This window comes from Oncorhynchus gorbuscha, linkage group LG12, assembly GCF_021184085.1.
Source record: "Oncorhynchus gorbuscha isolate QuinsamMale2020 ecotype Even-year linkage group LG12, OgorEven_v1.0, whole genome shotgun sequence".
Taxonomy (NCBI): domain Eukaryota; kingdom Metazoa; phylum Chordata; class Actinopteri; order Salmoniformes; family Salmonidae; genus Oncorhynchus; species Oncorhynchus gorbuscha.
The window spans coordinates 45,504,482-45,741,357 of record NC_060184.1 but is presented as its reverse complement, the minus strand read 5'-3'; the positions used below and the strand labels follow the sequence as shown (position 1 = coordinate 45,741,357).

The 236,876-nt window shown below is 43.2% G+C and overlaps 3 protein-coding genes across 19 annotated transcripts; all 3 read left to right on the top strand.

Annotated features, from left to right (window-relative positions):
* Positions 1 to 6,523: 6,523 nt before the first annotated feature.
* Positions 6,524 to 70,607, top strand: LOC123991059 (nuclear receptor-binding protein 2-like). 2 transcript variants are annotated; one of them, XM_046292219.1, is made up of 17 exons: positions 6,524 to 7,144; positions 53,382 to 53,504; positions 55,528 to 55,629; positions 56,741 to 56,830; positions 59,631 to 59,671; positions 59,915 to 60,009; positions 60,280 to 60,303; positions 60,406 to 60,492; positions 60,667 to 60,722; positions 65,809 to 65,904; positions 66,315 to 66,447; positions 68,226 to 68,379; positions 68,560 to 68,695; positions 68,821 to 68,874; positions 69,065 to 69,128; positions 70,003 to 70,058; positions 70,159 to 70,607. In XM_046292219.1, exons 1-17 carry the CDS (start codon positions 7,025 to 7,027, stop codon positions 70,237 to 70,239), a joined length of 1,512 nt encoding a protein of 503 aa, XP_046148175.1. In that variant the 5' UTR covers positions 6,524 to 7,024; the 3' UTR covers positions 70,240 to 70,607. The 2 variants fall into 2 exon arrangements, with proteins under 2 accessions (XP_046148175.1, XP_046148177.1); XM_046292221.1 differs by lacking the exon at positions 6,524 to 7,144 and adding an exon at positions 53,177 to 53,271.
* A 4,403-nt stretch (positions 70,608 to 75,010) lies between these two features.
* Positions 75,011 to 104,469, top strand: LOC123991058 (poly(U)-binding-splicing factor PUF60-like). 3 transcript variants are annotated; one of them, XM_046292217.1, is made up of 12 exons: positions 75,048 to 75,121; positions 79,575 to 79,659; positions 79,947 to 80,042; positions 80,175 to 80,264; positions 80,847 to 80,897; positions 87,575 to 87,736; positions 87,901 to 87,993; positions 89,518 to 89,731; positions 89,831 to 90,063; positions 95,801 to 95,966; positions 101,384 to 101,643; positions 103,783 to 104,469. In XM_046292217.1, exons 3-12 carry the CDS (start codon positions 79,962 to 79,964, stop codon positions 104,080 to 104,082), a joined length of 1,650 nt encoding a protein of 549 aa, XP_046148173.1. In that variant the 5' UTR covers positions 75,048 to 75,121; positions 79,575 to 79,659; positions 79,947 to 79,961; the 3' UTR covers positions 104,083 to 104,469. The 3 variants fall into 3 exon arrangements, with proteins under 3 accessions (XP_046148174.1, XP_046148172.1, XP_046148173.1); XM_046292218.1 differs by lacking the exon at positions 79,575 to 79,659 and having other exon boundaries at positions 75,011 to 75,121; positions 89,831 to 90,021; XM_046292216.1 differs by lacking the exon at positions 79,575 to 79,659 and having other exon boundaries at positions 75,011 to 75,121.
* An 8,535-nt stretch (positions 104,470 to 113,004) lies between these two features.
* LOC123991056 (protein scribble homolog) lies at positions 113,005 to 235,891 on the top strand. 14 transcript variants are annotated; one of them, XM_046292208.1, is made up of 45 exons: positions 113,007 to 114,286; positions 166,079 to 166,196; positions 171,369 to 171,447; positions 172,406 to 172,495; positions 172,785 to 172,841; positions 174,353 to 174,416; positions 176,447 to 176,521; positions 177,555 to 177,699; positions 178,023 to 178,141; positions 178,301 to 178,500; positions 178,857 to 179,023; positions 180,849 to 180,976; positions 184,910 to 185,035; positions 185,265 to 185,447; positions 185,691 to 186,092; positions 189,480 to 189,542; positions 196,060 to 196,149; positions 196,334 to 196,411; positions 196,562 to 196,882; positions 199,866 to 199,946; positions 203,594 to 203,857; positions 204,365 to 204,475; positions 204,585 to 204,761; positions 205,001 to 205,117; positions 205,230 to 205,418; positions 205,525 to 205,644; positions 206,178 to 206,234; positions 206,567 to 206,623; positions 206,856 to 206,936; positions 212,836 to 213,264; positions 215,080 to 215,151; positions 216,956 to 217,024; positions 217,251 to 217,382; positions 218,566 to 218,616; positions 219,515 to 219,677; positions 220,942 to 221,158; positions 221,331 to 221,423; positions 221,618 to 221,800; positions 225,446 to 225,592; positions 226,114 to 226,253; positions 226,518 to 226,555; positions 227,033 to 227,107; positions 228,823 to 228,877; positions 229,192 to 229,257; positions 233,794 to 233,933. In XM_046292208.1, the coding sequence occupies exons 1-44, from the start codon at positions 114,128 to 114,130 to the stop codon at positions 229,206 to 229,208; spliced, it is 5,799 nt and encodes a 1,932-aa protein (XP_046148164.1). In that variant the 5' UTR covers positions 113,007 to 114,127; the 3' UTR covers positions 229,209 to 229,257; positions 233,794 to 233,933. The 14 variants fall into 14 exon arrangements, 13 of the variants coding, with proteins under 13 accessions (XP_046148164.1, XP_046148163.1, XP_046148159.1 ...); XM_046292207.1 differs by having other exon boundaries at positions 229,192 to 229,221; positions 233,794 to 233,931; XM_046292203.1 differs by lacking the exon at positions 229,192 to 229,257 and having other exon boundaries at positions 233,794 to 235,891.
* Positions 235,892 to 236,876: the final 985 nt, after the last annotated feature.

The following is a 236,876-nucleotide window of genomic DNA, read 5'->3' as shown; positions in this document are numbered from 1 at the left end:
GGTATTTAAGTCTCCATATATCCACTAATTCCAATATATCCATGACATTCATGATTTCCTTAAGTGCCTGAGGGGGATAGTTCGTAGTGTGATTTCCTTTCCGGTCCAAAGAGGTATTTATGACCGTATTAAAATCTCCCACCATAATAATAGAGTCTAGTGTTGCTTGTAGAGTTGATAGATTCTTATATATATTTTTAAAGAAGCTTGGATCATCATTATTCTGACCGTATAGGTTAATAAGCCATATCTGTTTATTGTCCAATAACATATTTAAAATAATCCATCTACCTTGATAATCTGTTTGGACAATTTGCACATTTGGATCAAAATTATTGTTAATTAAAACCATCACCCCTTCTGAATTTCTTTGCCCATGGGACAAGTATATTTCACCCCCCCCCCCCAGTTCTTTTTCCACAAAACTTCATCTAAAACTGTTGAATGGGTTTCCTGTAAACAATATATGTATATTATATTCCTTCTCTTTTAGCCAGGTAAATACTGATGGTCTTTTCTTATTATCTGCTAGGCCATTACAATTGTAACTGGCAATACTTATTTCACCACCTATCATAATGAGACACAACTTTCAATTCTTTTTATCAAAATATATGTTTGTAAACATACCATTAAAAAGTAACATGATGATTGAGTGTCTATATAGCTGTACCATGATCTTTGCCTTTCTACTAAGTAAACCTCCAATTGGTCCCTACTATTCCACCCGCTAAAAGCCCTCCTCATCCCGAGTTGGGTTGTCATCCCAATGCCCGACAGACCACCCTCGACCCCCTGTATCCCATAACCCATAACCGACTGGGATCCATCCTTTGAAAAGAGCACACAGTGCCATTTACCGAATTGAAGTAGATTAACTGCCAAATGCATTTCCATCGCCCTCACCTCAATTTGTATGATATATAGCTGTGGATCATCCTCTATTGTCCCTAGCATCTTTTACTTCTTTGCAAAAGTTGTGGGATACACACATACACCTACACACACTCAACCCATACACCCACACAACCATAAGCTCACTTACTCAACAATTGCACCAGGGTGGCTACTTTGGGTGGCAAAAGGGTGGCTACTTTGAAGAATCTTTGTTTAACACTTTTTTGGTTACTACATGATACCATATGTGTTATTTCATAGTTCTGATGTCTTTACTATTATTCTACAATGTAGAAAATAGTCAAAATAAAATAAATAAAACCCTTGAATGTGTAGGTGTGTGTTAAGTCCGTCGTTAGAAGGAGCCCAAGGTGCAGCGTGGTAGGCGTACATTTGACTTTATTTTCAAATGATACCAAAAAACAACAAAACACGAAAAGTAATGTAAAGCACTGTAGCGCTAAACAACAACTATACAAAGACAAGATCCCACAAACTAGGGTGGAAAACAGGCTGCCTAAGTATGATTCCCCAATCAGAGACAACAATAGACAGCTGCCTCTGATTGGGAACCATACCCAGCCAACAAAAAAATTGAAAACTAGAATGCCCACCCAAATCACACCCTGACCTAACCAAATAGAGAAATAAAAAGGCTCTCTAAGGTCAGGGCGTGACAAAGGTGTGGACTCCAGCCGCAAAACCTGACTCTATGAGGGAGGGTCTGGGTGGGCATCTAGCCTCGGTGGTGGCTCCGGTTTGGGGCGTAGACCCCTCTCCGCTTGCTGATCCCTCCGCTTCTGTGGAACCGGACCGCGGATCGTTTTTTTGGTTGTTTTTTGTTGTTGGATTTTACCCCTTTTTCTCCCCAATTTCGTAGTGTCCAATTGTTGTAGTAACTACTATCTTGTCTCATCACTACAACTCCCGTACGGGCTCAGGAGAGACGAAGGTTGAAAGTCATGCGTCCTCCGATACACAACCCAATCTAGCCGCACTGCTTCTTAACACAGCGCACATCCAACCCGGAAGCCAGCCGCACCAATGTGTCGGAGGAAACACTGTGCACCTGGCAACCTTGGCTAGCGCGCACTGCGCCCGGCCCGCCACAGGAGTCGCTGGTGTGCAATGAGACAAGGACATCCCTACCGACCAAGCCCTCCCTAACCCGGACGACGCTAGGCTAATTGTGCGTCGCCCAACGGACCTCCCAGTTGTGGCCGGTTACGACAGAGCCTGGGCGCGAACCCAGGGTCTCTGATGGCACAGCTGGCGCTGCAGTACAGCGCCCTTAACCACTGCGCCACCCGGGAGGCCCCTAAGGACCGTGGATCATTGCCGGGGCTCCGGACCATAGATCATCGCCGGAGGAACCGGACCGTAAATCGTCGCCGAAGGAATCAGACTGTAGATCGTCGCCAGGGACTTTGGACCGTGGATTGTCGCCGGAGGCTCCGGACTGCAGACCGTCGCCAGAGTGTCAGGACTGCAGACCATCACTGGAGGCTCCGGGCCATGGATAGTCACTAGAGGCTCTGGGCCATGAATCATCACTGGAGGATTCGTTCCATGGATCTTCACTGGAGGCCGGTTGCGTAGAGCTGGCACAGAACGCACTGGGCTGGAGAGACGTGGCCTGGAGGCCGGGTGCGTAGAGCCGGCCAGGATATACTGGGCCGTGGAGACGCACCGGAGGTTTGGAGTGCAGTGCTGGCACAACCAGTCCTGGCTGGATGCTCACTTTAGCCCGGCAAGTGCGGGGCGCTGGCACAGGACACACTGGGCTGTGAAGACGCACTGGAGGCATAGTGCGTAGAGCTGCCGCAGGATATACTGGGCCATGGAGGCGGCTGGAAATCTGGAGCATAGAGCTGGCACAACGTGTCCTGGCTGGATGCTCACCCTAGCCCGGTAACTGCGGGGCGCTGGCACAGGATGCACTGGGCTGTGAAGGCGCACAGGAGACACAGTGCACAGAGCTGGCAGGATATCCTGGGCCGAAGAGACGCTCCGGAGACCAGGAGTGCTGAGCCGGCACAATCCATCCTGGCTGAATGCCCACTCTAGCACGGTAAATGCGGGGAGCTGGCACAGAGCGCACTGGGCTGTGAATGTGTACCGGAGACACAGTATGTGTAACCGCAAAGTATGGTGCCTGAAGGGTCACACGCTCCTCAAAGTGACTGTCTTGCTCCCGACTCCAACCCTTCCAAACTCGTTCGTCCCGCTCCACTGCCAACCACTCCTCGCTCAAACCATCCAAGAATTCCTCCTCGGTCTCGGACTCACCCCTCAGCACCGAATCCCACGTCATCTGCCCCACCCCAAATTTTTGGGGGGGCTGCCTCTCGGGTTTCCCATCGTGTCCTCTCCTCCTGACCACGCTGCTTGGTCCGTTGGTGGAGGAGACCAAGGTGCAGCGTGGTAGGCTTACATTTATTTTATTTTCAAATGACACCAAAAAACAACAATACACGAACTGAACGTAAAGCTCTGTAGCGCTAAACAGCAACTATACAAAGACAAGACCCCACAAACTAGGGTGGAAACAGGCTGCCTAAGTATGATTCCCAATCAGAGACAACGATAGACAGCTGCCTCTGATTGGGAACCATACCCGACCAACAAAGAAATAGAAAACTTGATTGCCCACCAAGACAAAGGTAAGGTAGGATGTGAGTACATTGGCGGTAAACCTAGGCATTGAGTAATGATGAGAGAGATATAGTCTCTAGAGACGTTTAAACCAGGTGATGTCATCGCATATGTAGGAAGTGGAACAACATGGCTAGAGGCTGTACAGTGAAATAAGACAGTGATTACTAACCAGGACAGTAATGGACGGGGCATATTGATATTAGAGAGAGACATGCGTAGTCAAGTGAACATATGGGTCCAGTGAGTGGTTGGGCTGACTGGGGACACGGCGATTCAGACAGTTAGCAGGCCGATGCTAACAAGCTAACAGTTAGTAGGCCGGGGCTAAACAAGCTAGCAGTTAGCAGACCGGATTAGCAAGCAAGCAGTTGGCAGACCGGGGCTAGCAGTTAGCAGACCGGGGCAGGCAAGCTAGCAGTTAGCAGACCGGGCCACGCCTTCTACATTACATTACATTACATTTAAGTCATTTAGCAGACGCTCTTATCCAGAGCGACTTACAAATTGGTGCATTCACCTTATGACATCCAGTGGAACAGCCACTTTACAATAGTGCATCTAAATATTTTAAGGGGGGTGAGAAGGATTACTTTATCCTATCCTAGATATTCCTTAAAGAGGTGGGGTTTCAGGTGTCTCCGGAAGGTGGTGATTGACTCCGCTGTCCTGGCGGCATGAGGGAGTTTGTTCCACCATTGGGGAGCCAGAGCAGCGAACAGTTTTGACTGGGCTGAGCGGGAACTGTACTTCCTCAGTGGTAGGGAGGCGAGCAGGCCAGAGGTGGATGAACGCAGTGCCCTTATTTGGGTGTAGGGCCTGATCAGAGCCTGGAGGTACTGAGGTGCCGTTCCCCTCACAGCTCCGTAGGCAAGCACCATGGTCTTGTAGCGGATGCGAGCTTCAACTGGAAGCCAGTGGAGAGAGCGGAGGAGCGGGGTGACGTGAGAGAACTTGGGAAGGTTGAACACTAGACGGGCTGCGGCGTTCTGGATGAATTGTAGGGGTTTAATGGCACAGGCAGGGAGCCCAGCCAACAGCGAGTTGCAGTAATCCAGACGGGAGATGACAAGTGCCTGGATTAGGACCTGCGCCGCTTCCTGTGTGAGGCAGGGTCGTACTCTGCGGATGTTGTAGAGCATGAACCTACAGGAACGGGCCACCGCCTTGATGTTAGTTGAGAACGACAGGGTGTTGTCCAGGATCACGCCAAGGTTCTTAGCGCTCTGGGAGGAGGACACAATGGAGTTGTCAACCATGATGGCGAGATCATGGAACGGGCAGTCCTTCCCCGGGAGGAAGAGCAGCTCCGTCTTGCCGAAGTTCAGCTTGAGGTGGTGATCCGTCATCCACACTGATATGTCTGCCAGACATGCAGAGATGCGATTCGCCACCTGGTCATCAGAAGGGGGAAAGGAGAAGATTAATTGTGTGTCGTCTGCATAGCAATGATAGGAGAGACCATGTGAGGTTATGACAGAGCCAAGTGACTTGGTGTATAGCGAGAATAGGAAAGGGCCTAGAACAGAGCCCTGTCTAGCAGTTAACAGACTGGTGCTAGCAAGTTTGCCTTTGGGGGACGTCGCGATGGGGGTAAGTCTATTTTTGCCTCTTCGCGCGGTGATGTCGATAGACCAGTCGTGGAATTAGTAGGGTTCCAAGTAGCTCTAGGTAGCTAGTAGGCCGCAGTTAGCAGAATGGGCCTTCGGCGGGCGTTGCGCCTGAGGGACCTGTTGGAATCCTCGGACAGATTATGTCGGTATTCCAGTTGTAGAGGATCAGCGGGGTTCCGTGCCCCGTACCGGCAGTAGAAGGGGTCGAGATATTGTAGCCCAGGAGTGGACTTCGGTGGTAGCACAGGAGCCCTGGCCGGGCTAGCTTCAGGCGAATTGGGGCTTGCTCCGGGATCAAAACGCTAGCCAGGAGTAGTCACCCGGGATTGCGGTTAGCTAGTTGCGAAGATCCAGATGAAAATGTTCAGAGTTTGCAGTAGGAATCCGGGGATATGGGGGGAAAAAAAAGAATAGGTCCGTTATGCTGTGGTTTGAGTCACGTTGTTCGAACTGGTGAGAGCTTTCCAAGCTTTCTGTTAGCTGATGACTGCTAGCAGTGGTTTGCTGACTGATAGCTGGTAGGTAGTTAACTGACTAGCTTCAGTTGAGGGATTCCAGATCCGAAGTAAATATAAATACTTTAGGAAAAAAAGCAGATCCACGCCACATTGGGTGAGGTGGGTTGCAGGAGAGTATTTATAAGTTGAGGTTTAGGAAAATATTTTTTAAAGATATGCGAAGAAAAAGATGTAAAATATATATACAAAAGGGACACGATAGGACAAAGACGTCTGACTGCTACGCCATCTTGGATACAATCTGCGCTGACATCTTAAATAAATGTATGTCTCAGAGCAGACAGAATGTATTGTATGAGATTTTGCAGTGCTTGTATGGGGTGAAACAGGTGGAGGTATTTGGGTAACAGCTCATGTGGGAGTAGAGGGGAATGAGGATGTGGATGTTATCGCCAAGCAGGCTCTTAAACATCCTAATGTTGAGATAGAATTATAAATCCGTAAAGTAGAAGCCAAGGGTTTAATAAGAACAGTGGTTAAAAACAAATGGCAAGAGTTGTGGAACAGGGAGAGAAAGGGAAGACACCTGCGTAAGATCATTGTCAGGAGGAGATGGAGACAGTGGAACATGTTCTATTTCAGTGCCAGAAATATGTGAGGGAAAGAGAGGGATTGTTATTGGATTTGAGGAGTAACGGGGTTGAAAAGCCAGGATTAAGTGAACTGCCGGGGAAATATTCGGGAGTTGTAGTATTTAATTTAGTATTTTCTTTTCTTCTGGAGATTTGATTATTGGGTAGGATTTAGATATTCACTGTCTGTGGTCCACACTCCAGTCCAGCTGGTGGCGATAGTTCCACTTAAAGTTGGTTGCCAACCGCCATATAGAATTCACAGAAGAAGAAGCGAATTAACCAACAACAACAATGACGCATGGTGTTAGGAGATGTAAAAAAATATATACTTTATACGGTCAATGGGAGAGATAATTAACGAAACAAAAGGAGGCAACGGAAGAACAACTTTTTTCCTACATATTTTTTCCATACACATGATTTGGCTCTTCATCTGTGAATACGGAGAGTAGGAGCAACATTTCGCAATCTATTTTGCGTGCAGTTGAGCGCGCAAACTGGACTATAATATTTTCCCTCGGTTAACCTATTAACACGTCTATTATATAATTTATTGAAGCATTTTATTTTAACTTTATCAGGCGTACATTTTGAAGGTATTTTAATGAAACCTTTATTTTTGACTGCTACGGTTTACCCCTGTTCTCACAGCAAGATGTGTTGAGCTCTTTTCTATAGCTGTGTCGTCGGGGATTCTAGACTGCATAGACATTTGCGCTACATTCGAGTGAAACCAACTGGGAAATAACAATAAAAACGGAATACAATGACTATGTCTGTCCCGGAGAGCAATTCAGGGTCCGAGGGGAAGGAGGAGGAGAGTGAAGATGAGAGTGAAATCCTGGAGGAAAGCCCATGCGGTCGCTGGCAAAAGCGAAAAGAGCAGGTTGGTCTATCTGTTTGGTTGCTCCGGTGGCAGCGATTCAACTTGTGGGATACACATATTGACAGTTAAAGGGGAGACAAGAAAAGCATAATTCTGTTTGGAGCATGATTGCCTGGAACATTATTCCCTGATAGGCCTATAGTCTACATCGTAACGAATCTTATAATCATTGGGGTTGGATGGTGATGCCTTTCGGATGGTGCCTTCCTGTCTGTACTCTGTATTGTAGCAGCAGGTACAGCCGATGCATTCCATAGTAGTGGTAGGCAACTACATTCAGCTGCGGCCTTATTTTATGTAGTAATGGATGGTCAGGGGCCAGAACATACTCTGTATTGTAGCAGCAGGTACAGCCGATGCATTCCATAGTAGTGGTAGGCAACTATATTCAGCTGCGGCCTTATTTTATGTAGTAATGGATGGTCAGGGGCCAGAACATAGACACAATGCCTAGTCTACTCCACCCATGCTGTCCCAAAGATTTCCAGCGCACAGCTTTAACCAACCATTTCCAGCACACAGCTTTAACCAACTACTGTAGGTATGTTCGTCTATTGTACTTTAAACAATGTGTATTCAGGTTGCTTAGCATTCAAACCTGGGTCAGTAGGTGCCCAACATAACACCAGGTGGCGGTGTGTTGGACACAGTCACTCCTATATAGAGGACTATAGAGACGGTCTGTCTGCCTGATTTCTGTCACCTTTAGCTTACCTGTGTAATATTGACGTGTTTTGCAAACACGGTCCTGTTTTATTAATTGCTGTGCTGATCAATGGGCAGCTTATTAACGCCTTCAAATTAATATGTAGCTTAATATTGTGTGTATTTGCATTTATTTTTTCAGTAAAGATGGTGATACTACAAATAATACACATTTACTGTAGGCCATATCTATAAATACATACAATGATCTATACACCGTATACATAACATTAGGAACACCTTTCCATGCCAGACTGATCAGATGAATCCAGGTGAAAGATATGATCCCTTATTGATGTCACTTGTTAAATCAACTTCAATCAGTGTAGATGAAGGGGAGGAGACAGGTTCAATAAGTATTTTTAAGCCTTGAGGCATGGGTTGTGTATGTTTGCCATTCAGTGTGTGAATGGACAAAACAAAATATTTAAGTATCTTTGAATGGGGTATGGTAGTAGGTGCCAGCCACACCAGTTTGAGTGCGTTTCGTACTGCAATGCTGCTGTTTTCCCGTGTGTAAAAAGAATGGTCCACCATCCAAAGGACATCCAGCCAACTTGACACAACTGTGGGACGCATTGGAGCCAACATGGGCCAGCATCCCTGGGGAACACTTTCAACACCATGAAGAATCTATGTCCCGACGAATTGAGGCTGTTCTGAGGGCAAAAGGGGTGCAACCCCTTTTCCCCCCCAACTTCGTGAAATCCAATTGGTAGTTAAAGTCTTGTCCAATCGCTGCAACTCTCGTACAGACTTGGGAGAGGCGATGGTCGAGAGCCTTGCATCCTCTGAAATACGACCCTGCCAAGCTGCACTGCTTCTTGACACTGCTCGCTTAACCTGGGAGGCCAGCCGCACCAATGTGTCGGAGGAAACACTGTACAGCTGCCTACTGAAGTCAGCGTGCATGCGCCCGGCTGCCACAAGGAGTCGCTAGAGCGCGATGGGACAAGGACATCCCAGCCGGCCAAACCCTCCCCTAACCCGGGCGATGCTGGGCCAATTTATCATCCCTGGTATTTATTTATACAACTTTCCAAATATACATAACCAACAGTTTACGGTCTAGCTACCTGTATACTTACCACCACTGCACTGGGGACCAACAAACTCCAACCACCTGTTCTGCATGATATAGGGTCTTTTGGCAGGGCATGCAAACCATAGTTGGTCAATCCTTATAGGGCTGCGATCTTTTGCATTGGGGGAGATGAAACAATGGAGCCCCATTCAACGAAGGGAAGTGAATTAGAAGGGGTGATTTGCACTTGGAGTTTGGCAAAGGGGGGCATTATTTTTTTGGACATAATTGTAATCCAAACCCAACCTTCATTTACTCGTTGTGACTTTCTGATGTTCCCAACTTCGTTTTAGACAAGACTGACTTTATGAACAAAATGAGCTTATTGACACTTTGTAGTCAATTGACATTAGAATGAATGCTTCTGACTCAAGTTGATTCCCCCCAGGCCTATTTTTAAAGGGATTTGTTGGTTTTAAGGGGAAGTCTCTAGTTAAAGGTGTATTATACAACATTTCCACATGCAAAGCCTGATTTAAAAAAAAATGCAACCGAAGTCTGTCATTGGTAGTGCTATTGTAACCTTTATTTTGACCTCTGCACACAGGATTCAGTGCAGAGGTGCTGTTTGTTTACATGTAACTTTAGCAAGTAATTTGTCTTCTCAGCAGTTTGAGTTGTGTTCTGTCTGACAGTGAAATATGGCTAGCTCTTACCATAGCTTGGACTATGGAGTAGCTAGCTGTCTAGTGTAGCAGAAGCCCATTGCATGCGTTGTAAGGTAGCAGCGTGACAATTTGACCAAAGTACAGCGTGTCCCACAAAATATGTGTGTATATTTATACATACACATGTGTATTATATGTATGTATGTGTGTGTGTGTGTGTGTATATATATATATATATATATATATATATATATATATATATATATATATATATAATATATATAAATATATAATATATAATATATAAATGCAATGAAAATTGGTCGTCAGCTTGCTTGAAGGGTGTCTTTAGTTGCAAAAATTACCGTTATTTTCCAGTTCATTTAAATGTTGAGCTTGAGGTGATTTCACCCTCAAGCTACTAGAGAGTGTCTGACGTTGGGGGATGTTGGGGGGAAATGAGCTAACTAGCATTCAGCTGACTAGTGTTAGCTAGCTACAGAGGCTAGCAGCTGGACTTTGGGCAAGCAAGCTCATATTACCGAGCTACCTACGTAGTTAATGAAAATATCTGTTTGCATTTATTGATTACCCTCAGCTTGAATACCACCATATAGCTAGCTAGCTACAGTAGCCTAGGTTTGTTCGTATACACTTATTATGCCTGGCAGCCTGGTGCAAACAGCTGTACTGTTGGGCAGCAACTGAGTTGCTGGTCCCGGATTTAGAGCTGAGCTTCGTCTAAAAAAAGATAGCACATCGTTGGTTCTTAAACAGAAATGAGCACTTGAGAGCGATAAATTAGAAGTGTAATCAAAACTGTTGCACCTCCAAATGTATGCAGTCTGAAAGGTGGCAAGTCTAATGGTCACTTTATGGACACTTTAATCTTGTTCTTATCCAACACGTAGATATTGAGGCAGGTTGGGGCAAGACATATTCTTTTTTTTCTTATGCTCAGGACCCAGTATGTGGTTCTCGGTAACGACCGGACTGCTCATGATAGAGGCAGGTAGTGTGTTGTGTACTTCCAATTAAGGTGATTTGTGAATTATCATTGACATTGCTGTCATATTGGCTTAGTTATGATGGTAGGGAGATTTTAATTGAACTTTGAGCATCAATCAATCCCTACTTATTTTAACATTGAGCATCAATCAACCCCAATCCTGACCGGTGCGACAATAATAATCTGGGCACTGTGCACCTGCCAACTCTCCTTCAATTCAAAGTTCAATGCCAATTCTTCTTAAATTCCGGAAAAAACTTCAGAGCAAACGGAACAGCACACCTGTCTTACTATATGTAGGCTATGTATCTGATGCTGTCTGGCAAAAAGAGGAGTAAACTCTTTTTGGCCAGACAGCATCAAATACATGGGCTACACATGCATGTCCTCTGCCTCAACGACGATGGCAGTATAATCAGCAGCACCTGTCTTTTTCCTAAAAAATGCATCGACTCAGGACATTTTTCAGTTAAAAATAAGTCTAGTTTATTTCTCCTTTTCTCTGCCCCGCTTTGAAAGCGCCTCACAGCTTCATTTCAATAAAAGTCACGTTTCCAATCCTATCGCGGGAAACAATGCATGGTAACTCTGTCAGGGTGGAATATTCCATTATTGTGAACCAGTCCGTGGGTGATTAATGACACTTGTTTCTACTATTATGAGAAACTTGGATCATATAACACATTTATTACACATCTATAAGCATTTCATGAATGTGGTTTAACAGGTCCCAACCGCATAATGAAAGGTTAATGAAAAATATCCATAGCATATCTATAGCACTTTCATGTCATGCTATGCAATAGCTCATATTTAGATATCTTAATAGATGCATCATTATAATGAGTGCGTAGTGTCATCATTATGGCTGTTCTCACAAGTGTGCTTCTTCCAAATGCCAAAAGGCCAAATGACATTTAGAAAATCATGCTGATATATAGCCTGTATTACCCCCATTCTCCCCACCTGCCGGTATAGGCCCGTGATTTACCTTATTCTTCTCTCTGAGGCCAATGGTGCATGAAGATCACCACAGGGTTGGTGCATTTTGTTAAATAAAATTGTGTAGTTTGAGGGTCATCGATTCATTCGTAACTCAAATATGCTAACTTAAATAAACAAATTGCGAAGACAGGTAATCCAGCTCATAGGAGCTATTGAATGGCATTTTCTGTGAGTTTGGACATATACAAGCGATGTGAATGAGATACATTGTGCAAATGAACAAAGTTTTGATGTATGCTTGTCTGAAGGAAGAACAGTACTGGCTCTGCAGCAGCATGTATATACTCGCTTTGACTGTGTGGAGTATTGAGTTTGGTCTGCCTGCTCTGCTCCGAGAAGATGGTGGACGTGTATACAGGAGAAGATGGGGGAGGAGCAGACTGGCTGAGAACAGAGAGGAGAAAAAACGCAAGGAAATCAAAAGATAACTCCTCCAAAGGGCTTTGACTTCTCCAACACAGCAGAAGGTTAACACAATACGATGCCCCGTCACCTTATTAATTCAGCCACTTACTTAGATAACTAGCAAGTTAAACTTAGGGATCACATTAATGCAGAATTCTTCGTTTTTCACACAGGAAATCTACACAGAACCAAAATTCTTCTTATTGTAACTTCTGCTCCGCATCAGACAAATTTTGTGCTTCGTTTGCACTTTTCCACTTGGATGAGAATTCACGAAGGGCATTCTATCAGCAGACAGCGCTCTGACTGATGTGTAGCTACTTTTCTCCGGTGCTTTTATCAGTGTGCCCGCCTACTTTTCTCAGGTAAAATGCCAGCTTAAACAAACATTAGGAAATGTAACTGGACATATTTTTTCTGAGTGGCCGAGTTAGATTTTATAGCAGATTTAAATTCAAAACTATGGCAAGACCTGAAAATGGTTCAATAACAATGATCAACAACAAATTTGACAGAGTTTAAGGATTTTGAAAAGAATAATGGGTAACAATGCTAGTGTGGAAAGCTCTTAGAGACTTACTCAGAAAGACTTCCAAAGATGATTCCAAAGGTGTCTGCCAAAGGTGATTCTAACATGCATTACAGGGGGTTGAATACTTCTTAGGGTTTCCCAAACTCAGTCCTGGGGCCCCCATGGGTGCACGTTTAGGGATTAGACCTATCACTACATAGCTGGTTCAAATAACCATCTCATCATCAAGCTTTGATTATTTGAATGAGCTGTGTAGCGCCTGGGCAAAAACCAAAACGTGCATCTATGGCAGGCCCCAGGACTGAGTTTGGGAAACCACTACCTCTCTACTAAAGAAAATTCATGTTAAACAAATGTTAGAATCTAAGAAGATAATAATGATAATATGGTTCAAGGTAAATGGCAAATTACAGCACAAAATAATGCTAATAATAAGAGAAATCGTGTGTCTTGTTAATAGGGGTAAAGGTAAGTATCTGTCGTTCTGCCCCTGAACAAGGCAGTTAACCCACTGTTCCCCGGTAGGCAGTCATTGTATATAAGAATTTGTTCTTAACTGACTTGCCTAGTTAAATAAAGGTAAAATAAATAGGCAATGTCAAAATATTCAGGTGATATTTGGGTGTCTTTGAATCCAGAAACACATCAAATCTACGCAACAACATTATAGAATTGAGGATAGTGAAAAATCAGAGTTTAGCCTCTTAGCATCCAAAGTGTCTAATGATTATTTTCTTACATTGTTGTGTCTCAATGGGCCACTAGGCTATAAACAAGAGCTAAATGCAATGGTCAAGTCACTCTGAGGAAGATGTCAGCTTGATGTCGAAACGTCAGTCGCCTATTCACATCCTGTACAATTGATTTATTTTCGCTCACTTTAATCCATCTCAGCTTTTTTGTTGTTGAGTGCTCCAACTCCTTTCTACCTCGAATTAGTCCTTTTGGAAGTGTTTCTTTGTAAGCCCTTCTCATGATTTTAGTAATTTTGTTATTGAACACCCCTCCTTTCCCTTTGGTGGCTGAAGCGCAAAAGGCCCACCTGAACTCTGGTCTATGTATAAATTCTATGAACTCAAAGGAAAGTCATCTATTTTTCCATTCATAAAGCATTTATATCTAAGCATTTAATGGTAATTATAGATCAGTGGCAGTTTGCATTTAAAGGTCAATGTATGAATTCTATGCAGTCAATTTAATGTAATTTCTAATACCTTATTTACGTAAGTTTTCAGACCCTTTTCAATGAGACTCGAAATTCAGCTCAGGCGCTTCCTGTTTCCATTGATCATCCTTCAGATGTTTCTACAACTTGATTGGAGTCCACCTGTGGTAAATTGATTGGACATGATTTGAAAATGCACACACCTATTTATATAAGGTACATGTCAGAGAAAACCAAGCCATGAGATTGAAGGAATTGTCCGTAGAGCTCCGGGACAGGACCGTGTCAAGGCACAGATCGGGGTAAGGGTACCGAAACATTTCTGTGCAATCGAGGGAGAAGGACTTTGAGGAAGGTGACCCAATGGTCACTCTGACAGAGCTCCAGAGTTCATCTGGAGAGGGGAGAAACTTCCAGAAGGACAACCATCTCTGCAGCACTCCACCAATCAGGCCTTTATGGTAGAGTGGCCAGACGGAAGCCACTCCTCAGTAAAAGGCACATGACAGCCTGCTTGGAGTTTGCCAAAAGGCACCTAAAGGACGCTCAGACCATGAGAAACAAGAATCTGGTCTGATGAAACCAAGATTGAACTCTTTGGCCTGAATGCCAAGCGTCACATCTGCAGGAAACCTGGCACCATCCCTACGGTGAAGCATGGTGGTGACAGCATCATGCTGTGGGGATGTTTTTCAGCGGCAGAGACTGGGAGAATAGTTAGGATTGAGGGAAAGATGAACGGAGCAAAGTACAGAAGGATCCTTGATGAAAACCTGCTCCAGAATGCTCAGGACTCTGAGTCTCTGAATGTCTCTGAATGTCCTTGAGTGGCCCAGACACAGCCCGGCCTTGAACCCGATCGAAAATCTCTGGAGAGACCTGAAAATAGCTATGCAGTGACACTCCCCATGCAACCTGAAAGCTTGAGAGGATCTGTGGAGAAGAATGGGAGAAACTCCCCAAATGCAGGTGTACCAAGCCTGTAGCGTCATACCCAAGAAGACTCAAGGCTGTAATTGCTGCCAAACGTGCTTCATCAGTACTGAGTACTGAGTGAAGGGTCTGAATACTTCTGTAAATGTGATATTTCAGTAAAAAAAAAAAAAACATTTGCAAAACAACTGTTTTTGTTTAATCTTAATGTAGTATTGTGTGTAGATTGAAGGGGGGGAACAGTTAAATACGTTTTAGAATAAGGCTGTAACGTAACAAAATGTAATGTAACTTTCCGAATGCACTGTAAATAAGGTATCTGTTTTTTATTTGGAATAAATTTGCAACAATTTCTAACAACCTGTTTTTGCTTTGTCATTATTGGGTATTGTTTGTAAATTGATGAGGAATTGTTTTATTTAATCTGTTTTATAATAAGGCTGGAACGTAACAAAATGTGGAAAAAATGAAGGAGTCTGAATACTTCCCAAATGCACTGCAAGACTACACAGCCTCCCATAATTGTATGGTCCTGGGAGGGGCCAAGTGCTTATATGTACAGTTGAAGTCGGACGTTTACATACACCTTAGCGAAATACATTTAAACTCAGTTTTTCACAATTCCTGACTTTTAATCCAAGTAAAAATGCCCTGTCAGGCCAGTTAGGATCACCACTTTATTTTAAGAATGTGCAATGTCAGAATAATAGTAGTGATTTATTTAAGCTTTTATTTATTTCATCACGTTCCCAGTGGGTCAGAAGTTCAGATATACTCAATTAGTATTTGGTAGTATTGCCTATACTTTTTTTTAACTTGGGTCAAATGTTTCGGGTAGCCTTCCACAAGTTTCCCACAATAAGTTGGGGGAATTTTGGCCCATTCCTCCTGATAGAGCTGGAGTAACTGAGTCAGGTTTGTAGGCCTCCCTGCTCACACACGCTATTTCAGTTCTGCCCACACATTTTCTATAGGATTGAGGTCAGGGCTTTGTGATGGCCACTCTAATACCTTGACTTTGTTGTCCTTAAGCCATTTTGCCACAACATTGGAAGTATGCTTGGGGTCATTGTCCATTTGGAAGACCCATTTGCAACCAAGCTTTAACTTCCTGACTGATGTCTTGAGATGTTGCTTCAATATATCCACGTAATTTTCCTATCTCATGATGCCATCTATTTTGTGAAGTGCACCAGTCCCTCCTGAAGCAAAGCACCCTCACAACATGATGCTGCCACCCCTGAGCTTCACGGTTGTGATGGTGTTCTTTGGCTTGCAAACCTCCCCCCTTTTCCTCCAAACATAACGATGGTCATTACGGCCAAACAGTTCTATTTTTGTTTCAACAGACCAGAGGACATTTCTCCAAAAAGTATGATCTTTGTCCCCATGTGCAGTTGCAAACCGTTGTCTGGCTTTTTTATGGCGGTTTTGGAGCAGTGGCTTCTTTCTTGCTGAGCAGCCTTTCAGGTTATATAGGACTCGTTTTACTGTGGTTATAGATACTTTTGTACCTGTTTCCTCCAGCATCTTCACAGGGTCCTTTGCTGTTGTTCTGGGAATGATTTGCACTTTTCGCACCAAAGTACGTTCATCTCTAGGAAACTGAATGCTTCTCCTTCCTGAGCAGGATGATGGCTGCGTGGTCCCATGGTGTTTATTCTTGCGTACTATTGTTTGTACAGATGAACGTGGTACCTTTTAGGTGTTTGGATATTGCTCCTAAGGACGAACCAGGCTTGTGGAGGTCTACAATTATTTTCCCCTGCTTATTTCTTTTGATTTTCCCTTGATGTCAAGCAAAGGGACACTGAGTTTGAAGGTAGGCCTTGAAATACATCCACAGGTACACCTCCAATTGACTCAAATTATGTCAATTAGCCCATCAGAAGCTTCTATAGCTATGACATTTTTTTGAATTTTCCAAGCTGTTTAAAGGCACAATCAACTTAATGTATGTAAACTTCTGACCCACTGGAATTGTGATACAGTGATATAATCTGTCTGTAAACAATTGTTGGAAAAATTACTTGTGTCATGCACAAAGTAGTTGGTTGTTACGTACGCCTCTAGGAAGAGGGAATGCAACACCCTGCTAAAATTCAACTCTTCGTGGAGTGAAAGATGTATGGGACTGTAGGTGCAAGTAAGGATGACAAAAAGCAGAGAATTGACTGTTTTCCTTCATACGGTAATATGGGGAAAAGAGGCTGGACGGATCCAACACAATGAAAGTAAATGTCAAAGCCCCCTCTACCTTACCTGCCTACCCACTACTTACCTAACTTAGCACCACCTGGTGCACTAACCAAAATACATGGGGGTGGTCCACCCAGGTCTTACCTAGTGTGCATAGACAGTGAATACTACGGGTTATGTATGCCCACGGGCCTCATGCCTAAGCACTCCCTAGGTGCCTTCCCCTTCCCCCCGGGGAACAAATGAAACAGAATAATACAATATACTTACAACAAAAACTGATAAAAAACTAAAACTCAGGACATAACAATCAGCTCTCTCAGCAACAACTAACATAGTACATACCAAATCTCTTTCTGAGAAACAACTAACATATGATATAAACCTCAGCTCTCTTCTAAGCAACAGAGCACTGGCTTATGTAGCTGGAGAAGGTGTCTAATGGGATACAGCTTTATCCTGACGAGGGTGCGGAGTCAGCTCTCCAATCATCGATGTGGCCGACCAATCACCTGCTTGGGGGGAATTTCAGGAAGCCATCCTGAAACACACACATACAAAACCACAACACAGAAACTGGGGAATGTAACATTTGTTAACAAGAAATTTGTGGAGTGGTTGAAAAACAAGTTTTAATGACTCCAACCTAAGTGGATGTAAACTTCCGACTTCAACTGTACCTGTTTGAGCTCCCATTTGACCAATCAAATCTTGGCAATTGGTAATTTCAATCAATAAACTGGTTCTACAATGTAAAAGGCAATTTCTACACGCATTGTTACATTGGCTTAATCAGACTTAGCTTAATGATTGTTAGCCTAATGATATTTAATCACCATTCATACATGGAACAATAGTTTTTTTCTTCAACGTACTGACTCCTATTCGTGGCACGCAGGCCCCATAGCCTTTTTCTACACGCACAATTACGCACAACCAGAATGACACAGACACACTCCGACATAACTCTGGAAATATGAACAATGGAAACCAGACATTGAACATTTACCTCATGTGTCTTGCTAACGTTCATGGGCACAATAAACATTGCACCCACTCAGAGGGTAAGAAATGGAAATGTACCAAACATGAAACAGAAATGTCTAAGTGTTGCAATAAACGGTACTGGATGAAATGCTAACGATTATTGTAGGATTAGATGGAATATAGATTTGCAACAGCAAACATTTCATCAAGAGAACAAAGCTTTGGCGGGAGTTTGGAGGGCGCAAGTGGACAAACGCGCCTTTGGTGCATCATCGCCACAGTAGGATTAATAATAAATGAACAACAAATTCCAAATGCAAGCTTTATGAGTAAATTATACATTTCAAGCAAAAATGGACATACCAAAAGACCAGTGCTAGTATTTGTTGCTTGATGCCCCATTGCTCGTGAGCTTGTAAGGTAAACGGTTCATATTCTTGATCACCGAACAAAATTTGGAGCTGCATTGTTATTTATTATGATGTTTGCGCTGCACTCAATCCTAAAGTTGTTTAGCAAATCAACAATCTGTTTGCTAGGTTAGCTGAACTGTGTTGATTCACAGTTTGCTGGTCCAATTGTAACAGTATAGTTTCCGTCCCTCTCCAGGGACCTTCTGTCACTCACGAAGCATCGTTACTCATCGCGCCACAAAAGCCACGGCCCTTGCAGAGCAAGGGGAACAACTACTTCTAGGTCTCAGAGCGAGTGACGTGAAACACTATTTAGCGCGCACCACAGCCAAAATAGAAAGAAATTCATGATGTTTCTGGATCTTAATTTGTCCTGTTTGTAATATGCAAAAGTGCAATGTAATTCTTATAGTGAGATAGATACCATTCTTAACTAAATGTTTGATGGTTGTATTAGCATTTATGATGATTTTGTCATGTTTTATTGACCTAGTTGGAAAATGTATTGACATTGCCAGGGGCTTAGCTAGCTGTTTGCTAGCTAGCTACATTAAGGAATAAGAGGGAAATGCTAGCTTCCGTTACCACCCTGTGTTAGTTCTTTTTACTCTGAAATGGGGAATTGAATTTGAATTCTTTGATTTGTTAAATCTATTCAAGAATAGTCAAACTTAAAAATGTTAATAGTAGTATTATTTGTTTTCCATTGTTTTCTGTTCTATGTCTGGAAAAGGTTAATATAATGTTCATATTTCCTTTAACATTCTGTTCATTCATTTTGATAAGTGGGGCATGTTTATAAATGCTTTATACATTCTTTATGAATTGTCAAATTGGAATGACAGTACTTTGACTATGTATAATTCATACATAAACCATTTACAGTTAACATTAAATTGTCTATGAATGGGAAAATACAGAAGGTTGGACTTTAGTTTACTGCATGTAATTCATACATACACTGTAGACCATTCCTGTGTGTGTTATAGACCGTTATAGGCCGCTTCATGTGTGTGTTATAGACCGCTTCATGTGTGTGTTATAGACCCGTTATAGACCGCTTCATGTGTGTGTTATAGACCGTTATAGACCGCTTCATGTGTGTGTGTTATAGACCGTTCACTTAATTGTGATATGGAGGAAGGCTGTTAATGAGTTACAAAAGAGTTACCCTCAACTACCTGATTTGATCTGTAAAATTTACCCTGAGTATTCAACCCTGTGGTGATCTTCATGCACTGTTGACCTCAGTGAGATGGTAAGTCAGGGGTCTATACCGGCCGGTATGGGAAATGGGATTGTGAAATCTATATATCAGTATAACTTTCTAAACGTGGTTTGGCCTTTAGGCATAATCATTATCACTGGTATGGCAGAAGGACACTTTTGAGAACAGCCATCATTTTTTAAATGGTGCATCTATTAAGATACCGAAATATGAGCTCTCGCATAGCATTAAATGCTTATAGATGTGTAATGAATGAGTTATGAATATGTAGTCAAAGGAAATCCTTATCTATAGGGTATTGATATTAAATATATGTATGTTAAGAAATTATTGATCTATGTTAGGTTCTAAATAAACTAACAGAAAACTAGGAAAAGCTCAAACCAAGTTTATTCACCCAATGGGTCAAACAGCTGAAAAGACAAAGACCTGTTTCCACCAGCGCATATATTTATACCCCCTTTAGGCGGAGTCTCCTCCTTTTCTCTAAACACTACATATTTGTTCCTAGGCAGGAAGTTAAGTGATGTGGTAATAAACGGTTCCTTCTCCCTTCATGTGACCTGACCTCGGCCCCCATTCCTCACTAATCCACAGCTATCCCCCTTATCAGTGACTGTAACCATTTGATTGCCTTTTCCCTTACTTAGTAACTCTCTAAGCCCATGGCTCATATCCACCCTTAATTGACCCCACCATATACATTCCTCCTACATATAACCATTAACTTCTGGTGTAGCACGTATTTCAAATGACAACCCAACATCTATTATAAATTATTATTCTGCTGTATGGATTAATTCATTTTTTGAAAAAAATATGGCCTCATTAACATGGGCATAGTAGCCATCCCTCCCTGTTTCCTTTGCAACTTTGAAGCTGCCCACAGATTATGCTACTGCTGAATCAACCTGCTGAAGCAAGACAGAATGAGGCCCCTTGATGACACATCATCAACGAGCTAACTCACGAGGCCCCTTGATGATGTGAGGCCTGATGCAATTGCCTCCTCTGCCTAATGGTGCAATTGATGCAATTGCCTCCTCTGCCCGTACACTGTGCTTCACACAACTGCCTGACCTCCCTCCCGCTCTCAGACACAGGATACTTCACATGACAGACAAGTTTGGCCAACAACACGCACCACGGCCCACCATTTTCCCCCGTGTTTTTCCACACATTGATTACTGTCATTTCCATGTAAAAAATACCCATGAGCAGCAATATGTGAAGTTCATAGGAGCATGTCAAATTGGGTGTCAGGTGAAAGCTAAGTCAACATTTTTCTTAAATTAAGGCATATATAAATCTTTCTAATATTTTGCATCCTAAAAATGAGGAATAAGCAAGGGCTTTGAATGTTTGTCAAATGGATGGAAAAGGGTTAAGAAACCATTTACCAGAAAAAGTCTTAAAAGGTATTAGAAATACATAAAAACACTAATATTAAGACCCCTGCCAACTAATATGCCTTCTGTAGGTTTAAGAAACTTTGTCTTGTGCCTTGAAATTCAGTTTCCAAAAATCCACATTAAGATATTTTCTCATTTCTATCCTTCATGAGGGAGGATAATGAAAGTTCACAAAAGTTCGATTAGTTATAGTGTTTGACTGATATCCATTTTGTTTATGAATTATTAAGTGATTAAAACGCAAAACTCTGTTACCAAATCGTTAACAGAATTTCTGATAAATGGATGAGGAAAATCATAGTAGTCACAAACCACAGTTGAGTCTGTTACTGTCCTCTATTCCAGTGGCATACTGTTATATTCAGTTGAAATCTGTTTTCTTTCTGTTGTCTGGTGGTCAAGGAAATAGTCTGAAAAGTCTGGACAACCTCGCGCTCTCTCTCTTTCATTAATTTAGTTCATTTCATTTTGGTCCGGTCTCAACCAGCCTTGATTTCAACGTCCACAGACGTCTGGACCGGCCTTTATTTTGCCCAAACATTGACATAAACTTTGAGCACCTCTATCTTCTGAATGTTTTGGCATTTTAGGTAGAAAAAGTCACTTTCTGACCAATTCTACCATGGGCAAATATGAATGGAGTGTTTTGTTCAACTCAAAAGGCGTGCGGTCAAAAATGTTTTGAATTCAAATGGAACGACCCTTAAGATACATTGTCATTCTGTGGCAGGCAGAGAGACGCTATTGAGGTAATATTTTTACCCATTTTTGTTTTTCCCCCACTTGGTTTTCACTTTGTCAATTGTGTGTCGTGTTTTTATTAGCAATTTCTCTTACATTTTTGCTCTCAATTTCTACATCATTGCAAACCCTTAGAGGTTGTCACTAGCCTGGTCCCAGACCAATTCCTTGTCATTCATTGTCATGCTAAACATGACAATTCCATAAGAAGTTAGCAAGCTAGCAGAAACAGACTGGCATCCAGCTAGGTAGTCGCCAACTTGGCAGCTTGATTTCAAAGCTTTGTGGTATTCTGTCAGAATTACAGAAAACACGTTCTTATCATCCCATTTGAAATGAGTTTACATTCCAGAGGCCTATGTAAAAGTAGTGCATGCTATAGGGAAAGGGGTGCCATTTATGGATGCAGACTAGGCATTTCATTGCACCATGGAGGTTAAATAAGCTCACGGACAATGGTGGAGTAACTCTACTCTACCTGGACCTGTAAGTGTGGGGCCTTTTACTTGTGGCCTAGCTGGTGAGATTATCACCTGCAGCCCAAAACCCTTTCACCACTGAACCCCAGGGAGGCTGGAGAGCGAGACGGAAGGAAGCGGGATTTTTGCCCAAATATCAAATCAAATGTATTTATATAGCCCTTCGTACATCAGCTGATATCTCAAAGTGCTGTACAGAAACCCAGCCTAAAACCCCAAACAGCAAGCAATGCAGGTGTAGAAGCACGGTGGCTAGGAAAAACTCCCTAGAAAGGCCAAAACCTAGGAAGAAACCTAGAGAGGAACCAGGCTATGTGGGGTGGCCAGTCCTCTTCTGGCTGTGCCGGGTGGAGATTATAACAGAACATGGCCAAGATGTTCAAATGTTCATAAATGACCAGCATGGTCAAATAATAACAAGGCAGAACAGTTGAAACTGGAGCAGCAGCACAGTCAGGTGGACTGGGGACAGCAAGGAGTCATCATCAAATAATCCCTCCTAGAGAGACACATTGTCCATCATCCCATGCTTTCATTATTCCTCCCAAGAGAGAGACAGATTGTCAGTCACCCCATACTTCCATTATTACATCAATGGTTGGAGTGAAGATGGGACTGCAGTGACGGAAGGACCCAGTGGATTGTTGAGGGACTGTGTAAGAATGGTGATTGACAAGGACTAATATATTTGCATAGTTTTGTACAGATGGCACTGCTCACTGTTGCAGGTCTTTGTTTTGAGACAGAGGGGGGAATAGGTGCCAACAATGTGCACCAACAGCTTTATGCAAATTACTGCCTCTCCATGGCAACTTATTAGAAGGTGCATGCTTGACATGCCTGTCATGGAGAAGGTTGATCTTTAGCTGTGCTTTACAGCTATCGTACCATACAGTAGGCCTACGTGATATTACAATACTATACGTGGATCACATTCATGTGGTAACTGTGACTGACACGTCCTCAAGCAAACAATTATCCTAATGGCCACCAAACCCTTAGCTCAGTCTGAGCCACGTGCGTAGCTGGCCCTTGTAAACCCCTGTCATGTCCCAGCTGGCTTGCTTTAAGGGATCTCTCTAATGACCGCCACTTCCTAATGATCCAACACCGCCCGCTCGACTTTGTCGCCTGGACAGGGCAACAGCTGCTCTACGTGGAATGACAGCCACTCCGATGTCCCCTGGAGGGACACAACCCGCGGTTCCACCTGTTCACATGGCTGCATTTTGTCTAAAGCAGCACAGGACCGATAGGTTTCTCTCTTGTCAACCCTGTCATGTCTTAAATAGACACTCACTGTTATGCAAAAGCACATAACAGAAATGAATCCCCCCCCTCATCTCATATTCAGAGCCCACTTGATTGTTATTTTCCAGGTTGTTAAACTGAAAGAATATTTAATCAGATTGAATTACATGTACACTTTCAGGGAGAGTCTGTTGGATTATCTTTTGTCTGACATGAGTTGAGGAACACATGGATTTTAGACTAAATGAAAAGCATTCGGGGCAATTCCACAGTAACGGAGTGATGCTGAGACTCAGATTTTTCACTTTAAAATGTATGTCAAACTAAAATAAATGATTGCAAAGTTAAACAAACCATACACATCTATGTACATTGACTACTTTGAACAATTACTGCGGTGGAAGGAGGTGAGGACCAATGCGCAGCGTTGTAAGTGTCCATATTTTTAATAAAGTAATAGAACACTGAACAAAAACAACAAAGTGAACGAACGAAACAGTTCTGTCTGGTGCAGATACAAACACTCAACAGAAAACAATCACCCAAAAACACAGGTGGGAAAAGGCTACCTAAGTATGATTCTCAATCAGAGACAATGAACGACACCTGCCTGATTGAGAACCATATCAGGCCAAACACAAAACCACAACAAAGAAAAGGAACATAGACTACCCACCCAACTCACACCCTGACCATAATAAAACAAAGACATAACAAAATAATTAAGGTCAGAACGTGACACACATAACATTTTACAAGAACACATTTACTTGAAGAGCGGTACAGATGCAAAGTTTGTGCTGTTGGTGTCATCATTCTGTTACTAAACTTTGCATCTGCACTCAAGGGCATCATGCCTTAGGGGGCACATGCCCCCTCAATTATTATTATTTTCTGTAATACTACAAGCCACCTATCAATTTTATGAAGTTGGCTTTAGTTAACCTTTAGAAAAGCAAGCAATAACTAAATCCCACTGGGCACAGACATGAGTTCATTGTCTGGTTTTGATTTACATTTTGGTTGAGTTGTCAACTAACGTGAATTCAACAACAACAAAATCACCATGTCCTTACATTGATGGCTTTTTGTAAATCCAATCCGTTTTTCAGATTGATTCAATGTCATCACATTGATTTTTTTTTGTTGAAATGATGTGGATACAACATTGATTCAATACGTTTTTGCTCAGTGGGATGTACTGAATAAGGCTCACATTCCTTTCTCTTTTACCCAGATGTTTGTAGAGAAGCATGTTAAAATTCTTTAGTCAGTCAGGAGGATACAGACAGCAATTTTTATTTTTATATATATTTTTTTACATAGAACTAAGCATAATGACTAGGGAAAAGATGTTTCAGGTGATTGAAAAATGTTAAATTCTCCAACCACCCCCCCCAGCTATCCTCACGTACTTTGTGCACCCTCAGATTGTTCAAGTAATTGTGTTGTTTTTTTTTGTGTAAAATGTTCAGTGGAAATTGTTTAAAAGTTGTCCTTGTGCATAGAGTTGTAAGCTTTATTTAACTCATTGGTCATTGGTTTTTAGTTTGGCAAACATTTTAAAGGGAACAATCTGAGTCTTAGCATCACTGTTACTGTGGAAATGGCCAGCATCAATATAAATGCTGAAATTATAGGCCTAATGCTCCAGAATTGCTTGTATACATCTGGCTGGTTAGCCCTATTGGATACAATTCTAAAGGAGGACCTCCTACTTAATGAAGATCTAGAGTAAGACTGCATTTAAACCTGATCCATCATAACAACCCTCTGAGCCAACCTACATTACTAAAAGTGTAGCTCGTCTGGCTACCGTTACCACAAGACCTGTTGGATCGTCTTTGCTGGGCTGACCAAATTCAGATTCATATCTGTGTGTCGACAGGAGGTTTTCTCCTCTAGAATGATGGCCGCTTTACATATAGTGATATAATGCCTTCCCCCTTCGAGTGCATCGGGAGATTTATGAATGAATGGTTTTATGACGCTGTCTCAGACAGACCGTGTCCTGTATCACTGAAAAGCAAAGGGGTTCAGATGGCAGGGAATCTCACCTTGAGCAACCTGCGCAGTGTACCCCTCAATTGATACTCCACAGTCCACACAGAAGGCATACTTTACAAAAGCAAAAATGTATTGACAAAAGATTATACCAAACATTCAGTGGCACTCACAGTTTTATAGTTCTGGGCATTTTATTTAAAAGGAAGCTCTGTACTGAAGTTTGTGTGTTCTATGTGTTAACCATTATCTTTCTGTACGAATGTAATTGACCTTTGTCGTGTATGAAAACATGTTTAATGGCCCTCCTTTTATGGGTCTGTCAGACATGAGAGTAGTTCATAAAACCTTGTTGCCACACAAATTAGTTTCTCTCAGAGAACAGCTTTTTGTCACAAATGTTCATGAAACTACAGGTGTGTTTGCCTTTCAGCAAACATACAGAATATACGCTGAAATGCACATTCATACTCCAGCAAACACAATGGTGTTAATAAACGCAATTTAAAAAAAAGAATGAACAAAATAACTGACATTGGTGATCATTCTTGCTAAGTGGCCTATTACGGTCTTATGCTGAAACAAGCTGCTATCCAAACAATGGCCAGTCAGTGTCTACAATCGGCTGTCGCACTGTAACACAGCACAACACATGGTGTTTCCAGGCCTCCTGGCCTGGCCTTGGCTAAGAATATTGTCTGTCAGGTGCACTAGTGTGGCTAGATCCCGTTGCCAGGACACGTGACTCCATATCCCTCAGTGTCATAGGGCTGAGATCTGAACGAGGCAGGAGCTCCGTCAAAGCAAACAATAGACCAGATGGTGTCCAACACAACCTCTTAGAGTCTGTCATTAACAGGGGTGGTGTTCCTCTTATTTGACAAATGCAGCAGGTTTTTTGCTGTTCTTTGAACTGGTTTGACTTGTAATGTTTGATATATTGCACACTATATGGTCCACTGACAGATAGCTCTTTTGTGCTAGTGTAATATCTGAACCGATTAGGCCTATATTCCCCTGGTAGGTCATGAGCATGGACGTTATGGTCAAGGAGGAGTTGATTAGGCTATTGACCACATGGCCCCTATGGAACTTGTGACCTATTTCTGAAATGTGAGAGCATTCATTGATGAGGCCCTTTGGGGTCACTGTATACCGAACGGTCATGCGAAATGGGTCGCATGAGTCTTGTCGTGCCCCCCTTCGACAGGGGAGCTGGCATGAAAAGAAATCCTTGGCTGTGTCTAAACTTGACAGTTCACGCAGCTTTAAGTATTCTGATCATACAGTTTTGACCATGGAATTCCGAACAGGTCATGGGTCTACACCTACATTTAAATGTGTCTACCGTGTCCACAACGTGTCTGGATTCCCTTTTCCTGCGCTATATTCAAATGCCAGTATGCATTCTACAAACGGTGGAATGGGCAAAATATGATAATAACAAAGCAACAATAACTAGCAAACTTCTGACACTAACCACTAGCTAGCCAGCAAGCTAGCCAGCAAGCTAGCAATCAGCATATCGATTGCGCAACCAGGGGTGGTAAAACCTTGGATCATTGTTACTCTAACTTCCGCGACGCATATAAGGCCCTGCCCCGCCCCCCTTTCGGAAAAGCTGACCACGACTCCATTTTGCTGATCCCTGCCTACAGACAGAAATTAAAACAAGAGGCTCCCACGCTGAGGTCTGTCCAACGCTGGTCAGACCAAGCTGACTCTACACTCCAAGACTGCTTCCATCACGTGGACTGGGACATGTTTCGTATTGCGTCAGATGGGAATATTGACGAATACGCTGATTCGGTGTGCGAGTTCATTAGAACGTGCGTCGAAGATGTCGTTCCCATAGCAACGATAAAAACATTCCCTAACCAGAAACCGTGGATTGATGGCAGCATTCGCGTGAAACTGAAAGCGCGAACCACTGCTTTTAATCAGGGCAAGGTGTCTGGCAACATGACTGAATACAAACAGTGCAGCTATTCCCTCCGTAAGGCTATCAAACAAGCTAAGCGTCAGTACAGAGACAAAGTGGAATCTCAATTCAATGGCTCAGACACAAGAGGCATGTGGCAGGGTCTACAGTCAATCACGGACTACAAGATGAAATCCAGCCCAGTCACGGACCAGGATGTCTTGCTCCCAGGCAGACTAAATAACTTTTTTGCCCGCTTTGAGGACAATACAGTGCCACTGACACGGCCTGCAACGGAAACATGCAGTCTCTCCTTCACTGCAGCCGAGGTGAGTAAGACATTTAAACGTGTTAACCCTCGCAAGGCTGCAGGCCCAGACGGCATCCCCAGCCGCGCCCTCCGAGCATGCGCAGACCAGCTGGCCGGTGTGTTTACGGACATATTCAATCAATCCCTATACCAGTCTGCTGTTCCCACATGCTTCAAGAGGGCCACCATTGTTCCTGTTCCCAAGAAAGCTAAGGTAACTGAGCTAAACGACTACCGCCCCGTAGCACTCACTTCCGTCATCATGAAGTGCTTTGAGAGACTAGTCAAGGACCATATCACCTCCACCCTACCTGACACCCTAGACCCACTCCAATTTGCTTACCGCCCAAATAGGTCCACAGACGATGCAATCTCAACCACACTGCACACTGCCCTAACCCACCTGGACAAGAGGAATACCTATGTGAGAATGCTGTTCATCGACTACAGCTCGGCATTCAACACCATAGTACCCTCCAAGCTCGTCATCAAGCTCGAGACCCTGGGTCTCGACCCCGCCCTGTGCAACTGGGTACTGGACTTCCTGACGGGCCGCCCCCAGGTGGTGAGGGTAGGCAACAACATCTCCTCCCCGCTGATCCTCAACACGGGGGCCCCACAAGGGTGCGTTCTGAGCCCTCTCCTGTACTCCCTGTTCACCCACGACTGCGTGGCCACGCACGCCTCCAACTCTATCATCAAGTTTGCGGACGACACAACAGTGGTAGGCTTGATTACCAACAACGACGAGACGGCCTACAGGGAGGAGGTGAGGGCCCTTGGAGTGTGGTGTCAGGAAAATAACCTCACACTCAACGTCAACAAAACTAAGGAGATGATTGTGGACTTCAGGAAACAGCAGAGGGAACACCCCCTATCCACATCGATGGAACAGTAGTGGAGAGGGTAGCTAGTTTTAAGTTCCTCGGCATACACATCACAGACAAACTGAATTGGTCCACTCACACTGACAGCGTCGTGAAGAAGGCGCAGCAGCGCCTATTCAACCTCAGGAGGCTGAAGAAATTCGGCTTGTCACCAAAAGCACTCACAAACTTCTACAGATGCACAATCGAGAGCATCCTGGCGGGCTGTATCACCGCCTGGTACGGCAACTGCTCCGCCCTCAACCGTAAGGCTCTCCAGAGGGTAGTGAGGACTGCACAACGCATCACCGGGGGCAAACTACCTGCCCTCCAGGACACCTACACCACCCGTTGTTACAGGAAGGCCATAAAGATCATCAAGGACATCAACCACCCGAACCACTGCCTGTTCACCCCGCTATCATCCAGAAGGCGAGGTCAGTACAGGTGCATCAAAGCTGGGACCGAGAGACTGAAAAACAGCTTCTATCTCAAGGCCATCAGACTGTTAAATAGCCACCACTAACATTGAGTGGCTGCTGCCAACACACTGTCATTGACACTGACCCAACTCCAGCCATTTTAATAATGGGAATTGATGGGAAATGATGTAAATATATCACTAGCCACTTTAAACAATGCTACCTTATATAATGTTACTTACCCTACATTATTCATCTCATATGCATATGTATATACTGTACTCTACAACATCGACTGCATCCTTATGTAACACATGTATCACTAGCCACTTTAACTATGCCACTTTGTTTACTTTGTCTACACACTCATCTCATATGTATATACTGTACTCGATACCATCTACTGTATGCTGCTCTGTACCATCACTCATTCATATATCCTTATGTACATGTTCCTTATCCCCTTACACTGTGTATAAGACAGTAGTTTTGGAATTGTTAGTTAGATTACTTGTTGGTTATCACTGCATTGTCGGAACTAGAAGCACAAGCATTTCGCTACACTCGCATTAACATCTGCTAACCATGTGTATGTGACAAATAAAATTTGATTCGATTTTGATTTTGAAACACTAAAGGGATTAGCATTACTCTAGCCAAGCAAAAAATAGCTTTTATAAATTATAGCTAGCTGGCTAGCAATTATGAGTTGAGCAAACACGTTCTTAACACGCTAGTAACGTATTTCCTCCAACGTTATAATGAAAAGGTGCCTCTCGGTCCCAAAACACGCATTTTCTGGAGACTTGTGGGAGTGCTGATGACGTCGCCCATTGCATTCGCTTTTGGTAGCCTGATTTGCGTCCAGACTGAGGAGAAATCAGCACAAAGTGCATCCCTGACCACCTTACTGAAGTGGTGAGCCAGATCTGAACACAATCAGACCACAAAGTGACTTTTGTGTGCCTACACCTGTTTCTCAATGCTATCTTCATATTCTGATTGCATAAGTCACATGTAGAGTGCATTCGGAAAGTACTCAAGACGCCTTTTTTCTACATTTTGTTACGTTACAGCCTTATTCTAAAATGGATTTTAAAAAATCCTCAATGTACACACATTACTGTACCCCATAATGACAAAGCAAAAACAGGTTTTTAGACAATTTTGTAAATGTATAACAAATAAAAAATCGGATACCTTAGTATTCAGACCCCTTGCTATGAGACTCGAAATTGAGCTCAGGGGCATCCTGTTTCCATTGATCATCCTTGAGATGTTTCACCAACTTCATTTGAGTCTACCTGTGGTACATTCAATTGATTGGACATGATTTGGAAGGGCACACTCCTGTCTATTATCCGTAGAGCTCTGAGGCAGGATTGTGTCGAGTCACAGATCTGGAGAAGGGTACCAAAAGATTTCGGCAGCATTGGAGGTCCCCAAGAACACAGTGGCCTCCATCAGTCATAAATGGAAGAAGTTTAGAACCACCGAGACTCTTCATAGAGCTGACCCCCCCGGCCATACTGAGCAATCGGGGGAGAAGGGCCTTGGTCAGGAAGGTGACCAAGAACCCAATGGTCACTCTGACAGAGCTCCAGAGTTCCTCTGTGGAGAGGGGAGAAACTTCCAGAAGGACAACTATCTCTGCAGCACTCCACCAATCAGACATTTATGGTAGAGTGGCCAGACGGAAGCCACTCCTCAGTAAAAGTCACATGACAGTCCACTTGGAGTTTGCCAAAAAACACCTAAAGGACTCAGACCATGAGAAACAAGATTGTCTGGTCTGATGAAGCCAAGATTGAACTATTTGGCCTGAATGCCAAGCGTCACGTCTGGAGGAAACCTGGCACCGTCTCTACGGTGGCGGCATCATGCTGTGGGGATGTTTTTCACAATCAAGGACTGGGAGTCTAGTCAGGATCGAAGAAAAGTTGAATGGAGCAAAGTACAGAGAGATCCTTGATGAAAACCTACCTCAGACTGGGGCGAAGGTTCACCTTCCAACAGGAAACGACCCTAAGCACACAGCCAAGACATTGCAGGAGTGGCTTTGGGACAAGTCTCTTAATGTCCTTGAGTGGCCCAGCCAGAGCCCGGCCTTGAACCCGATCAAACATCTCTCAAGCGACACTCCCCATCCAACCTGACAGAGCTTTAGAGGACCTGCAGAGAAGAATGGGAGAAACTCTTCAAATACAGGTGTGCCAAGCTTGTAGCGTCATACCCGAGAAGACTCAAGGCTGTAATTGTTGCCAAAGGTGCATCAACAAAGTACTGAGTAAAGTGTCTGAATACTTATGTAAATGCGTTTTTGCTTTGTCATTGAGTATCGTGTGTACATTGAAAAGGGGGGAAAAATATTGAATTCATTTTAGAATAAGGCTGTAATGTAGCAAAATGTGGAAAAAGTCAAGGGGTCTGAATACATTCCCGAATGCACTGTAAGTGTCAAGTGTAAACACGACCCTTTAGGAATAGGTGACATGCCGCAAGCTTTCTGAAAGGTTCCTCTGTAGATGTCATTATTGTCGAAATCCCATGACTTCCCTGCCACCTTGGATCCATGTCACAGTGTCACTTGGCAGTTTGAGGGTGCCACCGGTGGGTAATTCGTTTGAGTGATGAAACGTTGATTTTAGCCTTGTTTTGTTATGTTGATTCATTCCGATAAGTTAACTTTGAGTAGGGATAAATCTAGAAAGTGCATATTACTACTGACAGAGCCATTAAGATTTGCCTAATTTAAAAGTCCAATGGTCCAATGATGCCACCATCAATGTTCCCTCTAAGCTGTGCGCCCACGCACAGTAGCCCGAGACTGCCACGCAGCTCCCCCCCAGCCCAAGGAGAGAAGCACAAGATTGAACTAAACTCAACTTTCTAGAGTTTTCCCTGTTAGTTAACAGTATCAACGTTTCCCTTTACTGTGGGATTTGTGATCGAATCAACGCAATATTAGCCACTTTCAATACAACATACCGAAACAAAATTTAACGATACACGATATTTTGTTAAAGGCAGAACGCATCGGAGTACAATTCTATTGTGCAGGACTCAGCCCATACCAGAGTATATGTGCAGAGTTGAGCCGGTTGGAATCGAGCTCAGAGCGGTGTGCAAGCTCCTGCTCTCCATGTCCTTTCCTACCACTCCGCTAAAAAATAGGGGGGGGAATGCTACTCCAAATTCGCCCCATTCATTAAAATCACAATTTATAACCAACACCCATCTATTTTTGTGACTACCTGGACCTACCATTTGGTTTTGAAGTTTTGAAACCAAACCACCTGGATTTCAATGAAAAGTATTTGTATAAATAAGAAAAGGTGAATGTAAGATGCGAACATTTCAAATAGGCTACATGTCATATTAAACAGCATATAGGTCAGGAGCCAGACAGGGAGCCTAAGGCTATAGCCTACAAAGAAATACTTTGTGAACCATTTACGAGTGCGACACAATAGGCTGGTAGGGACATAGACCTCAGCATTTAAACAACATTTCATTGTATTAAATCATTATAGTCTATAAATTGCGCATATAGGCTGTGACTTACTAATGAAATAAAACTGAAAAATGCCTTTATTAGGCTCAGTGCCGTTGAATTCACTTTTAGAAACACGAGTTTGGTGTCTGGAGAGCTGCGCACTTGCAGAGCCACTGGGGATGCTAAACACCCTTCGGGCCACTCTTGCCAGTCTGAGCAGGGATGCAGTTGTTTTTTAGAAATGATATCGGTAGGCCTAAAGGGTTTTGGCAAAATAACCCAATCAAAACAGAAAGCTCCTTGAACATGGAAATATGCCAAGCCTATTGGGCCAAAATCAATTAGGACCTGGATGTATAGATAATATAGATAATTGAACAAAAATTAACGAAACGTTTGAGATCTGATTTTTAGTTTATATATACACTTTTTCCTACAGTGGGTAGTTATCTACCACCATCATGCTTTTGGGATACTTCTCTTTTCAGATTTCACAATGATTATTTAGTTGTGGACATTACATCACCGCACTCCCTCTCTTGGTCCTCGTGTTTGTAAGTCATTTTGATTTAGCACCTGTGTATTTTATTAGTTTCTTTATAAAAATATTTAGCGAACTCCATGACAGTATCTAAAGCAAGGGGCTAAAGATGGCAGCACACAAGTAGACTAGAAACGCATGCTGGGCTGGGCATGCCCTGAGCTCGTGAAGTGAGTGCTACTGGCCTGAGCTCGTGAAGTGAGGGCTCCTGGAGTGGGCTAAAAGGCTGACACTCCTTGTCAGCCTTTGGGAATCTCGCTCCAAGCTCCATTCAAATTGGGCACGCTCCGCTCCTCGCTCCAGCTCCACTCCGCTCACATACTCTGGTCCATGCTCTACACAGACCAGTCCGGCATAGCCAAACCGAGCTGCAGTAGGCCTATATGCAAATAGACCATCGCCATATATGGATCTGTGCCATTTACTTTGAACTGGACTGTTTATATAGCTGTGGTCGTGAGTAGATGCACTTGTTTTGCGATCAAAGCAAGAGCTGCATGTAGTCAGCAATAGGTGAGTGATTGTACATGTTGAGTGCTCTTGTAGGAAGCAGTCAGGTAAAGAGCTTTTTTTTTGTCTTAAAGGGGCAGTGTTCTATTTAGAGACAGGCGTTTTTATTTAATTGATTTAACCTTTATATAACAGGCTTGAATAAGTTAAGTAGCCAATAGGCAGAGGGGAGCATAATTTGTCTGATTGTCTGTAATAAAGGTATGGGAATAATAATGCATTTTATTTTGTAAAGTTTGATGCAAGAAACCACAACTCAACAACATTATCAATTACCTCCTTGTCTGAAGGACAAGTGGATTAACCAGTTATTGTCAAGCCCTGCATGTTTTTTTTTCAAAAGTCTCATGGAAATTAGGCCTACATTGAACACCACACATTGGCTGCTGCTGAATGATAGAACAGCTATTTCCATGTTAAACTGTTATGGGCCATTATGACCAAATGGCCACTGTAAAAACTGTAACAAAGCGGGTATAGCCTAAGTATTCACAGTAAACACGCTTTGGAAGTTGCATAGAATTTTGACAACGTTCAAGTTTGCGATCAGCAGACCTGAAATTTGCTCAGTGCTGAATTTGTTTTTGAGAGAACATTGGTCAAAACTCCATCCCACCAAATCAGTTTGACATTTCAGGCGGTCTTTTCAAACAGCTCTTACACTAAAACGACATTATCATATTTTTCAAAATTTCACAGTATTATTCCTACCTCATAGTGTAGAAATATATGTAACACACAGGAAATCACATTTTTGACTGCACCTGGCCCTTAAAGAATAGTGCATCCACTGATCCATTTATCTCCCACTTTTCATTAATGGTAGGAGAAGTAGAGCTTTCCCACTGGGCCTCCAATTTCCTACTCTGCAATGGTTAAGCCTATTAAATGTTGATATCCATCTTGTTCGATTCAAATGGAATGGTGCTTCTCTCATTAAAATATGCTCCAAATAATATACTCAGTGTTGCAACTAAGAGAGCAAAAGTCATCAATCAATCAAATGTATTTATAAAGCCCTTTTTACATCAGCTGATGTCACAAAGTGCTGTACAGAAACCCAGCCTAAAACCGTAGCTCAGTTGGTAGAGCATGGCGCTTGTAACGCCAGGGTAGTGGGTTCGATTCCCGGGACCACCCATACGTAGAATGTATGCACACATGACTGTAAGTCGCTTTGGATAAAAGCGTCCGCTAAATGGCATATATACATATATATATAGAAGCATGGTGGCTAGGAAAAACACCTAGAAAGGCCGGCACCTCGGAAGAAACCTAGAGAGAAACCATGCTCTGAGGGGTGGTCGGTGGGAGCATACTTAAATTCGCACATGACACCGGATAAGACAGGAGAAATACTCCAGATATAACAGACTGACACTAGCCCCCCGACACAAACTATTGCAGCATAAATACTGGAGGCTGAGACAGGAGGGGTCGGGAGACACTGTGGCCCTACCAAACAGGCAGGATATAACCCCACCCACTTTGCCAAAGCACAGCCCCCACACCACTAGACGGATATCGTCAACCACCAACCTACTACCCTGAGACAAGGCCGAGTATAGCCCATGAAGATCTCTCCCACGGCACGAACCCGAGGGGGGCGCCAACCGGACAGGAAGTTCACATCAGTGACTCAACCCACACAAGTGACGCACCCCTCCTAGGGAGGGCATGGAAGAGCACCAGTAAGCACCAGTAAGCCAGTGAGCCCCCGTAATAGGGTTAGAGAATCCCAGTGGAGAGAGGGGAACCGACCAGGCAGGAAGTCAGGAAGGGCGGTTCGTCGCTCCTGTGCCTTTCCGTTCACTTTCACACCCCTGGGCCAGACTACACTCAATCATAGGACCTACTAAAGAGATGAGTCTTCAATAAAGACTTAAAGGTTGAGTCCGAGTCTGCGTCTCTCACATGGATAGGCAGACCATTCCATAAAAATGGAGCTCTGTAGGAGAAAACCCTGCCTCTAGCTGTTTGCTTAGAAAGTCTAGGGACAGTCTAAGGAGGCCTGCGTCTTGTGACCGTAGCGTACGTGTAGGTATGTACGGCAGGACCAAATCGGAAAGATAGGTAGGAGCAAGCCCATCTAATGCTTTGTAGGTTAGCAGTAAAACCTTGAAATCAGTCCTAGCCTTAACAGGAAGCCAGTGTAGAGATGCTAGCACTGGAGTGATATGATCAAATTTTGGGGTTCTAGGCAACATTCTAGCAGCCCTGTTTAGCACTAACTGAAGTTTATTTAGTGCTTTATCTAGGTAGCTGGGAAGTTCAGCATTGCAGTAGTTTATTCTAGAAGTGACAAAAGGATGGATCCATTTTTCTGCATAATTTTTGGACAGAGAGTTTCGGATTTTTACAATGTTACGAAGATGGAAAAAAAGCTGTCCTTGAAATATTCTTGATATGTTCGTCAAAAGAGAGATCAGGGTCCAGAGTAACTCAGAGGTCCTTCAATTTTATTTGAGATGACTGTACAACCGTGCAAACGTAATAAAATGGTGGTCTGATAGTCCAGGATTATGAGGAAAAATATTAAGATCCACAATATTTATTCCACGGGACAAAATTAGGTCCAGAGTATGACTGTGGCAGTGAGTAGATCCGGAGACATATTGGACAAAACCCACTGAGTCGACGATGGCTCCGAAAGCCTTTTGGAGTGGGTCTGTGGTAGAGGTCAACCTATTATAATTTTTCAACGCCAATACCGATTTATTGGAGGACCCAAAAAAGATGATACCAATTCAATCGGACAATTGTTATATATATATATACCCTGACTCCGAGTGCAATGAACACAAGAGAAGTGATATAATTTACCTAGTTAATATTGCCTGCTAACATTAATTACTTTTAACTAAATATGCAGGTTTAAAAATATATACTTGTGTGTATTGATTTTCAGAAGGGCATTGATGTTTATGGTTAGGTACATTTGTGCAACTAATGTGCTTTTTTTGTGAAAGTGCTTTTGTTAAACATCACCCATTTGGCTAAGTAGGCTATGATTCGATGATAAATTAACAGGCACCGCATTGATTATATGCAACGCAGGGCAAGCTAGTTAACCTAGTAATATCATCAACCATGTCTAGTTAACTAGTGATTATGTGAAGATTGATTGTTTTTTATAAGATAAGTTTAATGCGAGCGAGCAACTTACCTTGGATCCTTACTTCATTCGCATAACAGGTGGTCAGCCTGCCACGCAGTTTCCTTGTGGAGTGCAATATAACCGTCATCGAAAAAGGAAGATTACCGATTGTTATGAAAATGTGAAATAGGCCCTATTTAATCGGCTATGGCGATTAATCGGGCAACCTCTAGTCAGTGAACATTTCCATGTGAGTATTAAAGTCACCAAAAACGTGAATATTATCTGCCATGACAACAAGGTCCGATAGGAATTCATGGAACTCAGTGAGGAATGCTGTATATGGCCTAGGAGGCCTGTAAACAGTAGCTATAAAAAGTGATTGAGTAGGCTGCATAGATTTCATGACTAGAAGCTCAAAAGATGAAAACGCAGTCTTTTTTTGTCAATTGAAATTTGCTATCGTAAATGTTAGCAACACCTCCGCCTTTGCGGGTGGGTGGGGGATATGGTCATTAGTGTAACCAGCAGGGGAGGTCTCATTTTAACACAGTAAATTCATCAGACTTAAGCCATGTTTCAGTGAGGCCAATGAAATGAAGATTATGATTAGTGATTAGTTCATTGACTATAACTGCCTTGGAAGTGAGGGATCTAACATTAAGTAGCCCTATTTTGAGATATGAGATTTCACAATCTCTTTCAACAATGACAGGAATGGAGGAGGTCTTTGTTCCAGTGAGATTGCTAAAGTGAACACCGCCATGTTTAGTTTTGCCCAATCTAGATCGAGGCATAGACACGATCTCAATGGGATAGCTGAGCAGACTACACTGACTATGCTAGTGGAAGACTCCACTAAGCTGGCAGGGTTGCTAAGAGGCAGCAGGCTATCTCATTGTGGAGCTAGAGGAGTTAGAGCCCCGTCTATGTTCATAGATAAGATGAGAGCACCCCTCCAGCTAGGATGGAGTCCGTCACTCCTCAGCAGGCCAGGCTTGGTCCTGTTTGTGGGTGAGTCCCAGAAAGAGGGCCAACTATCTACAAATTCTATATTTTGGGAGGGGCAGAAAACAGTTTTCAAACAAAGATTGAGTTGTGAGACTCTGCTGTAGAGCTCATCACTCCCCCTAACTGGGAGGGGGCCAGAGACAATTACTCGATGCCGACACATCTTTCTAGCTGATTTTCACGCTGAAGCTATGTTGTGCTTGGTGACCTCTGACTGTTTCATCCTAACATTGTTGGTGCCGACGTGGATAACAATATCCCTATACTCTCTACACTCGCCAGTTTTAGCCTTAGCCAGCACCATCTTCAGATTAGCCTTTACGCCGGTAGCCCTGCCCACTGGTAAACAGTGTATGATCACTGGATGATTCTTTTTAAGTCTAATACTACGGATAATGGGGTCGCCAATTACTAGGGTGTTCAATTTGTCAGAGCTAATGGTGGGAGGCTTCGGTGTCTCAGACCCCTTAACGGATGGAGGAGAGACCAGAGAAAACTGGAACTCTGTCTCCGACTCATTGCATAATGGGGAGAACCGGTTGAAAGTTGTCTGTCGGCTGAATGAGCCACACCAGTTGAGCATTCCTACAGCATTTCCTTCCAGAAGCCATGAGAAAATTGTCCGGCTGCAGGGACTGTTCGAGGGGATTTGTACAACTATCTGTACTTATTGGTGGCACAGATGCTGTTTCATCATTTCCTACACTTAAATTACCCTTGCCTAACGATTGCGTCTGAAGCTGGACTTTCAGCACAGTTGTCCTCATCGTAAGGCGATCGTTCTCCTGTATATTATGAGTACTAGAGGTCGACCGATTATGATTTTTCAACACCGATACCGATTATTGGAGGGCCAAAAAAACCCGCTGCCGATTAATCGGCCGTTTTTTTGTTTGTTGTTGTTTTGTTTGTTTTTGTTGTTGTAATAATGACAATTACAACAATACTGAATGAACACTTATTTTAACTTAATATAATACATCAATAAAATCAATTTAGCCTCAAGTACATAATGAAACATGTTCAATTTGGTTTAAATAATGCAAAAACAAAGTGTTGGAGAAGAAAGTAAAAGTGCAATATGTGCTATGTAAGAAAGCTAACGTTTCAGTTCCTTGCTCAGAACATGAGAACATAGGAAAGCTGGTGGTTCCTTTTAATATATCAACCGAGACAGGTGGCTTCTTAGTAGGAAAGAGAGAAACAATGGCCGCATTTGTCTTTTACGCACAAAACACTCTGGGAGACTCCAGCTGACCACTGACACAGTGTTGCCGTTCAGGCTCATTTTTCAAAATAAAAGCCTGAAACTATGTATTGTGACGCTAGACACATTAGGGAAGCTGGTTGATATCTCATTCACTGCTCAATAGGGACGCATAGGAACGCAGAGCTTTCTAAATAAGAGTCCCTTCCTGATTGGATTTTTTCAGTTCTGTTATACTCAGACAATATTTTTACAGTTTCGGAAACTTTAGAGTGTTTTCTATCCTAAGCTGTAAATTATATGCATATTCTAGCATCTTGTCCTGACAAAATAGCCCGTTTACTTTGGGAACGTTATTTTTCCAAAAATGAAAATAATGCCCCCTAGATTCAACAGGTTATTAACATGAGTCTTCAATATTCCCAGGTTAGACGTTTTAGGTTGTAGTTATTATAGGAATTATGGGACTATTTCCCTCTCTCTATACCATTTCATTAACCTTTGACTATTGGATGTTCTTATAGGCACTTTAGTATTGCCAGTGTAACACTATAGCTTCCGTCCCTCTCCTCGCTCCTCCCTGGGCTCGAACCAGCAACACACCGACAACAGCCACCATCGAAGCAGCGTTACCCATGCAGAGCAAGGGAAACAACCACTGCAAGGCTCAGAGCGAGTGACGTTTGAAACGCTATTAGCTCGCACTAACTAGCTAGCCATTTCACTTCGGTTACGCCAGCCTCATCTCGGGAGTTGATAGGCTTGAAGTCATAAACAGCGCAATGCTTGACGCACAACGAAGAGTTGCTGGAAAAACTTATGAAAGTGCTGTTTGAATGAAAGTTAACGCGCCTGCTTCTGCCTACCCCCGCTCAGTCAGATACTTAGATAGTTGTATGCTTGTATGCTCAGTCAGATTATATGCAACGCAGGACACGCTAGATAATATCTAGTAATATCATCAACCATGTGTAGTTAACTAGTGATTGTGATTGATTGCTTTTTATAAGATAACTTTAATGCTAGCTAGCAACTTACCTTGGCTTACTGCATTCGTGTAACAGGCAGTCTCCTTGTGGAGTGCAACGAGAGAGGCAGGTCGTTATTGCGTTGGACTAGTTAACTGTAAGGTTGCAAGATTGGAAATAAAAATGTGTTCTTAACTGACTTGCCTAGTTAAATAAAGGTATTTTAAAAAATCGGCAAATCGACGCCCAAAAATACAGATTTCCGATTGTTATGAAAACTTGAAATTGGCCCTAATTAATTGGCCATTCCGATTTAATCGGTCGACCTCTAATGAGTACAGTGACAGCAATTAGAAGTCACAATGTTAATGTTACTACTTAGCTTCGGCTGGTGGAGGTCGTATAGAACCATGTCCATAAACACTTTTTCACCCCGGACGCTTTATTGAAAAAAGTTGAGCGAGGGGAAAAATAAAAAGTAAAAACTGTAAAGTTGGCAGGTAGCAAAGAAACGTTAGCAACAAACCGCACAGCAGCACGTAAACAAGTCTACAAGTGACTCCTGTAAGGCATTTAGTCCTATACTGTTTATGGGAATTCTCTTTCAAAACTTGGAGAATTCAGGTTATGACTCACGGTGTCAGGGAAACGCGGGGATAAGAGCTCAATGTGTTCTGCTTCACTGCATTGGAAGCTCACAGTCGCGTGTTAGGTACAGTGGTGGGTGAAACAGCCTAGGATATGCTGTGTTCAGTGATAGCTATAGACTGAAGAGGAAAAGCACTGTGAAATATTATAGCCAAGAGGCTTCAAAATATAGCAACGGGTTCAGAACCATTACAAGTCAGAGGAAAAACAGCCTTGCAGTCTCATTATTGAACCCAAAGTTCATCACCCTCCCCAACCGACAGCATGAGATGATTCAGGGGTCTACAAGAAGGGGCAAGGTCTCGAACTCTGCCTCCTCACAGTGGCCTTGGGGGCTATGATATTCTATTCCTGGTTCACAGTAGGATCTATCATGTTGGTCATGGGGCATTCATTCCAAAACCAAACAAAAATGTCCACAAGGCCAACAACACATTAACATTCCTGCTTCAACTATGTTTTTTTCCCCGGAGTAAAAACAGACTCTCTTAAAGCTAGAGATGCCATGCAACTGTAACCCACGGACCAATGGTGTTTTTGACCTCTTATTTTGATAAGGTTTCCTCTCCTAAACACAAATCAAGGCAAATGTGAAACTAACAGAAGAGTGTCAGGTCAGGGATATGAATAATGAACATCTAACCTTATTATTTGCCTGGTAGTCCCTTAGTGCCCTCCAAGTTCATCCTCTCTCTCATTGTTGTCCATAATCTTTGCCATGGCGGCACAAATCTAACCACCGCCTCAATATAAATAACTCCTGTGATCCATGCTCAAGGGATTATAAGAGGTTTTCATTTTCTAATTTGAATGTGTGTCTTGTTCTTGCAGCCTGGTGAGAAGTAAGCAGGTCTTTTGCCTGCAGGGACCAGAGTAGAGAGTAAAATGTGACTCAACACCAATCGACTGTTTGTTAATTAAACATGCTTTGGCTTCTGTGAATGGCCTGCTGCTATGAACTGGTGAGACATAACTTTACGAGTGCAGTAGGCTCCTTTAGTGGACAGCTCAGGGAAATTGGCATTGGATGTTTATAAAAGACTGATTGTAGTAGCGTACACCCCTTGGCCCGTGCTTGGACAGACAATTTGATCCTGCTTTGCCTTTCATTCTGCTAATTTGAATGGACAGTCCTCTGTCACACAATCTGAAATCATAGTGCTCTTTGGCCAACATGCAGCTGTTTGGCATTTTCAACACGCTTTATCTTTCATTGCATTTCATAGTGTCAGTTAGCCTAGCGGTTAAGAGCGCTGGGCCAGTAACCAAAATGTTGCTGGTTCGAATCCCTGACCTAGCCGGGTGAAAATTCTGTCTGTGCTCTTGAGCAAGGCACTTTACCCTAATTGCTCCTGTAAGTCGCTCTCAATAAGAGCATCTGCTAAATGACTAAAATGTCAATCTAAAAATTATGCAAACGTAATAATGGACACTTTAAGCATCTCTCACACAATCTTCGGTCAACATGTTGCCTAACAGCCAGTCAAACTCCAAGCTGTCAGTCCAGTGTGTTACTCAGTCTCTGATTCAGAGGGGTTGGGTTAAATAAGGAAAACACATTTCAGTTGAAGGCATTCAGTTGTACAGCTGACTAGGTACCCCCTTTCCCTTTCATCACACTGCCTCCCAGGGTAAGGGATACAACGGATACCCATCAATCATGAGCACAAGCACTATACTGCCAAAGGACACACTCACTCCCTCAACTGTCTCTTTTTTCTCCCTCGTCTCCCGCCCTTTGTCTCTCCATCTCTCTCTGCATAGGGTCAACATAACAAGCTCAACACGGGTTACTAAACTAATTACAACCATATAACAAAAAAATCAATGGCAGATATTTTTTCATTAAGTTAAATACTTTCCTAGACGCACTCAGATATGTGTTTTTCATTTAGTCCGCTTACACGAGAAAGAACATTTAAACAAAACTTGAAACATATTCAAGTGAGTGCCTGGCTTAATTTTTTTATTTTTATGTGATCGATGGTTGGCTCCAAGCACACTTTCATTAATTTTCACAAGAGAATAAGAATGGAGCACATTCATTCCCTTTTCAGATATTGTGCAGACCTTTTACATTATTTTCTATGTTTCTAATGGACTGTAACATATTGTCAGATTTTAGGCGTGTGCTTGCTTTATTTTGAAAGATAAGATGGGTGTGAGATAATGCCAGTTGGATGTGACCAACATTCACTTCTTGCACGCCACCAAAACTTTGTCCAAGCTGCTCTTCTTACAGTAACTGGCCACTGTGTCAAATAGTGCAAACTTGTCTTTGCTAAACTGGCCAAGCCAAGCTGTAGGTTTTCACCCTGCGTTACCTCTTACTTTCTCTTCCTGGCACAGTGCTGAACTTGTTTGATCTCTTGAGGTTTGCCTCTGAGGTTTTGCAAGGGGTTCAGACTCAGACCCTGTTGTTCCTCCTCCCCCTCCTCTGTAGTGGCCTTTTTAAACAGGCAATAAGTGTGATTTTACAAACATGAATTGGATAATCCAGTGGGCAGCAATTACCCCTCTTTATGGAGAACTTGAATACATGGGTGGATTTTTGCCAGGCTCTAATAAGCCTCTCCGGGAACAAAGTAAATCTCAGATGTTTTTAAGTAGTGGGACAGGTGCCAGATTCAGGTCAAAGCAAGCACTCATCCCATTAGCCTGGCTGCCGTACCGATCGACTGACTGGGCCGTGTAGAAGTCTCACCCAGTTCTAACCATTCTTTCTGGAATTTGACTGTTTGTGTTCATAATAACACATTTTTGAGCAATTCATCTTTGTTTTGTAAACTTGCCATTTTTATATTTTATTCCAATTTTAATTGGCTGCTGACAGCATTGTCGAGGTGCAAATGCATATATTTAGCCTGAAAGGGCTCCAACTGCAGAGCAGTGTCTGATTTCCACCCTAATGTAATAATCATAAAGGCCCTGCTTCTGGTTCTCTCATGAAAGTTTACGGTCTTGGAAGGCATAAACACCCATTTGATTTAGTGTTGTTGCCTGCATTGGAGAAAGATCTAGTTCATCACTTTAAGTGGTGATTGGCAAATGCCGCTAAAAGTGGTATGCAGTGAACATGATCTCCATAATATTGCGTTGTACCTGGCCTCTCGGAGCATGAAAGTCACATTGGTCTTCATAAATCTCTAATGCATGATGTATTAATTATGTGCTTATTGGAGTCGTGCTCATTGAAGTTGTAGAATGTGTGAAAGAAGCTGTATATCATTTGATATACAGCGGGGTCCATAATTATTGGCACCCTTGGTAAAGATGAGCAAAGAAGACTGTATAAAATAAACAATACAAATACTGAGCTATGTTCCATGCTCAAAACAATTATATTATTTTATAATGATACAATTGCTGAAGTAATAAATAACAAAATATGGGTCAAGATTATTGGCACCCCTGGTTTTAGTACTCCAGCACCGTTGCGAGGATAATGAGACTGAGCCTTTTTATAAGATGTTTTATGAGATTGGAGAACACATTGGGAGGGATCTTTGACCATTCTTCCAGACAGAATCTTTCCAGATCTTTGATCTCCTTCGTCTGTGCGTATGGACTGCCCTCTTCAATTCAAACCACATGTTTTCAATGGGGTTCAAGTCCAGAGACTGAGATGGCCATTGCAACATGTTGATATTGTGGTCAATTAACCATTTCTTTGTGTATTTTGATGTGTGCTTGGGGTTATTGTTTAGCTGGAAGCCTCCTGGCAGGGGCAAACAGGTTTTGGGCTAAAATGTCCTGCAACTTGGTAAAGTTAACCAGGCTATTGATTTATTTAACATTTTTTTCTTTACAAAATTAAACAGTTTATACTTCGTCAATATACATTTTTATATAACCATCCCCAACTGAGCATAGATAACTCATTTCCATATTGCTTGACCGAGCAACTCAGAAATCAGTTTGAAATATAGCTCTCCCTGTTAAGGTTTTCTTGCGGTGAAAGAGAGGCGGACCAAAATGCAGCGTGGTTATTTTGATACTTGTTTAATAAAATATAAACATGAACAATACAAAACAATAAATGCAACGTGAAAACCTAAACAGCCTATACTGGTGCAAACTAACACAGAGACAGGAACAATCACCCACGAAACACTCAAATAATATGGCTGCCTAAATATGGTTCCCAATCAGAGACAACGATAAACACCTGCCTCTGATTGAGAACCACTCCAGACAACCATAGACTTTTCTAGATAACTCCACTATACCACAATTCCAATACCTACAACAAAAAAAAGACAAAACACACCACATAATTAACCCATGTCACACCCTGGCCTGACCAAATGAATAAAGAAAACACAAAATACTTAGACCAGGGCGTGACACTCCCTTTAATCTTTTCAACAAACAATTGTTAATGGATAATGCATTTTTAAACACACATTCCCTTCACCTCATTGTTTTGAGATGCTGATATGAATTGAGCAGGTTCTTATCAGGCTACACAGCACCCCCTAGATTGGAAGAAACCCGACTAAGTACTGTACTGATCCTCACTAAAGTACTGTACCGACCCTACTGTTCAGTCGTGTGGTCAGGTGCCACACAGAGGGACTTACGGAAATTGCAGTTGGCTCAGAACAGGGCAGCACGGCTGGCCATTGGATTTTTAAACCTGTCCAAATAGAATACTCTGTCCCTGTCAACTTCATCCATAGATAGACAATCTCTCAAGTTTCACCTGATCATTTTCTTGAAGGCCATGTCAAGGATGGAATGTACGAGAGCAAGGCAGGATGAAAGATCTTAAGCCCCGAGTCAGTAGACACAAAGCTGTACCATAACACAGAGCTGTTGGACACCATACAATCAAAACACACTGGGAAGCCTTGTTGATGTTGCCTTTGCTCCTGCGAGCTTGAGTGGGAAGTGGAGACGGCAAGATTCCTCATCATGTCCCAAACACAAAACAATTTGGGGATTTGGGAGACGTTGACAGTATAGAGCCACTTAATTCAACCATTTAAAAAAACACAACTTCAAATGTGCTTACATCAACAATGAAAAGATTTGTCTACAGATTTTAATTGTAACAACATGGGCTTTACCGGTCCTACAAAAGCTCTGAAAAATATTTAATGTCTTCTGTTCCATGAAAATGTATGGAATACTCCCCCCCGTCCCATTTGTGATCCATGAAAGCGTGATTACTCTTCTCTCTTTGTCTGCTGTGTCCAGTGTGTTGTACTTCTTCAAGTACCAGGGTTACAAGTAGAGGTCGACCGATTAATCAGAATGGCCGATTAATTGTGGCCGATTTCAACTTTTCATTACAATCGTAAATCTGTATTTTTGGACACCGATTTGGCCGATTATTATTATTTTTTAACATTTTTTTTACACCTTTATTTAATCTTTATTTAACTAGGCAAGTCAGTTAAGAACACATTCTTATTTTCAATGACCTAGAAACGGTGGGTTAACTGCCTCGTTCAGGGGCAGAACGACAGATTTTCACCTTGTCAGCTCGGGGGATCCAATCCTGCAACCTTACAGTTAACTAGTCCAACGCTATAACCACCTGCCTCTCGTTGCACTCCAAAAGGAGACTGCCTGTTACGCGAATGCAGTAAGCCAAGGTAAGTTGCTAGCTAGCATGAAACTTATCTTATAAAAAAACAATCAATCATAATCACTAGTTAACTACACATGGTTGATGATATTACTAGTTTATCTAGCGTGTCCTGCGTTGCATATAATTGATGTGTATCATTGTTCCAATGTGTACCTAACCATGAACATCAATGCCTTTCTTAAAATCAATACACAGAAGTATATATTTTTAAACCTGCATATTTAGCTAAAAGAAATCCAGGTTAGCAGGCAATATTAACCAGGTGAAATTGTGTCACTTCTCTTGCGTTCATTGCACGCAGAGTCAGTGTATATGCAACAGTTTGGGCCACCTAATTTGCAGGGTTTTTCGTAATTATGACATAATAATAATAATAATAATATATGCCATTTAGCAGACGCTTTAACATTGAAGGTTGTGCAATGTAACAGCAATATTTAGACTTATGGATGCCACCCGTTAAATAGAGTACGGAACGGTTCCGTATTTCATTGAAAGAATAAACATCTTGTTTTCGAGATGATAGTTTCCGGATTCGACCATATTAATGACTACGGCTCGTATTTCTGTGTGTTATTATGTTATAACTAAGTCTATGATTTGATGGAGCAGTCTGACTGAGCGATGGTAGGCACCAGCAGGCTCGTAAACATGAATTCAAACAGCACTTTCGTGCGTTTTGCCAGCAGTTCTTCGCTGTGCTTCAAGCATTGAGCTGTTTATGACTTCAAGCCTATCAACTCCCGAGATTAGGCTGGTGTAACCGATGTGAAATGGCTAGCTAGTTAGCAGGGTGCGCGCTAATAGCGTTTCAAACGTCACTCGCTCTGATACTTGGAGTGGTTGTTCCCCTTGCTCTGCATTGGTAACGCTGCTTCGAGGGTGGCTGTTGTCGATGTTTTTCTGGTTTGAGCCCAGTTAGGAGCGAGGAGAGGGACGGATACTATACTGTTACACTGGCAATACTAAAGTGCCTATACAAATAGTATAGAGAGGAATAGTCCTATAATTCCTATAATAACTCAAACTTCTTATCTGGGAATATTGAAGACTTTTACTTTCTTCTCCAACACTTTGTTTTTGCATTATTTAAACCAAATTGAACATGTTTCATTATTTATTTGATGCTAAATTGATTTTATTGATGTATTATATTAAGTTAAAATAAGTGTTCATTCAGTATTGTTGTAATTGTCATTATTAAAAGTCTATTTTAAAAAATCGGCCGATTGAATCTATCTCCTTTTTTTTATCCTCCAATAGTCTGTATCGGCGTTGAAAAATCCTAATCGATCGACCTCTAGTGTGTAGTGGTGCTGTCTCAAGTGTTGGGTTTCCCGGCAGTGTATCTATAATCCGGTTATTTCCAGGGAGGCCTGAGATCAGATCTTCAGTCATTTGTGCTGTCTCCCAAATGGCAAACTATTCCCTTTATAGTGCACTACTTTTGACCAGGTCCCATAGAGCTCTGGTCAAAAGTGTGCACTATAGGCTATAGAGTGCCATTTGCGACTCAGCCCTGGTTTCCTCCAGTTAGGGTTTGGAGCAGAGCCAGAGATGGACATCCACAAGCCAATTTATGCCTACTATAAGTGTATCCGGGGTTGGTGTGAAATGCTTAGTATGCATTTTTGACACCATTCTCACCCCCCCTCCTGCAGCCTAGGTTGCGCCCCCGGCCAGAGGATTGTGGCTGACTGTCTGTGGATTACCTGTGGCTGACTGCTTATGGATTCAACAACATCGTTTTAAAATCAGCTTACTGTTGATCATTACATTTGTTTGACATACATTTTAGATAGCTTTGAGTTATATTAGTATCTGACTAGTTTACTTGTTTATTAGTATTAGGAAATGGACTGGTACAGTGAATGTAAATAGGGCGGCAGGTAGCATAGTGGTTAAGGTTCAAGTCCAAGAGTTACTAGGTGAAAAATCTGTCGATGTTCCTTTGAGCAAGGCGTATAACCCTAATTGTACCTGTATGTCGCTCTGGATAAGTCGTTTCCTAAATGACAAAAATAAATAAATAAACAAGCATTTTGAATATGGGTATTTCCATGTAAAAAGCCCCATGAGCATTAACACGTGAAGTTCATAGGAGCATATCAAATTTGGTGTCAAATGAAAGCTAAGAGTCTATATTTGTGAGAAATGACGGCATATATAAATGTTTCTACCATTCTCCATCCCAAACATTTGTAATAAACAAAGGTTTTGATTTCTGGTCAAACAGACGGAATAGGGCTTAGAAACCATCTACCAGAAAAAGTCTTAAAATGTATTAGAAATACATAAAAACACTAATATTAAGACCCCTGCCAACTAATATCAACATTTATATTTCATTTTGTTGAAATGATGTGCCTTCTGTAAGTTAAGAAATAATGCCTAGTGTCATTCTGTTTCCAAAAACCCACATATCTTGAAGATATTTTCAAATTTAAATCCCTCATGAGGAGGAAGGTTAATGAAAGTTCACAGAAGTTACAAGTAAACCAATTAGTTAGTGTTTTACTGATAACAATTTGGTTTATGATATATTACGTGATTACAACACATCATTCTGTTACCAAATCAGTAACAGAATGACCCCAAAATCTGTAAAAGAATAATTGCAACTGAATTGGCTACCATGGGAATGCCATAGATGTCTCAAAGTATTGAGGGAGCGTGTAATTGGCATGCTGACTGCAGGACTGTCCACCAGCACTGTTGCTGAATTTAATGTTCATTTCTCTACAGTAAGCCACCTTCCACGTCGTATTAGAGAACCTCCACATCCTGCTTCACCTGCGGGATCGTCTGAGACCAGACATCCTGGACAGCTGATGGAACTGTTGGTTTGCACAACCAAATCATTTCTGCACAAACTGTCAGAAACCGTCTCAGGGAAGCTCATCTGTGTGTCGTCCTCTCCAGGGTCTTGACCTGACTGCAGTATGGCGTCGTAACCGACAAACATTTTCTGTTTACATTTTTTAAAGTAGTCATTGTGCACAGAGTTGTATGGTTTGTTTAAATTTGCAATCAATGTTTTTTGTTTGACATACTTTTAAAGTGAAAAATCATAGTCTCAGTATCATCATGTTACTGTGAATTGCCCATATCTATCGGACTAAATAGACTTTACAAACAACAGACAGATTTACTGAAATTATTATCATTATCTGATCATATTCTTTTAACACCAAAACATCAACATTAATGTTTGTTTTTTTGACCTGAACCCAACAACTTTTTCCTCAATCTTAACCCACCTCCCTTCAGCAACCAATCACAGCCTGTTTACTAGTTTCACCCTACCATGACTGAGCACCAAACTCCACCACCCCAACAAACACCCCCAGGGAGCACACTCAAGCACAGGGGGCTAACTGTTTCGTAACGGAGGGAAAATAAACAACAGCATCCAAACATGAGTCCCTGTGTAGCCCCAGTAGACATGCTTTATAGTAGCTCAAAGACCATGGAATCCCCAGCCAGCCAGCCACCCCATTAGTTCCACTATGTCAGAGCATTGTGTTCTTACTTCGCTCTTATTTATAATGTAATCTCCCTACAGCCCCTTTAGACTAGGGCTCTCCGTACTTCAAGTTGGAGAGTATTGGAACCACACTGCTGGTTCAGTTGTGTAATAGATAAAGCCAACCGTGTTAACAAGAACATTTTAACTATGATATTGATAGGCTGTATACTGTGTATACACCAGATATTGGTTTTCTCTACAGACATAGCAGTGATATTAAAAGCATCTTGTGCGGTCAACACTGTGTTGCGACCTCACGTAAGGCCTATGCGGTCAAGTCATCATGTGCCAATGCCAATCGCCTACGCACCTTGGGTAGAACGCAGCGCTAGGTGGGCAGAGTATGGGCCAAAGCAGCCTGGGAGGATGCCAATGTGGCAGGCTGCAGTCATCTGGGCTGTATATTTATGGCAGTGGGCACAGCAGGGTGGGTCTGTGGATTGGGTGTGGGCTTGTTGATTAACAATGTGGTAACACCATGGTGAAAGAGGCCATTTTAAATGTGTTTATAACTATAGTATGTGTAAGCTCTTGCATTTCATGAAGGTGCCTATGAAAATGTCTACTGTGCTGCTACTACTACTACGTAATTACTGTTTAAGATATTAATAGTAAATTCAATTATAACTTGAAAGCTTATTTATTTATTTTTTTATTTCAACTTTATTTAACCAGGTTGGCAAGTTGAGAACAAGTTCTCATTTACAACTGCGACCTGGCCAAGATAAAGGAAAGCAGTTCGACACGAACAACAACACAGAGTTACACATGAAGTAAAACAAACATACAGTCAATAACACAATAGAAAAATAAGTCTATATACAATGTGAGCAAATGAGGTGAGAAGGGAGGTAAAGGCAAAAAAGGCCATGGTGGCGAAGTAAATACAATATAGCAAGTAAAACACTGGAATGGTAGATTTGCAGTGGAAGAATGTGCAAAGTAGAAATATAAATAATGGGGTGTAAAGGAGCAAAATAAATAAATAAATACAGTAGGGGAAGAGGTAGTTGTTTGGGCTAAATTATGGATGGGCTATGTACAGGTGCAGTAATATGTGAGCTGCTCTGACAGCTGGTGCTTAAATCTAGTGAGGGAGAAAAGTGTTTCCAGTTTCAGAGATTTTTGTAGATCGTTCCATTTATTGGCAGCAGAGAACTGGAAGGAGAGGCGGCCAAAAGAGGAATTGCTTTTGGGGGTGACCAGAGAGCTATACCTGCTGTAGCGCGTGCTACAGGTGGGTGCTGCTATGGTGACCAGCAAGCTGAGATAAGGGGGGACTTTACCTAGCAGGGTCTTGTAGATGACCTGGAGCCAGTGGGTTTGGCGGCGAGTATGAAGCGAGGGCCAGCCAACGAGAGCGTACAGGTCGCAGTGGGGGGTAGTATATGGGGCTTTGGTGACAAAACGGATGGCACTGTGATAAACTGCATCCAATTTATTGAGTAGGGTATTGGAGGCTATTTTGTAGATGACATCGTCGAAGTCGAGGATCGGAATGATGGTCAGTTTTACGAGTGTATGTTTGGCAGCATGAGTGAAGGATGCTTTGTTGCGAAATAGGAAACCAATTCTAGATTTAACTTTGGATTGGAGATGTTTGATGTGGGTCTGGAAGGAGAGTTTACAGTCTAACCAGACACCTAGATATTTGTAGTTGTCCACATATTCTAAGTCAGAACCGTCCAGAGTAGTGATGCTGGACGGGCGGGCAGGTGCAGGCAGTGATCGGTAGAAAAGCATGCATTTAGTTTTACTTGTATTTAAGAGCAGTTGGAGGCCACGGAAGGAGGTCTGGAGGGTTGTTAACAGTGTCCAAAGAAAACCGATAGATTACTTTTTGTTTCCATGACTGAGCAGATTTGTGACATCAGTTTATTGACAGCTAATTTAACAGTTTGTTGAACAGCTAATTTCACCATTTGCGCCAACCCTGTCTCTTTAATCAAACGACAATGTTTTGGTCATTATTATTCAAGAATCTGGCACTTTGCCACACCCATGTGTTAATGTTAAAATCCTCCCACTGCTAAATGGCATATTGTTAGACTTAGCCTATATTGTAATTATCCTTTGTGATCATTATATTATTACAAGCCTATCATGTTTTGCTGACGAGCACAGACTGGGGCATTCCACCTCAAAAAGCACAAGAAAAAGATTGTTCTGAAATTGTTTCTGTTAGAAACAGAAAATGTGCATTCCCACAAAATTATTTTATTGAAATAAAATGTGATCTCTGAGAAATGAAGCTAATTGATTGCACCCAAATTGGCCATTTGAATTAATAGGATTCCTATAATAGTCAATTAATATATAGTACCTAAAATCCGATTTGGACTAAACTTATTTCTAGGTATGGTACTGCATTGGTACTGCATTGTATGCAAACACCACTTTCAGCTGCCAACTTGAGCTGCCAACGATTCCAAATATTTCTTCAGCCATTCAAATCCTCCTGCAGCAGGATAATTTTCCTCCTGTACAGGATGGCTTGAGAAGAGGTGATAATCAAGTATGGCTTATGCCGATTCTGTAAATGCTATTAAGTTTAATGTAAATCTTACACGAGGCATAACACAGCATATCCTGTAAAAGATCGGTGTTGCTCTGGAACACAGACACAAACACTGTTGCTGCTGCTCCGTTCAGAGTCAGTCTGACCTTTTCCCTGACTGTGTCCTCAAGTCTGTTAGCACTACATGCCCCTGGCAGTTGACTCCCTCGCCCAAATCTTTCTCTCTCTCTTTGGCTCTGCCCTTCTCCGTCACATCCTATTGCTCAGGATCATTAAGAGACTTCCGGGTATTAACAAGTGGAATGGGTTTGGGTGCATCGTACAATTGAATACTGCAGTAGATGTGTAGCCGTTGAACCTGTCAGGTTTTCTAAGGGTTTCACGGTAACAGCTGATCTTTGTACTGTTCAACATTTTTCTGACTCTATAGAGACAGGAAGGGCAGCCCTCCTGTATCTGTCAAGAACAGGTTCGACCACTGTGGGCCTTACTTTTGCCACTTTTGTGTTATCTGTACATCAGGGGAGAAGGGATTGGGATAAGCTATCTCGTGTGCTTAGCTCTGAGCTGCAATGTGTGAGTGACTATTCTCTTGCTAGCTGTATTCTGGGCTGAGCAGTCATCTGTGCTGTGTTAATGCATACTCACTGTTCATCTGAGGCGGAAGGAATGGGAGCCCAGGGCTTGTCTGTCTCTGTCTGCTCTGCCAGGCTCTGGAACACAGATACAAACAGTGCTGCTGCTCCGCTCGGAGTCAGTCTGGCCTTTTCCCTGACTCAGTGTCCTCATAAGTCTGATAGCACCACATGCCCCTGGCAGTCGGCTCCCTCGCCCAAATCTTTCTCTCTCTATTTGGCTTTGTCCTTCTTTCTCACATCCTATTGCTCACCCCCACTCCCAATTTCTCTCTCATCCCCTCTCTCCCAATCTCTCTTTTGTTCTCAGTCCCATCCCCCTTCCCCCTTGTCTCGCCTTTTCATGAATCCATCTCTTCACTCCGGAAGTATCTCTGATCCTCGCTCCCCTTGTCTTTTTGCGTCATCATGACACAGATGGTCGGTGGGGGCAGCAGGTTTTTTAGCAGTCAGACGTTATGGGACATCAGTGCTATAGAATTTTTGTTTACATAAGATCCATATCTGCCCATTTAATGAATGAAAACCGGTATCCATTCAGGATTTAAAATGGGGATGCACAGCTTTGCAAAACGGCTGGAAATCCTCCCCATGCAGGGTCATTCTAAATCTCCTGTGATGTTTTGCAGCCAAAGAGAGCATGGCTGGCTCCGAAACATCTAAATGATTCACGATAATGGCTACATGTAGTAAGTTATGGCTGGAACAAGACACATGCTATATTTATGCTTGTTCCTCCTCAGCTATTGCATATGCAGCACTTGTGAGATCTTTTGTGTGTGTTTGTCTCCCCCTGTAGATCAGTCAAGGTAATGTCCCAGGTGTTGAGAGTGCTTCACTGGCCATGGACACAGAGGAGGGAGTGGAGGTGGTGTGGAATGAGGTGCTCTTCAATGACAGGAAGGTCTTCAAGGCACAGGAGGTACGTAAGACAGAAGCTGTGCACCCTATTCCCTATATAGTGCATTACTTTTGACAAGGGTTCATAGGACACTATATGGGGCATAGGGTGCCAATTGGGATGCAGACAGGGTTTCAATTGTCAATGGCTATATTATGTTCTATTCAGAGGAGGCTGGTGGGAGGGGCTATGGGAGGACGAGCTCATTGTAATGGCTGAATCAATGGAACGGGGTCAAACATGGTTTCCATAGTTCGATGAGTTTGATACCGTTCCATTTATTTCATTCCAGCCAATACAATGAGCCTGTCCTCCCATAGCACCTCCCACCAGCCTCCTCTGGTTCCATTCTATGTACTTTCATTCTCCAGAGAAAGCTCACCAATGGAAGTAGAAGTCAATGAATTATAAGTGCACATTTTGGCAAACCATCTATTACTGTACATACAGTACCAGTCAAAAGCTTGGACACACCTACTTATTCATGGGTTTTTTCTTTATTTTTTAAACTATTTTCTACATTGTAGAATAATAGAGAAGACATCAAAACTATTAAATAACACAAATGGAATCATGTAGTATTAAATCAATCAAAATATATTTTATATTTGAGATTCTTCAAAGTAGCCACCCTTTGCCTTGATGACAACTTTGCACTCTCTTGGCATTCTCTCAACCAGCTTCACCTGGAATGCTTTTCCAACAGTCTTGAAGGAGTTCGCACATATGCTGAGCACTTGTTGGCTGCTTTTCCTTCAGACTGTGGTCCAACTCATCCCAAACCATCTCAATTGGGTTGAGGTTGGGGGATTGTGGAGGCCAAGTCATCTGATGCAGCACTCCATCCCTCTCCTTCTTTGTCAAATAGTCCTTACACAGCCTGGAGGAGTGTTGGGTCATTCTCCCGTTGAAAAACAAATGACAGTCCCACTTTGCACAAACCAGATGGGATGACTTATAGCTGCAGAATGCTGTGGTAGCCATGCTGGTTAAGTGTGCCTTGAATTCTAAATAAATCACAGACAGTGTCACCAGCAAAGGAACCCAACACCATCACACCTCCTCCTCCATGCTTCACGGTGGGAACCACACATGTGGAGGTCATCCATTCACCTACTCTACGTCACAAAGACACAGTGGTTGGAATCAAAAATCTCAAATTTGGACTCATCAGACCAAAGGACAGATTTCCACTGGTCTAATGTCCATTTCTTGTGTTTCTTGGCCCAAGCAAGTCTCTTCTTATTGGTGTCCTTTAGTAGTGGTTTCTTTGCAGCAATACGGCCATGAAGGCCTGATTCACGCTGTCTCTTCTGAACAGTTGATGTTGAAATGTGTCTGTTACTTGAACTATTAAGCATTTATTTGGGTTGCAATTTCTGAGGCTGGTAACTCTAATGAACATATCGTCTGAAGAGGAGGTAACTCTGGGTCTTTTTTTCCTGTGGCGGTCCTCATGAGAGCCAGTTTCATCATAGTGCTTGATTGTTTTTGCGACTGCCTTGTTAAAAGTTCTTGAAATTCTCCTTATTGACTGATCTTCATGTCTTAAGGTAATGATGGACTGTCATTTCTCTTTGCTTATTTGAGCTGTTCTTGTCATAATATGGACTTGGTCTTTTACCAAGTAAGGCTATCTTCTGTATACCACCCCTACCTTGTTACAACACAACTGATTGATAATTAAGAAGGAAAGAAATTCCACAAATGAACTTTTAACAAGGCACATCTATTAATTGAAATGCCATCCAGGTGACTCATGAAGCTGGTTGAGAGAATGCCAAGAGTGTGCAAAGCTGTCATCAAGGCAAAGGGAGACTACTTTGAAGAATCTCAAATATAAAATATATTTTGATTTGTTAAACTTTTTTGGTTACTACATGATTCCATATGTGTTATTTCATAGTTTTGATGTCTTCACTATTAATCTACAATGTAGAAAATAATACAAAATAAATAAAAACCCTTGAATGAGTAGGTGTGTCCAAACTTTTGACTGGTAGTGTATGTACTCAAACCTCTCCCCGCCCCATCTGTTTTTCAGGAAAAGATAAAGGAGATGTTTGAGAACCTGATGCAGGTTGAGCACCCAAATATAGTGAAGTTCCATAAGTACTGGCTGGACATGAGAGAGAGTCAAGCTCGGGTATGTCTGCTATCTATACTGAACAAAAACATAAACGCAACATATAAAAGTGTTGGTCCCATGTTTCATGTGCTGAAATAAAAGATCCCAGAAATGTTCCATACTCACAAAAATCTTATTTCTCATAAATGTGTTTACATCCCTGTTAGTGAGTATTTCTAATTTTCCAAGATAATCCTGACCGGTGTGCTATATCAAGAAGCTGATGAAACAGCATGATCATTACACAGGTGCATCTTGTGCTGGTGTAACTGGTGTGAAATGGCTAGCTAGTTAGCGGGGTGTACGCTAATAGCGTTTCAATCGGTGATGTCACTTGCTCTGAGACCTTGAAGTAGTTGTTTCCCTTGCTCTGCAAGGGCCGAAGCATTTGTGGAGCAATGGATAACGATGCTTCGAGGGTGGCTGTTGTCGATGTGTGCAGAGGGTCCCTGGTTCGAGCCCGGGTAGGGGCAAGGAGAGGGACGGAAGCTATACTTTTACACTGGGGACAATAAAAGGCCACTCTAAAATGTGCAGTTTTGTCATACAACACAGTTTTGACGGAGCGTGCAATTGGCATGCTGACTGCAGGAATATCCACCAGAGCTGTTGCCAGAGAATTTAATGTTAATTTCTCTACCATAAGCCGCATCCAACGTCATTTTTAGTGAACTTAGTACGTCCAACCGGCCTCACAACCGCAGACCACGTGTGACCACGCCAGCCCAGGACCTCCACATCCGGCTTCTTCATCTGCGGGATCATCTGAGGAGGGAAAGAGGGGTGCTGAGGAGCATTTCTGTCTGTAATAAAGCCCTTTTGTGGAGAAAAACTAATTCTGATTGGCTGGGCCTGGCTCCCAAGTGGGTGGGCCTATGCCCTCCCAGTCCAGCCATGGCTGCACCCCTGCCCAGTCATGTAAAATCCATAGATCAGGGCCTAATGAATTTATTTAAATTGACTGATTTCCTTCTAACTCAGTAAAATCTTTGAAATTGTTCCATGTTGCGTTTATATATTTTTTCATAATAGATCATTCTCACTCACTCTCGGGAAATGTTTCTCTCCCTTCATCTCTTGGGTTGGTCTGCAGACTGATAGTATCTCTTTCTGCTAATCTGTTGGACAGGTCATCTTTATCACAGAGTACATGTCCTCAGGAAGCCTAAAGCAGTTTCTCAAGAAAACCAAGAAAAACCACAAGACCATGAATGTCAAGGTCAGTGTCTCTCCCATAGGGGAAATACCCTCTGACATCTGTGACACTAGTCAGTTAATGACATACTTGTTGATTCCCACAGTACCATGAGTTGGGTTATGTTCAGTAGGGAGAAAACATTTGAAACGGGGAGGTAGTACCTGAACTGTCCAATAAGAACACAGATTTACATTCTCCGTTTGAAAACGTTTTTCTACCTTGTGCCCTACTGAGCATGTGCCTGATCAGACATTAGAGGATTATACTTTGGTAGTTCCATTTGTCGGTCAGCTCCGTATGGAAAAAGTGGTAAGCAAGTTAGGTCCAAATAAATAGATTTTCACCAAGTCAAATGTATTTATTATATTGGAGGTTTCGTGATGCTTTTATCTAAACCAAAGTAGATCATTTAAAGATTGTTCAATACATCAGTTGGGGTCTCTATAAGCTTCAATATGAAGTCCTAAACCTAGTTTGTAAGTGCATCCTTGTAGCTGTGTGGGCTAATATAGACAGAATGCTTGGAATAAGTTGAAACCAATGGCCATGTGGTAAGTTGAGCCAATGGCAAGTTGAGTAAATTGAAGTGTTTTCTTCCCAGGCGTAATGCAAGGCATTGTTGCTGGGATATGAGGTAAAAACAGGGCCTGGCCTATGTTAAGTGTTTGTTAGGTGTTAAGCCTGTGTTAAAAGATGCTTACAATTATTTAAAGGCAAAAAAGTGATTGTGGTTGTGTTGAATTGTGTTTGGGAAATAAAAATAGATGTGGTTTTTAAAAAGGTAGTGGTAAGATTAACTTACCCTGTCCTGCTGCTCAGTTTGTCCCCAAATTGGCACAAATTTACCCTGGGTATGGGGTAAGTTATGTTTTTAAAACTGTGATGTTTACATGAATTCTGATTATTTCCAGTGATACACAACATCCTGAAATATATGTAAATATCTTTGTTATAAAGAACACTATATTTCCCTTGACGGAGAGATGCTGAATGTAAAAAATGTAAATGCTGAATGTAAAAAATGGCTAAACTTAGCCCACTCTGCCTTACAACACAGCAATGGGGGAGTCTGTGCACTAGCGCCCTCTACTGAAGATCATTAGAATCAAGTTTGGCAAGGCCAATGAACATGATTCACTCCTTCAATTCTTCCGCTCTTCACCTTGAGCTGAGCAGAACAATACAGGCAATTCTTAAACAAACATTGGAATGTGACATTTATCAGGCTCGCTCGTCCTTCTGGACATTGTTTGTTAAAGTTTGGGAACTAGTTTTGTGAAGTTTCCTTTCAATTTGTTGTTTATTATTCTGCCTGTTTAGCCTCGCTAACTTGTTTTAATCAGGGTTGGTTAGGTTACTTTTTAAATGTAGTCCATTACATTTGCTAGTTACCTTTCCAAAATTTGAATCAGTAACGTCATTTTTGGATTACCCAAAAGCAGTAACGTAATCTGATTAGTTTCCATTAGTTTTGGATTACTTTCCTCTTAAAAGGCATTAGAAGAAGACAAAAAAGGATCCATCAAACGCATTTGGTGTCATCATCATAGTGGTCTCTGACTTGTGGTTAAACTCGCTCAGATGTAACAAACTTAAACTTGAATATCATTGAGAAAACAGGTGTCAGTGTATTTTTTTTCTCCCAACCATCCTTTCTGAAGATATAATAATTTCATTTTCCAACCGTATCTGTAATCTGATCACTAGTAACGTAACAGATTCAGTTTTGTTGGGAATCAGATTACATGTAACTCCCCAACCCTGGTTGTAAGTAAAATGACTGGCACGAACGAGTCGACATAGTCTGTTAAGCCGGTCACAACCTTGCCCACAGTCATGCGGTCTCACCATGTCTTTGAATGATACTCACAAGAGTTGTCTTGTATGTCTCGGCTGGGTGCATGCTCATGCTGCCCTGGATCGAACCTGCTTGCATCCTTATGCAGCCTTCACCCCTAAGGTCATGACTATGTCCTACAGGTCTCTAGCTTTTTGAACTTTTTCCCATATCTGACTCCTCTGTTTGCTTCTGAGGAGCAACGAAAGTTACATGCCCTATGGCCGGTAATGGCATTGCGCAGGTATATTGAGCGGACCAGGGGTGTCAGTTTTTGCGACCAACTGTCTGTTTTGGTAATCCGGCTTGTGGTAGTGGGCATTCTAAGCAGCGTCTCTCCCAATGGATTGTGGAGGCTATTGCTCTGTCATATGACAGCAAAAGGAAATCATTACCTACACCAGGGGTCTGGTGGCGTCTGGGGTGTTGTTTAAAGGGTTGCCTGTAGGAGATATTTGTGCTGTGGTGAGTTGGGCATCACCACGCACTTTTGTGAAGTTCTATCGCTTGGATGTCACTGCCCCCAGTGTAGCCCATATCGTGCTTTCAACTGGGGCATGAGAAGGTCATTAGGCAGGGCAGATAGGCAGATTGCACAATACCCAAGTACCACAGGTTTTCCTGTCGGGTTGGAATTTCATATCCCCATAGCTGTGTTGTACCGAGTTGACCGACTGAAATGTTCCATTATGACTATAACTACTGTTCCCTGAAGGAGGGAAACAAGGTACAACACCTGTTCGGACCCATGCTGCCTAGTTCAGTGAAGTGGGGTACTGAATTGAAAGGATAAATCCTTGTCAGGCGCGATTCCAATGTTATTCAGTAGAGGGTGCTAGCGAGCCAACTCCCCATAGCTGTGTTGTACCTCGTTTCCCTCCTTCAGGAAACAGTAGTTGCAGTCATAACTGTAAGTTTACTGTTCCCACATACTTAAACCATATTGTACTTTTTAAGTGTCTGCTGTTCACTTTGTCATTCCAGGCTTGGAAGAGATGGTGTACCCAAATTCTCTCTGCCCTCAGGTAAGACCAATAACTTTCTCTTTCTCTCATCCCCACGATTTATATCCAATGGCAGTCTGAACTATTAATCCAGGACTGGGGTCTTTAACTCTTGTTCCAGTCCAGCACTAACATACCAGATTTTACAGATCATGTTCCAGCAGCTCTCCATGGCCAAAGTGTTTAGTCAAGTGAATGGATCTTCAATTGCCATCTTATTAGTTAAGTTAATGGATCTTCAATTGCCATATTATTTACCCCCAGTTACCTGCACTCCTGTGAGCCGCCCATCATCCATGGCAACCTGACCTGTGACACCATCTTCATCCAACACAACGGCCTCATCAAGATTGGCTCAGGTTTTACACCGCAGACTTTCTACCTAATCCTAACCCTAACCTAGCTATAACCTGAACCTAACCCTGTGGTAACATGCATTAGGAACAGTTCAATTGTGACTTGAGAGCTTCATCTGAATAAATGGTAGCAGTAACAGTTAGCATTGCATGCTAGCAAACCCCTATACTGTGCATTGTGTGTACTACAATTGCCCAAATATGTATTATCATTGTTCTTCTATCTATGCATCTGAAGTTAATACTGGATACCCTGCTCTTTCCTATCCACAGTATGGCACCGGTTGTTTGTTAATGGTAAGAACCATATAAGTGTGCCGCACATCTAATTCTCTGAACGTCACAATATTATGTGTGGTCTGGATTAGATTTTTCTAGCTGTCTGTCTTGTCCTCTCAGTGTTTCCGGAGGCCGGTGTTCATGGTAAAGTCCGTGCACACCGAGACGAGCAGAGGAACCTGCACTTCTTCTCTCCTGAATACGGCTGTGAGTGTTTTACTGAGCATTCCTCGATTCTGATACAGTATATGTACTGCATGTCTGGTCTTCATGCTTTTATTAGTTGCCAGTTTCACTCTGGAGTTTCCCACGACGCTGTGACTAGGCAGTTAATATCATACATGTCATTTTAGAATAAATGTTCTCTCTCTCTGTGTCTAGCGGCTGAGGATGACTATGCCATTGACATCTTCTCCTTCGGGATTTGTGCTCTAGAGGTGAGCACCCAGCTGCAATAGTTGATACATGTATTATAAACCTTACTCTCCGTCCTTACGGACGATAAGAAAATTATTTAATTCTGATCAATGAATTTAGTCTTTTAGGACAGTGAAGCACTGCTAGCAAATCTGAGCTTTGTGTCTATAAAACAATTGTATTATTAAGTTATTGAAATGTGTAGGCCTGTTGACAATCCTTGCCACAGAAAAGATTTACCATCAGCAAATGGAGAGTTTGCTCTTCATTTTTTTTTTTAATAGCTCTCTTAAAGTTGGTCATATGTAGGCTTACACAGGAAAAAGGGTACATTACAGTGGTAAGGTAACAGTAAGGTAGCATTGTGAATTCCACTACAGTAGTGGCTTCTGATACCCAAGTGCCTGCCATGAACAGGCACACAAACATAACACAAATCTTGCAACAGACCTGCTTTACAGCGCATGTTTCAAAACAATATTTTGGGTAATGTATTTCCTTTGGAATTTACCTTGGGTTGAGGTTTGTTTGAATGACAAATAAGTATTTGAATGTTCGAGCTCTGGAAAATGCCACATGAGAGAAGACTGGGGCAGGATGGTATGAGAGAAGACTGGGGCAGGAAGGTATATGCAGACTTGGTCCAATTTTTGCAATTTTACGCAATTATTAATTGTCATTGAGTATGACCGACGCAGTGGAAACAGAATCCTCTCAAGGGTGAATGGAAAATCTTTAAAAAAATATATATTATAAATATTAGTATTATATAATTAATGACATTATGAAAATTAACAGAAGCCATTCAAAGCATATTCTGTCCATTAAAATCACATCAAATTGATCAGAAATACAGTGTAGACATTGTTAATGTTGTAAATGACTATGGTAACTGGAAACGGCTGGAATATCTACATAGGCGTAGAGAGGTCCATTATCAGCAACCATCACTCCTGTGTTCTAATGGCACGTTGTGTTAGCTAATCCAAGTTTATAATTTTAAAAGGCTAATTGATCATTAGAAACCCCTTTTGTAATTGTTAGCACAGCTGAAAACTGTTGTACTGATTAAAGAAGCAATAAAACTGTCCTTTAGACTAGTTAAGTATCTGGAGCATCAGCATTTTTGGGTTCAATTACAGGCTCAAAATGGCCAGAAACAAAGAACTTTCTTCTGAAACTCGTCAGTCTATTCTTGTTCAGAGAAATGAAGGCTATTCCATGCGAGAAATTGCTAAGAAACTGAAGATCTCTTACAATGCTGTGTGCTACTCCCTTCACAGAACAGCGCGAAATGACTAACTAGAATAGAAAGAGGAGTGGGAGGACAAGTACATTAGTGTCTAGTTTGAGAAATGGACACCTCACAAGTTCTCAACTGGCAGCTTCATTAAATAGTACCCGCAAAACACCAGTCTCAACGTCAACAGTGAAGAGGCGACTCCGGGATGCTGGCGTTCTAGGCAGAGTTCCTCTGTCCAGTGTCTGTGTTCTTTTGCCCATCTTAATCTTTTCTTTTTATTGGCCAGTCTGAGATATGGCTTTTTCTTTGCATCTCAATGTCTACACTGTAATTCTGATCAATATGAATATTATTCTAATGGACAAAAAATGTGCTTTCCTTTCAAAAACAAGGCCATTTCTAAGTGACACAACTATTGAACGGTAGTGTATGTAGGCTAAATGTAGCCAAATTCTTTCGGGTAAATGTCATCATCTGTGATCAATTTAGAATAGGTTAGTTTAATAGCCTACTGTTGCATGATTATTGTTATACACACTGAGCGGCTGGACCCATGCTTTTACAGGCTTTGCCTTGGGAGCAAAATGGCGTCATAATGGCATTGCCATAACGCCATTTTTATTTTTTACATTTAAATCTTTGTCAAACCCAATAAAGCTTGATATAAATAGTCACCCGGGGCTTTATTTAATGGTCATTTGGAATGTCAAGTCAATGAGCATTTTGGGTAAATAATACAAAACATTGTGGAATATTAAGTCGCCAGTACCATGTAACAGGATGATGCGCTTCTTTTAAGAACATCTGTGCAAAATTGTAGGAGTAGACCCTGCTTAGTGTACTATAATATAGATGTGTTGCATTGTCTTCTTTGTAGACCTTCAAGTTGTGTTCATAAGCACAGTGCACACATGTCCTCTCTCTGCCTAATATTTCAGACCCTGTGTATAACAGAACACAACAGACAGACCATACATATACACTCATGTCCCTCAGTGGTGCGTATTCATGAATGCCAAGGGAAGCCAGTTTGGATTTGGTTTCAGACCAATCACATCACATTAGAAGTTGTCATTATCCTCCGGTAGCTAGCTAGCTAAAATTGTCCCTTTCCTAAATTAGTCATGGATGGAGATAGGGATTTGGACTTGGTGGTATTACTTAGTTCTCCATACTGGCCAATGATTATAATGGTGATTCTGATCAAACCATAAATTCATACATTGTGCCCCTGGCCTGAGAGGATGTAAGTTCAACATGTAGCTAGATGTAGAAATGTTAGGCTAATGCTAACTAGCTGGCCTGGTGCATCATTGCGCATGAAAGGGAAGTTAGGCTAGCGAGCAAGCATTTTAGCCAGGTAGCCTAGGACAACAAAAACTAAAAGCTTGTATCACAGAGTCATAGACTGTTTAGGCAACATGAAAGAGGAGGATGGTATTTGCATTTCTGTGCAAGTAGAGTCTCACACACACATAAATCATTACCATGGATAGCCACATCATGTAGCTTATGTTGATTGGACTAAATTGATTTTGGTATCTTTTAGTTGTCACTGTATTAAACTAGGTGACGAGATGATGTTGAAATAGTGCTGGAATAGTGGGAGCAGCGCCTGTTTTCTTTGCAACTTGGTAACTCGCCTTGGTTATAAAGCAATGGTTGTTTAGTAGTCAGAAAATGTCGGAAGATTTAACTTGCTTGACCTTGCTGTATGTCATATAACGGTCTGTTACATGCAATATATTTTTACGCATTCACCGGACATGTTGCTCTTTGGTTTTGTAATGAAACAAAGGTGTGGTTGAATTTATTCTGCCATTGTGTCTTCTTATTGTCTCTGCCTTAGACCTATATATCACAGTGTCAAGACATATGAACTAGCAGGTTATAGAGCAAACAACGCAATTATAGTTGAAGTCGGAAGCTGTTGGCTGGGCTCCCTGCCTGTGCCATTAAACCCCTACAACTCATCCAGAACGCCGCAGCCCGTCTAGTGTTCAACCTTCCCAAGTTCTCTCACGTCACCCCGCTCCTCCGCTCTCTCCACTGGCTTCCAGTTGAAGCTCGCATCCGCTACAAGATCATGGTGCTTGCCTACGGAGCTGTGAGGGGAACGGCACCTCAGTACCTCCAGGCTCTGATCAGGCCCTACACCCAAATAAGGGCGCTGCGTTCATCCACCTCTGGCCTGCTCGCCTCCCTACCACTGAGGAAGTACAGTTCCCGCTCAGCCCAGTCAAAATTGTTCGCTGCTCTGGCTCCCCAATGGTGGAACAAACTCCCTCACGACGCCAGGACAGCGGAGTCAATCACCACCTTCCGGAGACACCTGAAACCCCACCTCTTTAAGGAATACCTAGGATAGGATAAAGTAATCCTTCTCACCCTCCCCCCCTTAAAATATTTAGATGCACTATTGTAAAGTGGTTGTTCCACTGGATGTCATAAGGTGAATGCACCAATTTGTAAGTCGCTCTGGATAAGAGCGTCTGCTAAATGACTTAAATGTAATGTAAATGGAAGTTTACATACACTTATGGTGGAGTCATTAAAACTAGTTTTTCGACCACTCCACAAATTTCTTATTAACACACTATAGTTTTGGCAAGTCGGTTAGGACACCTACTTTGTGCATGACACAAGTCATTTTTCCAACAATTGTTTACAGTTGTATCACAATTCCAGTGGGTCAGAAGTATACATACACTAAGTTGACTGTGCCTTTAAACAGCTTGAAAAATTCCAGAAAATGATGTCATGGCTTTAGAAGCTTCTGATAGGCTAATTGACATCCTTTGAGTCAATTGGAGGTGTACCTGTGGATGTATTTCAAGGCCTACCTTCAAACTCATTGCCTTTTTGCTTGACATCATGGGAAAATCAAAAGAAAGCAGCCAAGACACCAGAAAAAATAATTGCAGACCTCCACAAGTCGGGTTCATCCTTGGGAGCAACGCCTGAAGGTACCACGTTCATCTGTACAAACAATGATGACCATCGTTATGTTTGGAGGGAAAATGCTTGCAAGCCGAAGAACACCATCCCAACCGCGAAGGGGTGGCAAGCAGGGGTGGCAGCATCATGTTGTGGGTGTGCTTTGCTGCAGGAGAGACTGGTGCACTTCACAAAATAGATGGCATCATGAGAAAGTAAAATTATGTGGATATATTGAAGCAGATCAGTCAGGAAGTTAAAGCTTGGTCGCAAATGTGTCTTCCAAGTGGGCAATGACCCCAAGCATACTTCCAAAGTTGTGGCAAAATGGCTTAAGGACAACGTACTCATGGTATTGGTTGGCCATCACAAAGACCTGACCTTAATCTTATAGAAAATGTTAGGGGAGAACTGAAAAAGTGTGTGCGAGCAAGGAGGCCTATGAACCTGGCTCTGTTACACCAGCTCTGTCAGGAGGAAAGGGCCAAAATTCACCTAACTTATTGTGGGAAGCTTGTGGTCGGCTACCTAAACCGTTTGACCCAAGTTCAACAATTTATAGGCAATGCTACACTCAATTAGTATTTGATATGTAAACTTCTGACCAACTGGGAATATGATGAAAGAAATAAAAGCTGAAAGAAATCATTCTCGCTACTATTATTCTGACATTTCACATTCTTAATATAAAGTGGTAATCCTAACTGACCTAAAACAGGGAATTTTTACTATGATTAAATGTCAGGAATTGTGAAAAACTGAGTTTAAATGTATTTGGCTAAGGTGTATGTAAACTTCCGACTTCAACTGTATCACAACACATAGGGGGAAAAAAGCCATATTACAACCTGCCTTGGCTTCCCTGGGGATTTTATGCATGCACCGCTTCTGATGTCCATTCTTAACATAATCTCCTTTATTTATAGATGGCTGTCCTGGAAATCCAGGCTAATGGGGATACTGTTGTGTCCAAGGAGGCTATCACCAACGCAGGCCAGTCTTTGGAGGATCCCCTCATGAGAGTGAGTTTCACTCATGTTTCCTTTCATGGCCCAAATATAGCCTAGCAACAGTGGGCAAAAACACATGACCACATTCATCTTTCTCTGATTAAAACAAACTTATTTAACTAGGCAAGTTAGTTAAGAACAAATTCTTATTTTACAATGACAGCCTACCGGGGAACAGTGGGTTAACTGCCTTGTTCAGGGGCAGAACGGCAGATTTTTACCTTGTCAACTTGGGGATTCGATCCAGCAACCTTTCAGTTACTGGCCCAATTCTCTAACCACTAGGCTACCTGCCGCTGTCAATAGGGACAGGAGTTTTACTTGACTACGTGACCTGACCAGGACACCAGTTTTGACATACTTTACATTTATCAAACCCTAACCACGATATAGCTTTAACTTGGCTCCACTCCCTCTTAAAGGAGTTCACCCAGTCATGTGTCCGTCATGAAGCCAAGCAGCGGCCCACAGCTCACGACCTGCTATTCCACCGCGTGCTGTTTGAGGTCCACTCCCTCAAGCTTCTGGCTGCCCACTGCCTCATCAGCAACCAGTGTGAGTGTTTCCTCAGTCCTCACCTCTGGAGCCCCAAAGCACACCGCATGCAATATGTGGAATTGCCATTTGAGTGATTCCACACGAAACCCTGACAAAGAAATACCATGATTTTGGGGATGTTCATGACATTTCATCCATAGAATTGGAGGAAGGATTTGATATTAGTATCGAAAAGCATAAAGCATGTGTTTTGTGTCTGTCTCCGACAAAGAAAGTTTGACTTCCACCCAAAATTACTTATTTTCTTTTTTAGGTTTAAGGAAGTGTGTAGGTCCCAATCTATATCACACAGCTATGAAAGTTCTATATTTAGAACCGCCTGCTCGATCGGCGACTGTCAAATTTGGCATATTTATTACATTTTGGCTTTACACAGGCCTCCTTTGAGACGGCGTAATGTTTCATTTGTAAGTGCTACAAACCAAAATTGGTGTCAGATGAAGCTTTACTGCTTGTTCGATAATATGAGTAGTATTTTGATTTCAATCATTTTCCTACATTAATTTGTGAATATCGAAAAATATGAATATTGAAAAAACAAATGTTTTTATTTAATAATTGTTAACTATATTGTTGAACATAATATGCTCTATGGGCATATCAAAGTTCCAGGGTGGGACCTCTGCTAGTTTTAAAGTTATGACCCATTTTATACATGAAATTGGCATAGGTAATGTAACCAATCACAACCCTCCTTTTACTTGTATCATTGCACATCCTGCAAATCGCCAGTAGGGGGCGACCATTTGAATCCATTTTCATATTCACTCTGTTGGTAATGCTTACAAGTTGGATCATAACTGTAAAAGTAGCAGAGATCCCACTCTGGAACTTTATTATCCATGCATAATCACTTTACCTCTACCTACATGTACACATTACCTCAATTACCTCGACTAACCTGTACCCCCACACATTGACTCTGTACCGGTACCCCCTGTATATAGCCTCGCTACTGTTATTTTATTGTTGCTCCTTAAATATTTGTATATTTTTTGTTTTATAAATGTTTTACTTAAGTTTATTTTAGTAAATACTTTAACACTTTTTTTTCCTTAAAACTACATTTCAAAGCAAGCATTTCACTGTAAGGTTTACACCTGTTGTATTCGGCACATGTGACAAATAAAATTTGATTTGATATGGCTGTAGAGTATATTATATTCAACAATATAGTGAAAAATGATGATCAAAAATGTTATTTTTTCAATATTCATAAATTAATGAAAGAAAACAATTATCGTAATCAAAATACTACTCACATTACAGCGAAAGTGGTAAAGCTTCATATGACACCAAATTCTGCTATGTAGCACTTACAAATTAAACATTATGGAGTCTTAAAGAAGGCCTGGGTAAGGCCAAAATGTCAGAAATATGCCAATTTAAAAAAATATTTCTCAATTATGGTTTTAGGTCAACATTTCTTCCTCCACAGGACCGTTCTTTGGATTAAATGTTGTGAAATTCCATCAAATCATGGTCTTTTTTTGGTCTGGATTTCATGAGGAATCACTTTTTTGGCCGGGGGAACCAGTCTGTTTGGTATGACAAGGAGTGGCATGATGACACAAACAGAGTGGTATCCAGGCTAGCCATTTCTGTGGGAGAGAGAAAATGTTTCCATATTTGTCACGTGACAGCTGAAAAATTATGTAGATTTTGTGGGATGTATCTTTTGTTACAATGGAAGTGGAAACATTTTTCTATTTCATTTGCTAATAGACACCCTGGTGTGAAATCCATGTAAAGCTCCCTTTCCCTTCTCTACCCAGACCTGCTCCCAGAGAACTGTGTGGAAGAGAAGACCAAGTCCTTTGATCCCAATGGTCTCATGGCGGAGATCAAACATGGCGACCGGCCTGGTGTGCAGCTCAAGTACTCCCATGTGTCCCCTTTGGAGCTGGACAAGTTCCTGGAGGACGTCAAGTAAGGGCTAATTCCACTCACCCATTGGGCTCAGGTCAAAAGTAGAACACTATATGGAGAATAAGGTGCAATTTAGGACAAAACCTGAGAGGACTGCCTTGTTCATTGTGACGGTTCATTGTAAAGGGTATTATATACACACCTGTGGCTCCTGACTTCATTCTGAATCCCCCTCCTCAGGAATGGGATATACCCCCTCATGAACTTTGCATTATCGTGGCCCCACCCCGTCCCCCGTGCCCTCTCCCTGTCCCATGAACAGGTGGAGTCGGTAAAGACCCCCACCCCTGAGCCCCAAGAGACAGAGAGCAGAAAGGTGAGGTCTGTGTGTGCATGTCTGTATCTCATTCTATTTGTTTATGTCTGTGTGAGAGAGACAGTGTTGCAAGTTAAGGTACGCTTATCACTCTAATGCAATGTCGGTCTGATGGTGTGTTGCAGGTGATTCAGATGCACTGTAACTTGGAGTCAAATGATGAAGGGACCAAAACTCATGTGAGTTTGATTACAATCTTCTTTTAAGTAATGGCGTCCATCTCACGGCGGTCTTTTGCAGTTACCATAACTGACATGACAACACCCCCCCACACTTATTTTTTCTGTCCTTGGATCCCCACAACTATTTGCATTTGAGGGATAAGCATATTCTGGGTTAATGAAATGTATTCCTCTCTCCTCTCCTTAGCTCTCTCTGTTTCTTAAGATGGATGACAAGCTCCATCGACAACTCAGCTGTGACATCCTTCCAAGTGAGTTCTAATGGACACTTTATCTGTTAATACAGTTCATTTATTGCCACTCTTGATAAAGATGAGCAAAAAGTAAATACAAATACTGAGCTCTATTGTACGCTCAAAAAAATGTGACAATTATAATACACAATTGCTCAGAGAACGAGATTTTGTTTACACCCCTTTTTTCAATACCTCACCTTGCGAGGATAACGGCACTGAGCCTTTTTCTCAAATGTTTTATGAGATTGGAGAACACATTGGGTGGGATCTTAAACCAATCCTCCATACAGAATCTTTGCAGACCCTTGATATAATTAATCTGTGCTTATGGACTGCCCTCTGCAATTCAAACCACATATTTTCAATGGGGTTCCAGTCTGGAGACTGAGATGGCCATTGCAGAATGTGGATTTTGTGGTCAATGAACCACTTCTTTGTGGATTTTGATGTGTGCTTGGGGTTATTGTCTTGCTGGAAGATCCATTTGAGGCAATCGGGTTTTGGGCTACATTGTCCTGGTAATGGGTAAACTTCATAATGCCGTTGTCCTTAACGGCATTATGCCATTGACCACAGGGCCCCAGGACCAGTGGAAGCAAAATAGCCCCATAACATCAAATATCCACCACCATATTTTAACAGTAGGTATGGGGTTATTTTCTGCATAGGCATCCTTATTTTGGACACCAAACCCACCACTGGTGTGCTTGAACAAATAGCTCAATTTTCATGTCATCTGACCAGAGCACCGTTGCCAATACCATTTAGTAAACTCCAGGCGTTTACATTTGTTGGATGACATGAAAATAGAGCTCTTTGGCCATGCACACCAATAGTGTTTATTGCATACTGTTGTATGAGGCTCAACCATTTTGAATTAATCTTTCAGATGACAGCTCCAAAGACCTTGCCAATGAACTTGTTCACTACGCTTTCATAAGTGAGGTAGGTATTATTTTTGCGTAATGTTATTGCAAATGGCCTTAATCATTATAATCGATATCCTGTAATGATCTGACCGCTAACCCTGTGTAACCCCATGCAGGAGGACTGTGAGAAGCTGGCAGGGTTCCTTGAGGATGCGCTCACCAGACACAAGGGCAAAGCCTCTGGAACCACACAGTGAGAAGGGTCCGTTATGAAAACTGGCTCAGAGAGGGGCCTCATGCATTGACCACTCGAACAGAAAGAGAAAGGGGCCAGAAGGCAGGATCCCTCAGCCAGGATCAGAGGGGTCAGGTCCAGTGATGGTTTGAGGGATTGGGACTGGGGCTGATGATTGGTGGGATCATCCCATAGAGGGCTAGGATAGGCCAGGATTGAGAGGGACAGGAAGCATCTCTGGTTGGAAGACCCATAGACATCATGGCTACAGTGCATTCGGAACGTTTTTTTTTTACGTTACAGCCTTATTCTAAAATGTATTTTTTTTTTTTACTACAACCTACACACAATACCCCATAATGACAAAGTGAAAACAGGTTTAAAGAAATATTAGCATTAAAAATATTTATTTGTATTAAAAATAAAAAACCAAAAAGTATTCAGACCCTTTGAGATGAGACTCGAAATGGAGCTCAGGTGCATCAGGTGCATCCTGTTTCCATTGATCATCCTTGAGATTTTTCTACAACTTGATTAGAGTCCACCTGTGGTAGATTCAATTGTTTGGACATGATTTGTAAAGGCACATACATACCTGTTTATATAAGATCCCACAGTTGACGGTGCATGTCAGAGCAAAAACCAAACCATGAGGTCGAAGGAATTGTCTGTAGAGCTTTGAGACAGGATTGTGTCAGATCTGGGGAAGGATACTAAAATAAATTCTGCAGCATTGAAGGTCCCCAAGAACACAGTGGCCTCCATCATTCTTAAATGGAAGAAGTTTTGTACCACCAAGACTCTTCCTAAAACTGGCTACCCGGCCAAATTGTTCAATCGGGGGAGAAGGCCCTTAGTCAGGGAAGTCACCATGAACCCGATGGTCACTTTGACAGAGCTCCAGAGTTCCTCTGGAGAACCTTCAGGATCGAGGTAAAGATGAACGGAGCAAAGTACAGAGAGATCCTTGATGAAAACCTGCTCCAGAGCACTCAGGACCTCAGACTGGGGTTAAGGTTCACCTTCTAACAGGACAACAACCCTAAGCACATAGCCAAGACAACGCAGGAGTGGCTTCGGTCAAGTCTCTGAATGTCCTTGAGTGGCCCAGCCATAGCCCGGACTTGAACCCAATCGAACATCTCTGGAGAAACCTGAAAGTAGCTGTGCAGCGACGCTCCCCATCCAATCTGACAGAGCTTGAGAGAAATTGCAGGGAAGAATGGGAGAAACTCCCCAAATACAGGTGTGCCAAGCTTGTAGCGTCATACCCAAAATACTCGAGGCTGTAATCGCTGCCAAAGGTGCTTCAGCAAAGTACTTAGTAAAGGGTCTGAATACTTATGTAAATGTTATATTTCAGTTTTTTTCCCCCATACATTTGCAAAAGATTCCAAAAACATATTTTTACTTTGTCAATATGGGGTACTGTGTGTAGGTTGAGGGGGAAAAACTAGAATACATTTTATAATAAGGCTGTAACGTAAATAAAATGTGGGGGAAAATCAAGGGGTCTGAATACTCCCCAAATGCACTGTATGTTCAGCTATCCCACAATGCAGTGGAAGATTGATAATTACCCTTGCCTAAAAGGGATGTAATGCCTTAAAATGTCTTCATGACTTTGTTCCTCCATAATGTCACTACTGTTACTGTACTGCCAGTAGAGATATTTCCAATGATGGATGGACATAGTTAATTCGATACAAACAAATAAAACAGCTATGTTTTCATGTTAATTTACAATACTTTAATTAATAGTTAACTCCAGAAATGTTAATTGTTTTTAGAAAATAATCTTAAAAAATAAGATTTTTTAAATAAAATGACTCCCTAGTTTTATAAGCCCCGGAAATACCTACTGTAGAAATGTCTAGTCAGAGTAACTTTGATGACAAAGATGAGAACCGTCCAACATGCACTGGTAATGCTAAACATGCTAACACTTATTTATGTTTGCTTAGTTCTATGAACAGCATTGGCGTTGCACAGAACTCTTTTTCTGTTTAAGTTTTAATGGTGTATAATGGTCTTCAAACAAACTCGCAGTGCATTATACCAATCGTTTACTAGCCTGAATGACTCTCCATGCATTAGTAGTAATGAGCAATGAGATGATGCCTCTCTTTTAGTCTGTAGTGCTCTTAAGGGTTTTTCCTGTGAAAGTGTTCTGTAAGCCAAAGACTTGCAAAGTGCCTGTGATGGCAACCTACCGTGTACAAAACCCATAACACATTACACAGCAACATAAAGCGACTTTAGAATAAGATGAAAAACTCCTCCAGACAGTCAACAATTCAGGCTATTGTGTTGATGTCAACAGAATGATATACTTTTATTTTCCTTTATTCTGAAAACCAGATTGTGAATGTGAAGAGGGGCCACAGCAGACATGTTTAAATACATTCTGGAAAAGGAATTGCAGCTAAACACATAGAATGTGTACTTAATTTAGTGAATATACTCCACTCCAATTGAGACATTTTAGAACAAGAATATAAATGGAGGGTTTTCATAAATAGTTCAGAAGAAATAAAGCCCATAATACAATTATTTGGGAGCAATCAGTTGCTGTTTTATTGAACGATACAGATATTGTATCTTAATTTGATCATTCTGTTGTCGCTGAGAATCTTCCTGCACCGCAGGAAATTCAAATGAGACTTGTGATTTACAAAAATTCACTGAAAACCCGCAGTTATCTTTTTCTCTCGTTCGCTCAAATGCCAAAACACCAGATTGAATGTCACAGTAGTACATGTATTCTAATGTACATCAACAACCGTCATTTTCAATAGCTTAATAACACAAGATGGATATTGGTCTCCACTACGACATACAAGTGTATTCAAAATGTAGCCATAGGCTACACCTAAACTATAGCCTATCAAAACTAATTTCATATTTGAAAAAATAAATAAAAATTTGCTTAATGAAATCCTGCTGCAGGATTATTTTACTCCTTCGACAAAACTGGTCAAATTAAGATAACAACTACAGTACACAACACAAGAAAGCTTTATATACTTATGTACAGTAGGTTGAAGCTGAATTCTGCGTTAATAAATGTGCTTGCTATTTAGCCTTTATGTCCACTGATCCCTAATCTCGGTTAACCCAGTAGACTCCACAAGAGATGAACAGATCCCCAATGCCTTTTAAAGAAAGCAAGTCAAGTAATAAGGGATTTTGGTCTAAGTGGATTTAGTAAATTATGGATGGCTTTAAGAAGTTGCCCGTGTTTTTAGGGAGGAGAAAAAAAGAACTTTTCTTAATCAATCTTGCACAATATATGTTCTTCAGTGTCTGCATCTGTTAACAATATTACATTTGTTTCTTATGGTATCTGTAAAGCTGTGGCCCCATTACAATTGCAGTCCTGTATAATCTGCTCATTTCTCTTAAAATGTCCAGCCTTTTATCAGCTAGTCTCGAGGGAAACATTTCTGTGAGAAGAGTTATCGGTAGAATATTGTGTAGATAAATGTGTTTACCTTGAACAGAAGTGTGAATGCTTAGAGTGGTGCTACTGTTGCTCTTATCTGGTCTCATAATCGGCAATGCATGTATTAATAATAGCTGAAACTGTTCAGGCTTTGCTTTTCCAAGATTGCCTTAGTCATTGACTGACTCCAGGGGGGGACCTGCTCGAGACAAATGTATTCATCCATCCATCAGTCTTTTTCTGTAGTGATCACTTTCTCCTCAGTCTGGATTCTGTTGAATTTATGTAGGCTCTGTATAGTACTGGACGTGTTCTACTTATCCTTCTGTAAATTATTGTACTGCAATGAATGACAATAAAAAATGTTTTGTCACACCATGGTGAGACTGTTTGAAGATTATTATTATTCTTTTCAATATATTATTGGTCTTGGGGTCCTGACAAACATTTAAACTTTAAGACACAGATAAGTACCCCCCCCCCCCAAGGCAAACTGTTAATATCAGTTCGAGGGGCCTGACAGCAGACAGTGACCAGGGGGAGGTTACACAAGTGAAAGAAGTTTTATTGAAAGGGTCAATCTGTGATTGCTACGTCCATTTTTTCTTTGAGAATATAACTTGCCTCATCAAATCGAAGTTTATTTGTCACGTGCACCGATTACAACAGGTGTAGAAATGCTTATTTACAGGCTCTAACCAACAGTGCAAAAAAGGTATTAGGTGAACAATAGGTGAGTAAAGATATAAAAACAACAATAAAAAGACAGTAGCTAGGCTATATACAGACACCGGTTAGTCAGGCTGATTGAGGTAGTATGTACATATGGTTAAAGTGACTATGCATATTTGATGAAGAGAGAATAGCAGTAGCGTAGAAGAGGGATTGGTGCAGTGCCCCTGTGACAATTATGGACCCCCTAAATGTGGAGTATGAAATCATTTTTACATAACTAATTTTTACTGTGGATTTTTTTACATTTCTACATCCATTATTAGACAGTGGCAACGATGATGATTATGAGCATGGTATTTTGCCTGCTAATGTCTGCAATGCAGTGAAGAAAACGATGACAATAACATCTAATGTAACTGGCCCCAGCTTGGCCCACATTTACCAAAACGGGCGGTGTAGGGACTTATTGTTTGAATATGCACATTGCCCCTTTAACCTTTCCTGACTATGACAAACATATCTATGAATGTAAACCAATTGTATGGCTACATCAGCACTACGGTGTACTTTCAAGCACATGTCTACTTTAGTCAAATGGGCAAAATAACGACGGAATCAAACCTAGCAACCCTGAACTGTGCCTGAACTGACCTGAAATCAAGCTCTCGCGACGTTCTTTCGCCGGTCTCGGGTTTAGTGTTTGTCCTGCAAGTCTCGCGGTACTCGCAACCTGGTGGAGGGCCTATTCAAGTAGGTGTGCTTCATGGCGGTGACGGAGATTGCGGTAAATAACTTGCTAAATAAGTTAAATATGAACTCAGTTATTGTTGTCCCCGTCCTGTTTCTCAAATAGTTGTGAATCTACATATCTTGTAGCAATTATTGGTTTATTCCCGTGAACCACGTTTAATTCACAAAACCTGAATTTAGGCATGCGGCCTTTATCAACTACTAGCAAGCTAAGTTAGCTAACTACTGCGACAATTGGCTCTAGACTAATGCTTTCTAGCTAAAATAAATAAAGCAATTGCTAGCTCACTGGTAAAGATGTTAGTATGTTAGACTGCCTTGTTGGAATTACAATGCATGATTGAAAATAGTGATATGCTAGGTAGCTATGTTAAAGAAGACGCAACGACCAAGTTAGGTTGTTACGTTAGCTCGCCTCAACTATCCTAACGTTACTTACGATTGAGCTCCACCCACTCAAGTGTAGCAACTTAGCTAGTCATTTAGCTAACAAGCAAGCGTATCACTTGCTTACGCTTCGCATTTTCTAGTAACTAGGGGTGTAACGATTCACCGAACCCACGGTTGGGTACGTACTATTGCGTTTTTGTTATCACGTTTCGGTACAGCGGGAAAATTAAATGCCATCCACAATGTTCCTGCCATTGTCTGTTGTGACAGGGTTGTTATGTGGGCCTCAGGTTTCCACTCTGATGCTGCGTTTGTAACTGTGGGAGGTGGGAATTTAACGCTACCAGTTGGATGCATTCATGTGATTTGAAATCGAGAATTGTCCATTGGCAAATGGTCAATTTGCCACCATAAACTAAAAGTACAACTTTCATGATTGTAACCAATTTATAGAGTTCAAAAACCACATTAATAAATGTTTTTTTATAAATAATGTTGCGTTGCATTTAATTACAGAAAATGCGGTTAGAGGCCATTTCGTTAGTAGGTGACAGAGGTCACCATGTGGGAGGTGGGTGCTCAGGATGATAGACACGTTTCCCAATAGGAATTAGTTGGAGGTCCATTCAAGTGGATTTTTCCCAATTGTATGTGGTAAATTCCCACTTCCATCTTCGAGAACGCACCATGACTGCTTCCTTCAGTGCCAGATGCGTGACGCATAAACAGCGTGTGTCTGTAGCAAGGTACATCTACCACTCTGGGTTGATGGGTAAAGGGGTATTTGTAGCAAGGTACATCTACCACTCTGGGTTGATGGGTAAAGGGGTGTCTGTGGCAAGGTACATCTCCCACTCTGGGGTAATGCGATGGGAAAGGGGCTATCAGTGTTTAGTATGCGGCAGGGCTTGATATGAACTTTTTTAGCCTTTTGTTCTTGTGTCGCCCGTGTTCGGGAAGGGTTTGGTTGAGGGGGCTTTTTGCCTTGGCTCATTACTCTGGCGACTCCTTGTGGCGGGCCGGGCACCTGCAGGCCGACTGATCTTCAGTTGAATGGTGTTTCCTCCTGCACATTGCCGGCTGGCTTCCCGGTTAAGCGTGCAGGTGTTAAGAAGCATGGTTTGGCTGGTTGTGTTTTGGAGGACGCATGACCCGACCTTCGCCTCACGCAGCCTTACAATGTAATTAAAATCAAAACATATAGCCCCACGTTTGTAGAACAACTAAAGTTACCTTAATAACTCTAAATTAAGCATATGGGACTACCTATTTCTTTGTTAACCGCTCAACACAGAATAGCCGCATGTGTGCACTAACTCTAATCGTTTGGAGAAAATATCCTTTCTATTTTATTCAGCTTCGTTCAATTAGATTCTTTATTCTATAAAATAATGCCACAGAATTATAACCAAATCTTGTCAGCTAAATGAATTAGTGTAGCCCACAGGCATATTGCATTAACCAGATCAAGACCTAACAGTATGTATGCTATTCTGTTTTTCTGAAAAAGACTACATTTTCTTCATATATTTCTTTAGAACTGTCTAAAATAGAGAATGGATTCATTGTGAAGGTAGGCTATATTACATGGATTTAAAATGTAGATGATCCAAATGTCTGCATCGGTGGCTTGTAGGTGTGGAAGCCAGGGTACACTAAATGTGTTAATTAACGGTCAATTACTGTGAGACCAACCGTTATTTGCTTGACAATCACCGGCTAACAAAATCAAACCCCTAACTGTGGTGGTCGTAGAGCAAAACAGAGAGCACCATGGTTTTTGTGAGAGTCTCATCTTTCCATAGTCATAATAGTTTGTAGGCCAAACCGTTCGGACACTACAGACGATTTTGTGAGAAGACCGATTTACTTAGAATGGCAACCATGCCCTGCTGTGTGCTGCCTGAAACAATTGTGATCGGAGTAATTGTTTGATATTGTTTTTACTTTTTACGAATGGACAACTGAAATATTTTGTGGTTGTCTGACTTTTTAAAAACTTAACCCCAGACAAGCCTTAATGTCGAGCCCTGAAGCGCAACACGGTGCATTGGAAGATGTATTGAAAGCTTGCTTATATTATATTGGGGCGGCAGGGTAGCCTAGTGGTTAGAGCGTTGGACTAGAGGTTAGAGCGTTGAAAATAAGAATTTGTTCTTAACTGACTTGCCTAGTTAGCCTAATTAAATTGATGGAAATACATTTGACTGGTCATGCTTATCAGTGTATGAGTTAATTTGCATAATTGAGTGGAATTGAATTAGCGTGTGTGTGCAGTATATTCGTTATGCATCTTATTTATCTCGTATACAACATACAGAGCCTTTGAGCAGAAAATCTGTCAGACAGCGTGAGAGTGCCTGCTACAGCATCTCAAACAGCAAATTCATAGTTGACGGAACGCAGGCTTCATCAGCTCGTCATACCACTTTGTAATGAGCTGGAGGCATTATGCATTTTGAAAACATATAGTTAATTGTGTGAAACCTGAGCGTTTTCCTACATATTATGAGGCATGTCTTACCTTGCTTCAAAGTAGCCTAGCCAAATTCAGACCATATACGTGGAGGCAATTGTTTTATATCAGCTTTCTTTCATTGTTATTGTCCAAGGCGTCATATTAGCATCCCATGCTAGTTGTTGCATATTAGATCTCTCTTTCTAAATTTCTAACAGATATTTTCACCTGTCACATGAAACTGCTCGCATGTGTGGCGCGCTTTTGACAAGTGTTTTCCCGCTAATTGCATTGTGGAACAAACATTTGCACGTAGCCTACTGCGTATTTCTGCGCTTATAATGTGAAGAAATAATAGTTTATCAACATTTTAGGCTAAATATTCTGATTTGTTGCATCAGACTCATTGCGTTTTAAAGTTTTGCTTTATGTAGCCTAGGCCTGCTAGTTGTAGGAGTTTGGGATCTAGTGTCCCTCTGCTGTCCCAGTCGGTTTGGAATAGGCTATTTCTTTCTCAACAAGCTGTAGATAAGTAAGGAAACTTCTCTACTATGGGGGAATAGTAGATTGACATAGGCTAGTGATTTTGCTGTCATTTACTTGTCTTGTTGGCTGAGAAAAAGTACATGCGGATAATTAGGTAAGAAGGACCGCATCTTCGACTTGCATGTTCTGTTAATATGAATTACCATAATCTAAATATGATTTCTGTTATTCTAAGCACCGTGGGTGGACTCCCTAATCAGGTTACTTACCCAATGCATATGGGTTCTGGTAAATTTCTCAAATGTCCGATAAATTCAAAAGTCACATTTTCTGAACCGAATCATTGTTTATTAACATGGTGCTGAAACCCCCTATTCTCAACCATGGAGAATGGGCGCATATCCGCGGCTATAAACTAAAAACAATAAACATAGCTTACTTATCGCTCGTGCAATTTATTTTGGAGGTGTGCTTGGGTTGCATGAAGGTCTGCTTGGATGCAGAAGGGAGGGGATGTGGTGTTTCTTTGCATTTCTTTCTTGTACCGGTATACGGGGATGATATCAGCCTAAATGTGTCAACAGCTGCATAGGCTATTCTTATTGAGTGTGGCGACATACGGTTAAAGTTTTATCCAACTCTCCTTCCATCGGTGATGGAATCTACTGGGAAGCCAACATTTAACCAAATCTGGGATTTAAACAATGATGGAGGATCCTCCAATTCTGGTTTATCGACCCCACACACGCCATCGTACAGAACTAGTTCCCAGCTGCGCCTCACAAAAGGACAGTTTGAAATGCAGCAATTAAGATTTGAATTGTGCTTATATAGCCTGCAAATGTTGTTGTTTTTTAGCTCAGATTTACTCAAGGCATATTTATTTTAATTTTGTAAATATATAGATTTTTAAAGTATTTATTTGGGTTCACAGTGCGGGACGAACCGAGTTACTTGAAAGGTTCAGTACGAATACGTGTACCGTTATACCCCTACTAGTAACTAACTAGCTACATAGCGATCTAGTTTGCAAGTTAGCTAAGTTTGTATAAAATTAGCTAGCTTAGTTCATACTTGGTGCAAATAAAGGATTCCAAGCTTACCGCCTTGCATCTGCTATCATGTTAGTCTGAAGGCATTTTCTCTCTCTCAGACTTTTTTGAATTGTTAAGGCTTCCCATTCACTCTTCCCCCTGGGTTATCCTGCCTCTGAGGTCCCAGCGTTTAGCAGGTTGTAGGTAAGGAGCTTTTCTCTATGCACGCTTGTCTTGAGCGTCCCAATCACTGATGACTGGTCTTTGATATTGAAATTCTGACCCCCCACCCCAGTACGAAATATGCACTGTGACGATTCCCAATCTGTACATAAATTATCCTTATTATGATCATAGTAGAAGAGAGAGATGTAGCCTACCAAATTTGCAGTGCTCAGCAAGTGTCATTCATTTCTCCAATTAATAAGTGTTCATGTCTCCTGCGGATGCTCATATGCATATTCATGTTTTTCACTGCTGTGGTTCTTCAGGGAGGGACAGCTCTGATGATGGAGAATGGACAGGGCACAGGCGCGAAGCTTGGCCTGCCGCCTCTCACCCCAGAGCAGCAGGAGGCACTACAAAGGGTGAGCCTACTTATTACATGTACATGACTAAATACAGGTGTATACGTAATGTCTTTCCATTAGTCAGTTTGCCTGCGCTTGCATTATTCTCTCGCGTTTCCGTTTCTTTCATGCTGAATGACTTTTCTTCAGGCAAAGAAGTATGCGATGGAGCAGAGCATTAAGAGTGCCTTAGTGAAGCAGACCATTGCTCATCAGCAACAACAGCTTACCAACTTACAGGTGAGACTTGCAGAACTCTGCAACTTAACTCTACGTGTCGTTGACCATATGTTCTTATCTCTTAACGCCAACCACTCAATTAAATGCTCATATCTAAGAGTAACTTGGACCATTAGCAAGATTGTTACATAGATAATCGATATGACTATCTGCCCTGGGAGCTTTGTAGGTATGAAACATTACATTACATTACATTATTGTTTAGTAGCACAAAACATAGCAGCACAGCTTATAAAGTATGTTTGTCTGCTTACGATGATAGGGTGGGTATATTTGTCCTCTTGTTTCTGCCTCTTTTTTTTCAGCTAGAGAAGATCAGCATGAAGACTTTGTTAAACATGTTGATTGCTTTGCACTTGTTTTCACATAGGGGTTTTGATTGTGGGGTGATGTTGTGAAATGATTTTGGGGAAGAATTGGGTGGCAGAGGGAAAGTCAAATCAGTCCTGAAAGCTTTTTATGGGGAGTGTGTAATGTCACTAAAAGCTGATGTATAGCAAAGGAACAACATTTGAAAAAGCAAAGCTTAAATATATATCTAACCTACTTTTCAGTACCCTTTTCATCTTTACTGTCTTTCAGATGGCAGCAGTGACAATGGGCTTTGGAGATCCTCTCTCACCTTTACAATCGGTCAATAGATTATTACACTTTTTTCTCTGTGCGCTTTCATGATACAAAGGACTGTTATCTTTTTTTGATCGGCCACTCTGGGCTCCATCCTAGCCATTGCAGCTGACCAAATAACTAATATTTTAAAAGAAGACATGTTTATAAATATTATAATTATGAGGGACAAGTTCTTATATGATGTGCTGAGTCTGCTTAATTCAGTCTGGTTAAAGCTGCAAAATGTAACTTTTTGGGCGAAACATTCATATATATATATATATATGTGTGTGTGTGTGTGTGCGTGTGAGTTATACATCTGTCATTCTCATTGAAAGCAAGTCTAAGAAGCGGTAGATCTGTTCTATGTGCACTATTTCTATGCTTCCCATTCTTAAGTTTAGTTTTAGCATATTTTACTTTCGGTTTTGTACACCAGCTTCAAACAACTGAAAATATAATATTTTTGGTTATTGAAAATACACAGCTCAAAAGAATAAAGGGAACACTAAAATAACACATCCAAGATCTGAATGAATGAAATATTCTTATTAAATATTTTTTTCTTTACATAGTTGAATGTGCTGACAACAAAATCACACAAAAGTTATCAATGGAAATCAAATTTATCAACCCATGGAGGTCTCGATTTGGAGTCACACTCAAAATGAAAGTGGAGAACCACACTACAGGCTTGATCCAACTTTGATGTAATGTCCTTAAAACAAGTCAAAATGAGGCTCAGTAGTGTCCCTACAACACCTGGGCATGCTCCTGATGAGGTGGCGGATGGTCTCCTGAGGGATCTCCTCCCAGACCTGGACTAAAGCATCCGCCAAGCATCCGCCAACTCTTCGACAGACTGTGGTGCAACGTGGCGTTGGTGGATGGAGCAAGGCATGATGTCCCAGGCGGAATTGCTGACAAACTCCAGCCACATGAGGTCTAGCATTGTCTTGCATTAGGAGGAACCCAGGGCCAACCGCACCAGCATTGGTGGATGGAGCAAGGCAAGAGCAAGGGGGCTGCCAAACATCCTGCACTGTGTTGGGCTGCACAACCCCCACCTGTGGACGTTGGGCGTCGGTCTGTTTCTGACCGTTTGAGCAGACACATGCACATTTGTGGCCTGCTGGAGGTCATTTTGCAGTGCTCTGGCAGTGCTCCTCCTGCTCCTTGCACAAAGGCGGAGGTAGCGGTCCTGCTCCTGGGTTGTTGGCCTCCTCCGCGTCTCCTGATGTACTAGCCTGTCTCCTGGTAGCGCCTCCATGCTCTGGACACTACGCTGACAGACACAGCAAACCTTCTTGCCACAGCTCGCATTGATGTCCCATCCTGGATGAGCTTCAATACCTGAGCCACTTGTGTGGGTTGTAGTAGACTCTGTCTCATGCTACCACTAGAGTGAAAGCACCGCCAGCATTCAAAAGTGACCAAAACATCAGCCAGGAAGCATAGGAACTGAGAAGTGGTCTGTGGTCACCACCTGCAGAACCACTCCTTTATTGGGGGTGTCTTGCTAATTGCCTATAATTTCCACCGGTAGTCTATTCCATTTGCACAACAGCATGGGAAATGTATTGTCAATCAGCATTGCTTCCTAAGTGGACAGTTTGATTTCACAGAAGTGTGATTGACTTGGAGTTACATTCTGTTGTTTAAGTGTTCCCTTTATTTTTTTGCGCAGTGTATACAGTGCCTTGCGAAAGTATTCGGCCCCCTTGAACTTTGCGACCTTTTGCCACATTTCAGGCTTCAAACATAAAGATATAAAACTGTATTTTTTTGTGAAGAATCAACAACAAGTGGGACACAATCATGAAGTGGAACGACATTTATTGGATATTTCAAACTTTTTTAACAAATCAAAAACTGAAAAATTGGTCGTGCAAAATTATTCAGCCCCTTTACTTTCAGTGCAGCAAACTCTCTCCAGAAGTTCAGTGAGGATCTCTGAATGATCCAATGTTGACCTAAATGACTAATGATGATAAATACAATCCACCTGTGTGTAATCAAGTCTCCGTATAAATGCACCTGCACTGTGATAGTCTCAGAGGTCCGTTAAAAGCTCAGAGAGCATCATGAAGAACAAGGAACACACCAGGCAGGTCCGAGATACTGTTGTGAAGAAGTTTAAAGCCGGATTTGGATACAAAAAGATTTCCCAAGCTTTAAACATCCCAAGGAGCACAGTGCAAGCGATAATATTGCAATGGAAGGAGTATCAGACCACTGCAAATCTACCAAGACCTGGCCGTCCCTCTAAACTTTCAGCTCATACAAGGAGAAGACTGATCAGAGATGCAGCCAAGAGGCCCATGATCACTCTGGATGAACTGCAGAGATCTACAGCTGAGGTGGGAGACTCTGTCCATAGGACAACAATCAGTCGTATATTGCACAAATCTGGCCTTTATGGAAGAGTGGCAAGAAGAAAGCAATTTCTTAAAGATATCCATAAAAAGTGTTGTTTAAAGTTTGCCACAAGCCACCTGGGAGACACACCAAACATGTGGAAGGTGCTCTGGTCAGATGAAACCAAAATTGAACTTTTTGGCAACAATGCAAAACGTTATGTTTGGCGTAAAAGCAACACAGCTCATCACCCTGAACACACCATCCCCACTGTCAAACATGGTGGTGGCAGCATCATGGTTTGGGCCTGCTTTTCTTCAGCAGGGACAGGAAAGATGGTTCAAATTGGTGGGAAGATGGATGGAGCCAAATACAGGACCATTCTGGAAGGAAACCTGATGGAGTCTGCAAAAGACCTGAGACTGGGACGGAGATTTGTCTTCCAACAAGACAATGATCCAAAACATAAAGCAAAATCTACAATGGAATGGTTAAAAAATAAACATATCCAGGTGTTAGAATGGCCAAGTCAAAGTCCAGACCTGAATCCAATCGAGAATCTGTGGAATGAACTGAAAACTGCTGTTCACAAATGCTCTCCATCCAACCTCACTGAGCTCGAGCTGTTTTGCAAGGAGGAATGGGGGAAAAAAATCAGTCTCTCGATGGGCAAAACTGATAGACACATACCCCAAGTGACTTACAGCTGTAATCGCAGCAAAAGGTGGCGCTACAAAGTATTAACTTAAGGGGGCTGAATAATTTTGCACGCCCAATTTTTCAGTTTTTGATTTGTTAAGAAAGTTTGAAATATCCAATAAATGTCATTCCACTTCATGATTGTGTCCCACTTGTTGTTGATTCTACACAAAAAAATACAGTTTTATATCTTTGTTTGAAGCATGAAATGTGGCAAAAGGTCGCAAAGTTCAAGGGGGCCGAATACTTTCGCAAGGCACTGTATTTCACTGCGGTTTAATGGTACAACGATTCTCTACTCTTTACATTGCTTGTTTTCTCTCACAAACTGAAATTTAGGGAAACTTTTTGAATTTTTGCAACCAGGAAATGGCAGATAGAGTTCTGCATACTACACCTTTAATGCCCTGCACACTGCACCATTTCCGAAGAAATGCCCTGAAGTACTTTCACTAGTGGCAACAGCTGTTAGTCAATGTTTTTTAAACTGAAAGAGATTCATAATGGAAATTTGGGATTTGTTTTGAATTCATACACACTGCATGGTGAAAAGTATGAGGGGACCCCTTCAAATTACTGGGTTTGGCTATTTCAGCCACACCCGTTGCTGGCAGGTGTATAAAACCGAACTCACAGCCATGCAATCTCCATATACAAACATTGGCAGTAGAATGGCCAATACTGAAGAGCTCAGTTACTTTCAATGTGGCACCGTCATAGGATGCCACCTTTACAACAATTTCTGCCCTGCTAGAGTTTCCCTGGTCAACTGTAAGTGCTGTTATTGTGAAGTGGAAACGTCTAGGAGCAACAACAGCTCAGCTGCGAAGTGGTAGGCCACACAAGCTCAGAAAACGGGACCGCTGAGTGCTGAAGCGAGTAAAAATGTCTGTCCTCAGTTGCAACACTCACTACCGAGTTCCAAACTGCATCTGGAAACAATGTCCGCACAAGAACTGTTTGTCGGGAGTGACATTGAAATGGGTTTCCATGGTCAAGCAGCCGCACACAAGCCTAAGATCACCATGCGCAATTCCAAGCGTCGGCTGGAGTGGTGTAAAGCTCGCCGTCATTGGACTCTGGAGCCATTCGTGTTTCACCATCTGGCAGTCCTATGAACAAATTTGGGTTTGACGGATGCCAGGGGAACATTATCTGCATAGTGCCAACTGTAAAGTTTGGTGGAGGGATAATGTTCTGGGGCTGTTTCTTGTGGTTCGGGCTAGTCCCCTTAAATCCAGTGAATGGAAATATTAACGCTACAGTGTACATTCTACATGATTCTGTGCTTCCAACTTTGTGGCAACATCGGTGTGGAAGAACTTGACTGGCCTGCACAGAGCCCTGACTGACCTCAACCGCATCAAACACCTTTGGGACGAATTGGAACGCGTGCCTGGCCTCACCAATGTTCTTGTGGTTGAATGAAGCAAGTCCCTGCAGCAATGTTCTAACATCTAGTGGAAAGTCTTCCCAGAAGAGTGGAGGCTGTTATAGCAACAAAGGGGGGGACCACTCCATATTAATGCCTATGATTTTGGAATGAGATGTTTGACAAGCAGGTGTCCACATACTTTTGGCAATGTAGTGTATTTGAGCACAATACAAACCTTTTATTAGGGGATTTTTAGCAGAACATTTATTATGGCTTTTTGCTCTATAGCCTGAAATCGCTATGCAAATGTGGTTTTGAATATCAATACAGGGAAGTTCATGTCTTCTTTATAAATATGATGTTACTTTGCATTGATTGACACTGAGAAAGCCAGCTTTGGTGTGGGGCTAAAGAGGGTTAGCAGTCTCTTTCAATAACTTAAATGAGAGACCTTCTCAAACCAGAATCCCTTTTTGGCAATCTCAAATTTTATGTTGTAAAATAGGAAATCACTTTTCTCTTATGCAATAGATTAGGCTGTTACTAGTTCGCCTAGTTCGCCTGTGGGTGATAACGCAGCTATGCTTGAGTAAAAGGAACCAGTAAACTGCTTTCAGTGGTTACCCATCCCTCCCTCCCCTTAGAGACGTAAGTGTGAAATGCTTTCCTCAGGCTTTTTATCTTTGTATGGATGCTTTTCAACTGATATACAGTGTTGTGAAAAAGTATTTGCCCCCTTTCTAATTTTCTCTAATTTTGCATATTTTTGATACTGAATGTTATCAGATATTCAACCAAAACCTAATATTAGATAAAGGGTTCCTGAGTGAACAAATAACACAACAATTACATATTTCATAAACAAAGTATTTGTAGACTCAGGTTCCCTTTATCTAATATTAGGTTTTGGTTGAACATCTGATAACAGTTCAGTATCAAAAATATGCAAAAAGAAAGAAAATCAGGAAGGGTGCAAATACTTTTTCATGGCACTGTAGGTGTTGATTTAGTTTGTTGTCCATATTGAAATGTCATCTCATATACACCCCTGGACTACAGGTCAGTTTCAAGGGCTAAATGTTAGCGAGGGGCATGCATGTCCATCACCACTTTTGCTTTCACGCATATAAATACAGTAATGATACAGATTTTTAAAAGTTATATTGCTGTATCTGCATTTACCAAATTGTTTATCTTGTTATATACTGAACAAAAATATAAACGCAACATGTAAAGTGTTGGTCCCATGTTTCATGAGCTAAAATAAAATATCCTAGAAATGCACAAAAAAGCTTATTTCTTTAAAATGTTGTTTATTTCCATGTTAGTGAGCATTTCTTCTTTGCTAAAATAATCGATCCACCTGACAGGTGTGGCATATCAAGAAGCTTATTTAAAAAGCATGATCATTACACAGGTGCACCTTGTGTTGAACACAATAAAAGGTCACTCTAAAATGTGCAGTTTTGTCACACAACACAATGCCACAGATGTCTCAAGTTTTGAGGGAGCTTGCAATTGGCATGCTTTTACTGCAGGAATGTCCACCAGAGCTGTTGCCAGACAATTGAATGATAATTTCTCTACCAGAAGCTGTCTCCAACATCATTTTAGAGAATTTGGCAGTACGTCCAACCTGCCTCAAAACCGCAGACCACGTGTAACCACGCCAGCCCAGGACCCCCACATCCGGCTTCTTCACCTGTGGGATTGGATTGTCTGAGACCAGCAACCTGGCCAACTGATAAAACAGAAGTATTTCTGTAAAAACTCACTCTGATTGGGTGGGCCTGACTCCCTGGTGGTTGGGCCTGGCTTCCAAGTGGGTGGGCCTATGCCATTCCATGCCCACCCAAGGCTGTGCCCCTGCCCAGTCATGTGAAATCCCTAGATTAGGGCCTAATGAATTCATTCAAATTGACTGATATTCTTATATGATCTGTAACTCGGTAAAATCGTTGAAATGGTTGCATGTTGCGTTTTATATTTTTGTTCAGTAGAGATAGCAATAGTCACAAATCCATTTTTCAGGACTCTTTATTTTGCATATGCCCAGATTGCATCCATCCCTGACATTGGCCTGTATGTCTATTGTTGGGAAAAGCAAACACAATAGAGAATTAAAAATATTCCCAGTGATTTACATAATGAGACCTCAATGTAAAAAATAAAATACAGTTTATCCAAACACATCTAGATTTGATTTTGTGTGTTCTTTCTTTCTTTGGCCCCTTAAGCATCATGGTGTGTTTTTCTCCATGGTTACCAGGTGGCGGCTCAGCGGCAGCGTGCTCTAGCCATCATGTGCCGGGTGTATGTGGGCTCCATATACTATGAGCTCGGGGAGGACACCATCAGACAGGCCTTTGCCCCTTTCGGCCCCATCAAGAGCATTGACATGTCATGGGACTCAGTTACAATGAAGCACAAGGTCAGTTTATAGAGCATGCTCAAACTACATCGCCACACAGAATTGCAATAGGATTAGAATTAGAACCGCATTAATCATATGAATGAAACTTTTGATTCACAACTGGAGAATTTGGCATGCTCGTGTTTGTAACTGTCTCATGGGTCTATTGTCTGTGCGTGCAGGGCTTTGCCTTTGTGGAGTATGAGATCCCGGAGGCTGCACAGCTGGCTCTGGAGCAGATGAACTCGGTCATGCTCGGGGGCAGGAACATCAAGGTGAGTTGCCTGGAGAGGCAGCCTGTCCTGCGCAGTGGAAGTGGACCTCTCAGAACCCCCCCCTCTATACCCCTGGAACGAGTGGTGCTCCTGCTATCATCTTTTTAATCTTTTCTATCGAAGATGCATGGAGACAGTTCGGACATCCCCTTTTCTCATTTCTCTCCTTGTGTGTAACTGAACTATTTCTAGGTGAATCACTAATTGGTAGTATCTCTAATTCTGTGTATTTAAAACCACTCATTTCATTTTCTTTCTTTGCTTGTATGTGTGTATATTCATTTAAAGGTGTGTGTGTCGTTGCATGTGTGTGCGCACATGTTTGTGTGTGCGCGGGTGTGTGTTTTTGTGAACGTATGCTCTGTCGTCTGCTTCCATGATGTCATCACCACATTGTTTTAGTGACCAGTTCCTCTAGGATACCCGGGCAGCGTGTGATGATGCATTGCTCTGTGTCCGAGATGTGCTGATGATGGGCTGCGCCTGGTTGGTGTTGCTTGGCCGCCCCACCTGGAGCACAGATCATATACTACATAGCCGCTCAAAGAGACGCTTCAGACACTAACCTATAGATGACAGTTGTTAGAGGAGATGCCTCTGAGACATGTCAGTTCCTGACAGTGTAGTGCCAGCCACGGGTCTTTAATTTATAGCTATTTCCACTAGTTGATCGTCAGCTGCAGCTCCGGCTTAAGGCAATCTGAACAGGCCTTTCTTTTAGTGTTGGTCAAACATGCCTGAGTGAGTGAACAAGTCATAGTAGCAGCTTTTACAGTATAATTATCTTCCTGAATTTCAGATAGGCTATAGTTTTCTTTTAGTTTCATGATTTCTATTGTACGTTTCAGTTGATGATTTTGAAGTGATTGTTGTTGATATGTTATGGTCTAGAAAGAGTGAGAGTTAAAGAAAATAGTGTGTCGATAGAAGACATTGTCTCTAGACTAGTGCAGGTTGTCACATTTCATATCACTCTTATTACCTTAGCCCTGGTGGACAGATGCAGGTTAGCATGGCTAGTGTGAACTTGGCTAAGAATACATTAGGCGGCAATTACGAAGGGAAAGCGGCTCCTTTAGATCTCTAATAGAGCATTTCCATACAGGATTGACCCCAAAGGCTCAGACTTTTCTGTTTACGTCTATGTGGGCTGGCACCCATGTCTTACCGGGCCATGGCTCCGGCGGGCCTGCTCTCACTTGAGGCCAAAGCCAGGCCACTGGTACTTTTCAGCTGGCATTTGCATAACAAAGGCTAACTTTAGCAACTTCTCACAAAGCAACCGTTTTGATAATGCAGAGGTTGTTAATTCTGCTCTTCACATGCTTCACTGTTAGCCCAGATTCCCTAGTATAACATAAGTGAGTATACACTCGTGTAACACTGGTGTTACAGTTTGAAAAGCAGTGTAATTGCGTTGTCCTGAGTTGGTGTTAAGTGGTTTTGGAGCTCGGGGTGTTGCGTTGCTTGGTCAGTGGCTGTGACACCCCACTCATTGGCCCTGTGCTGGTATCTGTGCTGTAGGTGGGGCGGCCAGGTAACATTGGTCAGGCGCAACCCATCATCGACCAGCTGGCAGAGGAGGCACGCGCCTACAACCGGATCTACGTTGCCTCCGTCCACCCCGACCTCTCAGACGAGGACATCAAGAGCGTCTTTGAGGCCTTCGGGAGGATCAAGTCCTGCACGTTAGCCAGGGACCCCACCACAGGAAGACACAAGAGCTTTGGCTTCGTCGGTGAGCAGAGAGGCCCCTGGCGGGTGGCGGCCCTCGGGATGTGCTGTTGCTGTGTGTTTGTCCTCGTCCTAACTCCTCTCCCCCCTCTCTCCCTGGCAGAGTATGACAAGCCCCAGTCGTCCCTGGACGCAGTGTCCTCCATGAACCTGTTTGACCTGGGGGGCCAGTACTTGCGGGTGGGCAAGGCTGTGACCCCTCCCATGCCCATGTTGACCCCCACCCAACCTGGTGGCCTGCCCCCCGCTGCAGCCGTGGCTGCTGCAGCAGCCACCGCTAAGATAACGGCCCAGGCAAGTATGATTCCCTTCCAAAGGGATCTATTGGCCTTCCAGGTAATTATACTTCTGATGCACAGTACCAGTCAAAAGTTTGGACAAACCTACTCATTCAAGGGTTTTTCTTTATTTTTACTATTTTCTACATTGTAGAATAATAGTGAAGACATCAAAACTACGACATAACACATATGGAATCATGTAGTAACCAAAAAATATTTTATATTTTTCAAAGTAGCCACCCTTTGCCTTGATGACAGCTTTGCACACTCTTGGCATTCTTTCAACCAGCTTCACTTGAAATGCTTTTCCAACAGTCTTGAAGGAGTTATTCTGAACACTTGTTGGTGTGTTTGGTCATTGTCCTGTTGAAAAACAAATGACAGTCCCACTAAATGCAAACCAGATGGGATGGCGTATCGCTGCAGAATGCTGTGGTAGCCATGCTGGTTAAGTGTGCCTTGAATTCTAAATGAATCATCTACACTGTCACCAGCAAAGCACCCCCACACCATCTCACCACCTCCTCCATGCTTCACAATGAAAACCACATGTGGAGATCATCCGTTCACCTACTCTGCATCTCACAGACATGGAGGTCTCAAATCTCGACTCACAGATTTCCACCAGTCTAATGTCATTTTTTGTGTTTCTTGGCTAATTTCATCATAGCGCTTGATGGTTTTGCCACTGCACTTTTTGGAGTTTTCCAGATTGACTGGCCATGTCCTAAAGTAATGATGGATTGTCGTTTCTCTTTTCTTATTTGAGCTGTTCTTGCCATAATATGGCCTTGGTTTTTTACCAAATAGGGATATATTCTGTTTTCCACCCCAACCTTGTCACAACACAACTGATTGGCTCAAATGCATTAATAAGGAAAGAAATTCCACCAATTAACTTTTAACAAGGCGCACCTGTTAATTGAAATGCATTCCAGGTGACTACCTCAAGAAGCTGATTGAGAGAATGCCAAGTGTGTGCAAAGCTGTCATCAAGGCAAAGGGTGGCAACTTTGAAGAATCTCAAATATAAAATATATTTAGATTTGTTTAACACTTTTTGGTTACTACATGATTCCATGTGTCATTCCATTGATTTGATGTCTTCACTAGTATTCTACAATATAGAAAATAGTAAAAATAAAGAAAAACCCTTGAATGAGTAGGTGTGTCTAATCTTTTGACTGGTACTGTATGTAGCTAGGTGTAACCATAATTAATAATCTACTCAGTAAAGTTTTAAAATAGTAAAGATAAATGTAATTTGTATATAAAGCTTACTTTTCTGATTTTCTGTGTGCTTTAAGTAACATACTCAGTGTACAAAATATTAAGAATGCTCTTTCCATGACATGGACTGACCAGGTGAATCCAGGTGAAAGCTATGATCTCTGTTATTGCTGGCTTTTTAAGCCTTGAGACAATTGAGACATGGATTGTGTATGTGCCATTCAGTGGGTGAATGGACAAAATATTTAAGTGCCTTTGAACAGGGCATGATAGTTATATATTTAAAAAATGTATTTCATCAAAATATAGTAGGTGCCAAGCGCACCGGTTTGTGTCAAGAGCTGCAACGCTGCTGGGTTTTTCTTGCCCAACAGTTTCTTGAGGGAATCAAGAATGGTCCAGCCAACTTGACACAACTGTGGGAAACATTGTAGTCAACATGGGCCAGCATCCATGTGGAATGCTTTCAACACCTTGTAGAGTCCATGCCGTGAAGAATTTAGGATTTTCTGAGGGCAAAATGGGGTGGTCCAACTCAATGTAGGAAGGTGCTCTTAATGTTTTGTACACAGTGTTTATTTTGATGTACCCTGCAGTTCTAGAATTTGATATAATATTTGATGAATTGATAATGCATAACCCTTAAAGTATTCTACTGCTGTGTGTTTGCTAACAAAATGTGCTGTGCCATATCTGCTTGTGTTTGTGATGTGAGCTCAACCTAGTTGCAAAAGTATTAGGGATGTAACGATTCACCAATTTGCATCGGTCCCTGATTCTGATGTTTAATTAAGATACAAGTGCATCGGTCCGCAGACCCCAAACGATCCAAACATAGCGTGCATCTGTCTAATTCAAACATTACGAATCGCCGGTTTGCGGTGACATTTTTTTCGAACCAAAATCCAAATGAGACAGTGTTCAGCTGCCTCTTTAACCTCTAGCGACGAGCAATCCCGTATCCGGGAGCGTAATCATAGCCTCAAGTGCATTACCATACCGCAACGTTTCCTATTCATGAAAATTGCAAATGAAATGAAATAAATATATTCAAACACAAGCTTAGCCTTTTGTTAACAACACTGTCATCTCAGATTTTCAAAATATGCTTTTCAACCAAAGCTACACAAGCATTTGTGTAAGAGCATTGATAGCCTAGCATAGCATTAAGCCTAGCATTCAGCAGGCAACATTTTCACAAAACAAGAAAAGCATTCAAATAAAATCATTTACCTTTGAAGAACTTCGGATGATTTCAATGACGAGACTCTCAGTTAGATAGCAAATGTTCATTTTTTCCAAAACGATTATTTGTGTTGGCGAAGTAGCTCCGTTTTGTTCATCACGTTTGGCTAAGAAAAAGACCGGTAAATTCAGTCACTACAACGCCAAACTTTTTCCCAAATTAGCTCCATAATATCGACAGAAACATGGCAAACGTCGTTTAGAATCCTCAAGGTGTTTTTCACATATCTATTCGATAATATATCAGTCGTGACAGTTGGTTTCTCATCAGAAGCAAACGGAATAATACTGCAGCTGGAGATTACGCAATAATTGCAACGGAGGACACCAAGCGTCCACCTGGTAGATGTAGTCTCTTATGGTCAATCTTCCAATGATCTGCCTACAAATACGTCACAATGCTATCGACACCTTGGGGCCTAAGCTCATTCGTGGCCCATTCACAGCCATATAAGGAGTCATTGGCATGAGGCGGTTTCAAGAAATGCGGCACTTCCTGATTGGATTTTTATCTGGGTTTCGCCTGTAACATCAGTTCTGTGGCAGTCACATACAATGTCTTTGTAGTTTTGGAAACGTCAGATTGTTTTCTTTCCAAAGCTGTCAATTATATGCATAGTCGAGCATCTTTTCGTGACAAAATATCTTGTTTAAAACGGGAACGTTTTTCATCTAAAAATTAAAATAGCGCCCCCTATATCCAAGAAGTTAAGGGCGGGGGTTACCATGGTAACAAGCCACTCGAGTTTTGTCAGATGTGTCTGAGATTTGGGATCTGACTTGGTGGTATCTTTGCTATTAGGTGAAGCAACAGACTCAAACTAATGTTGAAAACAACTGAGCTTGTGAACAAAATGTAAATAGCCAAGAAAGAAGTTGACAAAGTCTCACTTTGTAGACTTTTGAGAAAATTAGACCAACTTTTATGCCTGCACCTCCAAAAACAATTCTATCAGCGCTTCACTCTGCCAGGCAGAGGATTTAGCAGCTATGAAACAAAACAATAGAAAAACTTTGAAAACTACTACTGCAGAATTTGTCTGCTATAAATCGCAACTCGCACATGTGCTCATACAGACATTTGATTGTTTTTATTTGCGAACGTAATACTCGCACTCTACAGCCCTGCAAATTGAGCAATACCTAAAGCTACCCGTTATCTGCCAATACCTAAAGCTACCCGCAGGTGGCGGGTGTTTATTTTATGCCCTGGTGCCAGGCCTAAATCGGTCACTGTAGAGGGGAACAATGACAGAAAGCAGTGGAACTGGCTTCGTGGTCCAGGGTTGAGTTTCAGGTCTATAGACATCATTTACAGACACACACACCAGGGTTTCTGTTAGGAAAATGTTGCGCTGTACATTTGACCGGAAGCATTTTAATTTACCGGACACTTGAGAAATTTACAAGACCCATATGCATTGAGTGTGTAACCTGATTAGGGCGTCCACACACGGTGCTCAGAATAACATAAATCACATTTAGATTAAGGTAATTCATATTAACAGAACGTGCAATTCCAGGATGCAACGATATGCGGTGATTCTTACTGAATTCTGGTGTCCACTTTGAATATGTTAGAATAACTTTCCACATTTATTTCTTGAAATTTAGAAAGAGAGGAGATCTAATATGCAACAACTCATTTTGGTTTCTTATATGACCTAAGGTTGTGCCTTTGGCTACTGGACAATTAAAGCAAGTTGATATAAAATAAATGGTCTGAATTTGGCTAGGCTACTTTGAAGCAAAGTAAGACATGCCTCATAATATGTAGTAAAACGCTCAGGTTTCAAACAATTAACTATATGTTTTCAAAATGCATAATGCCTCCAGCTCATTACAAAGTGGTATGACGAGCTGATGAAGCCTGCGTTCCGTCAACTATGAATTTGCCGTTTGAGATGCTGTAGCAGGCACTCTCACGCTGTTTGACAGATTTTCTGCTCAAAGGCTCTGTATGCTGTACACGAGATAAATAAGATGCATAACGAATATACTGCACACACGCGCTAATTCAATTCCACTCAATTATGCAAATTAACTCATACACTGATAAGCATGACCAGTCAAATGTATTTTCATCAATTTAATAGGCTAAAAAGCATTATTTCGCAATTAGATTTATTTTCTTCTCCCAGTGCCAATGAAATGTTTTGACTTTTTATTATCGGCCAAAAGCTGGCTATTACCGGCAACGCTGACAAACACACACACAGAAGTGAGCAATTTTTAAATGTATTGTCATTTAACCTTTATTTAACTAGGCAAGTCAGTTGAGAACAAATTCTTATTTCCAATGACAGCCTAACCCATCCAGCTCTAACCCAGACGATGCTGGGCCAATTGTGCGCTGCCCTATGGGACTCCCAATCACGGCCGGTTGTGATACAACGTGGAATCGAACCAGGGTCTTTAACGACGCCTCTAGCACTGAGATGCAGTTCCTTAGACCGCTGCGCCACTCGGGAGCCCTCATGAGTTCCATCAGGGGCAGATTTTTAATTTAGAATTGAAAATGAATGTGTGTATTACGGCTGGGCGACACAAGTATCGCAGTATTTTTTCCATGGCAAAAAATGTAAACACGAAACTGACCAAATTCTTTGGTCCTTTAAAAACCTGCTGTATGTAAAATATTGTGTGCTTTTGTTTCTAACACTAGGATTTTCCTCAAGAAGTTAAATCCACTTGGTTTTGTTTCCTTGCCCGGATACTAACGAGTATAGCGATACTGGTATTGTCCCGGCCCTAGTGTTTATGCAACAAATGTTAGTGAACCAATTCGTTCTCTAAACAAACCGAATTGTACTGAATAATTTCAAACTAAAACATATCGTATCGGAGCCCATGTATCTAGATTCGAATCGTATTGAAAGGTAAAGATCTCTTAAAAAGTATGTCCTGTGACTGGCCCTTGCTTTTGTCATTTAATGTACTAGGATAATACTGAGATGCTAAAGCTCCTCCTGTAAACTAATTGGGCGTGTAAGCTAATTACTCCAATTACTTAATTGGAGTCTCACTGCTCAAGCATGCAGTCCCACTGCTATATCTGGCAGTAGCACTGACATTAGTCATAGTTTTGTTTAGTAATAAATAGTAGTCTTGGGAGTTTAGTGGATGTTTATATTATAACATATTAACAACTTTTACTGATAGAATATTGTATATTGACCTGACACTTAAAAAAATTAATCGGTGCCGAGCTTTGAGGACAGGTGAGATGCAGAGTAGAACACTATACATGCTATATGAAGTCTGACTGTGCCACCTCACTGTGTTTTCCTGCTAATGCGTCCCGCCCCTCTCTCAAGGAGGCTGTGACCGGGGCGTCCATCTTGGGGGCGATGGCTGGGGCAAACCAGATGGGCCAAATGGGTTCGATGGGCCAAATGGGTTCGATGGGACAAATGGGTTCGATGGGACAAATGGGCATCCCTCAGGCAGTCATGGCTGCCCAGGCCCCCGGAATGATCACAGGTGTGTATTGAGATGTGTCAGTACAAAGGGTGTTGTCCACTGACTTACACACTCACTTAGGTCTGTTTGAATGTTTTAGAGCAGTGGTTCCCAAACCTTTTATAGTCCCATGCCCCTTCAAACATTCAACCTCCAGCTGAGTACCCCCTCTAGCACCAGGGTCGGCGCACTCTCAAATGTTTTTTTCCCCCATCATTGTAAGCCTGCCACACACACACTATGCAATACATTTATTAAACATAGGAATGAGTGTGAGGTTTTGTCACAACCCGGCTCGTGCAAAGTAACAAAGAGCTCTTATAGGACCAGAGCACAAATAATAATATTATAATAATCAATAATTCTGCTCTTTTATTTCGCCATCTTAGATATAAAACTTTATTTCTTCATCGGAAATTGTGAAGAACTCACCACAGGTTAATGAGAAGGGTGTGCTTGAAAGGATGCAGATAACTCTGCAATGTTGGGTTGTATTAGAGAGAGTTTCAATCTTAAATCATTTTCCACACACAGTCTGTGCCTGTATTTCGTTTTCATGCTAGTGAGAGCTGAGAATCCACTCTCACATGGTTACGTGGTTGCAAAGGGCATCCGTGTCTTAACAGCGCGGTTTGCCAAGGCAGGATACTCTGAGCTCAGTCCAATCCAGAAATCTGTCAGTGGCTTCTGATTAAATTACATTTTCACAGAACCGCTTATTGCAATTTCGATGTGGCTCTCTTGTTCAGATATCGGTAAGTGGACTGGAGGCAGGGCATGAAAGGGATAACGAATCCAGTTGTTTGTGTCATCTGTTTCGGGAAAGTACCAGTGTAATTACTCACCCAATTCACTCAGGTACTTCGTTATATCACATTTGACATTGTCCGTAAGCTTGATTTGATTTGCACACAAAAAATCATACAATGATGGAAAGACCTGTGTGTTGTCCTTGTTAATGCAGACAGAAAAGAGCGCTAACAGTGTGCGCTAGCCAAGGTGGCCAGGTGCACGGTGTTTCCTCCGGCGCATTGGTGCGGCTGGCTTCCGGGTTGGATGCGCGCACTGTGTTAAGAAGCAGTGTGGCTTGGTTGGGTTGTGTATCGGAGGACGCATGACTTTCAACCTTCGTCTCTCCCGAGCCCGTACGGGAGTTGTAGCGATGAGACAAGATAGTAGCTACTACAACAATTGGATACCACGAAATTGGGGAGAAAAAGGGGTAAAATTCAAAAAAAGTAATAATAATTAGAAAAAAGTTTAAAAAAAGAAAAGAGCGCTAACTTCTTAATCATAGCCTCAATTTTGTCCCGCACATTGAATATATTTGAGGAGAGTCCCTGTAATCCTAGATTCAGATCATTCAGGTAAGAAAAAACATCAACCAGATGTTGTGTGAGAAACTCGTCATCGTACAAGCGGTCAGACAAGTGAAAATGATGGTCAGTAAGAAAACTTTAAGCTCAGAACTCAATTAAAGAAAACGTGTCAATACTTTGCCCCTTGATAACCAGTACACTTCGGTATGTTGTTAAAACGTTTCATGGTCGCTGCACATATCATTGCATAGTGCAGAAAATACACGAGTTCAGGGGCCTTGCTCTAACAAAGTTAACCATTTTCACTAGTGTCCAAAACGTCTTTCAAGCTGTAAGGCATTCCCTTGGCAGCAAGAGCCTCTCGGTGAGAAGGGTTTGCATTTTTATATGGTGAGCTACCGTGTGGCACGGACAGGCAAGCCCCATACTATCGTGGAGGACTTAATTATTCCTGATGCCACGGATATGGCTGGGACAATGCTGCAGTGTACCCAAGTGGCGTCAGGAGCAACTGCTTGCACGCGTGTTATTTCTCCACTATGCCTCCCTGTCATGGCTTTTGCGCCATCAGTATAGATACCAACACATCTTGACCACCAAAGTCCATTTGATGTCACAAAGCTGTCCCGTACCTTAAAAATATCCTCTCATGTTGTCCTGGTTTCCAGTGGTTTACACTTAATTGACCCCCATAAACTTAACGGACATGTACCAGGAGCTGTGCCAGGCCCGCCACGTCTTTTGACACATCCAGCTGTAACTCATAGAATTCACTGGCTTGTATGCGAAGCAGTAATTGTTTCAAAACATCTCCTGCCATGTCACTGGTGTGTTGTGAAACAGTGTTGTTTGATGAAGGCATTGTCTGTATAGTTTTTGGGGGCCTTTTCCCCCTGCATTGTCCCAGCCATATCCGCGGCAGCAGGTAGAATTAAGTCCTCCACGATAGTATGGGGATTGCCTGTCCTAGCCACACGGTAGCTCACCGTTATAAAATGCATCTAGCCCCTTCTTATTAATGGTATGTCTTACTACTCAAAAGTCGTCTTAATTCTTGCTCAAAAAACTCCTGTGGCATATTTTTCAAATTGGCATGTTTCGTTTCTGAATGTCTGCGCAAGAGTGAAGGTTTCATGGAGTTTAGATTAGTACTTTTGCGCATATAACACACTGGCTGAGGAATGGCACTACTCCCAATATAAGTGAACCCCAAATCAATGTAGTTCTCATCATATTTGCACCTCTTCAATGGTCCAAAGTCCCTGTCTGTTCAGTGCTTTCCTGAGTAAAGAGGCAGTAGCTCTTTGACTGCATCAGATTCACAACTGTCAGTGTCCATGCTAGCTGGGCTAACAACAAATGTAGAATTACTGATGCTATCATTGGATGTGCTCGTGGAAGAAGAACAACTTCTGTTGTCGACAGGTGTAGTACTGCTGGTAGTAGCAGTACTACCAGTAGAGCTGGTATGTGTCTCTATGGACGCGGGCCTTACTTTTTAAACTATTTATACATTTTTTGAGCAAACAGAATGAGCAGCAGCTACGTTTAGCAACATAGTGGAATTTAGTGGAGTAAGTGGAATTCCCGCGAGTGAGTAACAGTTAATGTGATTGGATGTTAATTATTTGACTAGGCTACCTGTATTTGACTTTGTGTTGTTATTTCGCTGAACACTAGATGGTTTCATTTTATTTTTGGCAGTGAAATGAGAGGCTACTTGGGCAAGAAAAAAAACTCACCCAAATGTATAGCCCCTGTTGGAAAATATAAATGGACTGTTTGAAAATGTGAAGGGAAAAAAAGTGAATCACAGTTTTATTTGGAGTTCCCCCGATGGCAGGAGTATCCCAGTTTGGGAATACCTGTTTTAGAGAATAAGAGGATTGTTTGAGTGATCTAAAGTGTGTCCTTTATCTACTCAGTGTAACAATGTTGAGGGAATTATCTGGTTAATCAGGGTGGCTTTTTTTTTCCTCATCTGAACCTGGTCATTAAATTGTGTTATAAAATCTTGACTACAAATAGGTTGACATGAGACCGATAAGAGAAACAAGGGAATTGCAACAGAGGATTTGACTCTTATGAAGGGAAATACGTGCATACCATGTCTCATAGAATCTATATCAATGGAGATGTACACTGAGTAGGGCTGTCCCCGACCCCAAAAAATATTGGTCGATCATGAGTCGTTTTTTTTCGACCAATTGACTCAACAAAATGTTCAAACGTGTATTTTCCCATATATAGACACACCCTATGCGTTTTAATAAAATGAACTATATGTAGGCTACTGAGCTTGTCTGATGTTTTAAACACATGTTGATTAAATAATTAACACACACAAATGACTCGAGGGAGCCAGATATCAAGCCTAACCAGAAGGAATAAACCTGTTCCCAAACCATCACCTGCTGCTGCTGGCCTTCGCAGATTCTGCTATTACGATCCCGAAGTTGCCAGTAACCAGGGGGTTGGTAAGCTTTTCCATTTGGAGTGCCAATTTATCTTAACATTTCTACCGATCGCCAGTTATGATTTTCATGCAACAGTTTCATTAATTTTATAATAAAGTCAGGTCTCAGATTCACTTGTGTGATTAATAAAGATTATATCTAAATTAAAACTATTAATATCTAAAAATTACTTTTATTGCCATTGTTTTTACATAGTTGCTAGTCTACATAAAGCCAACAAATAAAACATTGCAGGTAGAAAATATGATAAAAATAGATCACATTGGCTACACATGGCCTGTCTGCAATGAAGGATATTTGTGCAAGGTATAAGAAGTAATCAGGTAGACCTATTCTATGATGTTTCCACCGGATCAGAGAATTACGTTTTTTTCCCCCCTTTCAAACTGAGTGGTTATCAAAAGGGGGAGAGCTGGAAAGATTTTTCAAATGGGCTGTATTGAGGAACTATTGTCATTCTCAATGGATGTAAAAACACTTAGTTTACTTTTTGTACTTAGTTTACTTTTTGTTATAGGTGATGAAAATATCACTGAGAAGCTCCACAGCTCAGTAGTGGTGGTGAATTAAGACAATCAGAAAAATTATCAGATCTCCAAATGGGCCCATTTATAAGCCTACATTTGCGTGCAGGCCAGGTAACCTAGGCCAACTTCTATTCCATAATCAGGTGAGCGTCCTTAATCAACATTGACAGTAGTTCTCAAAACAAAACACAATGAATCAATTGACAACTCGTAGATGGGAATGAAATACACCAAAACTTGTTTCTCACAAGTGTAGCATAGGTTGTGCGCTCTGCAAATGTGTCCACTCTGACAATGAGAACTGTAAAATATATTAATATATTGAATGCATTAACAGAAATTACGTGACCCAAGCAAATGATGGGAATTAACAGTAAATGTACTGGTGATACTGGTGTGCCGTCCCAACGGCCTCCGTAATGTATTAGTCCACGGAGACAGGCGTCAATCAAGATGTGCCATAATTATTACATTTTTAATTTTAACTGGACAAACAATTATTGGCTGACCAACAGCTTATCGACAAAACAATCGACCAGTCAACTAAAAGGGGTCAGCCCTAACACTGAGTATACAAAATATTAAGAACACCTGCTGTTTCCATGCCATAGACTGACAAAGGTCAATCCAGGTGAAAGCTATGATCCCTTATTGATGTCACTTGTTAAATCCACTTCAAATCAGTGTAGCTGAAGGGGAGGAGACAGGTTAAATAAGGAGTTTTATGCCTTTTAGACAATTGAGCCATCGAGTGTGTATGTATGGCTTTGGTAGTAGGTGCCAGGTGCACCAGTTTGTGTCAAGAACTGCAATGCTGCTGGGCTTTTCACGCTTAACAGTTTCTTGTGTGTATCAAGAATGGTCCACCACCCAAAGGACATCCAGCCAACTTGACACAACTGTGGGAAGCATTGGAGTCAACATGGGCCAGCATCCCTGTCTAATGCTTTCGAGCCATTGTAAAGTCCATGCCCCAACAAATTGAGGCTATTCTGAGGGTAAATGGGCGAGTGGGGTGCAACTCCAATATTAGGAATGTGTTCCTAATATTTGGTGTACTCTTGTGCATATTTGTATGGCTGATGCATGTAATTGTCCCTCTCATGTCCCTGAAGGTGTGACACCAGTGCGTCCAAACCTGCCAGTGCTGCCCCAGGTGGGCCTGGTCAACCCTGTGCTGGCCTCGCCGCCTGTGATCACCAACCCAGCCCAACCCAACCCCACTCTGCAAGAACTGCAGAAGAAGAAACAGGAGGAGAAGGAGATGCTGCAGGATGGGACAGGCCAGGAGATGTTGAGCGACCAAGAACACATGAGTATCTCAGGCAGCAGCGCCAGACACATGGTCATGCAGAAACTGCTGAGGAAATCAGAAGTAAGACCAGACATGAAGATAAAGATATTTCAGGGATGCAAACTTGTTGCTTTTTATGTATTTTTATTTAACCTTTATTTAACTAGGCAAGTCAGTTAAGAACAAATTCTTATTTACAGTGACGACCTACCTGGCTTATAGGCCATCCACGTGAGTTGTGTAGATCCGAGGAATATGCTTCTCATATCGAAATAATTGACTGAGGACAGAATGCATCCCTACCGGTTCTATAAAGTGAATATCAGAGTCATCAGAATGAGTGCTTCATCCAAAATCCATCTGTCTCTGTCCGCTCTTTCTGCGCATCTCCATCCGTTTTAAAATTTTATTTAGCCGTGATAACAAGCTGGGGTGTGCAGACTGATAGGTTTTCTGTTTGTTTAATTATTGGAGTGGGTTGCAGTGCAAGTGAAGTAGACAAATTGTGTCTATTCATTTCGCCTGTTACAACCAAGAGCACAGACCATCCTGACTAGACTTTGCTGTCATGTAGTCATAGAGAAATGCCATAAAGGAAAAACGGTGCACAGTGACAGCCATGCTTGCACCTTTATATCTTTGAAAACCGTGTCTCTAGCCCAAACCATTCAAAAGTTATTATCGGGGCTACCTTTCCCCTTTCTACTGTGAATTTGCATGCATTTGATAGAATTTCATAAACCTGCTCGCAAACCATTTTTATGTTAATCGCAGGCCGCTTATTGTTGATTTGATAACAAACAACCTTGTTGTCATGTTAGCTAGCTAACAACCTGGTAACTTGACCAATATGCTATGCACAAATTTGGATGGCACAGGAAGAATGGAAAAGGGATAGAGAGAGCCTACTCAAAGATGTGCTTCAATGTATTTTTCTTTTTATATTTTTTACTTGACCCCCCTTTTCTGCCCAATTTCTTGGTATCCAATTGTTTGTAGTTACTATCTTGTCTCATCGCTACAACTCCCGTACGGGCGAGGGAGAGACGAAGGTCGAAAGCCATGCGTCCTCCGAAACCCAACCAAGCCACACTGCTTCTTAACACAGCGCGCAGCCAACCCGGAAGCCAGCCGCACCAATGTGTCGGAGGAAACAACGAGCACCTGGTTAGCGTGCACTGCGCCCGACCCGCCACATGAGACCCTAGTGCGCGATGAGACAAGGATATCCCTACCGGCCAAACCCTCACTAACCCTGCTGGCGCTAGGCCAATTGTGCGCCGCCCCATGGACCTCCCGGTCGCGGCCAGCTGCGACAGAGCCTGGACTCTAACCCAGAGTCTCTGGTGGCACAGCTAGCACTGCAATGAAGTGCCCTAGACCACTGCGCCACCCAGGAGGCCACCTCAATGTAATTTTAAGCTTAATCAGAAATTTTTTGTTTCTAACTTTTCAAAGTTTGGAGCAGTGTGTGTGGGAGGGAGAGCGTAATATACGTTCTAAGGCAGGGGCTCAACTTTCACTGGGGGGGGTTAATGTATTCCCCACATTCTGAAATTGCATATTAGCCCCCCCTCAGTTTTATCATTGGAATGTGATACTAAACGAGGCAACGGTGTGCTTTAGGACCATGCGGACACCTCCGAGCGATCTGGTAGGCTGTTTGGAGTGTTATGTCCCCCCGACTTCTAAAACCAAAGTTGCACCCCTGGTCTAAGGAGTAATGTAGGCTAAATATGGTTTCATATAGTTTTTTTCCACTTACTGCCACAATGACAGTATGCATTTATATTTCTTACTACATTCCGCCTGCCCAATCACATGTAGGCTTTTGGATATGAGCAAATCAGACATTTTCTGCAGTAGCCTATTCTATTATACAGTGAACACTGAAGGTAAATTCAATCTGTTGTATTGAGTAGAGGTGTAAATATCAAAAACAGGTTTTTGTGTAGCACATGTGCAGAACGTATCGAAAAAGGAAACAGGATGCAAATAAATGTTTTCTTGTACTTCTCACCGATTTTAAATGTGTTTCTATGTTTAAAAAAAAAAGGTAACCTTTTTGGGCCCTTACCAGTTTGCTTCTGTGATATTTGCCTTGTTTCGTGGCATACATTTCACAAAAGGTGCAGTACTTTCACTGAAAAGATTATATTTTTTGCTGTAATGTGATTTGGATTGGAATACATATTGACATGTTGTCGTACTCGTCCCCAGTCTACGGTGATGGTGTTACGGAACATGGTGGGGCCAGAGGACATCGATGACGACCTGGAGGGTGAGGTAACTGAGGAGTGTGGCAAGTTTGGTGCCGTCAACCGAGTCATCATCTACCAGGAGAAGCAGGGCGAGGAGGAAGATGCCGAGATCATCGTCAAGATCTTTGTGGAGTTCTCCATGGCCTCGGAGATGAACAAGGCCATCCAGGCACTCAACGACCGCTGGTTCGGGGGTCGCAAGGTCATCGCAGAGGTCTACGACCAAGAGCGCTTCAACAGCAGCGACCTCTCCGCATAAACTGTCTGAAATGGTCGCCCAACACCCTTCCCATACCCGTTGCTCAAATTCACTTCAGCCGCTCTCACTGCTGCTAGAGATTTGAGACTCTTTTTAACTTGTATTTTTTTTTATTGATGTTAATATTATTAATGGTCTCTTTTGAGGGATTGGTTAAGAAAGGAATGTTTGCACCTCTTGGATTTAGTCTTTTCACCTACTGTGAAGACTTGATTTCTTTTTGTATTATTTGCAGCTTTTTTGTAATCAAAGTGAGAAGTTATGATTAGGTTTTACCCTCTTAAGTTTGCCAATGTTTGCTCTTCTAACATTGTCAGGACTCTTTAAACATTGTTTTTTAGAGCCATTGGTTCCAGTTTCCTCACACAAATAAATTCTTCAACTATGCAAATGTCTGTTGTGAATTTCTTATGGGTTTGGGATGGAAAACTCCTTTCAAATACTAATATTCCATATTTGACATTACAATAAAACATTAAATCATATCAGTTGAAACAATTAACAAACACTTAACTGTACTGAACAAAAATATAATTGCAACATGCAGCAATTTCAAGGATTTACTGAGTTAAAGTTCATAGCAGTCAATTGAAATGCATTAAATCAAATCAAAGTTTATTTGTCAGGTGCGCCGAATACAACAGGTGTAGTAGACCTTACAGTGAAATGATTACTTACAGGCTCTAACCAATAGTGTGAAAAAAGGTGTGTGTAGGTAAGTTAAAAAATAAAAAATAAACGACAGTAATAAGACATTTGAAAATAAGAGTAGTAAGGCTATATACAATTGAGGTAGTATGTACATGGATGTATAGTTAAAGTGACTATGCATATAAGATAAACAGAGAGTAGCAGCAGCTTAAAAGGGGGGGGGATGCACACAATGCAAATAGTCCGGGTAACCATTTGGTTACCTGTTCAGGAGTCTTAAGGCTTGGGGGTAAAAACTGTTGAGAAGCCTTTTTGTCCTAGACTTGGAACGCCGGTACCACTTGACATGCGGTAGTAGAGAGAACAGTCTGGCTGGGGTCTTTGACAATTTTTAGGGCCTTCTTCTGGCACTGCCTGGTGTAGAGGTCCTGGATGGCAGGCAGCTTTACCCTCTAAAGTGCCTTGCGGTCAGAGGCCGAGCAATTGCCGTTCCAGCCAGCGATGCAACCGACAGGATGCTCTCGATGTTGCAGCTGTCGAATCTTTTGAGGATCTCAGGACCCATGCCAAAGGCTTTGTCGTGCCCTTTTTACAACTGTCTTGGTGTGTCTGGACCATTCTAGTTTGTTGTTGATGTGGAATCCAAGGAACTTGAAGCTCTCAACCTGCTCCACTACAGCCCCGTTGATGAGAATGGGGGCGTGCTCGGTGCTCCTTTTCCTGTAGTCCACAATCATCTCCTTAGTCTTGGTTACATTGAGGGAGGGATAGGTTGTTATTCTGGCACCACCCGGCCAGGTCTCTGACCTCCTCCCTATAGGCTGTCTCGTTGTATAGGGAGGAGGTCAGAGACCTGGCCGGGTGGTGCCAGAATATCAACCTATCTCTCTATGGATTTCACATGACTCGGAATACAGATGTGCATTTGTTGGTCACAGATACCTTTAAAAAAGTAGGGGCATGGGTCAGAAGTAGGGGCGTGACCACCATTTGCCCCTTGCATAGAGTTGATCAGGCTGTTGATTGTGGCCTGTGGAATGTTTTCCCACTTTTCAATGGCTGTGTGAAATTGCTGGATATTGGTGGGAACTGGAACACGTCACACAGAGCATCCCACACATGCTCAATAGGTGACATGTCTGGTGAGTATGCAGGCCATGGAAAAACTGGGACATTTTCCGCTTCCAGGAATTGTGTACAGATATTTGCGACATGGGACTGTGCATTATCATGCTGAAACGAGGTGATGTCGGTGGATGAATGGCACGACAATGGGCCTCAGGATCTCGTCACAGTATCTCTGCCATTGATAAAATGCAACTGTGTTCGTTGTGGTGATTTTAACATGTACATTTTGGTGGGGCAAAAACACATAGTGGGATGCATGCCAGCAAAGCCACAATACATGAATTGCACTATAATGGTGCCCACAAACTGTTAAGGACTACATAAAGCTTTCCCAACATCTTACCACTGCTACACCAGGCTATCAGCGGAGCCTTGTCTGGCAGCAAAACAGTTCATTCAGGCATTTACTGCCTTTTAAAAAACATAGCTGATATGGCTGACTTGCTTAAACAAATGTGGTTTCTAATGACAATTCAAATCAAATCAAATTGTATTTGTCACATTCACATGGTTAGCAGATGTTAATGCGAGTGTAGCGAAATGCTTGTGCTTCTAGTTCCGACAATGCAGTAATAACCAACAAGTAATCTAACAATTTCAAAACGACTGTCTTATACACAGTGTAAGGGGATAAAGAATATGTACATAAAGATATATGAATGAGTGATGGTACAGAGCAGCATAGGCAAGATACAGTAGATGGTATCGAGTACAGTATATACATATGAGATGAGTATGTAAACAAAGTGGCATAGTTAAAGTGGCTAGTGATACATGTATTACATAAGGATGCAGTAGATGATATAGAGTACAGTATATACGTATGCATATGAGATGAATAATGTAGGGTATGTAACATTATATTAGGTAGCATTGTTTAAAGTGGCTAGTGATATATTTTACATCATTTCCCATCTATTCCCATTATTAAAGTGGCTGGAGTTGAGTCAGTGTCAGTGTGTTGGCAGCAGCCACTCAATGTTAGTGAACAGGCAGTGGCTCGGGTGGTTGTTGTCCTTGATGATCTTTATGGCCTTCCTGTAACATCGGGTGGTGTAGGTGTCCTGGAGGGCAGGTAGTTTGCCCCCGGTGATGCGTTGTGCAGACCTCACTACCCTCTGGAGAGCCTTACGGTTGTTTGGGGGCGGAGCAGTTGCCGTACCAGGCGGTGATACAGCCCGCCAGGATGCTCTCGATTGTGCATCTGTAGAAGTTTGTGAGTGCTTTTGATGACAAGCCGAATTTCTTCAGCCTCCTGAGGTTGAAGAGGCGCTGCTGCGCCTTCTTCACAATGCTGTCTGTGTGAGTGGACCAATTCAGTTTGTCTGTGATGTGTATGCCGAGGAACTTAAAACTTACTACCCTCTCCACTACTGTTCCATCGATGTGGATAGGGGGGTGTTCCCTCTGCTGTTTCCTAAAGTCCACAATCATCTCCTTAGTTTTGTTGACGTTGAGTGTGAGGTTATTTTCCTGACACCACACTCCGAGGGCCCTCACCTCCTCCCTGTAGGCCGTCTCGTCGTTGTTGGTAATCAAGCCTACCACTGTTGTGTCGTCCGCAAACTTGATGAAGGAACTTGAAACTCTCGACCCGCTCCACTACAGCTCCGTTGATGTTAATGGGGGCCTGTTCAGCTCGTATTTTCCTGTAGTCCATGATCAGCTCCTTAGTCTTGCTCAAATTGAGGGAGAGGTTGTTGTATTGCCACCACACTGCCAGTTCACTGCCAGAGCATGCTTTGAGTACATGTCTTGGCAATCCATCTGGCCCCGCAGCTTTGTGAATGTTGACCTGTTTAAAGGTCTTGCTCACATCGGCTACCGAGAACGTTATTACACAGTTATCCAGAACAGCTGGTGCTCTCGAAGCAAATATGAAAGGCATTTGGCTCGTCTGGTAGGCTTGCGTCACTAGTGTTATAAATGCAGCGTTCACTATGCAAAGAATTGTATCCAGGATTTATAGAGAATTGTTCTCGTTTTATCTTATATGGGAAAGGCATGTCTTGATAAGGGGGATGTGGCGTATTGTATCGGAGGCCACGTGACCACAGGGGACGTGCAGCCCACGCACAGCAGGCGGAGAGCAGGAGATTCCAGCTCAATGCACTATACTTGTACAACTCCGGTTAACTTGAATACAAGAAGATACAACATGATGTTGCTAGGCATATTAGCTTGCAGACGGGGGAACCGCAGCACAAGCTAATACAGCATGTAGCAGCTCCGCTAGGACGAGAGAGGGCTACTGGGAGGAAAAGTGTGCGAGTCAAGGACATGGCAGAGCTAAAACAAGCCACAATGCAAGGAACTGTGAAATATGTGGTAAAATGCTAACCAGCAAAGAGTGATGCAGAGACAAGGTACACTCAGATTGAAAAACAGTGTTTTGCGAGTGTTTGGGCTTGCTAACACTTTGAGAAGTACCTCTACGGACTAGACGATCTCCGTAGCTGTTGTGATAAAGACCTATAAACAGGTTAACATTGATAAGGCTGCAGGAGCAGACCGATTACCAGAATGCTTACTCAGAGCATGCACTAACCAGCTGGTAAATGACTTCACTGACATTTTCAATCTCTCCCTGAACCAGTCTGTAATACATACATGTTTCAAGCAGACTACCATAGCCCCTGTGCCCAAGAATGACAAGGTAACCAGTCTAAATGACTTATCGCCCTGTAGCACTCACATCTGTAGCCATGAAATGCTTTGAAAGGCTGGTCATTACTCACATCAACACCATCATCCCAAAGCATACCACCCCAACGGATCCACAGGAGATGCAATTATATTGCATGCCACACTGCCCTTTCCCACCTGGACAAAAGGAACACCTACCTGAGAATGCTGTTCATTGACTACAGCTCAGCGTTCCATGGGACTGAACACATCCCTCTGCAACTGGATCCTGTACATCCTGACGGGCCGCCCCCGGGTGGTGAGGGTAGGTAACAACACTTCCGCTACGCTGACCCTCAACACGGGGTCCCTCAGGGGTGCGTGCTTAGTCCCCTCCTGTACTTCCTGTTCACCATCAACTGCATGGCCGTGCACGACCCCAACACCATTATTAAGTTTGCCGAAGACATGACTGTAAGTCGCTCTGGATAAGAGCGTCTGCTAAATGACTTAAATGTAAATGTAAATGACGGTAGAAGTCCTGATCACCAACTACAACAACAGCCTATAGAGTTTAGAGAGTTTAGAGACCTGGCAATATGGTGCCAGGACAACAAAGTATCCTTCAACGGAAACAAGACAAAGGAGCTGATTGTGTACTACAGGAGGGTCAAGCATGCCCCCATTCACATCGACAGAGCTGGAGTGGAGCGGGTCGTGAGCTTCAAGTTCCTCAGTGTCCTCATCACTAAGGACATGTCATGGTCCAAACACACCAACACAGTCGTGAAGAGGGTACGACAATGCCTCTTCCCCCTAAGGAGGCTAAAGATATTGGTCATGGGCCCTCAGACACTCAAAGTTCTACAGCTGCAACATTGAAAGCATCTTGACTGGCTCCATCACCTTGTGGTATGGCAACTACTTGGCATCCGACCGTAAGACGTTACAGAGGGTAGTGCGTACAGCCCAGTACATCAAATAAATAAATACAGTATATACATGTATATTGGTCGCATACACATATTTAGCAGATGTTATTGCGGGTGTAGCGAAATGCTTGGCACTGGGGCCGAGCTCCCTGCCATCCAGGTGGTGTCAGAGGTCCCTAAAAATGGTTAGACTCCAGACACCTAAGTCATAGACTGTTCTCTCTGCAACCACACGGCAAGCGGTACCGGAGCACCAAGTCTGAGAACAAAAGGCTCCTGAACAGCTTCTACCTCCAAGCCATAAGAATGCTAAACAGTTCATCAAATGGCTACCCGGACATATATATATATTTTTTTTTTCACTGGCTCTCTTGCACTTGCTCTATGCACACTCACTGGACACTACCCACACACCCACACATACTACACTGACACTCCAATACGCTCACACACACAAAAACAATTTCACACTCTTTCATGCTCTTCACATACGCTGCTGCTACTCTGTTTATTATCTATCCTGATTGCCTAGTAACTTTACACCTACCTACATGTACATATTACCTCAACTACCAACACTGTGCTACTCTGTTAATCATCTATCCTGGTTGCCTAGTTACTTTTACCCTTACCTACATGTACATGCAGTATTACCTCCAATTACCTCAACTACCTCGTACCCCTGCACATTGACTCCATACCCCTGCACATTGACTCCATACCCCTCCCTACACCTTGACTCCATACCGGGACTCCTTGTATATAGCCTTGTTATTGTTATTGTATTGTGTTATTATTTCCTTTGTTCATAGTTTTTAACTCTGCATTGTTGGGAAAGGGCTCTACACCTGTTGTATTCGGCACAATTGACAAATACAATTTTATTGATTGATTGAAACAGGGTGATTCCATATTATTTAATAAATGCCAACAGATAATTTGGGAAGATACGCACCTTTTCTTTATGAAGATTTTAGAATATTCGCATGAAAATCTGTCGCCAATTGGATGGAAACCTAGGTACAGTTTGTATGTACCCAACCCACACTGTATCTACCAGCTGTTGGCTAGAGCTAGACCATAGAGCAAGACCATATGTGCAAGACCATAGTAGGCACATTCGCTCCTACTGCATATAACGCAAAACATTATTATTTTTATTTAGTACATGGGAATATAACCTCTAAAGTTATTTGTATGTATGAAATTCCCACAGTTTTAAGCCTATTTTACGTGACATCTGTCTGTAGATTCTGGAGGCTCTTTTTTTCAAGGTTAAATAATTTATTGGTCGTAGCTTGATCATATATCTGCAAATTATGCCTGAAAACGTGTTGGTAACTGTCTACCATGATTGCACACTCTTGGCATTCCAGCTTCACCTGAAATGCTTTTCCAACAGTCTTGAAGGAGTTCCCACATATGCTGAGCACTTGTTGGCTACTTTTCCTTCACTCTGCGGTCCAACTCATCCCAAACCATCTCAATTGGATTGAGGTTGGGTGATTGTGGATGCCAGGTCATCTGATGCAGCACTCCATCACTCTCCTTCTTGGTCAAATAGCCCTTACACAGCCTGGAGGTGTGTTTGGTCATTTTCCTGTTGAAAAACAAATGATCATCCCACTAAGTGCAAACCAGATGGGATGGCGTATTGCTGCAGAATGCTGTAGTAGCCATGCAGGTTAAGATTGCCTTGAATTCTAAATAAATCACAGACAGTGTTACCAGCAAAACACCCCCACACCATCACACCTCCTCCTCCATGCTTCACGGTGGGAACCATGCATACTCCACGTCTCACAAAGACAGCGGTTGGAACCAAAAATCTCACATTTTGACTCATCAGACCAAAGGACAGATTTCCACCAGTCTAATGTCCATTGCTCATGTTAAGAAGCAAGTATCTCCTTATTATTGGGGTCCTTGATGTAGGGGTTTCTTTGCAGCAATTTGACCATGAAGGCCTGATTCACGCAGTCTCCTCTGAACAGTTGATGTTGAGATGTGTCTGTTGCTTGAACTCTGTGAAGCATTTATTTGGGCTGCAATTTCTGAGTCTGGTATCTCTAATGAACTTATCCTCTGCAGCAGAGGTAACACTGGGTCTTCCTGTCCTGTGGCGATCCTCATGAGAGCCAGTTTCATCATAGCGCTTGATGGTTTTTGCGACTGCACTTGAAGAAACATTAAATGTTCTTGAAATGTTCCTTCATGTCTTAAAGTAATGATGGACTGTTGTTTCTCTTTGATTTTTTGAGTTGTTCTTGCCATAATATGGACTTGGTCTTTTACCAAATAGGGCTACCTTCTGTATACCACCCCTACCTTGTCACAACACAACTGATTAGCTCAAGCGCATTAAGAAGGATGAAATTCCACCAATTAACCTTTAACAAGGCCTACCTGTTAATTAAAAATGCATTCCAGGGACTACCTAATTTGTATTTAAAAAATGTTATGTGACCTTTTTTAACTAGGCAAGTCAATTAAGAACAAATTCTTATTTACAATGACGGCCTACCAAACGGCAAAAGGCCTCCTGTAGGGACGGGGGCTGGAATTAAAAATAAAATAAAACCATAGGACAAAACACACATCACGACAAGAGACAACACTACATAAAGAGAGACCTGAGACAACAACATGGCAGCAACACATGACAACAGCATGGTAGCAACACAACATGGCAGCAGCACAACATGGTACAAACATTATTTGGCACAGACAACAGCACAAAGGGCAAGAAGGTAGAGACAACAACACATCATGCAAATCAGCCACAACTGTCAGTAACATTACGCATTTGCTGAATTCGTCTGTGCAGTCTGTCTACTTCGCTTTCATTGCCGCTAGATGGGGCAATTTATTAAGCAACAAAAGTAGAGCTTTTTCAATCTTTAACATAAAGCCAACCTGGCCAGGCTGACGCGACCCTCGGGTGAGCTGTGACCACACAGGTCTGGACACACAGGACTCCGGTTGATGCAATATTCGCTCAGAAGTTGTGCGACGGGTTTCATTCTTCTCTCTTTTTTTTTGGGGGGGGGTGAACTTGATAATGTGTTTGAAATAGAAAATGCAATTGTTTTAATGGACGGGGGCGGCGCATGTGGGTGTTTGAGTGAGAAACACAGCCCTCTTCAGTATTATTATTGACACATTGTGCCAGCATTAAAGAGCCATTCCAAAATAAAACCAGAATAAAGCCAACCCTCTTCTAAAAGTTATATTGAATACCTCCTAGCCCCTTGGGGTCGCTATTACCTATTTGCAGCTTGGGTGTTTGCCGGGGGAGGGAGAAGGACAAAATTGATGCACTTGATTTTATTTTCCTGGATATGTGTGGTTGCGCTGACCGGCGTGTGCAGTCCTATCAATGTCGGGCAGTAGTTGTCCTCCAAAAAACTAAGGCCGATATCATCTCTATTCATTCTAGCAAATTTGATTTGGATGTCTATTCATTCTAGCAAAATATGAAGGAAATTCTGAGTAGGCACTAGGCATGCGTGTGAGATGAGCGAGGTGTCAGTTGTAAAATCGAGCGCACCCACCTCCAACATCAATAGGGAGGAGTCAGTGGTCAGCGATCGCCACCACATTCTTATATCGCCACACAACCCGGTCTGAGTGAGGAAACTCCCGAGCGGAATATTTTGCGACAGAGGATTTCTTCAATGTTCGCTAATATAAGCAGTCAAAAATCCAAACATCTCGGACTTGTTTTTCGTGGCATCCCAGTCGTGCACAGCTAAGTCACAAAAGCAGTGGTAACCTCCAGTTTAGCCCTGCCCAGCCTCACACACCCCACCGGCCTGGCTCAAGGAGGGAGGGAAAATCATTCAATTGTTGATATTGTGGGTTCAATAGTTGTTGCTTTACACGTGTCACGACTTATGGTTATTGTTTTCAGTGCAGACAGCTTTTGAATTGGTTTCGAATTTGGTTTGTATCCGTAGCCTAAAGAGGCACGAGTGCTCACAAGCTAGTAACGTTAGCGACACAATACAGCAGACGAGTTCCATCCCTCCAGACGTAACTTCGAGAGGCCATTCAGTGTGCCTACATGGGACTATTTCCGATAATGCAACAGCCTGTCATATTTTACCGATCAGCATCCTCGCATTGAGCAACATAACACACATTTGTAACGGGGAACCGTATAACCGTATAATATTTGCTTAGTAAGCTAGCCATCTTGCTAGACAGGCCAGCTTCCTTGTATCAAATAGCAAACCGTCTAGTACTAGTAGCTAACGTTAATGGTGGCTGGACTGCATTGTCAGAACTATGGAAATGAGAACGTTAGTTTGTTTTAAAGTGCCTGTTTTTTTTTTTAGATTATTAGCAAACCGTATATAATTGTAATGAGACATTGACTCCAAACACGGAAGCTAATAATCGTATTTTTTAAAAAAAAAATGTAATTATCACATTTATGTTGGATTTAAGTCGCTGAGAGCCAACAAAAGACTCAATTTTGGATATCAATTGACGAGACGAATGATTTCTGTGTCCCTGGTTTTAACTGGATTTGGCCTCCCCCTTTTGGTTCGACGCGGGAGCAGCGGGATTTCGACAGTCCCACTCATCTGTCACGTCGATATTTGTATACATTTTCCTATCCCTCCCACAACCTTTCCCCGTTTCTCTCTCCGATGCGGAGTGCTGAGTAACGCCGGCAACCAAATCGATAACGGTGACCGGACATGCTGAAGTGTATCCCTTTGTGGCGTTGTAACCGCCACGTCGAGTCGGTGGACAAGCGACATTGTAATTTGCAAAATGTCCCCGACGAGATATTTCGCTACAGCCGCAGTCTGGAGGAGCTTCTCCTCGACGCTAACCAACTCCGAGAACTACCCAAGGTAAGCAACCAGTGATTTTCATTAGCACATTGTGGCCTATCCTGGCTATCCAAACCATTATGCATGGTCAAATCAAGGCTAGCGGAATGATCTCCACTTTATCAATGCATGCAACCGCAAGCAACCCCCATGGAACAGGTGGCTGATGTTTTGATTTACTTTGCCTGCTATAAACATCTGGCAACATCAGTATAATTAACTGAGAATATTAACTAACTAATCCCGTCACGTAGGAACAACATACTGTTTATTTAGAAAGGGGTTTAAAAGCCTTTACTTAAAATTCCAAACACCATATTGGGTGAGTGTTGTGGCTACTTTCATATTCTGGGGGCTAAGACTGTATACGCGGGAAGGTATGATGCTACCTTTATGTCCTCTTATTCTTGTCAATAGTTAATCCCCATGCATGTGTCATCAAAGTGTTTTTAGAGGAGCCCAACACTCTGAGGTGTGTACCATCAGGCTGGCTGTTCAGAGCAGCTGACAGCACATTGATAACAGTAGAGAATAGGAATCAGAGGAGAAACGGGTCTCTGCCTTCCTTGGATGCTTGCTGTGTGGAGTCAAGCAGAGGAGGCTCCTGCTTCAGAGTGGAGTGGGCATATGCTGCATGATATCAAATGAGCAGATGGACTCAGCGGATGAAAGGAGTCCGCTGGCCTGCACTACATTGCCCGCAGTAACGGCACAGGCCGGTGGGATTGGAAACCTTTTCACACTACTCCTCCTACATGACAAATGACATAAGCTCTGCTGGCATGCCCCTCATGTTTATTTTTAGGGGAGCAGGATGGTTATCTGGCTGTGCATTATGTTCCCCTCCAGCTTCCAACACTCATTTACACCAGAGCACTGGGACGTAAGAGTTACCTGACTTTCGCCTCATTATGCCGCTGTGTTCATTGTTCTGCTATGGGATAAGGAAATGGCTGTGCAAGATAATGGACATCAAGTTCATCAGAGATGTGTTGCTGCTCAGAAATGCTGAGACAGGCTCTCAGACATGGCTAGGTGGTGGTGGGGAGAGTGGCACAGTCACCAGTAGTTCTTCTGTCGTGTCGACAAACCCAAGGTCATAAGAAGCTACGCTTAGATGGCAAAGTCTACTGAAGTGTGCAGGTCCACAAGAATCTCTAGAGAGTTTGAATACCTGTGTAAGTAGTCACTTCTAGGCCCAATTATTCTGCTTAGGCTGTTGACAGTCTACCACTTGAGTCATGCCCTGAGTCCCAGGCCATTATATTAAGATATGCAAGCGCCAGTACGTAAGGTAAATTGCATTTATTACTTAAGTTAGCAGAGAGAATGCAATTGTTCACAATCTAATCCAGTGAAAAACACAATCTGATTTGTCAACCAAGACCTCAGTTGCACTCGCTCTTAAAATGTCACTCACCTTTTGTCTGAGTTTTGTACATGGACATAACAGGGATGAGAGGGACCGTGTGTGTGGCTGTTTGTGCCGACTTGACCAAAAAGCTCTGTTTATGACTAAGCTGAGCGGGCTGAGACTTGGCTCAGGCCCCTATGTTCACTGGAGGAAGGACACAGACAAATAAAGGGAGAGGAGGGTGTTGGGGAGCAGCTCAGTGTTGTTCTAGGACTCACAAAAACACACGCAGACATCCAGTTGTTTAATATTCAACCCGGCTGCTTGTTCGGCCAGATGCTGACTGGGGTTTCCTGACACAGATCAAGGCTGAGGTGGGGGGCTGTATCTAAGGGTGCATCGCCTGGTCTGCTTGACTCAGCATGACTGGGCCCAGTCACTGAAGGGAGGGCCTGGCGGTGCAGGGGACCGTGAGGCTGGCAGAAGGCATACACTCAGGACCACTAACACGGCACTGTATTTAGCCGAGAGACACAAATGTGGTGTGACAGAACAGGTGGCTGTGTTGCGTGCAGACACAAAGCATATGGTCCCCATGCCTGCATTTATAGAAAGGCTTCGGAGAGAGAGGGGGCCATCTGAGGTCAGACCCATAATAGGCCGTGTGGAGACGACATGGCAATAATGGTGAATGCTCAAACCATAATAGAATCGTGAGCTCTCATTCATCTCTTTTGGTATCTCCTTGTCATGCTATGATGGCTATTCATGGCATTCTCTAGCTCTCTACAGTTACCATAACTGTTTTTAACACACAATTTAATTTAAAATTGTTGCGCAATGATTGGCATATAAAAGCACGTTTCATTCCAACAGGGACAGAAGCTGTAGGAGCAGCACTCGCTTTGTCTGACACATTAGGCTCTATCTGTATGCTCGGCTGTTACCAGCTAAAGGAAACCCTAGTCTGAAGGGATAGGTCCATTCCATGAATTCTATGTTTGAAATAACGCCCCCCCCCCCCTGTGTTCAAGAGCATGTTGCGTCTCAACTGAGGCCTGGCACAGCACAAAAACCCCAAATGATGTGAAGTAAGGGTCTAAAATGCAGCATGTGAATATGGATATTATGTTTTTGAATTGATGTGTTTTTAGATCATTGACGTGAAAGACATGCTCCAGAACTTTGGTGATTACTATGTTTAAAAAAAAAAATCCATATTGGGCAGGATGTATCAATATGTAGTTCATAAATGCATAATCTATGAGCAGAATTACTGTTTTACCTCAATTAGCCACTAAATCCCTAGTTTGAAAGCGACTTTTCTGAAAACTGTGCTGCGCCATTTTCTCCCATGTGGGCCAGCCCCCTAGCAAGTAGAGTTCAACCAATGAGCCCTTCGCCATATGAGTGACAGCTAGCAAGAGGCACACACACCAGAGCGAGAGCGAGCAATGACATGGTGCACATATCTGCACATACTGCATGTGATGTAGTGCACAATTTCTGGGAACCACTTTTTGTTCATGAACACCACTTTCAGAATTACTGGCTAAAAAGTATACAAAAGTAATGCAGAATCTCTTTAAAGGTAAAAAAATATGTAATTCTTTATTTAAAAAAATAAAAATAGTTTGACAACGTTGTTTGTAAGCTTTTAAATGATATCAAACTCAACTGTTTATCTTTTCCAGTGTGGGGTATGCAAAATGGGTCAACATTGAGCACCTTTATCTCCTCAAAGTTTTGACATTCAGGTCCAAAAAGTCACTTTCTGACATCCTCTTTGGGGAAGCATGCATGGAAAGTTTTGTTTGAATCCTAAGGGATGCTGTCAAAAAGCGATTGAATTCAAATGGATTTACCCCAAAGAAAACCATCTTTTCAGTTATGATTTCAATTGCCTTTACTTTTTCAACTACTACAGACACCTCTCCTGTTAACAGCCTACGGTGGTGACCGAATGGAGAGATTGTGGGTGTTATTGCACCGCCAAGTGTTCCAGCTCTCATTGACAATAATTGGCACACTCCACCTTCACAAAAGTCACTGTGGAGATTGGCCACTCTGCAGCAAACCTAAAGCCAGTGCTCTGTACACAGACCCAATGTCTGTACCCAAAGCTGTCAACTTGAGTTTTTCCAAGTCTGCTTGAGCAATGCTCAATGACATTTGGCACACACAACCCATGAGGCATTAATATTCTCTGTACAGTCAGAAGGAAAATTGGATGTACTATGCAATGAGACAAATTAGTACTAGAATGGGGTTTGTGCTGTGGAGTTTAGAGGGGTAGATTTTCTGTATAGGTTTTGGAAGGGGGTTTAACAGTGTGAACAGATGGAGATTCAGATGCCCTGACAGGGTCTTAGACTCACTGTGTGTTTCTTGAGCCCCACCTGGCAACCCTAGCTTATGTGTGCTGTAGTATTGCCTTTTTCAGTTAAGCATTGCATGGGAAAAATATATGTTTTATCAAATGGCTCCGGGTTCCAGGTTGTTTTTCCTGATAAGTTTTTTTCTTTAGAAATATTATTCAGCATTGTATTACACTGGAAGAACCAAATTACATGTTGGATCAAGTTGTTCAACCCTATCAGCTCAAACAGAAAGCGCTATGCACAGGGTGTCTTGGCACAAAATGAGGCTTGCCTCCATAGACCTCTCTTCTGGGGTGTATTCATTACGGAAATGTTTACCGTTGAAGAACCAAACAGAAGGAAGCGAAATGGGGAGGAACATACCTGAATTTGTCCAATAGAAACTCTCTTGAATTTTATATTTGGAATAAACTGTTTCGGATGCAAAACTATTGCAACCATGGCATAAAATGTACTTATTGGTCCATCAGCCACCCAATTTTTTTTTGCAAAAATTACACCAAACGGATTAGCATGCTTTGTAATGTTTCTAAAAACATATGTATTACTAGTCAAATGTATTACTTTGTTCCTGTGAGGTTGAGTCTGATTAATAGAAGCTTCTCTTCACGAGAAATTGAAACTCAAACAGAAAAACAACTTAGCCTAGTGAACAAAACAATGTAAATATCCAAGAAACAAGGACAAAGTATCACTTTGTTTCAAGTATATTAGACAACTTTTATGCCTTTGCCCAGCGCTTCTAAAAATGTATTTTTCACTCAGCTCTTCACGTGCGCACAGCCCCCAGCCAGACAGTATATAGGATTCGTAGTTCTTTGATTTTGTGTAATTAATTTACCAGCTAGGAAACTAAACTGTGGAAATACTTTGAAAACAGCTACTGCAGCATTTGTTACTATTAATGTGATCATACTTGACTATTTTTATTCACAAACTGGAGCCCTGACCACCCGCCAACGTGGCTGGTGAAATAGACCCACCAATGCAGGTGGCGGGTGTTAATTCTAGGCATAATGATTACACCCCTTTACTATACAGAACCTAGAAGGACCCTTGGAGAGCGCAGTCAGGAATTCCAACTCACGCCCATGTGTTCTGGGCCCTTAACATCAAGCCCCAGCTCTGTTTTCTCATTACGCAACGCTTAATCCTCACTATTCCTTAATGCGTCTTTTGTGTTGCTGCTAAGTAGGGCTCCTCAGTGGTTTTACCAAATAACACTGAATGGAATTAGTCAGTTTCAGCACTCCTCTATCTCCCGTGTGTCTCTGAGAAGCAGAGGGTCATTAGACCTTCTCATGGGCAATCGTCTCTGTCAATGATTGAAGATGAACCGGTCATGTAAAGCGGATCGCTCATCCCCCAAGCTTTTGGACAGCTTTACCTGCTCTTCCTTTTCATGCAAGCAAGGACAAGGCACTTTGCTGCATGCTGCAAAGACGAAGTGGGACAGTGCGCGAAGCGGGGCAGTTTGAGTAAGCTGCTGATATTTCGGGGTGGGGCAGTGCATCAAGTCGGGGCAGTTTGAGTAGGCTACTGATATTTGCTTGGGTTGTTTGGCATGCAAAATGACTCGTAGATCATTGACTGACAATACAGTTACATGCTTAGTTCGACATTGATGAAGCAGAAGCGTCAGTTGTCACAAAATATTATGTATTGTCTAAAGGTAGAAAGTAACATGAGCAAAAGGTTAGTGAATTGCGATTTGTAACTTTCGAATCGATTTCTGACTGATGCGTGCTATACTTGGATCCGTTTGGGATCTGCGGACCAATAGTCAAATCTTAAACATTTTGAATCGAGACCGATGCGAATCGGTGAATCGTTACATCCCTAATAGCGAAACATTGACAAACAATTCACACCATGAAAACAATGCACCCGGATGGACTTTGGGTCCACTTGGCTCTGCTATTACTGAATGCCATGTAACCGTTTCCATTCTTTTTCTTTTATCGATACGAGTCATTTGTTTGAGCGAAGAGCAGTCAGTCTTTCACACATCAGCATTGTGTTTTGTTTGCAGATGTGAGATCCGAACAACCACATATCCATTCATCCCATCTCCCACCCTTTAACCTAATGGAGGTGTACATCTTCCCTTTAATATTTCAGGAGGAACATGCCTTCAAAATGAAACCACTTCCAACCTAGCCCTCTCCCAGAAAGTATCATCTTTAATGGCCCACAGGGGCTCCACTTGAAAATACACAGAACCCCCCTCCCCCCCCTTTTTTTTTTTAGCTCCAGAAGTTCAGCATTAAAGTATATCCTAATGTCTGGCCAGGCATAAGAAGTGGTTCTCTGCCAGAATCTCGAGACCTAGCCTAGGCCTACACTGTGCAGATCCTGATTCCATAAAGTGCTGTACAGATTTGTATTTTCCCCTCTATTCCAGCCTCTGTGACTCTGTTAGCTGAACTAGGCCATGCCTGGTGATAAATCACACCTGCCATTGGTCCTCCCTGCGGTAAACCCACATTAGTTCCCCCCTTCACCTGGCTCCGTCTGTCTCTCAAGGCAGTAAGTTTCCCAGAAGCATGGGAAAGTACACCAAAGGACTCTTCCTTTAGTCTGCATTTCTTTTGATGTAGTTTGGTTTTATGGATCTCTCAAGGCTGACATTGAGACTGCTGCTGAGAGAAAAGTCTGCACTGGCCAATCCTTAAGTCAAATCAAAGTCGAACATCCTCATTGTGTGTGTGTGCACAATCCGAAAGCTGTGTCCCACTTCTCAGAAGAGCCAAGTATGTGAAAGGTACCAGAAGTGAGGAGCCAGTGGAGAAGCATTGTGAAAGAGGTAGAGGTTCCTCTAATGCAATAGCACATTCAACAGGTTCCTTTGCCTGAGATGATGACCAGCTGGTCCCACATCCTGCCCCGCCCTTCCATTTGGAGATGTTTTTTATTTATTCCGGAGATGGATGAATCCCCCACCCCAGACCACAGAGCAGCCAGACAGGCTGAGTGATGGTGTCGGGTGGAGAACATCCAGCCTGGGAGGCTGTCTTGGTGCTAAGAGCCCTGCAAGCCCTAGGGAGATACTGCTGCAGGCATTCTGGGTGGTGCGTGTGCGCAGACTAACCCTCCCGTAGAAGTCGTACCTTTTTTCCCCCGGTAAACAGATGACACCGAAACCAGCCTGATAGTAATGCTAATGCTCATTAATCCTCTCAGGGCAGTGTCAACCATAGACGGGCACTTGTATACATCTGTTGTAAATCTCATGACTTTTCTCCTGCACTCTGCCCCTCAGTCACCACCACCAAGGTAAACAATGGGCCATGGCGGTGGTGACGGGAAACTGGTGTTAGCGATAGCAGAGAGCATCTGTGTGCACGGATGGTGTGCACCGATAGGAATGATGTGCCTTAGGACCACTAGCTAACTACACAGAGACAGGGATTGGGGGACATGGACTTATGGTGGCCTCGCAATGTGACATCATTCTCTCACGCGCTTTGTTTCTCTGTGTGTTGGTTTGGCTATTTAAAGTCGGTCTTAGGCCTCATTGGTCAAGTGCAGTGACCTGCCTGACACTGACCGGTCTCAGGTGGATGTGAGTCGTGCCTTAACGAAATGCTTGGTCTGACAAAATATCTTTGCTCGCCGGGCCTTATAGGTGTGCAGCATTAAGGATTCCACACCACCCCATGAATAGATACACAGACAATAGAATCGTAACAAACATTTTTAATGTCAAAGTATTTGTTGTCCTCAATTTAACCCAGAGGGCCCTCTGTATTGCCACTTTTGAAATCCATAGCTTAGGGCCTAATTCATTTATTTCAGTTGACTGATTTCCTATTATGACGTGTAACAGAATTCTTTGAAATTGTTGCATGTTGCGTTTATATTTTTGGCTAAGTGTAGCTTATATGCGTCAATGAATAATAAGCATCAACTAATGAGATGGGCAGGAGATATGCCAATGATTTTCTGCGATCACACAATAGAGCCCACCCATAAATCCTGTACCATTGAGCCCCACCAGTGCCCCCAAAAAAAAGCATATATTTTCATCCTTCAATGTAGCAAGAACACTGCAATGAAAGTGTTTTGCTCTGAGCACTGAACCCTTTTGCATAATGTCTGTGTCCCGCTACGTCACAGTTGTTCACTCTGGTTCTTGGAAATCTGTTCAAAATGGTTTGAAAAGGGCAGCTAGAGTTATTCCTGAAAAGTGTTGAGAGTTTTTAATCCAACACATTTTGTTGTAGTACTATAGTGAGAGTTAACTTTTGCAAACAACTATTCTCTCCTACTTTTCTGTTTGAGAGGTGGCTTAAGCCAGGCTTGTGAGTGACTAAGTACTGTATTGTATCTTTCTGAGTAGGAGTGTGTATACTGTGAGTAATTAACCCAGCATGGCCCTCTGAGCTCTGTAGTACATGATGCCAGCAAGAGGAAATGCAGGAATGACTGGAATCTGAAGCAATCTGCCTGTCTGTGCGCCTGAACTCTCCCTCAACCACACTGATCCTAGTTAGTCTACATTCCTGGCTGAACGGGCCACACACACAGAGATCTTTACGCCTGCTACTAAGCCACACGCACGCACACCGTTTTACGTGGTGCACACTAGAGACAATCACACATCGACAAACACAGAGAAGCTACATACAAATGCGCATGTTCCCGAGAACTTCCAACAGAGGCACATTTTTCTTCAACTAATCAAACTTCACTATTTTTGGCAGTATTAAAATGAAGGCGCTCTAATTCTCATTATACTTTAATTAAGCCGGCCTCCTTACTCCAGGGGGTTTCACACAACCGGAGCCTGGGTAAGGAGCAAAGCTGGCAGAATGTAGGAGACATTTAGACTAGAGGTCGACCGATTAATCAGAATGGCCGATTAATTAGGGACGATATCAAGTTCATAACCATCGGAAATCTGTATTTTTGGACACCGATTTGACCTTTTTCTTTATCTAAGAACACATTCTTATTTTCAATTACCTAGGAACGGTGGGTTAACTGCCTCGTTCATGGGCAGAACGACAGATTTTCACCTTGTCAGCTCGGGGGATTCAATCTTGCAACCTTACAGTTAACTAGTCCAACGCTCTATCCACCTGCCTCTCATTGCACTCCACGAGGAGACTGCCTGTTACTCGAATGCAGTAAGCCAAGGTAAGTTGCTAGCTAGCATTAAACTTATCTTATAAAAAAACAATCAATCATAATCACTAGTTAACTACACATGGTTGATGATATTACTAGTTTATCTAGCGTGTCCTGCGTTGCATATAATCGATGCGGTGCGTATCGTTGCTCCAATGTGTACCTAATCATAAACATCAATGCCTTTCTCAAAATCAATACACAGAAGTATATATTTTTATCTAAAATAAATCCAGGTTAGCAGGCAATATTAACCAGGTGAAATTGTCACTTCTCTTGCGTTCATTGCATGCAGAGTCGGTGTATATGCAACAGTTTTGGCCGCCTAATTTGCCAGAATGTTACGTAATTATGACATAACATTGAAGGTTGTGCAATGTAACAGGAATATTTAGACTTCTGGATGCCACCCGTTAGATAAAATACGGAACGGTTCCGTATCTCACTGAAAGAATAAACATCTTGTTTTCGAGATGATGGTTTCTGGATTTGACCATATTAATGACCTAAGGCTGGTGTAACCGATGTGAAATGGCTAGCTAGTTAGCGGGGTGCGCGCTAATAGCGTTTCAAACGTCACTCACTCTGAGACTTGGAGTAGTTATTCCCCTTGCTCTGCATGGGTAACGCTGCTTCAAGGGTGGCTGTTGTGTTCCTGGTTCGAGCCCAGGTAGGAGCGAGGAGAGGGACGGAAGCTATAGTGTTACACTGGCACTACTAAAGTGTCTATAAGAACATCCAATAGTCAAAGGTTAATGAAATACAAATGGTATAGAGAGAAATATTCCTAATAATAACTACAATCTAAAACTTCTTACCTGGGAATATTGAAGACTCATGTTAAAAGGAACCACCAGCTTTCATATGTTCTCATGTTCTGAGCAAGGAACTTAAACGTTAGCTTTCTTACATAGCACATATTGCACTTTTACTCTCTCTCTGCGTTGCATATAATCGATGCGGTGCGTATCGTTGCTCCAATGTGTACCTAATCATAAACATCAATGCCTTTCTCAAAATCAATACACAGAAGTATATATTTTTATCTAAAATAAATCCAGGTTAGCAGGCAATATTAACCAGGTGAAATTGTCACTTCTCTTGCGTTCATTGCATGCAGAGTCGGTGTATATGCAACAGTTTTGGCCGCCTAATTTGCCAGAATGTTACGTAATTATGACATAACATTGAAGGTTGTGCAATGTAACAGGAATATTTAGACTTCTGGATGCCACCCGTTAGATAAAATACGGAACGGTTCCGTATCTCACTGAAAGAATAAACATCTTGTTTTCGAGATGATGGTTTCTGGATTTGACCATATTAATGACCTAAGGCTGGTGTAACCGATGTGAAATGGCTAGCTAGTTAGCGGGGTGCGCGCTAATAGCGTTTCAAACGTCACTCACTCTGAGACTTGGAGTAGTTATTCCCCTTGCTCTGCATGGGTAACGCTGCTTCAAGGGTGGCTGTTGTGTTCCTGGTTCGAGCCCAGGTAGGAGCGAGGAGAGGGACGGAAGCTATAGTGTTACACTGGCACTACTAAAGTGTCTATAAGAACATCCAATAGTCAAAGGTTAATGAAATACAAATGGTATAGAGAGAAATATTCCTAATAATAACTACAATCTAAAACTTCTTACCTGGGAATATTGAAGACTCATGTTAAAAGGAACCACCAGCTTTCATATGTTCTCATGTTCTGAGCAAGGAACTTAAACGTTAGCTTTCTTACATAGCACATATTGCACTTTTACTCTCTTCTCGAACACTGTTTTTTTGCCTTATTTAAACCAAATTGAACATGTTTCATTATTTAGTTGAGGTTGAATTGATTTTATTGATGTATTATATTAAGTTAAAATAAGTGTTCATTCAGTATTGTTGTAATTGTCATTATTACAACAACAAAAAAATAAAAAAAAGAATCGGCCGATTAATCAGTATCGGCTTTTTTTGGGGGGGGGGGGGGGGGGTGTCCTCCAATAATCAGTATCGGCGTCGAAAAATCATAATCGGTCGACCTTCATTTTAGACATAGCTATTCAAAGAGTTGAATGGTTTAATCAGCCCTGTTAGGTAATAAGATGGGACCCAGGAAGACCACTCCACAGCCTGCACTATGCTTTGGAAATTATACAGGAAGGCTGTCAATACTCGACTAAACAGCATAATGTTAGTGCATGTTTGCAGATGTAACACTTTTATGATAATGTGGATACCATTGGTCAACAGTAAGGATTCTTCAATAGTCTTTGTCATTCATTGAAACGACTGGTTTTCGTGGTTTTTCATTGAGAAACACTGCACCAAACATCTTAGTTAGATGTAAAATTCCACGACTAACCTTTCCTCTGCAAAAATGTCAAAATGATTGACAGATTTCTTGAGTGTTTTTTAAGCGACGGAATTTTAAGGGTCTCCTCCCTCCCAGCCTCTCTTGCTCCTTGTCCTCTGTTAGTCCCATCATGTTAGTCCTGGACAGTGCAGTTGCTGGAGGGCCCTGACATGGAGCTTAGACGTTCTGGCAGCCACTGCACTAAAGTGCATACATTAACCTGCTGTACTGAGGCAAGCCTTGACTGTGCTAAGACCCTGTTTGACCCCCAGTTAGCACCTTACCTCCCATCTCTTTGTTGTCAGCACTTACACCAAAAATGGATGGTGACAATGTCAAAGTATGTGCTCCGTTGGGGCATTTTCATTTACGCACAGACTGACGCCCTCTAGTTCCTCATAATCCTTCTCACCACTTATATCAGAGGCCGGCTGGTCAGTATAGGGTGACTGTTTCCCTAGATGCTGATCTTGGGTTAGTATTTCCCCCCGCTAATGGTTAAGGTTAGGATGTGGGAGTGAAGCTGATCCTAGATCTGTGCCTCGGAGAAAAGTCAACCCGGAGATAGTCTGGTCTGCAGGCAGGCAGTGTCGTGGCAGATGTTTAGATGGGGTCGTGATGAGTGATTCTCAGAGCAGTGTGAGAAGCAGAGTTGTGTGTCACAGCTGAACTGGTGTGTTGGGACTTGAGGGGTCAAGGACAGGGCAGCGTTTCTTGTGTGGGCACGAAGACAGACTATGCCTGGAGGCTAGGGTATGACCACTCATTAGTGAGATCCCCTCTTGAAGAGAATAAATACACACACTGGTTTTTCACATGTACTTCATGGAGTTCCTATCTGTGGGCTTTATTGGAGTGTTTCAGTGCACAAACCAGGTAGAAAGAACATGTTCTGGACTGAAAACGGCACTAATTTAAACCCATGTAGATGGAAGATCGTGTACTTATCTGTGGGACATCACACACTCACACACTGGGTAAGTGGGCTTCCTGGCCGTGATCCTCTTCTGAGTCGTTCTGGATGGGAGTGTGGAGTCACTACTGTAATTATACTGGCTTCTTCATAATAGTAATTCATGGAGTTTCACTGGGAGCCTGATTTTTAGTGCCTCGATCTTGTTAAACTGTACCACATCAGTGTTACTCAATGGCATTACATCGCTTCACGAACTGTATTGCTCTGGCCTAGGCTATCTACAAAAGGCTCGCTTCACAATCACATAAACACACAAATGAGGGTCAATGCAGTCAAAGCTTTAATGCCAGATTATAGCATATCTGCATAGACTAGCTAGTAGTGGTTTTGTAACAGTTTCCACTGATACTCGATACAGGAAGCTGCATGTTATCTTCTGCCCCAGATAAGCTTGGTCATACTGAAGGAAATAATAATCAATACTTAGTCATTCAGTCACTCAGTCCTCCATCTCAAGCCATAGTGTCAGTCTAATCATGGATGTTGCTGGCTGCATCTTTTCCTTCCCTCCAATCCAAGTGCTGGTTTCCAGGGAGATGGTTCATTAATTGGGACCTTCCTGGGGATTCATTGAGCTGGGAATTCTGTTGTTTACCCAGCGTATCTAGGAGACACCAACCCTTCACACCACACCCTCTATTCAAGAGCATAGCATGTTGTGCCTCAAACAATGGTGGGCACTACACAAAAACCTCAGATGTAAAATGGGGTCTAAGCTACAACATATGCAAATATGAAAAAAATCTTGAGTTTACGTGTTTTTAGATCATTTACGTTTAGGGTTAAACTGTTTTTTTATAAACACAAAAATAAAGTATAAAATAGTTTTGACAACCCTGTTTGTAAGCTTTTTAAATCGAGTGGTCACCAACATTTTGAGTCAAGATCACTTTGAGTCAAATTGGACAACGAGATCCACCGCTCAGATATGACTTAAAAACATAAGCCTATGCAGCATTAACCAATTAAAAGCTGTTCTGTAGCAATGAGGTTTGTGCAGTAGGCCATAGGCCCAATACATTATCACTGCATATTGGCTCCGCTTGTATTGCCCTGCCAATGTTCTTCTCAGAACATTTTGAAATGGTTATTAAAACATTTTAGGTATATGATCACACTGGGAATAGATCATTTATTCTATTACTTGTAAGCCACAGCTGAGTAAGTATAATAATTAGTTCTTTTTTTTTTACTGGACTGTTGGTCTGCATCAGATGGTCAGTCTGAGGGGAGGGAGGGAGCAGCGGTGAGACGGCCTCTCACCCGACTCACTGTCCCCCTCTTCCAGCTAATGGTGAAACTTAAGTCGCACTGCATTACTTCTGCCTCATGCTTAAATTCATGTTTGCTCGTATGACCAGAGAGAAATGTAATATTCCTTGATATTAAAAAGACAAAAGCCGCAAATAATGATAGCGCAAGCTTATCGAAACGCCCATTTTATGGTTTATAAAAGTGTTGACAGTGCTGAATAATAAACTTAAACAAGAAATTACTCAAATAGCAGCTCTTTGCTGTATTCGTTGAGTCTCTCTCTAGTCTTGGTTTTGAAATCTGACATCAACTTTGTTGTGCGTTCAAGGCTTCTTTTTACAGTCTTTGGCGTGAGGAAACTGTACAGACAGAAACTGATTGGCCAGCAGTAGGCCTATAGGTGCTCTTGATTTGCTCTCTGGGCTTATCAGGCAGGTGGAGTTCTACCCTAAGACACATGAAATGGTTCAAAATGGGAACACTTTGCCTTCCCGGCGCTAGGGCTGTTGAATCAAGTGCACCTACTGTCAACCGTGTGAAACGAATAAAATAAAAAAATAGGAACGAAAGGCTTTATCGTTAGTTTTTTTTACAGAAATGTTTGGTGATCGACTAGAAATAGCTTGTAGATAGACCTTGATGGACTGGTTGGTGATTGTTTTTTTAAATATCAATTTTAACCGTTTATCTTTTCGTATTGTGGGGTATGAAAATAGGTCAACTTTTATCTTTTAAATGTTTTGGCATTCCGTTCCAAAAAGTTACTTTCTGGGCACTGCTACAGTGGGCAAATATGTATTTTTGTTTTCGTTCAAATCAAAAGGGATGCTGTCAATAGGGATGGGCATTTGAACTTTTTGGATTTGAGTACTCACATGAAAATAAAGAAGCTATTTTTAGAACGGTCGTTAAGACACTAATAGCTTGCAGACGGTAGGCAATTAAGGTCACAGTTATGGAAATGTTGGACACTAAAAGAGGCCTTTCTACTGACTCTGAAGAACACCAAAAGAAAGATGCCCAGGGTCCCCGCTCATCTGCGTGAATGTGCCTTAGGCATGCTGCAAGGAGGCATAAGGACTGCAGATTGTCTACAGGGAGACAGGATGGACAGCTGATTGTCCTCGAAGTGGCAGACCAGATGTAACAACACCTGCACAGGATCAGTACAGCCTAACATCACACCTGCCGGACAGGTACAGGATGGCAACAACAACTGCCCGAGTTACACCAGGAACGCACAATCCCTCAATCAGTGCTCAGACTGTCCGCAATAGGCTGAGAGAGGCTGGACTGAGGACTTGTAGGCCTGTTGTAAATGCAGGTCCTCACCAGATATCACAGACAACAGCGTCACCTATGGGCTGGACCAGACTTTATGCCAGACAGGACTGGCAAAAAGTGCTCTTCATTGACGAGTCACGGTTTTGTCTCAACTAGGGTGATGGTCAGATTTGCGTTTATCGTCGGAGGAATGCGCGTTACACCGAGGCCTGAAATCTGGAGCGGGATCGGTTTGGAGGTGGAGGGTCCGTCTGGGGCGGTGTGTCACAGCATCGTCGGACTAAGCTTGTTGTCATTGCAGGCAATCTCAACGCTGTTACTTTCTAAATGTAATCCACTACAAGTTACCTGTCATATTGTCATCACTAATGTAACTTTTGGCGTACCCAAACTCGGTAATGTAATCAGATTACTTTCTGTTAATTTTAGATTACTTTCCCCTTAAGAGGCATTAGAAGAAGACAAACGTATGTTACCAATTGAACGACATCTATTGCAGGAAAAATCTATGTTAAATTGTTACATAGCTGGCCATATGGATGTTTAAATTTTACTTTATGGGTTGGTTATGTAGGCTTCTTCTAACCGATCGCTTTCTACTACATATAATGATACGATTTAATTATTATTTTTACGTTAACCAAAGTCTAACAGAATTCCAGTCATTCCAATAAATGTTATACACCTTAATCTTCAAGAATATGACTTGGAAATATGGAAGTTTTAGTGAAGCACCAATATGACATTTTTGACCGATACCGATATCCAATATTTTCCTTGACAAAAAAACGATAACAATATATATTTTTAATTGCGGCTGTTTAAGCATTCTAGTACAGCAAAATAGTTAACACACATACATGGACACAGCGGTCTAAGGCACTGCATATCAGTGCAAGAGGCATCACTACAGTCCCTGGTTCGAATCCAGGCTGTATCACATCTGGCCGTGATTGGGAGTCCCATAGGGCTGTGCACAATTGGCCCAGCGTCGTCCGGGTTTTGCTGGGGTAGGCCGTAAGGGTCTTTGCATGTCAAGATACGTGTCAAATAACAGTATTTGACCATCCAGGACTTGAATTTGACTGCACGTCACGTAATAATTTAATACGTTCATACATTCTTTACGTAGTTTTTACCCATTGATTACACTTTCATATGTCACAACGATTCATCGATACGTATGCTATGATTCTGGTAAAGTTGTCTCGTGCTCCTACAGTGCTGGTCATAAAGAAAAAGCTAGCTAGCTCATGGATTCAAACAATGTTCTTCCCCAGAAACATGGGATAACGACATCTGTTTCTGTAGCTATATAGTTAGTTAGCTAACTATATAGCTAGGTGTCATCTAAAATAACCCTAATTTATAAGACCGTTGTCACGCCTTGGTCAATGTGTTTTGTGTTTTCGTTATATATTTTGGTCAGGCCAGGGTGTGACATGGGTTTTGTGTTGTGTTCGTATTGGGGTTTTTGTATTATTGGGATTGTGAATGATTAGGGGTGTGTCTACTTAGGCTTGGCTGCCTGAGGCGGTTCTCAATCAGAGTCAGGTGATTCTCGTTGTCTCGGATTGGGAACCGTATTTAGGTAGCCTGAGTTTCACTTTGTATTTTGTGGGTGATTGTTCCTGTCTCTGTGTAGTGTTCACAAGATAGGCTGTAATAGGTTTCTCGTTCCGTTTGTTGTTTTTGTATTGAGTTATTTCATGTATCGTTTCGTTTTCGTTCATTAAAGATCATGAGTAACAAACACGCTGCATTTCGGTCCGACTCTCTTCCTTCAACAGACGAACGCCGTTACAACCGTTCTTATTTGATTAATGGCGGTCGGACCCATCTATGTGAAGCTAGCCACAATAAGGATTAGCCACAATAGTGGACTTTGCGGTTAGCCTTCAAAATAAAAGTATGTCATTGACAGTGATGCAAATTAATACAAATAGTAGAATTATGTCATAATTGAATAGATCATGCTAAATGAGGTTGGAATGATATACAAAATCAACAAAAGACAATAATTTGTTAATTTGACATCTGAAATCACACTGGATGTATTATACTTTAGATATGCATTGGGGGCATACTTATTTCACTGTACAGTCTTGCCTATGGATTGTGGATCAATGACAGTCTACTCAGTGACATTAGCGTCGTAGCTCTTCAAAATCAAATCAAATTTTATTGTTCACATACACATGGTTAGCAGATGTTAATGCGAGTGTAGCGAAATGCTTGTGCTTCTAGTTCCGGCCGTGCAGTAATATCTAAGAAATAATCTAACAATTTCACAACTACCTTATACACACAAGTGTAAAGTAATGAATAAGAACATGTACATATACATATATGGATGAGTGATGGTCGAAGGGCATAGGCAAGATGCAGTAGATGGTATAGAGTACAGTATATACAAATGAGATGAGTAATGTAGGGTATGTTAACATTATCTAAAGTGTCATTGTTTAAAGTAACTAGTGATACAAGTGGCTAGATATTTGAGTCAGTATGTTGGCAGCAGCCACTCAATGTTAGTGATGGCTGTTTAACAGTCTGATGGCCTTGAGATAGAAGCTGATTTTCAGTCTCTTCGGTCCCAGCTTTGATGCACCTGTACTGACCTCGCCTTCTGGATAATAGCGGGGTGAACAGGCAGTGGCTCGGGTGGTTGTTGTCCTTGATGATCTTTTTGGCCTCCCTGTGACATCTGGTGCTGTAGATGTCCTGGAAGTCAAGGAGTTTGCCCCCAGTGATGCGTTGTGCAGACCTCAACAGCCTCTGGAGAGCCTTACTGTTGTGAGCAGAACATTTGCCGTACCAGGCAGTGATACAGCCCGACAGGATGCTCTCGATTGTGCATCTGTAAAAGTTTGAGTGTTTTTGGTGACGACTAATTTCTTCAGCCTCCTGAGGTTGAAGAGGCGCTGTTGCGCCTTCACCATGCTGTCTGTGTGGGTGGACCATTTCAGTTTGTCCGTGATGTGTACGCCGAGGAACTTTCCACCCTCTCCACTACTGTCCTGTGGATGGGGGTGCTCCCTCTGCTGTTTTCTGAAGTCCACGATCATCTCCTTTTGTTGACGTCGAGTGTGAGGTTATTTTCCTGACACCACACTCCGAGGGCCCTCACCACCTCCCTGTAGGCCGTCTCGTCGTTTTTGGTAATCAAGCCTACCACTGTATTGTCGTCTGCAAACTTGATGATTGCGTTGGAGGCCTGCATGGCCAAGCATTCATGGGTGAACAGGGAATACAGGAGAGGGCTGAGAACGCACCCTTGTGGGGCCCCAGTGTTGAGGATCAGCGGAGTGGAGATGTTGTTTCCTACCCTCACCACCTGGGGGCGTCCCGTCAGAAAGTCCAGGACCCAGTTGCACAGGGTGGGGTCGAGACCCTCACTTACGTCATGATGATATAAGTGTGTGCTACGGGGCGATAGTCGTTTAGTTACCTTAGCTTTCTTGGGAACAGGAACCATGGTGGCCCTCTTGAAGCATGTGGGAACAGCAGACTGGTATTGGGATTGATTGAATATGTCCGTAAACACACCAGCCAGCTGGTCAGCGCATGCTCTGAGGACGCGTCTAGGGATGCTGTCTGGGCCGGCAGCCTTGCGAGGGTTAACACGTTTGAAATGTTTTACTCATGTTGACTGCGGTGAAGGAGAGCCCGCAGGTTTTGGTAGCGGGCCGTGTCGGTGGCACTGTATTGTCCTCAAAGCGAGCAAAGATGTTTAGTTTGTCTGGGAGCAAGACATCGGGGTCCGCGACGGGGCTGGATTTCCTTTTGTAGTCCGTGATTGACTGTAGACCCTGCCACATACCTTTCGTGTCTGAGCCGTTGAATTGCGACTGTACTTTGTCTCTATACGCTTAGCTTGTTTGATTGCCTTGCGGAGGGAAAAGCTACACTGTTTTGTATTCGGTCATGTTTTCGGTCACCTTGCCCTGATTAAAAGCAGTGGTTCGCACTTTCAGTTTTGTGCGAATGCTGCCATCAATCCACGGTTTCTGGTTGGGGAAGGTTTTAATTAGTCGCCGTGGGTACAACATCACCGATGCACTAGCTAATAAATTTGCTTACTGAATCATTATATACATCAATGTTGTTCGACGCTATCCGGAACATATCCTAGCAAACGGGATCGAAGCAATCTTAAAGCATGGAATCAGATTGGTCGGATCAGTGTTTGACAGATCTGAGCACGGAAGTTTCCTCTTTTAGTTTCTGTCTATAGGCTGGGAGCAACAAAATTGAGTTGTCGTCAGATTTGCCGAAAGGAGGGCTTTGTATGCGTTGCAGAAGATAGAGTAACAATGATCCAGGAATTTGACAGCCTGGGTCACGCATTCGATATGCTGATAAAATTTAGGGAGCCTTGTTTTGTGGTCGGCATTTGATTGTCAGGATTTAAAGGTCAGGTGAACAAAAGGACTTGAGTTCCTCTATGTTGTTATGATCACACCACGACTCGTTAATTATAAGGCATATATCCCAGCCCTTCTTCTTACCAGAGAGATGTTTGTTTCTGTCGGCGCGATGCGTGAAGAAACCAGGTGGCTGTACCGACTTTGATAACGTATCCCGAGTGAGCTACGTTTCCGTGAAGCAGAGAATGTTGCAATCTCTGTTTCTCTGGAAGGCAACCCTTGCTCGGATTTAGTCTAACTTGTTGTCAAGAGACTGGACATTGGCAAGTAGTATACTCTGGAGTGGTGGGCGATGTGCCCATCTACGGAGTCTGACCAGAAGATCGCGCCTTCTGCCCCTTCTGCGGCGCCATAGTTTTGGAGGAAAGAATGAATGGGGCCATGTATCGTGAGATTTTGAGTGAAAACCTCCTTCCATCAGCAAGGGCATTGAAGATGAAACGTGGCTTGGTCTTTCAGCATGACAATGATCCCAAACACACCGCCCGGGCAACAAAGGAGTTGCTTCGTAAGAAGCATTAAGGAGGTTCCACACTGAAAATATGCAAAAAATATTAGCTTAATAAGGACGAGCGTGTTTTCATCAGAATCAATAAGCCTAGGCCTGCTGCTGTTTTCATGCCATTTTATATGGTAGCTAGATGTTTTATTTCTACTACATGTCTTGGTTAGTCACAGTATTTAACAAACTTCAAAGTACATCTGTCCACACACTCAATCAAACAGACTCCAACCTCTCCACAATGGCCAAGACCAGAGAGCTGTGTAAGGACATCAGGGGTAAAATTGTAGACCTGCACAAGGCTGGGATGGGCTACAGGACAATAGGCAAGCAGCTTGGTGAGAAGGCAACAACTGTTGGCGCAATTATTAGAAAATGGAAGTTCAAGATGACGGTCAATCACCCTCGGTCTGGGGCTCCATGCAAGATCTCACCCCGTGGGGCATCAATGATCACGAGGAAGGTGAGGGATCAGCCCAGAACTACACGGCAGGACCTGGTCAATGACCTGAAGAGAGTCTCAAAGAAAACCATTAGTAAAACACTACGCTGCTCAAGCCAGCGAATGTCCAGGCCCGTCTGAAGTTTGCCAATGACCATTTGGATGATCCAGAGGAGGAATGGGAGAAGGATGAGGTCATGTGGTCTGATGAGACAAAAATAGAGCTTTTTGGTCTAAACTCCACTCGCCGTGTTTGGAGGAAGGAGAAGGATGAGTACAACCCCATGAACACCAACCCTGCCGTGAAGCATGGAGGTGGAAACATCATTCTTTGGGGGTGCTTTTCTGCAAAGGGGACAGAACAACTGCACCATATGGAGGGGAGGATGGATGGGGCCATGTATCGCAAGATCTTGGCCAACAACCTCCTTCCCTCAGTAAGAGCATTGAAGATGGGTCGTGGCTGGGTCTTCCAGCATGACAATGACCCGAAACACACAGCCAGGGCAACTAAGGAGTGGCTCCGTAACAATCATCTCAAGGTCCTGAAGTGGCCTAGCCAGTCTCCAGACCTAAACCCAATAGAAGATCTTTGGAGGGAGCTGAAAGTCCGTATTGCCCAGCGACAGCCCCGAAACCTGAAGGATCTGGAGAAGGTCTGTATGGAGGAGTGGGACAAAATCCCTGCTGCAGTGTGTGGAAACCTGGTCAAGTACTACAGGAAACATATGATCTCTGTAATTGCAAACAAAGGTTTCTGTACCAAATATTAAGTTTTGCTTTTCTGTCCTGACAAGTAAGCACATTTTCTATGCCAGGTGAAATCACGCCTCATTAGCTCGTTCTTATGGATGTTTCCAAATAAATGTCACTAGAAAACAGTTTATGCAAATGCAGCTACTTTGAAATTAAATCAGTGTATTGTAGACCTTACAGTAAAATGCTTACTTACACGCTCTAACCAACAGTGCAAAAATGGTATTAGGTGAACAATAGGTAAGTAAAGAAATAAAAATATACATTGCTGTTATTCTTGCTGCACTTTTTGAAGTGATTAAGTTAGCTGCAGTTGGTTAGCTAGCGAGTAAGGGATAGCGCTGTGGGTCCATTAGGACGACTGAGTCCATTAGGGCTTGGTGGTATGACGTATTTGACTATATACCGGTATTTATACACGGACCGGTTTGGGGTTTTACTTTACCTTCTATAATGGTATTTAAATGTTTGGTTTGGTTAACGTGATACACCGTGTGTAACGTCCATCTTTATAGTTTACACCGCTACTTGAGTCATCCTTCTCTGCTCTCTCTCTCTCCATGCTGTTTTCCACACAGACCTCGTCCCCACAGGACATGCAACAATGTTTGATGACAATGATGTTGTTTACACTTTGATCTTAATATAAATCCACAAGTTTCTATAATTACAATATTTGTTTAGCTGTTTGCAGACGTAAGAAACACAGTTTGTATTTTCTTCAAGTGAAGTTAAATTGTGTTAGCCACTAATGCTAATAGCTAGTTAAAATGTTACAAATGGTAAAAAAAAATCAAATAAATCATAACAGTAAAATGGCATTACCAATAGAAATACTATCAGAGATCTGTAGGCTATATATAACGAGATGTGGGTTTTATAAACGCCGATATCGACTCTGCCGCTTGTTCATGCTTTTGGGGCACAGTCGATAGCGCGCTGCACTTCGGACTATAAGGTCAAGGGTTCGAGACCTGCTCCCTGCTTGTTTCATTACAGTATGTTTCCGCCCTAACAATTGGAAGACAGGCGACAAGTTTAAAAATAAGCCCATAGAAATGCATTGGACTTATTTTGGACAGATTTTGGCGAGAGAGAAACCTCTTACTTCGCCTCTTCTTCTCTGATACTATGCATGCATACAAGGACCGGACATGGTTTCATTAAGATCATGGAAACATGCAACAATAGCAAGCCTATCGTCTTACAGTCAAAAGCAAAAGGCTATAGCCTATTATTGAACATACAACTCCTGTAATGAAGCAGCTAATAAATAAAATGTATCTCTCAAACGTTTGCCCATAAGTAATTCGCGGAAAATAGTTATAAACCAATAGAACAGGAGAGAAATGCTGGTTATTGGCATGAGGAAGTCATTATAAAATATTTGTGTCCGTTTCTATGGATGGATTTTCACAAGGCTACTTTGAAACAAGGCATGACATGCCTCATTTGAAGTAAAGTGAAACGTTAAGGCCTCAAGCGCACATTGCAATGTGGTGGGTAACGCGCTGATAGTCAACCGTAAACAGGCCTATGCATCCGAATGGGAGGCGTGCTTTACGAGTTGAGATTGATAACTAAAAATAGCTCCTTTTTAATCGTGGCCACAAGTTTGAAAACGCGATTGCATTTAGAATTGATATTTGATGCTCAATAACTGAGCATACAAAAGCAGGTTTCACTACAGTAGCCTACAGTCTTTTGATGAGCTATTCTCGTGCTGTCTGACGGGTGGTAGGCTATGCTGCTCCTCAAAACACGCACCAATGTAATTCCAGATTAACCTATAGACCGATAAGCATGACCGGTTAAATGTATTTTCAGCAGCTACCCGATTCGTTAACAAACCTAGTTTCCCGTTAGCATTAACAAACAAAAAACATTACTGTAGCCTACCCTGACAGACAAACAAACATGCCGTGTCCAAGTCGTTTTCAAAGGGCCACTCCATAATGTTTGAAAAGCATAATCTATACAGGCTACTGTTATTTCATGTGGCAAAAACGAAGAGTAGGCTACTCAGTGCTCGCAAGACTGCCTCGACGACATTAGTGCCATTAATAGGCTAGGATATTTGTCATGCAACAGACCTATGACTGAACACACACTTGTATCATTAGCAGAGACAGAGCAGGCAGGCCAGAGGGACAGAGAGAGAGGCAGAAGCATGCTCATATGTTTTGGAAATCTCCTATCTTGCATGCTTTTCAAATTCACCAAGAAGACTAGTTTGCCTCTTCCTCTGGTTTTATTCGATTTACACAACTTACCCAGGCCTTTTATAGCCTATGCCATAACACGGAAAATCAGGGGTGTAATTCTCGTTTTAGAAGTGGGGGGTGACATAACCTGGCAGGGGGTCCTGCCTCAGATTTTTGGGGTGTGTCTGAAGCTAATTTCCTACATTTCTACTAGGGCTGTCCCCAACAAAAAATATTGGTCCACCAAGAGAGGTCATTTCTTTTGACCAATCGATTAAACCGTGTATTTTCCCAACACCCATTGTGTGTTAAGTGCATTCGGAAAGTGGTCAGATCCCTTTTCCACATTTTATGTTACAGCCTTATTCTAAAATGGATTAAAACATTGATGTTTAAAAAGAATATACACACAATATCCCATAATGACAAAGCAAAAACAGGTTTTGTAGGAATGTTTGAAAATTTATAAAGAAACAGATGCCTTATTTACATAAGTATTCACACTTTGGTATGATATATAAAATTGAGCTCAAGTGCATTCTGTTTCCATTGATCATCCTTGTGATGTTTCTACAACTTGATTGGAGTCTTCTTGCGGTGAATTCAATTGATTGGACATGATTTGGAAAGGCATACACCGGTCTATATAAGGTCCCACAGTTGACAGTGCATGTCAGAGCAAAAACCAAGCCATGAGGTTGATGGAATTGTCCCTAGAGCTCCAAGACAGGATTGTGTTGAGGCACAGATCTGGGGAAGGGTACCAAAACATTTTTGGAGCATTGAAGGTCCCCAAGAACACAATGGCCTCCATTTCATTCTTAAATGGAATACGTTTGAAAGCTCAAACTCTTCCTGGAGCTGGCCGCCTGGCCAAACTGAACAATCGGGGGAGAAGGGCCTTGTTCAGGGAGGTGTTCAAGAACGGTCACACTGACAGAGCTCCAGAGTTCCTCTGTTGAGATTGGAGAACCTTCCAGAAGGACCACTATCACTGCAGCACTCCACCAATCAGGCCTTTATGATAGGGTGGACAGACAGAAGCCATTCCTCAGTAAAAGGCACATGCCAGACTTCGGGACAAGTCTCAATGTCCTTGAGTGGCCCAGCCAGAGCCTGCACTTGAACCTGATCGAACATCTCTGGAGTCACCTGGAAATTGCTGTGCAGCAACACTCCACATCCAACCTGACAGAGCTTGAGAGAATCTGCAGAGAAGAATGGGAGAAACTTCACAAATACAGTTGAAGTCGGTAGTTTATATACACCTTAGCCAAATACATATAAACTGTTTTTCACAATTCCAAACATTTCATCCAAGTAAAAATTCCCTGTTTTAGGTCAGTTAGGATCACCACTTTATTTTAAGAATGTGAAGTGTCAGAATAATTGTAGAGAGCGATTTATTTAAACTTTTATTTCTTTCAGCACAGTGGGACATACATACACTCACTTAGTATTTGGTAGCATTGCCTTTAAATTGTTTAACTTGGCTCAAATGTTTCTGGTAGCCTACCACAAGCTTCCCACAATAAGTTGGGTGAATTTTGGCCCATTCCTCCTGACAGAGCTGGCGTAACTGAGTCCGGTTTGTATGCCTCCTTGCTCGCACACGCTTTTTCAGTTCTGCCCACAAATTTTCTATGGGATTGCCACAACTTTGGAAGTATGCTTGGGGTCATTGTCCATTTGGAAGACTCATTTGCGATCAAGCTTGTAACCTGACTGATGTCTTGATGTTGCTTCAATATATCTACATAATTTTCCTTCCTCACGAATCCATCTGTTTTGGGAAGTGCACCAGACCCTCCTGCAGCAATGCACCCCCACAACATGATACTGCCATCCCCTTGCTTCACGGTTGGGATGATGATCTTCGGCTTGCAAGCATCCCTCTTTTTCCTCCAAACATAATGATGGTCATTATGGCCAAACAGTTCTATTTGTGTTTCATCAGACCAGAGGACATTTCTCCAAAAAGTATGATGGTGGTTTTGGAGCAGTGGCTTCTTCCTTGCAGAGCAAGGACTCGTTTTACTGTGCATATAGATACTTTTGTACCTGTTTCCTCCAGCATCTTCACAACATCTTTGCTGCTGTTCTTGGATTGATTTGTACTTTTCGCACCAAAGTACGTTCATCTCTAGGAGACAGAACGCGTCTCCTTGCTGAGCGGTATGTCGGCTGCGTGGTCCCATGGTGTTTATACTTGCGTACTTTTGTATGTACAGATGAACATGGTACCTTCAGTGTTTGGAAATTGGATGAACCAGACTTGTGGAGGTTTCCAATTTTTTTTTCTGAAGTATTGACTGATTTCTTTTGATTTTTTTCCCATGATGTCAAGGAAAGAGGCACTGAGTTTGAAGGTAGGCATTGAAATACATCCACAGGTACACCTCCAGTTGACTCAAATGATGTCGATTAGCCTATCATAAACTTCTAAAGCCAATATTTTCAATTTTTTTCCACATAACAAAAGTCTGTACAGTTCATAACATCAGTAGTTAAGGGTGCTTTTTTACATGTCATATGTCATTTTCCAAGCTGTTTAAAGGCACAGTCAACTTAGTGTATGTAAACGTCCGACCCATTGGAATTGTGATACAGTGAATTAGAAGTGAAATAATCTGTCAGTAAACAATTGCTGGAAAAGTTACTTGTCATGCACAAAGTAGATGTCCTAACCGACTTGCCAAAACTCAAAACTATAGTTTGTAAATTAACAATACATTTGTGGAGTAGTTGAAGAATGAGTTTTAATGACTCCAACCTAAATGTATGTAAACTTCCGACTTCAACTGTAAATACGTAGTTTTTCGGTTTGGCCTTTTTCTTAACGTGAAGAACCCCGTCTTCGTTTAAAGGCACAGAGGTATCCTAGCCACGGTGAGTCTGATGCTGAACCATAGAGATGGATTGAAGATATTGACTACTTTTTCAAATGGAAATGACTCATGAAGACCATGTTGTCTCAGAAGAGGCCTTTGTAGATAAAGGGGCTGCATTCCAAACTCTTAAACACACCCTCTCCCCTCAGCCCTCAAATTAAGTGGACACTTCTGATGAAGTATCATGCCGTTTGATGAGTTAACACTTGCAGGGCAAGGTGCGAGGGAGGAATGAATTAATTTTAAATGGACCGCCCTTGCCTGGATATTTGTCACTCGTTTGTCCCGCGATGGTTTTCAGCCACCAGTAGCTTGAGTGCTTTATATCCGCTACAGTCTACAGTACTTACATTAACTGTATAATTATTAATACACACCTACTGTATGATAGCTAGCAATTTAATTAGTTAACTAACGTTAGCCTGCCTAGTTGGAACTTCTGAAGAAGGAAAATGTTTTATTTCTACAATTTCCAAAAGATAACCAAACAAAAACATCATTACTTTTACGAGACGTGTTTGTGCCGTCATGTGCATTAGTAGCACGATTTCTAACTTATTTACATTTGTTTTTACTTACACTCGTATGTTGACTTCTCCATTTTGACGATTGAGGTTTTACATTTTGGCTGACTTTTTAAACATTTGTACAATCATCACAAATTTAATTATGGGACGTTTCGGGCCCCGAAGTTAACATAATTGTACACTCGCAAACTCGATCTAAAACAGGGGCTGAGGGGCTTACATTGCGAACTTCCCCTTGTTTAGCTAATAGTTTGGACTGACGTCCAAGATGGCGACCGGGGATTCCCCCAAGGGCTTAAGGCGAGGTTAGGGGACACGGCTGTGTCTTCTATGAGTTTGAAACTGCCGGGCTCTCTAGTCTCTCTATGGTCTGAACCTCCAAGACATACCATTCACCCAGTCCATAGGAGCTGTCCTAGGGAGCTCAGCCAGCACAACCTGTGTCTGCAAGCTAGAGTTTGTCCTTGGCCTCCAACAAAGTTACAAACAAGCACATCTAAATATGGAGCAGTTTTTTTATGGGTACAGGCAGTGTTTCTAATATCTGTGGACTACGTGATGGGGATAAACTAGAACAGGCTGGATTTTGTCTTCCTCTTGATCTGAGTTTATGCCCTTCCTGTTTTGATTAATAAAGAAATCTATATCTATATATAATCAAAGTGTTACATGCGTCTTAGGTCATGGTATTAAGGAAAAGTCGTATCCACCACATTTTCATTTTCTGCAGCGCCATAACATTGTCTACATATGTGATAACGTTGTACTTTTGAGCAAGAAAATACTCTCCCCCTGGCTAGAAACTAGTTGCAGGTTTTAAAAATCACTTTTGAATGAAGAAAATGTTCCCCTGTGACATCACAGAGAATCATTTTTTTTAAGGACCTTTATCATTTTAACCACAGATCAGAGAAATATATGTGGACACTGGTATGGTGCTGAATGAATGAGTTTGGAAAGTGGCTGCATTTTTTTAACCCACTTTTTGTGTGTCGGCAGTGAGGTAATGTGATGAGCACTATTAGGGGGTTAGAATCTGGGACTACTTGGTGTAGGCAGGGTGCATTCCTCCATGCAGGCCTGAGTCTGTCTTGGCTATGTGTAGCCTGCTGCGGGAGACTGCAGGGAGCCTGGGAATGTGGATGCTGCCTTCGAGCCACTGACACTCAGGCACATGATCCTGTGAGGCGGCCACTGCAACCTGGACACACAATGAGGCTTTGTTCCTGTCCGAGGCCAGGATGGCACGTACACACACACACCTTTTAACTCTGAACATCAGCACTGGAATATCAGCTCGAGTTACACGCAATCACTACATGTCTCCATCAAGGCCATTGAGAATGTTCTTATTGGTTACAGTCATGAGTTGACCTAGTTCTGTGGGATTCTGGGTTGTCCATAATGAGCAGCCCCAACATTATACATCGGGTTAGGGCCGGGTAGGGCGTCTATTAAAAAAATGAATTTAAAAAATGTACTTTTCCCCCCTCATTAAAAAAATATATTATTATCAATAACTGGGGCTCGGGCGTCACTAAATTGATCATTAACTTTTTGAAACTGAACGTTTCATCGTGCTCTGCTGTGCAGTACATGTCATGGTATCAGAAGTGCTTCAACGTCATCAGACATAAGACCAGAACATTGTCTGAGTCCACAGGAGAGATTATTTTACCATAAATAATAATGTTCCTTGAGTTTTGTTGGAGTTTAGAGTGACAAAGTAGACAGAGAGTAGTTAGCTGGAAACTGTCTCCTCATTGAGCAGAACAGCAAGCAGAGGCATTGCTATGGAAACTCACACAAGCAGTGCACATGCAGCGCAGGGGGCGTGGGACAGTCAGACGAGCAGCTAATGGAGGAAGCTATTTCTGATTTTAGGTTTGGGCAGGGCCTTAAATTTGGCAGAGGCAATCAAGCCTGGGTAGGGTAGGGCCTGAACGTCGTGGGCATTGGTAGGGCTTAAATTTCATGCCCGCGCGGAATTCTAACGCACAGTACGTGTTAGTGAGACTCACAGGTTTGGGGTGAGGCATCTTAAAGTGCAACAGTAATGTGAGGAGCTGATGACAATTATCACCTCCAACTCACCACAGTCAGTCTCACAAACCTTTTCTCTATTTGGCTACATATCTATGTGCATCTAATGGCTGTAATCTCTTCATTTAGCTGCCTATCAGATTTCTCTGGGATGATAAGCCTCTGGTTATGTCCCAAATGGCACCCTGTTCCCTATATAGTGCACTACCTTTTACTGGGGACTTAGGTAATAAGGTACCATTTGGGAAACATGCATACTGTGTATTCAGCGCTGGCTCAGCCGTAACTCTTAGGGTCTTTTGATCAGGGCACGAGTTGACAGCGGGCTGCCCGGACAGGAAGAGCCCCTGTGTTAAACAATGCCCGGGCAGGCAGCGCCAGGGTGACCGAGAGGGATCACACACATGCACACACACACTGCTGCCTGTCTGTAGTGACAGTCTGTCCGACTTACTAACGCAAACCGGATCTGGCCCGTCCAGGAATGAGCCAAACATCCTCAGCAGGCCAATAAACAATAGGGACGGGTGGCTTTGTGTCACGTCTGTGGGAACAACAGAAGGGGGGCTGTTGTCTTCTGTCCTGTCCACCTACTCCCTGACCTCCCCGTGTACACTTATTTATTCCTCTTTTGTGAGTGCGCAGTTGGCAGGTTTTTGTACTGGCGTTAAGCTCTCCAGAAAGCATAATGAGAATGGACACATCCAGTCAGTTTGACAATGTTGTGCTTTTTAATATTTGTCCCATTGTGATCTGGGCTTATTAGGTTATTATAATAATGAGTGGTCTAAAGCAGACTAGGTCTATAGGTGATGGCTAATTTGCTATAAGCAGCAATTGTGCTGCGGTGTTAGTGATGATGGTGGAAAATGTTACATATAGCAATATTATTATGGAAGTTAAAATATATATACACTGGTAAGTTTATTAGGTACACCCATCTAGACCCCCCTTTGCCCTAGAACAACCTAAATTCTTCTGGGCATTGAAACAATTTGACCTAACGTGGGCCCTGAAAACATACCACCGCCACCAGCCTGTACAGTTTAAATCAGGCAGGATGGAGCCATGGACTCATGCTGTTTATGCCAAATCCTGACTCTCAGATTCTGTGCATCCAACTTTGTCTCAACAGTTTGGGGAAGGCCCTTTCCTGTTTCAGCATGACAATGCCCAGTGCACAAAGTGGGGGCCATACAGAAATGGTTTGTCAAGATCGTTGTGGAAGAACTTGACTGGTCTGCGCAGAGCCCTGATATAGGCCGTTACGGTGACCGTGTTACCGCCACACGAGTCATGACCGCAGTCAAATTCCATGTGACCGTTTAGCCACTGTATGGGCTCCCTAGTGGCGCAGCGGTCTATGGCACTGCATCTCAGTGCTTGAGGCGTTACTAAAGACACGCCAGTTGGTATCACAACTGGCCATGATTGGGAGCCCCATAGGGCGGCCCACAATTGGCCCAGCTTCGTGTGGGTTTGGCCGGTGTAGGCTGTCATGGTAAATAATAATTTGTTCTTAACTGACTTGCCTAGTTAAATAAAGGTTACACACACTGACCAAAAAGTTATTTTGTTGGCATTTTACATACGTCCCCATTACCAGTAAAACATCATCAAAACCTATTTCTTTCACTTATAGCCAACATATTCATGCTTCGCATATTCCTCTTTGATTTAGAAGATACTGTTGCACGAACAACATGCTGATTTAATTCTGTGAATAACACTTGTATCTTTTATCAATGTTTATTATGAATATTTCTGGGATTTGATGTGGCTATCTGCAAGATTACAGGATGTTTTGGAAGAAAAACATTACATTGGCGCATTACGTGCAGTAAACAGATTTTTGAATATAAATATGCACATATCGAACAAAACATACATGTATTGTGTAACATGATGTCCTATGAGTGTCATCTGATGAAGATCATTAGTGATTAATTTGATCTATTTCTGCTTTTTGTGACTCCTGTCTTTGGCTGGAAAAATGGCTGTGTATGTTTTTGTGACTTGGCTCTGACCTAACATAATCAGATATTGTGCTTTCGCTGTAAAGCCTTTTTGAAATCGGACACGATGGGTAGATTAACTAGAAGTTTATCTTTCATTTGGTGTATTGTTTGGTGTGTGTGAAAGTTACATATTTCAAAAATATATTTTTGAATTTCGAATCTTCATCAGAATGTACTCCCAGGAATCCCAGTTCGACAATAAATGTTTGATTGTTCCATAAAGTCCATAATTTATGTCCAAATAGCCACTTGTTAGCGCGTTCAGCCCAGTAATCCATCTTCATGAGGCACGAGCACTAGGTCCAGACAAAGTTGAAAAGTTCCGTTACAGTTCGTAGATACATGTCAAACGATGTATGGAATCAATCTTTAGGATGTTTTTAACATAAAACTTCAATAATGTTCCAATCGGAGAATTCCATTGTCTGTAGAAAATGTATGGAACGAGAGCTAACTCTGTTGTGACTGCGCATCACGTGCCTGAGACACTCTGCCAGACCACTGACTCAAAGAGCCCTTATGATGCTTTTCATCCAAAAGTGAAAATGCGCAAAGTGAGCATTTCTCCTTTTGCCAAGATAATCCATCCACCTGACAAGTGTGGCATATCAAGAAGCTGATTAAACAGCATGATCAGTACACAGGTACACCTTGTGCTGGCGACAATAAAATACTCATTTAAAATGTTCTGCACCCTGCTCAGTCATGTGAAATCTATAGATTAGGGCCTAATTTATTTATTTCAATTGACTGATTTCCTTATACGGACGGTAACACAGGAAAATCTTTTAAATTGTTGCATGTTGCGTTTTATATTTTTGTTTGGTGTAAGATAAATATTACTAAACTAGAAAAGGTACATTGACTGAAAAAAAAAATGTGGGCTCGTGGCAGCTGAATAAAAATATTTGTAACCCACCAATTCCATTTAGTGTTGGATATACTGAATCAGCAAATAATTTAAAAAGGCTAAACTTATTTGGTTGTGATGTTGCAATGTTATAGGCTAAGTCAAGTTTGGTCAACCATCCTCCAGGAGAGCTAATGGGTGTGCATGCTTTTATTCCAGTCCCCCTCAGACAATCCATATTTTAGAAATTAGCTGCTCAACTCGATCTTGTGTGTTTTGAGCAGGGCTTGATCAAAGCTTGCACACCCAGTAACTCTCCAGACTGAGGGTCGACCACGTGTTTTGTATAGTTGCCTAACATGTACTTCTTTGAGGGGGGTTAGGTGCCTTGCACAACAACGGGAGATGGTACATGGGATCAGAGAGCAGCCTCCCACTGTCCATACCACATTACACACACTTTTTTTTATACGTTCATAGAGACGCCAGGAATTGTTGGTCATGGAAATTTGGTTAAAAGTAATGGAGAAGTCTTGAAATTCCATCTGTCAAAATGTGTATGAACCCTGGCCTTGGTATAGGCTCTGAGATTAAATAGTCTGATGTATCACACCTATTGCAAAGCAATAGTCTACCCAACCCATACTGTCAAACATTTAAAATGACTTTTGAGCATGGATAAATGGTAGCCTGATATTTGTTGTGTGGATTGAATAAACCAGTCATGTCATGCAATATGATTATGATTTTGGCCTGTATAATAAAAGTGAAAGAAATATATTGGGCGACATGCGGTATTTGGATATCCTTACCAACGGCAAATGCATCCGCTTTATCATTAGGCCAACGTTTTGTTTTTATTAGCCTACCATTATTAGAGTTCCTGTGAATCAAACTCCTCCATTTCCCCCCCAAATAAAAATATTTGCTTGCAGTACAGTTGATCAACCACTAACTTGTGGATACACATGGTCTGACGTTTGCGTGGAGATACGCACACTATTCCGTCATGTTCAAAATGATTCCGTCATGTTCAAAATGGATAAATGCCAACCTTTGCGGGGAAATTATCGCACGCAAGGTTGTCTTTTTTTCGTACCCAGGCACCATTGATAAATGAGGACACTGCCCTGCAAAGCCTGCGTGTTTTATTAAAGATCAACACACACACAGAGAAGGACAAAACGTGCTGTTTTGTTCTCAGAGTGCCAGGGGCCTGCCTTAATACTAGCAGGGGAAACCTAGATTGCATCCCAAATGGCACCCCATTTCGTATATAGTGCACTACTTTTGACCAGAGCCCTATGGAGGCTCAGCGAACAAGTAACACAATAGGCTCATCATGACTATGCAATAAATGGTACAGCATGTTCTGTGAAATCAGCTCACTCCGAGTCTGAACAATGAGAGCCCCTATGAAAACATCATCAGACCAGCGGTGGCGACTCACGCTCTTATCAGTGTTTCGTACTATAAAGGCACCCTACAGTATGGCTTATGGGCCCTGGTCAAAAGTAGTGCGCTATAAAGGGGATATTGCCATTTGGAACGCAGACGTCGTTGTAGGTGCAGCAGTGTTTGTAGTGCTTGGAAGAGGAGTGGATAGTGAGGGAGAGGAAGAATGCATTGTCAGCATTGAGGACACGTTCACACGGGTGTAGGAGTATGGTTTATGTAGCTAGCAGCCTGTAGCCACCAACACACAGGTCTATGGGGCTTTGGCTGGCTCTCTGTACTCCTCTGATCCAGTATTCTAGTCAGAGACAGGGGTCGTATTCACTAGGAGCAAAAAGGAAGCAACCCGACCTGAACTTGTCCAATAAAATAATACTTTTTTGTTTTCTCTTCCAAAGCGTTTTGCTACGGTGTGTACTAATGAATAGGATCCCCCCTCAGCACCTAACAAGTGGGATGGTTCTCTAGAATAGCACAGCACATTGAGCATTACAGACAGATTTGCCCTGTTAGCTCTGCTCTGGCCAGGCCAATAACCTTCCCTCTGTCTACCTATATAGAGCCACGGTAGTTTGGGCTGAACATGTTTGTTTACCCGACCTGACATGAGTTGTTTGAAAGCATGTTTCTAAAGAGAACAATTTCAACAATTGCAAAAGTGTACTGGTTTCTCTTTCTCAGGAATGCCAATGAGTTACCTTTTCAGCTAAATTTGCCGTTTTTAATCCAAAATGGGTAACCTACGTGATTCGTGTAGATCCGATGAGAAAAGTTTGGGTGTGGGGGCTTTGGTTCACTACTGGCTGTAAGCGAAAGGGTGATGCACATTTGGAGCAATACTGGCTTTATCCAAGTCTCAGCCAATCGTTCACATAACAACAGAATGCAGCACCCGACTGAAGAGAGAAAAGACAACCAACTTGCTAGTTACAGCATCAGAGCGTGCTCTGGAAAGACAGTGGAGAGTGGAAAGGCAGTTTGCCAGTTACAGTTGCGCGTCCCCTGAACGGTAACAAAGAGGTAGAGGAGAAGCTCCACCACAGAGATGGGGGTGAGAAGGTGATGAAACATACTAAATGAGCATTAACAACAATAAAAATGGCATTTGATACGTTTGAGGTGAGGGAGCAAGTGTGGCGGAACAAAAATTGTTAGCATTGTTAAGTACAGTTGAATTTTACATGCATCTTAGCCAAATACATTTAAACTCAGTTTGTCACATTTAGTTCTAGTAAAAATTCCCTGTCTTTGGTCAGTTAGGATGTATGGTCAAACAGTTCTATTTGTGTTTCATCAGACCAGAGGACATTTCTCCAAAAAGTATGATCTTTGTCCCCCTGCGCAGTTGCAAACCGTAGTCTGGCTTTTTATGGTGGTTTTGGAGCAGTGGCTTCTTCCTTGCCGAGTGGCCTTTCAAGTTATGTCAATATAGGACTCGTTTTACTCTAGATATAGATACTTTTGTACCTATTTCATCCATTATCTTCACAAGGTCCTTTGCTGCTGTTCTTGGATTGATTTGCACTTTTCACACCAAAGTACGTTCATCTCTAGGAGACAGAACGCATCTCCTTCCTGAGCGGTATTTTCTATTTATTTTACCTTTATTTAACCAGGCAAGTCCGTTAAGAACAAATTCTTATTTTCAATGACGGCCTAGGAACAGTGGGTTAACTGCCTGTTCAGGGGCAGAACGATAGATTTGTACCTTGTCAGCTCGGGGGTTTGAACTTGCAACCTTCCGGTTACTAGTCCAACGCTCTAACAACTAGGCTACCCTGCCGCCCCGTATGACGGTTGCGTGGTCCCATAGTGTTTATTCTTGCGTACTATTGTTTGTATAGATGAACGTGGCACTTTCAGGCGTTTGGAAATTGCTCCCAAGGATGAACCAGATTCTTTTTCTGAGATCTTGGCTGATTTCTTTTGATTTCCCATGATGTCAAGCAAAGAGGCACTGAGTTTGAAGGTAGGCCTTGAAATACATCCACAGGTACACCTCCAATTGACTCAAATGACGTCAATTAGCCTATCAGAAGCTTCTAAAGCCATGCCATCGTTTTCTGGAATTTTTCAAGCTGTTTAAAGGCACAGTCAACTTAGTGTATGTAAACTTCCGACCTACTGGAATTGTGATTGTGATAGTGATAGTGAAATCTGTAAACAATTGTTGGAAAGATTACTTGTGTCATGCACAAAGTAGAAGTCCTAACCGACTTGCTAAAACTATAGTTTGTTAACAAGAATTTTGTGGCGTGGTCTAAAAACGAGTTAAGACTCCAATCTAACTGTATGTAAACTTCCGACTTCAACTGTATCTTGCTACTGTTAGTTGGATTGAGTTCTCCGTTAACCAGCCAGAGAAATGTTGAGCAACATTAGCCAACTTAGTGATCAAATGACTGACTTTATGGTGTGAAAATTAGCTTGCTAATAGTCAGACAGCTAGCGAATGTTAAAACATCAGCTAATGTTAGTAACCTAACCAATTTGCCATAGTATTAACTGGTATACGACTCCTTATCGTTTCTCAAGTTATAACGTTACTGTTATTGCCAGGGTCCAGTAAGCAACTATGTGTGAAATGTTAACTAATCTATGAGCTAATGTTTTGACTCTACAGTAGGTGGTTAATTTTCAGAAGGAGAGAATTAGGTGAAAATGAGGCGTTGCTTCAGGGATCTAGTGTAGCTGGACCTGGCTTAAGCTGGATGCCACTACAGAGGTCAAAGGAACACGACACACTTTCCCTCTTTCTCACTTTTTCAATACATCAGTGGATGAAGGTGGTATGCCAGGTGTACTTTCTGCCTGAAAGAGAGAAATGATGTCAACAAAGGGTCTAATGCTGTGCTGGCAGATTGTAGAACAGAATGTGTACATTGTAATAGTGTGCAGTGTTGCCCAAAGATATTGCTTTTGTTGTGTTGAACCTGACAGTAACACTTGTGTGTGAGTGAGGGGGGATTACTTAATTTTTTACTCAGTGAATGTTATTTTTGCACTATAGTGGTCACTATAATAGAGCAAAAATATAATGCCTGTATGTTTCATTCTATTTCTAATTTAAGACGTTTTTTCCCGAAGTGCAATATTTAGATTTGTGTGTGGTAACAAAGCGTTCTGTCATGGCTAACTGCAATATTCGTGGGTTTTTTTTCTCAAGACATTTCATTTTTAATTTGACCTTTTATTTAACAAGGCAAGTCAGTTAATTAAGAACAAATTCTTATTTTCAATGACGGCCTAGGAACAGTGGGTTAACTGCCCTGTTCAGGGGCAGAACGACAGCTCAGGGATTCGATCTTGCAACCTTTCGGTTACTAGTCCAACGCTCTAACCACTACCAACGTTCTAGGCTACCTGCCGACCCCAATTGAGTGTCATTTGCAGTAAAAGTCTAGGCAACAAATAACATTTGATTGATTTCCTTAACATTTTTAGCTGTGTGGAAGGTTCACATTAACCACTTTTTTTATGTTATACACAGACTGGTCAAATTCTTTGTTGTTTAATTAGTTAACCAGTATTTCCCACTAGCAGGGATTTTTTTGCATGTTTCAGTGCAAAAAAAAAACAAGTGTCCAGTTTGCATCCCTGCTTTCTCCACCGCCATCAGAACGGAGTATCCGTCTGTAGTAGTATGTCCCCTGCAGGTAGTGCAAGTGCTGCTGACTTTTGTACTTGGCTCTGTGTTGTGTTGAATTATGACTGGGTGACTTGGTAGAGATCATAGGGACTTACCGGACAGGTGCTAGCCAGAGGGCAGTTGCAGCTGTAACCACAATCACCCAGGCAGCTCTTGGTGTGGTCCAGCTAGCTAACCACTGCATGTGGCCTGAAATAAGTGCTTAGGAGTTCTGTGTACAATGCCTGCTACTTACCTGTGCTACCCCTTTCCCTTCCAAGACGATTTTACACATCTAGATACATGGGCTTCAATACGATACAGGAACGATAGTTTAAAACAATTCTAACGATGCACTAACAATTTTGAATAAACACATTCATTTTCCACTCCAAATTTAAATCCGCTGCTGATGGAGCTCTCAAGCTGGGCGCGTGTGCGTGTGTGTGTGTGTGTGTGTGTGTGTGTGTGCGTGTGTGCGTGCGTGTGTGTGCGTGTGTGCGTGTGTGTGTGTGTGTGTGTGTGTGTGTGTGTGTGTGTGTGTGTGTGTGTGTAAATCATGTGTATGTAGTCACCTGAACTGAGCAATAAGGGAAACTGGGCATTTACCACCGCACTATAAGGGGGCCAATGTTTGCTTTTTGTCCCCCTACTTTTGATCTGAAATCACCACCACCCGCTAATTTGTCATTTTTGCAGATTCAAAATGTTTGAGCTAGTAGTGTATGAATATTTATCTTAAAATGAGCTATTACATAGCCGATGAATATATGTCACAACTTTGGAGTTCGTCGAATGGTTGAGACCGTTTGTAAGTTGTTATGGAGCGAACGTTTCTTCTCCTACTGCTTCGAAGGTGCATTGTGGGTAGCAAAAGCGATTGCTGGCCTTGTTATGAAATCATCAAGGGTACCCTGTGTTCCTAAAAATGACCATATGCACAGATGCTTTAACGCAAAACTACCAAAACTATTGCTAATAAAAAATCTATGGCCAGACGAGTTGTCTCGGGCTGTAGCTTAGGCTACTTTATTCTGATAAAACACAATTTAACAGTGCATTTGATAACAATTTAGCAACTTAAATTAGTCACTCCACTAACTAGCCATTTGACAAACATTTGAATTCAGTTAGGCTAGGCTACTGGAATTGCATGGGTTGTTCGGATGCAGAATTACTTGTAGATGAATGACTGTCAACAGTTACAATGCTTAGTTCGACACTGAAGGAGAGGACGCATCAGTTTTCACAAAATATAAGGTATTTTCGTTACTTTTAATCGATTTTCCGACCGATTCATGCTATATTTGGATCGGTTTGGGGTCCCGCATACCGACACACTCATCTTAAACATTTGAACCGGGGACCGATGTGACTCTTTACATCCTTAGTACAGACTGTGTGTGTACTGATTGGCCTGATTGCCCTCTGTGGCCACGTTCAGTTTGTGTAGCCCGAGGATCGCGTGCCGAGATGTGCACGATGAGTGACATGGCTAATCTGATTAAGATACGCTGTTTTAAATTAAATGCACATGCCATATTGTGTTAACAAATAGAACAGGTTTGTTTGTGGACCATGTGTACAGTAGATTATATACACACACACACACCTGCATTTATTGACACACAGGGAGTGTGTGTAGGGGAGGTTGGTTGAGGTTTCATTGAGGCAGAGGAACGGTTCGGTTAATAGAGGTGATGCCACTAATAGGCCAGAGTAAACAACTGCACACTGTCAACATGGGAGGGATTTAGCCCTGGGCTGAACCACTTAGCACAGACCAAGAGGGGGGACCTCATGGAGCACTGACGTGTTACCTTTTTTCCCAGTAAAATACTTTTTCCCTGACCACAACCTGATCAGACTGGGGCCCGAATCCATAAAGCTTCTCAGAGTAGGAGTGTTCATCTAGGATCAGTTTAGCCTTTTAGATCATAATGAATAAGATTATTCATCAGCTGTCCTACTCTGAGATACTTTTTAAATACGACGCTAGAGTTCAGTTTTCTCTGGGCAGATTGTGTTGTGGTAAGGAAAAAACATGTAGGCATATCTTGTGTTTAGTCATGGCTTAGGGTTCAAAACAAACGCTAAGCAGCATGACCAGAGAGCAACTCCCCTGTGGGAACCCCATTGTTTACCTTCCCCTCTTCATTAATAATCCACCATTCCTCTCTTGCCCTCTCTCCTCTCTATCCCTCTCCTCTTCTTAGTCATTCTTTCCTTTTTGTCCTCCTAGCTGTCTTTCAAGCCCCCCCCCATCCCTCCACTTCCAGACCATTCTTCTCTCCTCCTCCGGTCCTCTCTGAACAATGGAGGAATCCCCCAACTCAACCGGTGGGAGGGAAGAGAGAGTGGGCCACCCCGTGACAGACTGCTCTGTATGGGGCTGTCCGCTCACCCTTTGTCCCTAAAGCCCATGTAAAATTGAGTGAGGTGGAGGATCTAGGCCAGGGAGTGAGAGGAGGAGGAGTGGTGGATGGGTAAGGGGCTTCATTGATGTGTTGCTGGGGCTTTTGGTTTCATTCCCTGTGGAGTGAGGGGAGGGGCGCACAACGAGACCCTGTTGTAACAGCACAGCAGTGGAACTATTTAACCCCCCGTTACTCCACTATCACGCTACAGACCGGCATTGGCAATGCCTCTTCTATTATAGCATTCTTGTTGATTATGGATCATGTATCAACTGAATTTAAGTCAAGCACATGATTGAGATATTGGACTAAAGAGAGAGGACACATGGTGAGCGTCCAAAGGCACCCCTATTCCCTTTATAGTACACTTTTTTTCACCACGGCCCATAGTGCTCTGGTAAAAAGTTGTGCACTATGTAAGGAATATGGTATGCCGTTTGGGACACACCCATGCGTTCACATGAGTTTCAGACACCTGTTGAGTTTCTTTCAGAGACAGTGTTCCTCTTTGTTATTTCCCAGTTAGCACCATTCTAGGAGAGCTGGGACCTCACGATCCGTTATAATCACGATACTTAGGTGCCGATATGCTATGTATTGCGATTCTCACAATTCTATATGTATTGTTCACCATATATCTGCTGCAGAGGGACAAGAGAGAGCCACGAGAACGAGTTTTGATCAGTCATAGAAATTAGGCAGAATCTACCGCACACCCAAAGCTGTTTTGTGTAGGTTCCCGAGGCAAAAGGCAAAACAGGACAAACAGGAAAAAGTCTCACAGAAATAAAATTGCTGAAAACTGGCTCCGTATTTAAAAAGATGGGATAACAAGCTATGAAGGAAAAATACTACTGCAGTTACAAACTATCGCTGTGGTCACCATCTCCAAGGCAATTCCAAGTCCATCGCCAAACATTTCTGTAAAAAAAACAACGATAAAGCCTTGTATTAATATAATTTTTGGGGGGTCTTGGGCTGTTCGTGGTAGGAACACCCGATTTTCACCTGCCCTGCCCGCCTGCTAGGTCGAACTGTTGCCATTTTGAACAATTGCATGTGTCTGAAGGTACAAACTCTACCTTCCTGGCAGCCCCAGAGAGCAAATCAAATGGACTATAGGCCTACCGCTGGCCAATCGCATAACTCAGATTACTCTGCTGTAAGGTAATGGGCATAAAAGAAAGCTACAGTAAAGTTGATACTATGATATTTCAAAATGTTTAAAACCATGACTGGAGAGACACTGTCAACGAATACAGCAAAGAGCTGCTGTTTTGACGGAGTTCATGTTTAAGGTCCTACTCGGCACTGTCACCACTTTGTATTCAACACTTTTATAAGCCATAAAATGCACGTTCTTCCTATTTCCACTCAGCGCTACAACAAGCACTGCAGCAGTAATGAACGAGTAGGAAAGTGTATCTATAGACTTGCGTTGTTATTTAGCGGCTTGAGTCTTTTTTAATATCAAGGAATATTTCACTTTCTCTGTTCATAGGAATTACAACATTAATTTGTGCATGAGGGACGACTCAATTTTCGCCATCAGCTGGAAGACCGTGTCCCTTTTTTGAGTCATTGGAGGAAAGGGAGAGCGGATGTTGAGGCGGACGCTCAGTCTGCTGCGCTCTCCCTCTGCTGAGACTGAACATCAGATTCAAAAACCATCAGCCCAGTAATTTTAATTTTAATAATATAATAATAAAATGTATGCTCACTTAACTGTACCTCACAAGTAATACAACAACGGATTGTGATCAAGACTCAGGAAAGGTTGGTGACAACTGTTCTAGAGTTTTCCCTGTTAACACTATCAATATTTCCCTTCACTGTGGTAATTGGGATCGAAGCAACGCAATATTAGCCACTTTCAATGCAACATCCCAAAACAAACTATGCAAGAGATTTTGTTCTCGGCAGAACACATCAGAGTAGTATTCTATTGCATTGGAACACACGACTCAGCTTGTGCTGTACACAGACCTGTGCTGGATAAACAATCAGAGATGCACTAGGTCTATATGCAAATAGACCATTGCCATATATGGATCTGTGCCATTTACTTTGAACAGGACTGTGTTTACAGCATGAGCGGTCGTGAGTAGATGCGCTTGTTTTGAGATCATAACGAGAGCTGCGTGTTAGCACGCTCTTGCATCCTACAAGAGCACAAAGCTTGTGCATTTCCAGTTGTCTTTTATTTTTCTTTAAAGGGCTAGTGTTGTATTTTGAGACCGGCTTATATAAGCTATGTGGCCAATAGGCAGAGGGTAGCATAATTTGTCAGATTCTCTATTGGAATGATGCATTCTATTTTGTAAAGTGGTTTCTTGAATCAGACAACATAACATTTTTAGTCTCTTTGTCTGAAGGTCAACAGGTCAAGCCCTACATTGAACACCACACATTGACTGCTGCTGCTGAATGATAGAATGATTAACAATGTTATGGGATGTTTTTGATGGTATACCACTCTGGTAAGCCTACATTGTTAGACACAGCAGCCTTCTTGGCCACTGTTAAAACTGTAACTTAAAACGGGTACAGCCTCAGTGTTCACAGTAAGCGCTGGAAGTTTCACCGAATTTTCACAACATTCAGGTTTGCGCACAGCAGACCTGAAGTTTGCTTTGTGCTGAAAATGTTTTTGAGGGAACATCGAGTGCTGTCATGACATGAGGCCTCCTATTCAAGTGACTGGCCAAGTTACTCACTCAACCAAATCCTCCCAGAGCTGCTTTTCTATTTTCTTTCCCATCCAGCCAGGGTCCTGAAAGAAGAGGCCATCACAAAAGCATTTGTTCCCTGCCTCCCTCCCTCTGCCACCCACCCCATTTTTATGCCCCTCACCCCAGGTGTGTGTGTGTGTGTGTGTGTGTGTGTGTGTGTGTGTGTGTGTGTGTGTGTGTGTGTGTGTGTGTGTGTGTGTGTGTGTGTGTGTGTGTGTGTGTGTGTGTGTGTGTGTGGGGGGTTAGGACGGGATCAGTAGTACTGGAGCAGTGTTTGGCACTGGATTAACCAGAAGATGGAGCAGAGTGAATAGGCCACCATCTAGTGTGCAGTCCACTCCCTGATGAAAAAGAGGAACGGAGAGAGAAGACTGAGGGATAATATTAATGCTATGTAATTCTCAGCTTGAAAAGGTGTCCTTTCTATCAATTGTGCCCCACTTGATCTCCTAGTTAATCCATAGAGATGAATCTATACTCAGCAAAAAAAATGTCCCTTTTTCAGGAACCTGTCTTTAAAAGATCATTCGTAAAAATCCAAATAACTTCAGATCTTCATTGTAAAGGGTTTAAACATGGTTTCCCATGCGTGTTCAATGAACCATAAACAATTAATGAACATGCACCTGTGGAACGGTCGTTAAGACACTAACAGCTTAGACTGTAGAGTTATGAAAACATAGGACACTAAAGAGGCCTTTATACTGATTCTGAAAAACACAGAAAGAAAGATGCCCAGGGTCCCTGCTCATCTGCGTGAATGTGCCTTAGGCATGCTGCAAGGAGGCTTGAGGACTGCAGATGTGGCCAGGGCAATAAATTGCAATGTCCGTACTGTGAGACAGTGCTACAGAGAGACAGGATGGACAGCTGATCGTCCTCGCAGTGGCAGACCACGTATTTATTGATTTTATTTCACCTTTATTGAACCAGGTAGGCAAGTTGAGATCAGAGACTCACCAGCAGCAAGAGCGACATCATTGATGTATACAGAGAAGAGAGTCGGTTCAAGAATTGAACCCTGTGGCACCCCCATAGAGACTGCCAGAGGCCCGGACAACGGGTCCTCCTATTTGACACACTGAACTCTTATCAGAGAAGTAGTTGGTGAACCAGGCATTGCAGGCAATCTCAATGCTGTGTGTTACAGGGAAGACATCCTCCTCCCTCATGTGGACCCTTCCTGCAGGCTCATCCTGACATGACCCTCCAGCATGACAATGCCACCAGCCACACTGCTCGTTTTGTGTGTGATTTCCTGCAAGACAGGAATGTCAGTGTTCTGCCATGGCCAGCGAAGAGCCCAGATCTCAATCCCATTGAGCACGTCTGGGACCTGTTGGATTGGAGGGTGAGGGCTAGTGCCATTCTCCCCAGAAATGTCCGTGAACTTGCAGGTGCCTTGGTGAAATTGTGAGGTAACATCTCACAGCAAGACCTGGAAAATCTGGTGTAGTGCATGAGGAGGAGATGCACTGCAGACCTTATTTAGCTGGTGGCCATACCAGATACTGACTGTTACTTTTGATTTTGTTCAGGGACACATTATTCTATTAGTCACATGTCTGTGGAACTTGTTCAGTTTGTCTCAGTTGTTGAATTTTGTTATGTTCTTACAAATGTTAAGTTTGCCGAAAATTAACACAGTTGACAGTTTTGTTGAATTTATCTCTCTGGTTTTTCCCCTCAAAATGATGTTGATTGCAAATCTGGGCTCAACAGTGAGTTTGGGTTTCTCTAGATTTATAACTTTGGGGCAACAATCCATACATTTAGGGCAACCACAGCATGCTGCAGACTTGTCTAGGTTTTTCATTGGTCTCTTGTACATTACAGGCCACCGGACCTCTGTGTGTAAGGGTTTGATTGGACAGCAGCCGGAGGATAAATGAAGTCACTTGACTGGAACACTGACGCCTCTGTCCATGGAGCTTCAGCTCAGCATCGCACCTTTACTCAACATACATACCCTACTCTGTCGCTCCATCTCTCACTGCATATCTCTCTAACTCTCTTTACCTTGTTACTTGTGGTTGACTTTTGTTTAGGGTTGTGAAAGGCAGTCTGGGGCCTGATCACTAGGAACCAAATGGACCAAAATGGGGAGGGACTGACTGAATTTGTCCAATAGGACACTCTTGTTTTTCTGTTTTCTGTTGCAAAACTGTTTTAATACTGGGTGCACTAATGAATCCACCCCAGGTGAGGGGTATCTTCTAACAGGCTCCCAAGTCACCCCACAGCTAATTTGTGCATTGGAAATGACTGTGATAGTCAACATACTGACATAGACACAAGCGCATGTCCTCTGTGCAACACCGTTGTCTTTGGGGTAGTGGCTGCTTCCTGACTTCCTCATTAGGCTATGGGCCTTGCTTTCACAGGACACACACACACACTCATTTCTACCCGTGGGTTTACAGCTTTGTTCCAGCACACATAAACACACTAAAACCTGAACCGAGTCTTAAACACAAACATCCACATTAACAGTTCTCAACTCAGTGCCTCACCTATAGTAGCTACTAGCTAGCCTAACCGCCCTCAGTGATAAGCCTCTGTAAACAGTGCAAGCTGTGTGTGTGTACTGACGGATAAATAATTGCTCATGCAGTTCTGAACGTTTTATGTCCATCTGCAGTAGGAAAACACAGGCTAAATAAACACACGCTCAAATGAAATCAGCTGTGTTCTATGGCTGCCCTCAAGGAATTAGTCTCTGAGGGCAAGGAAACACACACACACACACACACACACACACACACACACACACACACACACACACACACACACACACACACACACACACACACACACACACACACACACACACACACACACACACACACACACACACACACACACACACACACACACACACACACAGTGCCCCTGAGAGGGGGTGTCAGTAAGCCAAGCGGGACACAGACTCTAGCTGTGTTTCTGGGTGAAGTGCAGATAGGACCCTCCCAGAGCCCACTGTTCTCATGTCACTCCTCAAACACTCACTGTAGTGCTGCATGTCTGTCACGTAGCCACACGCACTGGCACACACACACACACACACACACACACACACACACACACACACACACACACACACACACACACACACACACACACACACACACACAGTGCACGCACTGTGTTTCTGGGTGACAGATAGGACCCTCCCAGAGCCCACTGTTCACACACTCACAAACACTCACTGTACTGCATGTCACACGTACCACACACACACACACACACACACACACACACACACACACACACACACACACACACACACACACACACACACACACACACACACTGGTCCCATGGGGCGCTCTCACTCACGGACAAGCGCTTCTGTCACCGGCCTCTCATAGGTGGCCAGGTGTCACTGACTGAATGACCGACTACACAGTAAACACACTAACTGTACAACTCTCTCCTGCTCTACAGAGGCTATTTCACACACTGTCTGTATTTATCACGTACTCAACTGCAGCATAACGGGTCATTATCCCACAGCTGCTCCTGCAGTAATCTAGCAACATGTTTGGCCTGGTACCATCAGTGGCATCAGCTTTTTTTGACTGACTTCATGAGACTCATCTAGGCCTACCTCTCCTGGCAAAGTGAGGATGTGAATCCGGCCTGGTTTAAAACTAGGGTGAAATTGCCCATAGACCCTGTTCGTGGGTCAGTTTAGCATTATCCCTACCGAGGGTTAAGATTAGGTTTGAGGTGAAGCTGAGCCTAGATTTGTACCAAGGGGATTCAGGGGAGCTTTACCCCCGGAGTGGACTGTTGTGCCACAGTGCCCTCTGCTGCATCAGAGCACATCTAGGGCAGGGAGTGTCAAGGTACCTCAGGATACGATATCACGATACTTAGGTGCCGATATGGAATGTGTTAAGATTCTCACGGTTCTGTAAGTATTTCGATACTGTGGTTTTATTGCAAGCCGATGTTCCTAGCATATTACTCACCATACCTGGTGTAGAGTGAGCCATGAGAAAACGAGTTTATCAGTCATGTAAATGAAAGTTCTGGAAACATGGTGGCTCACTATTTATAAAGAAGATTAAGAACAAGCTATAGGATGTAAAAAGTTTTGGCACAGGTATAGCCGACTAGAGCTAGCTAATGCTACCTAGCAAAAATGTATCAATAAATAAAACATATTAGTACCCGATATATATCGATATTTCTTTCCCAATGACTAAGCACATCCCCTCTCTCTCTCCCCTCCCAGTTCTACCCACCCTTCACTCCCTTCCACCCTCACTCCCTTTTGTGAGCAAAAAACATCACTCACGAGGGTGTGGGTAAAAGAAGGCCCCACTCGCCAAGGAAATGTAGCTCGCTGGTTCTCACTGATGTGCCGGCTTGTCCTACTGACTGAGTTAGGGTACCACACACGTACAGAGTTGTATTTGATTTACGTAAAGAGGTGTGTGTGTGTGACTGCAGGGGACGGAGGAGGGATGTTTTGGGTGTCCCTTTTCATGGACCTGTTGTCCTGACATTGGCACACTAATATGGCTAAATGAGATCCACAGAACACAACAAATGTGTTTAGGTAGTAGATTAAGATTAGGTAGTAGACCAGGTTAACCTCCACTAGAAAACACTTTTTCCCGTTTCATGTTCTCTGGGTTGGGAGTTTTATGTGCGAGCTGGCCGCTAGGTTCAGCCGATATTATGATAGTATCGTCTATCGAAGACTGTTGACAGACATTGTGACGTAATAGACGATAGTTTAGCCTTTTTGAATTTGACTGAGTCGGGAAGCGCATGGCAAGGCAGCATTCCCAGTAATCTGACTATTCATATCTGCTATAGCCTATTTCAATAAATAGCATGTTATATAGGCCTAAAAGAACACAAGATAGAAATGTAGGCTTGACAGAGTGGAGAATCTCACCAAAAAAGTACTAAATGTCCTTTCAGAAAATCTTGTTTTGCTGTCGGATGCATGGCCCTTACAGGCTTAAACTATTTATTTCTTATAACGAACACTCCTTAACTATTCCATTGTCTCGCCATTCGATATGAATAGGACTGGGCTCTAAAAAGTTGCTTGAACAGCCTAACATGAATAAAAAAATATAGCAATTTTAAGCCAAAGAAAGAAATCCATGCAGGGCTGAAAAATCCCTGAATTGTAGCCTATGGGCCTGGTACCTAACGAGAATCCCCCCCCTCCCCCCCCACACACACACACACACATGCAGTTTGAAGGGATACTTGGGACTCTGCTTGCTTGCTTGATGTTTTTTTCTGTAGCAATTTTTTACAAATTGCTCAAGGGCCATGGTAGATTCCTCTGTGAAGATGACGTCATTGAATGTTTCGCCAGCTTTGATCCATGCCTGGGCCTGCAGGACGTGCTTATTAAAGGAGCAATAAAACGGTCTTTCTTTAGACTAGTTGAGTATCTGGAGCATCAGCATTTGTGGGTTCGATTACAGGCTCAAAATGGCCAGAAATACTTTCTTCTGAAACTCATCAGTCTATTCTTGTTCTGAAAAATGAAGGCTATTCCATGCGAGAAATTGCCAAAAAACGGAAAATCTCGTACAACGCTGTGTACTACTCCCTTCACAGAACAGCGCAAACTGTCTCTAACCAGAATAAAAAGACGAGTAAGAGGGCCCGGTGCACAACTGAGCAAGAGGACAAATATATTAGTGTCTAGATTGAGAAACAGATGCCTTACAAGTCCTTAACTGGCAGCTTCATGAAATAGTACAAGCAAAACACCAGTCTCAACATCAACAGTGAAGAGGCGACTCCGGGATGCTGGCCTTCTAGGCTGTGCTATCATAATTGCAAAAGGGTTTTCTAAAATGATAAACTTGGATTAGCTAACACAATTTGCCAGTGGAACACAGGAGTGACGGTTGCTGATAATGGGCCTCTGTATTCCTATGTAGATATTCCAAATAGAATCTGCCGTTTCCAGCTACAATAGTCATTTACAATATTAACGATGTCTTCACTGTATTTCTGATCAATTTTATCTATGCATGTACAGTTGAAGTCAGAAATGTACATACACTTAGGTTGGAGTCATTAAAACTAGTTTTTCAACCACTCCACAAATTTCTTGTTAACAAACTAAAGTTTTGGCAAGTTGGTTAGGACATCGACTTTTTAATGACTCCCAACCTAAGTGTATGTCAACTTCCGACTTCAACTGTAAGTTACGTGCCATAGAATTCTGCCGCAGCCCGCAAGCTGTGCCGCAGTACAACGCAACTTTAAAGGAAGAACCACTGTATATTCCAATAGCCTAAGAAGGTACGGTTGTCCTAGGCATAGGCTAATCTCAATCACAGCTTTATGAAAGATAGAACAAACAATGGCTTATTAAGAGCGGAGGATGAGGCAAATAAAGCAATTATTATCCACTTCTGAAAAAGGTCAACTTTGTTTCTATCGAGCCCATGATTTATAGCCTAACTCACAACGGTATGAGAGCCCGTTCCTCATCGGTTCAGTGTCACTTTGCTCCATCATGTGCGCGAGACACACACACCTGTTCCATCCCGAAGCTCAACCAAAAAGGAATATTCAAAAAGATTTGCCTGCACTTAGCCTCTGCCCAGGCTTTCAACAACATTATCTTTTGTCATGATTCTTCCAGTTGTAGCATGCGATTTAGCGCTATAGCCCAATTGCGCTTTAACAGAATTGATTTGTTTACGTTTTGACAATAGGGGTTGATACCATCGTTTATGAGTACATAATCAACATAGCACAGAAGTTGACATGGTCAATCCCGACTAGCCACTCTGCAGCAGACTGAATGGACGTCTTTGTCAGTGGGGCATAATCGTCCATTCAGAGGACTGATTGTGTTACATGGCCTGCTATCACCGAGCTCTGCAGACACTGGTTGTGTCCCAAATTGCACCTCTATGTCCATATGTAGTACACTATTTTTTTTGAAGAGTCACATTGGCTCGGGTCAAAATAAATGCTCTTAATAAGGTGCCATTTTGGACAAACCCTCTGAGAGAAGGATAATGTATTGATGCTTTAATCTAAATTGGTATGGTCTCGCATGGAGAAGTTCCCACCCCCCTTCTCTCTGTTTTGGGGTCTCCTGTTGTTTTCCTGACTCAAGTGGTTGGTATGGGAATGCTTAAGCAAATGTCTCTGTCTCTGCCCATGAACGTATTTGACTCCTGTTGAATGTCTGTCTGTCTGGTTGGCAGAAAACGACCCTGAACTTGAAGACCTCTCTGTCTGTGTGTGTGTGTGGGTCAAATCAAATATTATTTGTCATATGCGCCGAATATAACGGGTGTAGACCTTACCGTGAAATCCTTACTTGCAGGCCTTTAACCAACAATGCAGTTGAATAAATAGTTAAAATATTTACTAAATAAACTGAAGTAAAAAATAATATAAAAAGTAACACAATGTAACAATACAGGGGTATGATACCGAGTCAATGTCGAGGGCTACAGGTTAGGTGTGTGTGTGCGCACCTGTGTTTTGTGTGTGTATGGGTGCATAAATGTGTGTGTGTGTGTGTGTGTGTGTGTGTGTGTGTGTGTGTGTGTGTGTGTGTGTGTGTGTGTGGGGAGGTCCCCCTGCTCTAGGGTAAACGCTTGTGCCAGTGGTGTGCGGCTGCTTTCTTTGGGCCCGGGGCAGGTCACAGACAGTCAATCCCAAACGACCCCCTCGCCTCGACCAACTTGCTATCAACTTCAAGACGCATGCAATTCATGTTCCACTTTTTAAACGTAAACTCAAATAACGCTGTGCCTTATGGGATTCCATGTTGCTCTGAAGCCAGCAGCAATGCTGGCTCGGTCAAAGTGGCTATTGGAGGGTCTAATTAGCCCCGACACCCTCCATTTTCACTCCCTCAGCTTCGGGCGATAATCTGTATTGCTATAGCAATTCATAGAACGACAAGTTTCTAACCGTGTGCACCACTGTAATTAAAAAATAAATAAAAATTATTTAAACTACTACTAGTTTGATAGTTGTAGCCATCAATTGGCCCATTAACAATAATTTCTCTAGTAGAGGCTACTTATCATAATGAAAGATATCAGCAAAATGCTTGCGATAAGTGGTCGGTGTTGACCATTTTCGGTTTATTGTCCCAGCTCAAGGGGCGAGGGGAAGGGGCTGATTTGGGTTTCAGCCAGTCCCCTGGCTCCTATTTTCTCTTCCCGATACCAGTCACCTGACAGAGCCACCGTACGCCACCACAACATCTCTCTCTCTGCCACACACTATCATACACACACTCTCACATGCACAAACACTCCTAGGGGAGAGAGTGCAGCTCACCACCCCACCCCAGCCAGATACAGAGGAAGCGTGTGTCAGTGAAGAGCAGAGCTGCAGCATCGTTCGTCCGTCTGGCAGTGTAATTGTAGAACTGTCTCCTAGCATGTCATATTGGGTGTGTCCCAACTGTCACCCCATTCCCCTATATAGTGCTCCACTTTTCACCAGAGCCCAATGGCACCTGGTCAAAATTAGTGCACTATATACGGAATAGGGTGCCAGTTGGGACACATACATTGTCTTCTCCGCTGCTGCCTGTAGGACAGGAACATTACAGCACGCTGCACAAAGGGAGACCTTGATTTACTCGATACACCTCAGAACGTTTATACAACTTCCCTCTAGAGACAGGAATATTGCAGTGGAATTGCAAAACATCTTGATTGGTGGGAACCAGTTAGGAATTTACGGGATTTTCACGTTAAGCAAGTCAAACTGTTGGGTTTCGTGACACGCAAAGATCTGCCTTTCACTCAAGGGCATCCAAGATGTCACAGTTGAGTCTGTCTAGGTTGACTTTGGGTTCAGGCTTCATGTCCTCTGACGGCTCGGAATGCGTTCTGATTCTGAATCATGGATTCCTGTTTAAGAATCGGAGTTCGCTCACTTTGTCGTCATTGCCCCGCTACCATAGATGGCTGGGATGTTTACCTGCAAAACCGATGTGCGTGCTCCCGAGAGGCAAACAGACAGGGTTGATTTACAATTATAGGATTATGTCAACTATATTTTGCCTCAATGTTTTTTGAAAACACATACATTCACACAATAAGGTACTTGTTGTCTCTCAAAGACATTGTTACAGTTGTTGGTTAGCTAGCTAGTGGATTTTAGCCATATTAGCATAGATGTGACATGAGTCAACACAGCTCAAAACAAGGCATGGCATCAAGAACAAGATACAAGTCGCTGAAACGAGCCGCCTATGATTCCCCACACGGCATCTTCTCGTCATTGTTGCTCTCTGACCCTTCAGAATCACAGCACAGCCTTTTGCCTATGCAATGTGCGCACATCATTGTGGTTACGTTGTCAGGCAACCCGTCTATGGTGTCTGAGTGTGTTATTACTATGATTCCCTCATTGCCCTGGCGGACCAGAGTAGGACGCTGGCCCTCTGTGGCTGCAGTGGGAGGCTTGAAGTGTTTATGGCTGCATAGTTTGGGACCCGTTCCCTGTGCCATGTGTAACTAGCAGCGGAGGACACACCGTCAGCCCGTCTAGCCGCCCGGTCTTGCCTGCTGGAGGTGTGTTCTGAATCCAACAACCAGCCTCTTGTGAAAGTACTTGGTAGGAGAGCTCTGCTCAGGCTGTGCCATCCAAAGCCACTTTTGGGGGGGGCTGCCATTGCCATGGTGATACAAGGAGGGGTTTAGGGACGTGTTGATGGAATTGGAAGTAAATATTTTTGAAAGATGTAGGCCTGCCCTGGTAAACCTACAGGGATATGTGTGTAGTTCTGTGTGTGCAACCCGTAGCGTGCTGATGTCTGCCGTGTGTTTTGATGGAGTGGAGGGAATTGAGATGCGCTGATTGCTTATCTAAATTGCACCATGTGAGCATGCACTGCATCAAAAGTTCAACACTAACTTTTCTGGTAAACAGCACGACATAGTTGATTTATCCCAACCTTTTTGCGTTCACATGCACCCTCGATCAACTCTTTGATCTCATTGACAAATGTTGAGTCTAATGTTTGGTTACAGCATAGGCTATGTGTTGCAGATGGGAAGTGTCCTAACCCAGTCGAGTTTAGATATGCCAACGCTACGAAATGGCTTGGTGATGTCATTTTTCAATGCTGTTATTTATTAAAAAGCTGACGTGTTTCCACCTCAATTGCTCTTTGTCAAAGCTGTGTTGTCCTAACCCAGTGTTCCTGTCTCTTTAGCCTTTCTTCAGACTTCTGAACTTGCGGAAACTGGGTCTGAGTGACAATGAGATCCAGAGGCTCCCTCCTGAGGTGGCCAACTTCATGCAGCTGGTGGAGCTCGACATCTCCAGAAATGGTACGTGCGCTTGGACACACACACACACACACACACACACACACACACACACACACACACACACACACACACACACACACACACACACACACACACACACACACACACACACACACACACACACACACACACACACAAACAGGTGGTCTAGCGGTCTGCGGCCCCCTCTGCTGGGGTCAAAACCAGGTTCAAAACCAGCATACAGCAGACGTGTGTGCAAATTACCACCATAAACAGACACCTATTTTAACCACCCGGTAATAAATGTCAAATTCTGCAAAACATCCTTTACAGAGAACCAACAAAGTAAGACCTGGAGCAAAAACCTGCATTCATGGTCAGGCGAGCTTAACAAAATACAAGCAAGCAGGCAAAAGTCTAAATAGACCAATAGAAACTAGGGCTGTCCCTGGCAAAATAAAATCGTAGTCAATCGAGAGTCATCTGTTCTTTCCAATCGATTGGTCGAAATGTAAAACGTGTTTTTCCATATATAAACACCTGTGTTCTAATAAAAACATTTCAGGTAGAAAATATCCTGATATACATAAATATCTTATGAAACACATTGGTTACGCATGGGGGTTTGTTCATGTTCTTCAATCGCTCTGGCTGTCTGCAACAAACGTGAAACATTTTATCAACTATAATCTGGGTAGGCTACGACCCGGCAGCTAGCCCCTTCATCCTTTCCACATTTTTTTTTTTTAACGTTAAAGCCTTTTTCTAAAATGGATTAAAATGGGTTTTTTTCAATCATCAATATAGACACAGTACACCATAATGACAAAGCGAAAACTGTTTTTTTAGAAATGTTTGTATATGTATAAAAAAAAAACAGAAATAATACATTTACATAAGTATTCAGACCCTTTACTCAGTACTTTGTTGAAGCACCTTTGGCAGCGATTACAGCCTTGAATCTTCTTCGGTATGATAATACAAGTTTGGCACACCTGTATTTAGGGAGTTTCAGGTTGGATGGGTTGCGTTGCTGCTCAGTTATTTTCAGGTCTATCCAGAGATGTTTGATCGGGTTCTGGCTGGGCCACTCAAGGACATTCAGAGACTTGTCCCGAATCCACTCCTGTGTTGTCTTGCCTGTGTGTTTAGGGTCGTTGTCCGGTTGGAAGGTGAACCTTCCAGAGTCTCATAGCAAAGGGTCTCAATACTTACAGTACCAGTCAAAAGTTTGGACACACCTACTCATTCAAGGGTTTTTATTTTTTACTATTTTATACATTGTAGAATAAAAGTGAAGATATCAAAACTATGATATAACACATGAAATCATGTAGTAACCAAAATTATTTTAAACATCAAAATATATTTTATATTTGAGATTCTTCAAAGTAGCCACCCTTTGCCTTGATGACAGCTTTGCACACGCTTGGCATTCTCTCAACCAGCTTCACCGGGAATGCTTTTTAACAGTCTTGGAGTTCCCACATATGCTGAGCACTTGTTAGGTGCATTTCTTTCACTCTGCGGTCCAACTCATCCCAAACCTTGTCAATTGGTTTGAGGTCGGGTGATTGTGGATGACTGATGCAGCACTCCATCACTCACCTTCTTAGTCAAATAGCCCGTACACACTGGAGGTGTGTTGGGTCATTGTCCTGTTGAAAAACAGATGATAGCGGGGACTAAGTGCAAACCATATGTGATGGCGTGTTGCTGCAGAATGTTGTGGTAGCCGTGCTGGTTAAGTGTGCCTTGAATTCTAAATAAATCAGTGTCACCAGCAAAGCACCATCACACCACCCCCTCCATGCTTCACGGTGGGGAACCACACATGCGGAGGTAATCCGTTTACCTACTCTGCGTCTCACAAAGACACGGCGGTTGGAACCAAACATCTCAAATTTGGACTCATCAGACCAAAGGACACATTTCTACTGGTCTAATGCCCATTGCTTGTGTTTCTTGGCCCAAGCAAGTCTTTTCTTATTGGTGTCCTTTGGTAATGGTTTCTTTGCAGCAAATCGACCATGAATGCCTGACAGCGTGGAGCATTGTCAAAAAATCCACTATCATCAACGGCGTTTCGAAAGGCTGGACTGCTGCGTGTTGAAGAGGGCAGCGATCCAAAATTGGATGAAGCAATTCTGAGGCTATTCAACTCCGAAACCGAAGGAGATGACATTTTTGTTACAAGCCGTGTTTCGTTAAAGCCTATTTTATTTTTGTTACAAGCCGTGTTTCGTTAAAGCCTATTTTATTTTTGTTACAAGCCGTGTTTCGTTAAAGCCTATTTTATTTTTGTTACAAGCCGTGTTTCGTTAAAGCCTATTTTATTTTTGTTACAAGCCGTGTTTCGTTAAAGCCTATTTTATTTTTGTTACAAGCCGTGTTTCGTTAAAGCCTATTTTATTTTTGTTACAAGCCGTGTTTTGTTTAAAGGCTGTGTAAAGTTCATTTGTTTCAATGTACCGGTAGGCACCTGCGGCTTATAGACGTGCGGCTTATTTATGTACAAAATACTTTTTTTATTTTTTTATTCAGTGGGTGCAGTTTATATTCAGGTGCGCTTAATAGTCCAGAAATTACGCTAATTGTTTCTGACTTTGTTTTGATATTTCAACATGTGTGTCCTAATCGTGTCTGGTATGGGGGTACAAAACCAACAAGCGCGATGGCGCAGGTGCACGCCCGGTTTGGTCAGCATGAAAGTGTGGCTACTTTGAAGAATCTCATATAAAATATATTGTGATTTGTTTAACACTTTTTTGGGGGGTTACTACATGATTCCATATATGTTATTTAATATTTTTTTGTCTTCACTATTATTCTACAATGTAGAAAATAGTAAAAAATAAAGAAAAACCCTTGAATGAGTAGGTGTGTCGATATCTAAGGAAGACTTGAGCTGAATGTAGTGGTACCTGAGGTAGTGTGGTCTCCAGCTTATCATGAGATAAATGAGATACTTCTTCCTAGAGTTTTCATATGTATTTTTCGTAGCTGTTTAAATACCACCACAGTCAGAGGCTGGCACTAAGAAAACATTGAATGAACTGTATTCCGCCATAAGCAAACAAGAAAACGTTCACCCAGAGGCGGCGCTCCTAGTAGCCAGGGACTTTAATGCAGGGAAACTGAAATCCATTTGACCAACTTTCTATCAGCATGTTAATGTGCAACCAGAGGAAAAAGAACTCTGGACCACCTTTACTCCACACACAGAGACCATACAAAGCTCTCTCTTGCCCTCCATTTGGCAAATCTGACCATAATTCTATCCTCCTGATCCCTGCTTACAAGCAGAAATTAAAGCAGGAAGCACCAGTGACTAGATCAATTTAAAAAAGTGGTCAGATGAAGCAGATGCTAAACTACAGGACTGTTTTGCTAGCACAGACTGGAATATGTTCCGGCATTCCTCCGATGGCATTGAGGAGTACACCATATCAGTCATTGGCTTCATCAATAAGTGCATCAATGATTTGTCCCCACTGTGACCGTACGTACATACTAGAGGTCGACCGATTTAATCGGAATGGGCGATTTCATGTTTTCATAACACTCGGAAATCAGTGTTTTTGGGTGCCGATTTGCTGTTTAAAATAATAATAAAAAATAATATAAAAAATTACATTTTTTAAATTTTATTTTATTTATTTTGTATACCTTTATTTAACTAGGCAAGTTAGTCAGTCAAGAACACATTCTTATTTTCAGTGACGGCCTAGGAACGGTGGGTTAACTGCCTCGTTCAGGGGCAGGATGAAAATTTCCCCTTGTCAGCTCGGGGGATCCAATCTCGCAACCTTACAGTTAACTAGTCCAACACTATAACGACCTGCCTCTCTCTCGTTGCACTCCACAAGGAGACTGCCTGTTCCCCCTCTCTAAGTTGCTAGCTAGCATTAAACTTATCTTATAAAAAACAATCAATCAATCATAACCACTAGTTAACTACACATGGTTGATGATATTATCTATTATCTAGCATGTCCTGCGTTGCATATAATCTGACTAAGCATACAAGTATCTGACTGAGCGGTGGTAGGCAGAAGCAGGCGCGTAAACATTCATTCAAACAGCACTTTCGTGCGTTTTGCCAGCAGCTCTTCGTTGTGCGTCAAGCATTGCGCTGTTTATGACTTCAAGCTTATCAACTCCTGAGATGAGGCTGGTGTAACTGAAGTGAAATGGCTAGCTAGTTAGCACGCGCTAATAGCGTTTCAAACTCAACTCGCTCTGAGCCTTGGTGGTTGTTTCCCTTGCTCTGCATGGGTAACGCTGCTTCGATGGTGGCTGTTGTCGTTGTGTTGCTGGTTCGAGCCCAGGGAGGAGCGAGGAGAGGGACGGCAGCTATACTGTTACACTGGCAATACTGAAGTGCCTGTAAGAACATCTATTAGTCAAAGGTTAATGAAATACAAATGGTATATAGGGAAATAGTCCTATAATTCCTATAATAACTACAACCTAAACTTCTTACCTGGGAATATTGAAGACTCATGTTAAAAGGAACCACCAGCTTTCATATGTTCTCATGTTCTGTTGTGGACGTCAGTTCATCTTTCAATCACCCTTACATAGCTAAATTGATTTTATTGATGTATTATATTAAGTTAAAATAAGTGTTCATTCAGTATTGTTGTAATTGTCATTATTTCAAATAAATAAATAAAACGTCAAATGAATCTATCGGCTTTTTTGGTCCTCCAATAATCTGTATCGGCGTTGAAAAACCATAATCGGTCGACCTCTAGTACATACCCCAACCAAGTTGGTGTATTTACTTTTCCCTCTTATTTTCATTCGTATTCTTTTCAACTGCATTGTTGGTTAGGGGCTCGTAAGTAAGCATTTCACTGCAAGGTCTACACCTGTATGCGGCGCATGTGACGACTAACATTTCATTTGTAACGTTACACAATTTGGAAAAGTGAAGCTGTCTGAATACTTTCCAAATGCACTGTAACCCCCCCCCCCCCTTACAAATCAATGGCAGAAGTCAATTCCGCCCTTGATTGTTTACGTCAAACCGATCTCAAATGCTTTCTCATTTTGCAACTCAGCACAAGCACACACAATGGAAATAGTATTTTCTCTCTTGTGTCCTTGGTGTACATATCATATAGCAGGTGACAGGAAAAGCAGTATACAGTATTGTTATATCTGACTGTGCTCCCCCTCTCTAATCGCTGTCTCTGTCCACAGACATTCCTGAGATCCCCGAGAGCATTAAGTTCTGCAAGGCATTGGAGATTGCAGACTTCAGTGGAAACCCCCTCTCCAAGTCAGTAGATCAGTCCAGTACCACCTCTCTCTGCTGTTGCTATTGTGTTTTTGCCTTTGAGATATATGGGGGAGGTGTGCTTTGTGCCATGTTGTGATTATTTCCTTTCCATAATGGCCAGAAGATAAACAGCTCAAGACAATGAAACAAATGTGCAGGTAGTTGTTGCCCAGATGTGTCAAAGGCTCAGAGCAGGCCCTTTCTCAGTATTAGATTATGTACAGTACATGAGCAAAACACCTGGAGGACAACGAGGCTTTGTGAGGCTACAGTATGCTGTTCTCTGACCTTGAAACTACATTAAAGGCCCAGTACAGTCAAAAGTGTGATTTCCTGTGTCCATATTTCCACACTGCGGTTGGAATAATACTGTGATATAGTGAAAGTGATGATAATGCCCTTTTAGTCTAAGAGCTGTTTGAAAAGACTGCCTGACAGTTCAGCCTGTTTTGGCCTGAATGGTTACGCCACGGTTAATTAGTTAATAGACCAAAAAGCGTTCCAAGCCTCTCTGGTAATATAAGCTAGTGTTCAGTTGTCCCCTCCCCACTCAGACATCTCCCAGACAGTCCTAGCAAAATTATTGCTTGAGAAATGATAATATATTGAGGAAAAAACGGCTGTATTGCACCTTTTAACATGGCGTTTAAGTATACTGTAGAAGTGTAATGCTTTTGGCGAGGCAAACCATCTCCCTGCTTTTACTTATCCTATAGAATAAGAAAGGAACTGTTGGCAGGAGTGGTGATGGTGAGTGCTTTGACAGATGGATCTGGCCACTTACGCTGCGTCCCTAATGGCACCCTTTAAAAAAAGTGCACTATGACTGGAATAGGGTGCTATTTGGGATGCTGCCATAGGCAGATGAAGCAGCTGTTCCAAGTGCTTCAAGGGCTGGTGTTAAAGTGCCAGTTTCTCGCATCTGTTTTCCCCTCTCCCTTTCTGTCCTCATCACCAGGTTGCCTGATGGTTTCACTCAGCTCAGAGGGCTCGCCCACCTGGCACTTAACGACGTGTCATTGCAGACACTGCCCAACGACATAGGAAAGTAAGTACACACACACGCGCACCAACAAAATACGCAGACCAACCACCTTGCTTGCATGGGTGTTTGTAACCAACTCCGACACAGGTTTCCTTCTTACTCTAAACATTCAGCCTCCTCGTTCTGTAAAATGACAGACCTTGGTAAAGGCGTAATTACATGACACAATGGGTTCTCAGACAGACTGACTGCGTGACCGGTTGGACGAGACCACTCACCATGCAAAGTTAACCAGGGCCTTCAGACTTAACTCTTCCTCCTCTTCTCTCGTCCTCTCTTCCCTTTCCTGCAGCCTGGCCAACCTGGTGACGCTGGAGCTCAGGGAGAACCTGCTCAAGTCCCTGCCCACGTAAGTGTCCTCTTCAGCCTGGCATAGTCCCAGCCACCCTCCATGCTAGGGAAGGTGGTTATTTCCTAGAAAGGAGACCTTGATGATATGACTGGTGATTTGAAGCACAAAGTCCTCTCTAGTATATCTGTTCACTAGCAACCAACATTATTTGCTCTCTTCACTATGGATACAGTTGTTGTGAGAGGGACAGACTGTAAATGTGTGATTTGCTGAATGACCTGCTTGTCATGTTTGTGACTGTGTGGGAATGTGTCAATGATTGGGCGTGATGGTTTAGTCTGACAATCAGTTAGTCTATCTGGTCCAGACTGTAACAGTCCAGAAGTCGCCTTCAAATACATTGTTGATGTATTTATATATAGATTATAAATACAGTGTGCTTTTGGAAAGTATTCAGACCCCCTTTGGGGCGGCAGTGGTTAGAGTGTTGGACTAGTAAACGAAAGGTTGCTGGATCGAATCCCCGAGCTGACAAGGTAAAAATCTGTCGTTCTGCTCCTGAACAAGGCAGTTAACCCACTGTTCCCCAGTAGGCTGTCATTGTAAATAAGAATTTGTTCTTAACTGACATGCCTAGTTAAATAAGGGTTAATTGTAAAATAAAAATGACTCAGTACTTTGTTGAAACACCTTTGACAGCAATTACAGCCTCAAGCTTGGCACATCTGTATTTGTGGAGTTTCCCCGATTTTTCTCTGCAGATCCTCTCAAGCTCTGTCAGGATGGATGGGGAGCTTTGCTGCACAGCTATTTTCAGGTCTCTCCAGATATGTTCAATCGGGTTCAAGTCCGGGCTCTGGCTGGGCCACTCAAGGACATTCAGAGACTTGTCTCGAAGCCACTCCTGAGTTGTCTTGGATGTGTGCTTAGGATCGTTGTCCTGGTGGAAGGTGAACCTTCACCCCAGTCTGAAAACCTTCTCCAGAGCACTCGGGACTTCATCAAGGATCTCTCTGTACTTTGCTTTGTTCATCTTTCCCTCAATCCTCAGTCTCCCAGTCCCTACCGCTGTGTAATTCCTTCGACCTCATGGCTGAGTTTTTGCTGTGACATGCACTTTCAACTGTGGGACCTTATAGACAGGCGTGTGCCTTTCCAAATCATGTCCAATCAATTGAATTTACCACAGATGGACTCCAAGTTGTAAAAACATCTCAAGGATGATCAATGGAAACAGGATGCACCTGAGCTCAATTTTGAGTCTCATAGCAAAGTGTCTGAATACTTATGGAAATCAGGTTTTTCTGTTAATTAAAAAAAAATTCTAAACCTGTTTTCGCTCCGGCATTATGCAGTATTGTGTGTTGGTTGATTATGAAAAAATGTAATACATTTTAGAATACGGCTGTAACGTAACAGAATGTGGAAAAAGGGGTGTGAGTACTTTCCAAAGGCACTGTATATTCACAACGCTGAGTGAGTTTCAACGAGATGTGTCGTCTGAGTGTGCAGTAGTCCCCATTACATCAGTGTTTTCTATGATTTATGTGTTTCTCTCGCTTATCCAGGTCACTCTCTTTCCTGGTGAAACTGGAGCATCTGGACCTGGGCAGCAATGAACTGGATGTGTTGGTAAGCTCCAAATAGCACTCTTTTCCCTATATTGTGCACTACTTTTGACCAGAGCCCTGGTACAAAGTGGTTAAGTACATAGGGAATAGGGTGCCATTTTCAACGGAGACGCTATGTAAAGGATGTGTGATATACAGCATGACAATAACTCACATTCTCAATATACATGGGGGCCATAGAAATATACGCACCCTTGACCCTGGTTTATGCTGTGCCACAAAAACACACCCTGCATACAAGCTAGTTAGATATACAGCTCACAGGACATGTCACACAGGATCGTACGCCCTGGATGTCCAGCAGGGTTGGGGTACAGATTTTTATAAACCCAGAGACCCAACATTCCCGGGAACGCATGTGAAGTAGACTTTGCACACCAGACCGGGGTTTAGGGTTTGAGAAGTCAATGAGAAAAGTACAAAATGATTCCTTAGTTGTTGTTTTTTTTCTAAAGGCACAACATTCAAACCCATGTTTTAAGTAGGTGAACATGTTATTACTACAAACTTGTAAAAGTGTCACACTGACACTTTTACATTTTTGTCAATAACAACTTTATCAAAAGAGTGCTTTTTAATTTGACGGCATGTACATGTGGAGTTTAGAGAGCGAGATGACCGTTCGACCCGATTACGTGTTTCTGCGGATGAGCTGTGATATCGCCTACAACCGCGATCAGGGATTTCTATTGGACAACCGTTTCTACTTATCTTCGTATTGAACCATCTTTGGTTGGTCAATTTGAATTGAAGGTGGTCATTTCAAGAAGTGATTTGATTTTAAAATCCAGAAAAACTTGACATAGCTTCTCCTTTTCTATTTATTGAGAAGAGAATTGAATATAGATGTACATTATTCATTTATGGGAATTAAAGTTTACTTCCTGAATTGAATGCCTTCAATTTGAGTTGACCCCAACCCTGATGTCCAGTACGTGCAGGCGTACGCGAACACACACACACACACACACACACACACACACACACACACACACACACACACACACACACACACACACACACACACACACACACACACACACACACACACACACACACACACACACACACACACACACACACACACACACACACACACACACACACACACACTACCCAAACAACCTTCTTACATTTCCTCACCACAAGCACCCATCTAGCCCACAAACAAACACAATGGCTTGGAACTGGTCTGTTGGACATTAGGGCCCCTGTATGCTATGAATGCATCCCACGTTGCACCCTATTCCCTATATTGTGCATTACTATGGTCCCTGGCCAAAAGTAGTGTACTATGTAGGGAAAAGGGATGGGGCCCTGGTCAAATGTCGTGCGCTCCGTAGGTAATATGTTGAGTCCAGCTTCTTTTAGCATGGGAACACCTGCCTGGCTAGTCATCTCAATGTACAGGGTAAATAATGCCTGTTGAGCCGACGGGCGGAGGCTGAGCAAACAACCTGACGTCATGCTGCCGCCTGAAAGCCTGGCTGCCTGCCTGTCATACTGCACATTGCTCATCCCTCCCAGGCATGCTAGTCTTTTAATGTAATGCGTCACTCAAATACAATCTGGGGTCATTTTACAGGAATTGTTTTCTGGGATTGATTCCCAATGGCTTTTTTTGGAGCCCAAATTAATTGCGCCTCTTCTATAAAAAAAATGAATTGGTGCAGGACACAGGCTAGGGCAAGCATCTTGTTTTGGATAAAAACATGCTCCCCCCCTGTGTGGTTTGTGGGCATAGCGAACAGGCACAGTGTGTGGTTGTGTATATGATTGATTGTCTTGTCAGGTGAATCTTGCCCCTTCCCACAGCCATTTGGGGACTCCACCAGGGCGGTGGTATTTGGGGCGTGTGATGTGTGTTTATGTAGCCGCCCCCTCTCCCCTTCCCAAATGATGCATATTTAAGTACAGTGGAGGATGCATGTTTGTTCCCACTCGCTCTAGAAGCAGAGCAAAGGCAACTTTGGGTCCTCTGTTTACCTTTCTTTTCTCTTTTTCCCCTCCCTCTGTCTCTATCTTTAACAGCCGGACACACTTGGTGCTCTCCCTAACCTACGGGAGCTGTGGTTGGACCGCAACCAGCTCTCCTCTTTGCCACTAGTGAGTACGGTCCTGGCTTGGCATCCATGCCCTTATTCGCTTAGAACCAGAACATTGCTCAGTATGATGTAGGGATATTTGGAAGTAGCCACGAGATGGTTTTTCGTTACTGTTGAAACAATTTATTTGGTGTTTTATTTGTATAAATGTGAATATATACGTTTTGAAGTAAATACCTGCAGTCAACTTGTGCAATACGTTAGGAGATAAAGAAGGTCGTGTCATTCATTTTCCCCGAAGTTCCCAGTCATGTGATTTTTGTTTACAAGCACACAAATAAGAGACCAGAGCCTTGTGAGTCACTCACTGCTGTGCAGCACGCGCCAGGGGATCTAGTTACAGTATGGAACTCACAATTAAGTGTTTGCCAGCTAGATACTGTATCCAGATAATGTATCTTATACCTATTAAGTAAACTGTGCTAAATGCTCTGCAGTTAAGCATTTGGTATGCTATTTTAGTAGCTAGTAAGCTTACTAGCTCAGTGGTTAGCTTCTTCCAAAATCAAGCTTTGTTTGGAAACAGCCGAGTCCCCTCCAGGATCAAGAGTCTTGCTGTCTAGCGTTGGTTTTGTGCATGCAGCAAACTGTTATTAGTATTGAGTTACTTGTATAACTTTATAAGCCGGGACATCTGTCCTGTAAATACTTTAGGTCAGAGACTGTATAAAATGTTTGCAATGTGCTTGTGAGCATTTAGTTTGCATTCTCTAAAGGATTGTACATGTACTTGTTGGCAGTGGGGTTTGAAAATAGCGCCCCTTGTGTCCAGTTATGATTATCTCGGTATGGCACAAGGTCGGTATGGTAATCTGGGTACTGCCGAAGCCTAGTATGAAACCTACCACATACATTTCAGTGGGAGTATTCACACTAAAAACGACATTGCTTTGTGTGTGTGTGTGTGTGTGTGTGTGTGTGTGTGTGTGTGTGTGTGTGTGTGTGTGTGTGTGTGTGTGTGTGTGTGTGTCTGTGTGTCTGTGTCTGTGTCTGTGTGTCTGTGTGTCTGTGTGTGTGTGTGTGTCTGTCTGTAGGAGCTGGGGAACCTGCAGAGACTTGTGTGTCTAGACGTGTCAGAGAACCGACTGGAGGAGTTGCCCTCAGAGCTCAGCGGCCTGCTGGCCCTCACTGACCTGCTGCTCTCACACAACCTCCTGGAGGTGGTCCCCGACAGCATAGGTGAGGGAGAGATGGGAGAGAGCGGGGGAAGGAGGTAGATGGGGAGAGAGAGGGAGGAAAGGTTGCCTGGTGGCATTCGCCTGAACTGATTTACACAGTAGCTTCATTGTCAGACTAAACTGAGTTTTTCAAAGTACTTTGTCAAGGTGTGTGCTTTTTACCAACTACTGTTGAATTAGACCCATGGACATTGGGCATTTTCATTGATTGGATGTAATAGAAGGTAATGCACTGAAAACCATACTGCCCCCTACTGGGGAAATGATGCATATAAACTGACTCAAAGGCTTGTGACGGTAATTGACCTGGGTCGTGTTCATTAGGCTCTCTGAAGCAGCTGTCCATCCTGAAAGTGGACCAGAACCGACTGACCCACCTGAGTGACTCCATAGGAGAGTGTGAGAACCTGACGGAACTCGTACTGACCGAGAACCTATTACAGGTACATTTTAGAACCACAGTTCGCTGGCTCACAAATGAACAATATGTGCCTTGTCCCGAGACTCCCGGCCTTGTCCTTTCAACATCTCCCTTGAGATGCATAGCTTTAAACATCCATTCAATTTGACATGTTTTATTGTTGCGTGTTTTTATTCAATAGACTCTGCCTCGCTCGCTGGGAAAGTTGAAGAAGCTGACAAACTTGAATGTGGACCGCAACCGGCTGGGCGACGTGCCTGATGAGCTGGGTGGTTGCGCCAGCCTCAATGTGCTCTCCCTCAGAGACAATCGCGTGGCCAAATTGCCCGCTGAGCTGGCTGACGCCACTGAGCTTCATGTTCTGGATGTGGCAGGGAACAGGTAACCCTTCTACACCCCATATAGGTCCTGTAAATCACTGGTGTTGGTAGACTTCTCTCCTGTAATAACATATCTAGTGACTCCACTTCTGAAGAATTCCGAGCTTCTCTTAACCCTTTATCAAGTCTTGTAGTCTAATAATGATATAATAATACAAATATTAATAATGACATTTTTTTTCCCTCAAAGTGACTTAAAGTAGTGCATGCATATATTTTTATATGGGTGGCCCCAGCAGGAATGGAACCCACAATCCTTACGCTGCAAACGCAATGTTTTTCCAACTGAGCAACACCGGACTATTCTTCAGAATAAAACGTTCCATATGATTTGTCCATGTTGTGTGGTGTCCCCAGGTTACAGAACCTGCCGTTTGCCCTGGCCAACCTCAACCTGAAGGCCATGTGGCTGGCAGAGAACCAGTCCCAGCCCATGCTCAAGTTCCAGACGGAGGATGACGAGAGCACCGGGGAGAAGGTGCTCACCTGCTACCTGTTGCCCCAGCAGCCCTCCCCCAGCCTGGGTGAGTTAGCCCTACACCTACCTCCTGGTGGACATCATCATCTTCCTCCTCCTCTCTCACATCTCTATCACGCTCTGTTCTCCATCTCAACTTTTTCCTGGGCTATTCACTATTTACCAACTGAACCGAAGTCCTCCTTCAAAGCTTATCCTCTTCCCTTTCCTTCCTCTAACATAGGAGCTACACTGAGGTGTTGCAAAATCAGTCTGTTTTTTTATTTTTTTTACCCGTGACGCTGGAAACCTTTGGCCAGCGCGAGCAGGTCGCAAGCTACCTTATCAAGTGTGAGCTGCGTATCGAATTCTTGAAAATAGAACCCCAGTGCAATTTTGCACCGAGCAGCACATTCCTCTCCCAGAGTCCTTCTTGCTCTCCCGTCACTCTCAACCCAAATGTTCTTTAAAAAAAATGTATTTCACCTTTATTTAACCAGGTAGGCTAGTTGAGAACAAGTTCTCATTTGCAAATGCGACTTGGCCAAGATAAAGCGTAGAGCAGTGTGAACAGACAACACAGAGTTACACAGAGTAAACAATTAACAAGTCGATAACACAGTAGAAAAAAAAGTCTATATACATTGTGTGCAAAAGGCATGAGGAGGTAGGCGAATAATTACAATTTTGCAGATTAACACTGGAGTGATTAATGATCAGATGGTCATGTACAGGTTGAGATATTGGTGTGCAAAAGAGCAGAAAAGTTAATAAATATATTTACATTTAAGTCATTTAGCAGACGCTCTTATCCAGAGCGACTTACAAATTGGTGCATTCACCGTATGACATCCAGTGGAACAGTCACTTTACAATAGTGCATCTAAATCTTAAAGGGGGGAAGGGGGGTGAGAGGGAATACTTATCCTATCCTAGGTATTCCTTAAAGAGGTGGGGTTTCAGGTGTCTCCGGAAGGTGGTGATATAAACAGTATAGGGATGAGGTAGGTAAAATTGGGTGGGCTATTTACCGATAGACTATGTACAGCTGCAGAGATTGGTTAGCTGCTCAGATAGCAGATGTTTGAAGTTGGTGAGGGAGATAAAAGTCTCCAACTTCAGAGATTTTTGCAATTCGTTCCAGTCACAGGCAGCAGAGAACTGGAACGAAAGGCGGCCAAATGAGGTGTTGGCTTTAGGGATGATCAGTGAGATACACCTGCTGGAGCGCGTGCTACAGGTGGGTGTTGCCATCGTGACCAGTGAACTGAGATAAGGCGGAGCTTTACCTGGCATGGACTTGTAGATGACCTGGAGCCAGTGGGTCTGGCGACGAATATGTAGCGAGGGCCAGCCGACGAGAGCATACAGGTCGCACTGGTGGGTGGTATAAGGTGCTTTAGTAACAAAACGGATGGCACTGTGATAAACTGCATCCAGTTTGCTGAGTAGAGTATTGGAAGCTATTTTGTAGATGACATCGCCGAAGTCGAGGATCAGTAGGATAGTCAGTTTTACTAGGGTAAGTTTGGCGGCGTGAGTGAAGGAGGCTTTGTTGCGGAATAGAAAGCCGACTCTAGATTTGATTTTAGATTGAAGATGTTTGATATGAGTCTGGAAGGAGATTTTACAGTCTAGCCAGACACCTAGGTACTTATAGATGTCCGCACATTCTAAGTCGGAACCATTCAGGGTGGTGATGCTAGTCGGGCGTGCGGGTGCAGGCAGCGAACGGTTGAAAAGCATGCATTTGGTTTTACTAGCATTTAAGAGCAGTTGGAGGCCCCAAATCCCATGTACCACAACAATGACCGTTTCAATCCAGGAAAAGAGATTATCCTGTAAACTGTTTTTGTAACCCAGGTCCCTCTCTTCATCCTGTCTCCCTACAGAGAACCTGCTGCAGAACAGTGTGGACGACAGCTGGATAGACGGCAACCTGAACCGGGTGTCTGTTATCCAGTTCCAGGAGGAGACCACCAAGCAGGATGAGGACGATGAGGCGGCTGCAGAGCGCAGGGTAAGACTACTAATACACTTGTAAATGCAGCAAAAAAATGAAACGTCCTCTCACTGTCAACTGCGTTTATTTTCAGAAAACTTAACATGTGCAAATATTTGTATGAACATAAGATTCAACAACTGAGACATACACTGAACAGGTTCCACAGACATGTGACCATCAGAAATAGAAAAATGTGTCCCTGAACAAAGGGGGGGGGGAGTCAAAATCAAAAAGTAACAGTCAGTATCTGGTGTGGCCACCAGCTGCATTAAGTACTGCACCAGATTTGTCAGTTCTTGCTGTGAGATGTTACCCCACTCTTCCACCAAGGCACTTGCAAGTTCCCGGACATTTCTGGGGGGGGAATGGCCCCAGCCCTCACCCTCAGATCCAACAGGTCCCTGACGTACTCAATGGGATTGAGATCCGGGCCCATCGCAGAACACTGACATTCCTACCTTGCAGGAAATCACGCACAGAACGAGCAGTATGGCTGGTGGCATTGTCATGCTGGAGTGTCATGTCAGGATGAGCCTGCAGGAAGGGTCCACATGAGGGAGGAGGATGTCTTCCCTGTAACGCACAGCGTTGACATTGCCTGCAATGGCAACAAGCTCAGTCCGATGATGCTGTGACACACCACCCCAGACCATGATGGACCCTCCACCTCCAAATCGATTACGCTCCAGAGTACAGGCCTCAGTGTAACGCTCATTCCTTCGATGATAAACACGAATCCGACTATCACCCCTGGTGAGACAAATCCGCGACTCATCAGGGAAGAGCACTTTTTGCCAGTCCTATCTGGTCCAGCGACGGTGGGTTTGTGCACATAGGTGACGTTGTTGCTGGTGATGTCTGGTAAGGACCTGCCTTACAACAGGCCTACAAACCTTCAGTCCAGCCTCTCTCAGCCTATTGCGGACAGTCTGAGCACTGATGGAGGGATTGTGCATTCCTGGTGTTGCTTGGGCAGTTGTTGCCATCCTGTAATTGTCCCGCAGGTGTGATGTTCGGATGTACCAATCCTGTGCAGATGTTGTCACACGTGGTATGCCACTGCGAGCACAATCAACTGTCCATCCTGTCTCCCTGTAGCACTGTCTTAGGCGTCTCACTGTACGGACATTGCAATTTATTTCCCTGACCACATCTACAGTCCTCATGCCACTCATCACTAACTCAAAAAAGTTCTGGGACACTGTAAAGTCCATGGAGAATAAGAACACCTCCTCCCAGCTGCCCACTGCACTGAAGATAGGAAACACTGTCACCACTGATAAATCCACCATAATTGAGAATTTCAATAAGCATTTTTCTACGGCTGGCCATGCTTTCCACCTGGCTACTCCTACCCCGGTCAAAAGCACTACACCCCACACAGCAACTCGCCCAAGCCTTCCCCATTTCTCCTTCTCCCAAATCCGTTCAGCTGATGTTCTGAAAGAGCTGCAAAATCTGGACCCCCTACAAATCAGCCGGGTTAGACAATATGGACCCTTTCTTTCTAAAATTATCTGCCAAAATAGTTGCCACCCCTATTACTAGCCTGTTCAACCTCTTTTTTGTGTCGTCTGAGATTCACAAAGATTGGAAAGCAGCTGCGATCATCCCCCTCTTCAAAGGGGGGGACACTCTTGACCCAAACTGCTACAGACCTATATCTATCCTACCCTGCCTTTCTAAGGTCTTCGAAAGCCAAGTCAACAAACAGATTACCGACCATTTCGAATCTCACCATACCTTCTCTGCTATGCAATCTGGTTTCAGAGCTGGTCATGGGTGCACCTCAGCCACGCTCAAGGTCCTAAACTATATCTTAACCGCCATCGATAAGAAGCATTACTATGCAGCCGTATTCATTGATCTGGCCAAGGCTTTCGACTCTGTCAAACACCACATCCTCATCGGCAGACTTGATAGCCTTGGTTTCTCAAATGATTGCCTCGCCTGGCTCACCAACTACTTCTCTGATAGCGTTCAGTGTGTCAAATCGGAGGGTCTGCTGTCCGGACCTCTGGTAGTCTCTATGGGGGTGCCACAGGGTTCAATTCTTGGACCGACTCTCTTCTCTGTATACATCAATGATGTCGCTCTTGCTGCTGGTGAGTCTCTGATCCACCTCTACGCAGACGACACCATTCTGTATACTTCTGGCCCTTCTTTGGACAATGTGTTAACAACCCTCCACGCAGACGACACCATTCTGTATACTTCTGGCCCTTCTTTGGACAATGTGTTAACAACCCTCCAGGCAAGCTTCAATGCCACACAACTCTCCTTCCGTGGCCTCCAATTGCTCTTAAATACAAGTAAAACTAAATGCATGCAACAAAGCATCCTTCACTCATGCTGCCAAACATACCCTTGTAAAACTGACCATCCTACCAATCCTCGACTTCGGCGATATCATTTACAAAATAGCCTCCAATACCCTACTCAACAAATTGGATGCAATCTATCACAGTGCAATCCATTTTGTCACCAAAGCCCCATATGCTACCCACCATTGCGACCTGTACGCTCTCGTTGGCTGGCCCTCGCTTCATACTCGTCGCCAAACCCACTGCCTCCATGTCATCTACAAGACCCTGCTAGGTAAAGTCCCACCTTATCTCAGCTCGCTGGTTACCATAGCATCTCCCACCTGTAGCACACGCTCCAGCAGGTCTCTAGGCTCTCTAGTCACCCCCAAAACCAATTATTTCTTTGGCCGCCCCTCCTTCCAGTTCTCTGCTGCCAATGACTGGAACAAACTACAAAAATCTCTTAAATTGGAAACACTTTTCTCCCTCACTAGCTTTAAGCACTGTCAGAGCAGCTCAAAGATTACTGCACCTGTACATAGCCTACCTATAATTTAGCCCAAACAACTACCTCTTTCCCTACTGTATTTAATTAATTAATTAATTAATTTAGCTCCTTTCCACCCCATTATTTTTATTTCTAATTTGCACATTCTTCCACTGCAAATCTACCATTCCAGTGTTTTACTTGCTATATTGTATTTACTTTGCCACCATGGCCTTTTTTTGTGTGTTTTTTTTGCCTTTACCTCCCTTCTCACCTCATTTGCTCATATCGTATATAGACTTGTTTATACTGTATTATTGACTGTATGTTTGTTTTACTCCATGTGTAACTGTGTCGTTGTTTGTGTCGAACTGCTTTGCTTTATCTTGGCCAGGTCGCAATTGTAAATGAGAACTTGTTCTCAACTTGCCTACCTGGTTAAATAAAGGTGGGGGAAAAAAAGGCCTCTTTGCAGCACACCTAAGGCACGTTCATGCAGATGAGCAGGGTCCCTGGGCATGTTTCTTTTGGTGTTTTTCAGTAGAAAGGCCTCTTTAGTGTCCTACGTATTCATAACTGTGACCTTAATTGCCTACCGTCTGTAAGCTGTTAGTGTCAACCGTTCCACAGGTGCATGTTCATTAATTGTTTATGGTTCATTGAACAAGCATGGTGAACAGTGTTTAAACCCTTTACTATGAAGATATTTGGATCTTTGAAAGACAGGTTCCCGAAAAAGGGACGTTTCTTTTTTTCTGAGTATACAATACATCAACAGTGCTTTATGAGGAGCTTCGTTCATGTGACTCGTGCACTGCACCAACCAATATGTTTTAAAATGAAGCTCTCTATGGTTGGTTCATAACTTAGCTTCCTTTCATTGTCCTTTCTTTCCTTTCCATTCTGACAGGGCATGACAGGGTAAAGTAGTATAATTGAGAGATATCCAGTCAGAATATCAATAGCAGACTCCATTCCAGTCATAGTTTTGGCATCTCAGTCTTTGAGTTTCCTTGAATCAGTTTGTTGTTCTTTTCTTGTGTCTAATTTACAGTTTGCAAAATACTTTTTGAGGCGGTCTCCTCCTTGTGTGCCTGTAGATGAACTGTCTGTCTGGGGAATTGACAGATTCTCAACCCGCGTGTGTCTGTTCAGGGTCTCCAGCGCCGGGCGACGCCCCACCCCAGTGAGCTGAAGGTCATGAAGAAGGTGATTGAGGAGAAGAGGAACGAGGCCTACATATCCTGTCCTGATGGAGAGCCAGAGTCTCCTGGTACTGAGGTACAACACACCACTGTATATCCTACATGCCACCATACTTGAGATCTGTGAGTGAAGCTTTTTAACATTTTAAATGCATACATTCTGTAAAAACCATCATTGCTGTGGGTGTGGTCCATACAGATCATAGGTAAAGGTGTACTGTTGAAACAGAATCTAAATGTGTACCTGTTGGCCACTTATCCAGCACGTTGTTCTAAGGATTCTGACGTGTGATTGGTGGTTGCAGGAGAAACGACTGAGCAATCTGTCCAATCAGAGCCACGACTCTGCAGCGTCCAACAGCACAGCCTCTGCCAACTCTCACGAGGAGAGACGGTGCGTGATTACCACAGCGAGGGAGAGCCTAGTGGGTGGGCGTGGTGAACAGGAGGAGGAGGAGCTAGACGAGATGGAGGTGGAGTATGTGGAGGTGAATTTCACTACTACGATGGTCTCTGTTTCAATCACCTCTCCTAATACGGGTGCTGTAATTTTAAGACCTGGCGTTTCGTGGCTAGGAAAATTCTGTACCTTAGTTCTACACTTTTTCCTGGTTGGGTAAACTAAATAACCATGACCAGTGAGACAGATCCTTGTCTTCAATACGATCGGTTCCCCTCTGCTCTTTCTTTCTCTCCCATCACTCACACCATCCTTTCCCTTCTTCCGCCAGCCCACGGTGCACTTTGCAGAGGAGCCCATATATCAGGGTGGGAATGAGGACGGTGAGGACGAGGAGGATGGGGACGGGGTCTCATGCAGCGACCTAGAGGAACAGAGGCCCCAGTTCCCTACGGAGAAGCAGCGTCTGATCAGGAAGGACACGCCGCACTACAAGAAGCACTTCAAGATCACCAAGCTGCCAAAACCCGAGGCGGTGGCCGCGTTACTGCAGGGCTTCAGCCCCGACGCACACCTGATCCAACACCCCACCTCGCACCACCCTGACCCCGAGAAGGAGGAAGAGGAAGAGGAGGAGTGTATGGTTACTCCACAGCGCCACAACAGAATAAAAGAGCCAAAGCAGGAAGAGAGGAGTCTGCTTCATGTCAACTCTTCCCTGCAGCCGGTCAAGGTAAACTGGGCTCGGGGGGGGGTCAGGGGACGGTGTGTAGGAAACACAATTACTATACAGGCTACATAGTTCATAGTGAGTAGGGCTGTAGTACAAAACTAAAATGTACACCAGATCTGCCAACCTGCACAAATTCTGCATACTGTGCACGCAATTCTATGCGCGCGATTGTATTTTCCAAATTGTGTGTGTTAATCAATCACATTAGGCGTCATTACGGTGAAGGTATGTAGTCACGGTAGTTCAGTGCACGTCGCTGTGTTGATGGAAACAAACATGGCAGAGCGAACTCTTCCGCTAAAACCGTCCTTCACAGAAAGCTATGTTGGACTTAAAGGTTAAAAGACCTTTGTTCATGAATCAGTTGTTGATTGATCCTCTTGATATAGCTGTGTGTCACCAGCAGACTGCTGAGATAATAGTCAGGTCACCAACGACAACCAGGCATGTTGCTGAATGGTCTAGTAGTCAGACCTAACTGGATGGATGAGGTCAGGGATGGAGATCTGGAACAAGCTCTTGTAGGCCTAGTTTCATATTCCATGTAGCCTACAGTAAGCTAGACTACTATTTTGCATGATTGAGTAATTCTGAATTTTCTTCCCAAACAAAATGAAGAAGCCCATTTTACATTTTCACTAGACTATTCACACAAAGACACCTGTTAATTACAATAATCATTACCCCTAAATTATGCAAGTGGTCATTGAGACCATTTCAATTTTATTTAGGATCAAAGACGAGACTTTGTATTGGTTACATTGTTTGATCATTTAAGACTAGGGTTCAGGACATGGCAGTTACAGGTTTTTTTTATAATGCAAAAATGCTCCTACTTCCTGAGGGGGAAGTTGACTGACCCCCCTCCGGACCTCCACCCTACCCAACCTTAGTCATGCATCACCTCGTCAGAGAATCCTGGGGAGAGCCTTGATTGTACCTTCAAGCTAGCAGTTACGTGTAAGTCTATTGTGTACCGTTCATACTGAGGCAGTCTTCTGCCAACATCATTATTAGGCTAAAAAAAGGTGCATTTGTGATTTGAGCAGTTTGGGTGTTGCGAGCGCCGTTGTGAGGTCCGGGGGTCCCTCCGCCGTACTGAAGTGGTACTCATAAAAATGATTCAAGGTTGGCAGGTCTGTACACACTCACTATAATGTTATTATGTAGTTGTCGTGTTTAGAGACCCAAGTTTTTTACTCCTTCTGATAAGTTGACTACACTAACTGGGGCCACCTGGTCACGAAAAACTTGGCGCCCTAATCATGTATCCCAATTTCAAATTAGCCAGGACTACCATGGGCTCGTTTTCCTTTAGTGTTTTTTGCCCTAATGAAGCTGACAGACAGTTGAATAAAGCTTTTGCACACCAGTTCTATTCATCCTGACATGTCAGTGGCCTGTTCGCCTCGATGCACACCCAAGACACACAGATGCGTAGAAGCCCCCAGTCTTGTCACCCTGCAACCTGCATTCTGTCCGGACTGCTGGCACTGGATTGGATTGAGAAGGAGATTACATTGCATGTCATGTTGCCTTGCATAGGAAAAACGATTTGTTTACAGGAATGTTTGCCGGGAGTCTTATAGTTTGCACTCGGGTGCATTTACGTTGCTGTCTCTGTCCCACACAAGCAGGATACTCTCAGACATTCACAGGACAAGACATATAATAACTAACAAGAGTGGACTTTCTCATTAACAACATTTGATAAATGTTTGTAAATGTCATCAAACAGACTGACAGTTTACAAATGGACAACCAGCACAAACCAAATCCAGTGTGAGTTGTTTAAATGCTTAAAACGTGGACACATTTCACCCCTTTAGTCCTATTTGTGTACCAAATGGCACCCTATTCCATTTATAGTGCACTCCCTTTGACCAAAGCCCAATGGGTCTTGGTCAAAAGTCATACACTACAAAGGAAATAGGGTGCCATTTTGGATGTACTCATGTGTTTACCCACACACTTCCCAGTCAACTCAGAGTGGAGCTCCCTCTTGTGGCTGCTCTGAGCTCTCGCATCAAGTTTGCCGGCTCTCTTGGCCCAGTTGTCAATAATGCCAGTGATAAAATCTTTTAGTACAAAGTGATTGTCTATCAAATGACGAATCCCCACCCCATCAGCTGTGCACCAGACGCCCCCTGCTGGCCCCCTGCCATGAAGTCCCCTGCATCATGCCTCTGTCTGCCCACCTCAGTACTATGCTTCTCACCATATCATTTGCTGTTTCCTGTTCTGTTTTTAATTGGTTAATGACTTCTCCCTGACCTGCCTTCCTATATTTGTGTAAAAGTGTACACCAGGGCTCCTGAAATGTATGATTCTAAGGCAATTTTTTTCAAATGGATTATTAATCGTAATCACCACTAGAGCTGCTACCTAATATGCAGAGAATGATTGCTGTGTGTGTGTGTGTGTGTGTGTGTGTGTGTGTGTGTGTGTGTGTGTGTGTGTGTGTGTGTGTGTGTGTGTGTGTGTGTGTGTGTGTGTGTGTGTGTGTGTGTGTGTGTGTGTGTGTGTGATATAGTGTATGTGCGAGTCTATGCCTGTTAATCTGCAGACCATCCGGAATTTGTCTTGGCAGAGGTGGAAATGTTGAGACCCATACAAACTGATTTCATTCATGAAGTATTGTTGGAGTGCGGTATGCACCTACATAACAACCTATTTTCGAACAATTCTGCAGCAGATTTCAATCTTAAAAGATAACAACGCATCAATGGCTTAGAGCAATTTGCATTTTACACATCTAGCCACTATTTTTATAAGGCTGTCTAGATCTGGAATTGATTTGTTATTGCTTAATGGCTGATTTTAGAATTTTTATATCATCTGTTTTTTTGGGGGGTTGTTGAATGATTGTGCAACTAAATCTGAGAAAGACTACTGCACATTAGAACGTGTATTACACAGGTCAGAGGGTTTACTGTGGTGTCTGTCTATAGGCTGGAGGGAACGTTGCTTTGGGAGCCACTGCTTTCTTTCCCCCATTTCTCTTTCTTCACACAAGCTGCCGTCCCTGTGTGCCCTGTAGCTCGCCTTATTCTGGGTCTCGAGTTTCCACCCCTGCCTGCCTCTGCCTCTGGTGGCTGGGGAGTGAGTGATGTGTGTGACTGGTGTTGCCATTGTTCAAAGGACCTCCACTGGAAATCAAATTGGCCATAATAAATGTCCTTACTTAACACACTATACAATAGTGTATATGACCTTTTGGGGTTCATCCCAGTGGCTGAATGAATGCGTGGTGTGTGTGTGTTATTTTGAAGTGTGTGCATTTTTCTTCTGTTTTTGAATGGATTTGGTTAGAAGTATGCTTGTGTGCATATGAGTTACTTTGGCCTCACTAATCCGCATGCCTCTCGCTGGTTCCTGTCCTAACAGGGGGTGTCATTTGATCAAGTCAATAATCTCCTGATTGAGCCTGCTCGAATTGAGGAGGAAGAGGTCTGTACCTACTCTCTTTCACTCCATCCATTCTCATTCTCTCTCCTTCTCCCACTCACCCATTCACCCACCCGCTGGCTCTCAGTTGGGGGTGGGGGGGGGACACAAACAATAACTCACATAAATCAATGATTAATCCAAGCCAATCGCCCAGAGAAATGCCCACCACAACTCTCCATCGGATCGCCAGTGTAGTAGAACTTGAAGGGGAGGATGCAGGAGTAACACTTTATATGGTCAAAGGGTTATAGGATTTAAGTCATATCCAGTACATTGGGAATGTTTTCAGACCTATTCACTTTTTCCACATTTTGGTGTGTTACAGCCTTATTCTAAAATATATTTAACAAAAGTAAGTCATCAATCTACACACAATACCCCGTAATGACAAAGTGAAAACAGGTTTTTATAATTGATGGTATGTATGTATGTTTGTATGTACAGTGGGGCAGAAAAGTATTTAGTCAGCCACCAATAGTGCAAGTTCTCCCACTTAAAAAGATGATGCCTGTCATTTTCATCATAGGTACAGTTCAACTACGACAGACAAAATGATTAACCTTTGACTATTGGATGTTCTTATAGGCACTTTAGTATTGCCAGTGTAACAGTATAGCTTCCGCTCCTCCCTGCGCTCGAACCAGCAACACAACCTCAACAGCCAACACATCGAAGCAGCGTTACCCATGCAGAGCAAGGGAAACAACCACCCCAAGGCTCAAGGCGAGTGAAGTTTGAAACGCTATTTGCGCGCGCTAACTAGCCAGCCATTTCACTTCGGTCACGCCAGCCTCATCTCGGGAGTTGATAGGTTTGAAGTCATAAACAGCGCAATGCTTGACGCACAACGAAGAGCTGCTGACAAAACGCACGAAAGTGCTGTTTGAATGAATGTGTACGCGCCTGCTTCTGCCTACCACCGCTCAGTCAGATACTTAGATACTTGTATGCTTGTATGCTCAGTCAGATTATATGCAACACAGGACACACTAGATAATATCTAGTAATATCAAGCATGTGTAGTTAACTAGTGATTATGATTTATTGTTTTTTATAACATAAGTTTAATGCTAGCTAGCAATTTACATTGGCTTCTACTGCATTCGCGTAACAGGCAGTCTCCTTGTGGAGTGCAACGAGAGGCAGGTGGTTATAGTGTTGGACTAGTTAACTGTAAGGTTGCAAGATTGGATCCCCCGAGCTAACAATGTGAAAATCTGTCTTTCTGCCCCTGAACGAGGCAGTTAACCTAGGCTGTCATTGAAAGAATAAGAATGTGTTCTTAACTGACTTGCCTAGTTAAATAAAGATTAAATAAAGGTGTAAAAAGAGAGAAAGAAAAAAAGAATGGGCCAAATCGGTGCCCAAAAATTCCTATATCCGATTGTTATGAAAACTTAAACGGCACTAATTAATCGCCCATTCCAATTATTCGGTCGACCTCTAATATATATATAAATAAATAAACAAAACGGATACTTTATTTACATACGTATTCAGACCCTTTGCTATGAGACTTGAAATTGAGCTCAGGGGCATCCTGTTTCCATTGATCATCCTTGAGATGTTTCTACAACTTGATTGGAGTCAATCTGTTTTAAATTCATTTGATTGTACATGATTTGGAAAGGATAGGCACACGCCTGTCTATATAAGGTCCCAAAGTTGACATTGCATGTCAGAGCAAAAAACCAAGCCATGATGAGGTAGAAGGAATTGTCTGTAGAGCTCAGAGACAGGATTGTGTTGAGGCACAGATCTAGGGAAGGGTACCAAACAAATTGTCTGCAGCATTGAAGGTTCCCAAGAACACAGCGGCCACCATCATTCTTAAATGGAACAAGTTTGGAACCACCAATTGGGGGAGAAGGGCCTTGGTCAGGAAGGTGACCAAAGACCCGATGGTCACTCTGACAGAACTCCAGAGTTCCTCTGTGGAGATGGGGGAACCTTCCAGAAGGACAACCATCTCTGCAGCACTCCACCAATCAGGCCTTTATGGTAGAGTGGTCAGACTGAAGCCACTCCTCAGTAAAAGGCACATGTCATTTTGCCAAAAGCATCACGTCTGGAGGAAACCTGGAACCATCCCTACAGTGAAGCATGGTGGTGGCAGCATCATGCTGTGGGAATGTTTTTCAGCAGCAGGGACTGGGAGACTAGTCAGGATGAGGGAAAGATGAATGGAGCTAAGTATAAAGATCCTTGATGAAAACCTGCTCCAGAGTGCTCAGGATCTCTGGGGCAAAAGTTCTCTTTCCAACAGGACAATGACCCTAAGCACACAGCCAAGACAATGCTGGAGTGGATTTGGGACAAGTCTTTGGATGTCCTTGAGAGAATAATGGGAGAAACTCCCCAAATACAGGTGTCTGAATACTTAAGTAATTGATATTTCAGTATATATTTTTTTATACATTTGCTCAAATTTCTAAAAACCTGTTTTTGCTTTGTCATTATGGTGCATTGTGTGTAGATTGAGGGGGGGAAACTATTTAATACATTTTAGAATGAGGCTGTAATGTAACAAAATGTAGAAAAATTCAAGGGGTCTGAATACTTTCCGAATATAAAACAATATGGTTATACAATTGTAATGAATAAGTTATATGTAATTGGTAAACAAGTGTTTACCCATCAATGACTCCCTTCTCCATTCTCAAGTTCTACCACGCTGTTGCTCGTCCTTCTCCCGTTCTTCATCATCCTGTTCAGGCTGTGTGGCCCTTGAGTGAGTGAATGAGGTTGCTAGTGCTGCTGTCTGTGATGGAGGAGGTCCATCTTCTTTCAGCACCATCTTTCAGGTTTTACATTTACTCAACCGGTGTGTCCAGCAGGATCTGGCACACACATTGCAACTTCTAACCCGGAGAAATGTGTTTTGTTAAAGGTATCTAAACCATCTAAAGTAGTCGAAGGATTTATTTGTGAGAACATGTATGTGTATTATCAAAAAATAAAATGCTGTTCTTTCTCATCATGGTACCAGGCCCTACATCTATCATGATATGACAAAGGAACACGCTGGCTCTTTCCAGACATTTTAGTCCAGAGAGTAAGCACTTTGCTAAACGGTTTGCACTGCTGAATAGCTCAAGAACCACAAAGCAACTTATCAAGAACTTAAAGGCCCAGTGCAGTCAAAAACATGATTTTCCTGTGTTTTAATATAGATTTCCACACTAAGGTTGGAATAATATTGTGAAAATTACCACCTGAAATGTCACCTTTTTTCTTGTGGGAAGAAGTTTTAGTCTGCCTGGTGACATCACCAGGTAGTAAATTAGTTAATAGACCAGGGGTTTCCAAACTTCTTTTGGCCAGCGATCCCTATTTTGAAAACCAAATGTTTTCGGGACTCTACCACGTAAAACAAAGTTCTGAAATAAACAGTCAGTGTTTACTATTTTAATTTGGGCTATGACAGTTGCACCAACAGAACATACACCATAATCTGTGAGGTGTACCACTAGTTGAGCTCTCCAGGAACATAGTTATGCCTAACATTTTTAGAAGCATTAGACCAGAACCGTGATGCTGTTTGACGTCTAAGTTTGAACATTAGTCAAAAGTATTTTTGACAGTATTTCAATCTGAAGACGGTATGGTTTGAAGTGACTGAAATGCTTCAGAAAGTCATCAGGTAATGATGTTGTATGATATTCTATGTAGGAAAGAACATGATTGACGTTATTTCCCCACCAGTCTGATTTAGTGCCTGGTCTTGTCCACTACTTTCTAACGGCTTGTGGGCATAGTAGATGCAAACAGTACGCCAGTGATGGGGTCATAATATGTTGTAGATTAAAGCATTCAAAAGATGAAGCCACATTTGTAGGAAGAAACCCACATTGTTTATTACAGCTGCTACTGGAGGTTACTGACGTAACCCTGGTCCTATGAACCAAGCACACCTTTTCTCACGTGACCCCATTTTAAAATTAAGCTTTAAGATGACACACTAAGATATGTGAACGCCTGACACAAAACTACTGGCAGTACTGTGTAATTTATCGTGGGGAGCACTTCAACGAATTGTGGTTGAATTTAATTGACATTTTAGTCATTTTTCATTTCCACTTATCCAGACCGACTTACAATTAGTGCCTTCATCTTGAGATAGCTGAGTGAGACAACCACATATCACAGTTGACGCAAGTACATTTTACCTCAATAAAATAGTTATCAGCAAAGTCGGTGCTTGTAGGAAAATGTATACTGAACAAAAATATAAACACAGCATGCAAAAATGTCAATGATTTTACTGAGTTACATACAGTTCATATAAGGAAATCAATACATTGAAATAAATTCATTAGACCCTAATCTATGGATTTCGCATGACGGGCATGAACGTAGCCATGGTTGAGCCTGGGAAGGCATAGGCCCACCCACTTGGGAGCCAGGCCCAGCCAATCAGAATGAGCTTTTCCCCACAAAAGGGCTTTATTACAAACAGAAATACATCAGTTGTCCAAGTTGCTGGTCTCAGACAATCCCGCAGGTGAAGAAGCCAGATATGGAGGTCCTGGGCTTGGCGTGGTTACACGGTTGCGATTGTGAGTTCGGTTGGATGTATTGTTAAATGACATTGGAGGTGGCTTATGGTAGAGAAATTAACATTCAATTCTCTGCCAACAGCTCTGTTGGACATTCCTGCAGTAAGCATGCCAATTGCACTCTCCCTCAAAACTTGAGACATCTGTGGCATTGTGTTGTGACACAACTGCACATTTGAATGGCCTTTTATTGTGTACAGCACAAGGTGCACCTGTGTAATGATCATGCTGTTTAATTAACTTCTTGATATGCCACACCTGTCAGGTGGTTGAAATAAAATGCTCACCAGGGATGTAAACAAATGTTTGCACAACATTTGAGAGAAATAAGCTTGTTGCGTTTATATTTTTGTTCTGTGTGTGTGTGTGTATACATATTTATTTTTAGGGTGGATATTCTAAGATATTCTTTGGAGGGTTGGGTTTCAGATGTTTTCAGGAGATGGGCAGGGACTCTGCTGTCCTAGCGTTGTGGAAACTGGTTATCCAATTGGTCTGCCAGGGCAGAGAAGAGCTTTGACTGGGTTGAGTGGGAGCTGACCCAACGTAGGTGTGGGAGGTCCAAGAGACCAGATGTGGACCAGACTGCTCGGGTTGGGGTGTAGGGTTTGAGCATAGCCTGAAGATAGGGAGGGGCAGTTCCCTTTGCTTCGACTGGAAGACAGTGGAGGGGGTGGAGGGACGGGGTCACATGGATGAACTTGGAAGGCTGCGATGTGCTGGATCAATTGCAGTGGTTTGATGCCACAAGCAGGGAGCTCAGCCAAAATGATTGCAGTAGTCTAAATGGGAGATGATGAAGCCTGGATTTTGATTCATTTCGTACAATATTTCTATACATGTCTTCTATTTAAATGTGTATTACTTTGAAAGGATTGAATAGCGTCATTGGGTGGTAGCACATACTTAACTAATAAGATAAGATACAACCTACTGATTATTTTATGTTGTTGGCTTTGGTTATGGAGGAGTGATAGTTGGCCTTGGTGACTGGGTCTGCATTTCTGGTGAGGATGCCTATGAAATGGTTGGTACGTGCATATTGTGCATCTGCGCTGCCCGTTGTTGCATGAGCGTTCTGCAACGGTGACAACGAGTTTGCGAGAACGGAGCCTTTTGACGACGACACACTGGAATGAACCCCCCCAGAACACAGCACTCTTTCACTTCACTATTTCTTTCCTCTTCTTTCTCTCCCACTTATATTTCACCCTCATCCCCCACTTACTCCCACTCTGCACGGCTTGCGAGGACAGCATTCACACATTCAGTTCAGACCCACACACCACCTTTGATGTGACTGTTCCATGACCGAGTATTGTGTCTCACCTCAGTGTCTGAAAGTAGCCTTCATGTTTTATGTCAAAAGGATTACGTGTGTGTCGAGTCGTTTCACTGTGCGTCTTCGGGCTAATGTCAATGCCTTGTGATATGATGGGTAATTTGTTTAGTACTACCGTTAATGATATTTCTACTCCAAAATGGCCACCTTTTTTAATAAGTCACTGTAGCTACTCTCTGTATGGAGAGATGGAAGGCAAGACTCATGCCTTTTCTCATTCGACATACACTTGAGTTGAGTTTAGCCCTGAGACCAGTGTAGCCCCTGTCCATCCCGTCTGTCTGTCCCTAGTCTGTCCATGCCGCACTCCCCAGATCGGCACCACATTTTGAGTGGAGATGGGATTCACCCACTCCACATGACTTCATTTGAATAAATAGTCAATTAAATCCATTTACTGTCCAATCAACACTACACGTAATCACATTATCAGTTGGTTCATCACAATATGCAGCAACCTTCAAATTGACATTTGACCCAAAAGTATCATCTTGTTAAAAACAATTGTGTCAAGTGGAGTGTGGTGAGCCCTCCTCCTTCCTGTCCTGTCTGAGGATAGTGCTGTTGTATGGGGTGACTCCGCTCAGTGCGCTGACCCCCTCTCCTCCGTTTCCAGCACACCCTGACCATTCTACGTCAAACTGGGGGCCTGGGCATCAGCATAGCCGGAGGACAGGGATCCACACCCTACAAGGGGGATGATGAGGTGAGGGCCGAGGACAGCTGTGGAGACCCCTAAATGTACAGATGGATTGTGTCCCAAATTCTCCATATGGAACCAGTGCCCTGGTCAAAATAGTGCACTGCATAGGAAGATGGTATTATTTTGGACACATGCTGGGGACTGATTGAGACTTGTGACTGTGTACTTGTCTTGTCTGTCCCTCAAGGGAATTTTCATCTCCAGGGTGTCTGAAGAGGGCCCTGCAGCGCAGGCTGGGGTCAAAGTGGGAGACAAACTCCTAGAGGTAAAGTGTGTGCATGTGCGTGCTTGATAAGCGTATGGGTGCCCATTCTTATGCCTGTTTGCAGCCATGGTGCATTCATGGTCAAGGTCCATGAACAGGCCTTTTGACTGTAGAGAGAACCATGATCTCCGCTCCCTCCCGCCCTCTCAGGTGAACGGTGTGGTTCTCCAGGGGGCAGAGCACCACACGGCGGTAGAGGCCCTGCGCAGCTCGGGCGCCGCCGTCTCCATGAGCGTCCTCCGGGAGCACATGGTGGAGCCGGAGAATGCCATCACCACCACACCGCTAAGGCCCGAGGACGACTACTTCCCCCAGGAGAGACGGGCCAGTGGCCTTCCCTTCTGCATTGAGGCAGGCTCCCCCGCAGGCTTCCGACACAGGCTGTCTGCCTGCCTGGTCCGCAATGACAAGGGTCTGGGCTTCAGCATTGCCGGGGGCAAAGGCTCCACAGCCTACCGCACGGGGGACATGGTGAGCTGAACACACACACATCCCTAGTGTGTACAGTAGACACTGAGATTCACACACACATCCCTTAATGTACAACAGAGTGGTGTAGAAATATTGGGTGTTGTTCAGACCTGATTAATATTTCATCCTCCTGGTCTTAGTAGTGAAACCCCTTTTGTATGTATGTGGTGTCAGGTTGTCCCACTTCTCAAGTCAACGACACGATACCTCTAACTGCGCTAGCTACAGCATTAGAGGGAGAGTTTAAGATTCAGGATTTGTGGATTTCCTATGTATTTCTGTATTATGCCGAGTCATAGTCTCCCCCCCCTAACCCCTCTAAGGTTTTCTCATTCTGACAACCCATTTTCCAGTTCCAGCGTTTACAGCCATCACCAAGGAGACAGAGATGTGAATAGCGAGCCTTGACACCTGATAGGTCCTGTGTAACTGGGACGGGAGGGGCCAGGGGGTATTTTTGGGCCACTGCATTGGCTACATTCATGGCTACATGTCATGTGCAAACACCGCTCTCAAACACACACACACACAGCTCGGGGAGCCCTTGGAGAGAAACCGAGATGCACACTTATCACTGGAGTCTGTAAGTCTGCCTTTTTCTAGAATGGATGGTATCTCTGTTGAGATGGGTTAGGAGTAGGCCTGCACTTTGTCTGCCCCTGTGCATGATAGTTTAGAATTAAGGAGCTGAACCATAAGTACAACAGTGGAGGCTGCTGAGGGGAGGGTGGCTCATAGTAATGTCTGGAACAGAGCAAATGGAATGGCATCAAACCCATGGAAACCATGCGTTTGATGTATTTCGTATCATTCCACCTCAGCCATTACCATGGGCCTGCCCTCCTCAATTAAGGTGTCACCAACCTCCTGTGAAGTCCATGTACTTAAGTTATTCTTGTGCTGAGATCCTGCCGCATAAATACTACTTAACGAGCCCAAACAAACAATTGAGGGTAGCGGTAGACTAGTGACTGAATAAGACCGCTAGACTATATTAAGTCCTGGCTGGGTGAGGTCATCATTATTGGACATCCCCTGGTAAGCCCTCTCCCAGTGTAGGCTGACTGATTTAACTAGCAGGGGGCATTGCAGACCTGTTGCACCAGACTAAGTCGATAGCTAAAGTCTACGCTTCTTTGTCTGTGACTGGTCAACAGTTGGGATTATTCAATAAAGTCTTTGAAGTCATTCAACGAGAGACTATTTGTTTTCATGCACATTTTTTGTTGTTGAGAATGTCTCTGTCTGGTCGTGGTTTTAAAATGTATGAAATCACATGTAGTATCAACATTTGCTGTGGGAGCTGTAGCCACAGTGATTTGAGCTATCTGATTGGCCAGCGCAGTAGGCACACTTGAATTAGCCACAGCTCTCCTGGTGCGCCGGGAAGGAATACAGCTGTCAGTCTTTCTGGGTAAGTCTCCAAGATCTTCCCACACATGGATTGAACAATATTCGGCCATTATTCTTTTCAATAATATTTTCCAGTAGATTTAAGTCAAAACTTTAACTCTGAACATTAACTTCTTCTTGGTAAGCAACTCCAATGTAGATTTGGCCTTGTGTTTTAGGTTATTGTCCTGCTGAAGTGTGAATTTGTCTCCCAGTGTCTGTTGTAAAGCCAGGTTTTCCTCTAGGATTTTGCCTGTGCTTAGCACCATTCCGTTTATTTTTTTATCCTGAAAAACTCCCCAGTCCTTAACGATTACAAGCATACCCATAACATGATGCAGCCACCACTATGCTCGAAAATATGGATAGTGGTACTCACTAATATGTTTGGGACAAATCCAATGCAACACTTCTTATTCAGGACAAAAAGTGAATTGCTTTGACACATTTTTAGCAGTATTACTTTAGTGCCTTTAGTTGCAAACAGGATGCAATTTTTGGAGTATTTATGTTCCTTCTCACACTGTCAGTTAGGTTATTATTGTGGAGTAACTACAATGTTGATCCATCCTCAGTTTTCTCTGATCACAGCCATCAAACTCTGTAACTGTTCTAAAGTCACTATTTGCATCATGGTGAAATCCCTGAGCGGGTTCCTTCCTCTCCAGCAATTGTTAGGTAGGACGCCTGTATCTTTGTAGTGACTGGGTGTATTGATACACCATCCAAGGTGTAATTAATAACTTCACTATGCTCAAAAGGATATTCAATGTCTGCTTTTGGGAAAAAAATGCTTGGCCATCTACCAATAGGTGCCCTTCTTTGCGAGACAATGGAAAACCTCCCTGGTCTTTGGGGTTGAATTTGTGTTTGAAATGTACTGCTCGACTGAGGGACATTACAGATCATTGTATGTGTGGGGTACAGAGATGATGTAGTCATTCAGAAATCATGTTAAACACTATTATTAAACACTCAGTGAGTCCATGCAACGTATTATGTGACAAGCATATTTTTACTCCTGAACTTATTTAGGCTTGCCATAACAAAGGGGTTAAATATCAAATCAAATCAAATATATTTATAAAGCCGTTCTTACATCAGCTGATGTCCCAAAGTGCTGTACAGAAACCCAGCCTAAAAGCAATGCAGGTGTAGAAGCACGGTGGCTTTACTTCTTGACTCGAGACATTTCAGCTTTTCATTTTTGATTAATTTTGTAAAATTTCAAAATAAATAATTCCACATTGACACTATTGGGTATTGTGTTTAGGCCAGTGACAAAACAATTGAAATGTAATATATTTTAAATTCAGGCTTTAACACCACAAAATGTGAAAAAGTTGAGGGGTGTGAATAATTTCTGATCTCAGTCTCAATTTCATGCACTCATATCAGACACTCATTAGAACCAAGATGATGTGCACAGACATGGGCTTGCATCCCCAATGCCACCCTATTCCCTACATAGTGCACTACTTTTTACCAGTGCCGTATAGTGCACTATATAGGGAATAGGCTGCCATTTAGGACATACACAGGATGACATTATGAACTGACTGACTCTTGTGCCACGTGTCCGTCTCTGCAGGGGATCTACATCTCGCGGATCGCAGAGGGAGGGGCGGCCCACAGAGACTGCACACTCCGAGTAGGGGACAGGGTCATCACCGTGAGTACCCCTCCACTCCTCTGTTTAAGCCCCATGGAGGCATCCCAAATGGCACCCTATCCCTTTTTGACCAGTGCACTATATAGGGAATAGGGTGCTAATTGAGACACCACCCATGTTCTTCTCTTGCTCTCTGGATCAGAGCTCGGTCTGTGTGAACTTCATGCCAAACACACCAACCAAGCACACACACGTTAGATAACGTGGAGAGTAATCTCATCAAACTCACAATAGGGTACATTCAAGCTGCTAACAACCCGTTCCATCTCATCCCAAAGATGCTCTATTGGGTTGAGGTCTGGGGACTGTGCAGGCCACTCAAGTAAACTGAACTCTTATTATTTTTATTTTTGTATTACTTTTGGAAATCTGTTTTCAAGTATTCTCAAGCGTTAGAGGGAGTTTGTATACAAATATAAGCAAGGTTTCAAATGATTGATTTAGTTGCTTGGCTCATTGCACTCTAGCGACTCTTTGTGGCGGTCCGGCCGCCTGCAGGCTGACCTTGGTCGTCAGGTGAACAGTGCTTCTTCCCTACAAATTGCTGTGGCTGGCTTCCGTGTTGAGCGGGTGGGTGTTAAGAAGCACGGTTTGGGGGGGTGGCCATGTTTCAGTGGACGCCTTCGGCCTCCCGAGTCCGTTGGGGAGTTGCAGCGTTGAGACGAGATCGAAATTGGGGAGAAAAAGAGGGTAACATATTTTTTTTAAATGAGTGCACTATGCAGGGAATAGGGTGCCATTTGGGACGCAATCCTAGACTAGCATGACCTTAGCTGACATGTGTGTGACTGACTGCTGGAGCCAAGGTTCCTGCACAGTTCTTCACCATGCCTCTCTTTACTGTGGTTATCATAGTGTTTTTATTATACAATGGCATGGCCTCACCTGCTGACAGAGTGCTGATTCAGAGTGGCACCTCATGCTCATATCCTTGACCATGGCTACAAAGGTAGGGCCTTGATGTGATCGCTCAATAGGTTTTTTTACCAATCCAGTGATTCATTCTATCTTGAGACATTTGCTAACCCCTTAGTTACGTTTGTGTCCTGTGTGAAATAGTGTCCTCTTGTGTGTCTCTACAACTACTACTGTGTTGTTCTCTCATTCTCTGAGTCATAACCGTTTCTCTCTCCCCTGCCTCTTCCCCCTCCTATGTGAGGGAAATCCTAAAATGGCTTCCTGGATGATTCTGTTCCTCTCTGGTCTCTCGGCTTCTCTCTTGCACTTTCGTTCTCTCTCTGCTCTCCGCTCGCTCTCTCTCCCTCTCTGTGAACCTGCTCTCTCACTCCCCCTCTCCCTGCATGGCAACTAATGCTCATTGTATCTCCTTGCCTGTTCGGTGGTGGTGGGTGTTTTGTTGGGTGTGTGGGCGGAGCCTCTGTGGTAACCACATTTATTACCATGGCAGTAGCCGCAGTAAGCTTTTCAGCCAAACGTAAGAGCCGGTACTCTATGGTCAGTGCTGGCTTCTGTTTGTCTCTCGGACACAGCCCGCTTTTTTGTCCCTCACCACTCAGAGGTATCAGGACCTCGTTCTACATTTTAGGAAAGTTTACAGACTGCAGTCCATCCTCAGATGCCCTCTGTAAAGCAAGAGAATAGTTTAAAATGTGTAAAGGACAAGAGCTAGGTCTAGGAAAAGCACTGAGGCTGGAGCTGTAGAAAAGTATTGATAACTCTGTTTGCTGACTCAAGATCAGCCCATTCTTTGGCAGTCCATCAGGGGCGGCAGGGTAGCCTAGTGGTTAGAGCGTTGAACTAGTAACCGAAAGGTTGCAAGTTCAAATCCCCGAGCTGACAAGGTACAAATCTGTCGTTCTGCCCCTGAACAGGCAGTTAACCCACTGTTCCTAGGCCGTCATTGAAAATAAGAATTTGTTCTTAACTGACTTTCCTAGTGACGTTGCTCTCTGTATTTTCAGTGAGCAATCGCAAACGGATGGCATAAACATAAGTCAGATTGGCCAACGTCCAAAATACTGTATAGGTTATTGCATTGACAGGACTTGTAGGACTACTTTCAAGACTTTGGACATTGGAGAAAGGCTTAACATGCAGAAGTTCCTTGCTAGCTTGCCCTCTGCTCCTCCCTTCTCCTTCTCCTCCCTTCTACTTCTCCTCCCTTCTCCTCCCGCCTCCCTTTTTCTGTATGGGTATTGGCTCCTGGTCTCTTCAGATATCACTCACTCACCCACTCTGGCTTACTTTGTTGCTGTACTATATTGAGCAATGATTGAGTTACTTTATTATACAGCTTTATTACACAGCTTTATGGCAACGTGATGTGCTTCTAAACAATAAGGATATGAGTCTAAACCAGGGGTTGGAACCCAAATTATTTTCCAATCGTTTTGTTCTAAACAGAACCACTATTTATTTCATTCCGTTCCACTATTTTGAACAGCAAAATAAAGTTATGAAGCGGTTCTAACCAAAAATAACTCATGGTTTATATTGTTTCTTTCTGTTCCTTTTTAAGCCTCTGAATGTTTATTTATTTATTTAGCTTAAATTTGTTGACAAATGGAATAGAGCAGCTTGTTATGGAGCCGGTAAGCCATGTACATGCATTTGACTGACAAGTGTAGTGGAGGGTGCGACTTGCAACTGAAATTGAGAGTGAGGAGAGCGCTGGGCATGTTGTTATGACATGCGTTATCTATGTTAGGCCCACAGAATTATACCCACAGAATTATATCTAGTGGTAAGTTACCATGATGGAGCATTCAAGCTTCAGATTAACTCACTCACTGAGCGACTTCTATGAAGGAACTTTGAGTGTCTTTGAACTTCAGTGTTTGCTTAACTTAACATTGGACCAGAGCTTGCTCTAGATCATGACTCTCAGTTCCATGACATTACACGTAATACTGCCTAGAGCTATCGAGAGCAAGACCAGAGCTAGTCAACAAGCTAGCAACACCAAAATGAAAACACGTCTTACCTTTTTTGTAGTTAATAAGTCCCATGTGAAACTTGATAACTATAACTCTGTAGCTCAGTTGGTAGAGCATGGCGCTTGTAACGCCAGGGTAGTGGGTTCGATCCCCGGGACCACCCATACATAGAATGTATGCACACATGACTGTAAGTCGCTTTGGATAAAAGCGTCTGCTAAATGGCATATATTATTATATTATTATATTACATAGAAAAAGTTAATCCATTGTTCTCGATTTAAAAATATCTCCCTAGTTTATTAATCATACCTGTAACGTCAGTAGCTACAGTAGACTATGCATGCTTCGGAGGGAAGGGAGAGGCAGGCCTACACAAACACATACACACTGGCAAAGATTTTCAGCTGGCAGGTAGACATTGAAATAAGTTTGAGTGACAGCGATGGCTTTTTTTCTCTTTCTTTTTTGACACTGGACAATATGCCTGAAATGTAACATTTAGTTATTAACCGGTTCCTGTGCTTTTAAAATAAGTTATTTTCCAGAACAGTATATATCACTTTCGTTCTTGGTTCTGTTCTTCAAAAAATGTCATTATTTTCCGGTTTTCTGTTCCCTGAACCGGTTCCAACCCCCGAACACATAGCTCTCTTCCCTCACTGAACCTCTAGTCCTGAGTGTTGCACACTGTGTTTAGTCAGTCAGACTACTGACGCCTGCCCTCATTGGTTGTGCCATTCGATCCAGATCAATGGCGTAGACATGACCGAGGCCAGGCATGACCAGGCAGTAGCGCTGCTTACCGGCACCTCTCCCACCATTGCTCTCCTGGTGGAGCGTGACCAGGCCGAGCCAGGCACCCCAGGGGGCTCCCCGGGCCTGTCCCATGCCCGCACCCACTCCCCCCCACCTCCAGAGCCCTCTGACTCACCCGACCAGGAAGAGGGCAACGACGACTCCAGCCTCTTGCCCCACGGGAGCCAGCCACTGGAGGACGAATACCCCATCGAGGTGAGAAGAAGGGAGCGAACGAAGCGGGTGGAAAATGGTATAGTACTATGTTATATGGGGATAGTGGTAAGTTACCATGATGGAGCATTCAAGCTTCAGATGAACTTTAGTTTTAATACCTTTACATTAGGCTTTTATCTCGAATGCTCTACAGCTCAAGAAAAGATGGTGCAAGGTACGAATGCTTAGTCCTGACATAGCATAATAAACCTAGGATGGTGTAGTGGGGCCCAGGGAAATGCAGCAAGACCTGGAGTCTATTCCATTGACTTAGAGCTTAGGCCTATGTCTTATCTCATACCTGTCTTCAAGTAGATATTGTAGATCCATGGTTAGTTTGTGTTCCTTGTCTAATAGAAGTTATTGACTTAAAGATTGAGTGTATTTGGGACACTGATGTTTTCCCGAATTCCTCTCATATCTCCTGATACTGTATTTGTAGAGCCCATATCGTAGAACTATGTCCCTCAAATGAAACAACACTAGCTTCACTTCCTCTCCTGACAGGAAGTGGTGTTGGTGAAAGCGGGCGGCCCCCTGGGACTGAGCATCGTGGGAGGCAGTGATCACGCCAGTCACCCGTTCGGCATCAACGAGCCTGGCGTCTTCATCTCTAAGGTTTCTCTCTTGCTTCATCTCTCTGTCGCTCTCGGTCTCTCTGTCGCGCTCACTCCCTCTCTCTCATTTTCCCGGGTTTGTGTATTTCACCCTCGCCTGCCTGTGCTAGGTGATCCCCCATGGCTTGGCGTGTCAGAGTGGGCTGCGGGTGGGGGACAGGATACTGGAGGTGAACACCATCGACCTGCGCCACGCCACCCACCAGGAGGCTGTTAAAGCCCTGCTCTCCAACAAGCAGGAGATCCGCATGCTGGTGCGCAGGGACCCCTCGCCTCCCGGGATGGAGGTGACGTCTCTTAAACCCACATGTGTTCACAGAAATAGGCCTACACAGTAGACCCACATACGTGCACACACAGCTTCTGTCCCTTCTCTCACACACACACACACACACACACACACACACACACACACACACACACACACACACACACACACACACACACACACACACACACACACACACACACACACACACACACACCCCAACCAGTCCCATCTCCTGATCTATGTGTCCCAATACAGGAGATAGTGATCCAGAGGCAGCCTGGAGAAAAGCTGGGCATCAGCATCCGCGGCGGTGCCAAGGGCCACGCTGGCAACCCCTTCGACGCCACCGATGAGGGCATTTTCATAACCAAGGTACCTGGAACCCACCTTGTCATTCTATTCCCCTTGGAATACGGCCAATGAATGACCTCCTTTGATATATTGACTCCTCTTAACCCCCCCATCCCTGCATCACCCACTGTAGGTGAGCTCCAGCGGTGCGGCGGCCAGAGATGGCCGTCTGCTTGTGGGAATGCGGATCTTGGAGGTGAGTAACCACAGCCTGCTGGGCATGACCCACACGGAGGCTGTACGCGTGCTCCGCGCCGTGGGAGACACCCTGGTCATGCTGGTGTGTGACGGCTTCGACCCTGGCAACGCTGCCTCTGTAGAGGTGAGGGAAACGGATTAACATCCATTCCGGGTTGAAATTATCTCTAGATACAGAGTAAGATCCAAATCGGACGTCATGTTAATAGCGCGTCTTTGTTTAATCTCAGGCGTCACCGGGCATCATTGCCAACCCGTTTGCCACAGGCATCGTGCGTAAGAACAGCATGGAGAGCATCTCCTCTATAGACCGAGACCTGAGTCCCGAGGAGATGGACATCCTACAGAAGGTGAGAATAATATGACACACAGCCAGTGTGAGGGTCTGCACTCAGGCTTCAGTGGATGGTGTCCGGTGCTTGGGAGAAAAACCTGAGTGTAGAATTACGTTGGTACTCGCACTCAACCCAACGAGGCCGAGAAGCTAAAATATACTTAATTTAATCCATGCTCGAAAGAATAACAAAAACTGTTAGTGCAAAGTGAAGAAAAAAATAAGCATACGTTTCAACTACACACACACTCACACACACAGACTCTCTCTCACACACACACACACACACACACACACACACACACACACACACACACACACACACACACACACACACACACACACACACACACACACACACACACACACACACACACACAGACTCTCTCTCTCACACACACACACACACACACACACACACACACACACACACACACACACACACACACACACACACACACACACACACACACACACACACACACATACTAAACACAGGGGAAAACGGAGTAGATCACTTTTTTTTTTGACCTAAAATCTATTTCCTAGGAGGTGGAGATGGTGCGAGAGACGTCCCAGTGGGAGAGAGAAGAGATGGAGAAGGTGGTGAGTGAGACTATGTAGCCAAGTCCTACCTCGCATGCTCTTTCTGCTACTGTGGCAAATAAACAGAGCCCTTTTCTAATGTGTGTGGGTTCTATCCTTTCTCTCCCTTTCTCTCTTTTCTTCTATCCTTTCTCTGCCTCCCCCCACCCTCCTCCTTCCCCTCATAATGTCTGGGTCGTCCATACACCACTCCCATCTCCACTCACCCCACCTCCACTTTATTCCTCCATCTCGTTTGTCTTTTATCCCATTTCACCTGCATTCATGTCATCCCCTGTTTTCCATTATCTGTGTGGCTGGGTGTCCTCCCCTCCCCTGTCCTCTCTGTGAAGGAGCGCATGCGCTTGGAGCGTGAGGAGGATACTCGCCTGCTAGAAGAGGAGACCGAGGTGAGACCGGTACCCCCTGGGCCTCAGTCTTCAGCTCAACCAACTGCCTCCCTGTCAGAGGGAGGACAGCTCCAGAGGATTTTACTATAGCCTCTGAGATGTTTTGCAACCTGTTGCGCTTCAATGCATATTTATGTAATGATGAAGTTACTTCCTTAAAGAGTGACACATGAGAGGGAAGTAGTTTTCCCCCACTATGTCTGACACTCCACCCTCTTCCCCTTTCCCTCAGAACCTGGGCACTGGGCCTCTGAAACTGGACTACCGGACGCTGGCCGCCTTGCCCACCACCGCTCTCCAGAAGGTCAACAGGGTAAGTAAGAAATATATAGGAATTAGTTTACTTGAAAGGTAACTCTTATAGAAGACCTCTTATAAGACCTGTGAACCTTGACTAAGGCTGTGAAATGCCTGGAATTGTCTGCTGACTATCTTGGAAATGGTCCCTTTGGGCCCAGAATAGAACTCCCTGTGGAATCCACCCTGTTTATCTCCCGGGAAACCCTCTGTGGCCAGAGGCCAAGCAGGTGCCTCTGGAGGCTAGGGCGAGAATGTGACCCCCCCCCCCATCCCCTCCCGATGTTCACAACCCTGACTCCTGCCTTCCTCACCAACGCCTTGGGCCCAAAGAATCGATTGCCTCTACAATGGAATGGAACCATTCCATTCACTTCTGTGATATGATGAGATGCTACATTCCAAAACAAGCTCCATTTGTTTCATCATGCACGCCATGTCAATGGATCCGTCTACCTTGGCTTGAAGACATCGTTTCAAGAAGAAACTGAGATGAATCGAAGGGTGAGGACACAAGAAAAACTGAAGGCTGCCTTTCACATAATTAGCTGGAATGCTGGATGGAGGGAAATGTTTCAGTAAAAAGCACCGAATTCGCTGGACTGATTGGAGGAGGTGGGTAAGGGGGAACAGCTGGCCGTTATATTAAACTTAGGATAGGAGGGGAGTGGGAGGGGTGCAGACGAGAGGGAGGGAGAGTGTCCCAATGTGTGGGCTCTATCAGTCAGTCAGTCAGTGTCCCTGGAAGAGTTTGGAGCTACCCTGGTCCCTACCCTGCACCCCTGGTCCCAACAGCCTACAGTGAGTATAGGGACAGCGCCAGGCAGGGCAACTGGGCTGGGCTCTTCTGTCTTTCTTGCACGTTTCCTTCCTTCATTTATGTATTAATGTATTCTACCGTCATTGTGTCAATTCTATATTCTAGCTACATGTGTGAACAGCAGCCATTTTTGCTAAAGCTGTAAATTACCAAGGATTTATGAGCTGACATAAAGACATTAGGCCGCTCTCGTACCTGTCACCGTTTTAGGGTCTTGCATAGATGCATGTACATGAGGCTACAATTTGTGTCAATATTGTAGTTTTTTTCCCAAGCTTAGTTTGTATTAGGGGTCTTTATTGTATTTTGAGCTGTTTGTTAGCTATTTATTTGATCTTAATGCAACAGTGGTTAGACCTATAAGAGCTACTACTAGGCCATGGGGCTTTTCTGGGAGTGCTTACCCTATATATATATTGCCTGCAGCTGTTCTTGCATTATGGCTGTGCATTAGAGTTAGAATGAGGACCCCTGGGTTCCATGACCTGTGTACCCAGGATGATTACCAGTGGTTCTTGTCATGACTCCCTGAGATTTTTCCTATCGAAATATGTTGGATTTTCATTTTTTGCGATCATTTTAATCCCCGTCTATAGTTTATTTTTATCATAATGTTTATCTGCGATATTCTGACAGCTGAAGTTTGGTCATGTTACGGTATGTAATCATAGTATCTAAGGTATGTAGCAAGTCATATGAAGAAACATGCGTCTTGGCATGAGAAGGGAGCGGTAGGCAGGGATGTGTCGTGATGAACCACACTTGGCTCCCACCCTTCACCCAGGCCTTCTGGGTAAAGTTAGTCTCACCTTGTTGGCATGTTGATCGTCTTTCTTGCACCTCCCCTCCTCCCTCAGGCCTCCAGCCGTAGCCCAGCTGTCCTCGACAGTCTTCTGAGCCTGTGCCAAAAGGGTACTGGTTCACATACCACCCCACCAGGGTTTCCGTTAGCCAGTAATTGACAGATAAAAATGAAAAAATGAAAAGCCAATAAAAAAACATTGCGGGCCAAATTGACTTCAAAATAATGCTTTTTATTCATTGATGGAAATATTAGTTGATGGAAATGCATTTGACAGTCATGCTTATCAGCCTGTGTATTTGTTATTTATCGCACACGCCTATTTTGAGGGGAATATCGCTTGTCAGACCGCTAGAGTTGCTGCTGCAGCTTCTCAACTCGTTGCTGCTGGAGAGAAATGTGCCGATGCTCAGTCATTGCGCAACAAATGTAACTACAATTACATGTTAAAAACAGAGCTTCTCTATATTTATTTTTTCTCACCTGGTAATTGAAGCGCGCCTCCCTTTCACCCGACAGGTTTATAGGCAATGATAAGCAGGTCACCCACCACTTTACAATGTGAGCATTTTGAAAACATTTACTTAATTTGTTTGAAACCTGGTTGTTTTACTTCGTATATTATAAGGCATGCCTTGGGCGGCAGGTAGCCTAGTGGTTAGAGCGTTGGACTGGTAACCGAAAGGTTGCAAAATCGAATCCCCGAGCTGACAAGGTAAAAATCTGTCATTCTGCCCCTGAACAAGGCAGTTAACCCACTGTTCCTAGACCGTCATTGAAAATAAGAATAGTTAAATAAAGGTCAAATAAAATAAATAAAAATGACCTTGCTTCAAAGTAGCCGAGGCAAAATCCCACCATAGAAATGTGGAGGCAATTATTTTATGAAGACTTCCTCACAGGCCACTGAAACCAGCATTTCTCTCCTGTTCTGTTGGTTTTCAACTTTCTTTCGTTGTCTAGAAGCCAAAGGCACAATCCTAGTCATATTAGCAGCCCATCCTAGTTGTTGCATCTTTAGATTCCCCCTCTTTCTAAGTTTCTAACAGATTTTCATCTCTGTCACTTAAGAAAACCGCTCGCAAATTGCATTTTGGAAAATGTTTGAAAATTAGGTTTTATTAGCTGCTTCATTACAGGAGTTGCATGTTCTGTTAAGATGAATTACCATAATCTTAACTCAGCAAAAAAAGAAACGTCCCTTTTTCAGGAACCTGTCTTTAAAAGATCATTCGTAAATGTCCAAACAACTTCACAGTTCTTCATTCTAAAGGGTTTAAACACTGTTTCCCATGCTTGTTCAATGAACCATAAAAAATTAATGAACATGCACCTGTGGAACGGTCGTTAAGACACTAACAGTTTACGGACTGTAGGCAATTAAGGTCCCAGTTATGAAAACGTAAGACACTAAAGAGGCCTTTCTACTGATTCTGAAAAACATCAAAAGAAAGATGCCCAGGGTCCTTGCTCAGGAGGCATGAGGACTGTAGATGTGGCCAGGGAAATAAAGTGCAACGTCCGTACTGTGTGAAGCCTAAGACAGTGCTACAGGGAGACAGGATGGACAGCTGATCGTCCTCGCAGTGGCAGACCACGTGTGACAACATCTGCACAGGATTGGTACATCCGAACATCACACCTGCGGGACAGGTACAGGAAGGCAACAACAACTGCCCGAGTTACACCAGGATGCAAAATCCATCAATCAGTGCTCAGACGGTCCGCAATAGGCTGAGAGGGGCTGGACTGAGGGCTTGCAGGCCTGTTGTAAAGGCAGGTCCTCACCAGACATCACCAGCAACAACGTCGCCTATGGGCACAAACCCACCGTCGCTGGACCAGACAGGACTGGCAAAAAGTCCGCTTCACTGATGAGTCGCGGTTTTGTTTCACCAGGAGTTTATGGTTGGATTCGCGTTTATCTTCGAAGGAATGAGCATTACACTGAGGCCTGTACTCTGGAGAGGGATCGATTTGGAGGTGGAGGGTCCGTCATGGTATGGGGCGGTGTGTCACAGCATCATCTGACTGAGCTTGTTGTCATTGCAGGCAATATCAATGCTGTGCGTTGCAGGGAAGACATCCTCCTCCCTCATGTGGTACCCTTCCTGCAGTCTCATCCTGACATGACCCTCCAGCATGACAATGCCACCAGCCATACTGCTCGTTCTGTGTGTGATTTCCTGAAAGGTAGGAATGTCAGTGTCCTGCCATGGCCAGCGAAGAGCCCGGATCTCAATCCCATTGAGCATGCCTGGGACCTGTTGGATCGGAGGGTGAGGGCTAGGGCCATTCCGCCCAGTAATGCCTGAGAACTTGCAGGTGCCTTGGTGGAAGAGTGGGGTAACATCTCACTGCAAGAACTGGCAAAACTGGTGCAATCCATGAGGAGATGCACTGCAGTACGTAATGCATATTGTGGCCATACCAGATACTGACTGTTACTTTTGATTTTGACCCTCCCTTTGTTCAGGGACACATTATGTTAGTCACATGTCTGTGGAACTTGTTCAGTTTATCTCAGTTGTTGAATCTTATGTTCTCACAAATATTTACACATGTTAAGTTTGCTGAAAATAAACGCAGTTGACAGTGAGAGGACGTTTCTTTTATTTTGGTGAGTTTAAAAGTGATTTCTGCCATTCTAAGCACCTAGGGTGGAAGCCTTAATGGGTTACGCACCCAATGCATATGGGTCTGGTAAATTTAAATCTTCCTGGTCATGTTGTCAGGCGACACATTTTCCTAATAGAAACTCTACGCCCCACTGACCTCTGTACTATAGGCCACATTTAACCACCATGTCCGACACCAGCACTACTATGTGTCACAGTTCACGACTGCATGTATTCTTAGTGACACTATTTGGATTGTCACGACATGTCAAGGCCGTGTCTTGGAATGCACGGTCAATGTAGAACAATGTAGTTCTGAAGACACTAAGCCTCGTCCCACTTTAAGCCCTAGCATTTTTGGCACATTTGAGTTCAAATCCAACCTGGTCGCAGTGGAACGCTCTCTGGGACTCACAATCTTCTGCTGTGTCACTTGGTTGAAGAATATTTGTTTTACTGCATCAAGTTAGTTTCTTATCCAAGGGCCTTATCTGAGGTTTTGTGGGGTATTGTGTCTTGTCATGTTGTGCTTCTTTAAAATTAACTCTCTCCTATCTCATATGTGGAGTGTATTGAGGCCTGATTTGTAAGTGTAAGGAGTGGACTGAAGCCTAAGAGTCTAGTGCTGTCTAACTGTACTGATAGTGTGAGTTATTTAAGGCTGGGGCCCAGGCAGGGCAGGCTACTGTTCTGGTTATGTGAGCGTAACTAGAGGGATAGACCACCATTTAATACTTCTGGTATGATGACTTATCTATCTGCCAAGCTCCTCCTTCACAGATTAAAGGAACTGTCAGGTGGGCTCGGCTCCTCCGTTACCCACTCAAATCCCTTCAACATTAGAGAAGTTTTGCGTACGAACTGGACGGTAGGCATTTGAGATGTGTGTAGGGTTGAAACATTTCGATAACTTTCCCAAAATTCCCTGGTTTCCCAGAAATTCCGAATCAGGAGGAGGGAATAAGCAGGAAACCGAGGGAATCCTCCAACCAGAATTTCTGGAGATTTTGGGAAAGTTTTGAAACTCTCGTGGTGACAGTACTTTGGGTTTTGTGTGTGATTTTGCTCTGATCTGGCCAGCATTTTTTTAGCTCTTCTCCACACGGCTCCCTATTTCTCTCTCGTGTATTTATCGGTCTCCATCCTCAAGTCATCCAGTATGTCTCCCATTTCTTAACATGTAGCGATCTGTGTCCATCCTCATGTCCTCCAGTGTCTCCCATTTCTTAACATGTAGCGATCTGTCTCCATCTCTTTTTATGTAGCTTGTGCTGCATTATAAATGCAACAACAAAACATTATTTATAAAAAACACTATATATATTTATATATATTGTTTTTGAATACAGTAATTTGCTAATTAGCATGATTGCTTTACTTTTATGTTTATGGTTGATGCAGCTTGTTTGCCATTAGCCAATCACTGTTCTCAACAAGTTCAAAGCACATGAATGCACACAACTCGTTTCTCCCAATTTCTAAGTATTTATTTCAGAGTTTCCCCTTTTTGGACATATCTGGACATCACCTACTATTCTGTTTTTTTCCCTCTCTCCCCCTCTGAGTTTAATCTGCATCCCTCTCCTTTCAGATTTGAGTTTTCCCTTTTCCTTCTCTTACCATTTGTCTCACTGTGCCTCCTTTTTCTCTCTCTCCCTCTCTCTCTCGCTCTCAGTTATCTCCTTCTGTCAGTGTCACTGCCCCCATGGAGGCCCCCATTCAGGCCCAATGTTCTTTCAACTTAGAGCCCCTGGGTTTTGACCTGGGGCAGCCCCCCACCTCCCTCTTCCCTCTTCCCCATGCTCTACCTCAGTCTGGCCCCATTATGAACACAGAGGCAGGGCCCCTCTACATGTCCCAGCACTCTCCCAGTCCCTTGATAACCGCCTCCAATCAAGGAGCAGCTAGACAAGAAGCCCTGCCTACTGGTGAAGACGAGGAGGTGGTGGTTCTGGTGGACTCCCAGCCAATCAACTTCACCGAGAACCCCTTCCTGGTGGCCAATCGCAGGGGCAAAGGGTGCCCCCCCTCTGAGCGCATCCTCTCAGGGCCTCCTGTGGGCTACGGGAGTGCGGGCAAACTGCAGCCCTGGTTATTCAGCAAGGCAAGCAGCCTGCCTGCCTGCGTATGTGGGTTTGAGCCAGCATGGTGTGTGGCACTGTGGCCTGGTTTAGGATTAGGAGTTCCTTTTGTCTGTGTGCCAATATAACATGTTTCAGCCAAGATGTTATAAGGTAGAATGTATGTTATGTGTTTCATTTTTCCATTGTAACAACCGTTAGGCTTACAACCTGATCTGCCTTATTTTTATTGAGTTCCTCCCTGTAGCAAAGGATACACACTTGTGCGCTTGTATGACATAATCATTGCCAATCAAACACTGCCAGCCAGGATGACTTGAATGACCAAGATGTGTGAAGTCACCTGTTTTGACGGATGTCTCCTTCACTAACCCTTTGAAAATAAATAGCCATGAGCATGTGACCGCTGGAATTGAGATGGAGAAATCTCCTGCTATGAATGAGTCCGGGGTAAATCCATTTGAAATCAATCACTTTTTGACAGCATCCCTTTTGATTCAAACAAAACTGTCCATACATGTTTTCCCATGGAAGAAGTGATCAGAATGTGACTTTTTGAACATGAATGCCAAAACATTCAGAAAATAAAGCTGCTCAAATTGAACCCATTTTGCATACCCCACAATACCATGAGACATCCATGTCTTCCTCACTGAAAAAGATAAACGGTTGAGTTTGATATAATTTAAAAGCTTACTAACTGTTGTCAAACTATTTTTATTAGTTAACGTCAATTATCTACAAAAGTGTAAACTGTTTTTTTTTTTGTATTCTCATATGTTGTAGTTTAGACCCTATTTTACATAATCCAAGGTTGTGTCCAAGGTCCCTCCATCGGTTGAGACGACATGTTCCTGAATACAGGGTGGGTGTCGTTTCAATCATAGAAATGGAATGAATAGATTGGACCTATCCCTTCATACCACTGCTATTTAGCTGGTACGCCATTGAACTGTTTATTGTATTGACATTGTAACTTCTACCACAAAGATGACTGCAGGGGCACCCATCGTCGAATGTCAATTTAAATGGTCATGTCTAATCTGTTTCCATGATTTCAACAGATATTCCCATTCAAGTCCGCATTCTCTGACATGTGGACCTCCAACCAGTTTTGTGGTACCATTTGACAGTTGAAAGTTCAAATGTAGTCCCATTTATCAGCAAGAACATAACACCCACCCTGTATTCAAGAGCATGCAGTGTCTCAACCGATGGAGGGCACAACACCAAAACCTTAGATTATGTTAAATAATGTGAATATGAAAAAAATAAGTTTACACGTTTAGATAATTGATGTACGATGTTAAACGGCCACAATGTTTTCCAGAAATTATGAAATAGTTTAACTACCCTTTTTGTAAGCTTTTAAATGATATCAATCGCAGCCGTTTATATTTTCCAGTGATGAAGATGTCATAAGGTGAATGCACCAATTTGTAAGTCGCTCTGGATAAGAGCGTCTGCTAAATGACTTAAATGTAAATGTAAATGAAGACATGGATCTCTCATGCCCTGGTGGGGTATGCAAAATGGGTCAACTTTGAGCACCTTTAATTTCTGAATATTTTGGCATTCATGTCCAAACATGACTTTTACATGTGTACTGTTATTTGCTGCACCAGTAGGGTAGCAAAAATCTGGTAACTTTCCCAAAAGTCCCATTTTTTTCCCCAGAAATCCTGGTCTGAAGATTTCCAGAATAAGCAGGAAATCTGGAATTTTGCAACCTTACCAATAATAATAACCTGCTTACTCCACAGAGAGTGGAGTTGGTGTATGATGGGACAGCTGCTAAATCTCTCCCCATCTCTCTTTGTCTGTCTGTGTATTCTCAGGCGCCCTCCACCGAGCCCCCCAGGACAGACAGTCCCATTAGAGACGCCCCCTACTCACCAACCACACAACCGGTATGTCCACCCCACCCCAACAACAGCCCTCCTTTCACATCCTCCTTTAAAGTCCCCTCATTCACACCTCTGCTTTCACAGCACCTATATTTGTTCTCTTTTGACATAATCCACTTCAGAGAGGGTAAATGTAGTGTACCTGCTGGTTCTTCCTCCTCCTCCCTCCTTCCCCACCTCACATCCCTCCCTCCCTCACATCCCTCCCTCCCTCCCTAGCCCAGTGCTCATCCCTCCACCAGCTCCCTGTGTGCAGACAAGGAGATCTTTTTGGTCTTTTACCAAATAGGGCTATCTTCTGTCACAACACAATTGATTGGCTCAAACGCAATTAAGAAGGAAAGAAATTCCACAAATGAACTTTCAACAAGGCACACCTGTAAATTGAAATGCATTCCAGGTTACTACCTTATGAAGCTGGTTGAGAGAATGCCAAGAGTGCAAAGCTGTCAAGGCAAAGGGTGGCTACTTTGAAGAATCTCAAATATAATATATTTTGATTTGACACTTTTTTGATTATTACATGATACCATATGTGTTATTTCATAGTTCTGATGTCTTCACTATTATTCTACAATGTAGAAAATAGTACAAAAAAAAACCTTGAACGAGTAGGTGTGTCAACTTTTGACTCGTACTGTATATAGTAATAAAAAAAGGTGTTGTAGCAAATGATCTTCGGTAACCTAGGCAACACCCCCCACAATCCAACAGCAGCACATAGGATTATAATGAATAGAACAGTCTTGGAACCGCTAACCCTGGCAATTTGACTGGTAAACTCGGAATGCCCTGTATTGTGATGAAATCATTTCCATGATAATGTAGAATTATTTTAACTGTGTCCAATGGAATGTATTTTTTGTAATGTCAGTTGAGTTGAATCAACAAATCACAGCGCATATTGATGGGTACACTTCCTCCTTTGCTCCGATGGGTAATGGGTACACTCACAATGGCTGCCAGTCCACCAATTGCTGGCAGCATACCACGCTGTATCCCACTGCTCACTTGCCTCTGAAGCGAAGTAGGGTTGGACCTGGTGGGGCCCTGGATAGGAGACCAGATGCTGCTGGAAGTGGTGTTAAAGGGCCAATAGGAGACACTCTTTCCTTTGGTTTAAATATATATATATATACTTGTTGTAAGAGTAGGGGTGTTAACCCTGCTGTCCGGGCTGAATTCTGGTGTCCGGGCTGAATTCCCAATCTGGCCCTCATACTGTCATGGCCACCTAATCATCCCCAGCTTCCAATTGGCTCATTCATCCCTCCTCTCCCCTGTAACTATTCCCTGGGTTGTGATATAAATGAGAATGTGTTCTCATTCAACTTCCCTGGTAACAGAAGTATAAAATACAATTATGCCATTATTTACTTGAATGGGGATTCCCATTCTATTCATTCTATTTCTATGGCAGCACATGCAGTGAGAACGGTTATTACGGCGACAGCCCTAGCTCTGAGCGTATGTGTTACAGATTTCAGAGCTAGTGTTCATTTTGCATCGTCAGGTTAGCCCAAGTCAGGGTAGTAATTGCGAAACCATTTTTATTTTGTGTGCACGTTTGTGTGAGAACCATGTTTGCACCTGTAGAAAGCGCGCTTGTATGTTGAAAGCTCCGGGGCAAAGTTTTCCTCTGGGAACAGATTTAGTATCAGTTTCCCCTCCCCAAAACTGACCCAGGAACACCGTCTAGGGGTAACTTCACCCTACACCTATGTTGAAATATTAGCATCGGGGTGTGTGGCTTGTCATGGATGCCGTCATGTCAACTCCATGCATTATTCTGTATTTCTTTTTTCAGGCAAGCATTCATTTCACCCCTACTGCACTGCCTGCCAAGGAGGAAATCTCACCACTGAGTCCCTATGAGGTATTGACCTTAAATCCTGTCATAGAGAATGAATGGGGCAAGATCTGTGCTCTCATTGTCCATCATTGACAGTAAACATTCATAGTCCGTTCTCTGTGCTCAGACTGTTGTTCCATCCCAAATTGCACCCTAAGTCCCTAGAAAAAGGGAATAGGGTGCCATTTTGGACATTGCCTGCATTGAAATATATGACGTTAACGTCTTTTGTTGTGGTTTTCCCTTCCAGACAAGGCCAGGTGCCACCCAGCCCCTCTCCCGTGGTGGCGGGCGGCCGATCACCTCGCCAGCCACTCCGGACGGACACAGCAGCCCCAATCCCTTCCAGCATGGCCCCTCCCCCATCAACTCTCAGACCTTTGTAAGACCCCTCACCACCACGTAGGGTGAGGGTGAGACCCCCCCCCCCCCCCCCCGATCATGGGTGCCGTCTCACAGCAGTGTCATTGATGTTCATCGCAACTATTTCCTACTATTTGTAGAAGCTACTTACCAAGGAGTTTGAGCTTGGGTCCCTGTCCATGCATTCGTTTGCGCACAGGGACTCGCTGTAAAAGCACTGTTGTTGAAGACAAGTGCCATAAAAGTGGACTTGGCTCACAGGGGAGTTCTGAAATGTTTCATTCCATCTGGTGATTGGGCTAACCCTACCTCATCATCCAACTGCTATGAAGCAGCTATGGGTTGAATCTCAGCAATCTCAACAATCTCCCATGTTCCTGTATATAATGCCACCGCCGCAGAGTTGCGCACACATTATCTGAGTGCCATATCTTCAACAAGGCAGGCACAGCCTCATTCGCCCACCCCTACTGTCTGTCTCTTGCACATCCCAATTCGCATCATCGTTTCTCCACCTTGTTCTCACGCTGTCTTCTTCAGCTTTTCAGTTTTTTTCTCATAGTCTGCCCCTCTCCTTGTTCCTCTCTTCCCTTTGGCTCGTCCCACTTCATGGACCCCCCCCCCCCCCCCAGCTGCAGCCTCATGCCCCCTCCCCCGACACGATCGATGAGTTCCCCCTGAACCCCAAGCAGGCATACAAGGCATTCGCCGCCGTGCCTCACTGGCTGGCTGTGCTGGAGCCTCCCCCGCAGGTAGGCAGGCCGCCCCACCCAGGCTTCCCGTGGGCCCCAGCCAGCATGCTGTGATGGTCGTCGTCACTGTTTTAGTCGCTCCGGCCCCCTTCACGACTGACGCAGGCCCCCCATCCTCAAAGCCTGTCGTCCCCCCCCGTCTGGGCCTGTAACCGTGCTCCGTACTGTGTTGGAATGCAGTTGTGTTGTACTCTTTGTTTTTGTACTGGTGGTGCGTGCTGTTCACAATTTCCATTCTGAAAGCGATCATTGATCATCAGCCGTCTGTCTGGTTGAGATGCGACTTCTCAGCACATTCTCATCACCTTGCCTGCTTTGTGTCCATAGAAATAGATTCCATCTCTGATTCTATTCCTATGTTTGTGCCTCTCCACAGTCTGTCTTTCTGTCTGTTCCAATGGCTGCCTCCTGTTTCCCTCTCACACGTTCTCTTCTGTGTCTTATCGACAGGATCTGTTTGGCGAGAGGAACAACGTCCACCACAATCAGCCTTCTCCAGAGGTTAGCGTTTGCACCACCAGTGACAATACAAAATTAATGGCCATACGTGTGGTTTTTGTTGTCTGTGTGATATCGAATGAGTTTGAATGGCAACGCAGGTCAGTGTGTGTTAATGTTAATTAGAAGACGTTGAAAAAGTGCCGATAACCTGCTTAAAGTGACATTGGCGGTTGGTCATGTCCCATTTGGCTGACACTTCGGTGACGAGACCACTTCTGTACATGTGGTTCTTTCAGCCTGAGCTGAACAACGAGGTGTTTGAGGATGAGGGGGACGGGGGAATGGGTATGGGTCAGGCAGCCCCTGTCTCTCCCCGACCCTCCCTAACCTCTGACTGTCTGGACTATATGAGTCTGGCAGCAGTGCCACGCCTCTACAGAGCCTCCATGGACATGCCCCCAATCAAGCTCAGATCGGGCTGTGGTCTCCTTTGCTTTGGTGGTGATTGCAGTGTCTATATCACTGTTACTTACAGTGAGAAGGGGCGGCGGTGCTACATTTGGTGTCAGAGGTGGGATCTTGTCAATAAATCATCCTCAGAATCATCGTAGCTAGTGGTGGTTGGGTTGTGATTCGACTGCCTAATTTATGTTTTTCCCACCTGCTTAACAATCAATGAATACTGTGCTGGATATACAGTAAAACTTCCATAACTCTGTGATGATTCTCAATTGAAATGGTCAAATCAAAGTATTTCAGTTTATTTTTAAAAAATCATCATATTTTTGTGGACTTTTTGTAGGATCTTTTTTTTTTAATGGACTTGTTGTGGGATCTGGCTTATGTCTGTGTCCATTGAACATTTGATTGGGCAGGTCGTAACCAACTTCTGTCCCCATGGCCCTGTTTCTCTTCCACCATCCTAACCACCCTATCCCCATGGTCCCCTCCCCCACAGACTCCATCACCTGGTGGCAGAGACGACCTGGCGCAGCGCTCCTTCAGGGACAGACAGAAGTACTTTGAAATCGACATGAAGCAGCAGACGCCCGACACCAAGCCCAAAGGCCGCGTGTCCCTGGTTGGAGCAGACGACCTGAAGAAGATGAGGGAGGAGGAAGGTTTGTGCCAGCCAGCTCCTTTATTTCAAGCCCAAATAATACCCTTCACCCCCTTCTAGGGTTGCACATTTCTAGGTAACTTTCCCAACATTCCCAGGTTTTGCAGAAGTCCTGGATGGAGGATTCTGAATTTGCTGATTAATCTTAATTATTCCGGTACTACTCCAGGAATTAAGGAAAATCTTTTGGGGGAAACTTTCAACTCTACCCCCTTCTGAAAATGGTACAACTCTCTGGTTCATTTTGGTCAGAGAGACTAATGCTGCCTTCATAACATATCTTAAATTCTTAAATACCAGCATGCGACTTGGAAATATCTACTTGAATGCCCCTCCAACTGGTAATTAGTAAGTGGGAAATGGTCTCATCTGAGCTCAAATCAAATTCTATTTGTCACATACACATGGTTAGCAGATGTTAATGCGAGTGTAGCGAAATGCTTGTGCTTCTAGTTCCGACAATGGAGTAATAACCAACAAGTAATCTGACCTAACAATTCCACAACTACTACCTTATACACACAAGTGTAAAGGGATAAAGAATATGTACATGAAGATATATGAATGAGCGATGGTATAGAGCGGCATAGGCAAGATGCAGTGGATGATACAGTATGAGTACAGTATATACATATGAGATGGGTAATGTAGGGTATATAAACATAAAGTTGCGTAGTTTAAAGTGGCTAGTGATACATGTATTACATAAAGATGCAGTAGATGATATAGGGTACAGTATATACATATGAGATGGGTAATGTAGGGTATGTAAACATTATATTAAGTGGCATTGTTTAAAGTGGTTAGTGATACATTTTTTACATCAATTTCCATCCATTTCCATTACTAAAGTGGCTGGAGTGGAGTCAGTATGTTGGCAGCAGCCACAGTATGTTAGTGGTGGCTTCTCACATGCTAAACGCTGACGCTGACGTCACATACAATAGAAATTACCTCTAACAGCATTTTTGGCAGTTAAATGCAACAACAAAACATTATTTAAATGAAACCCTAAAACATTATTTATACATATGTTTTTTTTATCTGTTAATCTGGTTTTTGAACACTAATTTGTTTACAAGCATGGAAGCTGTACTTTTAGTGCAGGTTGACGCAGCATTCTCAACGAGTTCAAAGCATGTGAAGCCAAGCAACCCGTTGCTCCCATTTTACAAGTAGTATTTTCAGAGTTTCCCACTTGTTATGAATGCAGCATAAGCTCTGATGAATGGAATCCTAATGGAACTATGTTTCTACAATCCCAGAGAGGAGATTCGAGCAGCGGGCACGGGAGTACCTGATGGATGAAGATGACGAGGAGGAGGATGACCTGGTGAAGCAGATGGGAGTGTTGAAGGCCACGGGCAAAGTGGTGCTGGATGGGGTGGAGTACAAGGTGGAGCCTGTAGCCACCCCCCGCAGGCACTGTAACACGCCCCCCAGCTACAGCGCCACACCACCTAGCTACTGTGGCAGCTCAGGGTACGGCCTTTTCTCTTGAATTTATTCGGAAATGTACTTTAAATTAAGATTGATTTGATTGCTGATCATTATCAGATGCCTTTGTTTTGAGTAATGGAAGATTATATTGTGAGTTTTATTTTATTTTAAATTCAGCAAATTAATGTTCCCTCATTTATGTTTGTGCCCATAGGCCCTCGTCAGTGGATGGTAAAGGAGACTCCCAGAGGAATTCCTTAGAGGAGAGCTTCAAGCTGGAGCAGCAGAGGCCCAACTCCATGACTGGGTAAAGACAACTAAAGATGTCCAAGATTTTAAATCACAAATTCATGTATGTGTTGATTATTATAGTCTTTGCAGTGGTGACACATCTCCCAAACTTGTGTGTGTGAATCCCAAGTCTCCTGCAGTGTGTGTGAGGTGTTATGTGGAGTGTTAGCAGTGTGTTTTGACATTTTGTGTTCCTCCATCTCCACCCAGTCTGATCCCAGTGTACCCTGGAGAGTCGGGGGCTCCCATCCGGACAGCCAAGGCAGAACGGAGGCAACAGGAGCGCCTGAGGATGCAGAGTCCAGAGCTGGCCCCAGCTGGAGACAAGGACCTCTCCCCCTCCGAGAAACGGGCTCTGGAAGCCGAGAAGAGAGCCATGTGGAGGGCAGCAAGGTACACACTTACACACACAGAATCAGGTCACACACACAATCACAAAAGTACATTTGAATATGTGTGAACAAAATAAAGAGACATGGATCAATATGCTCTAAATACTGAGCTAGGTAGAGAACTAGGAGATTCCTCTTTGCCTTACCAATCTATTTTTCTGTGTTTCTACTATTTTTGCTTTTGTCACCATGCTTGAAAATATGGAGAGTGGTACTCAGTAATGTGTTATGTTCGACTTGCCTCAAACATATTCAGGGCATAAAGTTAATTTCGATAGCGCGCTGGACTTCGGGCTAGAAGGGTTCGAGACCTGCTCCCTGCCTGTTTTATCACTCAACGAAAATATAGGCCTAGTCCTCTGTTGCTATCTAAGCCGGCTGGCCGTTCATTCTGTCGGTTAGGCTGCCAGAGACGCAACCCAGTCGTTCATTCTATGTGTTCTGTTGCCATGCTGGCTGGCAAGTGTTCTGTTGCCATGCTCTAATCCATTGCTTGCCAGCCAACTACCGCTAAACAGTCAGGTCAAACAGTGCAGCTAGAATAACCATAAAGTAGGTGCATGTGCATTTGTTTAAGCTGTTTTGGATTTCGCCTGGGAGGAGATTCCTCAGGAGACCATCCGCCACCTCATCAGGAGCATGCCCAGGCATTGTAGGGAGGTCATACAGGCACGTGGAGGCCACACACACTACTGAGCCTCATTTGGACTTGTTTTAAGGACATTACATCAAAGTTGGATCAGCCTGTAGTGTGGTTTTCCACTTTAATTCTGAGTGTGACTCCAAATCCAGACCTCCATGGGTTGATAAATTTGATTTCCATTGATAACTTTTGTGTGATTTTGTTGTCAGCACATTCAACTATGTAAAGAAAAAAGTATTTAATAAGAATATTTAATTCATTCAGATCTAGGATGTGTTATTTTAGTGTTCCCTTTATTTTTTTGAGCAGTGTATATACTGAACAAAAATATAAACGCAACCATTTCAAAGATTTTACTGAGTTACAGTTCATGTAAGGAAATCAGTCAATTGGAATCAATTCATTAGGCCCTAATCTATGGATTCCACATGACTAGGCAGGGGCGCAGCCATGGCTGGGCCTGGGAGAGCATAGGCCCACCACTTGGTAGCCAGGCCCAGCCAATCAAAATGTTGTTTTTTTCCCCCACAGAAATGAAAAACCCACATTAGACAGAAATACCTCCTCAGCATTTATATTTTTGTTCAGTGTAATATTGAAACTATGTTGCAAATGTCTAGAGACAGACAGCAACGTTGTTTCAACTAAATGTTAGGCTAGAAGCGGGGAAATAATGTCTAGATCAAGTTAATGAATTGGCTGGCTGTGCTGATGGGACAGTGGATGAGCATGATTTCTCAGATGGAACAGAAATCAAGATTCCCATTTTTGTGTCATAGGCTTACCGGTGCAAAATGTTTTTTTTTTAGTATGGCTTAGAACGCGTCTCTTGACCAATCAAAGCTTGTTTTTACCAACCCGTTGTAGGAAAATCATGTTAAACACTGTTATTGCACACAGAGTGAGCCCATGCAACTTGTGAAACTTACAGTGCCTTCTGAAAGTATTAAGACCCCTTCCCTTTTTCTACATTTTGTTACGTTACAGCCTTATACTTAAGATTTATTTAAAAAATCAAATAAAAAGTATAATCTACACACACTACCCCATAAAGACAAAGCGAAAACAGGTTTTTGTACATGTTTACAAATGTATAAAACAACATACTTTATTTACATTAGTGTTCAGGCCCTTTGCTTTGAGACACTCAAACTGTGTCTCAAATTGCTAAGGTACTTCATGTTTCCATTGATCAACCTTGAGAATGTTTCGACAACTTGTTTGGAGTCGACCTGTGGTAAATTCAATTGATTGGACATGATTTGGAAAGGCACACACCTTTTAAGAGTAGGTCACACAGTTGACAATGCATGTCAGAGCAAAAACCAAGCCGTGAGGTCAATGGAATTGTCCATAGAGATCAGAGACAGGATTGTGTCGAGGCACAGATCTGGAGAAGGATGCCAAAAAGTTTCTGCTGCATTGAAGGTCCCCAAGAACACAGTGGCCTCCATCATTCTTAAATGGAAGAAGTTTGAAACCACCAAGACTCTTCCTAGAGCTGGCCGCCTGGTCAAACTGAGCAATTGTGGGAGAAGGGCCTTGGTCAGGGAGGTGACCACGGTCCCGATGATCACTCTGACAGAGCTCCAGAGTTCATCTGTGGAGATGGGAGAACCTTCCAGAAGGACAACCATCTCTGCAGCACTCCACCAATCAGACATTTATGGTAGAGTGCCCAGATGGAAGCAAATCCTCAGTAAAAGGTACATGACAGCCCACTTGGAGTTTGCCAAAAGGCACTTTAAGGATTCTGACGATGAGAAACAAGATTCACTGGTCTGATGAAACCAAGATTGAACTCTTTGGCCTGAATGCCAAACGTCACGTCTGGAGGAGACCTGGCACCATCTCTAAGGTGAAGCATGGTGGTGGCAGCATCATGCTGTGGGGATGTTTTTCAGCGGCAGGGACTGGGAAGACTAGTCAGGATCGAGGGAAAGATGAACGGAGCAAGGTACAGAGAGATCCTTGATGAAAACCTGCTCCAGAGCGCTCAGGATCTGAGACTGGGGCAAAGGTTCACCTTTCAACAGTACAATGGCCCTAAGCACACAGTACAAGATAACGCAGGAGTGGCATAGTGACAAGTCTCTGAATGTCCTTGAGTGGCCCAGCAAGAGCCCGGACTTGAACCTGATCGAACATCTCTGGAGAGACTTGAAAATAGCTGTGCAGCGATGCTCCTCATCCAACCTGACAGAACTTGAGAGGATCTGCAGGGAAGAAAGGGAGAAACTCTCCAAATACAGGTGTCAAATGTGTAGCGTCATACCCAAGAAGACTTGAGGCTGTAATCGCTGCCAAAGGTGCTACAACAAAGTACTGAGTAAAGGGTTTGAATTCTTAAGGAAATGTGATATTTCATTTAAAAATAATAATAATAATTCAGACATTTCTAAAAACCTGTTTTTGCTTTTTCATTTTGGGGTATTGTGTGTAGATAGATGAGGGGAAAAAAATATTAAATCCATTTTTAGAATAATGCTGTAACTTAACACAATGTGGAGAAGTCAAGGGGTCTAAATACTTTCCCAATGCACTGTGGGACTTATTAAGCACATTTTTACTCCTGATCTTAGCCTTGCCGTAACAAACGGGTTGAACACTAATTGACTCAACACATTTCAGCTGTTCCTTTTTTATTAAATGGTAAACAATTCTGAAAGCATAATTCAACTTTGACATTATGGGATATTTTATGTGGTCCAGTGACCATCTAAATTTGATCCATTTTCAATTCGGGCTGTAACACAACAAAAAATGGAATGCTTTCTGAAGGCTGTGTATCTACTTTTGAAATCCTCCCCCTCACTGTTTTCATCTCTTACTACTAGACTGGTCTCATTGGTTTTCTCCTGACTCTCTCCTATTCGTTTCAATGTTTTACTGCCCATCTCTGTGTTTTTTTCCTCTGTGTGCCCTGTCCCTCTGTGCGTGTTCCTTTCCTCTTCTTCCTCCTCCCCCTCTCCCTGCCCACCTTCCCCCTCGTTGTGGGTGCAGGCCTTATGGCCTAGAGGAGGATGTTAGGCAGTATGAGCAGGACCTGGCTAAGAGGCTCTACCAGTCGCGAGTGAGGGCATCTCAGGGCACCGCGCCACCCCCTCAGTCCCAAAACGCCGCCGCCTCTTCCGCTGCCTCCCAGCTCAGGTCTGCTCACCAGTCCAGGCCCTGGCCCGCATGTCATTGTGGGGGTATTGCTGCCTCGGGTGCTTTGGTTTGGGGGGGGGGGGCATTGACTCAGCTAGCTTGCTTCCTTTCTTTCTCTCTCACTTTGTTTCATTCTACATCTCAATCGCTGTCTTTCTTTCTCTCTCTCGCTCTTCTCTTGGTTTTAATGCATCTTTCATCATACTAGCATACTGCCTCCAGTGTGGCTGTAGCAGTCTGTGAGGGGAGGGCCCGCCTAAGTAGTCCTTCTCCTGGATGCTGCCACGCTGGTCTTGTACTTTTATACTATAGTTTTATTAACAAGCATTTTCTGCATTGAGTGAACCACCGCAGGCCAGGACAAGGAGCACCCAACAGCTGCTGTTTTCTGGTTGTCCTCCCCACTCCATTAGAGCAACGTGTCCTAGTTTTCTCTCTGTCCTGTCCTAATTTTTCCACTCTTTCTGTCTCTCCCTCTCCGGTCCATCTCTCTATCTGACGGTGTTCTCTCTCACCAACAGGATGAAGTCTCTGGAGCAGGATGCTTTGAAGGCTCAGATGGTCATCGCTAAGTCCCGGGAGGGAAAGAAGCGTGGCACACTGGACCAGCTGGCCGAGTCACCCTCGCCCACCCTCACGCCATCCCCCACCCCTCTGGAAGGTACATCAGTGGCCATCGCATACACTCTCAATCAGCTTAGCACCTACATTAATTCACTCTCACTCAATGTCTGCGTCCCAAATGGCACCCTATTTATTCACTGTATATTGCACTACTTTTGACCTGTGTCCTATGGGCCCTGGTAAAAAAATATATATACATATAGGGAATAGGTTGCCGTTTGGGATGCAGCCTCTCACTCAATACCAGACCTCAATCATCGAGTGGATTCCGACTAATATTGTCCTAACCTTTGTCAAATAGATTCCAGTCCACAAGGAGTAACGTCACCAGGCAGACTGGTAAGAACTGAGTTCTCTACTGCGTTTGTTTGTTAAATGTCAGAGTTCATAGAGATGTCTCCACTGACCTATTGCAATCCAGGTTAATAGAGACTTCAGATTGTTGCTTGGACAACCAGAGGAAAATTTTTGTTGAGAATAACAATTTTCACAGTCTAACTTTTGCCTTCCTTATCTTTTAAGTAGCTGTTCCGGTTAGAGATGTTCCATCATCTAAAGTGGGCTTATTTGTAGACAGAAAGTTGTTTTGATGGGCTTTAAGGCGCATTGAAATGTTTCGCCACCATTGTACACAATCAATTCAGCCTATCAAATGCCTGGATCATCACTACAGCCAATCAAATCCCTCTCTACACAAGCCACGACGCTGAGTCATCCATCCCTCTCCCTCCCTCTTTCCCTTTACCTGTCCCTATCCCTCACTCTTCCTCTTTCCTCACCTATTCCTCTACTCATTCCAATTTGCTGTCCTTCTAGTCCCTGTCGGAAAAGAAGTTTGACTACCGACAGTTTGCTGCTATTCCTTCTTCCAAACCCGTATACGACATCCAGGTATTGACTGCATGCTGAGCTCCCAGGCCCCTGACTTTCCCTTCTGCCCCCGCCCCAGTCCCCCTCGCTCCCCTCTGGTCCTTACAGCAGCGCTGGTGGTGCCACTGCTTCAACAGCTACCGCCATTTTGACTTTCCCCCTGATTGATTATTCACTGCTCCATTCTGGGAATTTGGCTTGTTAGTTGCTGCCTCCGATTTAGTTGATGAATGGATCTTGAAAATATAATGCTAATACACCAGTAAGCTACTGACCACGTAATCAAATCAGGTCCTGGGTCAGTTTTCTATCAGGGTGACCTCTCACCTCTGCTTAAAGCTTTAACTCCATCCCTTTTCTCCCACTCACCATCCAATCACCTTCAGTTATTTCCAAACAACCAGCCTCAACCAGGCAACATCAACATTCACCAACCAGTGATTTGAGCCCCACTAAGCAGCTTCTTGAGGAAACTGCCCAGATCCTGCATCTCTCCCTCCTTCTCAGCCACTCTCACCAGCTCTCCATATCTTTCCATGGCTGGGGCTCATTGACGTGTCTGTCCTGGTTCCTGATCACCTCTCACATCTTTTGGGATCTCTTGTCCTGTCATGCTCTTGACTCCCAGTGTAAAGTATTTTCCAGTCTATCACTTAACCAACATGGGTGATGGGAACTTCCAGGGCCTAACTCAATGAGGTCTCCCTAAGCTTGGATCTCAGCCTGCGTATGGATGATTCTACAGGGGGTTCTGGGGGTCAGGGAGACTTATTTCTCAGTGGTTGCGGTGGTTTCTGGTCCAGTATTTTGTAGTATGTACTGCCATCAGTCTTTTTTTCCGGTCTCTGTGGGTTGTGTTTTATCAATAAGTCTTCCTCAATGAAAGGCCGCCAAGTATTCCTCCACTGCTCCCAATGTAGTTCTACATTTAACGTGCTGTTCTTAACTCGAATAGCTCCACCCGTTCGATTAATACTTTTCTGTTCTTTAAGCAAGCTTGCCTAGTCTTGAGGCCTCGTGATCTAAATTCAGTAGAACTACTGTAGAGACCAATAGGCTTTTCTGATACTGATATGCTTCTCACGAACTCAGGACGACACTGGAATGTGCATCATTTCTGGCATATGGTTACTGAGCTTAACAGTGTGTATAGACCTCAGTGTACGGTATGTGTGCAACCTTGTTCTCCACACTTCTCCCGATGTGTGCACTTGTCATGCACACTCCCTATGATGATGCAAGTGCAAACTTAGGGAGAAGTGTTGTGGAGAACTGGGAAGCAAGGTATGTGTTTGAGTGTTGAATTCACACCAAAAATGGGCTACTGTATGTGTGCTTAGTCCAGTGGGAGAGACCTGTGTAGTGGGCTGGGCTGTGCTGTGATTTTCTCTGCCGTGTTGGTGACTGTGGTTTGGCTAAGTGTCTTGTAATGGTTCCTTGCCTGTGAACAGCTGCTCCCTGCGCTTTGCCTGTGAGATGGAACAACCCCCGGAACTGATGGACTAACACAAGCCTCCATTTAACCTACCCCAATCCTAACGTCATCCTGACCAGACTGCAGTGGCTGTGGCCAAGTGGAACCTACCTTCTGCACCCTTGCTGCCACTGTGACCGCCTGGGAGAAAGACCCACACCTACCCACTGCCAGTCCCCTAGCCCAACTTGGTGACGGTGTTCCTGGGACAATAGGTGGCCTTCATCCACTCACACACACTCTCTGTGTCCTTCTCTTGCAGTCCCCTGACGTGGTCGAGGACATTCAGTTCATTGACGTTGGCTCCAGTAACCCAGGTGAGTGTCAGTGGGTCAGGGTCAACAAAACCTCTTGACAACCACATCAAGTAGGGTCCAGCATCTCTGTTGGTAAAATAGGGTGCTTTAAGTAGAATTGGCCCTAGGGTTGCAACATTTCTGGTAACTTTACCAACATTTCCAGAAGTCCTGGTTGGAGGATTCCTAGATGTTCTGCTTATTCCCTCCTGATTTCTAAAATTCCACCTGGGATCTGGAAAACCTGGGAATTTTGGGAAAGTTACCAGAATTTTGCAACCCTAGCCCATAATGTACAATATGTTACCCTGATCACTTTTATCCCTTTGATTCAGGTGACTTCCTGGGATAAGCAACTCCTATTGGTAGGATTCACATACTGCCGGTTTCCGTGCATTTGCGTACGTGTGTGTTCCTCTGAACTTTGGCCCGAGTGTGTGTGAACTGCTGTGTACCCCCGTTAGTCAAGTGTGGTAAACCATAGCGTAGTCGGACCATATGTTCGTAGTTCTCTCTCGCTCTCAGCTTTTTAGAGTAGTCGGGCATGGTTTGGCCTGATATGTCTGTAGCCTTTGTAACAGTGTCTAGCGTTATGGAGGCTAAAACCATATCAGGGATGTTTTTCCAACGTTGGGAGTGGGTTTGCTTTTACCATTGATGCCTTTTCCTGCTAACCATTCCTCGCGTGTCAACCAGCTACATTAGCTAACGTCAAACTTTCTATAGTGCTGTACATTAATATTTGGTGTGTGTTAAACAAACTGAACGACTGCAGATCCAGATCCTGCATGAACTCAAATTGACTACCCCAAAGACTTAAAAGGGGAGGTTCAGGTTATTTTACAACTTAATGTTAGATGGTTCCTCACCCTGAATAGTCTATGGGCCAGGAGTTACTGTAATCCATGGGTCAGGTCGATAAACAGTCACTACAAACTTAAGCAGACTTTAGCCACGATAGCTACTTTCAGAGTAAGCATCCAAGTACTTCTAATAAATTGTATTTAATTCAATAATTTTGATATTTAAAATCAAATCACATTTTGTCACATTTTAAAAAATATATAAAAAATATTCACTTTTATTTAACCAGGTAGGCCAGTTGAGTTCTCATTTACAACTGCGACCTGGCCAAGATGAAGCAAAGCAGTGCGACACAAAAACAACAGAGTTACACATAGGATAACCAAAAGTACAGTCAATAACACAATAGAAAAATCTATATACAGTGTGTGCAAATGGAGTAAGGCGGTAAGGCAATAAATAGGCCATAGTAGCGAAGTAATTACGATTTAGCAAATGAACACTGAAGTGATAGATGTGCAAGTAGAAATACTGGTGTGCAAAAAAAAGTAAATAAAAACAATATGGGGATGAGGTAGGTAGTTGGGTAAGCTATTTACAGATGGGCTATGTACAGCTGCAGCGATCGGTATGCGGCTCAGATAGCTGATGCTTAAAGTGGGAGAGAAATGCGCCGAACACAAAAGGTGTAGAACTTACAGTGAAATGCTTACTTACAAGCTCTTAACCAACAATGCAGTTCAAGAAATAGAGTTAAGAAAATATTTACCTTTTTTTGTAACAATAAAATAACAATAATGAGGCTATATACAGGTTAGTTGAAGTAATTTGTACATATGGGTAGGGGTAAAGTTACTATGCCTAGATAATAAACAGGTCAATGTAAATAGTCTGGATGCCATTTCATTAATTGTTCAGCAGTCTTATGGCTTGGGGGTAGAAGCTGTTGAGGAGCCTTTTGGACCTAGACTTGGTGCTCCGGTACAGCTTGCCATACAGTAGCTTAAAGAACAGTCTATGGCAAACTATAAATGGTGTGTTTGGACCATGATAGTTTGCTGGTGATGTGGACACCAAGGAACTAAACTCTCGACCCGCTCCACTACACCCCCTGTGAATGGTGTGTTTGTCTATTGTTGTGACTTAGAAGATCAGAAAATGTTATGACCAATTTATGCAGAAATCCAGGTAATTCTAAAGGGTTCACATACTTTTTCTTGCCACTGTAGTTATTACAGACTCGGTCTGGGAGAGGGGAGAGGTTGAAAATGTAAATGAAGACATTTGCCAGTTGGTCTGCACATGCTCTGAGTACACATCCTGGTAATCCGTCTGGCCCCGCAGCCTTGTGAATGTTGACCTGTTTAAAAGGTCTTGCTCACATCGGCTACAGAGAGCGTGATCATACAGTCGTCTGGAACAGCTGGTGCTCTCATACATTCTTCAGTGTTGCTTGCCTCGAAGCAAGCATAAAAGGCATTAAGCTTGCGTCCCTGGGCAGCTCGCGGCTGGATTTCCCTTTGTAGTTCGTAATAGTTTGCAAGCCCTGCGACATCCGACGAGCGTCAGATTCAATCTTAGTCCTGTATTGACGCTTTGCCTGTTTGATGGTTTGTCTGAGGGCATAGCATAATTTCTTATAAGTGGCAGGATTAGTGTCCCGCTCCTTGAAAGCGGCAGCTCTAGCCTTTAGCTCGGTGCGAATGTTGCCTGTAATTCATGGCTTCTGGTTGGGATATGTACGTACGGTGACTGGGGGGATGACATTGTCAATACAATTGATGAGGCCGACGACTGAGGTGGTATACTCCTCAATGCCGTTGGATGAATCCCGGAACATATTCCAATCTGTGCTAGCAAAACAGTCCATTAGCATAGCATCCGTGTTATCTGACCACCATTTTTTATTTTACCAGGTAAGTTGACTGAGAACATGTTCCCATGTACAGCAACGACCTGTGGAATAGTTACAGGGGGAAGAGGGGGATAAATGAGCCAATTGTAAGCCTGGGATGATTAGGTGACCTTGATGGTGTGAGGTACAGCTTGGGAATTTAGCCAGGACACCGGGGTTAACACCCCTACTCTTACGATAAGTGCCATGGGATCTTTAATGACCTCAGAGAGTCAGGACACCCGTTTAACATCCCATCCGAAAGACAGCACCCTACACAGGACAATGTCCCCAATCACTGCCCTAGGGCATTGGGATAGTTTTTAGACCGAGGAAAGAGTGCCTCCTGCTGGCACTCCAGCACCACTTCCAGCAGTATGTGGTCTCCCATCCAGGGACTGACCAGGACCAAGCCAGCAGTGGGATGCAGGGTGGTATGCTTCTGGCAATGTGACATTCTGTTAGAAATTTGGTAAAACTGATTTAAGTTTGCTTGCATTGAAGTCCCCGGCCACTAGGAGTGCCACTTCTGGATACATTTATTGTTTGCTTATGGCCTTATGGCCTAATTGAGTGCGGTCTTAGTGCCAGCATCGATTTGGTGTGGTGGTTAATAGACGGCTATGAAAAATATAGATAAACTCTGGGGTAGTTAGTGTGGTCTACAGCTTACCATGAGGTACTCTAACTCAGGTAAGCAATACCTTGAGACTTCCTTAATATTAGACATCGCGCACCAACTGTTATTGACAAATACACACACCCCCACCCATCGTCTTACCAGACGTAGCTGTTCTGTCTTACCGATGCACGGAAAACCCAGCCAACTGTATATTATCCGTGTCGTTGTTCAGCCACGACTCAGTGAAACATAATATATTCATTTTTAATGTCCCGTTGTTAGGATAGTCTTGAACGGAGATGATCCAGTTTATTCTCCAGCGATTGCACGTTGACCAATCGAACGGATGGTAACGCCAACGGATACTCACAAGGCACCCCGACCGCCGCCCCCTGTATTTCTCTTTTCTTCACGCGAATGACGAGGATTTGGTCTGGTCTCGGAGAAGCAGTATATCCTTTGCGTCAGACTCATTAAATAATCATCTTTGTCCCGTTCGAGGTGAGTAATCGTTGTTCTGATATCCAGAAGTTATCCAGTCAGTTAGGTTGCCCGTAAAACGGCAGCCATCCCCTCCAGCACCATTATTCATGGTACTAGATGGTTTGGTTTGCAGCTGCTGGTGTGGAGTTGGGCTTCCCTTGCAGGTTACGGGTTTCTGTTCTGGACCAAGCCTCTCCTTTCCCCTCTCAAGCCCCCTTCCCATAAGGAACGGTCTCGCTGGTGTTGCCAGGCAGACTAGCCATGCTTTCTCTCTCTAATCTCTCTCAAAGCAGAGCTTACTATTACTGCCCACGAGCGATGGGAGGGAAGTTTGGCTCTTTTTACTGACTGATCTTTTCAACTCGTTTAGTCAAAATAACAAACAATAATATAACTAATTTGATTTTTGAATGCCCAGAGGACCCCCCCTACCAGCGAACAATGAACTGAAAACTCAAGTCATAATTCTACAAGCCTCTCGTTCACATGTCCTTCACCATAGGGGGCTTTATGGAGCTGAGATTTGTAAACGTGTGTTTTAAACAATGTACATTTGCTGATTGCTTGACATACAAATAAGATTATTTTTTGATACAATTGAAACGAGGTCTAGTTGTGGCTGGAACCGGACTAGATCGACTCTTGGGCTGGAAAACGTTGCGTGACTGCCCGCGAGGGTGATGAGCACTATGTCGTTTGCGAACTCCACCCCCATCATTCTTGCACCATGCGATCAATGTTCAATTCTAAACATGTATTTTTCTTCTCTATGCTCATGATCTATTTTCATGCGAGCATATGACAAATGGTGGTCGGAGTGCGTCTCTGTAGCTGCTGAGCCAGGGGAGTGTGTATTAACACTGCTGTAGGGTTCATTGCAGCCAGCACGAACAGGTCAAACAAACAACTAAAATGAACAAGTCACTCTGAAAAAAATTGTCATGGCTCTCAAGTCAGTAAAGAGTCGTTCAAAAAGCATGTAATCGTTCGTAAACTACACATCACTACTGCCACAGCGCTGTCATTGGGGGAGACTTAGGGGTCACTATAAGTCACTGAAAGGGGAACCTAGATTTAAAGGTTTAGGCATTCACCAGGGTGTCATGTTAATGTTGGTTTCTCTGTGCCTGCCAGTGCATGCTGTGGATCCCGGGACTGAGGTGCCCACTGCCACCTCAGCACTGGAGATGGCCCTCTACAGCAACACGCGCCAGCTGAGGCAGGGCTGCCGCAGCCTGGAGACCGCCGTGCCCACATAACACACATCTACCACAAGAGACTCGGGAGACATACATACACAGAGGAGGCACCGGGTCACTACACACACTCACAGGTTTGGGAGATTGCGTCCCATGTAAACCACTGCAGAGACCATGATGCTGATAGTCAACACACACACACACAATGTCATATCTTGCCTTTACAGTCTGAGGATGTGTTGGCCTGAACATGAGGCCCAACGTTCCTGAGGCCAGGGAGGAGGAGGGCTGGTGAGGGGAGCTAGCGTTACGCTTCAGAAATACCATTCTCTTTTTTATTTGTGTTCTTTTTCTTCAGTTTACGTTTTAGTAGCTGAATTATATTAACAGGTGATTTATGTTTTTACTTTTGACCCTCTGCTTTTTGCTGTTTTAAATGAAAAATGTGTTCTGGAAGAGAAAGGAAAAAATATGAATTGTGTAGATGTAATACTAATTTTTCAGATGCTATTTTTGAGGTTTTCAATGAATATATTGTGAAATGTCAGGGTTTTTAGCGGGCTTCGGGGGGGCGTGTATTTATTGGGAACATACTGCTACCTTCACTGCCACATTTTAAGCACTACATACATATCTCAACTGCACTACCACACTACTTAGAAAACAACATGTTTATTTTTAAATAATTTATTTTGCTTGTCTTTTATTACTTGATTCTAAAGCCTCCCCTGTAATACATTGTTACCCCCTGTACTTTCGAGTGCAACAGAACAATGCATATCATTTTATTTATCATAATGGCATCAATGCATATCATGATATCATTCAAATGTACATCTTATGAGGCAAGCACATGTTTAATCCATATCACCAAGATATTTTATTTTACAATGAATACATTTGTTTTCACTCTGATGCACAGGCCTTAACCAGGTTCTGACTGGTACATTACAAGGAACATGCTGTCACAGACTTGTAGGATACTGATCCCAGTACAGTTGTTTGATCTCGGTGGATTTGATCTCTAGCTTTCCTGGACCAGGTTTATCAAATTCTGTCCCATTCCTATTCTCGAGAATGTAACTACACTGGAGAGACCAGCAGAGACACCCACACACACATGGACAGATAAGCCACTAGTCTTTATACAAAATGGCTGTAAATTTAGGAACATAATCTCAGCTTCATCTCCATTTACATATACGGTACTTTCCCTGCCCTTTTGGTGGAAATCATTTGTCAATGTGAATCTCACTCCTATCTGGATGGTTTTCCAGATTTTACCGGTGAAGGTAGCAGGTGTTTGCTTTTTAAAAATGATCTGCCTTTGATTAATTTAAATCTGACACCCACTGAAAATCCTTTATTGTTGTGTGAATAATGTACAAAATACTGAATGGAAAGCAAAATGTACGGTTGAAATCGAGCCAGTCTACTAAGCAAGTGTCTGGACTGGGGAGCTCTCTCTCTCTGCATGTACAATATATTGGCTTTACTGGGGGAACCTATAGAGGCAGAAGACATTTTGTTAATCCCTTTTGAAATGGATCTCCTTCGACCATCATTCTCAATCTCTTTCCTCTGCTTTACCTGCTGCCGTCATGGATGTTATCTGATGGCAGCTTTGTTTTTGGAGAGTCATGATAGAAGCACTCGTGTTTAATTTAATGTACTAATCATATCTTTCTGCGTTGCTTTCGCTGACTGAAATTCAGTTAAGGATGATAACATTTGCGATTGGTTGACAAATGGTTTTATTTTTTTTTAAATTAAACTTACTGTAGTGGGTAAAACGTTCCAAACAAAATGGGATTCACAACATTTTTTTATGCCAAAGAACTGTTGGAACTTCCTTTTGGTTACACTCTTGAATTATTTTGGGGGACTATTTTTCCCAAATGAGTCAGAGGGAAACGGTAGAAGTGCTGGGGTCAAGGCTCATCCAAAACTGTAACTAGTGAATTTGTACAACCAAAGAGGTCTATTTTGTGGTTCACGAATAAAAAAAGTTTACTTTTCATTTAACAAGCTGATTCATTGCATTGTGTCTTTGTATTCTATAATCTAAACTCAGCAAAAAAATAAACAATCTCTCACTGTCAACTGTTTATTTTCAGCAAACTTAACATGTATAAATATTTGTATGAACATAAGATTCAATAACTGAGACATAAACTGAACAAGTTCCACAGACATGTGACTAACAGAAATGGAATAATGTGTCCCTGAACAATGGGGGTCAACATCAAAAGTAACAGTCAGTATCTGGTTTGGCCACAATATGCATCTCCTCATGGACTGCACCAGATTTGCCAGTTCTTGCTGTGAGATGTTACCTCACTCCCCCACCAAGGCACCTGCAAGTTCCCGGACATTTCTGGGGGGAATGACCCTAGCACTCACCCTCTGATCCAACAGGTCCCAGATGTGCTCAATGGGATTTAGATCTTGGCTCTTCGCTGGCCATGGCAAAACTCTGACATTCCTGTCTTGCAGGAAATCACACACAGAACAAGCAGTATGGCTGGTGGCATTGTCATGCTGGAGGGTCATGTCAGGATGAGCCTGCAGGAAGGGTACCACATGAGAGAGGAGGATGTCTTCCCTGTAACTCACAGCGTTGAGATTGCCTGCAATGACAACAAGCTCAGTCCGATGATGCTGTGACACACCGCCCCAGACCATGACGGATCCTCCACCTCCAAATCGATCCTGCTCCAGAGCACAGGCCTCGGTGTAACGCTTATTCCATCGATGATAAATGCGAATCTGACCACCCCTGGTGAGACAAAACCGCGACTTGTCAGTGAAGAGCACTTTTTGCCAGTCCTGTCTGGTCCAGCGACAGTGGGTTTGTGCCCATAGGCGACGTTGCTACCGATGATGTCTGGTGAGGACCTGCCTTAACAGGCCTACAAGCCCTCAGTCCAGCCTCTCTCAGCCTATTTTGCAGACAGTCTGAGCACTGATTGAGGGATTGTGCATTCCTGGTGTAACTCGGGCAATTGTTGCCATCCT

What these genes read in the sequence shown, in the direction of transcription:
- LOC123991059 (XM_046292219.1), top strand. Translation starts at nt 7,025, where the DNA reads ATGACTATGTCTGTCCCGGAGAGCAATTCAGGGTCCGAGGGGAAGGAG. An exon ending in AGGTCTTCAAGGCACAGGAG is followed by an intron (nt 53,505 to 55,527) that starts GTACGTAAGACA and finishes TCTGTTTTTCAG; the next exon opens with GAAAAGATAAAGGAGATGTT. An exon ending in CAAATTCTCTCTGCCCTCAG is followed by an intron (nt 59,672 to 59,914) that starts GTAAGACCAATA and finishes ATTTACCCCCAG; the next exon opens with TTACCTGCACTCCTGTGAGC.
- LOC123991058 (XM_046292216.1), top strand. Translation starts at nt 75,101, where the DNA reads ATGGCGGTGACGGAGATTGCG. An exon ending in AGCAGGAGGCACTACAAAGG is followed by an intron (nt 80,043 to 80,174) that starts GTGAGCCTACTT and finishes ACTTTTCTTCAG; the next exon opens with GCAAAGAAGTATGCGATGGA. An exon ending in AACAGCTTACCAACTTACAG is followed by an intron (nt 80,265 to 80,846) that starts GTGAGACTTGCA and finishes ACTGTCTTTCAG; the next exon opens with ATGGCAGCAGTGACAATGGG.
- LOC123991056 (XM_046292203.1), top strand. Translation starts at nt 114,128, where the DNA reads ATGCTGAAGTGTATCCCTTTGTGGCGTTGTAACCGCCACGTCGAGTCG. An exon ending in CCTACCGCACGGGGGACATG is followed by an intron (nt 196,883 to 199,865) that starts GTGAGCTGAACA and finishes CCGTCTCTGCAG; the next exon opens with GGGATCTACATCTCGCGGAT. An exon ending in CACCACTGAGTCCCTATGAG is followed by an intron (nt 217,025 to 217,250) that starts GTATTGACCTTA and finishes TTTCCCTTCCAG; the next exon opens with ACAAGGCCAGGTGCCACCCA.